We start from the raw sequence: 288,358 nt of genomic DNA on the forward strand, positions 1-288,358 counted from the left end.
TGTTCATTTTGTGTCTTTAAGGTTGTCAGGTTTTCCGCGTTCTGCATCCTTAAGGTTGCCATATTTTCTGCGTTTTGTTTCATTAGCATTTGTAACATGTTGGCAATGTTTACTGTTTGCAAAGTCTCTGCCCCCGCCGCGTCATTAGACGTGACGTCATGTATTAACATGGGCTCTGACTGAGACTTTGAAATTTTTGTGGTGGACGGCCTATTGTCAAAATTTCCGTTAACACTTGCGTCAATATTTGATGAATCGTCACTACCGGTTGCTGCCGTAAAGTCATTTTCTAACATTTGTCTCTCGCCCGAGTCGGATTGCGTCTGAATAGTATGTCTTTGCTGTTCCATCTTTGCGTATTGTTTTCTAGTTATGACCATGCCACACGTATGGTATGCTTCAAGAAAATAAAGTTTGACACTGGTTTTAAAATAAAATGCAGTTGAACATGAATCGCTCGAAGCAACAATGGCTGTTTGTTAATTTAAAAATGTAAACTGAATATCGGATTATTCTTAATGGCTGCTGGCCATGTTACAACGTATCGTACAGAAGTCGGCCATATTGTACACTCGTGTATTGGTATTGTTGCTGAAGTTATTGTTTAAGGAAAAGCAGTAAGAATGAAATTTGTCACTGAAAACTGCTACGCGCGAAAGAAATACTACAGAATCTACTGAAGAGCTAATACACTGAATTATGCGCCTGGTCAAGCCTGCCAATGCAAAGATGCTGCGTCTTACCTTATTTTGCAGGAAGTTTCATTGCGTCTCCCCGCAAAATTTTAGAATTGGAAAATATCTTCAGATTTTTGTTATTTCTCATACATTCACGTCCAGGTCCAGAAAGTTGATTTTTCACATGAAACAAAGAGAACAATGTAACAAATGACAAAATAACAAGTCCGACACGCAGTCGCCAATATAAAATACATAAAATATTTATTTATTGTATATGTATGATAGTGATTGGTTGTAATTAATATTTGCTTATCTGGAACGTGAACGTTTAATTATTTGGTATCAGACGCTTGACAATGGCTTTTTCGTAAATGCAATGTTATTCGTAGTTGAGCGTGAAATGTGATTCAAATAATCGGACTTCGTATTTAATTGGTTTCCAAAGACTGCTGCGGTAGGTGCGGACTCAAAATCTAAATCTCAATATTAGAATAATTTGCCAGCCATGTCAATACTCGTACAGAGGTGACTGTCTACTAAACATAAAAAAGTTTACACAGTTAGTTAAATCAGATATATTCAACGAATAAGCCTACAGTTAAATAATTCTACTTACTTTCATAAATATAAATTCTTTACAGAATCGAGTGCCTAGTAAGATTGCAACTCGCAGTGTTCTTATATAACTTCAAATATGGCGATGTACCAGTGAATAAAATATACGTGCTTCCCGCACCAGTTGTTCTGCAAGATCTCTCCCTTCTTAATCAAACATAAGAGTGTGCTAATTGTATTTTGTTTTATCAGCGACATAGCGCTGCAGTTCTGTGCCATAGGCTTTATTTATTTGTCAGAGATTAATTATTTAATTAAGATTTCGCGTTTCCGAGGAAACTCACGCACGGCATGCAAATGTGCCTTTATAATTTCCATTAACTGATCACTGACTGCACTAAATTTGCTATTGTTATCTATTTTAATTTCTGTTAATTGATCATTAACTGCACTCAATTTTGCCAAAATCAACTGCATAACATCAGTTTTAAATGTTTATTTGCTGACTACACATTCACTTGGTTCAGACATGTCAAGGCTGTGTCCTACAGTTTCCACTTTATGGGAACAGGATCGGTAATCATGATATAGAAAACTTAATTCAAATATATGTCGTAGCTCGTATATATTTACACTTGACACTGCCTCCATACAGATTGAAGTATAACAAAGAACTGACTAAAGTAAAGCTAAGGGGCCAAGATAAGGAGGTTGAAGAAGCTGCCTAACCGCGTCATCATGCAGCATGACGTGGGAGCAGTCAGAGAGTGCGGTGGGATCGTAAGTCTTGGGCAGTGAGTGACTGATGGGCAGGTGCAAACACGTTTGTTGGAAATGCGTGCGCATCCGGCTAATGAAATCTGGTGAGGGGGGAAGATCCTCACTAACCTGGGGAAGAATAAGTTCCCCCAGTAGGACCGGATTCTCAGTGAAAACAAATTCGGATATAGTCCCCTGTAGGTCAGGTTTATAGGTCGAGCGTAGATCAAGTAGCACCCACAGGAGAGCTTCCAACCAGAGACAATCGTGGCATCGAAGGGCCATCTCCACCAACCCATTGCTTAGTGGGTGATAGGCAGTAGTGTGTATTTTTTTAATACCGCAGATATTGCAGAGGATGGTGAAAAGGAGGATTCAAACTGTTGATCCTGATCAGTAGCGATAGTGGTCAGGCACCCAAAACGAGTGCTCCGCAAGCCAATGAAAGCCTTGGCTACCGTCTCGGCAGTAATGTTGGGGAGAGGGACCCAGCGAGACAAACAATCGATAGTTAATAAGATATATCTATGGCCCTCCGAAGGAGGAAGAGGCCCATCAGATCAATATGCTGGTCGAAGAATCACACCACACCTCATCGGAAATGCAAGGAAATTTAGCCTTTATGAAAACAAGTGATGTTTTTGGGTCTCGTAGGAGAGCTTGAGAATCTTCTTCAGAAGATTTGAGGGGGCCAGATCAGAAAGATCAATGATGTGGGAAACAGCACTGATCCATGAGAAGAAATCTGCAGTGACGTTATCTGCACCCTTAATGTAACGGATGTCTGTTGTGAATTGAGAAACTAGGTCAAAGTGGTGATAACGTCGAGGGGGTGGGTCCTCAGGTGGGTTGCAGAACGCGTGTGCCAGTGGTTTGTGTCGGTGAGGACAAAAAACGAATGTTCCTTGACGTCGGGGCGGAAATGTTTGATTGCCTTGTGAACAGCAAGGAGCTCTCTATCGAATGCAGAATATTTTCTCTGAACCGCAGATAGTTTCTTGGAGAAGAAATGAAGGGGAGAAACAATGTCGCTCTTGCGTTGTTGCAACACTGCCCCCACCGTGATGTCACTGGCATCCGTAGTGATGAATAACTCAGCCGAGGAGTCAGGGTGGGCGAGTGTCACAGCGTGGGCTAAAGAAGTCTTCAGAGCCTTGAAGGCCTCTAGCATTGGAGCAGTCCAAGAGATGGGTTTGATACCGGAAGTTTGTTTGCCTGATAGCGCGTCCATCAGGAGTGCCTGAACAGTGACGGCAGATGGCAGATGGTGACGATAGTAACTGATCGTGCCGAGGAAATGGTGTAGCTCTTTGTAAGTAGCTGGGAGCGGCAGAGACGTGATAGACTGCACACGAGATTGGTTAACGTCCTGGCACCAAGTCTTCGGATGAGTAGGGTGTGACGAGGCGTAGCTGTTAGTGTGAGTGGGGTAGGGTAGGACAAAAGTCACATATCTCTTACGGGAGCACTGCATGCACTTGTGTGGAGGGGGTGAGTGCATGCGCAGCGCCGAGTGAAGGGGTACAGGCAGCAACTGTCTGCTGTTAACCTAGCACTGGACAATTGGCACGGGCGAGAGCAGCGCTGACATTGCACGTGGGGCCACAGTGGCCGCTGGGCCATGTGGCCGGTGAGTGAGAGAGGGGTAATGTTTATCAACACATGCAATAGCTGTCTGAGAGGTGGGCGTGGCCGCAATGCGTGTGTGACTGTCATTAGTAGCACTGTTTGAAACACACGGCCCTGAATGAGGCGAGCGCGATGGGGGGGTTGGAACATCACATGCGAGTAAAGTTTGTGGACTCACCTGGTGAGAATTTGAGCTAGGCTCGGCCGAGCAATCTTGTTTAGGTGGCGGCACCATGGGCTGCAGTTGCAGAAGCAAGGTACGAGCCATGACGAACTTGCTGTAAGTGGATGCGATGCATTGCTTCAGCTTTTCATTGTCCTGCCGGAGTTGTGTTGTCGAGTCCTATTCTGACAGCAGATCGGTAACACAGGTCACAATGTTGCTTGTGAGGGTGGAGCACTCACGTATGATATCATATGTTGCGATGGAAACAGAGTGTTGGACATAGGTGCGGGTGCACAGTATGTGAGGCTTTATAGTATGGTGGAGCACTGAATCTGTATGATGTTCGAAGATAGTTCATAATGAGACAAAAAATCCATACTTAGGATTGGTTCATCGATGTTGGCAATGTAGAACGTCCACGGAAAACATAGAGACGGAGATGGGGTCACCATAACCTTTACTGAGCCTGAGGTAGGTAACGTCAATGTGTTGACAGCTCATAGAAGTGACTTTGTCTGTGATGAAGCAGGTGGAGCCATCAAAAGAGGTATGATTGACACGTCAGTACCAGTGTCGACCAGAAAAGCTAGACCTGATGCAATGTCAGTCACACAGAGACGACCACTCGGCCGGCTGGACAAGTGAACGGAGTGTAATCTAAGAGGACACCTGTTAGGTTCCCCACAGCGCTCGGCATACCTTAGTTCCTGCGGTCGGCATTTGGGTGTTGGCATGGCAACCTGCACTTCTTGGCATCGCCAATGAACACTTTGTGGTACCAGCAGAAAGGGTGAGCAGGGTGAGGAGGAGGTGGCAACTGCGACAGCAGGGGTGCCTTATCCTTGTTGGATTTGTTCCAGTAAATAGACTGGTACGTAAGGTGTGTGGCCAATCCTGGAGTGCTCGGACAGCAGAGAGAGTGAGCCGACACTGCCAGGAGAAGTAGACAAGGTGACGGCAGAGCGAGCCCTGCCTCTGCTCACCAAAGGTTGGTATGCGGGGGCAGCTGTGCCAATGAACGGTGTGGAATGAACCGGCTGATGTTGCCACAGCAGCGAATACAACTGGTCAGCGATGCATAGGCAGGAGCCAATGGACTCAAACGAGTGTGGTAACAGATGGATCCATAGATCGGTAGGTAGTTTGGCTGACCACAAAGCCCATAGCATGGCATCAGGCATGGTATGCTCATTCATGAGCCATCAAAGGCAGCGCCAGAGTTGTGAGGGGGTGCGTTCCCCCAGGTGCTCCTTGTAGAGAATCTTGATTATTAACTCTTGTGGCGAACAGGCAAGTCGTTCCATATAGTCTTCTTTGCAAACTCGTATTTTAGTACAGGCAGTGGCGAAAGGAGCAAGTCACAAATCAAATCCAAGTGGTCATGAAGGTGTGTGATGAGGCAGAGAAACTTTGAGTTGTCAAAAATGGTTCAAATGGCTCTGAGCACTATGGGACTTAACATCTGTGGTCATCCGTCCCCTAGAACTTAGAACTACTTAAACCTAACTAACCTAAGGACATCACACACATCCATGCCCGAGGCAGGATTCGAACCTACGACCGTAGCAGTCGAGCGGTTCCGGACTGCGCGCCTAGAACCGCTAGACCACTGCAGCCGGCTTTGAGTTGTCGTCAGACACATGATGTAACTTGAACAGATGCTCAACGAGCACGAACCACAGTGCCAGATTGTCCTCATATAAGGGCAGTAGCTTCGGCAGATGGGCACGAGGGGATGACGATGGCAGCTTTGGTGTCTCCTGGGGTAGCAACTGAACTGAGGTTAAGACAGAGGCCGGCACAGTAGGCCCGTATTTAAACCAAGCAAGTGAATCCGTAGTAGCGGCAACTGGCATAATTGACTGTGTGTCATGAAAACGCTGCGCGGCGGGCACGGACGGTACAGTGGAAACGGGCAGATGGACAGCACACGAGGGGGGCCCGGCAACTAGGCCATGAGTGATGAGTGCTGGATGAAAATGACCCAATCCCAGAACAGGGCGAGAGACCAGTGCAGCAGAAACAGGCGGGGCTGTGGGAGATGCAGGCGGTTGATCTACCGGAAACAGGGACCCCCTCAAGTGAGGGGGAGGGTGGGGGGGGTTTGAGAACTATCCGATGCATAACATGCCTGTAGTGCGTGTGGTGGGCCACTGAGGTGAGGTAAGGGGTCCATGTTACGCGAAACACTGAATGATGCATGTAAATTAGACACAACTGGAACACAACATGCATGGAATGGATCCGGAACAGTTTGTAGTAATGGTGGCATTGCATGCAGCCCAGCAGTAACTGATGTAGCACGCCAGTGGGTGGCTAAACACATGTTGGAATGGAGATCACTTTGTTCGTGAAACACTCGATTTAAAGAGACACAATTCGAAATATTGTTCAGTTCACATTTCACTGTCGAATGGGCATAATCCAGTGACACGAAGCCCGAGTCCATTCTTCGCTCTAATGGCATAGCTGTCGACTGTTGAAAACTAATGAGGTTAGCACACGGTGTTGGTTGAGAACGTGAATCACTGTGCGTAAACGATGAATACACCGTTGGCGAAGAAACAACAAAACTCGGTGAGCGGAGTTGTGCTTCCACATCTTCGAACAAGGCATTGTTTGGCATGGTCACTACATAGTGCATATAACCTGTTGCATAAACACTGGTGCGGAAGATGCGAAACATGAACGAACTGCAGGGTCGCCACTATGAGAAAGGGATCGGTAATCGGGATATAGAAAACTAAATTCCCATATATGTCGTAGCTCATATACATTTACACTTGACACTGTGTCCATACAGAATGAAGTATAACAAAGAACTTAAACCAGTAAAGTTAAGATGGAGGCTCGACAGAGCACTTAGGGTTCACAGATATTAAGTTTCATGCTCGATCCAAACTATTGATGCCACAACTTCATCACTACTACCCTCATCTCTATTCATTCTCCTATCAATCACACGAGTATTTCACAAATAGTTTGTACTTATCTTTTTTCTTATTGATGCCCCTCGTTGTATTTGTAAAATCCTCTTTCAATTCATCCAGTCCATCATTGTTGATATTATCTCATCACTGTTGATCCAACTTTGTTGGGCATCTCTCAGGTCTTCTTTTGTCGAGTGACTGAAGTTTATGTACATAATAACTTTAAATACACAAATAATTGCCCTCTCTTCTTCTGTAACAGACAAAACCTCGTTATCAGTCAACAGATCATGGTTGACGCCCACACTTGTAATCTTACCCTCCCACACATCACTATTAAAATTTTCTGTCTCTGTACAAGTTTTGAAAGCTTTGTGAGGCATAAGGTATACAAAAGAAAAACTTTTTACTAATCTTCATTTTCCCTTGTTGTTGTTGGCTGCAGTTATTGGGTCTAGGGGTACATTCTCATGGCTGAAATTTTGATTTATAACATTGTGTGTTCCTGATGACTAAATAACTGATGAAGATTTGCTCATATTATTCTTGAATTTTATTGTTTGTCACATTTTTCAATATCACACCGTCTTTACAATTTCCACTTTTATCACATCACAAATTACATTATTAGTGACACAATCAAAAACATGTCTGATTCCATCAGAGGCATGCCCACCACTACTTACAATCTGAGATTCTCACACTATTCCAAAGAGTTTACAAAGCAAAAGAGTTTACAAACTTTCTTGAAAAAATAAGAATGATCACCAAGATATAACATTATTTTATAAATGAATCCAAAAATAAGTTTAATAATTAGCGTTAGATTTTGCAATTAATTCTAGGAATTTGAAGTGTGCCAGAAATTTCTTAATTTCAAATATTTCTAAAAGAAGAATAATTTTAACCATACACAGGGAGTGCAACAAATTAATTTCTTTTTATACATTTTAGTCTGAAATTCAATACCTTGTATACAAAATAAAATCAAATGAAGTTCTTTCAATATATATATATATATATATATATATATATATATATATATATATATATATATATATATATATATATATATATATATATATATATATATAATTCTGTACCTACAAGTGATGTAAATAGTTTTAGTCATGGCAGAGTAGCCTCTGTATGGTGAAGTATTGTCCTGCTACATACTACATAGTTCAGTCACATTAATTTGACCACCGCCTATGTTCGATGTCAACCTGCAATAACCACACACAGATGGCATGTGACAGCGCTAGTAGTGGAGGGTATACAAAGTATGTTGGGGACGTGGAAAACAGTGTAGTCATTGTCATAATGTAGAAATGGAGCAATTTATCTGATGTCCATATGGACAAGATCATTGGCTTTTGGGTGAAGGATGGAAGCACTTACGTAACAGTTAAGTTTGTAAACTATTCACATGCCACTGAGCATGGCAAAATGGTCCTATCTGAAACCTGCACTGAGGCAACTGTGGTACACCACAGGCCATAGATGATAGGGGTTAATGATGGCTGTGGACATGTTTCCGGGTGATAGATGTGCAACTGATGAGTAACTGATGACTCAGACGAACCAAGGGCTACTAACAGTGTCTCCTCAATGACCGTTCAGCAAATGTTACTGCATAAGGGCCTCCACAGCAGGTGCCTGGTTTTTGCACCCATACTACCTGATGGAAAATGGCAACAAAGGCTGGAATTTGCACACCAATACCGCAAGTGGATGCCCACTGAGTGGTGACAGATGGTCTTTGCAGATGAATCACATGTTATATGGTCCATTAGGCAGATGCCCTTTGGCATGTATGGCCTTGCAAGAATCGTGGAAGGGTCCAGGCCAGAGGAGAGTGCATTATGGTCTGGGGAACGTTTTCATGGCATCACCTGGATCAACACAAGTATCCATCTATCCTTTGGTACCATGTCCAACCCTACAAGAAGTTTCTTTTTTCCTCAGCATGATGGCATATACCAACAGGACAATGGAACACATCACACAGCTTGTGCATGGTTTTAAGAGCACCAGGATGAGTTTACCATACTCCCCTGGTCACCGAACTCCCCAGATTTAAACCTGATCAGAAATCTGCGGGACCACCTCGATGGGACTGTTCACACCTTGGATCCTCAGCCAAGAAACCTAGTGCAGCTGGCCCTGGTACTAGAGTCAGCATGGCTTTACATCCCTCTCTGTACTCTCTAGAATCTCACTGGCAGTCTTCCTACCTGTCTGTGCTGCAAAAGGTGATTATTCAGGCTGCTGACAGTTGGTCACATTAATGTGACTGGACCCTATGGATGAACAGAAGTAGGTGTCATGGATTTGTGACTGAAAATAATTGATGGCACATATGTCTATTTGGAAGCACCACTGAAGACATGCAGATCAGTGGTACAAATCCATGGAGAGATGTTTTTCTCACAGAAAACCTTGACGTCTGAACACAGAGCCACCAGTGATGCATGTTCTTGAAACACAAAGTCTCTTTCCACATGGCCCAAAACTATTTCTGGAAATTTCATCCATCTCTGGAAACATAACCACCCATTAGCAGCTAACTGTCATCATATCCAAACATTATAGATGTGAGAGTAATTGCCATACATGTTGTTGAATGGAACCTTGGACATGTAAACCTTGCATAAGGCTGAAAAAATTTTATAGCGAGGTCTGTAAAAAATAAATGGATGCTGCTTTTTTGTGGAAAAATCTGACTCAGTGTGTAGAACTACTGCCTTCATGACTTAAATGTGCTCAACATGACAGCATAGGATTATCAGTACATTAAGCATACTAGCTGATTGATGCTACTGTGGATTCTCCTTCTAAGTTTCCAAAGGTAAGTGGTGTAACATGTTTGCACAATTCCTGTAAATTGCAGACATCCAGTAGCATCCCAGACATATTCTGATAAGACAAATTTGGTGGTATTGTCAATGTGGGTCCATTAACAAGACTGCTACAGATTAATACACTCATCAGTGTGAGTTAGCATTTTGTCCCCAATGATTTTGATGTAGATGGTACACTAAACTCAAATTGCCCTTCCTTCGAAGAGAAAAAAATCTAGCATTTAGTCAAAATTTGCAATTGTTAATTACTTTAAGTGATTCTTCACATCACTTGCAATGAAAGGCTAACTGTTTGTATGAGTTGCTTGAAGCATGCCAGATGGGACAGAAAAATGGTGTAGTTCAGTTCTTTGTTTAACAGACTCTGTGTTGAAATTAATGAATTTTGTCACAGTCATTGAATTTAGTGTCAAAATCAGAGAATGAATTTACGGAATTGTGTGTCAAAGTCAATGAATTTTTGTGTCAAATCTGCTCTCCCTATCGTTGAACCCATACATTGACGAACCAAATATAGTTATTCACCTGGTTTTAAACTCCGCAAAAAACATTTACAGCGCATGTACAGACCACTTACATAAAAGGATTCCTGCATCACTCTGTGTTTTGTGTTGTGCCTATGACATCAGACATTTCCACAAGGTTTCTAAATCATTTCTAACAAAAGCAGCTCAGAGTGATAAGGAATAGTTGCATCAGTCTGCTGGAGATGCATCTGTAAGCATGGTATAGACATAGGATGTTTCCACAGTATTTCTAAATCATTTCTGATGAAACCAGCCACAGTTCCTTCAACAAAGGCACTTGTGTGGGAAATCCATGCTGGCCAAGCTTGTGGCAATCTGATGGTGAGTGCAGGGAGATGAGCAGTGAAATGGCTGCACATGTGGTCTTGGAGAAACTCTACAAGTCTGCTAGTTTGTGAGATTTCGAAATATTCCAATTGCAGTTGGACTTTAAATAATTATTTCCAACAAATTAGAGTTATGTGAGATCAGAGGGATTTTTATTTTATGAAGGCTACTCATAAATATTTTGGATGACATTCAGAATTTAAATATTTTATGTGAAGCACGTCATATTACATTTCAAAAGCTTCTGTTCTCTTCTTGTCTGGACTGTTTATTGTCTACATTCCACTTCCTTACAGGGTTGCACTCCAGACAAATATCTTCAGAAAATACTTCCTAATACTTAAGTCTATATTTGATGTTAACAAATTTCTCTTCTTCAGAAAGACTTTTCTTGCCATTGTTTTGCTTTTTTTGATGTTTATCTTTTTTACTCCTTTCAAAACACTGTTTGTTACATCCAGTTGCTCTTCCATGTCCTTTGCTGTCTCTGACAGAACTACAATGTCATCAAAGTTTTTATTTCTTCTCCCTGAACTTAAATTCCTTCGCCAGTTTTTTCTTTGGTTTCCTTTGCTGCTTGCTCAGCATACATCGGCGATAGGCTACAAACCTGTCTCACACCCTTCTCAACCACTGTACCTCTTTAATGCCCCTTTATTTTTATAACTTGTGTGGTTTCTATACAAGTTATATACAGCTTTTCTCCATCTGCTCTCCCAGCCATTGTCAGCTTGCATGACTGGCGCTGCTAGTTCTCAATCAAGTAGCTCCTCAATTGGTCTCAGAGGGCTGAGTGCACCCTCACCAACAATGCTTAGCAGACCAAAACAGTCACCCATCCAAGCATTAGCCAAGCCCAACAGCACTTAACTTCAGTGATATGATGGAAACTGGTTTTATCACTGTGGCAAGGCCATTGGCAGATAACATTTCATGTATTTTGCTCCTGCTACCTTCAGATTTTCAAACAGTGCATTCCAGTCAACATTGTTAAAAGCTTTCTCCAAATCTACAAAATTTGTTAATGGAGACTTGCCTTTCCTTAACCTATTTTCTAAAATAAGTCAAAGGGTCAGTATTGTCTTGTGTGTTTCTACATATCTCTGGGATCCAATCTGATCACTCCTGAGGCCAGCTTCTACCAGGTTTTCCATACTTCTTTAAATAATTCATGTTAGTATTTAGCATCAATGACTCATTAAACTTTAGGGCACGCGGGGTAGCTGCGTGGTCTGAGGCGCCTTGTCACGGTCTGCGTGGCTGCCCCCGTCGGAGGTTCGAGTCCTCCCTCGGGCATGGGTGTGTGTATTGCCCTTAGCATAAGTTAGTTTAAGTTAGATTAAGTAATGTGTAAGCTTAGGGACTGATGACCTCAGCAGTTTGGTCCCGTAAGACCTTACCACAAATTTACAAATTTACTAAACTTTAGTTCAGTAATATTCACACCTGTCAGCACTTGCTTTCTTTGGAATTGGAATTATTACATTCTTCTTCATCTGTCTCATGCATCTTACATACCTGGTGTAATAGTTTAGTTCTGAAGAATGCGGTCTATTCCAGGGGCCTTGATTTGATTTAGGTCTTTCAGTGCCCTCTCAAATTCCTCTCTCAGTTTCATGTCTCCTGTCTCAACTTCATCTATGTCTTCTTCTCTTTCTATAATATTGCCTTCAAGTACATTTCTCTTGTATGTCCCTTCTATATACTCCTTTCACCTTTCAGCTTTCCCTTCTTTTCTTAGTATTGGTTTTCCATATAAACTCTTGATATTCATACAACTGCTTTTCCTTTCTCCAAATGTGTCTTCAGCTTTCCTATAGGTGGTATCTATTTTATGCCTATGTATAGGGGTCATTTGTTTAGTCATTCCTGCTTAGCCATTCTGCATTTCTGTCAATCTCATTTTCTAGATATGTGAGTATTGCTACACCTGCTGGATTATGCTATTTTCTCCTTTCATCAGTCAGATTCAGTATATCCTGTGATATCTAAGGATTTTAACTACGCCTTCTCTTTTTACCTATTTAATACTCTGCTGCATTCACTATTTCATCTCTCAAAGCTATCCATTCATCTTCTACTGTATTCCTTTCCCCTATTTCAGTCATCTGTTGCCTGATGCTCCCTACCTCTCAACAGCCTCTGGTTCTTTCAACATATCCAAATCCCATCTCCTTAATGTCATACCTTTTTGCAATTTCATCAGTTTCAATCTACTGTTCATAATCAATAAATTATGGCTGGAGTCCACATTGGTCTCTGGAAATGTCTTCTGACTTCAAATCTGGTTCCAAAATCTCTGTGTTACCACTACATATTCAATCTGAAACATCCAGTGTCTTCAGGTCTCTTCTGCGTGTACAACTTTCTTTGGTGATTCTTAGGCCAAGTGTTAGCAATGATTTAATTATGGTCTGTGCAAATCCTCTTTCATTCTCATTCCCCAGACCATATTCAGCTTCTATTTTCCCTTCACTTTCTTTTCCTATAATTGAATTCTAGTCATTCATCACAATTAAATTTTCCTGTAACTTAACTAACTGAATAATATCTTTTATCTTTTCACACATTTCTTCAGTCTCTTCATCATCTGTGTAGCCAATTGGCATACAAACTTGTTCAACTATGGTGGGTGTTGGCTTTGTGTCTATATAATCCATTCACTATGCTGTTCGTATTTTGTTATTCATTATTAGATCTAATCGTGCATTACCCCTATTTGATTTTGTATTGATAACCCTGTACTCAACTGACCAGCTGTCCTGTTTGTCCTGCCACCATGCTTCACTTCTCACTTAAAGTCTCTGGTCTACTTTCTGAATAAAGGGAACTAACCTTCCATGCTCCAACCCATAGACTGCCAGTCTTGTTCTTCCTAATGATGATACACTCCTGAGTAGTCCCCACCCAGAGACCCCAGTGGGGGACTGGAATATTTTATCCAACAGGATGCCATCACATTTAACCATACAGTAGAGCTGCAGGCCCTTAGGAAAAATAACAGTTCTAGTTTTCCCTTGCTTCCAGCCATTTGCAGTACCAGCACAGCAAGACCAGTTAGTTGATGTTGCAAGGCCAGATCAGTCAATCATCTGGCCTGCCTGCCCTCCAGCTACTGGTACCCCTCTTCTTAACATTATGCTGCAGATATTTTTCTAATGTCACAAACAAGAACAGAATAATTGTGCATCATGATTTATTGCAATAACTGTTAAGTAAGTAGCTAGAGACATATTCACACAGGGCTGATACAGTCTCATCACTTCCTTCACAGACTCAAGGAACAGATTTGGTTCTTTATCTTTCAGTGTGTCTACTAACATTATGGAGCTTTTAATGAACTATAATATTAGAATTTGAACAAAGCAAATAGGGGACAGACACAGCAAATCTGCTACAAGTATATACTGATGACATTGCATCAAGTCTTAGGAGAGCATGCATTATTCAAGGGAAAACCTCATCAGCTGAATGCAACAAAAAGAGTGGGCAGGAACTCCATAATGCATACAGCAGTGTATGGAGCATTTTGTTATAATTTCACTTTAATATAGGGGCAGTGTGCTACAATTTTGCTTTGACATGGAGAATTTTATTAAAGTTTTTGCTTTAACATGGGGTAATTTGTTACAGTTTCTCTGCAACAGGGGAATTTTATTACAATTTTGCTGTAGCACATTGATGTATGGGCCAAGTGTCATGAAGTTGCCACTGTGTGACTGATTAGGCTGGCACTGTCAGCAGAAGATGACAAACATTTTATACTGAAAAATGAAGTTATTACTCTAGCACAGAAACAGTACAGTGTTTATGTGACTTTGAAAGGTAGTTCAATGTGGGTAGTTGAAGGCATGGCAACACCCTTTTCCTGCATACACAAATAAGTATTACTAGTGTACAGTGTGCTATTACATTGAAGTTTTATGCAGTTTTCATTGCATGACAGCATAAGTCAATCATCAACAAATGCACTTTAACTCAGAAGTTAGGTAAGTAGTAGTGCCATGTGGGGTCTTATAATGCTATACAACAAACAATGGAAAATCCAGGATGGAATACAGCAATATTGTGAAAAGAATAGTTACTCACCATGCAAGGTCTATTCAAAAAATTCTGGAAAGTTCATAATTTCACACCAGTGGTGTGTTAGAGTGAAATGCAGATAGCCTCCCTGCACATACACCTGTGTTTAATGTGTAACTGATGGAAGTTTCATTGTTGTATTTGTGTTAGTTATTGTCCAATGCTGTATTGAGTAGAACACTGTGTTACACAGTTTGCGAATTTTATGATGACAGAGTTAGAGGTGTAACTTTTGCATTAAATTTTGCATGAAACTCAAGAAAACATTTACAGAGACACACGAAATGATGCAGAGAGCCTGTGGTGATGAGTGCTTAAGCCATACTCAGTGTTGTGAATGGTTCACATGGTTTAAAAATGGCTGGGCAGAAGTTTAAGATGGTTGTTCAAAATGCCCATCGATGGCTACCGATGATGCTTGTGTCAGGAATGACAATGAAATTGTGACTGTGTGAGAGATTTCAGTTGGATCAGGTCATGATCTCCTGACACAACATCTTGGAATGCATCGTGTTGCCATCAAGTTCATCTCATGGTTCATGAGTCAAGACCAGAAAGACCTTTGCTTTGCAATCTGTGAAGAGGTTTTGGATCACATGAATGAGAGACCTAGCCCCTGTGTACCTTTCTTTATTTCCAAAGTTGAAAACCCTGTTGAAAGGACAAATATTTGCAATGATAGACAAGCTAAAAGAAAATTTGCAGATGGTGCTTCATGCAATCCAACAAGACTGATTCTGGAAGTGGAAATGGCATAGAGGGTGGTGTACAATTGTTGAGAAGAGTATTTCAAAGGAGACCATGCACAATAAGTAAAAGGTAAGCATAGAAAAATTTTGTGGTCAAAGTTCAGAATTTTTTAAACAGAACTCATATAGCAGAGATGCTGAACCACAGATAGGCACAACAAAAAGACTGTCAGAAAATGCACTTTTGGCCAACATGGCCTTCATTAAAAATAGAAACATACACACACTCATGCAAATGTAACTCACACATACATGACCACAGTATCTGGCTGCTGAGGCCAGACTATGAGCAGCAGCACATGATGGGAGAGGAAACTGGTTGGTGGGGCTAAAGAGGTCACTGGGATGGGGAGGGAGAGGGATGGAAGGGTAGGGGTGGGGGATGTTAAAGTACTGCTTTTGGGAGTGTACAGGAGCGAGGTTGAGAGAAGGTAGGGTAACTAGGTGCAGCCAGGAGGTTAGCGGAGGGCTGGGGAGGGGGAGGGGGGCAGGTAGTGAAAAAGGAGGGTGCATTGGTGAAGTAGAGGGCTGTGTAGTGCTGGAATGGGAATAGGGAAGGTGTCTGATGTGTAAGGACAATGACTAATGAAGGTTGAGGCCAGGAGGATTACAGGAACTTATGAGATATTGCAGTGAGAGTTCCCACCTGCCAATTCAGAAAAGCTGGTGTTGGTGGGAAGGATCCAGATGGCACAAGCTCTAAGGCAGTCATTGAAATGAAGAACATCGTGTTGGGTGGCATGCTCAGCAGCGAGGTGGTCCAGCTGTTTCTTGGCCGCAGTTTGATGGTGGCCATTCATGTGATCAGACAGCTTGTTGGTTCTCATGCCCACATACAATACAGCACAGTGGTTGCAGCCCCTTCCTTGTTTCCATTCCAGCACTACACAGCCCTCTACTCCCCCAATGCACCCACTGTCTTTTTACTTCTCTCCTTTTCCACTACCTCCTACCCCCTCCCACACTTCATCTAACCTCCCACTTGATCCCTGTATGCTCCCACATGCAGTACTTTACCATTCCCCACCACTACCCTGCTACCCCTCCACTTCCCGCCACAGCCTCCTCCTTACTCCCCACCACCTGGCTGCATCTCCCATCATGTGCTGCTGCTGGCAGTCTGGCCCCTGTAGCCAGAGAGTGTGGTCTTGTGTGTATGAGTTACATTTGCATGAGTGTGTGTTTGTGTATGTTGTCTATTTTTGATGAAAGCTCACTTTCTGACAGTCTTTTTGTTGTGCCTTTCTGTGGCTCAGCATCTGTGCTATATGATGAGTAGAAAATATCCTTTTCATAATGTTACACAACTATTTTTTAAGTATTTTGATGAGTAATATATGAAACTGTAACTGTATACATATATGGTCATGAAATAAAAGATATTGGAGATAGATTTTCCAGTATAGATTCTTGCAGTTGTATCCAATAGTTGGCCATTATTGGACATAATGCTATCACATTCATGCGGTGGTGGGACGAGTCTACAACATATCTGGTTGTCAAGAGAATAGGATTCACAGTGAGTTAGTTAGTTTAAATTCTAAGAAAAATAAGCATAGGCTATAGGGAAATATTGGTAATAAACAACATGTAGAAGAAACTGTACAGTGTCATAAGAATGTAAGTTCAAGGGAGATGTGCTCAAACTGTGATATTCCAGGCAGTTGTTTCATCAGAACACTCATTTTATTGGCAGCCAGTTCTGCTTTGCATGGTATGGTCACATCTTAGATGCATCTTTGCTGATTTTACCCAGTATTCCTCTTGGTATAACATTGTCATTCCTGTGTAGTAGAAATAGTATCTCTGCCTTGACACCATCTCTCACAGGCATGAACTTGGAGAATTTACCACATAGATAGCTGTTAAATGCACCTCACATATTTCCTTCTCTAACCTGATGGACCCTTCCCTAATTTTTCATAGCAATTGTAATGGGAGAAACCGGGTATATCAACTGAATATTACAGTTCCACGTATTAGTATACAACCTGATACCAAATGCCTCACATCTCTATATACACTCCTGGAAATGGAAAAAAGAACACATTGACACCGGTGTGTCAGACCCACCATACTTGCTCCGGACACTGCGAGAGGGCTGTACAAGCAATGATCACACGCACGGCACAGCGGACACACCAGGAACCGCGGTGTTGGCCGTCGAATGACGCTAGCTGCGCAGCATTTGTGCACCGCCGCCGTCAGTGTCAGCCAGTTTGCCGTGGCATACGGAGCTCCATCGCAGTCTTTAACACTGGTAGCATGACGCGACAGCGTGGACGTGAACCGTATGTGCAGTTGACGGACTTTGAGCGAGGGCGTATAGTGGGCATGCGGGAGGCCGGGTGGACGTACCGCCGAATTGCTCAACACGTGGGGCGTGAGGTCTCCACAGTACATCGATGTTGTCGCCAGTGGTCGGCGGAAGGTGCACGTGCCCGTCGACCTGGGACCGGACCGCAGCGACGAACGGATGCACGCCAAGACTGTAGGATCCTACGCAGTGCCGTAGGGGACCGCACCGCCACTTCCCAGCAAATTAGGGACACTGTTGCTCCTGGGGTATCGGCGAGGACCATTCGCAACCGTCTCCATGAAGCTGGGCTACGGTCCCGCACACTGTTAGGCCGTCTTCCGCTCACGCCCCAACATCGTGCAGCCCGCCTCCAGTGGTGTCGCGACAGGCGTGAATGGAGGGACGAATGGAGACGTGCAGGTGAGCGCCACAATCAGGACTGCATACGACCGAGGCACACAGGGCCAACACCTGGCATCATGGTGTGGGGAGCGATCTCCTACACTGGCCGTACACCACTGGTGATCGTCGAGGGGACACTGAATAGTGCACGGTACATCCAAACCGTCATCGAACCCATCGTTCTACCATTCCTAGACCGGCAAGGGAACTTGCTGTTCCAACAGGACAATGCACGTCCGCATGTATCCCGTGCCACCCAACGTGCTCTAGAAGGTGTAAGTCAACTACCCTGGCCAGCAAGATCTCCGGATCTGTCCCCCATTGAGCATGTTTGGGACTGGATGAAGCGTCGTCTCACGCGGTCTGCACGTCCAGCACGAACGCTGGTCCAACCGAGGCGCCAGGTGGAAATGGCATGGCAAGCCGTTCCACAGGACTACATCCAGCATCTCTACGATCGTCTCCATGGGAGAATAGCAGCCTGCATTGCTGCGAAAGGTGGATATACACTGTACTAGTGCCGACATTGTGCATGCTCTGTTGCCTGTGTCTATGTGCCTGTGGTTCTGTCAGTGTGATCATGTGATGTATCTGACCCCAGGTATGTGTCAATAAAGTTTCCCCTTCCGGGGACAATGAATTCACGGTGTTCTTATTTCAATTTCCAGGAGTGTATTTTAATACACGTGTTGCCACAAACTATCTACATATACATCAACATCTATACTCTGCAGACCAACGTGAGGTGAATGGCAGAGGGTACACCTCACTGTACCAATTGCTAGGGTTTCTTTCCACTCCACTCATGTATGAAGCACTGAAAGAAAGATTGTTTGAATGCATCTGTGTGTGCAGTAATTATTCTATTCTTATCCTCATGATTCCTATGTAAACAATACATAGAGAAATGTAGCATATTCCTAGAGTTGTCGTTTAAAACTGATTCTTGAAACTTTGTTAATAGACTTTCTTCAGATAGTTTACATCCATCTTCAAGAGTCTTCCAATTCAGTTCCTTCAGTATCTCTGTGACACTCACCTACAGATCAAACAAACCTGTGACCATTCATGCTGCCATTCAATACACCCTATCCCTGTTAGTCCTCTTTGGTGTGGGTCCCATACAATTGAACAATAGACTAGAACTGGTCACACAAGTGATTTGTAAGCAATCTCCTTGAACTTTCCCAGTATTCTACCAATAAGCCAATGTCTGCCACCTGCTTTACCTATGACTGAACCTATATATATGTGATCATTTCATTTCATATCCCTACAAAGTGTTAACCCAGGTATTCGTATGAGTTGGCCAATTCCTACAGTGACTCATTGATGCTATAGTCATAGGATATTGCATTTTTTCATTTTGTGAAGAACACAAGTTTACTTTCTGAACATTTAAAGCAACTGTAGCAGTTTGCCTACTTAGTTTCTTCGTTTGCTGTCCTCAGTGTCAGCGTACTGGCTGAAGAAATAGGGGGTGGACATGCAGTACTGTCTTCTGTAAATGATGTAGCCACCAGATGCACAGTTGTGTTTCACAGTCTTTTTTTACTTTCACTTTTCACAACCCCCCCCCCCCCCCCCCCTTGCCACCACCACCCGCCCGCCCATAATACACAGTTATATATGGGCCAGTGCACTATTGTTACTGTTGAACATCTACGAGAAGTAAAAGCCTAACCACAAAGTTCACAGTTCTTGAAGAATAGAAAAGTACGTTTCGAGCAGACACTGTCACTGTTTTAACACATGGCCTAATTGTTTAACACTTATTACACTGTTAAGTTGTTGCATTGTTGTCATTTTAACCAACACAGGTTCATCATCTGAATCTTGGCCGTGGACTGACTGACTCATAACCAAAAATCAGGCCCTTACATATCTTCACAATAATAGGTGGTGAAACTGCACATTGTTTGAAGTTTAATTTACAGAAATTACAATTAAAACTTAACTAATTAAATTAACTGAATACATTGAAAAATTCCATCTTTTAACAGTTTCTTCTACTACAACATTTAGGCCAAATTAATTGTTTAAATAGTGAAATTAACAAATACAGTTATGCAGACAATACTTTTGACAAAACTGTTAATTACTTTGGAATTAATTAGGAGCTGGCTTCGCAAACATGTTTTCAAATAGAGCCAAACAGATACTTTAAGATTACTAGCATTTTGTCTTCCAGATGTTTACAATTAGTACAGAATTTATATTTGTTTATACGTCAACAACGGTATTTAAGTTACGAAATAGTTACTGATTTTGCTCTATAATAAAAGATACTAACTAAGAATAGTCAAAATAAATTAGAAAATCAATTACATACATAAAACTAAGCACAAAATTAGATCTGGTGTTATATTCTTTAAAACTGAGGGCCAACCTTTCTCTTTTCTGAAAATGCACATTATATTCACGTATGTTAATGGTAATTAGTTAAAAGTGAAAAAATGAATTTTAAGGAGGCACATGGCAAAAAAAGAGGGGAAGTAAAAAATCTCCAAGCTTGTTTTGTCACACAATCTTTGCAGCACTTTGAAATCTTATCAAGATCTGACTGAATATTTATGCAGCTTCTTACAGGCAGTGCTTCATAACAGATAACTGCATCATTTACAAAAAGTTGGAGGTTCCTAATAATATGGTCTGCAAAGTCATTGATATACAACATAAACAGCAAGTGTGTCGAAAGAAAAAGAGCCCACAGTTGCACTAATTACGTTTATTTTAAACCTTGACCATGGTTTCTGCTATAATAATATAGCCTTCTTCAGAAGTCCTAAAAAGTGATCAAAATAATGTCCAGACCAGGAATAAAATCTATACATTAACTTCAAAAATTACATATGTGATAACATATTACTTACATAAGCTTTTAAAAATGAAAAACGTCCTAGCCCAGTGGCTGCGTCAAGACCAGTAAAATAAAATAACTTCAACAGACATAGGCCTGTTTCGATCATAAGTAAAATTACACATGGCGCCATATGTCCTCCGCCACTACATCTGTTATACTAGGCACACAGTCAACAATGTGCTATACCCTGTGTGCCAGAGGTGGCGCTCACCACAGTGAGCTACATTGCACCGTTTATCAGGAAACTAGTTGATATCTATGATAAAATGTTAAAAACAAGCCTACAAGTGAAACTGAAGGACCATATACTTATTAATACGACTGTCCAACAGTTAAAATGCTGTTGCATACAATCATTAAAGTAGTCAGACATTAACAAATTCATATAACAAAGTTTGCATCACTATTTAAAGCATCATTTAGAAACGGAGCTATTATATGCAAATATAACTCCAGCTTACATTATACGCTCTAACAGCTTATAGGGCTAATTGTATCAGCCGTCCTTAGTCATTGTACATAGCCACACTACTAAATGATTGACAATAGTTCTACGAATAGCAGTCTAGTGCATAAGTGCGGTAACATGGGACAAGACAATGAAAGGCACATTAACATAACTGTCTCAACACAAACTACTGTTAACATAATAACAGCTCATGGCTCTTTACGACAATTTCCTACTGGAGTATTGTCCTAAAACAGTAGTTTATCTCAAATAATCATATAATAATATGGTACAATCAAGTCACCACTAGTACCCATCTCCTATACCCAATATGGGCTGAAAACCTTCAAGGAAGCTGGAACTTTTCAAATAACACTAATCATTCAGTAAATTCCTACAGTCACACATTTTGTGCTTATGTATCTGCACCTCCTCAAGTAAATCTAATTTCATACCATTGGCTTCTTTACACAATAGCTCAGTGTCAGTAACAGTTTGGAGCATATGTCCTAACTCAATGATGTGTTTAGCAAACGTTGACCCATTCTTATTCATACCCATCCTCAACAGCATATTTTCTTTATATCTTATGGCTATAGGCCTACCTGTCTGCACTATGTAACAAGCCGGGCAATCATTACATTTCAATTTATAAACTCCTGATTGCAATAGCTTATTATAATTGTTATTGCTAAAACATGCAAAATTCCGTTTTATGCTATTGTTTTTGGAGCACACATTCCATTTTATACAATATATTACCTAGAAATGGAATAGCTATAAATCTCTTATGTTCATGGACTGCGTCAACATGGCAACTATCTTTCTCGTTTTGCGCTCAATTATATCATCAAATATGTTGGGGCTATAACCATTATTACTGGCAATCTATTTTAGGGTACACAATTCTTTTTGAAATTTAGCCTGGGTAAGAGGTAAATTTACTGCCCTGTGTACACTCAAATTGAAAAAAGCCATTTTCTGCGCCCACAGATGTGACGACCCATTGGGAATGACGCAATCTGTAAACGTAGACTTTCAATAAATATTAAACTATATCCCATCATTGACAACCAATAAAGTCAAATCCAAGTAATTAATCTCTCTAGTACCATTGTGAATTTCATTTTTTCATGCATCAAATTGAAATGAGTATGTAACTGCTCCAGCTCCTTATGGGACCCATCTACCACAAACAACAAATCGTGAACATATCGTGCATAGAATCTAACGTTATCTTTAACATCCATAACGCTGTTGAAAAAACTGATTTCTTTTGAATTGATAAAAATGTTGCCCATAAGCCCAGCAAGCAGGCAACCCATGGCCAGGCCATATGGTTGCTCATAAATCTTCCCATTAAATTCAAAATAATTACACTTCAGTGTTATACATAGAAGCATCATCATGTCAGTGGTTTCCTACAGTGTTATTTTTTATGATACTATAGGTTTTGTTCTATGATATTGAGTGTGATGTCAACTGGGACATTGGAATATAAATTAACTATGCTGAATAACACTAAATTAGTCATAGAAGAGCATGAGATAGTTTTAAGCCTCTCTACTAACTCCCAGGAGTTTTTTTATCATGTAAACATGTTTGAATACAAACATTTCCTTTAAATTATTTTGCAGAAAACCAGCTAATTTATGATGAGCAGTATGGGAACTGTCGACAATTGGATGAATCAGATGGCCCTTTTTATGAACCGTAAATTGGCTACATAACTTAGGTGGCTTCAGATTCATGTTGATTAATGTCTTCTTTTTGTATTCACCTATAAGGCATTTTGTGTTACTAAGAGCATCTCTGATGCCTTTTTGCAAACTATTCTTGGGGTCTACCTGGAATTGTACAATATTACTCGCATTGAAAAATTGCATGGTCTTGTCGATATACTCATTAACATGTGCTGCAATAACTGAGTTTCCCTTGTCACCCTTGATGAGAATGGCTTCATGTTGCTTCAACTTCATATTAATGCACCTTATAATCCTATATTCTTCATTATTTTTGCTAACCGTCTTACGTTCTTTTTCTATTAATTTTGAATATTCAAGTGCAATATGCACAGTTCCCATAGTGCTCATCATAAATTAGCTGGTTTCCTGCAAAATAAGTTAAAGGAAGTGTATGTGTTTGAACATGTTTACTCGATAAAATACTCCTTTTAGTTAGTAGAGAACTTAAAACTATCTCATGCTCTTCTATGACTAAGTTAGCGTCATTCAACATAGTTAATTTATATTCCAATGCCCCAGTTGACATCACTCTCAATATCATAGAACAAAATGTATGGTATCATAAAAAAAATAACACTGCAGGAAACCACTGAGATGATGACGCTTCTATGTATAACACTGAAGTACAATTATTTTGAATTTAATGGGAAGATTTATGAGCAACTGTATGGCCTGGCCATGGGCTGCCCGCTTGCTGGGATTATGGCCAACATTTTTATCACTTCAAAAGAAACCAGTTTTTTCAACAGCGTTATGGATGTTAAAGATAACATTAGATTCTACGCACGATATGTTGATGATTTGTTGTTTGTGGTAGATGGGTCCCGTAAGTGGCTGAAGCAGTTACACACTCATTTCAATTTGATGCGTGAAAAAATGAAATTCACAATAGTACTAAAGAGATTAATTACTTGGATTTGACTTTATCGGTTGTCAATGATGGGATGGAGTTTAATATTTATTGAAAGCCTACGTTTACAGATTGCGTCATTGCCGACGGGTCGTCACATCTGTGGGTGCGGAAAATGGCTTTTTTCAATTTGAGTGTACACAGGGCAGTAAATTTACCTCTTACCCAGGCTAACTTTCAAAAAGAATTGTGTACCCTAAAATAGATTGCCAGTAATAATGGTTATAGCCCCAACATATTTGACAACATAATTGAGCACAAAACGAGAAAGACAGTTTCCATGTTGATGCAGTCCGTGAGCAACAGGGATGAACTTAAGAGATTTATAGCTATTCCATTTCTAGGTAACATATTGTATAAAATGCAATGTGTGCTCCAAAAACAACAGCTTAAAACGGAATTTTGATGTTTTACCAATAACAGTTATAATAAGCTATTGCAAACAAGAGTTTATAAATTGAAATGTAATGATTGCCCGGCTTATTACATAGGGCGGACAGGTAGATCTATAGCCATAAAATATAAAGAACATGTGCTGTCAAGGATGGGTAAGAATAAGAATGGGTCAACGTTTGCCGAACACATCACTGAAGAAGGACTCAAGCCCCAACCTGTTAATGTCACCGAGCTCTTGTGTAAAGAAGCCAAGGGTATGACATTAGATTTGCTGGAGGAGGTGCAGATATATAAGCACAAAATGTGTGACTATAGGAATTTACTGAATGATCAGTGTTATTTGAAAAGTTCCAGCTTCCTTTAAGGTTTTCAGCCCGTATTGGGCATAGGAGATGGGCACTAGTGGTGACTTAATTGTACCATATTATTTTATGATTATTTGAGATAAACTACTGTTTTAGGACAATACCCCAGTAGGAAATGGTCATAAAGAGCCATGAGCTGTTATTATGTTAACAGTAGTTTGTGTTGAGACAGTTATGTTAATGTGCCTTTCATTGTCTTGTCCCATGTTACCGCACTTATGCACTAGACTGCTATTCGTAGAACTATTGTCAATCATTTAGTAGTGTGGCTATGTACAATGACTAAGGACGGCTGACATAATTAGCCCTATAAGCTGTTAGAGCGTATAATGTAAGCTGGAGTTATATTTGCATATAATAGCCCCGTTTCTAAATGATGCTTTAAATAGTGATGCAAACTTTGTTATATGAATTTGTTAATGTCTGACCACTTTAATGATTGTATGCAACAGCATTTTAACTGTTGGACAGTCGTATTAATAAGTATATGGTCCTTCAGTTTCACTTGTAGGCTTGTTTTTAACATTTTATCATAGATATCAACTAGTTTCCTGATAAACGGTGCAATGTAGCTCACTGTGGTGAGCGCCACCTGTGGCGCACAGGGTATAGCACATTGTTGACTGTGTGCATAGTATAACAGATGTAGTGGCGGAGGACATATGGCGCCATGTGTAATTTTACTTATGATCGAAACAGGCCTATGTCTGTTGAAGTTATTTTATTTTATTGATTTTGATGCAGCCGCTGGGCTAAGACGTTTTTCATTTTTAAAAGCTTATGTAAGTAATATGTTATCACGTATGTAATTTTTGAAGTTTATGTATAGATTGTATTACTGATCTATATGTTATTTTGATCACTTTTTAGGGCTTCTAAAGAAGGCTATATTATTATAGCAGAAACCATGGTCAAGGTTTAAAATAAATATAATTAGTGCAACTGTGGGCTGTTTTTCATTCGAGACAATTTTGTAATGGTTGCTGGTGTTGCTGCCATGATGAAAATAATAAACAGCAAGGTCCCAGCACACTTTTCTGGGGCACATATGAAGTTACTTCTACATCTGATGATGGCTCTCCATCCAAGGTAAGATGCTGTGTCCCCCCTACCAAAAAGTCCTTAATCCAGTTACAAATTTTACTTCATCCCCCCCATATGATTGTACTTTTGACAGTAAGTGTAGGTGTAGTACTGAGTCAAATGCTTTTCGGAAATCAAGGAATACTGCATATATCTGGTAGCCTCGATCCGAAGCTTTCAGCATGTTATGTGAGAAAAGTGCATGCTGGGTTTCACATGGTCAAAGTTTCCATAATCCATGATGGCTGGCAAACTGAAGAGGTCTTTCTGTTCAAGATATCTTATGTTTGTTTGAGTTCAGAATGTGTTTTAACATTCTATAACATATCAGTGTCAAGGATATTGGATGGTAGTTTTGTGGGTCGCTTCTACTACCCTTCTTGTAGATGGGTGACCTGTGCTTTCTTTAAAGAACTGGGCAAGATTTTTTGTTACAGAGATCTATGAGAGATTATAGTTAGAAGAGGGGCTTATTCAGACACATATTCAGTATATGATCTGATAGGGATTCCATTGGGTCCTGGATCTTTGTTTGGTTTTAATGATTTCAGCTGTTTCTCAACATCACTGACACCAATGCTTGTTTTGCTCATCTTTTTGGTATGAGGATTAAATTGGGGCAATTTTCCTGGATTTTCCTTTGTAAAGGAACATTTGAAAATAGAGTTCAGGATTTAAGCTTTTGCTTTCCTTCCATCAGGTTCAGTTTGTCTCATTCCCTAGGGACTGAACACTAACTTTGGTGCTACTAACAGCTTTTATATATGACCAGAATTTCTTCAGGTTTTGTAAAATATCATTTGACAATAACCTCCTATGGTAGACACTGAAGGCATCAGGCATTGCTCTCTTGACAACCACGCATGTTTCATTCAGCATCTCTTTATCTATAACTCTACACTTTGTTCTACACCTATTATGCAGTAATCTCTGTTTCTTAAGAAATTTCTTTACAGGACTGTATACCTTGGAGGTTCCCTCCCATTATGAATTGTTCTACTGGGTGTATAATTATGCATGCATGGTCAACTATTCTTTTAAGCTTAAGCCGTAGTTCCTTTACATGCTCCTGCCTTGTGTTGAAAATTTAAAGTCCCTCATTGAGATATGATGCTATTGATTTTTTATCTAGTTTACTGAACATATGTATCTTTCTGTTTGTTTTAGTTGTCCTTTGTACTTTGTTAATCATTGTTGCCAAAACTGTGTCATGGTCACTGATACCAGTCTTGATGTGAACATCCTCAAAGTGGTCAAATCTGTTTGTTGCCATTAGATCCAATATTTCCAACATAAGGGGATTCCTGTTGTAGATAGTTTCCAGAGAAAGTGTTTAGTAATGTTTCACAGGGTCTCACCACAAAAAGAACTGTAATTTTCCCAATTAATTGTTGGATGATTAAAGTCTCCACTGATTGTTACAGTATGATTTGGGAACTTGCATACAAGTGAACTGAGGTATTAGTCTGGTGGGTGATAGAAGAATCCAATGGCCACCCCTGATACCGAGTCTTGCCCAAACAATCTCACGTGTAGCTTCAATTTCTATCTCATTGGATCTCAGTTTCTCGTTTGCTGTGACAAATATACCACCTCAATTTCCCACTTCCCATTAGCCTATCCTTTCGATATACTCTTAAATTTTCCCCAAAAATCTCACTGCTATCAATTTCAGGTTTCAGCCAGCTTTCTGTATCTAGTGAGTTTCAGTGCCATGAGTGCTTCAAACTCTGGCACTTTGTTGAGAATGCTTCAGCAATTTACCATTAGGAAATACTCTCACCTGTGGGAGGCATTTCTTTCGATCTTACACTGATCCTTCTAGGTTTCCTACAGCTATTGTTACCTGTATTTGATGAAGAGTAGCCTGATCTAAAAAACCTCTGTGTGCACCCCATACACAGTACAGTCAGCTACCTGAGTAGCAGCCTCTAATGTGTAGTGCACACCCTAAAATTCTCAACCCTATGGCACAAGTCCAGGAAGTCACAGCCTAGCTTGTCACAGAACCCTCGAAGTCTCTGGTTCAGTACTTCCACTTGACTCAGAAACAAACTCAGTTCCGAGGACAGTGCTGCAAATTGTGAGCTTTGATGAAACTCCATGTGTAAAGCCAGTCTTCTCAACTTACTCTGCCATTCACTGGAATGACCCAAATATGACCTCAGAGCCCAGATGACATGTATCACTTGTTCCAAGGTGCACCACAAGCTGCAGTTGGTTCCACTCTGTTCACTCAGTGGCAGCTGGAATAACCTCTTCAGCATGTTGAATGAGACAACCAGGCATACACACTAAGTGGACCTGGTGTCCTTTCCTCTCCCTTGCTGCACCATCATTCACTGTATGTTTGAACTGCCTATAATCAATAAACCACTACCCTTTTGCATTTGCCTCCTCATGATACCAAACAAAACAGCTTTTCCCAAAACAGATGAAGTGTGTCCCACTGGCTCAGTTTCGTTTCAGTGACAGACTGCACCTCAAACAGGTTGGTTAGGAGGATCAGTACAATACCCTGAGTCCTCCTGGGTCCCCATCCACACTGTACAGGATGCCTAGATCTGCCACAACATGCCACTTGCAGTCAAGTGTATGAGTAATGACAGATCCTGTACTTTCTGTAGAAGAGACAGGATCCATAGGAGAGCACAGTAATTGAGGTATCTCTGGTACTGGTATCACAGGTACATGATTATCAGGAGCTTTTTCACACACCAATTTGCAACAGGTGCCAATTGTTTGACAGTAGTCAGGATGAATTCCATCTTCTTACAAACATCAACCAACTCTTCCCATGTTGAAGAACAGCATTCACAGTGGGGCTGCATTTTGGCTGGTGTGCAGTGTATTAAGGGGACATTGTGTGTCCTATGCTGCCAATGTTAAATTATTGACTTTTATGACCCATTATCTTTGAAACTTTTTAAGACATCAACTTACAATTGTCCATATTTATTGAATGCATCTTTATAGGTACACTGAACTGGAATTACTAAAATTGTATTGTGGGACATGTTATCTTTTTTTTCAAATGCTCAATTTTTTTACAGAATTTTGTAAATAAGTGAACATAATAACAAAACAACTCAGGATATTTTAATTATTCTAGTTCCATATGTGTTGAATCTCACACTTGGCATGCCTTGAAAATGTCTCTACCAGGTACTTTTTTTTAGGAAATGGATCATTTATTGCCAAAAATTTAATTCAGAGATATTGAGGTTTAAATTTTTTTTTATTACAAATTCTTATACAAACTTACATTTCTCTGTCTTTTATGCACTAGAATTGCCCTGGCTCATAGTCTATCTCTTCTTCAGTGTCACAACAGCCCAGTGCTTGCCCCCTCCTTTTCTTTCTTACTGCTTTTGTCATTTGCAGAGCAGCTAACTCCGCTTCATGTATACGAAGCTCATTCAGCCCCACAGTCCTTTAGCTTTGTTCTGTCCAAATCTTTCCCCGTAACTTCTCCAGAACCTTAAGTCTTTCATAGTTCTCACCATTAAAAGTTATTACAGCATCAGACACTGCTAACTTTAGACCCATAAGGCCAACAATTACATTTTTAGGCACACGGCACCACACAACATTGTTGAAGGACTCATTCACATTCTGGGTCTTCTCATGTAAACACTTCTTTAGTAGCTCAGGATTTGCCAAATCTCTGTAAATACGTTTGCTTGCCTCCATTACTGCCAAAGGAAGAGAATGTTTAAGTGTAAATTCATGCAGGGTGCCAGAACATTCTGCTTGCCTATATTTACACGAAGTGTTTGGTGGATGTGGACACAAAGCATGACATGGCTTTTCATTGGTTGATATTTGTTGAAAGAAAGTGCTCCACACAGCTCTTTTCATCTTCTCTAAATTGTCACAGTTATCTCTAATGGCCTTCCCATAATATTCTTGTAATTCATCAATTACTTTGTGTGTTAGTCTTCCAGCACATTTTATTGTCTTGCCATCAGACAGACAGTATCAGAAACAAAGGACTGACTTGTTTATTTGTAATGCCAACTTCTGAGACATAGCAGTAGGCACAAAACAAAGCAATTCACAGCCTTCTAGACTGTGTAATTCCCAAGATATGACTGCTCAAGTGTGGCAGTATATGCGTAGCCACGAAATTTGACAGTCACATGTCAACATTCAAAATATTATTTGAAGGTCTCACAGTTGTCTGATTTTAATGTATTATATAACAAAATGTTCATGAAAGTCCAAAGTACATTATGGAGTAGAAAACAGAAATTGACAAATTTCAATGAATTTCACGTACATTGTCCCCTTAAAAGGCAGTGAACAAACAACTATACATTAAGCCCACTGATTATCTTTTAATCTGTTGAGATAAAAAGTTGCTAATCCCCCATAAAAATTGAAGCTAATACACAAATGTGATTTCTAGTAAGGCAACACAGAAACCTGTTGTAAAAATTACTAGTTTCCTAAAACATTTTTAGATTAATTATAATTGTTAGCAAACTCAAAAACAGAACAAGATAAGTGCAGATAATATATAGAGCTGCTCCTCTTTAAAGGAAAACTATATGTAACACGATATGTTAGTTAGAATATCTGCTACAGTAACCAAATCACAAATGTCGATTTACCACAAATTGCTCATTGATTATGCAAAGCACAATGGTAGCCCCCCAAAATCCTCAAAAACGCACATTTATTTGCATTGGTATACAATGAAATTTGGGGGTGTTGTATTCTTTGGTGGAACTGTGAACCACAAACATTGATTTGCTATGAAACAGGTTACGTATCCAAATACTCATACCAATAGCTTAACAAAAATATAGTTTTGTAAGCATCTGAATATTCTTAGAAATAACCATTTTGCACTGCATGGTGGAATGCAATGTTATTAACACCTGTAAAGCCTTGAGTAGCCAATCAAGTAACAGAGAACTATTCCAAAAGTAATTTCTTGAAACAAATTGTAAACAAACAGCATATTACTGTAGTTTGAAAAACCTGTACATTAAAAAAATCTTAAAGATCATACCAAGCAATATATTTGGAACAACATCTGAAATAAGAAGGAAATCATTTTTATACATTTTTTATTATAGGATCTGACTTAAAATACATTTTTGTTTGAAATCCAAGACAATCATTATTATGTGTTAGCTTGGTAATTTACTCCATGTAAAACCACAATAATAGAAACTTTTAATTACAAGCTTACAAAATATATTGTAAATAGATTTCATATTTTACCAAAATCTGTTCACTTCACAAAAAAAAAAAAAAAAACACTGAATGAGGACATCTGGAATTCACGAAACGTTATCCAAAAAAATCAATTTGTAATTAAAAATAAAATTAGTATTTTATATTTTGCATTATTGTATCAGATATAAAAGATTATTTTGCACAGTAAATTACAAAATCCACAATTACAATCACTATGTATCAATTTGGGAATTTATTTAATGTACAACTACTGCTGCAATAACTTTTGTAATTAACTTTTTTAATTGTGAGTCATGTATTAGGCAATTTCAATAATTAATGTTTAGGTTACTTGACTGTTAAGAAGATATATACAGGATGGGGGAAATAAAATTTACCCCTGAGGTAAGCAAACATAAACTGCCTGCACTTACTGCAAGAATGGAATTCCACTCAAAAATTGGAGTATATATTGTCAAAGCATACAAGACGTCTGTAGGTGGAAGGTTACATCCATGAGTGCCACAGAACAAACAGATGGTCTGTAAGGGGGCAGGGGACTGGATTTGTGAAAAACTCTGACATTTTGTACATCAATAGTGGCGAAGACTCCAAAAATGTGGACACTCTTGAAGTTGCAGTTGATAGCTGTCAACAAACACTACATTGCTCCCTTCATTCATGCTACTGACCATACTGTTCAGCTAGAATGGTTCTCAGATGCAACTACAATAATTTTCTGTCATATCAAAGCATGCCTTTGGTGGAAATCGGAGTTAGCTAAAGAACAGTACTGTCATCTATCAACAATGTGTGTGGCCAAAGTAGTCCTCATGCAATAACTGCATAGGAGTTTTATCTCCTTAAAGTTCCCCCCTGTTACAGAATTTGTACTGTTCTCCAAGAAACACACTTCAATGATAATCATTCCCTGACTCTTTGAGGATGTTCTTGCATTTAATTTGTCAGCTAAAGTGCCCACGTGGCACCACAACTTTTCCTTTGAGTACTATAACATTATTAAATGCCTTCATTGAAAAGTACCTATAACAAATAGTTCGAAAGCTCACTCACCGAAATATTAGGTTGGTGCATAAGTTCATAGTGTTTTTGTTTTGCATGTTGGTATTCCGGTTGCTACGGGTTTAGTTATTGGTTTTCATTTTTTTTGTTTGTTTGTAGTTCACTGTTGTTATTTAGGTTTACTAATTGCCATTTTGTGCTGCTGTCGGTGCTAGAAAATTGCGCGACAAGTGGAGAAATTGAAACATTTTTAACACAGTCTTCTGTCTGAGTTCAGCAGAGGCAGCCAGAAACGTTTGTGCCATTTATGGGGATAATGCTGTTAGACAAAGCATAGAAGAAACTGGTTTTCTCACTTTAAGGACTGTTTTGACATAAGTGCCAATGGCCTTGCTCTAGTGGTGACACCGGTTCCTGTCAGATCACTGAAGTTAAGTGCTCTCGGGTTTGGCTAGCACTCGGATGGGAGGTTGTCTGGATCTGTCGAGCACTGTTGGCAAGTGGGGTGCACTCAGCCCTTGTGAGGCCAACAGCTGCTTGATTGTGAAGTAGCAGCTCCACTTATGAAAACTGACAACAGAGTGCTGACCACATACCCCTCCATATCCGCATCCAGTGATGCCTGTCAGCTGAGTATGACATGGTGGTTGGTCGGTACCGATGGTCCATCTGAGACATGTTCAGATGGAGAGTTAAGATTTTGACATTAGTGATTTTCCATGTTCAGGAAGACCTTCATGGTTCGATGAAGATTGTTTGGATGAATTAATCTAGAATTATCCATATCATTGCACTTGAGAACTGGCAAATGTGTTGAACTGTGATAATTCCACCATAATGTGACATTTGCCTGCAATGGGGAAGGTTCAAAAATTGGATGTATGGATACTGCAAGCTCCAAGCCAAAATTATAAAAGTCAGTGGGTGGCCATATGTGCATATCTGCATTCTCGTCATCAATTGGCTCATGAACAACAGTGAGGATTGCTGTCTTGCATCATTACTGGCGATGAGAACTGGTGTTTTTATCCCAACAACTCCCAGTACAAATCCCTGTGCACATTTACAAAAGATAATGTTATGCATGTGGTGGAACAGCAACAGTGTTGTGTACTATGAATTGCTTCTGGGATTTGTAACCATTACTGCTAACATTTATTGTCAACAACTGAGACATCTTGCAGATGTAGTCCAAGAGTAAGGACTAGGAAGCTTGCACTAAGTGTTGCCACTTCTCGATAATGCTTGCCCATGTTCTGCTAGACTGACAAGAAACACTATACAGAAGTTGAGTTGGGAAGTCATTCCTTACCCACCTTATTCACCTCATCTTGTGCCCTCAGATTTTCACATTTTCTGCTCTCTATCAAACAATCTTCAAGAAGCTTCCTTTCCAGATGAAAATGCATTCTGAACATGGCTCAACAAGTTCTTTGGCTCAAAACCACAAATAACCCTCATACATGGGAGTTGTCCTTCATTTACTTAATCCTCCTGGTCTCAGTTTCCACTAGCCCCCTCCTCTAGGACCCCAACCATGTAATCACATCCTCTTTCCTGCAATCTGTCTTTTCTCTCTTGTGCTCCCACCCCACAACCTCCTCCCAATCCACTTCTCCAGACCACTGCACCTCTACAGATGCTGTGTTGCATTCCTATCCTATGCACCTCTTACCTCTCCCTGCTGCTTTCCTATCCCTTGCACCCTCTTGGCCCTCACAGTTCTCGCCATCCTTCCCCAACCCTCCCTCCTGCTCCCACCTCTTTTCTCCCCTTATCCACACCATCTGACATGAACCCTCAACCCAATCAAGCTGCAGAACTGCAGTCCTGGCGGTATATTCAGCTGACACAATGTAGCTATACAGGTGTGTGTTTATGTGCGTATGTGTGTATGAGTACATATATTCTAGCCTGAGAAAGCATTTGTCCAAAAGGTAGCAAGGTTTCCAGTCTTGTTTATGTGCCTGTTGAGAACTCTTCGCCTCTATTGTTTCGTGAGGTGCTACCTTTATTCCTAAATTATTTAGGAAGACACCAATAAATGAAGTACATACAAGAATCACTAAAACAGAACACAGTGTACCATAGACACTGCAGACAGAAACTTTAAACATTGTTAAATTTCTGTAATGTATTATTGTGCTGTGACTCCTCTACGTAAAAAGTATTTGCTTTACATATTCAGAAAATGTTATTATGTGTAACATTCATAAATGTGGATATTGCAAGAGTATATTTCAACAAGTAAATACAGTGTACAAGGTGATCCAAGGTCACAAACATGAGTAATTTTTATTATTTTAATTTTACAAAGAGGCTGCATTTTTCATCCATCATATTTCAAGTGATGTGACAACAATCAAGTGGTTCATGCCATAATAGGCCCAATTATTGTCAGCAAAGGTACTTGCCAATCAAATCACATTTCAGGATCATCTGTCTTGTGGGACAGAAATCACTTGGAGCCACAACTGACAAATGTCTCTCTCCTCTTTTCTGATCTGCCAACTATAGATATGCTGAATGGCTTAGTTCCTTTAATTTATCAACCTTCCCTTCTCCTCCAAGATGAGTTTGAGGCACTGAAGCTATCTTCTGTCATCCTCCTGCCAATCCCCACCAGGTAATCTCCGTGAGCAAATGAACTGATACAGTTTACTTTTCTAAATATGAGTACAATATATTAATTACAAGTCTATATAGCTTTCCAATCCTGATTACATCCTCGAGGGGTTGTAAAAATTGTGTCAGAAATGGAATGCTTAATTTGCCCGATTTTTGGCTTTGAGGTGCCACATACAAATTAATAAGACATGAGCAGATGCTTGAAACCATTGTGCGGAGCTGTCCAGCTCTATGGCTCTATGCTGTGATGTGATGGATGTGTGCATAGTGCAATCAGTCTCAGCTGCCTTCTGCTTTCTACCCAGAGCCACTGCCGCCGCCACCACTGCAGATGTGCGAGTCCATCTGACATCGCCCATTATCTCTGCCACCTTCACACAAGGCCACATCATGGATACGATGACAGAGCACCATCCCTATGCTAGGCACCAGTGCTGTGTCATTGCCTGACTCTGCCATGCCATTTGTCAATCAACACATATAATCTTTGAAAATAATTATCACAGTATAGATTGCAAGGCATATTCATTCAAAGATGATGAGTTTCGATCATCACATGATCATCTTCAGACCTACATCTATTATGATGGACAATGGCTGTGTATGGAGCATGAACTACTGAATGACAATGGTCAACAAGTAAATATGGTGAGCAGTTGACTATCATCATTCAGGAGTTCCTGCTCCATACACAGCCATTGTCTGTCAAAATGGTTGTAGTTCGAAGATGATCATGTGGTGGTTGAAACCGGTCATCTTTGAATAAATTTACCTTGCAATCTAGACTGTTGTAACTATTTTCGGATGATATAATGAGATCACTGATATCTCCAACAATGTTTTCAAAAATAATCAACACATGATGTTGAAGACTTTTTGTTTGTTTTGATGTGTGTGATTTAAAGGGATGCCCACCACCGGGTTACAGGGACTGCTGAAGATGGATCAAGAATGCAAGCAAGGTTAGATCAGATCTGGATGGTGAAGGAAGACCTGAAAAGGCACCTTAATGGGGCACTAACGAATGCAGTGCTGCAAAGCAGCACTGTGCCCACAGTTAGTCTCACTTTCCCATTTTCGAAGTTGCCACAGCTGGTTCCATCCCAGCCTGTAATTGATGTTGCAGTATGTTCACTGGTGACCACCTTCATGGGTAAACCAGGCAAAAATGGCTACACTTTCATGAAAAAGTTAACAGATGCAGGGAAACTGCCCACATGGGGTGATGAAGTGTTGATAGGGAATGCTAATCTGAAGATGCAAGAACAGACTCATTCTTATGTAAATTCTGTGAAAGGGCTGAGAAATACCAAGGCATCTGACAGCCTTGCAAAAGGGCTATTGGACAGATATGGGAATAAGCAAAACATAAGCTTCTATAGGGACAAACTTTGCATGCTACACCAAAATTCTGGATAGGGTTTAGAGCGCTTTGTTGACTTTTAACACTGTTACTGCAAGTTTGCGTCAAATATAACGCTCTATTGCAATCTAGCATTACCCTCTGGAAGGATTTTTTGAAGTTTGACCATGTGTTAACCTAATGGGCAGAGGGTATCGAACAGTATTTTCATTTCTATGGCAAGTTAGAAAGACTAACAGACTAAGTTTTGGAGATAATGAAAGTAATAAAATGCATACAAATGAAATAATCAATGGTAATTAGGCATAACACTTTGAAACATTAAGTTTAAAGAAAAATGAACATGGACTGCTAAAGTGACTTTCGTTAATGCTCCTTTTAAATAGTGCAATGGATACACACAACTAACAACCGAACTAAGTAGTGTTTAGCATAGACAGCTTTTACATAAACCAGAAAACATACCATAAACATAAACCAGAAAACATACCAGAATACTTCACTCACAGCAATAAAAGTTACTATTGCAATCATTAATTGATTCAGTACTAATTCAACATTAAGATTTTACTAAAGATACACTGGACCAAAACTGGGCATGGAAAGAGTTCTGATTTCAGTTAACACATACAAACCACAACTGAAATTAAATAATCCTACACCTATGCTTGTTATGCCTTCATTATTAGCAATGTCACAGATTTCCTTTAATAGCAACAAAAAAACCAATTATCTTTCAATTTGAGAATCTTACCACCTGTGAGGCAGGTAGCTTGGATAACAACGTTCAGATATTTTAGCACTGAACTTTGGCACCTTCAGTGCAACAACAAACCATTATTTTTTCAGAAAGAGGATGCTTGGTTATCTGTACGTTAAGAACAGGACCCTGCTATTGTTTGCAATTAGCCCAAATTTTAAGGTGCAAACACAGTGTTATGTCATTGGCATTATTATTGAAAAAAAAAAACACACACACACACTCACATCAATATACTGGTCCAAACTGTTACACATATCTGAATTCCTGCAGTTGGTGGAGCAGAGACGCAACAGTGGTGGCAAGCATGTGGTCCCATGCTCTTTGAGTTGAATGCTCTTTCTAAATTCTTCTTGACAATGTGTTTCCTTCATTTCAGAGCCATTCCATGATAACAAGAGCACCATATGCCAGTCAAAACCACATCCGAGGCAATTTCAACATAAATTGGCTTCCAAATGCCTCACTTGGTACCCGTGTTGTTAACAGTACAATGTCTAGCCACTGACAGCATAATGTGCTCTCTCTCTTGCTGCCCAGATTGACCTTTTCCCACGCGTCAAGCCCCTTCCGTAGTAGAAGGGGTTCCCTACGTCTTTTAAGTTACATCATACAATTTCCGTAAGTATGAACCAGTATTCAGATTACAAATTTTCTTTTATAAACATGAATAGTTTACAAAATTTCATTAATTTCAAACATCTTTAAAGTTTTTTTATTACCTATGTTACACATATCAAATTTTCTTTCACAACTCAATGAACTTAATCGGTAAAGAACAACTACTTCATACTTACTCACACATAATTACATTGTATAAACTACTTATAATCAATACTGGTATTACAGATTGAATAAGGGCCATGTCATGTCGTACATATGTACTAGGTCAAATTAATGAAAGAAATGAGGTACTACTGAGTGAATCAGAAGCCCATTGTGTAGATGTATTCATTTGTAGGATTGACCCTCAGGTAGGTGCTCTACAGAGCACACTAAGAGGGGTTGTACAACTTGTGTTTCTATGCAAGGAGTCCCAACATTTCATCCACTTTTCCACAAGGGTAAAGTCCACTAAATGCACATTCATTGGGGAAGTTCACTGAACATGTTGCAACCACCCAGGTCACAAGGCAGCTGAGCATTTAGCACCGGCATGTGCGTGTTGCGGAAATAGTGGACACGAGAAAGCAAATGATCAATCTTTACTGAATCAATTGGTTGACCACACAGGTTACAGCCACGATCAAAGGAAATGTGAAAGGGACTGGTTCTGCCACTGCCCCTAGTTCCCCTTCTGCAAAGCAAATCCAGTAAGAGGGGTAGGACCTGCTCAGGTGACAAACGTTACTGTCCAAGATAAAATCAGCAGTAGCCAATTTACCTTTATCAGTGATCAGGTGCACAAATAAGTGTTTTGTTCTTTAAATCTGCTCACTGGCAAGAATTAAAACTACCACTTTGTAGACTCGATGGATTGGGAAAAAGGTAATTTACCTAATAGGTTTTCAAAATGTGGAACTGCAAATAGATGGAAGTAAGAACTAGTTCACAGTTGAAGTGGTACGGAAGCATGACCACAATTCTGATGACATTTTAGCCAACAATTCCATGCTCCATTTCCAAGGCATAATTAACTTCTGAACATAAGAAATCTAAATTGGGGGACATGTCCACCATTTTGACTGTGTTCCCACTACAAAGACCCAAGCAAGTCCAGAATGAATGGTTAAATTCTGACAACCTACTAAACCATGTACCATAATGTTGAAGATAAACAAAACTCAGAAAATGTTTGTTGGTACCTGGAAAATCATTTAGATAGAGATCCATTAAAAGAAATTTTATACAATAAACAGACACATGTGAAGTGCAGTTTATCTTGAATCAGTGTGACAGAAGAGGGTACATTTTTACCACTGACAATAGATAATTTTGGAAGCAGAGATATTAAAATTCCCTGCGGTACAATACTCACCCCAGTGTATGAAGTAAATAGTGATGAGATACCAAGAAAATGAACAGGCTGAAAGACCTGTTTACATACACTCCACCTCATTAATGTCACATATAAAAGTAGAAACTGAAAAGAAACTTGAAGACCTGTGGAAGGTGGATCAGGAAGTACTGTATCCTGTTGTAGCTGAATTTGTGTTTGAAGACAAGAAAAAGCTTCTGGCAACCTCCTTAACCTACCATGAGATCCCTACAGGTGATGCTACACCCATAGCCAAGAAACAATATCACTTACTGTATCACTTGCAGCCTACAGTAGAGACAAATATTTTAGATTTGCTAGGAGCAGGATTACTAAAATTTTTTTTAGTCCCATAGTGATAGTCCCAAAGAAAACCAATAATGGGGAAAATGCTTTCTGCATTTGTGTGGGCATGAGAGCAATCAATGTCATGGAATCAGATACTTATTCCCTACCAAGGACTGATAACACTTTGCATCTCCCTGGCAAATGCAAATTCTTCACAGCCTTAGATACACACTCTGGATACTATCGAAGTCCTATAGCTCTAAAAGATCAGGAAATGCAGCTTTTGTTGTCCACCCCCCCCCCCCCCAAAGACATTATGATTATACAAGCATGCCTTTTTGCCTTTGAAACACCACTGCTACGATTCAACATTTTGATGACGTACTTTTATGAGTTTTAAAGCTGACCATGTGTCTAGTATACCTGGATGACATAACTATATTTTAAATTATGATGAGAGAACGTGCAGAATGACTGAGAAATATGCTAACTTGTTTTAGTGACACTAATCTAAATTTGAAAGTAGAATAGTATAGTTTTGCACAATCACAAGTGCACCATCTAGGCCAGATAATTTCAGCAAATGGTGTAAGACCAGTTACACAGTTAAGATGCAATGAACAATATTCTAGTGCTGAGGAATGTTACGGAATTGCAATAATTTCCCAGATTAACAACTTATTATTGTTGCTTCGGGGCAAACTGTGCAACCACCACAAAACCCTCACAAAATTATTGGAGAAAGGAATTCCTTTTGTCTGGACAGTGGATTGCCAGAATGTTTGTTAAAATAGAAAAAAAAGTCTTACAAGGTCATCTGTCTTGGCTTATCCAGTTTTTGCACTACCTTTCATCTTTTCATGTGATGCTAGCAATGTAGCCATTGGGTGCATTTTTTATCAAACTCTCAAGATGGTGAAAAAATGCCAAATAGTTATGCATAACATCAGCTGAATTAAGCTGAGAAAAGTTATAACACCACAGATAAGGAACTTCTGACACTTGCTTTTGGCACTTATTACTTTCAGTATTACCTATACAGAGGATAGTTCACAAAAATTATGGATCATGCAGCTTTACAATGGCTTTTGGATTTAAAAGGTTCCAGCAGGAGACTTGTTAGATGGGCTTTAAACCACAGTGAATATGACTACATAGTCAGACACAAGCCTGGTAAGCTGAATCAGAATACAGGTATCTTAGGTAGGAAAATTAAGATCCTGTAAGTAGGCAATATGCTTACTGAGGAAAAAAAAAAAGACATAAGAATTCGATGCCTGGGTGTAAGAAATAGGCTATTTCACCAGATTTTATTAAAAGAGACTTATTTATATAAGAAAACACCTCTTGAAAAAATGGACAAAAGTGCACCACTGTCACGATAGCATACAGTGTGTGTCATAATGGGAAAAATGCTGTGCAAGGGCGCATGACAGGCCATTATAGGTGGACGTAACAAAAGAAACATGTAGAAGAATACATTCAAAATTGTCTCATGTGCATTAAGAGAGCACAAGGATGAAGACCAAATACTACTCTACAGACTTTGCCTGGGCAGCAGGACTTTTTGAAATCGTAGCACTTGATATCATCAGATCGTTCCCCATAATGGCCCAAATTAAGCCAAGGTCTTTCATCTATCATTGCCCATTTCTCTCACCATCTTATTATGACACAATTGAAGACATAACCACTGAGACAGTTGTGAAAGCATTCATCACTCATTTTATACTATCATTTGGAAGTCTAGAGGCTATTATAAAAGACCAAGGGACAAACTCTATGTTCAGTCTTATAATACAGGTAGTAAATTGCTTAAAATAATGAAGTAGAGAACTATGCCGTTTCACCCAAGGGTAATGGCAGGGTTGAACACATTCAAAAATAGTTGTTAAAATAATGTCTTACTACTTCCTTTGAAGCTGTTTGTGGCTGCAAAACGCACTCCCCAATCAAGATCAAGAAGTTGCCACCTGCAATAAATTCCAGAAATGTGAAGCACATGGCTAAAAGCACATGGCATAACAATGTAACTGTGACATGGGAGTAACAGATCCACAATCACAAGAATGCTAGGATACTGCTTTATCAACTAGAAGGTTACATGATGTTACAACAAACTGCCATGAAACTGGGCAGAACTAAGAAATTTACTTGCATCTGGGATGGACCATTTCAGATGTTGCATTTCATGTCACCCTTTCAATGCTGAATTACAGTTCCCAGATCGGAAGATTATAGTTCATTTTAATCACGTCACCAAGTATAAAGGTAGCCAGTCGAGTATCCAGCGGAACTTGTGAAAGAACCATTTGCCACAAAAGCCAATGAGCACTAAAACTATTAAACAGCGACCAGCAAGTTCCCATCACTATCTTCATGTTCTGCCTCTCCGTACAATTTAAATCTTACGTGAGAGATGTTAGTCTTTTCTATGTCAAAATATTGTTTAGCCACATTGATGGTTCTGCTGTGTGTTTTCGCCCCATCAGACCCCTGATTAAGTAGAATATTTTGCTTAAGTATTGTGCTTTTGCCATGTTTGTAAAATTGCGTCCGTGCCTTATAGGTTTTCAAGCATGTTAGTTTGATATTGCTGCTGCCTGGGCAGAACTACTTCCACAATGGATTGTTGCTGTGAGCAATAGGCTCCTGTTGTGGACATCTGGCCTCTGCTAAATGATGCCACCCATACAGCTGTTGTCTTTTCTCTGCTGCGCACCATTCTGTGCTGTAATGTGGTTGTTATACGTCAGTTTCACATGACTAGTAGGTGCCTGTCCTACTAATGCATCACTACTTTTGCATTAGTATGTTACACACCCCCGTTATTCCAAAATTAATCAATATGCCCTTTTCAACCTAGTTTTGCTCTTATTTATTCCTATATATTTTATTGTCTGGTCCTAGTATTGAATGGTTTAGTCATATGCTTGCATTATTTTGTTATTTTGAGACACTGTCAGTACAAAGATTTCATCGTTGTCTGGTGTAGCTAAGTTACGTTCAAAGTTTAAGAAATTTGAAAACTTGCATTACGAAAGTGCAGATCACAAGCCATTACTGTGGACAAGGCTGCTGTGTTGTTTTCAAGGAATATGCAGAAGTAAGACCCATTCTCCGCTGAACTGAACCACCTATTGTTCAACTGCCATTGAATAAGTGCCACCCAGGACTGCTCCAATCACTCAGTCTCCATGTAGGCATGGGTGACAATTCAGCATCTTTTGTAGACTCCATTTCTCCTTTGAATATCCGGAAGACAATTTGTCTCGTGTATAACAAATTTGACTGATGCCCAACTGATAGTTGTATTAACGCACCATTCATTCCATCATATAAGAATCAGCTAGTTATACACTACCCTGTACATCATTCTGATTTCACTTTTTGGTTCCAATCAGAATTTCACTCTACACACATACCAAATAATGTTACATAATAGCAGACTACTATTCAAAACATTCCGTTGTGATATCCTGAGACCTCACTTTTGGTTCTCTGCACAATTGAAACAAACTTTGAATGCCACTATCAAATCATTCCTGATATTCATTTTGAAATTTGTGTTCTTTCTCAATACGCATCCTGTCTCAACGTTTCTAGATGATACAGAGAACGCCGATTTGTTCACGTCCTTGTATTAATTGATGGCACACGAGTAGCAACAAGCCACTATATAGAGAACTGCCCCTATTAGGGCATTCAGCCAGTGCGATATTTTACTTAAAGTAACTGTTCCTGCAGTGACTTGAGTCTGCTCACTATTCTGATATGGAGCATGACTATATATTGCTGTTTCATGGGCAAGCTATGTGGTAGAATACATATGGCCACTCCAATGGTGAAGTCTTTTGGCCAAGTTTCAGTGCAAAAGTTGATGACAGTTATTTTTCTACTGTCACAAAATCTAAAACCACCAATTATTGTTTTCTGTAATTAAAACTGCTTACTTCTACGATTGTTTCAAACAACAGTCTTTCATTATTGCACTTATTTGTTCCTTTGATGTTTTATTGTCATGAATTATGTTTACAATATTTCTATTCAATTTAATTGAACCTAATTACCCATGTTTTGAGATCACAAAAATTTGGGTCAAACCATCACCTTTCAGTAAACTATTTATTATTTGTTTATAAGGCACATCAACTTAGTGTGAATTGTCATGTTTTGTAGCTGTTTTGTACTTGTGTTAGGCAAATGTATTTAATTTCATTTGTCATCCTAATTACTTAGAAAGATTTAATCAAGTATATGACTAGGTGCTTGGTGCTTTCCACGCATTAACGTATTTTCCATATAAAACTTTTCTGTGGTCAATTTAATATTTACAACATCACTTAGAGGATGTAATTAGTGGTGCTAGCAAACTTGAAATAAATTTTACTTTCATTGCATCAGTCTTCCCTGATTACAGTTAGATTAACTGCTGCACTTCAAAATTCTTTTCCGTGACTACAATCAGTCTTATTGTCAGGTTGGCAACCAATTGGTACCAGCCTGGTGGTTACCCAGTCACCGTAAGGACAAGGGACACAGTGAACATGTCTTATTAATAAGTAAATAAATAAATAAACAAACTCAGTGTCATGTGGCCCCTATGCTATTATGAATTACACTGCACCCATTACCTCCTCCAATAAGAGAAGTCAATCATTCAGTTCCTTTATTCATCATAGAAATCGACCTGTAAACCTGTATTTATGGTTTTTATGTTATGTTCTAATCCTCATCATATGAGTCATTTTGGTTGTTTGAAGCCCTTAAAGCTTTCTTTGAAACCCACGTCAGTTATCTCGGTAACGGAGCCACCATCACAGTCGTGTTGCCAACTTCAGTCACTGCATGATGATGTACTAACCCTACACACATTTCAAGATCTGAATTGTAAATGAAATTATAATACTGAATTGTTAAATGAAAATCAAATAGTTACCACTAGATTTAAGGCCCTACTGAGATTTCTGAATTCACACATGGTGAATTCTTTCAGGGAGAGGAGAGGTGTACATGGTACCTCCAGGCCCCAAATGTAATTTTTTATTATTTAAATTTTACAAAGAGGCTGACTTTTTCATCTGTTGGTCACATTTCAGCAACAACAATATACCACTTCATGCCAGTATAGGCTGAATCATCATCAGCAAAGTTGGCTTGCCAATCAAATCATGTTGCAGAACCATCTGCTTGGGTAATCAATTGCTTTTGAAGCCGCAACTGAAAAACACACTCTCTCTCTCTCTCTCTCTCTCTCTCTCTCCCTCTCTCTCTCTCCCCCTCCCCTTTTCCTGGGCTGGCACCTTGGGCACACAGTACAAGCTGTAGTTCCTTTACTTTGGCGTTTTCCCTTCTCTTCTGATGTGGGTCTGGGACTACTGAAGTTATCCTCACCATTTAATCCCCATGAGGAAAGAACTGTATGGTTTCTTTTGCAAGCCCACAATGTTTTCCTATCACGACTACAACCCCAAGGAGGTGCACAATGGTGACGGAAAATTCAGGTACCTATACAAGGATAAATTACGATTTGCTGAAGAGGTGAGTACTTGCCAGTTTTTTATTCCTCTTCTTTTCAATAAGTAGTTTTCAAAAGGAAACTGTACACCATCTTCTGCTTCTGCTATATTTCCCACTGCCTTTAGAAACATTGACAACATGATTGTAAAATGATTACCTACATATACAGTTGAAGCAAATATCTGACAGCCAACAAAACTATATTTAAATGTACCCTTGATAAATTATTGTAGTGTAGTGTAAATTCTAGAGCCACTCGGCCTTCCACTGTCTCGAACACACGATATTTTAGATGTGAGCGGGAAAAAGGAGCCCTATCTACTGCGCGTCACCTGTCGGTGTGTGCAGGTTCGAAATTTATCTTGAGAAGACTGTAGACACAGCGGTCAAACGGCACCGACAAGTACTTGTCGGTCGGTCCGTGGAAGTCGTAATGAAAGCACACGGCAGAACCAAGGAACTTCTGTGTTATTCCATGCTATTTTATAACTGTGACTATTATTAGTGATGAAAGAACAGTTGAGTGGAAGAAGATTTTTAGTGACTTTTAACGTGAACTTGCTAGAGGTAAGACAGGTGTATGATTTCTGTATAACAGTCGTGGTTAGCAAGCCAACTCTGTTGTATATGTAACTGTGTTTATAACATTTGGACACAAGAGGAGACTTACTTAACACTATTTATTCATGTGGAGAGTGAGATTTGTAAAAGTTTGTTGTTTAAATATACGTCATTAAGTGAAGCAAAAGAAACTGTGTATGTCTACTTATTTCTATAAGCAGAAAGAGTCTTGAGAAATTCCTGTTCCCAGAATATACTGCAGAGAAGTCGTCCAAAACGTTAGGCCATGGCGACCAGTGAAAAAGGACTAGAAAAACAGGAATTCCAAGACCAAAAATGAGAAAAGTGGATGTTGTATGTTGCCATAGCAACTAAATCAAACATGATAAAGAATTTGCTCTGAGACTTCGGGATATGCCTGAGTATTAAAAAGATAAAACATTTGAATTGAGAAATAGTGAAGAAGATGCCTATGTGTTTCTCTAGGAACAAATACGCCGATACCACTTTGACTAAGAAGATCTGGTGCGGGAAGTGGATAGCTGTCCCGCACATCGAAGGGACGCAGATGTGGAAACCAACATCTGACGTCGTTGGCACCAATTGCTGTTCACTGGTGCTGATTACAGATCCGCACATTGACACAGCCCAAATTCTACGCCAGATGAGTGTAAAACAGAACTTTATTGTTTGAATACAATGTGGTATATACTGATGCATGAACTATATTAGTGTAGTTATTATACTTAATTTTTAAATGCTCACAAGGTCCAAAGCAGGTAAAAATATGAATAACGAACAGCAAGTTGGGGAAACTTCAGAACCAGTCACAACCATGAGAGTTACAAAAGAAGGACCTGACTGGCCTGAGTTAGTAAATCTAATTAAAACTCAATTAAAAGTGACTAAGTGAAGAATTAGGCGTAATGAGTTCTCGATTAGATGATCAAAGTAAAACTTTAAATACTAAGTTAGATGACCTGAGTCAGCAGTCAAATGCTCAGAGTGAAACTCCAGGGAAAGAAATTCTAGTTTAAATGCTCACAGTGAAGTTCTAAATAACCAGAGTGAAACCTTGAATAGTCAAGCAACAAATCTAGGTTTGTTAAAAGCCAAAGTTGACACACAGGGCAAAGAAATTAGTAATCTACGTGAATGCATGGATGTTTTAAAGACTGTATTTGACACCTTAAATAGTAAAGTAGAAAATTTGAAATTAGATTTAAAGAAGGAATTGACTGATTCTTTAAACGTTCATGTAAATCAAATGTTTACCTACTTCACTAAAAAAAAAAAGAAAAAAAAAAAAAAAAGGGAAGGATATTTTTCAGAAGCTGACAAAAGATTAGAATTGAATATTGAGGAGAAATGTAATAGTGTATAATTAGGGATTAATGAAAAGTTAGGATCATTGGAGGATGTAGGTAATGCTAAGTTTAATGCTGTAAAGAAGGGATGGTATCCACTTTGAAAAGAGCGTTGATAAGCATAACGAATTAATGCCTGTGATTCAATAGCAAAGTACAGGTGTAAGTACACGAGTAGACAGTGTAGAAAGAAGCTTCAAAGAGAAGATAGCAAGCTCTGATATTATAAATGTATATAGTTTGGAGGAACCATTTGAACAATTTATATATCGAGAAGTTACCGAGGGAATAACCTCCGGAAACATTTCAACTATTGCTTCTTCCAAAATTAATGATACCAGCAAGGTTATAGATGACTTGGGGGAAGAATTCAAACTTATCCAGGATAGAGTAGGATATAGAATAAATTCACCTAACGTGGTATTGACTAGTGAAGTGGTGATTGTTTTGCAGTGGGGAGACTTTCAAAACAGATTTAAAGAGAATTACTGGTTTGCCATTGCACAGGATCCATGGGACCCAGGCAGCGTCATATATCCCCCAGGGATGTTAACATTCTGAGTTAATGGGCGGAATGATGACCATCTGATCCTGAGTTGTTTTCAGTGTGTCTTCCAAAATAGTTTTTCTGCACCAAACTCCTTGCAAATCAAACTATTCTGTCATCTGTTTTGAAAATCTTAAACTATCATGTAATCTTTACTTGGAAAACTTGATATGACAATAAAACAAATAACGATTTAGACGAAATAAACGGAATAAGAATATTATATTTGCGAAAAATATAATGTGACGAACTGAATGACTATTGTACCAGTATAATTTTCTAATTTGTATCGGATATTTTATACCTTTTATGAGATGTGATGTAAATGAGAGGGTTTGTATCAATTTTGAAAGGGATGGGTATTGTAAAGCATGATTTACACCAACCAATATGTCTTGGCTAACACAAGACACACATCACACCTTTCAGACAACCCTCGCAAACAAGTGCGACTGATTCTTCACCATTTACCATTCCCATAAGGTTGCTAAGATTTCCTTTGGGGACTCTCACTTAAATACCTGCGAGGTAGGGATCATGGGGAACAGGGGTTGGGAAGGGTTTCCTGCCTTTGGGACTATCTTCTTTCTCTTCTTCTATCTTAACAACCATTTCTATTTATTTCCTTTCTTACTTCTCATTAGAGGACCTATCTATTTTTTCCCTCTTTCCATATTCACATACTTCTATTGCAGAAGTCCTTCCTCCTTTCCGTAGTTTCCAATAACCTACATCTTATCTTCCGACAAGACGGCTGAAGAATCACACTACATGAACACACATCTGCATACACACAACATTACATTTATACACAAACATTAAAATTACAGACTAGAAACCTGCGGCGATGTGAGAACTGCCCGATATTGTAGGGGAAAGAATGTGTGTACTTGGGGAAACATACAACTTCTGTCACGATACTCTCCCCTTCTCCTAGGATCAGTATCTATATCTTGCATGTGGGTTGACCTTTGAGAGCACTTCCACTTTCTGTTCTGGTAGGTACACCCCTTCATAAAACATTCCTGTTTTTCAGGCCACAGGTCATCCTATCTCCATGTAGGTACACCTGCCCTATTTACTTAGCAAATGCCGGGTACACCCCCCTTATCCTTTCTGAGTAGGTCTCATGGTTCATGACCCTAGTATACATTTCTATGTATACTGTAATTAATTATTTTCTGGTAAAGCTACGAATCTATTTTACACTTCACATTCACTTTTATAATACATCATTTAATCCCTGGAGTCCTCTACTTCTCAACTCCTGTACCCTTAGTATATGCTAGGTCTACCTATAATTCAAGTCTCACTATCCTCTTGTTCATCAATTTATCAGAGTATTTGCTACATTGACTTTTCTTAAATAAGCATCATGATTAACTCCAATCTTACTTGCATTCTCTTTCATTACTTACACCTCCTTTTTACGAACACTCAATATAGAATCATCATAGTTCTTATATATACCAGAATGGAAAGGAGAAGTGCTCTCCAAGGTCAACCCACATGCAAGGTATAGGTACTGGTCCTGGGAGAAGGGGACAGTATCGTGACAGAAACCACACATTTTATAGGGATTATTCTGATAAGTTTGAATTCCATGCACAACTAGCATTATTACATTTTATGGAAGTTTACAAGTGTCAAAAAAACACTTTCATTTTGCCCAGAGTTCCTCCAAACTACAATAAAATACTACAATTAGTACACACTTAGGAAAAGTAGCACAAACATTACTCATGCGTCAAACAACTGAAATTTACGACTGAAAAGAAATGTACACTGTTGAAATGTGGATTTTTTATTATCTGATATTAATGTACCTAATGATTGTATAAAATATCGCGTGTTCGATCTGGGGGGGGGGAGATATTTTAGATGTGAGTGGGAGAAAGGAACCCTATCTACTGCGCGTCACCTGTGTGTGTGTGTGTGTGTGTGTGTGTGTGTGTGTGTGTGTGTGTGTGTGGGCGCGCGCGCAGGTTTGAAGTTTATCGTGAGAAGACTGTAGCCATGGCGGTCTAACGGCACCATGAAGTACTTGTTGGTCGGTCCATGGAACTTGTAATGAAAGCGCACGGCAGAGCTAGTTAACTTCTGTGTTATTCTGTGCTGTTTTGTAACTGTGACTATTGTTAGTGATGAAAGAACAATTGACTGGAAAAAGATTTTTGGTAACTTTTAACTTTAACTTGCTAGAGGCAAGACAGGTGTATGATTTCTGTATAATAGATTCGTGGTTAGCAAGGCAACTCTGTTTTATATGTAACTGTATTTCTAACGTTTGGACACGCAAGGAGACTTTCATGTGAAGAGTGAGATTTGTAAAAGTATGATCTTTAAATATACGTCATTTTGTGAAGCAAAAGAAACTGCATACATCTACTTATTTCTATAAGTAGAAAGAGTCTTGAGAAATTTCTGTTCCCAGTAATATACTACAGAGAAGAAGAGAAAGGGAGTTTGCAGCAGCAAGCTAACCAGCTAGGAAAGTCGGCCGACCATCTAAAGTAAGTCATATTGTTAAAGAAGTTGAAGTTTGCACACATACTACACCACTTCAAGTCGTCCAAAACGTTAAATTATTACAGAGAAATACATAGCTTTATCCATGCTGGTTCTTGTTTAACTATTTAATTCATAACACAGGTTTAGGGAGTTGCTACACATTTTATGTTCTTTTATTCATTATAGTTGTTTCTTAGATCATTTATATGTAATGGTTAATACATTACTAGTTTCCAGCTCATCCTTTGATTACCTTCTTCCCCTTGGTATATTCTGCACACTATTTGGAACAATGTGTGAGATACCAAAAGTTTCAATTTCATTAATATTTTTTTTTCAACAACATGAAGACATGACCATCATTACGTATCTTATATTGACTTGGATTTTTTCAACTGGTCAAGTTTTAAATGTAGAAATAAATTAACAAAGATTATATTTTGTAAACTGAAATATTTATTATGAAAGAATATAATATGGTACTGACTCTACATGTAAAACAACTTCTAAAATTTTACTGATATGTACAATTGTTTTTGTGTGTTAATTGTTAAGTACAAAATTGCAAACTATGTACCAGTAATCAGTCTGTTACCGTTTCAAAATGCACATTAATTTTGTTTCTGCACCCATCATAATCACAGTTAAAGACTCAATATCCATTCATCATATAGCTTTACTCAATATATGGCACAGTCAAATCATTTATTTTTGCTGAAAATATGATATGTATCATTTAAAAAAAAAAAACACTCTTATTAAAAATTACAAGAATATACCCAAATACGAGCTGTAAACAGAATATGAATGGCATATATTACATTTTAAGTTCTTTGGGATTTCCATAGTTAAATAATGTGTGAATAAAACACAGTTTGAAATTGCCTTTGCCAGTAAAATTATACCAAACATACTTTTCGTTAATATAAATGCAAGAGAAATGATCACACATTTTAACATTTATAAATGCATAATACTTCTAGACAGCAATACAACCAAATGAGATAATGCCACCATATCTGAACTGTAACCCTTTGGCTCAAGACAAAATTAATTGAAATGGAAGACAAAATTTGTAGCAATCAAACAATTGGTTCTGTTTCACGACAAAGCCATTCCCATGCTTCGTGGTGACCCATCTTCTTCAACAGGGGACCAACCTTTTCACGGCACTGCTTATGGTAGTCATTTAGGTACGCCACCTAGGACAAATTTAAAAATAAATATTCCTTATAAAATTAGACATATTCCATATACATTTCCATTGCCTATAGATTCCTGTGTGTTTAAATAATTTTTCACAGGAAGTGTAAACTAATCTTGTAAAAAATTATTTTCTTATGTGGCTACTGCTTAGAAAAACTTCTATTACTTCTCTCCATATTTCATGTAAATTTATTGCCCAATGGCATAACTTAGAAATACAATCTAAGACAAAGAAAATGACACACCATGTAGGAATTATCCTAATGGGGTGGAAATTGTCTGACAACATGTACATGCTCAAAGAAACAAATGATTACAATTTCAGAAAAATTTGATGATTTATTCAAGAGAAAGAGCTACAGAAACTGAGCAAATCAATAACACTTTGGTCCATCTTTGGTCCTTATGCAAGCAGCTATTCAGCTGAGCATTGATTAACACAGTTGTTGGATATACTACTGAGGTATCGTGTCCAATTCTGTCCAAAAGTCTGAGCTGGTTGGATGGCCCTGACCATAAAGCTCCAAACGTTCTCAACTGGGGAGAGATCTAGTGATGTTGCTGGCCAAGATAGTGTTTGTCAAACACGAAAACAAGCAGTAGAAACTCTCACCTTGTGTGGGAGGGCACTATCTTGCTAAAATGTAAGCCCACGATGACTGACAATGAAGGTAAAAAAAACTGGTTGTGAAATATTGTTGACATACCGCTGTGCTGTAAGGGCCCTGTGGATGACAACCAAAGACGACCTGCTATGAAATGAAAAGGCAGCCCAGACCATCACACATGGTTGTCACGCCATATGGCAGACAACAGTCAGGTTGGCATCTCACGACTGTCTGGGACATCTCCAGAAACAACTTTGCTGGTGATCGAGGCTCAATTCGAAGTGGAACTCATCAATTAAGACAATTCTACTCAAGTAAACAAGATTCCAGGCTGAAGATGTATCTGGAGACAACCCAGACAGCAACTTGACTGTCACCTGCCATACAGCTTGACTACTAGGAGTGATGGCCCATGTTGCAGTATCTTTTCATAGTAGGACCCCTTTGGTTGTCATCTGCAGCACCCATACAGCACAGCATTATGTTGACAATATTCTATGCCCTGTTTTGTTGCCCTCCATGGCTAGCTTACATTTCAACAAGATAATGCTCACCCACACATGGCGAGAGTCTCTACTGTTTGTTTTCATGCTTGCCAAACCTTACCTTGGCCGCAAAGGTCACCAGATCTCTCCCCAACAGAGAACATTTGGAGCATTATTGGCACCCCTCACCAACCAGCTTGCAATTTTGATGCACCAATTGGACAGAATTTTGCACTGTATCCATCAGGACAACATTCAACAACTATCAATCAATGCCACGTCAAATAACTGCTTGCATAAGAGCCAGATGTTGACCAATGCATTATAGAGTTGCTCAATTTGTGAAGTTCTGGGTTGAATAAATCATAAAATTTTTCTGAAATTGTAATCCTTTGTTTGTCTGTTCATGTACATCATTTCTACCATTTTCCATCCCATTCAGTTTCCTTTGGGGTGCACCATTGTGTTTTATTGGTCCTAGTGTGTACTGTAGAGAACAGTTCAGGAATGCGAAATTTAATCAATGTGCTGTGACAATTGAAAATTTGTGCCAGACCAAGACTTGAACCCATATTTCATCACAACATATTCATTACATATGTGCTCCCAAAGTTGCTATTAGCATATATCCTGTGGGATGACCACTGGTAGTAGTGTCAGCAAATCATAGGTAGGAACATTAGTGATAATTAAAGTTTAAGGCTAGCCTGGAATCACGCTAATGAAAGTTTGAGGCTAGCCTGGGATCAAACTAATGAAAGTTTGAGGCTAGCCTGGAATCACGCTAATGAAAGTTTGAGGCTAGCCTGGAATCACGCTAATGAAAGTTTGAGGCTAGCCTGGAATCACGCTAATGAAAGTTTGAGGCTAGCCTGGGATCAAACTAATGAAAGTTTGAGGCTAGCCTGGAATCACGCTAATGAAAGTTTGAGGCTAGCCTGGAATCACGCTAACGAAAGTTTGAGGCAAGCCTGGAATCACACTAACGAAAGTTTGAGTCTAGCCTGGAAGATAGCCTAACAGTTAAAGCAACTGCTTGCAGAAATCAGGAAATCTGGTTTCAAGTCCCAAAATGGCATAAATTTTCAATTGTCAAAACATTTTCATACTCTACATTGTCAAAATATGTGGAAGTTTTCTTCAAGCAATTTCAGATGCAGGCACACATAATAAAGAAACTTGTTGAACATAAGAAATGTAAAAATGCTTTAATAAAAAATGCAGAAGCAGAGCATAAATCACTTGCTTCAGCAAAATACCTAAAACTTTTCTCGATTTCAAACTCAATAAGTCATATCTTTATTGTAAGAAGTGTTGGTCTTCTGCAATTTATGCGCAGGTTCTTGCTGGGTATGGATCTCATTTTACATCACCATCCATTCATTCATTCATTCATTCATTCACTGTTTTCTGTAGACTCTATCAAGAAGATTAACCTTCCAGGATGTGGATGGAGTCACAGTACATTAACATTAGGGGTAGACATTGTAGAAACTATAATAAGCTGCTTAATGCTATTCACACTTATCCCACATAAATTTAATTGAGTAAATTAGCAAGAAATCTATTTTGAAAAAAGCTTCTGCTTCCTCAGTTTTACTTTACAGCTTCTGTTTTCCTGCTACTAGTAGCTTAATATTTACTTGATTAAAGTGGTATTCTCCAAAGAAAATATTTTACCTCTATACATACTGACAATTCTACTTATAATATTGCCATGTAGCTAACACAACTTTTCAGTCCGTGATTCTAGATATTGAGAAAATTTGTAGAAAGAGTGGCTAATAAGATTTTTTGTTTTATATTACATGGGAGCTAGTGGAATATCTTAACACAAGAGTATGTAACTCCATTCTGAACTCTGGATAAGAAGGGGAAGTTAACGTGAAAATTTGTCTCTCTTGTAATGTGATTGTGTACATCACAGTACAATTGATATTAATCTTTATTTATTAACAGCAACAAAAATCATTAAGGAGGAAATCCATTAGGAAGTGAGTGTAAGACTCCTGAGATCCTTAAAATGTTTCTACAAGGTTTAAGATTATTTATCTGACAAAATAGTTTTACGGCACACTTCTGCTGAACAGCACTTCAGCTACCTGAAAGGGCGAACAGGCAAGCCGAATAAAATATACTTATTAACATACTAAACCTTTCGTCTTAAAGTTTTAATAATAGTGACCTACCTCTTTATCAGTCAGCATTTCACGTACCAGCATTTTCGTCTGTATTGGGACTAAAGTTACTGTTTCAAATGTGAGGAATTTGTGATCTTTAAATTTATATGGCACATTTGCTGGAACTATTCTGCAAATATTCTCCAAGCGAATTCCAAATTTTCCATCTTCATAGAAACCTGGTTCTAGTGGAAGAAACAATACAAAGAGGTACAATTAACAACCACAAATGTAACACTGAATACAACAGAATATAAACTAACATAGAAATTGAAACGTAGAACTCGATACTTTATTTTCAAGCTACAAGAATCATTTTAACACAGTTATTGTACTGATGCTAACAGCTATTTATTCCAGGCAACAAAGAATTCATGAAACAACTGGACTGTTCTTGGATGACAATCAGTATTATATATTTCAGAAGTAACTTCCCTTCAAACCCGAAACATTTTTTCTGCTAGAATTAATAGGCAACTGTACATCATACAGAAACATAGGTTTTACAGATATAAGAGTAAAAATATGACAGGACAGAATGCACTATGCATTCCTAATGTCCTAAAAGTGAATGCACCCAACAATGGAGAAAGATACCAAATCCAAGTACAGACCAGATAAACTGAAGATCTGATGTGTAAAGCTAAATCAAACAATAGCAAATCCAAGATGGAATAAAGACAGTATTATGGAAAAGAGAGATTGCTAATCACCATGTAGTAGAAATTCCGAGTCTCAGACAGGAACAACAGTCTTTTTGTTGTGCCTGTATTTGACCGGACGTTTCCACTATATGGTGAGTAGCAAATTCTAACATCTAAAGCTAATTTTTTGCTTTCTATTGTATGCCTGTCACTTTTTTACATTTCACATTGCTGATTAAGAAGACTATATGACTAATTCAACTCTGTTTGCTGGCACCATTTGCAGTCAGTTACATCAAAATTATGTTTCAATTACATTCGTGTACCCCTTTGAGACTAAATTGTTACTCTCCACGGCAGTACTTCACAGGGCACTTCGGATTTCAGGCTGTTAAGCATTACACCTGAAACATGTTCATGATGATCTCATGGAATTAATCACAACTCGTAAAAGCCTCTCCTAACACATGTTTTAGCAAAATTGAAATGGAAAGAAAATTGGCAGCATACATCTCATTAAAAAGGGGTAACAATATTAGGAAAGCCTGTCTGCAAACTCTAAGGGACATATCTACTGTAAGTAGAAATCTATCATTTTCCTAATGTTGTTGATATTCCAACTTTGAGTTTACATTGATTCGAAAAGTAGTAAAATTACTTACTTAGAATCTGAGGTTTCATCAAGCAAAGTGAGAGGTAATGTCAGGCAAAAATGAAAATATTTGAGGAGCACACGTACCTATATGACTAAGAATCCTTGCCCAAGGAAGAGACAGCATCACAGACTGGGACTGAAAATCACTTTATAGAAATAAATTCTCCCTACCAGTAAGCATTCTCATCCTGTATGGGTGTATAATATTTTAAGTGACTTTCCTACTTAATCTCCATATAATGTAATGCAGATGCCAGGATTAGATCTTGGAAAAGGAAATGAACAATATCCAACCACATTATCCTCAGTGATACATTAGAGCATTATACCTTATCAGCTTCCCCCTACTAGGAGTGTGGTATTTATGGGAGGTACATGGCACACTTCTAGTACCCGATTCAAGCACGACACCTAGCACGCAACAGAGACAGAAATTCTGACCACACAGTAATTAACTCTTGAATTACAGGTTTTACCAATGGCAGCACTATGTGTGAGGGACAGAATGCCAGTGCCCCTATCAGCCCCCTATCAGCCACAGAGGTTTGTAGCAATGACAGCCATATCCACTTTGTCCTAAGAAGTATACATTGGTACTTCATCTTGTGAGGTACCTTGCTAATGCATCTTCTCACAAGGAAACCTCCCCATCGCACCCACTTCAGATTTAGTTATAAGTTGGCACAGTGGATAGGCCTTGAAAAACGGAACACAGATCAATCAAGAAAACAGGAAGAAGTTGTGTGGAACTAAGAAAAAAATAAGCAAAATATACAAACTGAGTAGTCCATGCGCAAGATAGGAAACATCAAGGATAATTTCAGTTCAGGAGTGCCGTGGTCCCATGGTTAGCGTGAGCAGCTGTGGAAGGAGAGATCCTTGGTTCAAGTCTTCGCTCGAGTGAAAATTTTAATTTTTTATTATCAGACAATTATTATCTGTTCGTCCATTATGTTTTCATCACTTTTTTGGGAGTCATTATCACATCCACAAGAAAACCAAAATCGGGCAAGGTAGAAGAATCTTTTTATCCATTCGCCAAGTGTACAAGTTAGGTGGGTCGACAACATATTCCTGTCATGTGACGCACATGCCGTCACCAGTGTCATATAGAATATATCAGACGTGTTTTCCTGTGGAGGAATCAGTTGACCTATGACCTTGCGATCATATGTTTTCAGTTCCCATTGGAGAGGCACGTCCTTTCGTCTACTAATCGCACGGTTTTGCGGTGCGGTCGCAAAACACAGACACTAAACTTATTATAGTGAACAGAGACGTCAATGAACGAATGGACAGATCACAACTTTGCGAAAATAATGAAAGCAATATTTTCACTCAAGGGAAGACTCGAACCAAGGACCTCTCCTTCCGCAGCTGCTCACGCTAACCGCGAGACCACAGCGCTCCTGAGCTAATACTATCCTTGATGTTGCCTATCTTGCACATGGACTACTCAGTTTGTATATTTAGCTTATTTTTTTCTTAGTTCCACACAACTTCTTCCTGTTTTCTCAATTGATCTGTGTTCAATTTTTCAAGGCCTATCCACTTTGCCAACTTATAACTAAATCTGAGGAGGGTCTGATGGGAAGGTTCCCTTGTCAGTGATTACGTAGTCAGCATAGTAGTCTTCATGAGATCATCATGCCCTAAGTTGTCACTAATGCCGTAAGTTGTCACTATCTACAATACCCTGACAGAGCTTCACTCTATTAGTGGAGCAACCTTTCATGAGCCCTTTCCAATACCATACATCAAACTTTTCTGCAACACACCCCAGAACACGTCCACCCCGTCACCACCATCCCTTCTATCGCCCAAGTGCCAACCAGGAATGTGGTGCCATCTTTCGGAGTAGAACATGCAGACAAGGAATGGATGCAACATTCAGCTGTCATTTTCCCTTGTACAGGGACACAAGCCATATGCACGTGTATATTGTATCTGTGAACCTTAGTTTCTCTCATAGTTAACTATTACAGTCAATATCAGCAAGTCCACTTAGGAGCAGGCTCTTTTTAAGTCATTTCAAAATTTATTTTTGTATAATATTTATTAAACTTTGTTCAACTACAAAGTCTATTAAATTAATGTTGCAAGACATGGCAACTAGTTCACTCATGTGAACTTGTAACCTCAACATTTAGGAATAAAATCTTTTAATGGCCCCCCGTGTTACAGTTGTTAATAGGACATTAGCTATCACCATGGTGCCACAAGGCACTTCACAGAACCAGTGCATTGATGACAAACATATACACCACAATATAGGCAATACAAACTGTGATTTTATCATGTTTCAGGACAACGGTAGATGCAAAATTGTGGAACAGTTATAGACACATTCCATCATCTTGCTGATTCAGCAGACGCTACAGCAGTCTTAACACTTATGGCGAGAGATGGAGAGCTTCAAATAATTGCTGGCCCAGGAGATCACCACGGCTCACTCTCAGCCCAAACTCATTGATTGAATTATTTCCATCAGTTTTTATGGAATTCAAGCAAACATCTTAGTGGGAAACCGCTGAAAAGGTCATTTTTCCCTTCACGATATTACTTCACAGGATTATACTCAAAGGGAAAGCTGCCTCAGTGTTTTGAGCAAAAATGCCATGTAATAGCTGTGTGCTACATTTTTCTGAAAACTAAGAAAGGCAATCAATTCTACATTTAGCTCGTTACTGAGTTCAAGGCCTATAACATTTCAGACTGTGTAATGGATACTTCTATACTAAATCAGATAGTACAACACTGTGTGTCAACTTTTGCACTAGATGTTTGTGTGCTCAAATGTGGCCATGTAAAACCCATACATTAAGTAATAATCAGTGGGCTACTATCTTTGATGCCTTTACAAACTAACTGCAACAATGTTTGTTTGTTTTTATTTTATGGTGCAAAAACAACTGGGGTCATATGCGCCCAAGTCAAAACTAGAGAACACGAAGACAGGGAGGAGTTAAAAATCCCAGTTGACATAAGATAAACACAGGGATGTGGAGAAAGAGCTACAAAAGACACAGTACAGAAACAGAGGTCCAAAACTAATAGTTAAATGGTCTTCACCATATTGCATTGATGGATAAAAAGTAAAATGCGGTCAACAGCCCGTGCATCATTTGCTAAAACGACTGGTAACTCAGACGGCAAGCCCAAGTGCGAATGTAAGCTGTTAAAAAATGGGCATTCCGCCAGGAATGCAGCGGACAGTTAAAACTTGGGTGCAATGTGTACAAAGTGGTGGGGCAGCACCACTAGTCAAATGACGATAGTTAAAAAGGTAGTGCCCAATACGCAACCTAGTTAAAATGATTTCCTCCCGGTGGGAGGGCCGAGAGGAGATCGTCCAAGCTGCTGGGAGAGGTTTAATAATCCGGAGCTTATTCCCATGAAGGGAGGACCAATGGCGATGCCAAAGGGACGCCACCTTCTGACATACGGCAACACAGCAATCACTGGAGGGAATATAGGAACTAGTGGGCTGTGGTACAAGGGCTGCAGTCTTGGCAGCAGCATCAGCAGCCTCATTTCCTGGTAGACCAACATGACCAAGAACCACATAAACATTACAGTTGCTCCACCAAGAGTGAGCAAGTGGCAGTTTTCCTGGACCCGTTACACTAATGGATGGGCGGTGTACAGCGCACATAGACTTTGAAGGGCACCGAGAGAGTCGGGTCAGAGGACACAACTGGAATGTCCGTGTTACCGTATGTGCTCCATGGCCTGATACAGGGTGAATAGCTCAGCTGTAAATACTGAACAGTGTGCTGGAAGCCGAAACTGAAAGACATGGATGCCAATGACAAAGGCATACCCGACACCATGGGTCAGTCCGAGTGCCATCAGTGTACACAAATGTACTACTGCGAAGTTCCACCCGAAGGTTGTGAAACTGAAGGTGATAGAGAGAGGCTGGAGTAGTGTCCTTAGGAATGGAATGAAGACCAAGGTTAACACAGGCCACTTCACGAAGCGAAGGTGGTGAAGGGTTCACACCCACCAGGAATGTTGCAGGTAGTGTGAAGTTAAGCTGCTGGAGCAAGTGATGAAAGTCGACTCCAGGAGGTAATAGAGAAGAGGGATGCGACCCATACTGACAATGAAAGGCATCCTCGAAGGAGGCGGCACAGGATGGGTTGCCACGCTTGGCAGACAAACGGCATACATACCTGCTGAGGAGAAAGCCACAGCGATAGGACAGGGGTAGTTCAGCAGCTTCAGCACACAGACTCTCAACTGGGCTAGTGTAAAAGGCACCAGTGGCCAAACAGATGCCACGATGGTGGGTAGTGTTGAGATGGCATACGAGAGAGGGATGTCCAGACACACAAACAAATCGTCAATAGTCTAGTTTTGAACAGACAAGGGGCCAGTACAGACGGAGGCTTGTGGTTCGATCTGCACCCCAGGAAGTACCATTGAGGACACACAGGACATTGAGGGACCGCATACAACAGGCTGCCAGGTACAACACATGGGATGACCAAGAGATTTTCCTATCTAGCATGAGCTCCAGGAATTTCATAGTTTCAACGGATGGAAGAGCAACAGGCCCATCATGCAAAGACTGTGGGAGAAACCAATTGCGCTGCCACAAATTGATACAGACGGTTTTGTCAGTGGAAAAATGAAAGCCACTGTCGATGCTCCAGGAGTAAAGATAATCAAGACATCACTGAAGATGCTGCTCTGTGAGACAGGTCCATAGAGAACTGCAATAGATGACAAAATTGTCAATGAAAAGGGAGCCAGAGATGCCCGGCGTGAGACAGATCATTATAGGGTTAATGGCGAGAGCGAAGAGGACGACATTCAGGACGGAACTCTGAGGCACAACGGTTTCCTGGATAAAGGTGTCCAAAAAGGCAGAACCCATACATACCTCAAAAACTCAGTCTTTTAAAAATTCCTGAAGGAAACAGGGCAGGTGACTATGAAAGTGCCACGTGTACGGAGGATACCAGTTCTCCAGCAGGTGTTGTAGGCCTTCTCCAAATTGAAAAAAATGGTCACAGTCTGGGATTTCCACAGAAAGCCATTCATGACAAGGGCGGACAAAGTAACGAGATGGTCAGCTGCAGAATGCCACACTCAAAATCCACATTGTGCAGTCGTTAGTAAATTGTGAGACTCTAGCCACCATACCAGCTGAGCATGAATCATATGTCCCATCACCTTGAAAACGCAGCTGGTGAGAGAGACGGGGCAGTAGCTAGAAGAAAGGTTTTTGTCCTTACCAGGCTTAGGTATGGGTATGACAGTGGCTTCATGCCAACATCCGGGAAATGTGTCCTCTGCCCAGATATGGTTGTATGTATTAAGCAGAAAGTTCTTCCTGCAAGAAAAAGGTGTTGCAACATCTGAATGTGGACAGCATCTGGCCCTGGGGTGGAGGATCGGGATGAACTGAGAGCATGATCTAGCTCCCTCATAGTAAAGGCGGCATTGTAGCACTCACAATTCTGAGAAAAGAAAGGTATCACCTGAGCCTCCTCCGTTCATTTCCGATGGAGGGAGGCAGGATGATAGTGGGAAGAGCTCAAAATTTCTGCAAAATGGTGGCCCAATGTGTTGGAGATAGCAATAGGGTCGACGACGACATCGTCTGCTACTGTCAGGCCAGAAATTGGCAAATGGATCTCCGTCCCAGAGAGCCATCGGAGGTTGGCCCACATGACAGAGGATGGGGTGGAACTGTTAAAAGAAGTAGTGAATGAAATCCAGCTAGCTTTTTTGCTATCCCGAAGAACGTGATGACACTTTGCACACATCTGTTTATAATGAATGCATGAATGCAATTTGCCACTGAACGATGACAGTTAAAAACGGGGAGAGCATGTCTCTGCGTGCGAATTGCATCGCAGCATGCCTTAGTCCACCAAGGGACTGGGACACGGCGCGATAAACAGGAAGTGCGAGGAATGGAAAGTTCTGCAGCAGTAAGGACAGCGTTTGTGAGATATTCCACCTGGTAATCACAACTGGGGAATCTTGCTCTTCAAAGGTCACCACGGAGGAGTAAAGCTGCCAGTCAGCCTTAGTAAGCTGCCATTTGGGTGTGCACACAGGTGGGGTAGGGGTCAGCAAATGGATAGCACATGGGAAACATTCACTTGAGTAGGCTTCAGGCTCAAGACGATGCGCACACTGGGCAGTGCAGAAGGATCTGTCCAAATGAGAAAAGGTGTGCAAGGAGTTCGAAAGGAATGTGGGTGCTCCAGTGTTAAGGCAGAAGAGGTTGAGTTGATTAAGAAAATCAGCCAAGAGGGCACCTCACTGACAGGTTCTGGGAGAACCCCAAAGGGAATGGTGCGCATTAAGGTCACTGAGTAGCAGAAATGGAGGAGGTAGCTGCCCAATAAGCTGAAGGAAGTCTGCCTTGGTGACATCGAACGACGGAGGGACATATATGGTACAGTGGGAAAGTCAGGTGAGGAAGGAAAAGGCGAACTGCAACAGCTTGAAGATGGGTAGCTAGGGAGATGGGTTGACTATGAATGTCAGCCTATATGAGCAGCATGATGCTCCCATGAGATGGAATGCCAACCTCAGGAGAAAGGTCACAACGAACTGGGAAGAAATGTGAAAGCTCAAAACTGCCACGAGAACACAATTTTATCTCCTGAAGGCACAGTAAAAGGAGATGCTGCAATTCTAAAAGCAGCCGTAAATCCTCTTTGTGGGACTGAAGGTCATGAACATTCCATTGGAGGAGAGTCATGATGAGGAAGAAATGAAGGGGGGGAGGGGGGGGGGCGCACCTCGGAGGTTACTGAGTAACAGCCTACGAAGACTCGTTGCTACAGGGCACAGAAGCACGAGGATCCTGCTCCACGAGGTCCACAGAAGCATTGGCTTGCTTGTACTACCAGTCTGTGAAGACCAACGCAGAAAAACAGTTGGTGGTGCACACTGGTGACATGGAGGCCGGCTGGAATTAGGTACCACGTGGCAACACTGTCTAAGAGTATCTTCAAGTCAGCGAAGGAGAAGACTGTTTGCCTTTGTTGGACTTCTTCAAGCCTTTCCGGTTAGCAGAGGAATACTCAGGTGTTGGTTGGCTAGAGGGGCGCAGGAAGTCTTCACAGGGGTACTACTACTATCCTTTCCGGCCTACTGGTTGGGTAGCTGGTGGCTTCACCATTTGAGGTGAAAGTTTGATGGCTTTTTGCACAGCTGGATGGGGGAGGTGGCAATGCTACCTTCACACTGGGTGATTTCACAACCTCAGAGCTGAATTTGAGGTCGCATGTCTGCGCGGCCATAGAGCGAGAGGTAACAAGAACAGAACTGTAAGTGCCAGATGGGAGAATGCAGCGATTGAGTGAGGCACTTTTTCATTTATACAGATCTCCTGGACAGCCCACTCATCAAGATACATGGGACAATCTTGAGACAAGGCGGCATGGCCGCCATTGGAGTTGATACAGCAGGGAGAAGGAGGCGGACAATCACCCTCATGCGCATCCCTACCACAGGTTACACATTTGGCTGGGTGTCGACAAGACATTCTAGTGTGGTTGAAACGATGACACTGGTAGCAGTGCATTGGATTTGGAATGTACGGTCAGACTGTGAAAACTTCATAGCATGCTTTGATCTTGGACGGAAGCACCACACTATCAAAGGTGAGAAAAGGAGTGCGGGTGGGCACTAAGGAGGAATCTATCTTTCCCACCGCCCGATGGACGGTAATGACACCCTGATCAGAGAGGTAAGATTGGATTTTGGCCTTGGTCAGACTGTTGAGCAGCCTAGTGTAAATAACACCACAGTAAGAATTCAGAGTTCTATGGGTGGGTGAGGGGGGAGGGGGGGGGGGGGGGGGAAGAAAAAGAAGAAGAACTTTTCTTTTTGGCGCAAAACTGCTATGGTCATAAGCATCCATTCTGTGGCTTAGGGAAGAATGGAAAACCAAATGGGAAATCGGCAGCAATGGGAGCGAAACTCAAAAAGGAGGGAAATTAAAAACAGAAGGAAACCTTAAAAAACTACCACTGAAGGGGGGGGGGGTTGTTTTCCTCAAAAAAGAGCTTCAAATGAGCGATGTCATCTCACTGACACTGATAAGCGCGTGTCATCTGCTAAAAGGGAAGATATATCAGGCGACAGCTGTAAACAGGCGCGTGGCGGATTAAAATAGGAGCACTAAGTAAAAGGTGTCTCACCGTCCATGGTTGAAAGCAGTGGGGACAAAGCGGGGGAGGATCATCACTTAAAAGATGTCAATGGCTAAAAAGACAGTGCCCTATCCCAAGTCTAGTTAAAATTACCTCCTCCCGACGACGAGGTCAGGAGGAAGAGGTCAAAGCACAGGGAAGGGGACTCATGTCTCATAATTGGAAGTATAGACCAACATGCGTGCCATAAAAGAGTAACATGACAACATAAAACACACTGCAGATCGGCTAAGGGAACCATCCAAACAGTGGGCCGAGGAAGAGAGACTGCAGCCTTGGCCGCTATATTGGCTACCTGGTTTCCACAGATACCAACGTGCCTTGGGATCCAGAGGAATGCCACCGCTGGGTGGTGCTGTAGATGAGACATGCCATGACAGAGAAGGAGAGGAACTGTTTCTTAAGAGCCTTCTTGGAAGCAGGATGTTGAGATGAAGGATTCGATGGTTGTGAAGTCAGAATACGTAAAAAATTTTCATGAGTCGGCTCTTTTTTGAAAGTCTGGGCATCCGATTTTGGGGCCATTGATTTAGCAGGAGCCGATAAAGGGTGAGCCTTAGAGTGAGCTGGTGATAGTGGGGAGACTGAACGGGCGATCCGATAAGTGTGGCACTAAAGGTGAGATTGCAAGTATGCATGGCTACCTCCTCAGTAGGCTGAGGAGATACAAAGTCAGTGCTGCTGGAGGCACAGTGGGCTTTCGACTGGCTAATAACTTACAAGCAACAAATGTATACACCTTTTCCTTCACTCTGATTTCCTGAATAATTCGTTCAGCTTTGAAAATAGGGCACTCTCAGGAAGCAGCGTGGTCGCCCATACAGTTGATGCAATGAGGGGATGGAGGTGAACACTCATCCCTGCCACATGTTACGCATTTGGCTGTATTGGAACACGAATGGCTGGTATTATTAAACCGTTGACACTGATAGCAACGCACAGAGTTGGGGATGTAAGGGCAAACTGAAATTATCTCATATTCCACTTTAATGTTTGATTGAAGTTGAACTCTGTCAAACGTCAGGAAGAGAGTATGGGTCGGTACCAAGTCCTTGTCAACCCTTTCCACCACTCTATGTACAGCCTTTATGCCCTGGTCAGACAGGTAGTTTTGAAAGTCCTCGCTGGACAATCCGTCGATTGACCACGTATAAACCACCCCGTGTGATGAATTTAAAGAGCGGTGTGCTTCCACCCGGACAAGGAAGGTGTGTAGCAGCATAGTTTTGCAGCAATTTTTGTGCCTGGAGGGCACTGACTGTTTCTAACAGCAAGGTGCCAATTCATAATCAGGAACAAGACTTTACAGGACCTGCAATTGTGTCAACACCTTTCTGAATAATGAAAGGGTTGACTGTGGAGAAGTTTTGACCTAGGTCAGACCGAGAAACAACTAGGAACCTTGGCACTGAATGAAGAATTGTCCGTGGCCGAGACTCATCTAGCTTTCTCTTGTGGGCAGAAGTTGTAGACGTAGAGGAAACCATTGCGAAAGTATCCCCCATGATTACTGGTGTCTCCGATGACGCGCTCCTCCCTCATGGGGGCCCTCGCTGAGGGCACTCCTGCTTTAGGTGATTGTCCACACCTAAGGTAACACCTCCTGAGAAACGGACGGAGGGACCAATCGGCACGTTTGGAAGATACCAGCTTGGGTAATCACCCCTCCCTGGGAATGGCCTTTACCAGGGGATACATGTGTGTCCTACCTGTCTACCCAGGGCAAGGAATTACGCGTTACCCCATCACCGGCTATAAGTGGGAATGCATGGGTCGGCCTTCAGACACACACAGGGAGGAAAGAAAGAGAAAGGAAGGAACAAAGAAAAGGAAAGAAGAGAGGTCTCAAACGCCGCAGTGGAGAAGAGGGTAAAGAGAAGAAGGAAGGAAAAGAGAAGGACAAAGGGAGGACAGACTTTCTAGCGTAGAGAGCAAAGAAGAGAAGTGTAATGTGCTGCGAATACATAGAAAGATCCTTTATCATTTAGCTACAATTTAGCAGGTCAGCAACTGGAAGCAATTAATTCCACAAATTATCTGGGAGTAGGCATTAGGAGTGATTTAAAATGGAATGACCATATAAAATAAATTGTCTGTAAAGCAGATGCCGGACAGATTCATTGGAAAAATCCTAAGGAAATGCAGTCCGAAAACGAAGGAAGTAGGTTACAGAATACTTGTTCACCCACTGCTTGAATACTGCTCACCAGTGTGGGATCTGTACCAGATAGTGTTGATAGAAGAGATAGAGAAGATCCAATGGACAGCAGTGCGCTTCATTACAGGATCATTCAGTAATCACGAAAGTGTTACAGAGATGACAGATAAATTCCAGTGGAAGACTCTGCAAGAGAGATGCTCAGTAGCTTGGTACGGGCTTTTGTTGAAGTTTCGAGAACATACCTTCACCGAGAAGTCAAGCAGTATATTGCTCCCTCCTACGTATATCGTGCAAAGAGACCATGAAGATAAAATCAGAGAGATTAGAGCCCACACAGAGGCATATCGACAATCTTTCTTTCCACAAACAATACGAGACTGGAATAGAAGGGAGAACCGATAGAGGTACTCAAGGTACCCCCCACCACACACTTTCAGGTGGCTTGTGGAGTATGAATGTAGATGTAGAACTATGTCTTACAGTTACACGTGACCGTCTCCGGATGTAGGCACGAAACATACTTGCAAAGAGAGGGAAAAGAGGAAGGAAAGAGGTGGGGGGGGGGGGGGGAGGAGAGGGGGGAAGGATTGGGGGGGGGGAGGATGAGGAAAAGGAAGGTACGCAGCCTGGAAAGGAAAAAGAGCTGCACTAACTCAGGGTCCCGTGCTCGCCATGCATCCACAGAAGAGTTGTGGACCCCCTGGAGGTGGAACCTCAAATACTGTAGCGGGGGAACGAGAGGAGAAGGGAAACAAAGAAAGGAAAAGGGAAGGAGAAAGAGTGGTGAGACTGTTCTTATGTCTGCGAGAGACAATGTGGAACATTCCCAATAACACCCCAGACATGCTCCCCAAGAGGGGGAAAAAAGAATAGCAAGAGGATAGGCATGCAGCACGGAAGGGAAAAAATGCTGCAAAGGCTGGGGCCCCATGGTAGCCAAGCATGAACCCGCCAAAGAGTGGGAAGTCCCCCGGGGGGAGGGGAGGCAACAATGTTTGTGATATGTAGAGACCTAAAAATAATAGATTGTGGAGCAATTTAACTGTAGATAATACTTCATTTACTTCAACAATGACCACACTTGTGTAAATGCCGAAAAGCCATCTAAACTATTCATTAATATGAACTGATCCATAACCTGATGAAACACTTCGCTTGGAAATTTACATATTTATAAAAGGTCCTTACCTTTTGAAAATTTATAGCTCAGTGTTGGTAGATAAATTTAAAATTCAGGTTTATTATGTAAACTGTAGTGATGTTATGGTGGGCACAATATTATGGCTTACACTGCAGTGTGCTTGAAGTTGATAATTATGGAGCAAGAATCTTAAGTAAATCCAGGGTACTGTTGAAATGGACAGCCAGCTTTTTCATTTATGACACCTGATTCCATTTTCTCCTTAACTGCAAAGCTGAGACTACAGGCCTGCAGAAGATAACTGCACAATATTGACATCTATGAAACCTTCAAGAACAAAGCTAAGTCACAAAATTTCAAGTAAAGACCACAGGCCACAGCAAAAAATGCAAAATTTGTTTGATAAAAACCGGGATGTGTCATATCACGTGAAGACATTATGATTAGACATAGTTTTATGTTGTGTACCTCCAAATAAATAAGTTTGCTGAGAAGTACTAACGCTTCTCAGTCTTCAGCTAAATGACATTCTGGAACAAGTTCACATGCATGAAGTTATTTAAAAAGCATATTGTGAAATGAATAACTCCTGATATGTAGCCCAAATTAAAACTGTGTGCCAACGTAACTGCATGGCAGGTTCTCTTCAAAAGGCTTCCTCAATATCGATGGGACATTAAACCCAATCCTCCTCCTTTCAAAAGGTTTCACATTTCAAATCAAGGGCAGAATTCTGTACACATCACTTGTCACACACAGAATAAGTGAATATTGGACTCATAATGTACGTTGTACGAAGTGTGGCAGGCTGGGCCATCTCACGTAAGTATGTCCTAACAAGAACAGAAAACACGTAAACGAGGCTGTACAAAGTCATCAACATTAGGGAAGACACTGTGACAAGACAAACCATCTGTTTATCACCTTGTGTATTCAAAGCCATTCAATTAAGTTCTTAGTAATTACAAGAGCATCAGTGACTCATCAATTCAGAAAATTACACTTTCTCACAGTGCCACTCCACTGATGGGTTTTGGTGCAGATGACCTTCAGGTTAACAGTTCGTTCAAAACTGAAGCACAATATAAACTGGTCATGTATCCAATCACATTAATAATAGTGGATCAGCAAAGAGCTCTGGTCAGCCTCTTTGAGGCAAACATAGTTGGGGGCTCCAAACTGTCTGCCTCTTTACTGGACCGTACTACCCCACTATCAAATTATAAAACAGCCATAGGGACTACTGATGGCTTTTTTGGTACAATATGGAAGAGGTAAGATGATTGCAACAATTGTCACTTTAATCCCTTCATTTCTGGGACCATGAAAATGGCATCTCTTTTCAGTACAATCCGTTTACAGGTGTGGTTACTGTTACTGCATTCTTAAGTAACTTTACATAATGGTATATGAGTCTACACCTGCAGTTCTTTCTGATTGTAACACAATGAAAAATTTTAATCGTATAGAGATGGGTGTCCATGGGTAATATGTCACTTTTCTTTTGGAAAGAGGTTTTCAAACTTTTTGAGTTAACAGCTCCCTTGACCTAACTATAAACAGCTGTGGCTCCTTTTGCACTTGACAGCATACTCCCAAGTGTGGGGGAAATAAACTTAGGTTAAAAAAGCGAAAAGACTAGTTATTTATTTTTTAACTATTGACATAACACATTTTAATCAACTTTTAATGTTATTACATCTTATTCTTGCTACAAAATCAGTGGTAAGGATGAGCTTGGTTCTTCCCCATCAGTTATTCTAATATCTGAACAAGATTGGAAACTGCAACTCACATCTGTTTCTCCTCATCCACTCATGATCTCTATTTTGTGTTGTTGACTGCCAATGCTGACAAATCTATCTCAAATAACTAGGATGTTACAAACTATCAAGTGGATATTCCTTTTCAAGCTCCAAAACTCTAATAGTGATACAAACTTACTTCAATTTCAATGTGGAGTCTGAAAAAATATTGATAAATTGTTCTTGTCCTTCAGCGGCAAGTCTTGATAAAAGTTTTGTACTGAAAAAATCCTTTGGTATAGTTGTGTTGATCAACTTCTTCTGGAAAGTACTTCGGGAAGGAATCACTGGGTTTACTTAAATGATTCATGAACACAGAGTTAACTTCTTCACTCAACTGAAAGTCAGTGTTTTCTAAAACTGTGTGAAGGGCATGCATGCATGGTAAATGTAATGTGTACCCTTATCATCCAGCTTTTTCTTTCACAATATTAGTTTCTTTCTGAAGGCTGAAATCTTGCCCGACAGTAGCAGACTGTTGGTTTCATTACATTGAATGAATGCATTCAATGAATTAAGTTTTTCAACGATGTCACAAAGGTATGGCATACTCCAAACAATCACTGTCTCTGAACTTCTTAGAACTTTGAATGTTTCTCATTAACAAAGTACCACTAAAGTTCATTTCTGAGTTCATACACTCTTTTCGAGACACTATCATGTGAAAGTCAGTGAGAGTTATTGTCATACATTAAGGAAATATGTTCAACCTGCTTATCAACATCCATTCATTGCAAACATCTCAACTCAAGTGGCAGAATCTTAATGATGTTTACAACTTTGATAACTGGTAGTCTGACATAACAGCCAGCTATACTATGACCCACATGTAAACACAAATTTCCAATTCATGTTCTTCCTTTCATAAAAGAGTGTAGTATTTCAAAGTTTTTGCTTTTGTTCCAAGAGTTATCTTCCTGCAGCAAAGAAGGTCTTCATGAAATCTGTAGTTATGTATGAACAGCATTTAACAAATTAGTTGGGAATCGTTTTAGTTGTCTGCAGTTTCAACCATCTGATCCATTAATGCCATCAGCCATATTGAGTATTTGATGACTAACAGTGTTGTCTGATAAAGGCACATTTGCTAGTAGTTCAGCATTTGACTCAGTTATCTAGTAAATACCATTTCCATAGAAGCTGGTAAAATAAGGTTTTTTGGTATGGTGTGAGGTTTCTGGTGCTTTGTTACATGGTAAACAATTTTATAAGATGAAAACACAGCCTTTGTGGGAATTATAGGTTGTTTACTGAAAGTTGTTTTAAGTTGTGGGAAAAGCAGTCTCACAATCTGTTTGTCAAACTACCATGATATGATTCCAAATGTAGTTTCATGTTATCAGAAAGCAGACTTTGATACAAATGACACACTGCGGTCATTTTGTTGTGGTTGGCAAGAGAGCCAACACCGTGTTACTAGAGGAGGCCGAAATGCACGCGTTTTAGCTCACGCAGGCTGGCTTGAGGTCTGGAACAGGACAAGGAAATTAGAATTTAGAAAAACGGACGTAGCTGGTGGAATACTTAACTTTAATCCATTAATGATGAACGTCGCTCTTGACAGAACATGATTCACAATATCAATAGTAACAGATAATGGCGCCTTGCTAGGTCGTAGCAAATGACGTAGCTGAAGGCTATGCTAAACTATCGTCTCGGCAAATGAGAACGTAAGTAGGCAGTAAACCATCGCTAACAAAATTGGCTGTACAACTGGGGCGAGTGCTAGGAAGTCTCTCTAGACCTGCCACGTGGCGGCGCTCGGTCTGCAATCACTGATAGTGGCGACATGCGGGTCCGACGTATACTAACGGACCGCGGCCGATTTAAAGGTTACCACCTAGCAAGTGTGGTGTCTGGCGGTGACACCACACATTTCTCATTTCAAACAGTAGTACATCTAAAAGCCAAATTCAAGTAGCTGTCATCATACTTCCAGCATTTTTATCTATTCCTGTCTTTAGAACTGCACAATACATTTGAAAAACATATTTTGTACTTAAATTGAAAAACTTGTTCATGCTGACAGAGAAACACAAATCACAGAAGACAAGTGACAATTATTAAAAACTACCTGCATACAATGAAACTAATCTTCAAACTGATTGTTACGCAATAAAAACAAATGGATCATATAGTACAATTGGACTGCCATCCACCACACTATCATAGTAACAACACCTGCTTGTCAGCCAATTAGATATCACTACTGGTGCACATATGGTTCTGAAAGCAAATAAACTAAATTATTATTTTTATGAAACTACTGCAAAGCTGCAACACCCCTGGGAGGTGCGACCAAGTTTGAAATGCCTGGTCTAAGATGTTACTAGCAGCTGAAGTAAAAGGTACTTTTCAATTTCAGTTGTAACCCATTTGTCTGTAATGTTTCAAATGAAACAAGAGGTTTCTGCTTTTAATATAACGTGAAAATTAATTGTCTAGGTAGACTGGAATTTTCCCTGTAATCTGTTTGAGATAATGCTGAAATACTGCCAGAGTGCTAGCTACCCCAAACAGGAACCGGAGCTGTTGACATAAGCCACAGGAGACTAAGTGTTGCTTTAACTATTTGTCAAAATGGCAGCTGCAAATATCCCCCTGACAAGTTTGTCTTCAAATACCTTCAGCCTGCTGATTTTCAAAGGTTCGTTAACTCTACACTACCCTGGTGGACACGAAAAGCCCACAAAGTTAATCCATAATAGATAGTCTTGGATACTGTGACCACCCTTTCAAAATGAGACAAGATTCGGAGCCCCAATACCAATTACCGCTGATTCAGATTCTATACAGAACACTTGTGATATCTAGTAACAAAGATGATGAGCAGTATATCAAGCAACTAAGAGAGATGGAAATTTTTACCAAACAGTAATGGACTCACCAAATTACAGCCCTCACAAACAATAGTACTATGAGTGAGGACTGAGTAACAACATCAGCATCCTCAACAGCCCAACACCACATAACAACTCTGGCCTTGTCCACTTTATGCCAAGAAGTCCTTACAGTTACTTTATCTACAGGCTACTTTGCCAATGCTATTTTCTGACTGATTAAGTGCTGAGTTTGGCAGGCTGTCTGATCCCACTGTGCCCAGAGTCATCACCGAAGATGACATCCAGTTGGACACCCACTCTGCTAGTCATGCAGTTATTGTGAAAATTTTGCTTCAATGAGCCCTCAGCACTACTGGACATTGGACTTCCCCGTATTATATCATCGACGAGGTCTGCAAGTCCCTCTAGTCGTCACTGTCTCTTCTGCCACCCCCTCACCCTTTCTCCCACAAGGGCCAACCAGGAAAGTAACATCTTTTTACAGGGGACCATGCTGACAATGGATATGGCATATGCTGTTGCAATTTTTCCTTTCACAGGAACACCATACCATATACTTGTGTTTACATGGTCTTTGAACTTTTGTTATCCTTATGGATTAAGAAATGCTTTAGTTTGTTGCAGCAGTACTCTTCAACGCCAAAATACTTTTTAGTTCACTTGTAATTTTTATCTGTGATGTGACACAATAAGGCCCTGGAAATTATTGCAACAACATCATTTCATTTCAAACTTTTCCCTCATTACTTAAAACTAATGTAACATGACGTAGCATAGTTTTTTATTGCTGGAGAGGCAGCAAAATATACATCAATACGTAAGAGGCAAGAGGTACCCAAGCTACTTACCATTCGATAGAAACATTCCCTCTTGCAAGCCTGGATCTTCAGGATAAATTCGCCAAGAGATGCCCATAGGTCCCTCATGAACATTGAGAAATGACCCAATACCGTGACCTGTTCCATGTAAATAGTCTAATCCAACATCCCACAGATATTTTCTCGCTAATGTATCCAAGCAGTTTCCCTAAAGAGTGAAATAAATATTGCTATTAGCACAAATCAACTTCATCAGTGTCAAACTGGTTTAGATTCACCAAAAGTTTGCTTATATTGTATGGCCATGTAATGATCTAGTATGAAAAACACAGGTTACAGCTACTTTTGCATGTACTTTCTTGGGTGTGTCTTGTGGTATGCTAACACTTCAACATAATTCTTACAGTTGTCACATTATGAGTGGAAGCATGTAACACAATTACGTGCTTGTGTCATGACTGGACAGGGAGAATGAGGTTCATGTACAAGTTCACATACTTAATCGACATAAATATTTCTTTGACTGTCTCTATTACTGCAATGTAACACTGTCATACCATACTCAAAGTGTTCCCAGAGTTGGTTGGGATCCTTTATCTGGAGCCGAGTGAAGGGCCTCAACCAAAGACACTGTCGACTCTGACAGTCTTGGCTGCAGATTTATGGACCTGCATTATTGGGTGGGGATTTGTTGGACTCCTTAGACAGGTCAGGGATGCGCTAGGCAAATGAAGCAGCTACACAGGGAGTAGACTACTTATGGAGTGCAAATGGGCTGCTTCTTGGTTAGGTGGTAGTTTGAGTTGCTCTAATGAACACTCGCTAGTTAATAAGCAGGTAGCAAAATGAGACCGCACTCAGAGTAAAGAGACTGAATGTCAAAATTTTATCAGTAAATTGCTGAAGTATTTGTAACAAAGTTCCTGAGTTTACTGCACTCCAGGTAAGTTCTCAACCTTACATTACTCTTGGGACCAAGAGCTGGCTGAAACTGAAGTAGAAAAGCTCTGAAATATCTAGGGAGTCATGGAATGTATATATTGGAAAGGCAGATTAGATGCCACAGGAGAGGGAAGTGTTCAATGCAATCGACAAAAATATTGTCACTATTGAGGTCAAATTTGAGTGTGACAGTGATGTTATTGGGTCTTGTATAACACGCCTAGGCGAAACTATGTTGATTGTTGGATGTTTTTACTGGCAACCCAATTCCACTGTGACAGTTACAGTCATTCAATAAAAGTCTACAGTCAGTATTACATAAATACTGAGATCATGCAATACTAGTTGCGGACTACTTTAACCTACCAAATGTAGACTGGGACATCTGTGGATTCATTGGAGGGTGTACACAAAGACAGTCTTGCAAAATACTTCTGAACACTTTTCTGAAAACAGTCTTAAGCAGCTAATTCAGTAGCTCACATACAATGATCTTGTAGCTACAAACAGGCCATACCTTATCGACAGTGTCAGTATACAGGTGGGGATTAGTGATCGTGACATAGTGAATATGGTGGCAAAAGTTAATAAATCAGTCAAGAAGGCTAGGAGGGAGTTTCTGCAAGAAAGAGCAGGTAATCAGTTGCGAGCACTCACTCAGACAATGAACTGACATTACTTAGTTGCAGTAAGATAGGCACAGAGGAATCATGCGAAAAGTCTACACAGACTGTAAATCACAGTCCAAAAGAGAACACACAACTGACTACATGCAAAGTTTAGTGCATTTGTGAAAAGATCTATGCAAGAAGCATAGAATTACTACCACCTCATACCTTAACACGAGATCTAGCTGAGAACCCGAGAAAATTCTGGTCCTATGTAAGATCACTAAGAGAATCTAAGGCTTCCATCCAGTCATTCGTTGACCAGTCTGTTGGGGCAGCTGAAGGTAGAAAAACAAGGACGAAGTTTTAAACTTTGTGTTTAAGAAATCACTCATGCAGGATACCCTCACAAACATACTTGTCATTTGACCATCAAGTAGACTCCCATACACATGACATAATAATAAGCATCCCTGCCATAGTCAAACAACTGAAACACTTGAAAACAAATCGCCAGGTCCAGCTGAAATCCGAATTTGGTTTCACAAAGAGTACTCTACAGTATTGGCCCTTACTTAGCTTGCTTTTATAGTGAATCTCTTGCCCAACATCAAGTCCCAAATGTCTGGAAAAAGACAAGTCATTTAAATTTGTTTGCTGTAGAATTCTTGAACATGTTCAGAGTTCCAATGTAAAACATTTCCTTATGACCGAGAAGCTTGTGACCAAGAATCATCACAGTTTCAGAAAGCATCACTCAAGTGAAACTCAGCTTGCCTTTTTCTTACGATATACAGTGAATTATGGCTGAATAGCAACAAGCAGATTCCATATCCTGTATTTCTGAAAAGCATTTGTCACTGTGCCCCACTGCAGACTTGATGAGGGTACGAGCATATGGAATAGGTTCCCCGATATATGAGTGCCTCAAAGACTTCTTAAGTAATAGAACCCAGTATGTCATGTGCTTTCCTCGGCAGTAATTGTCCATCAGAGACAAGGGTATCATCAGGCACTGCCACAGGGAAATGTGAAAGGACTGCCAGAGAGGGTGATCAGCAATCTGCAATTGTTTGGTTATTTGCTGATAATGCTGCGATGTATGGGAAGGTGTCATCATTATGTGACTGTAAGAGGATAAGAGATGTCTAAGACAAAAGTTCTAGTTTGTCTGGTGAATGGCAGCTAGCTCTAAATGCAGAAAAATATAAGTTAATGTGAATGAGTAGGATACAAACCCTTTGGGCACAGCATTAGTAGTGTCCCGCTTGACACAATCTAATTGTCTAAATATTTGAGCATAACATTGCACAGAGTTATGAAATGTAATTTGTATGTGAGGATTCTGGTAGGGAACATGAATGGCTGACTTCAGTTTATTGGGAGAATTTTGGGAAAGTGTGGTTCATCTGTAAAGGAGACTGCATTACAGGACACTAGTGAGACATATTCTTGAGTACTGCTTGAATGTTTGGGATCTGCACCAGATTAGATTAAAAGAAGACAATGAAGCAATTCAGAGGTGGGCTGCTAGCTCTGTTACCAATAGGTCCAAACATCTTCTGGAGATGCTTCAGGAATTGAAAAGGGATTGCCTGGACAAAAAGGTGATGTTCTTTTCAAGGAACACTAATGAGAAAATTTAGAGAACCAGCATTTGAAGCTGACTGCAGAATGATTCTACCGTTTCCAATATATATTTTGTGTAAGGACCACAAAGATATATGAAATTAGGACTCATACAGAGGCATAATAGGTTCAAACATCTTCTGGAGATGCTTCAGGAATTGAAAAGGGATTGCCTGGACAAAAAGGTGATGTTCTTTTCAAGGAACACTAATGAGAAAATTTAGAGAACCAGCATTTGAAGCTGACTGCAGAATGATTCTACCGTTTCCAATATATATTTCGTGTAAGGACCACAAAGATATATGAAATTAGGACTCATACAGAGGCATAAGGACAGTCATTTTTCCCTTGCACTATGTGTGAGTGGAACAGGAAAGGAAATTGACTAGTAATGGTATGGAGTACCTTCTGTTATGCACTGTATGATGGCTTGTGGAATTCGTATGTACATGAAGAAAATTAAAGTTTTACAAAAATGCAGTTTTAAAAACTCCACTAAAAGTGTTAATGTAAATTTTATCAGGAGACTCACAGAAGTATTATGAGTTTCAACAGTCATCCCAATTATCACACCTCTTCGCAGTAACATATGAAGAGAAGCCATTGCCATGCTTCAACAGAATCCCAACATACAATTTCTGACAAAAATCGAGAAGAATCGTGTGGTTCCTTTGTGCTTACTTAACAGTATAGATCATGAGATGGGACAACTGAGCACACTATGTTAATAAATCTCGCCAGCACAGACAGGTACCTGAATTCCACATTCTACCATTTCCAATCCAGAATATACTGTGTATCAAACATTGACCAGAGTACCCTTTGGATCTGCAAGACAAATGACAGCTGACCTACACAAGCAATATCCCATATCTACTGTTGTGTCCAAAAGAACAGACACCACACGTTAATATAATTGATTCACCTCGATGGGCAATGAATCCACTAGCTTCGGAGCAGATGCACAATTATGTCTACCTCCTGTGCGAATCTCAAATTAATGAGCATGAAGGACATTGATAGGGACTGTGGATAGGTGACGCTAGGTGGAAATGTGGGTCGGATGAGAAATGTGCCAAGACAGTCTGTGCAATTGTGATAAACATTGCATTTAGCTGCATTCATGTGACGCATTGGTTAACACAACTGCCTAGTAGCGGGAGGTCCCTGGCTCGAATCCTGGTCTGGCATTCGTTTTCACTCGTCAATGCTGATTCTGCCTGCATACAGTCTTGATGCAGTTGATATCAACAGCCCTTCCTCCCCTCCCCTCCCCCTTTTCCCTTCCATTCCCTCCTACAATCTACACAACACTGTACTTACTACTCTTCAGCCTCAACAGCTTCTCTCCCTTCCATTTCACTTGGTCATGACCTCCACCTCTCTGATGGCTCCACAATATGCATCAAGCCTAACAACACCAACAATTCCTTCACTCTGACAGTGTCTAAAAAACCCTTCACAGTCACTCTTGTATATTCCACTAACAGTTCTCTGGTGTTGTACACTTCTATGTTGTCAATACCCATGCCACACATGCAAGTCAGATCCATGGGATAAACCCCTCCTCACACACAACCAACCCAGTATAGACCATCTGAACCACACTGTATACTACAGTTTAACTGCTTATACTACGGTTTAACTGCTTATACTATGGTTAAACTGCTTATCATCATTCAGTGAAATAAGGGAATATTCTCTCCAAAATACTGAAATATTCTCATGCAGCCCCTACATCATATCTCTTGTCTCTTGGATCATATACATGTAAAGACAAGTGCAACACCTGTTTTGTTGTCCACTCAGCATGTCCCACTTCAGTAATCACTGATATAAGCCCACCACACAAAATATGAGTCACCCCCTTAAAAGAACACACAAGTCACTTTGGAGTGCTGCACATGGTGTAAAATTGATACCAGGCAGTCATGTCACCCTCCGCTGCTAACTAAATGCATGCGTGTACCAGCCAGCTGTATGGTTAAGGCAGAAAGATGCTTCAACATGGACACATGACAGAATGGCAAAAATAGAGCATTAGTGTTTGAACATGACCATGACCACAACACAAATGAAGTTGTTCAATTTGTTGGCATATTAATGTGGACTGTCCAATGTGCCTACAACAAATGGTTACCACTCACAGTCACACATGGTGTAAGAAAAGTGAGCATAAAAAAACTCTTACAACAGGGACCAGTTTCATGTCTTTTCCATGACAATTGATTTCCAATCTGCCAGGAACTGCTGGCCATCAGTAAATACAGCCACATGTCCACCAGTTTCTGAGTGAACATTTCAAAGGGCACTGCATGCAATGGACATTTGGAGTTAGGTACTTTGCAAAAGGCCATTGCTCACAGTGGCACATAAAGCAAAACATCTTCAATGGGCCAAACAGCACAGGAGAAGGATGTAGCTGACTGGGAGCATGTAGTGTGGTCTGATGAGTTGCAATTTTGTCTTGTTTCAAATGATGCAATGTAATGAATGCACTATTGTATGTTGTGGCACTTGACCTGCACTGTGTGAAGGGTCTAGTTCAGGATGGCAATGGTTCTGTGATTTTTTTTTTAATTATTTTTTTTTCCATACCATGAAATGGATATACTCATTCAGGTTACTGTGCACATGAATCATTATGTTTATTTTGAAATTCTCAGCAATCAAGAGTATACATCTTTACAAAAGTACACTGTGGACTATGCATGGTGGAAAGATCACTGAATTTTCTCCTGACCATTATATTATTTTAACTGATATTTTACTGACATTTTAATTACCTTTATTTTAGTTGGGAACACACTTGTCCCCATGAAAAACTGTCCCTTGAAAACACGAGTAAAACATTCCTTTTCAAACTGAGTAGGGGTTCCAAAATGAATTGTTCTAGTAACATCAGTAGTACCGTCCCTGAAAAAAGAAATGCAAATAAATACATAAAAATGTATCTTCATGTTGCTGACTCTTACTATGTAACCCAAAGTTAGTTTTAGTTAATTGCATTACACCATAACCACCCAAATTGAGTTCTTTGAAAGCAGCAGTTCAACATTTTCTCACAGAGAAGGAATAATCTGTCATATAATCAGAATTTGTGACAATGGTAATCTGGCAACAGCAAAATTTCTGGTCACAAGTTATGGGACTTACTTTATAGACACAGGGCTTAAGGCTATCCATTAAGGGTAGCATCTTTAACAACCAATCCAAAGGTCCTAGGTTCAACCTTAGCCACTGCCTAGATTTTGAATTAAAATTCAAACTGCCTCTAATGGTGGAAGAATGAGCAACAAATTCTGAAGAATTCTACTAGCTCCTCACTTTGATCTCTGGGTGAGGACAGCCTATGAAGTTATCAGGAAGAGATCGCATAAGGTATGAACCAGAGTGTGGAATGTTAGGAGACAATGACGTAAGGGAAACCTAAGAATCTGAAGAGAGAATGAACAGGACAAAGATTCAGAAGGGATAAGTGAAGTGAAATGGGAAGAAGACAGAATTCTGGTCAAATGACTAACATCATGATAACAGCAACATCGGTAAATGGTGTAAAGCTTTGGTTTGATCCCCACAGAAACATTTCCAACAAAGATAGGAGACCATGCTACAACAGCAATTGATAATTTATTTCTAAATCCAACTGTTTTTCATGAAATAGATGTGGGCCTCATATGAATGGTTTATCAGATCATGATGGTCAAATTGCAGCAATAATGCCATCAACCAGATTGAATTAAGAATGGGAAGGTAACATTTTACATAATCGTAAATGGTACACACTACTCAGAGAATTTACAGGATGAAAAATAGAAAGAATATGTTGAAGGGCACACAATAGATGCAACAATTAATTCTTTCCTAAAAATATTCTTACAGCATTATGAATTCTTTACTATGGGACAGGGAAAATTGCAGTAGAAGCCAAGAAAAAGGGGGGTTCAAAGTACCTTTTGTCAAGAAGAGAGAGCTTTATCTAATACCAGTGACTAACTAATCAAGGTTAAAAATGTCCTACAGGCAGTACTGCAAAATTCTTCACTGTGTCATCAAAAAGACAAAATTTCATGAACAAAAACAAGGCCAGCTTGGTATTTTATTAGGAATAAAAAAATAAACCTGGAAAGGCAAACGATATGCAGTTTCCTTAAATCATTGCCCACTACACTCAACGAATTCTTGCTGACAGCAATTCAAAACACAGGGAGACAAAATGAAAGCAAATCCATTTCATTCACTTAGACAAACAATGCATGCTCTACCAGCAACATCAGTTTTCCAATCAACTGTCAAAGAGATCATAAAAATCATTAAGTCAGTAAAATGCCATCTCTCTTCTGGCGATACTATTTCAACCTAAGTATCAGTCTTGTTCTGATTTTATAGTGCCGTCTTTGGATTACCTTCGTAATCTGTCCAGGTGTATATTCTAAAAGATTTATGTATACAATAGTAGGACTCATTTATAAGAATGAAGATGTTCAGTAAGTAATTTCTATTAACATTTCTGCATTCTTTTTTCTTATTTATTTTGTTTCAAGCTAACTTAGGACCACATCAAGATAACTATTTCTTTCTTCCTTCATCCTTCTACAAAACTTTCGTTTTCTCAGAATGAGGTGTTTTCACCTCATCTGACCACTTTGCTCCAGTTTTTTTCTGTTTTTCTGTGTGTCCTGTGCAATCTGCATTTTTTCTAAGTCCTTTTTTGTCTTGCCTTCCGATTCATTCCCTTTGTTTACATCATGTAGATGAACGTGTGGATCTCCTTTGTTAATCTTTCTTCATTCTCTCTATATGTCCATGGAGTGTAGCATGTGTTGCACCAATCTCATATGTTATTTTAGGGAAGAACAAGTGTATTTCCATACTTGGCCTCAAACTGTCATTTTTGTTCTCGACTGGAGTTAATATTTTTTGCAAGGTTCTTCTTTCTTCTCTAACTCTTCGATGCCATTCTGCATCCAGATAAAAGCAACCTCTCTGACTCAGGGGACTTCTAGTTTTACAACTGTATTACGCCTTAATTTAATATCTTCAGGAAGACATTTTTAATATACAGATTTCTCATTTTCATGTACACTCTTTCATTTTCTCAATGCAGATTTTAATTGCTTTTTTCACTTTTTATGCTTATATTTTTACCCAGATATTTAAAGCTGACTTTTGTTTTTGTTGCCATACTTTGTTTTTAAAATTCTTGCTGAATTACTTTCACTGACCACATATTCAGTCTTTTCAAAAGATATTTGCAGACCTGCCTCTTCAGCTGTCTTTTTCTTCTGTAGTTCTAGTACTTGCTTTGCATGCTCTAGGTTCCATCTATTATTACAGATTGTCTGTAAAAGCCAAGCAATTTATTGGATCTTTCAGTCTGCCACACTTTATTTAGTTATTCACATTCTGTTTTTCTTACCCTATTTTCCATTCATTTATAACCTTCCCAGAACACAATTTAATAATAAAGGTGACAAAAAGTCTCCTTGCTTGATTTCCGATGCAATCGGGAATGGACTGGATGTTGTCAAAAGAAATTTAATTTTAAATACTGTGTGTGTAAAATAGTGTTTAGTTATTTCCAGAGTTTTCCCATCTACTGCAAATTCCTTCACAGTTTCGAGGAGAGAGCCTGTCTATTGAATCATATGCCTTTAAAACCAATATTTGATATTTTCATATATCTAATTTTTTGCTAATTGTAAATCATGCTTAATACTTTCCAATTTGTTTATTTAACGAAGGATTTAATTTGTTCAGAGTGGCTTTCAATAAGATTTTGTATTCTAAGGGTGGAAACAAAATTACTCTGCAATTGTTGATAAGCATCTAGTCCCCATTTTTACGAAGTGGGCGAATTAAGGTAATCTTCCAGTTTTCTGGGATTGTTTTAGTGTCCCAGATCTTAAAAAGTTTTCCTCTTCTAATTTTTACATCTACACTTTTAAGTGAGAAAATGATGTTGAATAAAAAGTACATGTTGGTAACACTAAATAAAAAGATTAAGGTAATCAAGCCGAATGAGAACGACAAACTCTCTGAGCGCGAAATAATGGTGCACTTCAAATGCGATGAGGGAAAAAAAAAAAAAAAATTACGATACTTTTGGAAAAAGGATAAGATACAGGATGAATGGATTAAAGAAAACAGGCAAATCAAAATAAAGGTAAAGAAGATAGGAAATTAACAAGATAGTATGGGAATGGTTAGTAAGAGTACAAGTAAAAAACTTAACTTTGTCTGGACGCATATTGCAGTGTGAGGCTCCAAAAGTCGCTAAAGGGCTTGGAACTGTGGAGTTTAAGGCATCCACAGGATAGTGGGACAGTTTAAAAGCTAAGCACCTCCTCATGTGGGATGCAGTGTGTGGGGAAGCTAAGGTTGCTGGTTGGTTTGTTGGTTTAAAAGAGGGGGGGAAGGGATGAAACTACTAGGTCACTGGTACCTTGTTCCTAATAAAACAATGTCACAAGTGTGAGAATAAAACAAGACAAGACATATAACACAAAACAGAAAGAAAGGAAAGACCACAAGAACAAAGGAAAGGCATCTAACACTAAAAGGAACAAAAGGACAAGAAAACAGAGAAATGCAAGAAACAGTTAGAAGAGAGTAAAACAAGGAAGCAGATTACAGTGGCTGGCCGACCACGAAATAAAATAAAAAAGAAAAGCCAGCCAGCCACCCTGCAACACATTAAAACCTCCACCCTAAAAGCAATAGGGTGGAGGACATAGAGGGACAAAGGATGTGCGCTAAAACTCAGATTGAATGAGAAAACCCACCCTCACAGATGAAACGTAAAACTAAATCAGCCATGAAGTGTTGTCTGCTAAAATCAATGATAAAGAGTCTAGCAATCGAAGATGAAGTCACAGGGCAGCCAAAGGAGGACAGAGCAGAAGAATATGGACCACTGTCAACAGGGCACTGCACCGACACTCAGGCAGGTCTTCACAGTGCAGGAGGCAGCTGTGGGTCACCCAGACACAAGCAATGCGGAGCCGGAAGAGAACCACGGAGCCCCTGCAAGAGGCCCTCATTGAGGACTTCCACACATTCAAGGTCCCCTTAATGGCTCACAGTTTGTTGTGTGTACTGAGATTTTGCCATTCCGCCTCCCAGAGTTGAAAAACCTTGCAGCGTAAAAATGAACACAGGTCAGTTGCAGGAATGCCCATCTCCAGAAGTGGTTTCCATGTAGCCTGTTTGGCCAGCCTGTCAGCAAGTTAATTTCCTGGGATTCCGATATGACCAGGGGTCCAGACGAACACCACTTAATGACTGACCGTTCCAGGGTATTGATGGATTCCTGGGTGGACACCACCAAAGGATGACGAGGGTAGCACTGGTCGATAGTTTTCAGGATGCTCAAGGAGTCAGTACATAAAAAGAAAAGACTCCCCAGGGCATGAACAGAGATACTGAAGTGCACCAGAAATGGCCACCAGCTCCGCAGGGAATACACTGCATCCATTGGGTAAGGAATGCTGTTCAATATGGCTGCCGTGAACATAGGCAAAGCCAACGCGACCATCAGCCATCGAGCCATTGGTTTAAATCACTTCAGAGCCTCGGAAAACGTGAAGAATCGAGAGGAAGTGACAGCAGAGAGCCACAGGGTTAACGGAGTCCCTAGGACTGTGTGAAAGGTCCAGACGAAGTTGCGGCTGAGGTGTACATGAATGGACCACAAGTCGAGGTGGTGAAGACAAGGACTCCAGCTTGCACAGAGGGGACTGCACGCGAACCGCAATCATTAGCCCTGACCTGGGTCGCTGATGCGGAAGATGGACAGCTGCGGGCGGGAAAAGGAGACGGTAATTCGGATGCTCAGGAGAACTACGAATGCGTGCTATGTAACTGGTGAGCAGTTGTGTGCATCTGATTTGCAATGGAGGGACCCCAGCCTCCAGCAGTACACTGGTCACCGGACTCATCCTAAAAGCTCCTGTCACTAGTCGAATCCCGCAGTGGTGCACAGGGTACAGTAAATGCAACGCTGAGGGCACTGCCGAACCACAAATCACACTCCCATAGTCAATTTGGGATTGGACAAGGGCTCTGTAGAGCCGCAGCAGCATAGAGCTATCTGCACCCCAATTTGTGTTGCTCAGGCAACAGAGGGCACTGACGTGCTGCCAGCACTTCGGCTTAAGCTGACAAAAATGAGGAAGCCAAGTCAATCAAGTGTCAAAAACCGGTCCTAAGAATCAATATGTCTCCACTACAGTGAGTGGATCATGAAGAAGATAAAGTTCTGGGTCCAGGTGAACGGTATGAGGCTGACAGAAGTGCATGATGCACAACTTTGCGACTGAAAACTGGTAACCGCTATGAAGCCACTGTGTAATGTTTTTATTAACAGTTACTTGGTGGAAACAGAAGCTGTGCGAAAAAGTAAAATGCAAACCATAATTTCTATAGTGAGGCAGACAACAACAACGTACTTGCTAGAGTCAACTTCCACTTCTGATCAAGCTACGGATGTTCCGGAAAGTGTAGCAAGAGGATGGAAGACAATACTGTACAAACCAAATGCGAATTATGACCCAAAAGACGTGTTCAGTGCCAATGAAACAAGACTGTTTTATTGCACACTGCCTTCAAAATCTCTAGCTATTCAAGGTAGAAATTGCACTGGCGGAAGAATGTGCAAGGAAAGACTCACTGTAGTGCCTTGTGGAAACATGTTATGGGAAATGGAGAAGCCACTGGTGATCAGAAAGGCGGCAAAACCATGTTGTTTCAAAAACATGACAGTTAGCTTCTAGTCACATGGTGGAGCAACAAACAGACATGGATGGTGAGTGGTCTTATGGAAGAATGGCTGAGCTCTTTCACTGTCAAAACAAAAATACGAAATTACCAAGTTTTCCTAGACAATGTGACCTACAATCCAAAAGTCAAGTTATCAAACGTGAAACCAACTGGATTCCTGTCCAGTTCAACCAACCTCCCATGGACCAAGGGGTTATTTACATATCCAAGTCACATTAGAAGCACATATTGAAGCAGTCTCTCATTCTCAGTGTTGAAGAAGCTAAAAGTGCACTTGCACAGTCAGTTTCCGTCTTGGATGCAGTAAAGTGGATTGGCTTGTCAGTATGGGAAATAAAGCCCAAAACTGTTTTGTTTCTTATGGCCATCGAAACTCAAGAAAATGCAGCAGCAATTGCTGAATTATTAAAATACAAAACATTTCATATAGTGCAAATGACTATATTCGAAGTGATGACTTTCTTTCAACTCAGTCCACTTTTACTTCAGCTACAGATTTAATCGAAGTCTGCAACGCAGATGATCAGGAAGAAACAAAGGAAGAAAAAGAGGAGCAACATGATGCCCTGAAAAATTAATAGGCCTGAAGGAGCTATGCATAAGCAATGTTATGCAATTTGCAGCACACACAAATTTTCCCAAGTTGTTGGAACTTTCAAAATAGTGTGCAGAAAAAATAATTTTGAACAGGAAATTCAAACAGGTTTCCTTCCTTGACATGTGGCAAAACATGTGAAATTCAAAGCAAACAAATACAGTAATAATATGTATATACGTATGACAAACAAATTTGGAGTAAAAATTCTGTATTATTTATCAGTTAGTGTAATAGTTTAGTGTTCTACTGTACAATGTACAGTAAATGAACATCATCTGTGCAAGAGTGTGAATACGTACAGAATTATAAGTTCATATTTTTTTGCATGATATCTGAAAATTTTATGTAGCCTAGTAAGTCGTATGTAATCCCGAAACCTGTCCAATCTGGAAAATTATTTTAGCCCCATGTGATTCGATTTTGAGCAAGTTTTACTATATTTGATAATTTGTTGTAGGAAAGATCTTATAAAACGTAAATGATTTAGGATTAAAGGAGACCACTCACTGAAAAGTGGAAGCAGTGATTTGTCAATAGGCACATAGATGAGCTCATCAAAGGATAACACTGAAAGTTAGCAAGTTTTCTTTCTTTTATGTGTGGGTGCCTATCGACAACTCAACACTTTCGCTTAATGGTGAGTGGTCCTCTTTAATCTTAAATTGCAACTCAGAAAGCTGTTACAAGCTCAGCATGCCGAACCATTTGCAAGTACCCAAGCAAATGTCAGTTCGTGTGACATTATCAAATCACTGCCTCAGATCGCAGTCACTTGGATGTTTTATGGAGCTTGTACTGCAGAAGAGTTGGCACTGTTTTCTTCATTTAACACTAAGGCCCATCACCTTTTTAATTTCAATATTACTATTTTTTGTTGGAGTTAATTCTGTTCTTTTGAACTTCTATGGCTCCTCTTTGCATCTTAGCATTGTAATGATTGGATCTTGATAAAATGATAGCATCTGAGAAATGAATTTTTGGTGGCTCTCGATCCTATTGCATGATCTGCTACTGCTGATTTGTGTGTGTTGCCTGGATGACAACTGCTCATTTTCCTTAAGGTGGATGTTAATGCTTCTCTTGGTGGTTTTTATGTACACTTGATTGCATGCGATCTTATATACTCCTGCTGTGGCAAGTGGCAGGTATAAGTTCTTTGCAATGTTCAAATATTTGTACACTTTCTTGTTGGTTCAACCACCGTGACAATACCATGTCATCCGAGTGCTCTACTGATGCTATCTATTCTTGAAAGATCAAGTTCATCCCCCAAGGAATGTGGCTCACAGATTCTTTTAAGCCAGTCCATCAATGTTTTGGTCACTTTCCTTTTCTACCTGGGATGGTGATAGGAATTTCTGTGAAAACATCTGTCTCTGTGAGTGGGCTTTCTGTAGACTTCGTGCCCCAAAGTTCCACCGGGTTTTGGAAGCACCTGTACATCCAAAAATGAAATTGGGCCTCCTTTCTCTTATCCATAGCTACTATCTGGCAGCTTTGAAGATAAAATACAATAGTCAATTTACTGAATATCAGAATTCTACATTACTAAGTTTGCCACGAAAATTGTGGTAAGAACAAACTGAGAGGTAGATATGGCATATCTTTACAACACACAGCACCCTGTTAATTGATATGCTCTGGAATTTCAAAGTATGTCCCTGAAGAGGTTTATTTCACTATAGCGAGAAAATTCCATAGCTGGAATCTTGTTCTGCAGAATCTACATCTCTTCAAATTTTCAAACTGTCCTTATATTTTTCCCATATGATTGACTAGTTTAAAAACCTACTTTGATTTCGTTTCAATTATTTCTTTTTTCTGTCAGCAATATATCTCATTTGTATATTAAAAATTCTCTCTCTTTCTTTTCTTACTACTGCCTCATTATTGTGCTTTGTTTGAGACAAACTACAACATTTCAAGCTATCAGTGTTAATTGCTTTCTTATGGAAAACTGTTCATATATCTACGCATGTAACATATTTTCTGTACACAAATATCACCAAAGAAAACACTATTACAGCATCTGCCACTTGTTAAATTACACACATGATAAAGCCAAAATATAGTTTTAACAAATAAAACCACCATTAGTATGGAAAATAAAAATTTAATGATATTTAAGTGACTATACTGTGACTTAATTCTGTAGGAATACTTGAATTTGATCACTCAAAAGAGAAGCAAGAACAGGAGGAGAATGAAAAGAATTTTAAGTATACAGTTTTCAAAGACAGAGTGTCAGCAAACAATTATTTTTGTCACATGATCATTATGAAACTTCGTGGCAAGTAAAACAATTCTATAAAAAGTTGATCTATAATGAAGCTGAAGATTAACCTCACTTGTACTGTCCACCAGAATCACACAGGTACAGTTCATCAACAGTTAAGAGTCTGTCGCTTTCTGGTGAAGGTGTGTAGTGAATAATGGCTCCATTTGGACCAGACGATGAAATTGTTTCAAAACTTGGGCCAACAAAATTCTCTTGTTCCCTGAAAAATAGATTTCTAGTAATTATATCCACATATTATCAAAACAAAACAAAAAAAACTCTTCTGCTAGTGTGACATACCTTCTAAATTCTTCAAGTCTGCTAGCTCCAGACACTTCAGATACTGTGCCTTTCACTACCTCTTTCTCCAGCCATGCAAAATAGCAACAAAGTGCTGCAGCATCTCTTATGTGAGCATTAATCATACCTGCACAAGCAGCATCTCAAAATCAGAATCAAACAGGCTCATCAACCACACAAACTTAAAGCACTATGACAAACAATAGATTTAGCTAACATTATTTTCAATACATTTTTTCAGATGGTGTTTAGACAGTTCTCTCTTCACTAATTGGGCACATTTAACGGAGAATATGGATAATGTTAATTTACAAAGCTTTTTCTCCTCATGGAACATCCAAAGTACCATTCCATCAACATATAACTTCTACAAGAAACCTAACTACCACCTACAGTGCATGTTTGCCACTACCTTTGGTACAATCAATCAATTTCATCCATGGAGCACAGTAACACACAACAGAAAACAGCATTCACACTAGCTTTCTAGCACTACCTCTTTTTCCAGCAATAGTACACGCACATACAACCACCCAAATGCACACTCCCATAGCCACAGCAAGACTAATTGTTAGTTCTGCCTTGGCCACTGGAGTGAGTATCATAAATTCTCAGAAAAGTCTGAGACAGTCTACTTTTCCATAACAAAAATTTCAAAGTTTGGCTCCTCAAATTGATCCCATATGCCTTATTTGTCAAGCAGCCACATTACATTGAAAATATATGTTTCTTGGTCCACATTGGTACGTGGTTTTGTAGTATATGCAATAACTTGTCAGTTTCTTGCTCTGCTTATCTCCAAGGATTCCGTAGCTGCCACTTTCAGATTGACTCATTATGACACTGCCCCTTCTACCACGTCAGCTTGAAACTAATGGTAAATTAATTAATTTAACATTTGTAGTCTTTTACTTTTGTTCTTATGAGAAAAACACAACAGGTGCCATAACCATATTTCCCAGGAACTTTGTTCAGTGTGAAGGGGAGTCGAAATAAGCAAACACATGTTTTGCTCATCTGTAGATACACGATTTCTGAGAAAACGATCATCCAAGTTTTTGACGTAATTTAGAGGTCTTTTAGAGGTCAATAAACTCAGCTCAGCTGGAGATACAGTGGCTAGCATCATGGCCTCTCACTTTTGCACCCCATGTTCGAAACCTGATAAATGCTTATATTTTATTTTTTTCATTTATCTACTCATGTCCGTAGATGATTACTATATGAAAGTTTCTTATCAAGTTAGGGGATACAAGGGTGTTATATTAATTGTAAAATTACAACTGCGCTTCACAATAAGTGTCATACATTTATTATATAATGTGTGTGTGTGTCGTATTTTCATGAGTTACTATCTATTTAAATTCTCAAATCAGTGTATTTCATTCTAATATCAATTGTTAATTCTTATATTGTATTTTCATGTTTATTCCTCAGGAAAATTTTGATATTGATGATTGTCAGGATGGCCAAATATGGGATTTAGAGGGGGGATTGTAAGGTTTTCCTGCTGACAAAACTAGTGACACTTTAGATAAGCTGCATGGCAATAAAGTAATTTTTGTATGTTCTTGGAGATGACACGAATTACATTGGATTGTTCTACTGTTTTGTATTTTGTTAGAATTTGGCTCTATGGTTGTAACAGAGTTTGTGGGAATCAGAACTGTTTTCCCTACATTAATTTGTGGATGGTTTGCAATTTGCTGTTCCTTTTCCACATTAATGGATTTAAAAACTAGGTCCCTCAAGCCACAAAGCAACTTGAATTGGCTTAGTCACTGTTCTTGAGGAGCAGATCGAACATACATAATCCAGTTTTATAAAGCTTTTGTGTGACCCAGGTTAGATGTTGAGTGTACAATGTGAAGTTCTACGAGTCCTATGTATGTGAAGATATTGATCCTACTCACCATTAGAGAATTAAGTTAACCACATGTAACTATAAGACTAGATCCATACCCAGTATCTGAGTTGTGGATTGCCAGCTGCCTCTTTCCATTTACATGGAGCTCCTAATGATGCATTAGTCATACATGTTCTTAGCTGTTCCTGAACCACTCACATTCCAGACCACTGTCCACTCTGCTATAAATGAGTGAGCAGTGAAGCCATTTGTGATATACAAGGAGGGGCCCAAAAGACACCGTATTGTTGTCATAAGAAATTTATTGATGAACCTTTTTACAAAATTACTTCAGTCACCTTCAAAATACTCTCCACTACATGCGATGAACTTGTCAAGTCTCTTTTCCCACTGTTGGAAGCATGTTTGGAACTCTTAAAGTTTGATATTGTCCAGTGTCCTTTGCAAAGCTGTTTTTGCCGCCTCCACATCGTCATAACGCTCCCCTTTTAGCATTTTTTTTCATTCGTGGAAATAGGAAAAAGTCACACGGGGCTAGGTCCAGTGAATACGGAGCATGGGGAACGACAGACCATCTCTGAGATGCCAAATAGTGGCCGTGTGTGCTGGAGCGTTGTCATGATGCAGAAACCAGTCACCTGATCGCCAAAGTTCTGGGCGTTTCCTCCTCATATCCTCTTGCAGACATCTTAAAACATCCAAGTAAAAGTGCTGGTTAACAATCTGGCCAGGGGGTACGAATTCCAAATGCACAATTCCACGAACATCAAAAAAGTCAATGATCATTGTCTTCACATTTGACCTCACTTGCCTTGCCTTTTTTTGGTCTGGGAGAGTTGGGAGTCCTCCACTGGCTTGACGCTTGCTTGGTTTCTGGGTCATACTCGTAACACCAACTCTCATCACCTGTAATGACTTTGTTCAAGAAGTTTGGATCATGTGCAATCTCTGTTTTTCAAGTCCTGACACACATTCATGTGGATGGTTTTTTGCTCCAGTGTGAGAAGGCGTTTCTGGATGTCTGCAGTACTTGTCTTCATACTGTTTTCTTCTTGCAAAACTTTCTTAAGTGCAACAATCATGAAATATTCCTTGTATCCATTCTTTGGAATTTCCATAGCATTGCACAAAATCACACATATTATCACAGCCAGAGCCACAGACTCTTGGTGACATTTGATGTGCGAGACAAACTAAGTGATGTAATGCTCTGTCAATTTAACTGGAAATATTAGTGGACCCAAATTAATTCTTTGCACTACCACAACTTTAAAACTGGTCAATATGAGGGTCACAAACCTTGCTTTGACCTGCGAAACACACTCCAAATTCAGTAATTAAAAGCCCTGTAGCAATTCAACTACTTTCTGAAAGATTCTAACAGCTGATCACTGGACTGGGATATGTACACTACTTCAAGTTCCTGCACTGCCTCCAACTGGCTTCTAACAATTTCTGTGGTGTCACCACCAGACACCACACTTGCTAGGTGGTAGCCTTTAAATCGGCCGCGGTCCGGTAGTATACGTCGGACCCGCGTGTCGCCACTATCAGTGATTGCAGACCGAGCGCCGCCACACGGCAGGTCTAGAGAGACGTCCTAGCACTCGCCCCAGTTGTACAGCCAACTTTGCTAGCGATGGTTCACTGACAAATTACGTTCTCATTTGCCGAGACGATAGTTAGCATAGCCTTCAGCTACGTCATTTGCTACGACCTAGCAAGGCGCCATTATCATTTGCTATTTATCTTGTGATGCATGTACCGTCAGACCGATGTTCACCAATTATGGATTAAAGTTAAGTATTCCAGAAGCTATGTACTTTTTTTACTAGACTCAACTTCTTTAACTGTTCCAGACCTCACGCCAGCCTGCGTGAGCTTAAACGCGTGCCTTTCGGCTACCTCATAATGGCTTGGCTGTCTTGCCAAGTCACAACAATTTCTGCCAATAATCTTCATATCACAACATTGCAAATGTTGCGGATTAGCTAGCATGGACTTGTTCAGCAAAAAGAGCAACCTCAGAGCAGAGCGTGGAGTCGTTAGGTAGCTTTTCTTTCTAAGTACCAAATAACGTCAAACACAACAGTATTTTACTCCTTTGAAAGGGCTCATTTTTTGCTATTAATTTTTTTAAATTTTTTATCAGTTTATGTTCATAAATATGCACAGTGTGGATTTTTCCTTGTAGATGTATTGTGAATCATCACCATCATCACCAATATGGTCATCGCATCTCCCAATTTAAATGTCTGAATCATTCTTACACTCTGAGTGCAGAAGGAAGAAAATTACAAATATTTCAGACATAAAAATAAGCTAAAATAACACATGTTAATCAAAAGGTATCATGATTATAAACTAATGTTAAGTTTATTCTGCATGCACTAGATTAGTATGAGAGTATTCTACAAATAAAAGAACTTTAATTATTGTTCTTCAACCAGTATCAGAGGTGAAATCAAATACTTAATGCCAAGGTTTGTAATAATAAAACCTTTTTCTATTGTGATCAGCCATTACACTTCTCTAGTGAGAACTCTATATCTTCTTAGCAAGTATAATTACTCTGAAACTTCCTGGCAGATTAAAACTGTGTGCCCGACCGAGTTTTAATCTGCCAGGAAGTTTCATAACAGCGCACACTCCGCTGCAGAGTGAAAATCTCATTCTGGGTGTAATTACTCTATCTCACGTTAACCTCTGAACTGTAGATGCTTCACATTATCCACACAGGGTCTATTATGTGTATAGTAATAATAATAACGTAGTTGTGCAACATCACTGAATTGTTTCCTTTATTGTTACCTGAAGTCTAAGAAACCAAACCAGCCTGTTTATAGTTAAATGGCCAAACCGAAACTGCTATGCATACATTATTTTTGGTGTGTAAACAGAGACCAAGTTATGTATACAAATGTTTCCAAATAATACATACAGCTTTGTCAAATGGCATGAATAAATGGTGAAGAGATTCACACCAAGTTATGTGTTGTGATTGGAGGAGTGCATGGCATAGATTTCAGCCATGTCAGATTGGCAGCAGGCTATCTATGAAAGTCATTCTTATTGATGATATATAATTAGTGCAGTTAAGGGCTTCATTCAGTTTCTTGGTTTATGCATAATAAGTGGTGTGTGTGTGTGTGTGTGTGTGTGTGTGTGTGTGTCTCAACTCCAACCACAACTTCAATTGTTCCACAGGACAGGTTTGAAGCAGCTTGCATAAATATTTATCATCTCATTAATTCTATATACTTTCTCTTTGTCCGAGTAGACAACTAGACAATAATTCCTCAAGCTATACTATTTCAAACACAATATTATAAAACTGCAAGCACACAGGTAATGTGCAGACTAAATACAGTACGGAAGTACCTTGGATTTCAACATTATTCTTGATAGCTTTCATGAGTGCAATAGGTGTTGCTTCTGATACACGTTTCTTATCAGGAATAAGAGATGTGAGAGCATAACTTGCACCAGCACTTATCCAGACCTTTCCCTCCTGCTCTGAAATCTGAAAAAGAACCACTTAATGATCACTAAATATTTTAAGAAAAAATCTCATTACTGATAACTGAAGTCATTAATAATTAATATCTTAAACACACTATAAAATTAATTTTAATGAGTACATTTATTTTTATCAACAATTTTTGCTGCCCTCTGCCCCTCCCACCTCTAACCCCCCACAACCACCCACCACGCTTAAATGATTGTATGTCCTCCTTGGATGAACCATACTGCATCATTTATTTCCCAGTTTATCAATCTCATCTTCATCACTGTCACTGTACCACCCATTTGTCATTTACTGTTAAATAAAGGCCTCCATCAGACTCGCTGAATCACTGTATTATGTCATATACATTCACCACATGTTTTCTAATATCAGTCATTTTCCAATATGTTGGCTCCTCTATCATTTCTTATCTCTTGCAATCCTATGGAGTACTTCATTGGCAGATTGTACACCTGCCTGCCTGGCTATACATCCCGTCCACCTCACTTTCATTACATTTTGTTGTTTGTTGTGGTCTTCAGTCCAAAGACTGGTATGATGCAACTCTCCATGCTACTCTATCCTGCGCAAGCCTCTTCATTCTGAGTAAGTACCGCAACCTACATCCTTCTGAAGCTGCTTAGTATATTCATCTCTTGGTCTTTCTCTACGATTTTTACCCTGCATGCTTCCCCCAATATTAAATTGGTGACCCCTTGATGCTTCACAACGTGTCCTACCAACCGATCCCTTCTTCTAGTAATTGTGCCGCAAATTCCTCTTCTCCCCAATTCTATTCAGTACCTCATTAGTTACGTGATCTATCCAACTAATCTTCAGCATTCTTCTGTAGCAACCACATTTCAATTCTCTTCTTGTCTTAATTATTTATCGTCCATGTTTCATTTCCATACATGGCTACACTCCAAACAAGTACTTTCGGGAAAGCCTTCCTGACACTTTCCTTGCCTTCACCAGTCTACATTTTACATCCTCTACTTCAATCATTGTCAGTTATTTTATTGGCCAAATAGCAAAACTCATCTACTACTTTAATTGTCTCATTTCCTAAACTGATTCCCTCAGCATCACCTGATTTAATTCAACTACATCCCATTATCCTCATTTTGCTTTTGTTGCTGTTCATCTTATATCCTCCTTTCAGGACACTGTACATTCTGTTCAACTGCTCATCCAAGTCCTTCACTGTCTGACAGAATTACAATGTCATCAGCAAAACTCAACGTTTTTATTTCTTCTCCCTGGATTTTAATTCCTACTCCAAATTTTTGTTTGTTTGTTTGTTTGTTTGTTTCCTTTACTACTTGCTCAATATACAGATCTAATAACATCAGGGACAGGCTACAACCCTGTCTCACTCTGTTCTCAACCACTGCTTCCCTTCTGTGCCCCTCAACTCTTATAATTGCAATCTGGTTCCTGTACAAATTGTAAATAGTCTTTCACTCCCTATATTTTACCCCTGCCCCTTCAGAAGTTGAAAGAGTATTCCAGCTAACATCGTCAAAAGCTTTCTATAAGTCCATAAAAGCTATAAATGTAGGTTTGCCTTTCCTTAACATCTCTTCTAAGACAAGTTGTAGGGTCAGTATTGCCTCCTGTGTTCCTACTTTTCTACAGAACCCAAACTGATCTTCCCCTGAGGTCAGCTTCTAACAGCTTTTCCATTTGTCTGTATAGAATTCGTGTTCATATTTTGCAACCATGACTTATTAAACTGATAGTTCAGTAATTCACACACCTGTCAGTACATGCTTTCTTTGGTATTTGAATTGTTATATTCTTCTTCAAGTGTAAGGGTATTTCCCCTGTCTCATACATCTTGCACACCAGGTGGAAGAGTTATAGTCACAACAATTGAGTCTTCCATTTCAGCTCATTCTATTATCAATATATTTGGATTCCTGTTCCTCCTCTTAATTCTAAACATCTATCTCTCCATTTCTCACTGAGAGTTTCTCAGTTTTTTGCACTGCAAGACCATGTAACACTGCCATTTGTCCATTTCAGACATAACAAACTTTGTTTTTGAGAACTATTTAGTTTACCACAAACACTCCAAGGCCACATTTACTCTTCTGCTAATTTCTTCTGCTCTATGTCCAGTTATCTTCAAATGTCCTATCAAAAAACCTCATCAAATTGTTTAATGACTTTATCGTTAATTTTTACAGTTCTGTTTTCAACATACATTTTCTTAGCCTTATGAACCTCAATTTTCAAGCCTAATTTCACATCCTTTAAATCACTTTTTAATTTTACGAACAACAAGAGCAAACAGTTCTATGATGTCAGAAAAATGAAGGTGGTTCAGGTATATTCATTTAACATATATTTCTTTTTCACAGTTTAAGGACCAGAAACCATCCTCTATGGCTTCTGAAGAAAGTTTTGGGCACATGGAATCTCCCTGACTGCTTTCATCTGTCAGGTACTCACTACGCTGATGATGTTTAAAGTAGACTGTGTATATTTTTTGGTGAACCAAAACAGGATGAAGCAATGCCTTGTTTCTAAAGAACTCTTTGTATAGATTTTATGAAAACTGAGTCAAAAGTTCTAAAAATCTGTGAATCCCAGAGGATTCCTGTGCTCTGTTATGTAACTATTACAAAATATTCTGACACACAACATATCATACATTTCTTAATGTGTTCTCTGTTGAAATTTCTAAGTATAAGTTTCTAAGTATGGGCCCATCCTCTCAGCTTCAAGCCCCTGTCATTAGTTACTGCATCACTCAAGGGGCACAAGACCTTGTTTTGGTTTTCAGTCTTTAGACTAGTTTGATGCCAGTTCCTATTTCTCCCTACCATAATTACACAAATAACCTACCTAGTATCCAATTAACCATTTGTCAATTTCCTGGATTTTTATAACAAATGTTCAATTAACTTGTTTTGATATGGGCTTCACATAGACCACTTTTTTCCCTACTCTTCCAAATCTCTTCAAGTAGCTCACCTTTTTTTTTTTAACATCTTTCTATAGCACTAAATTTCACACAACTTGATACCCTATTTTGATTTACAATCATCCCTAAAATGGCTTGCTCCAGACATACATTTTTATGGAAGATTCAACTATTTTAAAGCAAGAACAATATACCTGGTGCAAGTAATAGCACAAAATATCATGCCTGTCATCCATAAAATGTTATTATAATCTATTTAATATTGGTAATACTATTCCATCAATTATGAAACTTTAACTGTGGGAATCCATCAACTTTCTTACTTACTGTTGAATATCTTACACACATTTCTGACACAGCACACAATTTCTTTTGTACCTGCTCATGAAACATATGTGGATGAAGTATTTGTACAGCTTTACCTGTCACTGTAAGGAACAATTATGTCATCACTGGCATACACCAATGTGTTACACATGTTACTGTAGTACAAAAACCTATCTTTATAGAAGCATAAACACATGGTGCATACTGAATAAATGAAGGGATGATTTAGGTTGTTGATTTATGTACAGGTTATACACGATTCTATGGGGGAGAACTAATTTTTGATACTCAAGCACAGAGTAACTGGGTATACACACTACTTGACATATGATAAATAATCATGCATAAAACACAAAGCATCCATAACATGCACATAGAATCTATAATCCCTGTGATATAAACACGTTGAGTCTCAGTCAAGTACAACAAAGAGACTGCTAAACACTTGAGCTTTTGGCCAAAAGGATGCCTCCTAGATTGTGTGCGCAAGTGCGTGCGCCCACACACACACACACACACACACACACACACACACACACAGTCTACTGTCTCTTGCCACTGATGGAGTGGTAGGGTTAAGGAGACTTGGGGGGGGGGGGGGGGGGGGGAATGTAGGGGTGGAGAACGGTAAAGTGCTGTTTGTAGGAGCATACAGGGACATGATGGAGGAAAACATAGGACAGCAAGATGCAGTGGAAATGTTGGGGAGGGGGGGGGGGGGGGGGGTTGAAGGAGAGAATTAGAGGAGAGGAAGAAGAAAGAAGACAACCAGCAGGTGCTTTGGTGGAACGGAAAGCTATATAATGGTGAAGTGTGAACAGGGAGGGGTGAAGCACAGGCACTAACAAAGGCTGAGGCCATTGAGGACAGGAAGGTTATGGGAACACAGACTTTACTGCAGGGAAAGTTTCCTCCTGTGCAATTAAAAAAAAAGGTGGTGTTGGTAGGAAGGATCTAGATGGTGCAGGCTGTGAAGAAGTCATTGAACTGAAGAACATTTTGTTGGGCAGTATGCTCAGTAACTGGGTGGTCCAGCTGTCTCTTGACCACAGTTTATTGGTGGTCATTCATGCAATCAGAAATCTAATTGGTTGTCCTGCCCACATAGAATGCAACACAGTGGTTGTAATTTAGCTTGTAGATCACATGACTGCTTCTGATTGGATAGGTGATGCTTGTGACTGGGCTGGGTTAGTTTGTGGTGGGAGGACGTATGGGACAGATCTTGCATCTAGGTCTATAACAGGGATGTGAGGAATGAGACAAGGAGTTGGAAGCAGGTTTGGAAAAGAGCTGGATGAGGATATTGCACTGGCTTAGGGAGTGGCTGGTGAGAGGATAGTTGGTGCGATATTCCTAATTTCAAGGCACGACGAGATGTAGCAAAACCCTAGTGGAGAATGTGATATCAAACGTTCTCGTAACCCCTCTGGCCTCAACCTTCGTTAATACAAGTCCTTCACTTTCCTATCCCCTTCCACTGCTCCCACTCCAGCACTACACAACATTCTATTCCACCATCACATCCACAGAATTTTTTTCCCTCTTCTACTTCTCTCCTTTTTCACCCCCACCCCCACCCCTCGGGCTCCAGCTTTTTAAGCTCCTGCCTGCACCTACTCTGACTCCACCATGTCCCCAACGTGCTACCACAAGCAGCAGTTTACCATCCTCCACTCCTACCCTGCTAACCCTCCCCCTTCCCACCACAGCCTCCTTACCACCACCCCTCACCCCCGATAGCTTCTCCCATCATGTGCAGCTGCTGGCAATGTGGCCTCAAGTGGTCAGAAACAGTGTTCTGTGGTCTGTGTGTGCAAGCTATACTATCATGACTGTGTGTGTTGTCTACTTTAGAAGGAGGCTTTTTGGCCAAAAGCTCACATGTTTAGCAGTCTTTTTGTTGTGTGTGTGGAACTCAACATCTCCTCTATATGGTGAGTAGCAATATTTATTTTTCATAATATTGTACCCAAGTAAAGCTTTACTAGACACATTTTGATTTGAACTGCCCCGTAAAACCCCTAAAATTACAACACATCCTATAAAAATATACCAACAGAAACAATTACTCATATTCCATGAGCTAATATCAGATTTTGATAATTATAATTATCACTGCTAAGGTTTTGTAACTGACTAATTATAGTACTCTACAAAAATATATGGGAAAGGCAGCAACTCAACTACAGCAAATCAATGCATGGAGAACAGAAACACATAACAGAAAACAACATTCTTACTACTCTTTGAACATTAGCTCTTTTTCTAGCAATAGTAGTAGTGCCATTGGTGGAGTGGCTTGCACGCCTTAGCAATACAGATAGCCATACCGTAGGTGCAACCACAACGGAGAGGTATCTGCTGAGAAGCCAGACAAATGTGTGGGTCCTGAGGAGGGGCAGCGGCCTTTTCAGTAGCTGTGGGGCAACTGTCTGGATGATTGACTGATCTGGCCTTGTAACATCACCCAAAAAGACCTTGCTGCGCTGGTACTGTGAACAGCTGAAAGGAACGGGAAACTACAGCCGTATTTTTTTCCAAGGCATGCAGGTCTATTGTATGGTTAAATGATGATGGCATCCTCTTCGGTAAAATATTCAGGAGGCAAAATAGTCTCCCATTTGGATCTTCGAGTGGGGACTACTCAGAAGGATGTAATCATCAGGGGGAAACAAAACTGGCATTCTACAGATTGGAGTGTGGAATTTTAGATTCCTTAATCGGTCAGGTAGGTCAGAAAATTTAAAAACAGTAGTGGAAAGGTTGATGTTGCATGTAGTAGGGATTAGTGAAGTTCAGTGGCAGGAGAACAGAACTTCTGGTCAGGTGAATACAGTGTTATAAATACACACACAGTCAAATAGGGGTACCACAGGACTGGGTTTAGTAATGGATAAAAAAACAGAAATGCGGGTAAGCAACTATGAACAGCATAGTGAATGCTTTATTGTAGTGGCTCTGAGCACTATGGGACTTAACATCTATGGTCATGAGTCCCCTAGAACTTAGAACTACTTAAACCTAACTAACCTAAGGACAGCACACAACACCCAGTCATCACGAGGCAGAGAAAATCCCTAACCCCGCCGGGAATCGAACCCGGGAACCCGGGCGCGGGAAGCGAGACCGCTACTGCACGACCACGAGCTGCGGACTTTTATTGTAGTCAAAACAGACATGAAGCCCATGCCTACCACTGTAGTACAAGTTCATATGCAAACTGGCTCCATTGAAGATAAAGAGACAGAAGAAACGTATGACAAAATAAAAGAAATTATTCAGATAGTTAAAGGAGATGAAAATTTAATTGAGACGGGGGACTGGAATTCATAGTAGGAAAAGGAAAGAAAAGAAAAATAGAAGGTGCATATGGATTCGGGGAGAGGAATGAAAGAGGAAGCCACCTGGTAGAGTTCTGCACAGAACATAACTTAATCATAGCTAACACTTGGTTTAAGAATCATGAAAGAAGGTTGTATACCTGGAAGAGGCCTGGAGACACTGGAAGGTTCCAGATAGATTATATAATGGTAAGACAGATATTTAGGAACCAGGTTTTAAATTGTAAGACATTTCCATGGGCAGTTGTGGACTCTGACCACAATTTATTATTTTTGAACTGCAGATTAAAACTGAATAAATTGCAAAAAGATAGGAAATTAATGAGATAATACCTGGATAAGCTGAAAGAAGTGCAGGTTGCCAAAAGTTTCAAAGTGATCATTAGACAATGATTGACTACTACAGGGGAAAGGAATACAGTAGAAGACAACTGGGTAGTTTTACGAGATGAAATAGTAAAGGCAGCAGAGGATCAAATAGGTAAAAAGACAAGGCCTAGTGGAAATTCTTGGTTAACACAAGAGATATTGAATTTAATTGATGAAAGAAGAAAATATAAAATTACAGCAAATGAAACAAGTGAATACAAATGTTTAAAAAGTGAGATTGACAGCATGAGCAAAACAGTGAAGCAGGAATTGTTACAGGACAAATGTAATGATTTAGAAACATATTTCACTAGGGAAAAAGTAGATACTGCCTACAGGAAAATTAAAGAGGCCTTTGTGAAAAAGAGAAGCAGCTGTATGAACATCGAGAGCTCAGATGGAAAACCAGTCCTAAGCAAAGAAGGGGAAGCTGAACGGTGGAAGGAGTACAGAGGGTCCATACAAGGGAGATAAACTTGAAGACAATATTATATAAAGGTAAGTGGATGTAGATGGAGATGAAATGGAAGATATGATCCTGTGAGAAGAATTTGATGGGGCTCTCTAAGATCTACGTCAAAACAAGGCTCCATTCCATCAGAACTACTGATGCTCTTGGGAGAGCCAGTCATGACAAAACTCTTCCACCTGGTGGGCAAGATGTATGAGACAAGCAAAATACCCTCCAACATCCAGAATAAAGTTATAATTCCAAGTTCAAAAAAAGCAGTTGCTTGAACTATCAGTTTAATAAGTCATGACTGCACGATACTAATACAAATTCTTTACAGATGAATGGAAAATCTGGTAGAATCTGACCTCTGAGAAGAACGGTTTGGATTCCCAGAGAAATTTAGGAACATGCGAGGCAACATCGACCCTACGACGTATCTTAGAAGACAGGTTGACTTACAGAAATCTTTTGAAATTGTTGCCTGGAATACTCACTTTTAAATTATGAAGGTAGCAGGGCTACAATACAGGGAGCGAAAGGTTATTTACAACTTGTACAGAAACAAGATGGGCAGTTATAAGAGTCAAGGGGCAAGAAAGGGATGCAGTGGCTGAGAAGGGAGTGTGAAACAGGGACAGGGTTGTAGCCTATCCCTAATGCTATTCATCCTGTACATTGAACAAACAGTAAAGGAAATCTAAGAAAAATTTGGAGTAAGAATTAAAGTTCAGGGAAAATAAATAAAAACTTTGAGGTTTTCTAATGACGCTGTAATTCTGTCAGACACAGCAAAGAACTTAGGAAGGCAGATGAACGGAATGGACACTATCTTTATCTTTATCTTTATACAAGATGAACATCAACAAAAGCAAAACAAGGCTAATGCAATGCAGTCGAATTAAATCAGGTGACACTAAGGGAATTAGATTAGGAAATGAGACACGTAAAGTAGTATGTGAGCTTTGCTATTTGGGCAGCAACAAAACAACTGATGATGGCTGAAGTAGAGAGGATATAAAATGTAGACTGGCAATGGCAAGAAAAGCCTTTCTGAAGAACAGAAATTTGATAACATCAAATACAGATTTAAGTGTTAGGAAGTCTTTTCTGAAAGTATATGTATGGAGTGTAGCCACATACGGAAGTGAAACATGGATGATAAACAGACAGAAACACAATAGAAGCTTTTGAAATATGGTGCTAGAGAAGAATGTTGAAGATTAGATGGGTAGATCAAGTAACTAATGATGAGGTACTGAACAGAATTGGAACGACAAGAAATTTGTGGCACATCTTGACCAAAAGAAGGGAACGGTTGAATAGGACACGTGCTGAGACATCAAGGAAAGACCTGTTTTGTATTGGAGGCAAGTGAGGGAGGGGTAAAAAAATGTAGAGGGAGATCAAGAGATGAATACAGTAAGCAGATTCAGAAGGATGTAGGTTGCAGTACTTATTTGGAAATGAAGTGGCTTGCACAGGATAGAGCAGCATGGAGAGCTGCATCAAACCAGTCTTTGGACTGAAGACCACAACAACAACAACAACAACAACAGTACACACATTCACACACACAACCACACAGACACCCAAACACATTCTCCTGCGGCCATAGCAAGACTGTTTGGGTGTCTGTGTATGAATGTGTACTACTGCTAGAAAAAGAGCTAGTGCTCGGCATCTAGTGTGAATACTTTTCCGTTGTGTGTTTCTGTGCTTTATGGATCAATCCATTATAGGTGAGAGGCTGCCTTTCCTTATCTTACATATTGCACCATCCAAGAATTTCCTTTACTGTTATATAATATTTTGTAATGACATCTTATGTAAGTAGATGGCAATTTGTGTAGTATGCGAAGCACACACTGTATGTACAGAATCAGGTAGTCTCAAGCATTTCTCCATTGTTATACAAATTGGCAGTTGATAACCACATTGACTGAAATTGGAAACAAAGTGTTAACAATTCAGCAGCTTCTGGTGGTTTATTGTAACATCCACTTGATATTTACAAGTTGTGGCGCACTACCTGTGTCAGCTATTATGAACTTATGGTCTTCATCACTGCAGAAGCCAGATGTGGGTATGGTGCAGTAGCCCTCCCACGTCAATGAAAATCTCTGTACATACTAAAACCACCGACAGTGCCTCACTCACCTTCATATGGGCAAGAACTTGCCGATTTAGGCTCAACAGTTAAAGGCCCTTTCCAAATGGCTAAGAAAAGATGATAGTTAGCTACTTCACAACACAGTGCAAGGCTTAAAGATTACACAGCCTGCACACACTGCAACTCTGCAGCCTATGTGCATTCCGCACAAGTTTCGTGTGACTATGCAAGCTGTGTAGCATGTTTATCATTAGGCCAGATAGAGTCAGTCATCTTCAACTTCCGCCAAGCACTGCCTCAACTGTTTTATACAATTCACAAGTGAACACCAGGCAAATTGGGTACAGGCCTGCAGTCCTCTAGAACACACTACCCTCCCCATCTCTGCCATATGTTCATAATGCAACTCAAGCACCCACTGATCATACCAAAAGAGCACTTGCCACATTCCTCTCAATAAGATCCACAGCTGGAACAACCAAACCACAACCTAAAATTAAAAATATTTTATCCCTGCTTTAGAGGCTTCAGGTGGATAACCTCTACAGTGGCATGATCGAGTTGAGGTGTGGGTTGTTGTCAGGATGATTGGCGGAATCGCTGTCTTGGGAGTGTGCTGATGATGACGGGTGTGGCAGAGCTGATGCAACAGGTGGCCAGTGGCCTGTTTGACACGAACAGCTCGGCAGGACAGCTGATGTGTGGAGTCCGCAGCAGCAAATTTACCATCTGGGAACGGGTCTGCAGCTCAAGCATGGTCCGCCGGAGGTGTGATAACTTGACACGATTCTTGTAATGGAAGACAGTCCTCAGCAGTGATGTCTGCCCTTGCAAGTGGGGCTGTACAGCATCAGTATTCCCACCCAGAGATAGGTGGTTAATCGGCTGCACTGGCTTGGTCTGGAGTGAGCCCGACGGTCGCCTACCAGTTAGAATGTGCCAGGTCCATCGTGGTGGACTTAGAACCAGCAGTTGGAGGAGGCCAGCATAGTTGGAGGAGGCCAAGGCTCATAGTGGCTGCTCACAAAATCGTGTCACCTCATTGCCCATAGAAGACCTCCCCTCACAGATGGTATGGTTGGTTGGTTTGGAGGGATTAAAGGGACCAGACTGCTATGGTCATCGGTCCCTTTTTCCAAAGACAAAGAACACCCACAGAGAACAAAAACAAGGAACAGAAGAGATCACAGACGATACAGAACAAGAGATACTGAGACAAAGACAAGACAAAACAAACTAAAACCACACAGAGTGTGACGGTGGTTGGCCGACTATAGACATAAGAAAGGAAAGGCCAACCACTTAGAAACACATTAAAAAATCAGTGTAAATCCATAGGCCAAAGGCCAGAATCAACACAAAACAATAAAATAAAACAGAAACACTCAGAGTAAATGATAAAATCCGCCTGCCCGAATAAAACGTAAAACTAAGTCAGCCATAGTGGAGTCGTCTGTTAAAAGGGCAGGGAGCGTAGCAGGCAGCGCAAATGTCTGCCGGACCACAGCTAAAAGGGGGCAGGCCAGCAAAATGTGGGCCACTGTCAAAGCTGCCCCACAGCGACATAGAGGAGGGTCCTCCCGGCGCAGTAAATAACTGTGTGTCAGCCGGGAGTGGCCAATGCGGAGCCGGCAAAGAACTACTGAGTCCCTGCGAGTGGCTCGCAGGGATGACCGCCACACAGCCGTCGTCTCCTTGACAGCACGGAGTTTATTGCGCATTGTCAGTTCGCGCCATTCATCGTCCCATAGCGCCAAGATTTTGCGGCGGAAGACTGCCCGCAAATCAGTCTCTGGGAGGCCAACGTCCAGAGATGGCTTACTGGTGGCCTCTTTCGCCAGGCGGTCAACATGTTCGTTACCCGGGATACCGACATGACCGGGGGTCCACACAAAGACCACAGAGCGGCCGCAACAGGCGAGAGTATGCAGAGACTCGTGGATAGCCATCACCAGACGAGAACGAGGGAAACACTGGTCGAGAGCTCGTAAACCGCTCAGGGAATCGCTACAGATAACGAAGGACTCACCTGAGCAGGAGCGGATATACTCTAGGGCACGAAAGATGGCGACCAGTTCAGCAGTGTAAACGCTGCAGCCATCCGGCAAGGAACGTTGCTCGGAAAGGTCCCCTAGAGTGAGCGCATATCCGACACGACCAGCAACCATCGAACCGTCAGTGTAAACAACACCAGAGCCCTGATACGTGGCCAGGATGGAATAAAAGCGGCGGCGGAAGGCCTCTGGAGGGACTGAGTCCTTAGGGCCCTGTGCCAAGTCGAGCCGAAGGCTAGGGCGACGAACACACCATGGGGGTGTATGCAAAGTAGCCCGGAAAGGAGGTGGAACAGTGAAACCCTGGAGCCCAGAGAGAAGCTCTTTGACGCGGACCGCTATTGTACAACCAGACCGGGGCCGACGTTCTGGCATACGGACGACCGACCGCGGGAACAGGAGGCGATAGTTTGGATGCCCAGGCGAGCTTAGAACATGGGCAGCATAAGCGGCCAGCAAACGTTGGCGTCGGAACCGCAGTGGAGGTACACCTGCCTCCACTAGTACGCTGTCCACAGGGCTGGTGCGGAAAGCACCAGTGGCAAGGCGTATCCCGCTGTGGAGAATCGGGTCCAGCACCCGTAACGCAGATGGGGATGCTGAGCCATAAGCCAGGCTCCCATAATCCAGACGGCACTGGATTAACGCCTGGTAGAGCCGCAACAGTGTAGAGCGGTCGGCGTCCCAGTGGGTGTTGCTCAAGCATCTCAGAGCGTTTAGATGCCGCCAACACGTCTGTTTCAGCTGCCGGATATGAGGCAGCCAAGTCAACCGGGCATCGAAAACCACCCCCAAAAACCTGTGGGTCTCCACCACAGCAAGGAGTTCGTCGGCAAGATAAAGCCGCGGCTCAGGATGGACTGTTCGGCGCCGGCAGAAATGCATAAAACAGGTCTTGGCTGCCGAAAACTGAAACCCATGCGCTACAGCCCAAGACTGCGCCTTACGGATAGCGCCCTGTAGCTGACGTTCAACAGCTGCAATGCCAGTAGAGCTGTAATAAAGGCAGAAGTCGTCAGCATAGAGGGAAGCGGAGACAGAATTTCCCACGGCCGCAGCAAGCCCGTTAATGGCTATTAAAAACAGACAGACACTTAAAACAGAGCCCTGTGGCACACCGTTCTCCTGGACGTGGGAGGAACTATACGAGGCCGCGACTTGCACGCGGAAGGTACGACACGAGAGAAAATTGCGGATAAAAATCGGCAGAGGACCCCGAAGACCCCATCCATGAAGCGTAGAAAGAATGTGATGACGCCATGTCGTATCGTACGCCTTCCGCATGTCGAAAAAGACAGCGACCAGGTGCTGACGGCGGGCAAAAGCAGTACGGATGGCCGACTCCAGACTCACCAGATTGTCGGTGGCGGAGCGGCCTTTATGGAACCCACCCTGAGACGGAGCCAGAAGGCCCCGAGACTCCAGTACCCAATGCAAGCGCCGGCTCACCATCCGTTCAAGCAACTTGCAAAGAACGTTGGTGAGGCTAATGGGACGGTAGCTGTCCACCTCCAGAGGGTTCTTTCCAGGTTTCAAAACGGGGATGACAATGCCTTCCCGCCATTGCGACGGAAACTCCCCCTCGACCCAAAGACGGTTGTAAAGATCGAGAAGGCGCCGCTGGCAGTCCACTGAAAGGTGTTTCAGCATCTGACAGTGGATGCCATCTGGCCCAGGAGCGGTATCAGGGCAAGCAGCTAGGGCACTGCGAAATTCCCACTCACTGAATGGAGCATTGTAAGATTCCGGGTGGTTGGTGCGAAACGAAGGGCTCCGGCGTTCCAGCCGCTCTTTAATGGAGCGGAAGGCCTGGGGGTAATTCGCAGAAGCGGAACTCATAGCAAAATGCTCTGCTAAGCGATTTGCAATGACGTCGGAGTCAGTACAAACAGCTCCATTCAGTGAGAGCGCAGGGACGCTGGCAGGGGTCCGATAGCCGTAGACGCGTCGAATCTTGGCCCAGACCTGCGAGGGAGTGACATGGAGGCCAATGGTGGACACATACCGCTCCCAGCACTCCTTCTTGCCTTGGCGGATAAGGAGGCGGGCCCGCGCACGCAGCCGTTTGAAGGCGATAAGGTGGGCTAAGGAGGGATGTCGCTTGTTACGTTGGAGCGCCCGCCGGCGATCTTTAATCGCTTCAGCGATCTCAGGCGACCACCAAGGCACAGCCTTCTGCCGAGGGGACCCAGAAGAACGGGGAATGGCAGATTCGGCGGCAGTAACGATGCCGGTGGTGACCGATTGAACCACCGCATCAATGTCATCAGTAGAGAGAGGCTCAAAAGCGGCAGTGGAGGAGAACAAATCCCAGTCAGCCTTATTCATAGCCCATCGGCTAGGGCGCCCAGAAGAGTGGCGCTGTGGTAGTGACAAAAAGAGCGGAAAGTGGTCACTACCACACAGGTCGTCATGCACACTCCATTGGACAGATGGTAAGAGGCTATGGCTACAGATGGAAAGGTCAATGGCGGAGTAGGTGCCATGCGCCACACTGAAGTGTGTGAAGGCACCATCATTTAACAGCGAGAGATCGAGCTGCGACAATAAATGCTCAACGATGGCGCCTCGACCTGTGGCCACTGACCCACCCCACAGAGGGTTATGGGCGTTGAAATCGCCCAATAGCAAGAAAGGTGGCGGCAATTGGGCGACCAGTGCAGCCAGGACATGCTGCGAGACATCACCATCCGGTGGAATGTAAACACTGCAGACGGTAACAGCCTGTGGCGTCCACACGCGTACAGCGACAGCCTCTGAAGGCGTCTGGAGAGGGACAGACTCGCTGTGCAGAGTGTGAAGGACATATATGCAGACGCCACCAGACACCCTTTCATAAGCTGCTCGGTTCTTATAATAACCCCGATAGCCACGGAGGGCGGGGGTTCGCATCGCTGGAAACCAAGTTTCCTGGAGAGCAATGCAGAAGAAAGGGCGAAGGCTGAGAAGTTGGCGGAGCTCAGCTAAATGGTGGAAAAAAACCGCCGCAGTTCCACTGGAGGATGGTATTGTCCATGGCTGAGAAAGGCGTGAAAGGACTGGGAAGGCAATTTACGCCGCTTGTTCACTCACTGCCACCGATTCAGTACCCGTACGAGAGGCATCCATGGCGTCGGAGGGACCAGCGAGATCAAGGTCCTCAGCGGACGCTAGAATCTCGACTTCATCCTCAGTCGCAGAGCGCGAAAGGTGCGGTGGGGTTGGTGCCACCGCAAGTTCTTTGGCCTTAGAGGTCTTTCTCTTGGACTTCTCTCGCTGAACCTTGGGTTTCACCGGCTGGGAAGGCTTCACCGATTCAGTCTCCGGGACAGAGGAGGATCGTGAAGCCCTACGCCCGGCCGCTGGTGAGGACTTATGCCACTGGTGGCCGTCATCCTTCCCGCTGGTGGAACCCTGGGAAGGGAGGGTCCCAAGGGAACTCTTACGGGCGAGAGTAGCCGAAGAAGTTAGACGTTTCTCCCGCTGAGAAGCGGGGACGGACGTCCCCGACGGGTGGGAGGAGGTTGCTCCTGAGGTAGGTGGTGCAGGAGCAACCGGTTGGGTAGAGCCCCCCACGGGCAAGGGGGCAGGAGGAGTCTTACTGCTTATCGAGCTGGCTGGAAGTCTCGAAACTGATGGAGCTAGCACAGTTGTTGTAGCAGCTGCATAAGAAGATGTCATTCTCACAGGATGGAGTCTGTCATATTTCCGTTTGGCCTCAGTATAGGTCAGCCGGTCCAGGGTCTTATATTCCATGATTTTGCGCTCTTTCTGAAAGACTTTGCAGTCAGGCGAGCAAGGTGAATGGTGCTCCCCGCAGTTGACGCAGATGGGAGGCGGGGCACATGGAGTATCGGGATGAGATGGGCGTCCGCAATCGCGACATGTGAGGCTGGAAGTGCAGCGGGAAGACATATGGCCGAACTTCCAGCACTTGAAGCACCGCATCGGGGGAGGGATATAGGGCTTGACGTCACATCGGTAGACCATCACCTTGACCTTTTCCGGTAACGTATCACCCTCGAAGGCCAAGATGAAGGCACCGGTAGCAACCTGATTGTCCCTCGGACCCCGATGAACGCGCCGGACGAAATGAACACCTCTACGTTCTAAGTTGGCGCGCAGCTCGTCATCAGTCTGCAAAAGGAGATCCCTATGGAAAATAACACCCTGGACCATATTTAAACTCTTATGTGGTGTAATAGAAACGTTAACATCCCCCAACTTGTCACAAGCAAGTAACCTGCGGGACTGGGCGGAGGATGCCGTTTGTATCAGTACTGACCCAGAGCGCATTTTAGACAAGCCCTCCACCTCCCCAAACTTGTCCTCTAAATGCTCGACGAAGAACTGAGGCTTTGTGGAGAGAAAAGACTCCCCATCAGCTCTCGTGCAAACTAAGAATCGGGGCGAATAACTGTTACCTCCATCCTGAGACTTACGCTCTTCCCACGGCGTGGCCAGGGAGGGGAACGTTTTCGGATCATACTTCTGAGCATTAAATTGAGCCCGAGAACGCTTAGAGACTGCTGGCAGCTGGCCGCCAGCGAGAGATGATGTACCACGCTTCATTGCGGGTCATCCGCCCTGATGCCACCTACTCCGACCAAGGGCCCTCCCCACGGGCGCCACCCAGCCACAGCAATAGCCACCTGGCAGGATGGCCATTGCCGGGAGTCCTGATGCCCCAGGGAGATGGGCATCTACTCCTTGGCATACGTGGGGAGTGAACGGCGCAGGCATCAGTAGAGCGATCCCTGTGTTGTCAGGGGGCTACAACCAAGAGGGTACATGGCGGCCCCACCACAACGGACTGGCTACCGTGCTGGATGTTAGGTGACATGTGGTCCATGGGCGTCGTCAGTGCAGAAAATGGCCCTGCACAGTGCTTGGCAGAAAGTGCACGCAGGGGCGCATCAATGCCCAAGCGATGGAGAGCGGGCAAGACTGCAATGCAACGACGAATAAGATGGCGAAAGTTCTCAACACAACACGGACACAATGCACCAAGTAAGGTGCCCTTCCCCAATCGGCTCGCTCTTCGGAAAAATTTTGAGATATGGAGGTCAAACCCGACAGGGGACCATCACATAAGGCCGAAACGTTTGAGACTCCTTTTAGTCGCCTCTTACGACAGGCAGGAATACCACGGGCCTATTCTTACCCCCGAACCCGCAGGGGGGCCTCACAGATGGTATTGCCAGAATGACATCCCTTTGCAGACTGATATCTCTTTGGCTAAAAAAGATGGGTACTCATTTTGCTGAAACACCACTTCTGACCATGTACACCAAAACAAGCCCTTAGCTTGGAGGCGTAGTAACAAGCCTGTTCACACTGTAGTCGCTCTGTCTTTCTGCTGTATTGACATTATCAAGTTGCTGGTCCCTTGCTCAGCCACTACGTGGACATCAACTGGTGGCATTGCTGCATCTGATGTAGTGCTGTTTTGGTTGGCTCTGCAACAGCAGTGGCATTGTCACTATTTTACTCAGTAGAGCCAAAAAATACTGACGGCACAACACTGCAGAGTATCATCCTTATACCACTATTCCTACAAAAACCCATAGCTCCAAGGGTCATACCCCTTTGAAAAACCTGGGTAGAATACCTGTTGCCTGCAGCTGCTTTCTTCTCTTATTACAGAACTATTTCTACAGCATGCTGTGTCCCATCAGAAGCAAAGCTGTTTTTAAAAGAAGCCGTGTGGTTTGTTAATTCTGCTGCATATGCTGGGCAGTTTTCTATGTTGGCACTCTAAGGCACCAACAGCCCACACAAATGAACAGTCACCACAAACTATACACTGACAAGTATGGAGCACGTACCTCAGCACAAAACTGTCAGTAACAACTGTTTCAAAGGCCATTTCACCTTCATTCTTATCACAACAACATTTGTAATTGCATATGTGGGGGCTGTCCCACAAAGACATTATACGCGCATACAATCATCCTAGGCCTCTGTCTCCAATAGTTCCTGTCCTCTACGTATCACTATTCCTTCCCATTCTCCTCAAACTAGCTTTGTTCTATACAATGCATCTTCCTCCTCTCTTTCTAACTTCACATTTCTCACTACTCCATCGCTATCTTTCTTTGATTACATCTCTGTCACTGTTATTACCACTCTTTTTACTCCCCTCATCAGCCCCAGCTGAAGCCATTACTCCCCACTCCCACACCACGACTCCACGCAAATAAATAGATAAATAGATAGATATAGAGAAAGTGTGATATCTGATGTACAATTGTGTATAATTGTTAGTGGCATGTATGTCAGTCACGTTTTCCTCTGTAAAGTAACAGTCTGTTCCCACATCTAACAATTATTCACGACTCCACGCAAATAAATAGATAGATAGATAGATAGATAGATAGATATAGAGAAAGTGTGATATCTGATGTACAATTGTGTATAATTGTTAGTGGCATGTATGTCAGTCACGTTTTCCTCTGTAAAGTAACAGTCTGTTTCCACATCTAACAATTATTCAGTAAAGTAAAGCTACTAATTAACACATCAATAATATTACAAAAAGGATTGACTGCTACTCATTGTAAAGATGACTCGTTGAGTTGCAGACAGGCACAACAAAAAGACTGTTACACAGTATAGCTTTTGGCCAAAGAAATGCACGCGCGCGCACACACGCACGCACACAGATTCACACAAGCAAGCACACCTTGTGCACACATGTCCAGCGCGTGCACACACACACACACACACACACACACACACACACACACACACACACACACACACACACACGCACGCAGTACACCTCGTGCACACATGTCCACTACCACTGGCAGCTCTGATCGCAATGCAACTGCTGTGGGAATAGTTGGGGGGACGGGGGGGGCCGGGGGGGGGGGATATCTGGTGGGGCATGCAGGGCTACATGGCGGCCTGACAAAACTGCTGGGAAGTGGGGTGCAGGAAAAACAGGGAGCAAGAGAGGAGAGGAGAGGAGAGGAGCAATTAAAGGGCTGCTGGCAGTAGCAGTCATGTGCATAAGGTACACTTGTGTGTGTGTTTGTTTGTGTGTGCGTGTGTGTGTGTGTGTGTGTGTGTGTGTGTGTGTGTGTTTTCTTTTCTGAAGAGGGCTTTAGCTGAAAGCTATAATGTGTAATAGTTTTATCATTGTGCCTGTCTGCAACTCAATGGGTCATCTTTCCAGTGATTAACATTCCATCATATTGTTTATAGGTACTAAATAAACCTTTTTCCTAAAAATAATGCAAACAATAATGACAGAACAAATTAACTATATCACAGTTTCAGAATTACTCTTTCAGTTATACAAAAATGTGCTGTAAATACTTTGTTTGTAATTATTCATTTAACAAAGGAGACCATACAAAATTAATGCTAAGACATTCAACAAGGAAATGGGTTACCTGTCCTGCAGGGAAAACAAGTTGTGAATATTCTTTACTTTAAAACTGTTTGCCTGACTAGACATAAATCCCGATATTTGCCTTTCTGAAATATTTGATCCAGTTTCGCTGGAGAATAAATCAAATGCTTTGTATTTATTCAGCTAAAATTACCAATTTACAAGGTTAAGCACGATGGGGAGAGTGAATTAGAATTCCTTTCCTAAGGAAAGATAGGGCATTAACAGTTTCTCTTTTGCCTCTAATACACACCATTCTGAGATAATTGACCAACTATCTTTCACTCCACTGCAATAGTTAAATTTGAATGTTTGTTTTCATAAATGCTTTTATCTGGGCAACAAATATTTGATTGGCTGCACCACAGCTGTCAAAACTACAGTATTTCACTGTCCCTTTACATACAACCAGTTTCAGGCTTTACACTTATTCTCATGTACAATACCAGAACAGGAGATGTGTTCAGTATTTCGCAATTACGCACTTATCAGAACAGCACACAAATATTAAAAATTCATACAGGCGATGGAATGTGGCATTACATATATGACTTGGAAGCCAAGCAAAAGTGAAGTTGTGGAAAAAAGCTTCACCATCATTACAGAGGAAAACAAAACAAGTGAGGATCAACATGAAAATAATGTTGGTTTGTATTTCAACATGAAGGGAATAGTCTAAAAATTACGGCATGCACTGTGATGATCAAAAGCTATGCCAGTCCATCTGGAACTACTTTAGGTCAGGAACTTCACATTTAGGTCACTCACATGATACAGGCCCATATGACCTTCCTCTTCTCTAGAATGAAAAGCAGCATAAAAGGGAATTTCCGGAACACACAACAGGTGAAACATTTTGTTACACAAAAAACACAGTATTTATGAAAGCAAGCACTCCAACTTAACTTATGGTTCCATATAGATGATGGTTGGTCAGTTGATATGAGGCAATGTGTAGGAACGACACTCAGCAAGAGGAGAACCTGTCAGTACCACTCCTCTGCTTACAGGAAAGCAATTATCAATCTGTTGCACTTAATGATACACTCTAGCAAAGCACAATAAATGATAAGTACCTGCTCAGTAAGTACATCTTGTATTTTTTCATATGGGTGGATCGTGATGCACAGATCTTCCTGGTTAAAATGTTGCCGCACAGATGGTGTCAGCTTACATTCATCCATGAAGAGGTGCACACTGTGCATCGTGACAAGAGCATACGAGAAGAACACTGGATTATACGCAATATCTGAGCCACGAAGATTTAACAGCCCTGTCAAAAAGAACAGAAACATGGATGTGAATGTTGATGACTTACTCCATGCTGCAAAATGTTACTAGGCACTAACATTACATAATTATGATGGAAACCTAAAAAAAGTGAAACCTAAAAATGGAAATTAATATTTAGGCACTTATCTTTTCCCAAAAATAATTATTTTTCACAATTTCCTATACTTCCTTTCACTGTAAAGCAAGAACTTAAAAAATTGGAAAAGTGAGAGAACAGTATTTTGAAAGCAATATGTCTGTCAGCCCTTGCACAGTCTGTACCGAAATATAATTTAATCAAACTGAATACTTGGAAAGCTGATGAAAGAAATTGCAAGACTGAAGATTAATTGTGTTATAGTAGGTAACATCTCACATTTGATGAGATGGGAGCATTGTCAAAGCTAAAAAAGACAAATCTGCCACCAAAATGAATACAGAAAAGGGAAATTCCATAGAAGAAAGGAGGGGATGACAGGAAGTAGCAAAGGGAAGATTATGAAGTTGTTTTTGTACCTACTCTCAGTTGACTTCAAGGCTATGAATCTGACAAGACAGACTATTGGGAGATCATGATCTCTTCCTAAGAATATGCTGCTTATATACTTCTTGAGAATGCAGTCTCTCCCTCTCCCTCATTCTCATTCTCCCCGCCCCCCTTTCTCTCTCATTCTTTTTTCAAAAATGCCCTCCTCTGAGGGGCTGTGAGACAGTTAAAAGGTTGCTGGGCTTGACTCCATACAATATGGCATATTGCAAGCATTGTAAGGTCAGATAGCATTTGTTTAAGGGATTGTCAAATAATGTGCATACTGCAATAGAGAACCCCAAAAGCTATGGGAACTAGTACAGAGTGTCATACTAAACTGAGGTAGTGATAAAGACTTCACACTGGCAATGCTTTACAAGAGAGATTGCTTCCCAAAAAACTAAGAGTTAAGAGGACCGAAAGTACTCTAAATTAAAACAGTTATAGAGTGCATTGACAAGAATATTTTGATGTACTGCGTCCTCTCTCACTCCAAGCTAGATTGCTGCACCTTTTAGGAACTGCATTAATGTTTATAACAAAAGCTCCCACATCTTTAGTTACACTATACATAATTCTTCACTTGACCAAGCAGAAACTTTCATCATTCAGGATTTTCGAAGAAGGAATAAAATGAGTGACTTTTGTAGCAAAAAGATGAGGGAAAGCTAAATAAATATGCTAGCAAGTGATGGCAACATTGTGTAATATGCACACAGCTGTGCATGTTATTTAGCATTTGTGCTAAATGATATTACTTAAGATTATGGTTTTGAAGTCCACATACATTATAACAAGAATCAGTAATTATTTCCTCTGAGTGGATGTCACACTACAATCTGAAAGTCCAGGATTTGGTCTTGGTGGTTCTACATATATTTTTCCCTACCTGGCACTTGACTGAATTGAAATCCCACACTGCATTGTGTACATTAAAAATCTACCATTATAAATGCTAGGTGCCTACAAAGCTGGGCAGGTGTGCCACTTTTTGTGTCACGAGCCATGGTGTACAGATACTACCTTTCAGGACAGCTGCACATTTCGGTAGCACAAAAATCATTGGTTGTACATCCGAAGATTTACAACATTAACAAGACACAAGGGGAAGAATAGATAAAAAGAGGTCACCAAGGTCTTTTGTTGTTTATCTTAATATCTATGGTTTGATCTTTATCATTGCTAAGATTTATAATAAACACATGTAAAAGCAATTGGAGTCTAAAGTCATCTGCCAAGATCTTGTAGATAAGAAAGGAAAGAAGCGCACACAATTTCAAGGTACACTTTTGTCCCTTAAGATTGAAAACTCCCTACAGGTGGATACCTGTACAACGATCTATGAGCTAGGCATCAGAAGGTAATGAAATAATTGTATTAAATAGAACACTATGGCATTTAATTTTGTATCCAATGCAAAAATACGTTCACATAAACTATCGCACAATTGAGAATTTTGGATGTGAACTGCTTAAGAATGAGTTTTCAAGAGAACAGTGAATAGAAACTACATTCCACAAAATAAAGTGGAATTTTAAAAGTCTTTACATCCCATAAAAACTGAATACTTTGTTCAATAGTCACAAGAGGAGGAGGAATATTTGGAAAAGGTCAGGAGATACCAGTATGAAAAAATTCCAGTTAGATTACATCATGGCCACAAAGATTTCAAAATCAGAAATAAGAACAGCGAGAAATTTATCAGAATTGGGACTCACAAAGTAGATGAAGCTGAGAAATTCTGTTACGTAGGCAACAAAATTACCCAAGATGAATGAAGCAATGACAAAGCAATCTAGTACTGGCAAAAAGGGCATTCCTGATCAAAAAAGTACTAGCACCAAACATAGGCCTTAATTTGAGGAAGAAATTTCTGAGAATGTATGTTTGGAGCACGGAATTGTGGGGAAACAAACGCAAGAGAATTGAAGCATTGAGATATGGTTCTACAGAGGAATGTTGAAAATAAAGTGGACGGGTAAGGTAAGGAATGAGGAGGTTCTTCGTAGAATTGCTGGGGAAAGGAAAACATGGAAAACACTGACAAGAAGAAGGGACCGGATGATGGGACGTCTGTAAAGACATCAGGAAATAACTTCCAAGGTACCAGCAGGAGCTGCAGAAGGTAAAAAATGTAGGGGAAGACAGATATTGGAAAAAATGTGGAGGAGGATTTTCACAGGCTGAAGTTAAGCTCAGTATATATTAATGAGGTGAAAAGAAAGAAATAACCACTTCTTTTAGGAAATACAATAACTACCACACCAAAATACAAGGTGCCAAGTAAGTAGGTACAGTGGTTATGGGACTTTAATCATTTTTTCGAGGAACAGAATTCAAGTCTCCATCCAGCCTTCCAAACTCAGCCATTTCTGGGATTTCCTAAATATATCAAGGCAAATGCCAGGATGGTTCCACTGAATTTCCTCACCAATCCTTGTCCCACCACACTTGAGCTCTGCCTTTGGTAACCACATGATCGACAGGATGTTCACCTAATCTTCCTTTCCTCATGGCATAGTGTACTAGTTGTTGGCATGGTTTATAAGTAGGAAATTGGTAATACAATGAGCTCCCTTGAGCAACATGCAAAAAATTCTTGATATAAAAAATATAGTGGTGAACACCAATCTACAGATTTCCAACTGACATTGCAAGCTGATTAATTATAGGCTCTACGTGAGGAAATTTAGAAAGCAATAAAATATGAAGATCAGATTTATGAGCCAATGGGGAAACAACAGGAAAAGGAGGGAAATACAGCAATCTTATTGGAGAAAAAGAAAGGATTCTGTCACTTTCCAAGATCTTTCAGCTAGTTATTGCAAACATGCTTAAAAAAAAAAAAAAAAGAGGGGGGGGGGGGGGGGGGGGGGGGGGGAAGATATACCTGAAAAAATCATTGTGCCGACAAAACTTAAGAAACCACACATTGCCAAAGAAAGCATATCAGGAAACAAACTATTTGTGATGAAAATAAATTTTAAAAAGGGAAGAAATAAGAAGCTACAATTTCCCTAGATACTTACAATTAAATTTTGAATTTTTATTATAATTTTGAGATGCTATTCACAATTTTTTTGCATCAGTTGCCAGAAACATTTTTTTCTACTCTGGAGTAAAGGAGATTAGCCATCAAAAAGAAAAAAAACATTGAGTCATTGACAGGCATGCAGAAATAGCCTCCACTGTTCCTACATTGTTTACATTCCAGCAGAACTTCCCTACAAAATTAACTTAAAATAATCATTTCATTGTTTCATAAAAATGCGTTAATATATCTGACCATTATTACTTACATGCTACTTCATCTAGGGCTGTCACAACTAATAACGTAGCACCTTTCTCTGCTAGCATTGTTCGCACTTCTTCCACCTTTGTTTTTGATGTCTTCCCTGAAAAAATTAGAGGCTGGTTTATTAATTATAATGGAAACAAAGGATGGGGCATTAAGAAAATATCACACTCAGTAACATTATTACATTGTTGAGGTGAATGAGAAATCAACTAGTGACATTCAAATATTGCTATCTATAAAAATAATGGCAGGAGTCTGGATAATCCCTCAGTATATACTTGAGGAATTGAGTGGTCAACAGATGAATAAATAAGACTGATAATAATGCTGCAGAAGATCCCACAATTCCAAAACTTAGAGATGGCCACTTCATTTACTTTTATGTGTGTATATCAGCTGTAACTGTGCCTCCTGAAAATAAGAACTGACAAGCCCATCTGCCTTTTAGTGATGTTAATAGATTTCTACATGTAACTGTACTTTTCAAACAGTTCAAAAAGTAAAAATAAGGAAAAATAAGGAAGGGCGACAGTTCACTTATAGTCGATGAATGTGTGATAGATAGACGCATAGCTCACATTCCTAACTAGACTTACAGCTATGGCTCTTTTTTAGTGTAAGTACTCTCCCTCTCCCTCTCCCTCTCCCCCTCTTGCACACAAGCACACACACACACACACACACACACACACACACACACACACACACCGCCCACCCCACACAAACAACACGAGAGCACTCATGAAACTGCACTTGCCTGTAGCTGCAGCAACAATGACTGTTTATGTGTATTTCTTCAGTCTGACAATAGAGGAAGGGAGGGCGGAAGGGAGTTAGGAAGGGTATGCAGAAACTCGACAGCAGTCAGATGTATGGGCTGGGTAGGTAATTGGAGATATGAGAAAGGCGGAGAAAGTGGCTCTGAATGCAAGATGATGCTGTTGTTTATTGTCTAGTAGAGTCATCAAAAGATCAAAACCAATCGCAAAAAAATTAAGACAAGATATCTGTATAGTGTGAAAATTGGTAATTGATCCTAAATAATGAAAGTGAGAGGTCATCCACATGACTGCTAAAAAGAATCTGTTAAACTTCAGTTACATGATACATCAATCAAATTTAAAGGCCATAAATTCAACTAAATACCTAGAAATTACAATTATGAACAACTTAAACTGGAAAGAAACAGAAAATATGAGGAAGGTGAATCAAAGACTGCATTTTTTGGAGGAACTCTTAGAAAACTGAAGAGATCTAAAGAGACTGCATGCACTACACTTGTCTGTCCTCTTTCGCAGTACTGCTGCTTATGTGGATCCTTGCCAGATAGGGGTAACGGAGCCCATCAAGAGAGTTCAAGAAGAGCAGCACGTTTAGTATTATTGAGAAATAGGGGGGAGAGTGTCACGCACACAATACAGTACAGGGTGTTTCAAAATGAATATACGGGTTTTAGGGCTTTGTAGCACATATTACATTCACCTTACAATTATAAATAATACATCAAATGAAAGAGAAACATAAACAGTTTTTCTTACAATTATTCAGTGTGAACACCGATCACACATTGAGTCGATATGAGAGTTGTTCCAAAACCTTGAGCAATGTGTCAGGAGTAGCTCTCGCAATAACACTGTTTCTAAAGTCGGGTAGATCAGCTGGTATCGGAGACACATACATATGATCGCATCAGATCATGTGGGAATGTGGTCATGCATAAAATGCTGTATCAACTGGCCCCTTGCACCCAATCCACCAGTTGGATACAACAACATTTAACCAGTTGCGTATTGAGTTATGCCAGGGAGGAGGCACACCATCTTGCTCCCAAATAAAGATGTGTTGTTCAGCTTCTTCCCATTGAGGTATGGGCCATAGCTGCAGCACATCAAGATAAAAAACATCAGTTACAGTTGATTCACCGAAAAAGAAAGGCCCATTAACTCCCCGCGGGGATATTTCTTGAGGCTAAGTGTGAAAGACTGGCACTTGTTCAACATGTTTTTCAGTCACTCTTTGTCATTTCATACTCTTTCCATTGCACCCAGGTATACAAACAAAATTCTGAGTTACTCTTTCATTTCGTGAATTATTCACGATTGTAAGTTGAACGTAATAAATGCTACAATGCCTTTAAACCTGCATTTGCATTTTGAAACACCCTGTATTTGCAGTAGACATCAATAAAACAACTGAGTTTCTCACTGCGAGGGGGGGGGGGGGGGGGGCTCTTCCCACGAAACTTCAATCACCAACTTTCTCCATGCAAAAGTATTTTGTTGACACTGGCCTACACAGGGAGAAATGATCATCAATAAGTGTTCTTTTCCTCCGTATGCTATTCTAGAGTGAAATAACAGAATGGGGTAAAGGTGGTTCGATGAACCGTCTGCTAGGTCCTTAAGTGTGATTTGCAGAGTAGCCATGTAGTGTTAGATGAAGTAACAAAATGAAGACTGCAAAATTAACATTCACATGAGAGAGAGAGAGGGAGAGAGGGAGAGAGAGAGAGAGAGAGAGAGAGAGAGAGAGAGAGAGAGAGAGAGAGAGAGAGAGAGAGGATTGGGGGGGGGGGGGGTGGAGCGAGGCAGGCAGGGTACAGGAGTGAAGGAGAGGGGACAGGAGGGGGGGGGGGGGGGATTAAAAGCAAGTATATGGTTTCAGCAGAATAGTAAAAAGTATAATAAAACTTATTAATGCTTAGCACTCTAGTCACTCAAAAATTGGCGACTTTTACAGAAACTCAGAAGTTAGTGCCAGCTTCAGTGTGACATGCTTTTAATAGCCTCCACAATGAAACTGTGTATCTAAACTTGGCAGAAAATCTAAAGACATTCTGGTTGTAAGTAAAGTACACCAGTGGTAGGACAATACCTTCACTGTGCAATTGCAATGGTAATGTTCCCGACTACAGTGCCACTGAAGCGGCATTACTAAACACCGTTTTCCGAAATTCCTTCACCAAAGAAGACAAAGTAAATTGTCCAGAATTCAGATCAAGAACAGCTGCCAATATGAACAAGTAGATACCCTCAGTGCAGCAAAGCAACTTATATAATTTAATAAAGGCAAGTCTTCTGGACCAGGCTGTGTACCACTTGGTTCCTTTCAGAATACGCTGATGTAATATCTCCATATTCAGGAACCACACACAACCACTTGCTCAAAGAAAGATCTGTACTTCGGGACTGAAAAGTTCATACAAATACACAACAACAAATGAAATAAAAGTAATCCATTGAATTAAGGATCCATATCACTGACGTCTATTTGCTGACAGATTTTATAACATATATTGTGTTCAAACATTACGAATTCGCTCTAAGAAAATGATATACTGATACACAGTCAGCACAGATTCAGAAAATATTGTTCTAGAATGCTTTTGACACTATTTCTCACAAGTGGCTCCTAATCCTATAACGTGCTTATGGAGTACTGTCACAGTTGTGCAGTTGGATTTGTTATTTTCTGTCACAAAGATCAAAGTTCATACTAACAGAAAGTCACTGAGTGAAAAAGGTGGTGTCTTGAGTATGCTGGGGAAGGGAAGTGTTATAGGCCTCTGCTGTTTAAAATCTACATACGTCAATTTTTCCTTCTCATCCCATCCGATAAGTCTCCCCTGACCCGGTATTCTCTGTGACTTTTCTTAACTATACTCCTTTTCCTCAACCTCTCTATTACTTTTCCTTCATCCCACTACTTTCCCTTCCAACTCTTCTGCCGGACAGAGGAGCCACTAGCTCCGAAAGCTTGTGTGAGTTAAACATTTTTATGTGTCAGTTCTCCTGTCGCCGCTTTGAGAGTAGATTTTATTATCCATCCAATTATATTACATAATCTACATAAATGATTTAGGAGACAATCTGAGCAATTCTCTCATATTGTTTGCCAAATTGCTGTCATTTACTGTCTAGTAAAGTCATCAGATGATAAAAACCAATTGAAGGGCCACACGGGAAGAACAGTTATAGCCTCGCTCACCTTAATTTTCAGGATTAAGTTTTTGAAGCTTAAAGTTGAACAAATAACTTAAAAAGAGAGGTAAAAATAAATTTCTTAAGCTTTGTACATTGTAATACATCATTTATTACATATTCAAAAATAAAAAATAACGTTTAACAGATGAAATGTGAAAAGGTAATTTCAAAACAAAATTACACCAGGACCTTGATCATTTTTGCTACTTGTGGAGTGTAATCAATTGGTGGGTCGTCTACATACTTGGTATCATGATCCTTTCCTTCGTCCACATCAAAGGCAGGGATCACTGAATTGTAGAACACTTGAGAATCAGTACTGGTAATGAACTGTTTTAAATGTAGATCTTTCAATTTTATGGGTTTAAGGGGCAGTTTTCCATTGTAAAGTCCTCTCAGTAGGTTTGGGTCAATTTGTTTGTTAAGACATTCTTGATTTCTTATTTACTGTGCCTCAATTCCCAACAAAAACAGCTTTCAAATAGCTTCCAAAGTAGTTTTCCTTGTGAAGTGCGAATTTTGCCTCCTCTTGGTCAAACTTTAAAATTCTAACTAACCATGCAAGCATAGGGCATTTAACATAAAGCCCAGATAAAAAGTCTGTCCAAGATTCAAATTCGATGTCTGTAGCACAACTGATGACAGTGAGAGGTGGTGGTTTGAGTGTGCTATTTCTGGTGACTTCCCTCTAGGTGTCAGGTGGAAATTAGTACATAATGTAAGAACATTATCCAAAGAATCTGCAGCCGTATCGTTAAAAATTTTCTGTTGTGCACGAATTACAACTTTCATACCAACCTGTGCATATTCAGTTTTCCTTATAGTTTCTGAATGAAGTGGTTTCAGAGTATTTGGGACAGTTATTTTTTTCTTCAGTGAAAGTGTGGTTCAACCTGTCTGGGAATGTGAACTTCAGTAACACAAAACATTGTGCATCAGAAAATAATCATCATTATGCCAAATAACTATAGTATAATGTTAAGATTAGTAGTGTTTGGTGTATTATTTCTGAGTGAGTTTCATTTTAAACACCCTGTGGAAAGTTATTAAAAGAAAGGAAGCAACAAACAATGATAAGGGATGTAATCACCATGCTTAAAAATCAGAGTGATAGAAGTAGTTTACAACCGATAGCCCCCATCACTGCAGAAGTATTATTTATTGTTTAGACTAATACCTTTCTTCAGTCTGAAGCTTTCAGTGATGGAAGTTATACAGAAATTCTGATAAGCACATTTGGCAAGGTAATGTTGTCACTCATGTACAGCAGCCCCACCATGTGACTATTCAGTCAAGAGGTTCATGCCATCTTAGAGGGAAGGAAGGAGAGGGGGGGAGGGAAGGAAGGAGAGGGGGGGAGGGAAGGAAGGAGAGGGGGGAGGGAAGGAAGGAGAGGGGGGGAGGGAAGGAAGGAGAGGGGGGGAGGGAAGGAAGGAGAGGGGGGGGAGGGAAGGAAGGAGAGGGGGGGAGGGAAGGAAGGAGAGGGGGGGAGGGAAGGAAGGAGGGGGGGGAGGGAAGGAAGGAGGGGGGGGAGGGAAGGAAGGAGGGGGGGAGGGAAGGAAGGAGTGGGGGAGGGAAGGAAGGAGGGGGGGAGGGAAGGAAGGAGGGGGGGAGGGAAGGAAGGAGGGGGGGAGGGAAGGAAGGAGGGGGGGAGGGAAGGAAGGAGGGGGGAGGGAAGGAAGGAGGGGGGAGGGAAGGAAGGAGGGGGGGAGGGAAGGAAGGAGGGGGGAGGGAAGGAAGGAGGGGGGAGGGAAGGAGGGAGGGAAGGAGTGAAGGGGACGGAAGGAGGGAGGGGGGAGGGAAGGAGGGAGAGGGAGAGGGAGAGGGAGAGAGAGAGACTTCCTAGAAATTGTCATTGCCATCAGTAATATTTTCAGTTAGGAAATTGTCAGTTTTCTGTAATTAACAACCCAGACTCACCTACATCTACATGATTACTATGCAACCCACACTTAATTGCTTGGCAGAGGGTTTTCCGAACCTCTTCCGGCTATTTCTGTAACGCACCACTCAAATAGCACACTGGAGAAATGAACACTTAACCTTTCCATGCAAGCCCCCGATTTCTCTTATTTTATTATGCTGGTCATTTTTCCCAATGAAGGTGTAAGATTTTGCACTGACAAGATTCACATCCTCGTTTCCCTCCATATGTCTTGTAAAGGGAAAACTACTTTTATAGTTGCAAATCATTTCAGTGAATGAACTGTGTAGTGAAGAAAACACATCACCATGAGATTCCTGTTCTGGCATACATACATACATACATGAGTTGCAGAAAAGAATGATGTTTACTGTTGGGCTGACAATATTCTCAAAGAAGTGTCTAAGCATAGAGCAAATATCATCTGCCCTTTCCGGGTGACACTTTCATCACACTTGTAAAATACTGAGGTTGAGTCTGACAATACGTGTGTTTTAAAAGAAGGTTTTATCAAACAAAAATCTAAAGAAGGTTTTATGTATGCAAGGCTTTTGGAGCTAGTGGCTCATCCTCCTGGCAGGAGGGTTGAAGAGGAAGGAAAAGCGGTGAAGGAAAATGACTGGAGAGGTTTAGGGAAAGGCGTAAAGTTCAGAAAAATCACCCAGAATCCCGGGCCAGGGGAGACTTACCGAATGTGGCGAGAAGGCAAGACTTTCCTTCTCATCCCATCTGGCAACTCTCCCCTGACCCTGGGTTCTAGGTGACTTTTCCTAAACCTTTCCAGTCCTCCTCCTTCACTCTTCTTCCTTCCCCTTAAATCCACGTGCCCGAAGAAGGAGCTTCTGGCTTCAAAAGCTTGCACAAGTAAAACCTGTTTTTAATATGTGTGCTCTCTTGCCACTGCTTGGTGAGTAGATTTTTTATCTAGTCAATTACACTATATAGTCAAAAATTGAATATTTTTGTTGTTAAATATGTGTGTATTGAAAGATATGAAACAGCTGACAACAATACTACAAGTAAAATGTGGTTATGTAATGAGTAGGCAGATTTTTTAAAAATCAATAGTAATTGCCTCAATTTCTTCATGTTTTCAGGATTCTTTATGACCATTTCTTTTGACTGAATAAAACTTCGTACACGTCTTTTAAAGGATATTCAAAAGAAGTAGCTATTTTTCTATGTTACAAGTATGGTTGGGATTGTTGTTAGTCTGACTGATTATAATATTTAAATAGCATTTATGGTCAATATTCTCACAATTTTTTTTTTTTTAATTAAAGCTTTAAAAATCACTAAATATCAAGATCTGGTCACATGATCGAAAACGCTCTGTTATTGGCTGATGCTCTGGTGACGTCACAGAGTAGGAGTTACACGAAGCTGTACTTGCCTTACAGGAACATTAGCCAAAGTTACGAGGTATTTACATGCTTTTAATGCAAACAGCTTAGCTATGTAGTGATGGAAAATGCAATTAAAACTTTTAAGTTAACAACAGAAAGGAATTTTGTGAATGCTGATAGTGGAAGCCCTGCAAAAGTTGATGTGTTTATGCTCCACCAATTTAGAGCAGTGATATGTGCTATGTTGGACATTCTTTTCCCTGCTCCCTGCAACATCATTAAACTCACTTAAAATTAACTAATTTTAAAACTTTTGCAAATGGGTCTGTATTTTATAACTAGATTCTTGACCATCAGTCACGAGCTACAACTCAAAGCACAAAAAAATTAGTCTTGGTAGAACATAGTGCTGATTTTCTGTGCTGTGTAGAAGGCACTCAGCAGTGACGCAGAATATATCAGGCATTCCACACTGCAAAGGACAGTGCATTTGACTGTAGTAAAAGAGGGCATATGTTCAAATCCTGGAAGAGTCAAATATTTTTTAAAGTTCTACATGAAATACGAAAATAGCGTTAGCAAGAACTGATTGTAGCAGTTGTTCCGGTTGCGGGATATATTATATACAGCTTCTCATTAGTTTTAGTCTGAGAAATGGACAACAGAGGATAAATGCATTTACTTTGCGAACATACAAGTCATTTTTGGAAAGCATTACTAGTGGTGAAGATATAACCATATGTCCACAGTACAACAAAACATAGGATGATGAAGTTATACAGAAAGAGATAAAGCGTGTACAAAATGCAGGTGACACAAATGTAACAGCTCTGATGTTTGTGAGCGTAAACTAAAGTTAGCGTCTGAAGCAGACTTACTTCACCTTTATGTCAGATGATGAAACTGCAACAGTTTCGATAAGGATTCTACCTAGACAGCAAGGAAATAAAACAGTTTCTAATAAAGTAAAAAGTGTGTGGTCACATTAACTAGAAAATATCTTTTTGAAGGTGATGTGTAAACAGCAATTGTAAATTTAAGTGCATGTAAACAGCAAGGAAAACACAGTAATATTCTGTTTCTGATCGGTGTGGCGAAGTTTTATAATTGTTATTTGGTTTTCATATGAGAGGACTGTCGAGTTGATCTACAAATAAGTTAAACTGTTCTTTCGGGTTAGATTCGAACCAGTGATCTAGGAACATCATCTTATGAAATTCAACGGTTTACCGCTCTAACAACAGAGCAACCAAATAATTGAGGTGTAGTTATGTTAAACGACAATTATCGCTAGGAGTTTTAATTTTGTTAAATGACACTATCCTTCGTTGTAACAGTGGAAGACCATATCTCGAAGATAAGTTAATGTTAACTTATGTGTTGATCTGGTGGCAATTTGCTGGTACAGTGCAACCACATTTCATGTATCTTCTCATTCTCTGGAACACCCAAAAACAACTTTTTAGGAGTTTTTGTAGATGTATTTTTACAGTGTGGTACTGCACATGATATGCAACCCATTTTCTGGAATGTAAATTCCAAAACAAGACATAACTCTGAATTAGCATTATCACAGACGGTAAATTGAGTTCATGGTTCAGAGTAGTTTCAGGAGTAAGACAAGGCTGCAGCCTGTCTCCACTGTTGTTCATATTATTTATGGATCATATGTTGAAAACAATAGACTGGCTGGGTGAGAGTAAGATATGTGAACACAAAATAAGCAGTCTTGCATATGCGGATGACTTAGTTGTCATGGCAGATTCGATTGAAAGTTTGCAAAGTAATATTTCAGAGCTAGATCAGAAATGTAAGGACTATGGTATGAAGATTAGCATCTCCAAAACGAAAGTAATGTCAGTGGGAAAGAAATATAAACGGATTGAGTGCCAAATAGGAGGAACAAAGTTAGAACAGGTGGACGGTTTCAACAACTTAGGATGCATATTCTCACAGGATGGCAACATAGTGAAAGAATTGGAAGCGAGGTGTAGCAAAGCTAATGCAGTGAGCGCTCAGCTACAATCTACTCTCTTCTGCAAGAAGGAAGTCAGTACCAAGACTAAGTTATCTGTGCACCGTTCAATCTTTCGACCAACTTTGTTGTATGGGAGTGAAAGCTGGGTGGATTCAGGTTACCTTATCAACAAGGTTGAGGTTACGGATATGAAAGTAGCTAGGATGATTGCAGGTACTAGTAGATGGGAACAATGGCAGGAGGGTGTCCACAATGAGGAAATCAAAGAAAAACTGCAAATGTACTCTATAAATGTAGCAGTCAGGGCGAACAGGCTTAGATGGTGGGGTCATGTTACAAGCATGGGAGAAGCAAGGTTACCCAAGAGACTCGTGGGTTCAGCAGTAGAGGGTAGGAGGAGCCGGGGCAGACCAAGGAGAAGGTACCTGGATTCGGTTAAGAATGATTTTGAAGTAATAGGTTTAACATCAGAAGAGGCGTCAATGTTAGCACTGAATAGGGGATCACGGAGGAATTTTATAAGGGGGCTATGCTCCAGACTGAACGCTGAAAGGCATAATCAGTTTTAAATGATGATGATGATGATCTGTACGATGCAAAAAGTAGCAATTGACTCTAAACTGTAAAAAGTGAGAGGTCATCCACATGAGTATTAAAAGGAATCTGGATATGTTCTGTTACAAGGAAAACACAAATTTAAAGGCTGTCATTTCAGCTAAGCAGGTAGGGACAACAATTACTAACAAGTTAAACTGGAACAATCACATGTTGTGGAGAAAGTAAACAAATGATTGCATTTCATTAACGGAACACTTAAGATGTTCAGATCTAATAAAAGGACTACCTACCTTGCACATGTCTGTTGTCTTCTGAAGTTCTGCTGTGCACTATCGGATCCTTACTGTGTAGGAATGATGGACAACATCAAAACAAAATTATGAGAAGGAAAGTTGCCACTCACCACACAGCAAAGATGCTGAGTTGCAGACAGGCTCAACAAAAAGAGACACACTATCATAGCTTTTGGCCATTAAGGCCTTCATCAACAAATGCAAACGCAACTCACACACACGACTGTGTCTCAGTCAACTGAAACCACACTGCCAGTTTGTGTGTGTGTGTGTGTGTGTGTGTGTGTGTGTGTGTGTGTGTGTGTGTGTGTGTGTGTGTGTGGGGGGGGGGGGGGGGGGGCCTTCTCATAATATTGTTATATTCCATCCGCGATTTTCCATTGTTGGAAACATCAGAAAGTTCATAGAACAGCTCGTTTTATTTTATTGGGAAAAAAAGGAAGTGTATAATGAATATGATATGCAGTTGGGGTTGTAATCACTAAAACAAAAACATTTTTTGTTGTAATGAGATCTTTTCATGAAATTTTAATCACCACTTTTCCCTCCAAATGAGAAAATATTTCGTTAACTCCCACCTTCATAGGGAGAAATGACCACCATAATAAACTAAGAGAAATCAGAGCTTGCACGAAAAGATTTAAGTGTGTATTTTTTTGGTGTGGTATCAGAGTGGAGCATTACTGAAAAAGTCTTAAGTGATTTGGAGAACCCTCTGTCAAGTACTGAAGTGTGAGTAACAGAGTGATCATGTAGACATAAACGATAAATGAAACTGGGTTGTTAATTACAAAAAACTGATAATTTTCTAACTGAAAATATTACTGATAGCAACAAAGATTTAGAGTTTAGCCCCCCCCCCCTCCCCCCTCCCGTAAGAGGGTACCAACCTCTTGACTGAACAGTCACATGGTGGGGTTACTGTATATGAGTGACAAATGTGCTTATCAGAATTTCTGTATAACTTTCATCACTGAAAGTGGCAAACTGAAGAAAGGTATTAGTCTAAACAATAAATAACACTTCTGCAGTGACAGGGCTGTCACTTGTAAACTATTTCGATCGCTCCGATTTTTAAGCACAGACGATTACATTCCTTGTCATTGTTTGTTTCTTCTTTTCTTTTAATATCTTCCTACAGAGTGCTTACAATGAAACTGACCCAGAAATAGTACACCAAACACTAAGAATCTTAACATTATATTAAGGTTATTTGACATAATGATTATTTTCTGATGCATAATGATTTGTGTTACCCAAGTTCACACACCCAGATAGATTGAACTACACTTTCACTGAAGAAATAAAAACTGGCTCAAATACTCTGAAATCAATTCTTTCAGAAGCTATCAGCACAACTGAACATGCACATTTTGGTATGAAAGCTGTAATTCATGCACAACTGAGAATTTGTAAGGCTACGGCTGCAGATCCTTTGGATAATGTTGTGATATGATGATCTAATTTCCACTTGCACATCTAAACAGCATTGGGATTTCTGTCAAACATTCACTTGAGCAATGCTATCGGGTATTAGGACTCATTCTGGATAGTTTTTAAGGATCTTTTTCTTGTTAACATTACTTTGTCATTAAATACCAAAAACATTTTTGGGACAGTCGCATTCCAGAAGAAGCACTACTCTACAGCGAAATTTGTCATGCATGTGTAATTACGAGGTTTGTACCAAAAGTAAGGTACCCAATGAGCTACAGCCTCGAGGGAAGGCGCTAGGCTAAATCCGATGACAGTGACGTGCGCAGTGGTTCCACCACTCTCGAGCCCGCCCGTCCACGATTCACTGCGCCTACCGAGTGCGAGGTTTGAGCAGTAATCAGGTTTCTCCACACAGTGAAGTTACCGCTCATAGAGATTCATTGGCAACTGACTAAGGTTTAAGGTGAAGAGTGCATGTCCGCTCAGCACATCCGCAAATGGTGCAGGGCTTTTGCTGAGGATCACATGGAAGTTCACGATGATGAATGGAGTGGAAGACTACGGTTTCGGGTGCGACTGTCCAGAGGATCAACAGTGAGCTGCTCAAAGATCGGAGGGTCACTGTCCGTGAACTTGTTGAACACATTCCTGAAGCTTCCCATGGCACAATTGAAAGAACTTTTTAACAGAAATGTTGGGTTATCGCAAGGTGTTGATTGCTGGGTCCCCCGGATGCTGACTGGCGGACACAAGGAGCAACGTCTTGACTGTGCTTGCAAGTTTCTTCAACAATGTGACGAGGGAAGCAACAAGGAGAAGTTATTGGACTCTACTGTCACGGGAGATGACAAGTGGGCGTTCCATTACACCCCTGACACAAAACAACAATCTCATCAGTGGCGTCACTCCAGTTCACCGCCACCAAAGAAATTCAGACAAATGCAGTCAGCAGGAAAGGTTATAGTGACTGTGTTTTGGGATCGGAAGGGAGTACTCCTTATCGATTTCATGCGACCTGGGATGAATAAACTCAGACAGATATTGCGAAACATTGACAAACTCCGGCAAGCAATCCAGAATCACCAGAGAGGACGACTGACGGGAGGGAGTAGTACTTCTTCGCAACAACGCTCGACCCCACACCGCTCGTCAAACACAGGAGCTTTTGAAGAAATTTGGGTGGACTGTTATGCCCCATCCCCCATACAGCCTAGACTTAGCCCCCAGAGATTATCACCTCTTCCCGAAACTAAAGGCACACTTAGGTGGCAAACGCTTCAAGAGCGACGATGAAGTCCAAGCAGAGGTTACACACTTCCTCAATGGGTTGCTAGGAGACTTCGACTTAGGAATACAAAAGCTGGAGCACCGTCTTCAAAAGTATGTAAAAAAAAAAAAAAAAAATAGAGACTATGTTGAAAAATAGACAAAAGCGTAAGCTTTTCAACAACATATAAATTAATAACAATAAAGAATGTTTCTATTTGTAAAAAATATGGGAAACTTACTTTTGGTACAACCCTCTTATTAAACCTGTACGGAACAACAATTATAATTAATGGTGGCACAAAGGAAGATACACTGAGCTGAAGACAAGTGAAAATAATGTAACTCCTACCTTCGTATTTCACATATTTAATATATCTCTTCTTCCAAATAAATAAACCATTAATTTTAAGATTTTCGTTTCTTAATTAAATCTACAAGTATTTAAAGTTGCAATATTATTGCTCATTATTAAAAAGTAATAAGTATCAGATAAGTTTCACATTCCGTACATGTAAAATTTCATATTGGGAAAATATGACCTGTCTCAGAAACAAGATGGCAGGTCATTTGTAAATGGCAGCATATAAAATAAAAAGAAAATTAAAAAAAAGTTTGAAAATGTTACACCTACATCCGCAAGACACATGACAGTGTGTGGTGGAGGATACCTCTGGTACCACTAACTGATCCCACCTTCCTGTACCACTGGAGAATGATTCATGGGAAGAATGATTGTTGGTAAGCTTCTGTATTAGCTCTAATTTCTCGAATTTTCTCATTATGGTCATTTTGCGAGATACATCTCTGAAAAAGTAATATGTCGTCCGATTCTTCCTGGAAAGTATTATCTTGAATTTTCAATAATAAACCTCTCCTTGATGCACAATGCCTCTCTCGTAGCGCCTGCCTCTGGAGTTTGTTGAGCATCTCAATAATGCTCTCGCGCCCACTAAATGATCCTGTGACAAAAAGTGTCAAGTCTTCATTGGATCTTCTCTCTCTCTTCTATCAGTTCTTCCTGGTGAGAGTCCCAGATTGATGAATAATAATCAAGAACTGACCAAATAAGCACCTTGTAAGCCACTTCTTTAATGGATGAGTTCCATTTCCTTAAGATTCTTCCTCTGAATCTCAGTCTCGAATCTGCATTTCTTAGTATTTGTTTAATGTAGTCATTCCACATAAGGCTGCTCTGGTTAGTTACTCCTAGATATTTTATGGCAGATATTGTTTCCAGCAGTTTGTCATCAAAAGTGTAGTTGTAAGTTGTACAATAGTGGATTTCTTTTCCTATGTAGGCACAATATTTTACATTTATTTAAATTCATGGTCAACTGCCAGAGCCTGCATCATTCATCAATCTTCTGTAGGTTATTCTAAAAATTGATACTGTCTTCTGGCATTGTTACTCTTTTACAGACAACCGTGTCATCTGAACAGTTTTACAGTGCTTCTGATGCTTTCTGTACATTGTAAAAAGTAACAGTCCTATCAAACTTCCTTGGGGTATTGCATTAATTACCTTTACATCTAACAATTTTGCTCACTTAGAGCAATGTGTTTAGTTCTGTCTGCAAGGAAGCCTCTAATCCTGTCACAAATCTGGTCCAATAATTGGCTAGTTTGTATTTTTTTCACTTCACAGTAGGAGAGTGATAGTGTCACAGGCCTTCCTGAAGTCAAGGGATATGGCATCAAAGTGAGTGTCATCATCTACAGAGCAACATATCTCATGGAGGAACAAAGTGAGCTGAATTCTGCAAGATCTCTATTTGCGAAATCCACAATGACTATAAGAGAAGATATGTTATACTGTTCCCTTGTTATTTAGCATTGAAGTTAGCCAATCAATTCATCACATGAGTAAATTTAAGCAGCCTGCCAGGAACACTGTCACCAAATGCGTTCATTATTTGGTTTCCTCAAATCAAACAAACATAGCTTCTGCTCACTTAGCTTAAATTTACCACTTCTGAAAAAGGCACATTTTAACTGGGAATGATCATTTGAACAAGTGCACAAACCTACAGATGTCTGTTCATTACTGCATTTTAGCACAAGCTTGTGCTTCAATTTGCAGACACAATTACCCAATTGGCTAACTTCAATGATAAATAACTTGGAAGCAACATAATTTACCAGATTTTTTCTTAATTATTTCTCAGAACAACCTTACAAGCTTTTCAGGCTCCTTCTGGCCACCCTGCATAAATATACATAAGTAAGACAAGTTCTGCTGGGTTCCACTAGTAAATACATAGTTGATATGGATCTTTAGATGATGATCTCAAACAACCCCTCCCCTTTCCCCTCAAATTTTTCTTCTTTTCTCCGATCCTGGCCACCTCTTCTTCCAACGCTTAAAATAAATAAAAAAAATAAAATAAAAAATAAAAAAATAAAAAATAATCATTCTGTCATTTAGTTATTAATGGTTTTTGCTGTAGGCATTTCCCATAGTGACTTATTTGTCATTTTCAACTGTTGCAAATATCTGAATTCCTACAAACAATAATATCTGTTAATCATTAGAAAACAAATTTGAATCTCACAAGTACTGTTGGTTATTTACTGTGTCTGCAGAGTGCTGTTACCTGTGTACACAAGTGGTAAAGGTTCCACAGTGCCTTTAGGTGGAGCTGGTCGGTCGTCCCAGATGAGATCAATCAAATTGGTGGCAACAGGCACAAGACTGTGACCTGCTGCCTCTAGCTGCGTCTGTAGTGGTTTCCATGCACTGTAGGATATAAGTTTGGGATCAACTCCCACACGAGATCCTGCTGGCAGTGCCTTTGACAGCCATGCCCCTTGTGTTGGTGTTGTTGGTATTCCTAGAACAGATTAACTTAGTTTTCATTTTAATTTGTAAATGCTAATAGAATTAGCTTGATTCAAGCAAAATTACACACACACACTGTATTTAATGCTTGAAGGAAAAGAAAGAAAAAACTGCATAATGTGTGGTATATGCAGTGCTGGGCACCTGCATACTCAACCATGCCTGTTCTGGCATGACACCTGCGACCTGTGGGTTACCGATCCTGGGCCCACAGGTGCTCCTCCTTCATAGAGATTTTATGTGCCTCACTAGTATATCGTACATTTGGAAGTGGTGCTGTCATTGCAAATATTAAGTTTAAAGGCTTAATGCTAGCAGGCGGCACCAGAGACCACCACGATCATTCACACACAGCACACATAGGAACTACAGTGGCACTGCTATCATGGACTAGCTTGCATCTATGGGTCCTTCCGAAGCAGAAGGAAGATTACCATTCCTGGACATCATAGTCAAAAGAAGAGCGGATGGCACCCTGGGCCACAGGGCATACAGGAAGAAAACGCACACCGACCTGTATTTGCAAGCGGATAGCTGCCACCACCCTGCGCAGAGGAATGGGGTGCTAAAAACACTGGTGAACAGGGCGCGCACCACCTCTGACGCAGAGAGTCTGCCCCCAAGAGCTGGAACAACTCAAAACTGTATTCCAGAAAAACGAGTAGGCAGAATGGCAGATCAGATGCTCTCTCCACCCCACCTCTACAGTACAGCATGTGGAGACAGAAGAAGTCACGGAGAAAGAGACAGCCACTGCCTATACACCGTATACTGGTGCACTATCGGGGAAAATAGGACGAATATTGAGGAAACACCGAGTAGGAACTGTCTTTTGCCCACCAAATAAAACAGCGAGCATTATTGGGAAGTGTCAAAGATGATCTCGGTTTGCGGAAGGCCGGCATATACCAGATACAGTGTCAATGTGCGAAGACTTATATTGGACAGACAGTGCGCACCATCAAAGATCGTTGCTGAGAACATCCGAGGCACACTCGACTTGGGTATCCCAACAAGTCGGCGATTGCAGAGCACTGTTTGTCCGAAGATCACGAAATGGACTACCAACATACCAGGGACCTGGCACAGACATCTAAATACTGGGCAGTGTCATTAGAGAGGCTATCGAAATTCGTACCAGGGACGGATTCAACCGAGATTGCGGCTACAACATCAGCAGGGCATGGGAACCTGCATTGAGTCTACTTAAAAAGACGCTCAGCAAAGGAAACGAACAGGCGACTAGGGCAGATGACGCAATTACACCGACGCCACCACAGACACCGATGCCAGCATCTCACCGACCGCTGATGCACGGGTGCGGACTGCGGAGAGAACGCCTCGTGAGGGGAGGGGATTTAAGACGGGTGCCCACCATCAGGAGGTCAGTTCATCAGCGCACCTGATGACGGCAACATGTCTGATCGCCGAAATATTGTGCCGTTGGACACTATGGACTGGCAGTACACCCGTGGACTGTTCGAGCAAGAACATAATTATTGAATTTGTAAACTTCACCACATGCAACATCTGACATGTTAAGACTGATTGCACAATGGAGTATAGGAAGGCAATGCTGGACTGGCATGAAGACTGGACTCAAATTATTTAATAACATCTTCTGGAGTGAGAAGGCCATATTCCATATGGGAGATTTTGGCATTCAACACAACTGCCATCATTGGGCAGAACAGTATTGTGGCAGTACAGTGGAGAAGATGCGGTCTCACCCAAAAGTGACCCATCTGTACATATACTACACTCCTCTCCCTTTAAAAAATTAGGGCCCCACCAGGAATAAGTCTGGCAGCACCAGGGTGGCTGCAGCAGACATGAGATGCAATAGGTCATCATTCATGGAGGACAGTCAGGCCGTCATGGTGGGAGCTTGAAATAAAACTTCCAAAAGAGCTTCTCTTAAAGTACCGAACAAAACAGTTGGTGACCAGCTGGGGGTGGCCAGGGCCAGCAGCTGTCCAGAGCAGTGCAGGGTGAGGACCTTTGGGACACTAGGGAAACAGTGGAATTACTGGTGGTGTGAGCAGGAAGGTATGATTGCAACAAATGTTATTGTGTCATTTATTCCGCTTGATGCAATGAACGCAGAACACTAGCAGCAGATGCTTAAAAATTATGTTTGGCCCTCAGTATCTGTGTGGGATAACAATGAACACATGTTTGTACAAGACAGTGCACCACATCACTTTGCAAATATTGTGTGTGCATTGTTGGATGAAATGTTTCCGGGACATTGCCTGGGAAGCAAGGACCTCATAAGTGGCCTGAAGAAAACTAGAACTGACACCATGCAACTTCTTTTGATGGCTGGGCAAAACGATGTACCGAACGAAACCTCACACACTGGAAGAACTGGAAGCAGTGGATTTGGGACATTAGCCACAATATGCCACGCAAAGGACTGTAGATTCTATACCCAGCTGTTTGAGATGATTGGTTAACATCACACACACCTACATTGAAGTTTAAAGTATGCATCACATTCTTATACAACAATGTATGCATGATATTAATTTCAATAAATCAACATTCTAAATGTAGAATTTATTTGCCTTTTTCAATACCTAGTTACTTTTCAGACATCCAGAATGTGAAGGGTGTGAAGAGTCAAGCACATTTTCTCTATTATTTCAGCAGATATTTGCAATTTTATTTTTACCATTTGTAGATGGTGTCACCCTATACAAATACAGCTCCTCATATGATTTTACTAATACATGCAAGAAAGATAATGTCAATAAAAAATGATAAATGAAATGTGAAATATACATATGACCTGATAAAATCTGCTACACAGTTTGTTAGAGGGCAGACACCATCATCCCAGGTAAACCATTTTTATTCATACATTCTTACTATCAAGGATATTAATTGTGCTTCTCCGTTTTAATAAAAAATACAATGTTTGAGCTTATCAACTCCATTCCCACTTAATGCAAGCATATAATGAATATATCATCTTTCTCACATTCCTAGTTGGACCATTGAGTGTGCCAGCAATTTCTACAAATTATATTTCTTATCCTTCAGAATTTGTGCTATGGATCTCTTGAACCCCAAAAGCAATAATGATACCAATATTCTTTTAACAGCAATATTACATTCTCTTCAGACCACTCCTTCACTCATGTGACCATGTCAACACAAAATTACAGAAGATAGCAAATGAACGCTTTCTGTACGGCTAGTGCCAAGGTGGAGAGGATGCAAACTTCCATCGATAATTCACCATAAGAGCGACAGCCAACTGCTTTATCAAATAAGCATATAAAATTCCAGTTTAGACAAGATTTTGTTTGTAATGAGAAACAAATCAACATTATCAGTTAACAGAGGGTGCTTTGGGAAATATGTGATGGACAGTATTTGTCTGCAGCAACTATATTTACAAATTGCAAAAACAAAATTGTAAATACTCGTCTCACCACCAAAGAAAATGTGGTTGGTGACTTAGAAGACACACCTGCCACTACAATTTGAAAGAAGTAACAAACTGGGAATATGATCACTGCAAGCGTAGTACACGAAGTGGATGTATGGATTGAAACAATGTAGTTTTTTTCTTTTCTCTTTTTTTTTACTTCTGAATTGTCCCACAATTATTTGATCTACTTATACTGCATAGAAAACAGACAAACCCCCAATGCCCACACTGGACTCAGTCAGTGAAGCATCTTGGGATCAGCAAGTGGCCTCTCATTACAGCCAGCAGGAGACATCACCCCGGGCAGAGTGTGGCAGTCATGTGAGGCAACGTCGTCAGCACTTCAGCAATATAAAGCTGACACAGGTCACACTTGAGCAGTATCGTGCTGACTAAAGTCCTGATGCGGGGCAGTATGCAACACCTGGAGTAACCAGCCTTGCCAATTGATACAAATGTGCAGTTCAGTGTGGAGTACATCACAGCAAGAAGAATACAACTGTGGACCACAAGACAGATTGCAGCAGCTCACGGTGGCAAAGTGTGCCTGCAAAGGTGATGAAAGACAGCAACAATTTTCCCACATAGGTATTGATGGCTGGGCGGCTAGCAGGTCCAGGTACAAATTATGGACCCCCAGTACAGGTGGCCAGCAGTGGATGAAAGTAGTCAGAAGGTGGCCCACCAATTGGAAGACACACAGTCAGCAGCATTCAGACTTAGTGCACACAGCAAACCCGCAGCTCAAGCAGACAGTGTCTGGTGGTGACAGCAGCTTGTTGACCCCATTTCTAGTCAGACTGGCACAGACCTTGCTAACCTTCAGTTTGCAGCTAACTCAGCACATATTCAAGTTTTACATGTGCTGAGTGGAAAAATAACCTACACTTCAGCCACCTGTTCATTTTCTCTCTGTCCTATATATCTAATGCGAAACATTGAAAATTTTGTAATAAAAATTAATCACCCAGTTGTTTAGCAACTCAGAAAAATCAATAATGAGTCACAATTATCTGTAAATTACAATATTATTATTATTATTATTTCTTTCCTTTCTCAGACGTTGTCAGGTTAAAAATGGAAAGTGACGCGGAACTTGATCAAGTGTGACTTCCTTTTAACTGTACGGTATATGTTACATTGCATTTAGGAACTTTCAGGTAATGGAACATGTATCAATAATTACAGAGTTCTGTAGTTGTATATATAAGTTTGGATGTAGCTGTATTGCATTGATGTACTGGTGGATATTGTGTGGTATGACTCCTGTAGTTGATAGTATAATTGGTATGATGTCAACTTTATCCTGATGCCACATGTCTTTGACTTCCTCAGCCAGTTGGATGTATTTTTCAATTTTTTCTCCTGTTTTCTTTTGTATATTTGTTGTATTGGGTATGGATATTTTGATTAGTTGTGTTAATTTCTTCTTTTTATTGGTGAGTATGATGTCAGGTTTGTTATGTGGCGTTGTTTTATCTGTTATAATGGTTCTGTTCCAGTATAATTTGTATTCATCATTCTCCAGTACATTTTGTGGTGTATACTTGTATGTAGGAACGTGTTGTTTTAAAAGTTTATGTTGTAAGGCAAGCTGTTGATGTATTATTTTTGCGACATTGTCATGTCTTCTGGGGTATTCTGTATTTGCTAGTATTGTACATCCGCTTGCGATGTGATCTACTGTTTCTATTTCTGGTTTACAAAGTCTGCATTTATCCGTTGTGGTATTGGGATCTTTAATAATATGCTTGCTGTAATATCTGGTGTTTATTGTTTGATCCTGTATTGCAATCATGAATCCTTCTGTCTCACTGTATACATTGCCTTTTCTTAGCCATGTGTTGGATGTGTCTTGATCGATGTGTGGCTGTGTTAGATGATACGGGTGCTTGCCATGAAGTGTTTTCTTTTTCCAATTTACTTTCTTCGTATCTGTTGATGTTATGTGATCTAAAGGGTTGTAGAAGTGGTTATGAAATTGCAGTGGTGTAGCCGATGCATTTATATGAGTGAATGCCTTGTGTATTTTGCTAGTTTCTGCTCGTTCTAGAAAGAATTTTCTTAAATTGTCTACCTGTCCATAATGTAGGTTTTTTATGTCGATAAATCCCCTTCCTCCTTCCTTTCTGCTTAATGTGAATCTTTCTGTTGCTGAATGTATGTGATGTATTCTATATTTGTGGCATTGTGATCGTGTAAGTGTATTGAGTGCTTCTAGGTCTGTGTTACTCCATTTCACTACTCCAAATGAGTAGGTCAATATTGGTATGGCATAAGTATTTATAGCTTTTGTCTTGTTTCTTGCTGTCAATTCTGTTTTCAGTATTTTTGTTAGTCTTTGTCTATATTTTTCTTTTAGTTCTTCTTTAATATTTGTATTATCTATTCCTATTTTTTGTCTGTATCCCAGATATTTATAGGCATCCGTTTTTTCCATCGCTTCTATGCAGTCGCTGTGGTTATCCAATATGTAATCATCTTGTTTAGTGTGTTTTCCCTTGACTATGCTATTTTTCTTACATTTGTCTGTTCCAAAAGCCATACTTATATCATTGCTGAATCCTTCTGTTATCTTTAGTAATTGGTTGAGTTGTTGATTTGTTGCTGCCAGTAGTTTTAGATCATCCATGTATAGCAAATGTGTGATTTTGTGTGGGTATGTTCCAGTAATATTGTATCCATAATTTGTATTATTTAGCATGTTGGATAGTGGGTTCAGAGCAAGGCAGAACCAGAAAGGACTTAATGAGTTTCCTTGGTATATTCCACGCTTAATCTGTATGGGCTGTGATGTGATATTATTTGAATTTGTTTGGATATTAAGTGTGGTTTTCCAATTTTTCATTACTATGTTTAGGAACTGTATCAATTTAGGATCTACTTTGTATATTTCCAATATTTGTAGTAACCATGAGTGGGGTACACTATCAAAAGCTTTTTGGTAATCAATGTATGCGTAGTGTAGCGACCTTTGTTTAGTTTTAGCTTGATATGTCACCTCTGCATCTATTATCAGTTGCTATTATTATTATTATTATTATTATTAACTAATGCAACAATGGAAACTCCAGGTAGGAATATCAACAATGCAGAAAAGATGGATTGCTACTTACTGTAAAGCTGACACATTAAGTTGCAGACAGGCACAATTAAGAAACTTACACTTAAGCTTTCGGCCTCAGTCTGTGTCAGAAAAAGGTGTCTTTTTCTGATGAAGGCTCTGACCAAAATCTTATGTGCAAATGTCTTAATTGTGCCTGTCTACAACTTAACATGTCATCTTTATGGTAAGTAGCAATCTCTCTTTTCCTACATTGTTAATAACTATTGTATTTATATTAAAACCAAATTAAATCAAATGTGCTTTTGTTAACAGGCACCACCCAACACTTTACTGATCTTACAGTGTTTTTCTCTTCCTCATCATCAGCTCTACTGCTACCCTTTCATACCTCATTGTCATTCACATACTCTCCTCTCTCGCCTCCTCTCCTCCATCGATGTTTGTCACACACATATTTAGGATTTTAATAGTTATTCTGAACTTGTTTAGCTCATTCCTAGATCTATTGTTTGTAACTATGTTCAGTAACTGGAATGTGCCAGCATTCCCAATTAGATGCATCATTTCACCTTGAGGGGTTCATGTCTCCTAGCTTCCAATTGGAGTGTGCATGTGAACATCATATGCTCAGCGGTTCGCGAAACACCACAGTCACAAAATGCTGACAGTCCCTTTCCTACTCTAATGTACGTATTGGTGGTGAGGGCTGTGTCCTGTAAAAGTGAACCATACCTCTGTTGGGAACAATATAGTTCATTTGTAGTCCCCCTCTGATGTTTGGAAGGAGACCATACCCGGTGTCCTGTATTTCCACTGTACCAATCCCACTGCAATTCATGAATTTCCAGTTTTGGAGAGCTAACTTGTTAGTTATCCTGGAACCTGTAATTACTCATACTTCATCTACGAGGGTGGTTTGAAAAGTTCTTGGAATGGAATAGAAAAAAGTACTTACATCACTGACACTTCTTTCATTTTTCAATGTAGTCTCCTTGTAGATTAATGCACTTGGCCCAACGATGTTCCAGGGCCTTGATCCAATTTAGAAAAAGAGTTTTCTCCATGCCTGCAAAATAGTTGTCAACTCTGGCTATCAATTCTTCGTTTGAAGTGAATCTTCATCCATCAAGAAAAATTTTCAGTTCTGGGAAGAGGTGGAAGTCTGACAGAGCCATATCAAGTGAATAAGGTCAGTGTGGCAACAATATTCATACCTCAGTTTGTGTAATTTTGCCATGCTGATGGCACATATGTAAGGGTGGGCGTCAAGAGTCGCGGCACCCATCCTGCAGGTAATTTTTTTCATTTCTAATTCTTCAGTTAAAATGTGATATACCCTTTCAGATGACATCTGGCATGCGTCAGCAATTTCACGCACTTTCAATTGGTGATCCTCCATGACCATTCCGTGCACTTCTGCAATGATTTCTGGAGTAGTGACACATCTGGCCGACCATAGCACGGATCATCATATAAGCTCTCCTGACCAAATTTAAATTCATTTGTACACTTGGCAACAGCTGAATATTAAGGAGCAGAGTCCCCCAGTATATTCTGGAAATCGGCATGAATGTCCTTTGCTTTCATACCTTTCTTTATGAAGTACTTAATCACTGCTCAAATATTTATTTTTTTCCCTCTTCGCAAATCACTACGCGGGAACAACAACAGAGCCCCGTCACCGCCACAACTCTCTTCCAAGAGCACTGACGTGGCATGTGTTTAGAGGCAACAGTCCAATGAATATCACGTGAACAACTCGTTGCGCTAGCACTGACCTCTTGTGGTGATTTCGAGAACTTTTAAAACCACCCTCTTAGGTTATCTCACCACAACCAATATGCTGCAGCAAGATATTGTAGTGTGATGTCAGCAGGACATATTCTCAGAATGATGAGAAGAGCCTCTGCCAGTGTAGTACTATGTTCTTCCATCTTCATCAGGACGACCCCTCACTGTGTATGTCTTTGGGTGGCTGTGTCATACAAGGTGGAGCCAGTGAGTACAAGACTAAGTTCACAATGACAATCAGAATTGCACTGTGGTACAATTTTACAGCCTCCAGGGCTTTACTGGCAGTTCCAGCACTGGCAATTCTGTGCACAATTTCAGTAGCCTTTAGGCATATTGTATCTACATGAATGGAGGAATTTCTTCTGCCATCAAGGAAAAGTTCTGAGTATCTGCATGCAGTGCATCTAGTAATTGGCTGTTATTTAACCTAAAGGCTGGATTCCTCTTTAGCAACAATTTGCCCTTAAATAGCATGTGTGTAATTTTATTTGCAGCTATTGTTAATCTGCTGTTCATGCATCTTTCAAATGGTTTGCATTTTCTTTGAGCTTACATCTATATTCTCCAGAGACACCAAGATGTCATCAGCACACATCACAACTCTATTTGTTTCATTAGTCCAATCCAGCAGTTCCAGCAGTGGCTTGATTATTAGGTACCAAACATCTGCCCACATATCAAGCCTTGTGGACAGCCCTTTGCAATCTTTTTTTATTAGCTTCTGCTGCCAAGCAGGTCGTTCAACTGTGCAACCCTTACAGTAGTCCACAATTTTGGGACCTGAAAACTTCTTAGGCAATTTAACATCACAGGCCACCATAAACTGTCGAATGCACCTGCAATGCCAATGAATCAGCATGGTTTTAGAAAGCATCGCTTGTGTGAAACTCAGCTTGCCCTTTTCTCACGATACACTGCAAACTGTGGATGAAGAGGATAGACATATTTCATATTTCTAGATTTTCAGAAAGCATCTGACATGGTGCCCCCATTGCAAGCTGTCAAAGGTATGGCACATGGAATAAGCTCACAGATGTGTGAACAGCTCAAAGACTCCTTAAGTAACAGAACTCAGTATGTTGTCCTTGACGGTGAGATCATCAGAGAGAAGGGTATCATCAGGAGTGCCCCATGACAGTGCGATAGTACGCTGTTGTTCTATACATAAATGATCTGGTGGGCAGGGTGGGCAGCAATCTGCCGTTTGCTGACAATGCCATAATGCGCGGTAAGGTGTTGACATTGAGTGACTGTAGGAAGATACAAGATGACAGACAGAATTTCCAGTTGATGCGATGAATGGCAGCTAGCCCTAAATGTGGAAAAATGTAAGTTAGTGCGTACGAATAGGAAGATAATATCTGTCAGATACAGTATTGCTAGCAAACTGCTTGACACAGTCAAGTAGTTTAAATATCTGGGCGTAACACTGCAAAGCGATATGACATGGAACAAACACGTAAGAACTGTTGGTCGACTGCTTTATTTGGAGAATTTTAGGGAAGAGTAGTTCATCTGTAAAGGAAACCACGTATAGGACACTGGAGCAACCTCTTCCTGAGTACTGCTAGAGTGTTTGGGAATCGTACAGGTCACATCGAAGGAAGACATTGAACCAATTCAGGACGGGCTGATAGATTCATTACTGGTAGGTTCAGAAAACACATAAGTGTTATGAAGATGCCTCCGGGAACTCAACTGGGAATCCCTGGAGGCAATGCAATGTTATTTTTGAGAAAAACAGATGATAAAGTTAAGAGAACCAGCATTTGAAGATTGCCGAACAATTCTACTGCCACCAATATACACTGTGTGTAAGGACCAGAAAGATAAGATACAAGAAATTAGGGCTCATATGGAGGCATATAGACAGTCATTTTTCCCTCGCTCTATTTGTATGTGGAAAAGGAAAGGAAATGACTAGTAGTGGTACAGGGTTCCCTCCGTTACACACCGTATGGTAGCTTGTGGAGTATCTACGTAGATCTAGATAATTGCAGCACAGTATTTATTGTTTGCCTCCTCAGGAGACACCACCTTAACGAAACACTGTCCGTGTGGGCGAGGGGGTTTGTGTGATCCAATGAAGTGGAGGGCTATGCCGGCAGTGGTGTAACTACCAGTAGAACCTCCCAAGCCGGACAGGCCTCTATAGAGGATCCAGACAAAGTGTGTCTCACAACGTCCTGTCTAGTGTCCTGTCCTGTCCTGTCCTGTCCTGTACACTCCCTTCCTTTCCTTTCCTTTTCCTCCTTGTGATTGTGTGGCAGCAGACAGTCCCCTAATGTGGACAGCGGAAGATCCTTGGAAACCAGGACAACGTTGATGCACATAGGCCTTACTGCGAAGGGATGGATAGCGTTCTGTAGTCGTGGTGAAGACAACCTATCTAAGGGGTAAGGCCCTGAAATAAAACCTTGGCAGGTGTCCAGGCCATGAGGTGGCAGCCCCACCAGGACACTCAGGGGCTGTGGGCTGATAACCCGCACCACCAAAAAACACATATCACAGAAACAAAAAGGAGAAGCAGCCGGATGGATCTTAAGGATATGACCTTTGGCCTGAAAAGGAAAACCCATATCGGTTTTTGGAATGTAAGGACGTTGAGAGAGGCAGGGAGACTAAGACAGGTTGAAAAAGAGATGGAGAACTATCGACTAGATATATTGGGACTAAGTGAAGTAAGGTGGCCAGAATCTGGGGAATTCCAAACACAAAATGGTGGAGTGTTGCTGTATGCGTGTCAGACAGGTGAGGACGCAATGCATAGGAATGGTGTAGGGCTCTTACTATCTAAAAGCAGCAAGAAGAGCTTACTGGAGTGGAAACCAGTCTCAGAACAGATAATAACCGCACGCTTTAAAACAAATGTGCAATACGTCACTGTAATTCAATGCTATGCACCTACTGAAATAGCTAAAGGAGAATTAAAACATGCATTTTATACAGAGCTTAACGGAGTCCTTAGACAAACAATTTCTAGGGACATAAAAATTTTAATGGGCGACTTGAACACAAAAGTTGGTTCAGAAAATGAAGGGCTTGAACATATCATGGGCGTGCATGGAATGGGGATCAGGAATGTAAATGGTGAAATGTTGATAGATACATGCACTGAACATGACCTAGTCATTGGAGGCACATTGTTTCCACATCGTAACTGCCATAAGATAACGTGGGTCTCTCCAGACCACGTTACCGAAAATCAAATAGACCACATAGTCATAAGCCACAAGTTCCGACACTCTCTGTTAGATGTCAGAAATAGAACAGGGGCAGACATTGGAAGTGACCACCACCTAGTTTTGGCGGAATTCAGACTGAAGATAGTGGCAAATAGAACCAAGCTCAATCACAGGTGCAAGAAAATAGATGTGGGAAGATTAAAAGACCAACAGATCAAAGAAACTACAAAACAGATTCCAGGTCCTCTCTGAAGAAAATTTTATGGAAGAGGGAATTGAAACATGCTGGCAAAAAATCAAAGACAGTTATTTAGATGTGGGAGAAAAATCTTAGGATTTAAGGCACATCAATGGAAGGAATGGATCTCCGATGCTACGTGGAATGAAATCAGCTACAGGAAAGAACTAAAACTTAAGTTAAATTTTTGTAAGACAAGAGCGCAGAAGAGCGAAGTGCATAAAGAATACATGGAGGCGAACAAAAAAGTGAAAACATTGCTATGTCGAGATAAAAGGAAATGGATAGATGAGCAAGCAAAATTAGCAGAAGAGGCAGCAAGACAAGGAAATATGAAAGAGCTCTACAATATTACCAAACGGTTGTCAATGAAGAACTTCAGACATGAAGGACCAGTTAAGAACAAGGATGGGGTGATGCTTACAACTCAACAGGCATAGCTACAGAGATGGGAGGAGCACTTCAAGGAACTGTTAAATTGTGAAGACAACCAAGAGGAACAAGTAAGAGATGTTCCAGAGGAAGTCGAAGAAGATCAAGATATAAATTTGCAGTGCCCCACAATGGACGAAATTAGGATTGCCTTGAAAACACTAAAAAATACAAAGGCTCCAGGCCTAGACAACATAGCAGCGGAGCTCTTAAAAGCTGATATTGAAAGTACTGTTAAAATGCTCCATCCTTTGCTGAAGCATATTTGGTTTGGAGAGAAAGCTCCAAAGGAGTGGAAAAATGGTTTGGTGGTAAAGCTCCCAAAAAAGGGAAATTTGTCAGACTGTAACAACTGGCGTGGTATTACATTGTTGTCAGTGCCCAGTAAGGTCCTCACCAGAATTATTTTAAACAGAATTAAAGAATCCCTTGAAAAGCAACTGCGTAAAGAACAGGCCGGTTTTAGGGCACAACGGAGTTGTGTTGATCTTATTAACACTCTTAGGATCATTTTAGAGCAAAGCAAAGAATTCCAAGCAACCATGTACCTGGCATTCATTGATTTTCAAAAGGCCTTCGATTCCGTGACACAAAGTGCTCTGGCAGATATTGCGGAAGTATGGCATACCACAGAAGATCTTAAACATCATAAAAGATCTATATGATGGCTACAAATGCTGCGTACTCCACAAGGGAAATATGACAGAGCCCATAAAAGTAACAACTGGAGTCCGTCAGGGTTGCATTTTGTCGCCAACACTTTTTCTACTCGTTCTAGACTCTGTTATGAGAAGAGTCACAGCAGGCAGGAGACGAGGAATCCAGTGGGGGATCCACGAATGTCTGGAGGATTTGGATTTTGCAGACGACATAGTTTTACTAGCTCCAAGGCTGACTGATATGCAAGCTAAATTAAACTTGCTGAAAGAAGAAGCCGAGACTGCTGGCCTCAAGATAAATATAGGTAAAACAAAGGAAATGAGGGTAAATTTCAGGGAACATGGAGGTGCCATAGTTAATAGGTGAGCAGCGGGTGGAGACTGTCAGCTCATTCCTGTATCTGGGTAGTATAGTGGCGGAAGATGGTGGAGCTGGAGATGATGTGAAAAACCGCATTAAAAAGGCAAATGCTGCCTTCATACAATTGTATCCAACATGGAAAAATAGAAATATCACATATAAAACAAAAATCCGTATCTTTAATACAAATGTGAAGTCTGTCCTCCTGTACGCCAGTGAAAGCTGGAAAATAGATAAAAAGATAACATCCCAGTTAAAAAGCTTCATAAATAGATGTCTTCGACGCATCATGAATATCTGGTGGCCAGAAAAAATATGTAATGACGAGCTCTGGCGAATAACAAACCAGATATCTATAGAAGACCAGATACAAGAGAGAAAGTGGGGATGGTTGGGGCACACCTCAAGAAAACCAGATGGAGCCATCGAGAAAAAAGCATTGGAATGGAATCCCCAGGGAACAAGGAAGAGAGGAAGACCAAGGGGCACATGGAAGAGGACAGTGGAAGGGGAAGCAAAAAGAGTTGGCAAGACCTGGGCAGAACTGAGGCAAATGGCCAAAGACAGAGACGGATGCCGAGTTCTCCTGGATGCCCTATGCCCCCATAGGGGCCAAAGGAATTAAGTCACGTCATTTATTGTTTGCCTGCCTATGATATGAAAACATTGGTTAAGGGTGTCATCTGTCAATCTATCTCTATGGAAACCAAACTGAAATGTGCCGAGAACCTGAAGTGCTCTGTGTTCTTGAAGACATTTGCAGAGTAGCTGCTCCTTAACTTTTGCTAATGTATTTACTGGACATATGGATGTACAGCTCTTCGTTTCTGAGGGATCTTTATTGAGGCCTTCTTTACGATAACTACACATGCAGATTTATGTCTTCAGTACCCTACCCTATCTCAATGACTTGTTCAACAGATGTGTTAAGAATGGCACTATGACTTGGGCTACTTTTTGTATCTCTTAACAGATACCACCTCAACCTGGTGCCTTACCACATTTAAGCATGGCTACCACTATTGCTACTTCTTCCTGAGCAAACGGGAAGAGGACATCATTGTTAGTATATTTATAGTTCATCTGGTCATGGTGCATTGATTGATGGGTCTTGTCTGTATTTGGAGTCATCTGAAAAAAGGGCATTCAGTTAATATTTGCCAGAGTTCTTCCAGCCATTTGTCACTGTTCCGTCATTCTTGAGAAGAGAGGACAGAATGGTGGAGGCCTTTAATTTGTCAGTTAGAAGCTTGTTTGGCAGACCCCACAAGTCTTACTACACTTGTTCATTCGGAAACTGCTTCCAGTTCTCCTTCCTAGTGTCTTGAATCTTGTCTCTATATGTTTATTCCAGATGTCTGTATTTATTTAGCCTTCTATCTCTTTCGCCACTCCCTACTGAGTGCTGATAATTCCTCCTTGCATTATGAACTTTTCTGTGGAACTCTGTCAGTTCCCTACTTGTAGGTGTCTTAGGACTAGTTCTATATTGTCATTTGACTGTGCCCATGGCAGGAGCTCAGTAAAAGCACACACATGGAGATCTATGCTTGCAGGTAAATGGTCTAGACTGAAAGAAGCTATTTCAGCAATAAGTGTATTCCAATTGGTACTCTTCAAATCCCAGCCTTCTGGTTCCCTACCGGTTTCATTATTTCTAAAGTTTTCAGTTACTCTTCTGATTTTTAAGGCTACGACAGTACAATGAAAAGGATACACTGCTGCTCGTCATATAGTGAAGATGTTAAGTCACAGACAGGCAGAACAAAAAGACTGCTAAACAAGCAAGCTTTTGGCAAAAAGACATTCAGAACTAGACAACATACAAACACACACACACACACACACACACACACACACACACACACAAAGACAGACAGAGAGAGAGAGAGAGAGAGAGAGAGAGAGAGTCAAGGCCAGACTGTGAGCAACAGCACATCATGAGAGAAGCAATCTGGGTTCTTTGTGGTGTGGGTAAGTAGTAGGCTGGGGTGGGGAGGTATAGTAGGGTGGGGGTGGAGGATGCCAAAGAGCTGCTTGTGGGAGTATACAGGGATGAGAAGGGCAGACAACTCTAGGTACAGTTGGGAGATTAGAAGGATGGTGTTGGTGGTGGTGAAGGAGGGGGTGAGGGGAGCAGGAAAGGAAGGAAGTGAAAAGACTAAGTGCATTGGTGGAACAGAAGGCGGTGTAGTGCTGAAGTGGGAACATGGAAGGGGATAGGTGGGTGAAGGAGAGTGCCTAACAAAGGTTGAGGCCAGGAGGGTTACGGGAATATAGGATATTGCGAGGAGAGTTCCCACGTCTGCAATTCAGAAACGCCGGTGTTGGCAGGAAGGATTCAGATGACACAGGCTGTGAAGCAATCATTGAAATAAAGAAACCACTGCTCAGCAACTGGGTGATCCAGCTGTTTCTTGGTCATTGTTTGTTAGTGACCATTCATGCAGAGAGACAGCTTGTTGGTTGTCGTGCCACACAGAATGCAGCACAGTGGTTGCAGGTTAGCTTGTAAATCACATGACTGCTTTCACAGATAGCGCTCCCTTTGATGGGATAGGTGATGCTTGTGCTCAGACTGGAGTAGATAGTGCTGGAGGATATATGAGACATGGAGTTGGAAGAAGGTGCTGTGTAGAGATGGATGAGGATATTGTATAGATTTGGTGGGTGGTGGTATACAACTGTGGGAGAGGTAGGAAGGATAGGGAGTAGGACATTCCTAATTTCAGGGCACGATGAGAGGTAACCAAAACCCTGACACAGAATGTGATTCAGTTGCTCCACTCCACGGTAATACTGAGTCATGAGGGGCATACCCCACTGTGGCTGGATGGTCGGATTTTAAGGTGTGGTGGGTGAGTAGAGAGCTAAGGCATGGGAGATCAGATGGCCGTGGGTGGCTAGGCTGTATGATGGAGACTTTTTGGTATGGAACGGGTGACCGGAAGGGAGATTGTAGGTCTGGAATCCATTGAGCAATGGCAAAGGTAGTGTTCAACCTCCTTCCTGGTCACCACGACTGACTACATCTTCACCCAAAATTACATCTCCTTTGAAGACATCACCTACAAACAAATCCAGGTGTAGCAATGGGCACCTGCATGGCACCATCCTATGCCAACCTTTTCATGGGTCATCTAGAGGAGTCCTTCCTAGCCACCCAGAATCCCAAACTGCTAAGCTGGTTCAGATTCACTAATATCTTCATGATCTGGACTGAGGGTGAGGACACCCAATCCACATTACTCCAGAACCTCAACACATTCTCCCCCATTCACTTCAGCTGATCCTCCTCAACCCAAAAGGCCACCTTTATTGGTGTTGACCACCTTAATGACAGCTACATCAGTACCTCTGTCCGGATCAAAACTATGAACCACCAGTAGTATTTTTACTTTGACAGCTGCCAACCATTCTGTACCAAGGAGCCCTTCCACAAAGCCTAACCACCCATGGCTATAGCGTATGTAGTGACAAGCAGACCCCCTCTAAAATATACCAATGGAATCAAGAGGCCTTCACAGACTGAAATTATCTTCCTAAATGTCTACAGAAACAGATCTCCTGTGCCTTATCTCTCCACTCGCCAGCCATCTGCCAAAGCCCTACTGCCCCGGCACAGAGGAGCATTCCCTTCATGACTCAACACCAATCAGGACTGGAGCAACTGAATCACATTCTCAGTCAGTGTTTCGACTACCTCTTGTCATCCCCTAAAATGAGGAATTCCCTACTCACAATCCTTCCCTGCCCCCCCTCCGCCAGTGGTATTCTGCCACCAACCAAACCCACACAATACGTACCCTCAGCCATCCCTGCTCAGCCCCTGCTCCCAACCCCTTGCCTCATGGCCCATATCCCTGTAGTAAACCCAGATGCAAGATCTGTCCATGCATCTTCCCATCATCACCACCACCAAGGCCAGTCCAGTCACAAGCATCACCTACCCCGTTAATGGCAGGGATACCTGTGAAAGCAGCCACGTGATCTATCAGGTAAGCTGCAACCAATATGCTATGTTGAATGTGGGCATGACAGTCAACAGGACTTCTGCTCGCAAGTACCCTCACTGACAAGCTACGGCCAAGAAACACCTGGACCGCCTAATTGCTGAACATGCTGCCCAACATGGTATTCACTTCAATGACTGTTTCACAGCCTCTGCCATGTGGATCCTTCCTACCAACACTAGCTTTTCTGAATTGTGCAGCTGGGAACTCTTCCTGCAATAAACCCCACATTTCCATAACCCTCCTTGCCTCAGCCTCCCTTAATCACTGTCCTTCACTCAACTATCTCCTTCCCTGTCCCCACTCCAGCACTACACAGCCAATGCATCCACATATTTTTACATCACCCCTTTTCAGCACCCCCCTCCCCCCCATCCCCACCCCATCTAACCTCCTGATTGCATCTAACTGCCCCAACCTCTCCTCACCTAATCCCTGTTGTTCCCACAAGCAGCACTTTACCATCCCTCATCTGCTATATACCCTCCTCCCCACCCCAGCCTCCTCCCCACCCCCACCACCCAGACTGCTTTTCCCATCCTGCTAAGCTGTTGCTCACAATCTGGCCTTGGCAGTCAGAGACAGTGATTTTTGTGTGTGTGTGTGTGTGTGTGTGTGTGTGTGTGTGTGTGTGTGCGCGCGCGCGCGCGTTAACAGCTCCACTATATAGTGAATAGAAATCTATGATTTCATAATATTATCATTATTCAATCCTGGATTTTCCATGGTTTGATTTTTCTATGACAGTACAGTCACTAGTGGTTATAAGTTGTTTAACCTCCCAAGATAAAATGTTATTAGCCACTGCCCGATTTTGCAGGGCAGTGTATATTGGTCTCTGCACCAGTACTATTTGCAAATTTGCTAGTCTACCCTTCTTTATTGACCACTTCAGGTCTAGGTCTTGGAGCAACTCTTGTAGCATTACTCCCCATTAATTTGTCATTCTCCTAGGCCAAAGAACTGACTGTTTTCGCCCCTATTACGTGATATTCATCAGACTGTACAGTATTGCAACTCTTGATTTGTCAAGTTACGGGTCATTTACGTGGGTATGCTGCAGTTTTAGGCAGGTAATAAACACTTGCATTGAGGAATATACATCTCTACTGTTACAGCACACTCATCACATAACTGTGTGACTTAAAGATGACTGCTGTCTTGGCATTGTGATGCCAAACTGTTGTGGTCGTGAGTGTCAGTAAGTGCAGAAGTTTTGCATTCCTCACATATGGTTCCCGAACTAGCATGACACTGACAACCAATTCCACTAGGATCTTGGTAGATAAGGTTCTAGGCCAGGTGCACTTTCGTTTATTTATCTGACCCATACACCAAATGTTTTGTCACAATCACAATGGTAGTCCCAGTTACAGTAGCCATGAAGTGAAAAGGTGGTCCTTAGATGTCAAAAGTTGTACTTTTCATTATCACACCACTGCCTTGCAGCTACAGTTGTGCCACACTCCTTGGTCAACCTTTCTGGCAACAACTACTTCAGCACAGCACAGCACAGCACAGCACAGCACAGCACAGCACAGGAGCTACTGTTTCGTTGCTGAATTGCCAAAAGTATGCTCATCTGCAATCCCCTGCATTGGCCCCAACCTCCCGTGCATTGCTCACGTAAGATGACTCTTTGTTCCACTTTGGGGTCAATTCAAAATCACAGCTGTCTACAAAAAGGTCACACGGCAACTCTGTTGTCGATAGTTACTCAGTCAACAACATTTTTGGTCTGCCACAGTTCTTTTCCAGGAGCTCAATCTCCTGGCATTTGGACACAGGCCCCATCTCTGCTGGGTAATGCCCAATCCAGTCTCCTTATGAATGACTGTTAAACTGTAACTATTACCTCCATGAAGTTGTGGTGGCTAAACCTGTAAAACAAACACTTTGACCACACCCCTGGTAGTGGCCAAGAAACCCAATGGCTTCTTCCAGCTATTCTGAGACTTGAAATCAACAATCAATGCCCAGGCACATGTGGAACCTTACCCCATATCATGTCCAGAGGACCTCCTTGTCGGAAGTGACTATTTTTCTAAGATAGATCTAGCAGACGCATGTTTGCAGATTCCCCGGAACGTGGGGTTTATTGCAGGAAGAGTTCCGGCTACACAATTCAAAAAAGCTAGTGTTGGTAGGAAGGATCCACATGGCAGAGGCTGTGAAACAGTCATTGAAGTGAATACCATGTTGGGCAGCATGTTCAGCAATTAGGCGGTCCAGGTGTTTCTTGGCTGTAGCTTGTCAGGGAGGGTACTTGCGAGCAGAAGTCCTGTTGACTGTCATGCCCACGTTCAACATAGCACATTGGTTGCAGCTTAGCTGATAGATCACGTGACTGCTTTCACAGGTATCCCTGCCATTAATGGGGTAGGTGATGCTTGTGACTACGCATCATGGTTATTAACACTCTTCGGCTTATACAAGTATAAGCACTTGCCTTTTGGGATCTTGTATGCTCTGGCAGTCTTCCAGAGATACCTGGAACAGCCAATCATTTCTTTACTGCTTTCACAAACAATCTTGATGACTTAACTGTCATTTGAGCTACATGTCAGGACCAGCTGCACAACCTTTGCACCCGCCTTGCTACATTGCATGACACATGGCTGAAGTGCTGGTTACACAAAGGCCAGTCTTTTCAGAACCAAGCTGAGCACCTGGGACACTTGTTCAGCACAGAAGGGGTCCAGACCTCGGACCACAACATTGCAGCTATTGATACTTCTCTGCCTCAAAAACTATGAGCTGCATGCTTTTTTGAGAAGGTGGATTATAATTCTAAGCTCCTCACACAAGTGGCCCATTTTATAATCTGTTTAACCATTTGTGAAAGAACAGTGTTCAGTATAGTTGGGCAGTTGCCTGTGAGCATGCTTTCACACAGCTGAAGCACTTGCACTCATCACCTTGCCTTATACCCTTCTCCCCATCAGACCCTCTGTTTTGGCTGCAGGTGCTTCTCCATGTGGCATTGGTACATTTCTGGTGTGCAGGAACAATGACAGTACTGAGCAACCAATTGCCTAGGTGTTGAAAACGCTGACACTCACTCAAAAGAATTATTCACAGATAGGAAAAGAACTCTTAGTGATTATTTTTGCAATTAAAAAATTCCATATTTACCTATTGGGAACTAAGTTTACACTCATTACAGACTACAAACCACTGGTAGCACTCTTCGGGCCACGTTCCCGCCTTCCACAATGAACAGCACGATGGCTCCATCATTGGGCACTTTCCCCTCAGCTTCTATACTGGTACCATTAAATACAGGCTCACAGCACAACACACAAGTGCTGACACACTCTCACATTCCCAGTATTGTCACATTCTGGCTACACTAGTAAGTATATGAAACCCTTCACAAAAAATGCATTTAATTACTCTCTCCCCTTCCCTCCAACTGCATCATCCACGTCCCACACCCTCAACTACATCCACGTCCCACACCGTCAACTATACTCCTGAATATACACAAGACTCTAGTAACATCATCTGATATCATTTATCATCTTAACAGCACAAATACAGTTAAAAATAGAACATCCTAGTATACTCCCCTATTTCCGTGGCCTTAATGGATATGGATTTTTACTTGAGATTTGCGTGAGTGCTTTTGATTTTCTATTCTTCTTCTTACCCCTCCCTCCTGCTTAGGGAGGCAATGAACTAAATTGATGAAGGCTCCTCCTGGCAGAAACTGATACTGCCTGTCTAAAGTGGGTAGTATTTATATAAACTCAGTCCATCATCGTTTCTGAAACAGTAGCACTTCTCTCCTAAGTCACAACAGAACAGACACAAGGTGTGGCCATTGGACAACCGTGACATCACTGCCCCAGACTTTTCGTTCTGTCAGCAACTTCACAGCCCCGACTGTGCCATGGAGATGTTGCAATTTCACCTTACAGATATGATTTCTGCGATATCAGCATAATCCACTTACAGCAGGGCCGGCCAAACGCTCCACAGTGTGCAGACGTGCGGAAGTGCTGCACATGTGCGCACGTGTGTGATAGCGAGCAATAGCGACATCTGTTATTAGACATGTGTCCTAAATGAATGGCGGCGACTCCACTTCCATTTTTATGTGGTACAAGCAAGAGTGCAACATACCCAGTCTCGTTTACTCTTGGTGACCGTAACCTTAACAGAGGTACTGAGAAATGGCAGGTACTGTAGCAAAGGACAGGAGGTCTATGTCCTCAGTCGTTTAAAAATGACTGGGAACTGCAATTATTTTTTGTAGCCGATGACGAAAACTCAGTGTTTGCTGTGCCGCCGAATAATAGGCAGCCAGTGTAAGTTTTCAATTGAAAGACACTACAATATGTATCACAAAGATGAGTGTAGTGTACTCAACAGAGAAGAATGGCAAGCAAAATTAAATGTCCTTAAGAAAATGGATGACACAGAACTTGATTTTACTGTACGTCAAAGTAACTGATACTTCTTGAACTCTTAGTTTCTTGTGTTACATTTATGTCTATTTTACTGTTTGTTGTACAATGTACTGTTTTCAATTTTCCACAATGACAACCACACTAAATCTTCACTGCGAGCAAGTTTTAAAATCACATTAAGAATTGCACAATCTGGGAAACCCTTTTTCGAAAGGGAGTTTGTGAAAGGGTGTCTGATTGATGCTGCAGAACTTGTGAGTCCCATGAACATTAGCAGGTTTCAAGAAATCAGTCTATCCAAACAAACAGTAACAAGACGTATCAGTGCTATGGCCGGCAATGTGCACAGGCAGCTAATAAATAAGGCTAAAGACTTTGTTGCTTTCTCTGTTGCGCTCGATGAAGCAACAGATCTTACAGATACAGCCCAGGTTGTGATATACATACGAGGTGTCAATAACGCACTTTGTGTAACAGAGGATGTTTTGGACTTAGTACCTTTGAAAGAGACTACTACAGGTGTGGACTTACACCAAGCTGTCGAGCAAGCGATTGATGGTGTTGGTATGGACTGGAATCGGTTAGTCTCAGTGACCACAGATGGAGCACCATCAATGCAAGGCCATCAGAGAGGACTCATAGCATTGATGCGCAAAAAGCTAGGACGCACAGACGAAACGTTGTATGGAATTCACTGCATTCTGCATCAAGAGGCGCTTTGTGCAAAATCAGTAACGTTAGCAAACATCGTGCACATTGTTGTGCGTACTGAAAACTATCTGAAGACACGTGGGCTTATGCATCGCCAGTTTCGGCGGTTCTTGGAGGAATTAGGAACAGAGTACGGCAACATACCTTACTATACCTTACTATACTGAAGTACGCTGGCTCAGTCAAGGTAAAATGCTGAAAATATTTTTTGATTTACGTTTGGTCATAGTAACATTCTTACATGAGAAGGGAAAAAGTGAACTTATGTTGGAAGACACTTGTTGGATATCAGACCTTGCATTTCTCGTGGAAAATTACGTCTCACATGAACAGCCTGAACGTCAGTTTGCAAGGTGAAAATAATTTAATTTCTGACATGTTGGAAAAAGTAAATGCCTTTGAAATGAAGCTTGCACTTTAGGAGTGCCAGCTATTGACACAAAACACTGCACAATTCCCGATTCTTGGACTGGTCCATCAAAGTGCTAGATTTCAAGAATACATGTCAATAATTGTAAAAATTAAGGAACAATTTCGAGCACGATTTGCAGATGTTACAAGTTTGTCTCCTGTCATTCGCCTCTTTGCTCGATCGTTCTTGTCGTCAGTTGAAGATGCTCCGAATGATCTACAGATGGAACTGATCTACAGTGCAATACAAGACTGAAGGACAAGTTCTTTGCAGTGCAAAGTACAAAAGAATTATACAAAAATTATTCACAACAAGAATTTCCACGCCTGCACCGAGATGCCGCGAGAGTTATGTCCATGTTCGGGACGACATATGTTTGAGAGAGACTTTTCTCGGGCATGCAAATGAATAAATCAAGGTTTAGATCAAGGATAAGTGATGAAAATCTTCGAAACTGCTTACGTTTGTCAATGAGCCGTGCTTTTGTGCCCGATATTAACTATATCATTTCTCATGACCAGTGATAAACGTGTTTGGATTTATTTCTTTCATAATTAAAAATTATTGTTTACTAACTGTGCATTATTGCCTCATCCTGCTCCATGTTACATTATTATCACGAAAATTGGTCATTAAACCAATTGTTCCATTGTACGCTTACATTTAGGATTTTTTTTTTTTTTTTTTTTTAAATGTGTGATGGGCTACGCTCAGCTGAAGTCGATGAAACACAACATTCATCTAATTGTCGGTTATTATGCAGATTTCAGATGGAACTGATGAAAGATATAGCAATAATGGTATTGAAATAACAGGTGATCATTGAGAGGTCTGTGGTTATCATTCTGTTCAGAGGTCAGTGTGGGTGTGGATGGGTGTAACTGAGGGCACCCGAGGATTAGTTATAGGAAACCTCGCATTAGTTTAATGTTATTTGAAATCATGAATAAGGTTAATTGGAAGTCGCTAAGTGCTCTCTTTCTTAAATACTAGATCAAAAACATTATGCGTATTTTCGTGCCGTCAGTCAAGCTGCCTTAATAAAAACCCACAGTTGTTAACTGTGTTACTTGTCTTACTGGGTTAAACTGCTAACACAATAGTAAATGGCTCAGTGAGTAGACTGTGACAGTATTTTAAATGTTTAATATGCGAAATACCTTCCCATGGTTAGCCTGCAAGCTGTGGAAAGAGAACTAGAATGCGCCTGTACAGAGTATCCCAGCAAGTGGATAAAGCGACATCTGTGCGTAGAAACATGCACTACATGAACGCTGACGGCTGCGGCGTGCATGCTGTGACCCGGAAGTTGCACATGTGCAGGAGCACCGCACGTGTGCAGAATTTCTGGCTAGCCCTGGCTTACAGTGTCTTACGCAAAAACACCTAACTGGCCTCTGAACTGCAGTTTCTTGTATCATTCTGCTGTAACGTTTTCCACTAAGTCAATCAAGGCATTGTTCTGCTGGGACAGGTAAAGCTTTCTAATTACTGCCAATTATTAATAATCCCATCACAATGTGTATCCCTTACACTAAACTTCTTATCTGAACAATGAATATTTGAATGATTCTGAATAAAATGCCAGCACCAGTTGCAATTTTTGTTTTAAAAACCATGACTAGTTTCAGCCCCCCCCCCCCCCCAAAGGACAATTTCACATCCTGGCACATACCACTGGATAATGGTCTTTGAGAGCGAAACTGGTTGTGGTCTCTAAGTCAAACAGAAAAGTGCTTGCATTTTATTCAAAATCAATACAACAGTTGAGGAATCTTCTTCAACGTGCTCCATATGCCAAACAAGCAATTTTTTAATGTGTTCATATCGTCCAGTTATCCAGTAAACATTGAATATAAACAAATTACTCTCAGGATATCTTGGCTAATTCAATAATCTTAACATCCCACCTACACCTCAAGTAAAGCGTAGTAGTTCACCTGTAATCTACCACCTAACTGTGTACATGATGGTTGTGATTATTGAATGTTATATCCTCAAATGGCAGTCACCACTCAAATTGTTAGCATCATGTTTATGCTATTTTCAGCAATGTGACATGTCACTGTAGCATACCTTCCTTCATAAGTGTCCAGTTATCATCCATTTGCTTTGTTGCTTGGAGAAAATAACGTCCATCTGTCCACAAACAAGCCTGTGTTTCTATAATAACAGCAGTCCCAGCAGATCCAGTAAACCCGGATATAAATGCTCTTCTTTTATCACATTCTGCAAGGTATTCGCTCTGTAATAAAGAGTTAAACCATGTATCAGCCTTAAAATCAAGGACAAAAAAATTCATTGTATATACTACACTAATTGCTTATATGAATCAAAGCTAAGATCAACACCACACTTTCAGGACAATTCATTCATTTCTGGAAGTTGGGTTAAGAAGGTGGAAGGGTACCACATGCTCCTGGATGACAAATGACAAGCTATTCAGAATCAAAAGCTCAAAGAATGCAAATACACATTGCAGAAGTGTGAATTGTGCACTACAGAACAAAGGTACTTATCCACAATCGTCATTTACCAACGAAAAAACACAAAACTGAAAAATGTCATTTTAACAGTAGCGCATGTGCCATACTTTCTCATTTGTATGTAAAAAGTTTTTAAATAAAAAAACCTTATACAGATTAGAATCTCGCAAGAAGGAAAAATCTTTGTTTTATATTTACAAGAAACTTTGTTAAAAGTCAGGCATTTTACATCAGCTACACAATCGAAACCTTAAGATGCACTCTTAATTTAATGCTTTCAGAGCTGTAGTCAATTTCCAATTTGTAAAGAACAATAAAGGCCATTACGTCAAGAAGAGGCTTAATTATGAGTTACCATGAAAGTGGGAGAGCTGAAGAATGGTATAAATGTGGCTGTCATCTCTAACTCAGCGATCACTCTTTTGTTAAATCATCTAACACACTGTTTTCCCACTCTTCCTACAGTTCCTTTATGCCTGTGAGTATCAAGCCTCTGTATGAGAAATAACATTGCTACAACTGAGAACATTCTGGAATTCCACCTCTACTATGTAGCTGGAATGCACGTCCAGTTTTTGAATGTATCAAGCTTGATGTCATGTACCTACCTCCACCAAATGTGTGCAATTTCTGAAGAAATTAATAAACTTCAGCATATCTACCATTAATAGCATTCCTGTAAATACATAACACTACAATCATCCATTTTCATAAGCAACTATGGAAATGAAAGTTTATTCTAGAAAAGTGATGTAGCACAACTCTGACATGGCAAGTGGCACAGAGAATATAACTTAACAACTGATTAGCATCACATCATAAATCCCACCAATATTTTGTGTATGCTGCAGTTGCAGATTTTTGTACAGGCTTCCCCTATCCTTGCTATATGGTATATAAAACTAAAATCCTGGATTCCTAAGACACACATCACTCCACTGCTACACAGAAGATTGGTTGTTGATGCACACTCAGAATTTGCAGGAACACAGGACTGGCAATGCTGGTCATCACCCAGCTCATTTACTGAAGTGCTCACAATTTGCACCACCAGGACGTGCATGTATCTTACGGTAAGAGAACTACAGATGTACTGACCCTTTCCTTTGCTATGGCACAAAATAATGAACTTGGAATAACCGCATAAAAATTATGACACCTTCCCTTCTAATGCAAGATGCCACAAAATGGAGGACAGTTACGCAATGCCGTAGTTTGGGGCACTGAACCATCTGGCATCAATGCACCAAAACAACACCCTAAGCAGCGAGGTTCTGTCACTGTGGTGACCACACACTAAGAAGTAAAAAGACTTATTAAGAAGGCAACACTGCTTATTCAGGAACCTGATGGAGCAGGAGCAACTAGCCACTGAAGAGTGAAGTTGTGTAATATTACACCTCTGCCTAGGTGCCTTCAGACACTGACTGAACACGACTAGCAGAGCAAATGAAGTCAACAGACAATGGCGACTGCTGGCAACAATGACCTGCTGCCCACCTGTGTGGAACTGCTGCTGTGAGAGGGGTACTGACCAGCAGACTCATTAACATCCCCCAAATCAGACACTCATTCTCAGTTTTGCTCAGATTTTCTCAGATGGTCTCCAAGTGGGCACATCATGCTGAGGTAGGCTATCAGTGCCAGACTAACTCTGCTTTGAACAACATTTACGTTTGCAGTACATGATGACGCAGCCAGTCACCTACTCCACACTTAGACTCCAGAAGCTGCAGGCATCCACTTGAACAGAGGATTTCACGCAGACGATCGGGTATCTTCACACTGCCAAATCACCTACTGGGTGATTTCCTCCTGAGGACATCCACCTCCCTGGTGGGGTGTGTGTTTAGATCTGGACTGGTAGTAGTTGTCTTCCAGTCCTCATCTACCACCTTGTTGCTGACCAACACCCAGAGTGGCACATGCCTTCGACTTCTAGCATGATGTGGGCAAACATCTGAGTACTGTCCTCTCCTGCACAAGGCAGGTCTGCAGCCTGGTCGGGACTATCAAGCATTGGTGTACAGTCTTTGACAGCATCACCAGTTCTTCCAGCTACAGCAAATGATGCAGCTTGTGCACTGCTGCCCAGACATACTTTATGACCATGGCTCGCTGGACTCTGCAGTTCACTAAGTCATCCTTGGGTTGCTGCCCTATCCTCCAGCAGCGACCACGCCACTGTATCTAACATGAATAAAAGTCTGATTCAACCAGGGATGTTTTACCACAGTTCACTGCTCAATTCTAGTCACCACAGCCCACGAGTCATGTCCTGGCAAAGGAGATGATATTACTTCCTGACCTTTGCACAACTGTTTCCTCCATCCCAGTAGAGGTCACATTCGTGATGTCTACCCTATGATTCCAGAGATGCTCACTGTCTGAATGACAATCAAGTTGTAAGACAACTCAGTAGGTATATTAAATTCCCATAGATGACATGTCACAAGGCTAGTTGATAGCCTTCCAAACTGAATATGAAGCACTCATAATTCATCCGGGTAGAGATACAAAATATTAATTCTGGTGTATCATGAACAATATTTTATTTACAGTAAACCAGATCACCATTGCACTTGCAGAACAATCCAAACATACAATGAAATAAGATAAGTAGAATTGTTACAGAGGCGGGTATATCACCAAAGATTGATTGGTAAATAAGTGAAAATTTTGTTGGAACAAAACAGTCAGAGCATTGCACTGCAGCAAAGACAAATTCAGTCATAACACTGCTGGCAGCCAGTGCAAGAACTCTTGACAGCTCCAGTGACCAAATCAGCTGAGGATGTGTGTTGATGTCTGCCACTACAAAAGCCCCCCACTAAGAAGTGACACACCGCAAAAAGAACATTGGGTACAACCTTTCTGCCATACATCCCCTGGGTGATGGAAAGAATTAGTCATATACTGTACAAACATGGCATAAAGATTATTTAGAAAACCAACCAAGAAGTTCAAAGAGTGTCTCAGATCGGCACAGGACAAAATGGACCCACTCGAAACATCAGAAATATACTGCACATCCTGTACATCTGGAAAAGTATACTTGGGAAGGATTGAATGATCCATTAACACCAGGATCACCAAACATAATGACATTGCAAGTCGGGACAGGTGAAAACATCAACTGTGGCAGAGCACACACTGTGTGGTACCGACCAAATATAAAAATTTGTCAACGTGGAAGTACCTGCTGTGAAGAAGAGCTACAATACGTGCTTGTTCAGATAAGCCACAGAAAACCATAAAAATGACAACTGCTTCAAAAAATAAAGAGGAATGTCTCAAACTAAATGGATCCTGCAGCGAACGAACATTGCAGGCAACAAAGGGAGAACCACAGCAGTAATGACCAAGGAAGAGCTCTCAGACGTTGGTGTGACAGCTACAGAACTCTACTCCAGTCCACCACTAGCAATGGCGAAACATCAGAAAAACTGTCAAACAAATGTCAGCCAAAGAACCTGAGACAGAAGCCAACAGGCAATCTGATTAGTCTGATCATGTTATCTCATGTTTTCAAATGTACCACATGATGATGAGTATTTCTTCATGTCCATCTAAGATATGCTATCTATATAAATTGCTTTGTCTTATTGTATTTATGTTCTTGTCTTTGAATTTAGCTGTACATTAGCACTTTCTTCCACTGACCCCATCAATGACATCTGGCAGTGTTGAGCTGCAACTGGGTGGGGGGATGGGAGGGGGGGGGAGAAAAAAAGAACAGTGCAGCTCACAAAAGAAAATAAATTATCATAGAAAAACACACCTGCCCTCAAAAGTATTTGAATAAAGTGAAGACTAATGGATCTGAAACATTTTTTGAACATCCAAACAAATCACTATATCTGACACGCTTATTTCAACTTTTAGAAACATATGTGGCTAGATTCAAATTCAGAGTCCCATGAAGAGGCAACAGCAACTTAGGTAGGTATTTTGCAGACCTTACAGAATCTTATTTCAGGAGTGTATTCTATTTACCAGAAAAAGTGCTTAACCTTAAAAATGCTCTAAACATGATTGTATTTAGACTTTAAAAAAAATGACCTTTCACTTACAAATGGACAAATTTTCTTCTCGTCCTTGTAGCGATGGTATGTGTTGAACACTGGTTTTGTGAGGACTACATCTTCTGTAACTTAGCAAACAACACTCTTTTCATTTTACTCACTGATTCAATACTGATGAGGTGCTATATCGTTATATGAGTCTACCAGTTCATCCCTAGGATGCATCAGTATAAGGTGTCATGCCACACAATGAATACTACCACACACAGCACACAACATAACACTGAATACCAACATGCAAGACCTCACTTGGTATGCACCTTGTAGATGTGACTAAACACAGAGCTGCTTACCTGTCTGCTCCTGCAATGCCTATTTTACTGTAGCTGTCACCCCAGCCAACTGGTTTAACACTTACCACAAACACATACAGGAAGAAAAGTGAGACAAGCGTATCACAAAGCTGGAACAACATAACCATACCATACCTTTAACAAGATGATTTCTGGTGGTCATTTCTTACATCTTTAGATTCTTCACCTACATAAAGCAATACCCGATACCAAGCCTACCGCGTTCTCTTATTTTGATATGAAACTTCCTGGCAGATCAAAACTGTTTGCCGGACTGAGACATGAACTCGAGAACTTTGCCTTTTGTGGGCAAGCGCTCTACCAACTGCCCTCCCCAAACATATGACATGTCCTTACAGTTTTACTTCCATCGTAACAAGTCCTACCTTCCAAACTTCCCAGACACCCTCCTGCAAAACTTGTGGATCTTGCACTTCCAGAAGAAAAGATATTGCAGAGACATGGCTTAGCCACAGCCTCAGCAATGTTTCCAGAATGAAATTTTCATTCTGCAGCAGACTGACAAGTTCATTTCAGTCAAGAATTTGGACATGTTGAAGTTAAGCATAGTCTTAGATTTCTTAAATAAAGTTCCTTTATCTTTGGATTCAGTTACTTTTTACCCTAGTGCTGAAGAGGCTAAAAAATGTTAAGGTAAAATATTATGTTATCCTTTCTTCTAGGAGTTTAGTCTCACAAGTTTTGCAGGAGATGGTGTATTGATAGAAATATAGCTTTGAGGATAGGTCATGACTCATGCTTGGGTAGCTCAGTCAGTAGAACACTTGCCTGCAGAAGGCAAAGGTCCTAAGGTCCTGAGTTTGCCTCTCTGTCCGGCACACAATTTTAATCTGCTAGGAAGTTTCATATCAATGCACACTCTGCTGCAGAGTGAAAGTTTCATGCTGGAGTATGATAGCAGCCAAGCACATGTATACACAGTAATAAAAAAAACGACATGACAACTTCTCTGCCACTATGGCATGGGTCCATCTTCAGTTTCAATGAAATAGGTTTTAAAACTCTTCTTGAAACAAACGAAGACTAGGGGGCATGCATAAAGAAAAACAAAATTAAAAAGCTAATGACCACCCTATTATACACACTAGGTACCACATAGTGTCCCATTAGATACATAATGGCAGCTCTGCCATGGCACCTCTACCAACCACCCATCCCCCCCCCCCTTTTTCAAGAAATGGTTACTGCTGTATGAGGAACATTTCACAACTTATCAAAAATACCATCAGTCATACAATTCTCAATGTGAGTATTGATACAGATGCAATCATTTGGAAATAGGTGTCTTCTCAGGAAACTTGGTCAAAATTTGCACATTCTCTCTCCTTTCAGAAGCTCTGTATAGTACTGTGAGAACAAAATCTGTATGACTTACAGTTTGCAGAACATGTTTGTGCCATGGGTATTGGGTTCATTTTAGACTATCATACTTCTAGTCTGCCTGTGAGCTTGGCAACATACATCATCTTACACTGTAACACCAGAACTTGAATGATGATGTAGAATGTGGCACATATTTTTGAAGCTCAAGCTGCTAAACATCATGACCATGTAGAACACAGACAGCATTAATATTTTTTCTTAGTACACACAGGACAACCCCTCTAAATGAGAAATGCCCACTGACAATGTCCACACACACGGCTTTATCTGCTGCAACCATCCTCTGCACTTTGACGAGAGGGAACATTTTAACTTTGCAGATCCAGACACCAATAGCCCAGGCACAGTCTTAATAACCATCATATGGTCCTTGCTAAGACAGTAATATCTTCCTTGCATCACATGTAGCTGCCTACATAGTGCCCTAGCGCACTCAATGCTGCTAAGCAGTAGCCAATTCAGTCCTTTGCTTCAAAATAGTAATTCAAACATCCATACCAAGATATTAAAGATTTTCCAATGGAAGAGTGGAGATGCGTTATAAGTACCTGATCCACTATGGTATAAATGGAACAGCCACCCAAGTGAAACAGTACATATGCTCAAGGACAACAGTGATAAAATTCAGAGAGATTAGAGTACATTTAGAAGTAAGAGAATTTCCTATCCCAGAAGCAAATTTAGCCAGGATAGCTGAAGCAATGAAGCTATCAGAAATACACTCCTGGAAATGGAAAAAAGAACACATTGACACCGGTGTGTCAGACCCACCATACTTGCTCCGGACACTGCGAGAGGGCTGTACAAGCAATGATCACACGCACGGCACAGCGGACACACCAGGAACCGCGGTGTTGGCCGTCAAATGGCGCTAGCTGCGCAGCATTTGTGCACCGCCGCCGTCAGTGTCAGCCAGTGTGCCGTGGCATACGGAGCTCCATCGCAGTCTTTAACACTGGTAGCATGCCGCGACAGCGTGGACGTGAACCGTATGTGCAGTTGACGGACTTTGAGCGAGGGCGTATAGTGGGCATGCGGGAGGCCGGGTGGACGTACCGCCGAATTGCTCAACACGTGGGGCGTGAGGTCTCCACAGTACATCGATGTTGTCGCCAGTGGTCGGCGGAAGGTGCACGTGCCCGTCGACCCGGGACCGGACCGCAGCGACGCACGGATGCACGCCAAGACCGTAGGATCCTACGCAGTGCCGTAGGGGACCGCACCGCCACTTCCCAGCAAATTAGGGACACTGTTGCTCCTGGGGTATCGGCGAGGACCATTCGCAACCGTCTCCATGAAGCTGGGCTACGGTCCCGCACACCGTTAGGCCGTCTTCCGCTCACGCCCCAACACCCAACATCGTGCACCCCGCCTCCAGTGGTGTCGCGACAGGCGTGAATGGAGGGACGAATGGAGACGTGTCGTCTTCAGCGATGAGAGTCGCTTCTGCCTTGGTGCCAATGATGGTCGTATGCGTGTTTGGCGCCGTGCAGGTGAGCGCCACAATCAGGACTGCATACGACCGAGGCACACAGGGCCAACACCCGGCATCATGGTGTGGGGAGCGATCTCCTACACTGGCCGTACACCACTGGTGATCGTCGAGTGGACACTGAATAGTGCACGGTACATCCAAACCGTCATCGAACCCATCGTTCTACCATTCCTAGACCGGCAAGGGAACTTGCTGTTCCAACAGGACAATGCACGTCCGCATGTATCCCGTGCCGCCCAACGTGCTCTAGAAGGTGTAAGTCAACTACCCTGGCCAGCAAGATCTCCGGATCTGTCCCCCATTGAGCATGTTTGGGACTGGATGAAGCGTCATCTCACGCGGTCTGCACGTCCAGCACGAACGCTGGTCCAACTGAGGCGCCAGGTGGAAATGGCATGGCAAGCCGTTCCACAGGACTACATCCAGCATCTCTACGATCGTCTCCATGGGAGAATAGCAGCCTGCATTGCTGCGAAAGGTGGATATACACTGTACTAGTGCCGACATTGTGCATGCTCTGTTGCCTGTGTCTATGTGCCTGTGGTTCTGTCAGTGTGATCATGTGATGTATCTGACCCCAGGAATGTGTCAAAGTTTCCCCTTCCTGGGACAATGAATTCACGGTGTTCTTATTTCAATTTCCAGGAGTGTAGATATAGATGGAGAATGCTTTCCTCAGCAAAAGAGCCCTATCTGTATCAGATAATGATAAGAAAATAAAGAAGGAATTCTTGAAAGTGTGTGTCTGGAGCATAGCAGTATATGGAAGTGAAACATGAACCATCATAACAGAGAAGAAACTAGAATAATGAAATGTGGCATTACCGGAGAATAGTAAAAATTAAGTGGCAGGTAGACCAATGGCCTTGCCACAGTGATAACACCAGTTCCCATCAGATCACTGAAGCTGAGTGCTGTCAGGCTGGTCTAGCACTTGGATATGTGACCATCTGGTCTGCAGAGTGCTGTTGGCAAGCAGGGTGCATTCAGCCCTAGTGAGGCCACTTGCGGAGCTACTTAACTGGGAAGTTGCAGCTCCAGTCACGAAAACTGACAATGACCAGAAGACCAGTGTGATGCCCACATGCCTCTCAAAATCCACATCCAGTGACGCCTGTGGGCTGAGGATGACACAGCAGTCGGTTGGTAACATTGGCCTTCATAGCCTGTTCGAATGGAGTTTAGTTAAAGTGGCCTGATTGGCTATGAAATGAAGAGGTGAGAGAACGGCCAAAGTAATATATCTGATCATGTGATTGGATTTATTTTGTGTGTGCAAATAAAGTCATTTTAATTAGTAATAAGTGTAATATTTAAGGAGATTTTTGGTCTTTATATATGCATTACCATTCTACACACCTGGAAATGGAAAAAAGAACACATTGACACCGGTGTGTCACACCCACCATACTTGCTCCGGACACTGCGAGAGGGCTGTACAAGCAATGATCACACGCACGGCACAGCAGACACACCAGGAACCGCGGTGTTGGCCGTCGAATGGCGCTAGCTGCGCAGCATTTGTGCACCGCCGCCGTCAGTGTCAGCCAGTGTGCCGTGGCATACGGAGCTCCATCGCAGTCTTTAACACTGGTAGCATGCCGCGACAGCGTGGACGTGAACCGTATGTGCAGTTGACGGACTTTGAGCGAGGGCGTATAGTGGGCATGCGGGAGGCCGGGTGGACGTACCGCCGAATTGCTCAACACGTGGGGCGTGAGGTCTCCACAGTACATCGATGTTGTCGCCAGTGGTCGGCGGAAGGTGCACGTGCCCGTCGACCCGGGACCGGACCGCAGCGACGCACGGATGCACGCCAAGACCGTAGGATCCTACGCAGTGCCGTAGGGGACCGCACCGCCACTTCCCAGCAAATTAGGGACACTGTTGCTCCTGGGGTATCGGCGAGGACCATTCGCAACCGTCTCCATGAAGCTGGGCTACGGTCCCGCACACCGTTAGGCCGTCTTCCGCTCACGCCCCAACACCCAACATCGTGCAGCCCGCCTCCAGTGGTGTCGCGACAGGCGTGAATGGAGGGACGAATGGAGACGTGTCGTCTTCAGCGATGAGAGTCGCTTCTGCCTTGGTGCCAATGATGGTCGTATGCGTGTTTGGCGCCGTGCAGGTGAGCGCCACAATCAGGACTGCATACGACCGAGGCACACAGGGCCAACACCCGGCATCATGGTGTGGGGAGCGATCTCCTACACTGGCCGTACACCACTGGTGATCGTCGAGGGGACACTGAATAGTGCACGGTACATCCAAACCGTCATCGAACCCATCGTTCTACCATTCCTAGACCGGCAAGGGAACTTGCTGTTCCAACAGGACAATGCACGTCCGCATGTATCCCGTGCCACCCAACGTGCTCTAGAAGGTGTAAGTCAACTACCCTGGCCAGCAAGATCTCCGGATCTGTCCCCCATTGAGCATGTTTGGGACTGGATGAAGCGTCGTCTCACGCGGTCTGCACGTCCAGCACGAACGCTGGTCCAACTGAGGCGCCAGGTGGAAATGGCATGGCAAGCCGTTCCACAGGACTACATCCAGCATCTCTACGATCGTCTCCATGGGAGAATAGCAGCCTGCATTGCTGCGAAAGGTGGATATACACTGTACTAGTGCCGACATTGTGCATGCTCTGTTTCCTGTGTCTATGTGCCTGTGGTTCTGTCAGTGTGATCATGTGATGTATCTGACCCCAGGAATGTGTCAATAAAGTTTCCCCTTCCTGGGACAATGGATTCACGGTGTTCTTATTTCAATTTCCAGGAGTGTATTTAGCTGATTAACTAAAGACTTCATTTTTAGATTTATAAATCTGAAAATGAAGTCTTTAGTTAATCAGCTAAATAGAATATATATATAGAGAGGGAAACATTCCACACGGGAAAAATATATTTAAAAACAAAGATGATGTGACTTACCATACGAAAGCGCTGGCAGGTCGATAGAAACACAAACAAACACATACATACACACAAAATTCTAGCTTTCGCAACCAATGGTTGCTTTGTCAGGAAAGAGGGAAGGAGAGGGAAAGACGAAAGGATGTGGGTTTTAAGGGAGAGGGTAAGGAGTCATACCAATCCCGGGAGCGTAAAGACTTACCTTAGGGGGAAAAAAGGACAGGTACGCGCGCACGCACACACACACACACACACACACACACACACACACACACACACACATATTCATCCGCACATACACAGACACAAGCAGACATGTTTTGCCAGATAAATACGCCATCACTGGAATTATATACAGGTCGGAGGGGGGTGGGGGGGGGGGGGAGGAGGGGGTGGGGGGGGGGGAATGTAAATGATAAATTTGAATTTCAAAATGCTAAGTTTTCAAAGTTTATTTGCTAATTTCACTTAATTCTAGTAGTAGTTAAAGACAAAAAGATTAGCATGTAATTAGAAAACATGGAAGCCAGCCTCAACCCAGTCAAAAAACTGATGACATTAAAAAAGTGGCTCTTAATTTCTCTTCTGAACATAAAGAATAGGAATGGCAAATAATACTGTCAGTGGTTAACTTTTACAATATGCCACATAGTGGCTTGTGCCATACAAATCTAGCTGCCCACAGCTTCTCAAGAAATAGTCATCACTTGCTTTCTTTCTTGTTCGAAGGATTATATGCAATTCTATATAAATAACCCCAAAACTTCTTCCTTGAAGCCCACAAATTGTACAAAACATTAACATCGATGGAAACATTTAAATTGAAGAAATAAATTCAGTAACATAGTTAAAGACTCTCCTTACCTTTTATATAAAACATGAACTATTTAAATTATGAAAGAAGAAAAGGTAACAAATTATAAATCTGAGGCTTTGCCTTAGTGTTGGGCACATAAAGAAGACCAAGAATCTTACCAGCTTATGAACAGAACTAATAGAAACACACACACACACACACACACACACACACACACACACACACACACACAGCTGCATCGCCTCAGTTGACTGCAAAGTGCTGGGAGATTGAGTCAGGTGGAGCAGGATTTGAGAAAGGAGGTGAGTAGTGGGGAGGGGAGAATTGAGGAAGGGTGGCTAGTGCCCAGGAGGGAGAGACAGCAATTGCAAAGTATAGGAATGTGGCACTGGTGAACTAGTTCTGGTGCAAAGACAAGGGGGTTATGCACAACACACAGTAATGAAGAGGATGGTTTGGAAGGGGAAGACAGAATACAGGAAGAGGGAGACAGTATAGGAGGTGTGAATGCAAGATGAGAGAGGTTAAAGTCACGGGATGAGGGCAGAGGTGGGTGCGAGGCAGGGGCTAGCAGTAGTCTTCTGAAGAAGGATTTGTCTAAAAGCTAGTAACATTCTGCTTTATTTATGAGCTTATCAGTGACTCCATATCTCAACTTTATGACGAATTGTTACCTTTACTTCTTCCACTATTACTACATATCATTATCACATGAGTTATTAAAGTTATATATGAAAAATAATCTCTCTCCAGCAGTTAAGCTTCTTCAATTTACAGTCTCCTCTTTCTCCCTATTTCTTTCTGCTCCACATTTTGCTTTATAGGATGTATTTATCAATCCTTTTACTCACCAAACTGTTGTTTACACTGTCAATATTCCTTCAAGACATTCCTAAAAAACTGTTAACTTTTGTATGTTTTTGTATTTTCATTTTACTTTTCAACAATAACAGCATTTCCCCTATCATCTTTAGATACTCTGTTAAACCATTCACCATTCCATACATTACCATGAAGTAAACTCAATGGGGTTAGTTATCACAAAAATGAAATTTCTATTTGTTCATCATTAAAGAGCCTTTAGAAGGGTTGTCGTGGCTGCATTTCATTCATAAATGGAAATGTTGCTCAGTTAAGATTTTAATGTTCCCTTTTTGCATTCCCTGGCTTGCTAAGTAACCATTTCTTTTTTATCAGTAAGTTCCAATCAACAAACTGTACTCTTAGTACCCAACTTTCAGTTTCATTACTTATCAGCATTAACACTACAGCTTCCTTGCAGCCACTGAATCTCTCTAGCTTTGCCCCTATGTCTATTTTTCACAGATGTATCTAATAGTACAATGTCACTAGTAAGCTCTTACAAGATACACACCTGATGGGCATCATCAGATGGGACGACATATCCCTGAATAGGCTCAGGAACATATTTCAGATTTTTAAAGAGACTCCTTAACTTCACTAGGTTGTTCACATGTTTCATATGAGCCATGTTCTGATCCCCACTGTAAATGGACAAAAAAAAATATTAATGTTTGGAAACAAGGAATTAAAAAAACATTATTCAATTATGTGAATCTTCATTTTAAAACATGTCACTCTTAGTACAGGTACTGTTTCATCATTAAAGTAGCGACATCAACATATTAATTTTCCTATAAACAACAGTTATTCTCAAAGAATGAAATTAAAAAAGAAATGAGATTTAATGTTTACTGCCTCATTGAAGTCAAGGCCATTACAGATAGTATGGGTGTGGAGTTGAGAAGGGAAGCGATAGATGCAGCTTTTTTTAAGCAACCATTCTATATTAGATGTGGAATGATTTATGGAAACCATGAAAAATTTGAAGCAGAACAGCTATATGGAGATTAGAAATCCACTACTCCAGAATATGAATTCACTATGCAATGCTACTTTTGATGAGCCCCACACATTTTTGGGTATTATAACACACACCTATCATAGAAAAAGCACACATATCATATTTGTAAGACAGACATTATAAAAGTTTATTTACTGAAACTGGTGTCAGCATGCATGGACTGTGATACCCTACGGCAAATATATTCCGGTCTGATTCATCTGCATCTTCAGCATGGTACTGATACAGTTGGGCCACCAGCAGTCTATATAGCTTTGACAGGCTTTTTAGACTAAAAAAAGGGGCGAGGGGGGCAGCAGCAATAAGTGTGGTACCTTAGGCAAACAAGAGAGAGCCTTGTAGAGAAATTTTCAGAAAATTTAAAATACTTATACCACCTATTCTGTGTACATCCTACAGGCACTCATGTTAGTGAATCCAGAACATAACCTGATGAACAGTAATGTTCATAACTGCAACAGACAGGCAACTGCAAACTTTCACAGAATTAAAAGTAATAAAAAGACTGCAGACTGTAGACCACACGCAATAGCAACAATTTTTTTACATGAGACTACCACCTGATCTCAAGGTACCTAATTAAAGACCTTACAGAATGCACTGGAGCATTTACTAATAGATAAATGCTATTATTCAATAGAAAATTTCAAATGTAAAGCCTCCTGGTAAAACTGTTAATGTATACAGCCATAAGTTTGTTTTTGTAACAAAAAACTGATAATTTTGGATCGCCACTTTTTATGTCAATGTATGCATTTATATTTCAGTGGTAAGAGAATTACAGTTAGTGCAATCTTGTCTCTCAGTGTATATGTGAACTACATCCATGACAATGTCTGAAAACTGATTTTTATATGGACAGCAATTCAATAAATACCAGTAAATAAGTTCAATATGCAAGGATCAGTCAAATGAAAATGAGATGTGGAAAAAGTAGGTAAACTTTTTATTATTTCAAAAATAATCGCTATAACTGGTAATATACACTGAAGAGCAAAACAAACTAGTACACATGCCTAATACCGTGTAGGGGCCCTGCGAGCATGCAGAAGTGCCGCAACATAATGTGGCATGGACTCTACTAATGTCTGAAGTAGTGCTGGAGGGAACTGACACCATGAATCCTGCAGGTTTGTCCATAAATCCATAAGAATAGAAGGGGAACAAGATTACATTCGAGTTCATAGACATATCATGGCACTGCACTGAACAGATATTTGAATGTTGTGCAGGGGCAGTTGAATTTAGTGAAACTAAACTTCTAATTGTTGTTGTTTATAGGTCCCCTAACTCTGGCTTCAGAGCATTTCTGTTCACGCTAGAGATGGTTCTTGATTCACTTTGTAGGAAGTACCAGAAATTAGTTATATGTGGTGACTTCAATATAAATTTTGTATATGATGGTGCAAGAAAAAGGATGTTGGTAGATCTCACAAATTCATATGATCTGATGCAGGCGGTGTTTTTTTTCCCCAACTAGGGTACAGAGGAACAGTAGCACAGCCATAGGCAATATTTTTATTCACTCTTCATTAATAGATGGGCATTCTGTTAGTAAAAGGTTGAATGGCCTTTCAGACCATGATGCACATGTTTTAACACTAAAAGGCTTTAGTACTCAAACAAATGTCACATTTGATTACAAACTATGTAGGAAAGTTAATCAACAGCAATAGAGTTTTTTAAACCTTGTCAAGGAACAAGAGTGGCAGGATGTTTATATTGCCAATAACATAGATGATAAATATAAGGCTTTCCTTAACACATTTCTCATGCTCTTTGAGAGTTTCTTTCCATTAGAATGTTCTAAGCATGGTACTAGCAGTAATAGGCAGCCCGGGTGGCTGACTAGTGGGATAAGGATATCGTGTAGAACAAAGTGGGAATTATATCAAAATGTTACAAATAGTCACAAACATGCTACAGTTGCCCATTAGAAACAGTATTGTAAGGTGCTTAAAAAATGTTATCAGAAAGGCAAAGAGTATGTGGTATGCAAATAGAATAGCTAATTCACAGGATAAAATTAAAACCATATGGTCAGTTGTGAAGGAACTGTATGGTCAGCAGCACAAGGTCGACAATATGTCAGTTTGTAGCAAAAATATTTCTGTTACTGATAAATCAGCTATATGTATAATATTTAACAATCATTTTCTGAGCATTGCTGGTGAATTAAATAAAAATTTAGTTCCTATAGGGGATTATAACTCTCTTGACAAATGCTTTTCCAAGATGATGTCTGAAACACTCTTCTGATGCCGACAAGAGGGAGACTGAGTCAATAATTACATCACTGAAGACTATGGACACTCATGGTTATGATGGAGTGCCTAGCAGAATATTAAAGTACTGTGCTGCAGATGTTAGCACTGTATTTAGCCATATTTGTAATTTTTTCGTTTAGGAATGGTCAGTTTCCTGCACGATTAAAGTACTCAGTAGTAAAGACGCTTTATAAAAATGGAGAAAGGGATAACGTAGATAATTTTAGACATATTTCTAGGTCATCAGTGTTTACTAGAGTTAATGAAAAGGCTCAGTATGTAAGGATACTTGATCATTTTGTATCACATGATTTACCATCAAATGTACAGTTCGGCTTTAGAAGTCATTTAACAACTGAAAATGCTATATTCTCTTTTCTCTATGAGGTACTGGATGGGTTAAACAAAAGGTTTTGAATGCAAGGCATATTTTTTGATTTAACTAAGGCACTTGATTGTGTTGATCACGAAGTAATGCTCCAGAAGTTGGACCATTAGGGAATACAGGGAGTAGCTCACAATTGGTTCACCTCTTACTTTAGTAACAGACAGCAAAAGGTCGTTATTCATGATGTTGAGAATGGCTATGATGTGGGATCTGAGTGGGGTACGTCAAGTGGGGGGTGCCCCAAGGATCAGTGTTGGGGTCACTCCTGTTCCTTATTTATATAAATGATATGCCCTCTAGTATTACGGGTAATGCTAAAATATTTCTGCTTGCTGATGACACTAGCTTGGTAGTAAAGGATGTTGTGTGCAACATTAGCTCGGTTTCAAATAGTGCAAAACATGACAAGTTCACGGCTTGTAGAAAATAAACTAACACTAAATCACAGTAAGACTCAGTTTTTACAGTTTCTAACACACAATTCAACAAATCCTGACATTTTAATTTCACAGAATAGGCATATGATAAGTGAAAAAAAAAAAAAAGGTTCAAATGGCTGAGCACTATGGGACTTAACTTCTGAGGTCATCAGTCCCCTAGAACTACTTAAACCTAACTAACCTAAGGACATCACACACATCCATGCCCGAGGCAGGATTTGAACCTGCGACCATAGCGGTCACGCGGTTCCAGACTGTAGCGCCTGGAACTGCTCGGCCACCCCGATTAGTGAAACTGAACAGTTCAAATTTCTGTGTGTTCAGATAGATAGTAAGCTGCTGTGGAAAGCCCACATTCAGAATCTTAATGCTGCCATTTTTACTATTCGAACAGTATCTGAAGTGAGTGATCGTTCGACACGAAAATTAGTTTACTTTGCTTATTTTCATTCGCTTATGTCATATGGTATTACATTTTGGGGTAACTCTTCCCATTCTAAAAGGATATTTTTGGCTCAGAAATGGGTGGTTCAGGCAATAAAGTGGTGTAAGTTCACAAACTTCCTGTCAGCCCTTGTTCATGAGTCTGGGTATTTTGACACTGGCCTCTCAATATATATATTCCCTACTGTAAATTCTTGTTAACAATACTAGCTTATTACCAAGAATAAGCAGCTTTCACTCAGTTAACACTTGGCAGAAATCAAACATGCATTGTGCAGAAAGATGTGCACTATATTTCTGCATCCATTTTCAATAAGCTACCACTCTAACTCAAAAATCTTAGCAGTAATCCATACGCTTTCAAATCGAAACTGAAGAGTTTCCTCATGGGTCACTCCTTCTATTCTGTCAAGGAGTTCCCTGAAAAATTAAGGTGATTCTTGTTGTATAGTTGATTGTGTTTACTTAAACTCATGGACCGACTTTACTTTTGGGTTCATAAACATTTATTTTTATCTGTTATTACTTTTATATTGTAATTTCATGTACTGTTAAGTTCCATGACCTTGGAGATTTGCTCCTCAATTTGGTCCTATGGAACTTGACGTGTAAATAAAATAAAATAAAATAAAATCTCTTCTGAACAGCACGTTGCAAGGCATCCCAGAGACACTCAATGTTTACGTCTGGGGAGTTTGTTGGCCAGCAGAAGTGTTTAAACTCAGAAGAGTGTTCCTGGAGCCACTCTGCAGCAATTCTGGATGTGTGGGGTATCATACTGCTCTGTTGGAATTGCCCGTCGGAAGGCACAATGGACATGAATCGAGGCAGGTGAACAGACAGGATGTTTACATAATGTGTCACCTGTCAGAGTCGTATCTAGACATATCAGTGGTCCCATATCACTCCAACTGCACATGTCCCACACTGTTACAAAGCCTCTATGTTGATGATTAGATGTTTTACGAGATTCCTGATATTCACAGTACACTTGCCAAGTGGCCGTATGGGAAAATCCCCACTTCATCACTATCTTGGAAATGTTGAGCCCCATCACTCACGTGCCAACTATAACATGTTGAAACTCACTTAAATCTTGATAACCTGCCATTGTAGCAGCAGTAACCAATCTAACAACTGTGCCACACACATGTTGTCTTATATAAGCATTGCCAACTGCAGCACCGTATTCTGCCTGTTTACATATCTCCGTATTTGAATATGCATGACTATATCAGTTTGTTTGGCGCTTCAGTGTACTCATCCCACTGGGGGACAAGACAGTCAATGCCTTCATGGTAAAACGTTTGTCATTGCCAATGGGACCACGACTCTACCCAAGCAAGCATTTCTTTGTCTGAAGCATATCACTGGCCCCGAATGTCTTTCTTCAGAGCTAAAAAAATTACGGACATTACATGGGGAGAGGTCACCGCAGGCTAACACCACATATTATTCTTACTGCTCACTTTTATGCAATCAATATTTTTGTTCTAAGTGTTGAGTTGCCCCAGAAAATTATTCCTTGAGATACTATTGAGTGACAATATGCAAAATATGTCAGGTGGTTGATTCGCTTGTTTTCAAATTAGCACTTACAGGAAGAGTAAAAGTGGGTGAACCAAGCATATATTTTCATGTTGAAATTCGTTGGCTTCACCATTGCAGAAGCAAATTATCACATTCCAACATAACACAGGCCTCATGCTTCGCTACAAGTCAATCTTTCAGCACTTCTAGTTCTTTCCGTTCACCAAAGAAATACAAAAATCAGTAAACAACATTAAAATTCATAACAACCAAATCAGTAAATGTTATTCCACTACATTCCATGTGAAAACAAATCCTCCTAGTTGTGCAGTTGTTATGACCATCTGATTTACCATTAAATGGTATTTCAAACACTCCTTGAGAAGTTGAATAGTTAAACAAAATCTCTGTTGTGGGTAGACCAATGAGGCTGGATGCATAAGAAATGTTCTGTATGAAGTGTGTCTCACTATCTGTGAAGTCAAACAGGCATGAATCCAGTTACATAAAAGGCCAACAAGTAGCCACGTTTTCAGCGAGAAAAAGTACCTTATTTGTGAACGCACTGAAACATTTTACATCCATGTAACAGGTGAAAATCTAAACTAAATTAAACTTAACCTTTGGACACGCAACTAAGTCAAATGTCTACCATGAACACCTTCATCTGGGTAAAACCACTGCCGCCAAAGTCAAGCAAAACTGCCAAAAACATATGGTGAGGAATTACTATCAGATAATGCAGATTATAGAAATAAACAGGCATGCCACAGTGCTATACACAATAATTCTGTGATTCAATGCTGGGCAGCAACGTGCCTTGCTAATTTTGGTATGAAAGCATCAGAAAATAAGCTTACTTTGCAGACTTCCATTCACATATGGCTTAATTTTCTGGGGACAATTATTTACACAGAAACATTTTATTTATAACACAGAAGTGTGCTGCAAGGATACACTTCATGTAGGGAGCTGCGTAAACAATTAAGCTTACTACCAATAGCTCCAATTACATTTATGAGGCATGTTCAAAAAATTTTGGAACATTCCTAATTTCACACCAATGGTGTATTGAAGCAAAAAGCAGTTGGCATCCACGCACATGCCTGTGTTTAATGTGTAACTGCTGGAAGTTTCATTGTTGTGTGTGCTGTACTGAGCAGAACTCTGTGACGCACAGTTACCATATTTCAAGATGGCAGAGTTAGAAGAGCAACGCGTCCCATTAAATTTTGCATGAAACTCAAGAAAACCTTTCCAGAGACACACCAAATGATGCATGAAGCCTATGGTGATGACTGCTTAAGCCATACTCAGTGTTACAAATGGTTCACACGGTTTAAAAAGGCCACACAGAAGTTAAAAATGACCCTTGTTCAGGACACGATTTGATGGCTACCGACAACGCTCATGTCAGGAATATCAACAAAATTATGTGTGCCAATCAAAGATTGACTGTCCAAGAGATTGCAGAGGAATGTATCACTTCAACTGGATCATGTCATGAAATCCTGACAGAGCCTCTTGGAATCCATTGTGTTCCACCAAGTTAGTCCCATGGTGCATTAGTCGAGACCAAAAAGATCTTTGCCACACAATCTGTTAAGCTTCTGAATCGCGCAAATGAGAACGAGATGTTCCTTAAGAGAATCTTAACTCGTGATGAGATGTAGGTCTATGGATATAGTGTTGAGACCAAGGTTTAACCTTACAATGGACCAGAAAAGGTTTTCCAAGGCCAAAAAAAGCCTGTCAGGTCAGGTCAAATGTCAAAGCCATGCTGATAGTTTTCTTTGACTCTTTGACTTTGAAGGATTAGTTCATCATGAATTCATGGCACAGGAAAAAACTGCTAATCGATGGTGCTAGCAGGACGTGTTGCAACACCTGTGAGAAAATATGAGAAGGAAATGGCCTGAAAGGGGAAGGGAGATTTCATAGCTGTATCATCACGATAACACACCTGCACATCCATCCCTGTTGGTGCGTGACTATTGCATAAAAAATTAAATCACTGTGCTCTCTCATCCTCCAGACCTCGCCGTGGACGTGTACATGAATGGACCTTGAGTATACGATGGTAAAGGCAAGGACTCCACTTCAGACAGATGAGATCAGACACTAACCACAATCTTAAGCCCTGGACTTGGTCTCTGATATGGGAGATGAACCGCCGTGGGTGCAAAAAGGAGACAGTAATTCAGATTCTCAGGAGAACTACAAACATGTGCTTTCCTTGAGCAGTGTCCTGGTGGAGGCCGTAATCCCTCCATTGGCGGTTGAGCGTGCACAACTGCTCACCATTTACGTTGCCTCCAAGCTACTGAACAGTGCCATTCTTTGGCAGTGACCATCCAGGAGTCCATCTATGCCCAGGAACAGTCCAGTCGTTCTGTGGTGTTAGTGTGGACTCCAGACCACATTGGAATCTAAGGAAAAGGAACTTGCCGACAGGCTGGCCAAACAGGCTACACGGAAACTGCTCACTGTAGTGGAGACATATTGATTCTTAGGACTGGTTTTCAACACCCTGATTGATGTGGTTTCCTCATCTTCGTCAGCTGAGGTGGAAGTGCTGGCAGCACCTCAATGCCCTCCGCTGCCTGAGCAACACCATCTGGGGTGCAGATTACTCTATGCTGCTGCAGCTCTACAGAGCCCTTGTTCAAACCCACCTTGACTATAGGAGTCTGGTTTATGGTTTGGCGGCCCCCTCAGCATTGTGTTTACTCGACCCAGTGCACCACTATGGCATTTGACTGGCAACGGGAGCTTTTAGGACGAGTCCGCTGTACACCTAGGCAAAAGCTTCACCGGGACCTTTCACATGATCCTAAGGACTCAGTTAACCCAACGGCTCTCCGCTGTCACTTCCTCTCGATTCTTGACATGTAGCGGGACCATGAAGTGGTTTACTCCGACGGCTCGATGGCTGATGGTGACGTTGGCTTTGTCACTACCACACAAGTCATTGTAGGCTCTCCAGTGGACAGATGGGAGAAGTCCTGGGCTGCAGAGGGATAGATCAATGGCTGAGTAAATGCCATAAGCCTCACTGAAATGTGTGAGGGCCCCAGTATTTAAGAGGCAGAGGTCGAGGTCGAGTTGTGACAGGAAAGTTTCAACATCTCTACCTCGGCCCTTAAGAATGGTGCCACCCCACAACTCTCCCAAAAGCAGGAAAGGTTTAGGGTTGTGAATCAGTGCAGCCAATGCGTTCAGGGTACTGCACCATCTGGAGGAAGATGTGTGTTGCAGACAGTTATTTCCCACATCATCCTCATCCTGACAGCCACAGCTTAAGAGGGGTTAGAAGGGGCCCAGGTTCACTGCATACTGAGTTCAGGACATAGACACAAACTCCACCTGACACTTTATTATAGTCGCTACGGTTCTTGTAATATCCCCTACAGGAGTGGAGGGCAAGGGCCCGCATTGCCGGGAACCAGGTTTGCTGGAGGGCAATGCAGAAAGTTGGATGGTTGGTTGAGGTTTAAGGGACCAAACAGCAAGGTCATCAGTCCTTTGTTTCAAATATAGTCCATTCCGCTAATGGGACATCTCAGGAAAGTCAGAACAATAAAAGGGAAAAAGGTAAAAACGTATAAGGGCAGTCATGTTGCCAATGGTAAAAAATAAAATGAGGGAAGTCGGCAAGAGAACGAACCCAACGCTATGCTGAAGCAGCATAAGCAAGACCACCTGTGACTTAAAACGTGCAACCGCTAGAATGTAGAAATACGTATGAGAAAAGGAGACTAACCAATCCTTAAAAAAAAAACAGAGTAAAAGGGGAAGAAAAGAGGATCTCGGTCAGGGAGGTGAATCGGGAATCTCCAAACACGGCTTACAGTGGGAGACACCCAAACACTCACCGTCCTGCCCCAACACCAGAAAGAGATTTAAAAACCTTAAAACTGAGAATAAAAACCACTTTCCCGGAGGAAACCGAGAACCAGAGAGACCATCCAGAAATCGTCAGCCAACATCAAAGGTAAAGTGTGGGGGAGTCTGTACTTAGCACGCAGAGCCAAAAGAGGGGGGCATTCAACCAAAATGTGGGCTACTGACTGGAAGGCTCCACAACCACAAAGTGGGGGTGGCTCATCACGCAAAAGAAAACCATGGGTCAGCCTGGTATGGCCAATGCGGAGACGACACAGTGTGGTTGAGTCCTTTCGGGAGAGGCGAAAGGAAGAACGCCACGGGCCTGGTGTCACCTTAATCGCACGAAGTTTATTAGACAGGGGAGTAGCCTCCCAAGAATTGGCCCATGACTGTGCGAAGTGGGATTTGATGTGAAGCCGTAAATCCGCTGCAGGAGGGCTTACAGAAAACGAGGGGTAAGTGACTGCTCCCCCAGCCAAACGATCAGCAAGCTATTTACCCGGGATACCCACATGGCCAGGGACCCAAAGGAAGTCAATGTAACAAGCAGCACGGTGAATATCAGCGAGATGGTCATGGATGGCAGAGACCAAGGGATGGCGCGAAAAACACCGGTCAATAGCAAGAAGGCCACTCATCGAGTCCGTACATAACAAAACGCGGTTGTGTTGGGACTGTTTAATAAAGGTAAGGGCCTGGGAAATTGCCATCAATTCCGCAGTAAACACCCCACATGTAGGTGGCAGCAGATGATTTTCCGTTCCAACAGAGGACGTGAAGGCATACCCAACATGATCAGCAGATTTAGAGCCATCAGTGTAAAAAACAACAGCATCCCGGAACTCCCATAAAATTTGCCGGAAAAAGGAACGGAACACCACCGGGGGGGTGGGGGATGGAATCTTTCAGACCTCGGCGAAGATCCATCCGAATTCGAGGCCGAGGAACTAACCAAGGGGGAGGGAGGGAGCGAGGAAGACAGGACAAAGAAGGAAGCTGAAAATCACAGCAAAGAGACGCAAGGCGGAGCCCAACCGGTAAACCCGCCCGTGGGCGGGAGTCGGGTGGGCGACGTCCATGGTCTGGGAACAGGATAGACTAGGAAGGATGAGTAGGAGAGGAATGGATAGCGAGTGCATAAGACACCAGAAGCTGGGACCGCCGAACAGAAAGGGGGGGGGGGGGGATCCCAGCTTCAACCAGGAGACTATCAACAGGGCTAGTAGGGAAGGCACCGGTGGCCAAACGGATACCACGATGGTGGACTGGATCCAGCACATGCAGTGTGGAAGGAGCAGCTGAACCATAAACTTGACAACCATAGTCCAAGCGAGACAGAACTAGAGCACGATAAAGATGGAGAAGGAGGGAACGGTCCGCACCCCAAACGAGTGGGCAAGGAAGCGAAGGACATTGAGTTTACAGAAACATCCTACCTTCAGGAGTCTGATATGGGGCAGCCAAGTGAGCTTGTTGTCGAAAAGAAAACCCACAAAACGAAACTGTGGGACCACAGGCAATCGTTGTGCAGCAAGATAGAGTTCTGGATCAGGGTGGATCGTAGTATGGCGACAGAAGTGGACCACCCGCGATTTTAAAGGGCAGAATTGAAACCCGTGTGAGAGGGTCCATGCAGAGGCACGCCGTATAGCTACCTGGAGCTGCCGTTCTGCAGATGCCATCGAGGAGGAACTAACCCAAATGCAGAAATCATCCACATACAGGGCAGGGGCGACCAAGGGACCGATAGAGGCCACAAGTCCATCGATAGCAATGAGGAAAAGAAGGACACTCAAGACAGAACCCTGCGGGATGCCCGTCTCCTGGGTCCGTGGAGAACTAAAAATAGTACCAACTCGAACTCTGAATGACAGATGGAACAGGAACTGGCGGATAAAAATCGGGAGTGGGCCCCGAAGACCCCACTGATGAAGGGTAAGATGTGATGGCTCCAGGCCGTGTCATAGGCCTTGCGAAGGTCAAAAAACACTGCAACCAAAAGGCGGCGCTGGGAAAAAGCCTGCCGAACTGCGGATTCCAAGCGAAGTAAATGATCGATTGAAGACCGTCCCTCTCGAAAGCCACACTGGTAAGGGGACAATAGATCCCGAGATTCGAGGACCCAATTGAGCCGACGGGCTACCATCCGTTCAAGTAACTTACAAACAACATTGGTCAAACTAATTGGCCGATAGCTGTCAACAGATAGGGGGTTCTTACCAGGCTTAAGGACAGGAACTACGATGCTATCCCGCCACTGAGAAGGGAAGTCACCCTGGAGCCAGATACGGTTAAACACCCGAAGATGATGTTGCCATTGTGGAGCACTGAGATGTTGAAGCAGTTGGTTATGAATGGAATCTGGGCCAGGGGCCGTATCATGAGAAGAAGATAGAGCAGAAAGAAATTCCCATTCAGTAAAAGGTTCGTTGTAAGATTCTGACTCACAAGGGGTGAAACATAAGGTGGAAGCTTCAGCCCGCTGTTTTTGGTGAAGGAAAGCAGCTGGATAGGAGGCTGACGCTGATGCCACTGCAAAATGGGTCGCAAGATGTTCTGCAAGAACTAATGGGTCCGTACAAATACCATCTGGGAAGTGGAGGCCTGGGAGGGTGGACTGCCGATGGCAACCTTGGAGAGAGCGAAGTGTAGCCCATACCCATGACAGGGGGACAGTAGAACCAAGGGAAGAAACGAATCGTTCCCAACATATCCGCTTGCTCTGTTTGATTAAATAACGGGCTTTAGCGGGAAGTGTTTAAAGGTAGTAAGGCTGGCTACAGATGGGTGCCTCTTAAAGTGTTGCAAAGCTCGACGGCGATCACGGATGGGAATGGCAATGGCCATATTCCACCATGGGACTTGCCGGCGACGAAATGGTCCAGATGAGCGCGGGACAGCAAGGCTAGCAGTGCGAACAATCGCGTCAAACACGTCACGTAGGACGTCATCAATACAACCCGACAAAGAGGGAGAAAACACGACCTGTGCAGTGTATAGAGGCCAATCGGCGCATTGGAAAGACCAACGAGGTAACCTGTCCATCGGGGAGCGGGAAGGGAGCGTGATAATCAACGGGAAATGGTCACTATCACAAAGGTCGTCGTGTGGCGACCAGTGTAATGAAGGGAGGAGAGAGGGAGAAGAAAGAGAAAGATCAATGGCAGAAAAGGTACCATGACCGGCACTGAAATGAGTAGGGGAGCCATCATTAAGAAGGCACAGGTCGTGGTCTGCAATAAATTGGTCTATAAGAAGACCTCGTCTAGATGGAAAGGCACTGCCCCACAAGGGATGATGAGCATTAAAATCCCCAAGGAGGAGGAAGGGAGGAGGAAGTTGCTGAAGAAGGGCAGTTAAGGTAGCAGGTGTAAGAGTCCTGTCAGGAGGAAGATAAAGATTGCAAATTGTGACCGCAGAGTCTAAGTGGACCCTAACAGCAACCACTTCCAATGTAGTGTGAAGAGGAATCCACGTGCTAGCAATGTCTGTACGGACCAACGTACAAACGCCACCAGAAGCCTGCAGGGGTCCGACCCGATTTCGACAGAAAACACGGAACCCACAGAGGGTCGGTGAGTGAGCATCAGTAAAATGAGATTCCTGGAGAACCATACAAGCTGCAGAGTAGGACGAAAGAAGGGATTTCAATTCCGGAAGGTGACGATAGTATCCATTACAATTCCATTGGAGAACCACAGAACGATGGTTTAAATGGGGGCTGAACACGCTAAATCCAGTCATACCGCCGGGTCCCCACCTGTCACCGACAAGGAGTGGGCGACATCCATGAACGACAGGTCAGAATCCGGTTGTGAAGTCGGGGAAGGGACCTCCGGTGACACCAGAGGCTCTTTGTCCCGGGACTTACGTTTCTTCTTCTTTTCAGGCTGAGATCGAGGAGGGCTGTGTGGCATAAAGGAGCCAGCTGCAGCAAGATCAGGAACAGAAAGAGACCGGGCGACCTGGGGGCCGACAGACTGCAGCTCTCGCGGTCGTCACACGGCAGCAGACCTTTGGCCTGGAAGGGTGCCGGGAAGGGGCACCCCGGGAGAGGCGCCCTCGACCGGCAGATGCCGAAGGAGTGGGAGGGGGAGCAGCGCTCAGAAGTAAAGGTGAGGGAGCCGCAGGGGAGGGGGGGAGGAGAGGGGTCCGGGATGGGGGTCAGGAAGGGGGAGGAAGGGGTGTAGATGTAACGAAGGCGTCACTAGATGTCATGGACACAGGGTGAAGTCGCGTACATTTCTTACGGGCCTCTGTGTAGGTTAAACGATCAAGGGACTTATACTCTTGTATCTTTTTTTTCCATCTTATATACTGGGCAATCTGGTGAATGTGGAGAATGACTACCATGACAATTTACACACACAGGAGGGGGAACACAGGGACTCCCCTCATGGAGTGGACATCCACAGACACCACAGAGAGGGGCCTGTGAACAGCGGGAAGACGTGTCCAAAACGCAAGCACTTAAAACACCTCATAGGAGGTTGGATGTATGGCTTCATATCACACCGATAGACCATAATCTTAACTTTCTCAGGGAGGGTATCCCCTTCAAAGGCCAGGATAAAGGCACCAGTATCAATATGATTGTCTTTAGGACCCTTCTCAACATGTCGAACAAAGTGAACACCCCGCCGTCCGAGATTGTCCCGAAGTTCCTCATCAGTTTGAAGGATGAGGTCCCTGTGAAAAATCACACCTTGTACCATATTTAGAGACTGGTGCGGGGTAATGGACACAGGAATTGTGCCAAGATGGGTACAGGCACGAAGGGCCGCAGATTGGGCAGCTGAAGCAGTTTTTATCAGCAACGAACCCGATCGCATCTTGCTCAGGGAGTCCACTTCGCCAAACTTGTCTTCAATGTGTTCCACAAAGAATAAAGGTTTAGTATTGGTGAAAGTATCTCCATCAGTCCTGGTGCAAACTAGATAACGGGGGAAAGGTTTCGCCCCTAGCTGACGGGCCTGACCCTCTTCCCAGGGGGTAGCCATGGAAGGGAAGGCCGAAGAGGCAAGAGAAGCAGCACTTGAGGAATCAGTTCCACGAAGAGAGACGGCCGCAGAAGAACGGCCAGAGTTCTGGACCCGTATGCGTTTCATTTGCATAGCGTCCGCCCTGATACCACCCACTCCGATCAGGGGCTCTCCTTACGGGCGCCACCCAGCCACAGCAAGGGCCCTCTGGCACGGCGGCCTTTGTCGGGAGTTCCGACGCTCCAGGATGACGAGCAACCACTCCAAGGCATGCATGAGGAAGTCACAGCTCAGGTATCAGAAGTGTGATCCCTGTGTGTTCAGGGGGCTCAACCAAAAGGGTACATAGCGACCTCACCACACGGGCCGGCTACCGTGCTGTCTATGCACCCTAGAATCAGACGACGACGTGAAAGAAAAGGTGGAATGTACTAGGAGGGCGCACGTCGGAGACACTAGGTAAGGTGCTCTTCCCCAAATGGCTCATACTACGGAGGAGAAATTTTGTAATGGAGGTCAAACCCCAGAGGGGGACCAAGGAATGCCAAAAGGAGGAGATGATTATGCAACAAAGCCGAATTGTAAAACCAACAGAACCAGGAGGATAGTGGGGGCCAACATAAGCAAGGGCACCAAGAGAGGGAGAGGAGAGGGCGAGGGGAAACGAGCAAGGAGGGGAAAGGAGGGGAAGGGAAAGGAAATGCAGCCCTGGAGAGAAAGAAGGCTGCAATGGCTAGGGGCCCCGTGCTCGCCACGCACGTATCCACAAAAGAGTTGTGGACCCCCTGGGGGGCAATGCAGAAAGCAGTTGCCTTAGCTCAGCCAGGTGGTGGAAAAAATAGCAGCAATTCCGCTGGAGGATGATGTTATCGTGAGGCTGGGAAGGCATGAAGCACCCAAGGAGGCAGGTTACGCCTCAGCGTCACCTGCTGCCACTGATGGAGTATTTGTACCCATTCCTATTGTGGATGAGACATCTATGAATCCAGGTGCTCAGGAGATGCTAAGATCTCCACCTCATCCTCAGGTGCAGAATTGGTAGGGAGTGGTGTTGTTGGGGCCACTGGAGGGTCCTTTTTCTCAACAGATGTCTTTGTTTGCTTGCCCTCTTGCTTCTCTTTAGGGTCTTGCTGGAAGGACATCTCCGAAGTAGCTTCAGGCATGGAGGAAGACCATGAAGCTCATCGTCCACCAGCTTTTGACTCCTTTAGCCACTGGCAAGCATCCACTGTGGCATTAGTGGAGACCTTGGGAGAGAAGGTCCCAAGGGACCGTTTCTGCACGATAGGAGCCGGAGAAGGCTGTTGCTTCTCGGGCTTGGGGGGGGGGGGGGGGGGGGGTGACCAATGTCCCCTGGGTTAGTAGGTACTTTGGGAGCAACGGAAGGAGATTTTCCCCCTACCATCAAGGGGACGGATGTATTCTGGAGGCCCAGAGGGTCCACTGTTCGTGGTACAGAGTAGGGTACAACTGGTACTTGTGACGGTGATGGTAATGTAGCTGCTGCATATGTGGACATTGACCGAACAGAATGTAATTGTTCAAATTTGTTTAGCTTCTTGGTAAGTTAACCGGTCCATCGTCATTCTTCCGGCGGACAAGGGTTCCACGACCGTGCTACTTGATCGTCAGGAGTATGTGGCTGAGGGACTGCGTCAGCCTTCAGACGACACTACGTACAAAGTTGGCCAAGGTAATCCCATTCCTGATGTCCAGCCGGAGCTTCAAGGAATCCCCAGAACCTTAGGCCCCCTACAAAACCTTTCATCTGACTCCATCAACCTCCTGACCCCACCAACACCCCGCACCCCTACCTTCTTCCTAAAATTCACAAACCCAATCATCCCGGCCGCCCCATTGTAGCTGGTTACCAAGCCCCTACAGAACGTATCTCTGCCTACGTAGATCTACACCTTCAACCCATTACATGCAGTCTCCCATCCTTCATCAAAGACACCAACCACTTTCTCGAACGCCTAGAATCCTTACCCAATCTGTTACCCCCGGAAACCATCCTTGAAACCATTGATGCCACTTTCTTATACACAAATATTCCGCACGTCCAGGGCCTCGTTGCGATGGAGCACTTCCTTTCACGCCAATCACCTGCCGCCCTACCTAAAACCTCTTTCCTCATTACCTTAGCCAGCTTCATCCTGACCCACAACTTCTTTACTTTTGAAGGCCAGACATACCAACAATTAAAGGGAACAGCCATGGGTACCAGGATGGCCCCCTCGTACGCCAACCTATTCATGGGTCACTTAGAGGAAGCCTTCTTGGTTACCCAGGTCTGCCAACCCAAAGTTTGGTACAGATTTATTGATGACATCTTCATGATCTGGACTTACTGTGAAGAACTACTCCAGAATTTCCTCTTCAACCTCAACTCCTTTGGTTCCATAAGATTCATCTGGTCCGACTCCAAATTCCATGCCACTTTCCTTGATGTTGACCTCCATCTGTCCAATGGCCAGCTTCACACGTCCGTCCACATCAAACCCACCAACAAGCAACAGTACCTCCATTATGACAGCTGCCACCCATTCCACATCAAACAGTCCCTTCCCTACAGCCTAGGTCTTCGTGGCAAACGAATCTGCTCCAGTCTGGAATCCCTGAACCATTACACCAACAACCTGAAAACAGCTTTCGCATACCCCAACTACCCTCCAGACCTGATACAGAAGCAAATAACCAGAGCCACTTCCTCATCCGCTCAAACCCAGAACCTCCCACAGAAGAACCACAAAAGTGCCCCACTTGTGACAGGATACTTTCCGGGACTGGATCAGACTCTGAATGTGGCTCTCCAGCAGGGATACGACTTCCTCAAATCCTGCCCTGAAATGAGATCCATCTTCATGAAATCCTCCCCACTCCACCAAGAGTGTCTTTCCGCCGTCCACCTAACCTTCGTAACCTCTTAGTTCATCCCTACAAAATCCCCAAACCACCTTCCCTACCCTCTGGCTCCTACCCTGGTGTAAAACCTGTCCCATGCACCCTCCCACCACCATCTACTCCAGTCCTATAACCCGGAAGGTGTACACGATCAAAGGCAAGCCACGTGTGAAAGCACCCACGTGATTTACCAACTGACCTGCCTACACTGTGAAGCTTTCTATGTGGGAATGACCAGCAACAAACTGCCCATTCACATGAATGGACACAGGCAGACAGTGTTTGTTGGTAATGAGGATCACCCTGTGGCTAAACATGCCTTGGTGCACAGCCAGCACATCTTGGCACAGTGTTACACCGTCTAGGTTATCTGGATACTTCCCACTAACACCAACCTGTCAGATCTCCGGAGATGGGAACTTGCCCTTCAGTATATCCTCTCTCTCGTTAGCCACCAGGCCTCAATCTCCGTTCATTTCAATTTGCCACCGCTCATACCTCACCTGCCTTTCAACAACATCTTTGCCTCTGTACTTCCGCCTCGACTGACATCCCTGCCCAAACTCTTTGCCTTTACAAATGTCTGTGTGTGTGTGTGTGTGTGTGTGTGTGTGTGTGTGTGTGTGTGTGTGTGTGTGTGTGTGTGTGTGTGTGTGCGCGCGAGTGTATACCTGTCCTTTTTCCCCCCTAAGGTAAGTCTTTCCGCTCCCAGGATTGGAATGACTCCTTACCCTCTCCCTTAAAACCCACATCCTTTCATCTTTCCCTCTCCTTCCCTCTTTCCTGATGAAGCAACCGTTAGTTGCGAAAGCTTGAATTTTGTGTGTATGTTTGTGTGTCTATCGGCCTGCCAGCGCTTTTATTTGGTAAGTCACATCAGCTTTGTTTTTAGATATATTTTTCCCATGTGGAATGTTTCCCTCTCTCTCTCTCTTATTTTTATATATATATATATATATATATATATATATATATATATATATATATATATATATATAATGGAAGGAAACATTCCACGTGGGAAAAATTATATATAAAAAACAAAGATGAGGTGACTTACCGAACAAAAGCGCTGGCAGGTCGATAGACACACAAACAAACACAAACACACACACAAAATTCAAGCTTTCGCAACAAACTGTTGCCTCATCAGGAAAGAGGGAAGGAGAGGGGAAGACGAAAGGAAGTGGGTTTTAAGGGAGAGGGTAAGGAGTCATTCCAATCCCGGGAGCGGAAAGACTTACCTTAGGGGGAAAAAAGGACAGGTATACACTCGCACACACGCACATATCCATCCACACATACAGACACAAGCAGACATATTTAAAATATGTCTGCTTGTGTCTGTATGTGTGGATGGATATGTGCGTGTGTGCGAGTGTATACCTGTCCTTTTTTCCCCCTAAGGTAAGTCTTTCCGCTCCCGGGATTGGAATGACTCCTTACCCTCTCCCTTAAAACCCACTTCCTTTCGTCTTCCCCTCTCCTTCCCTCTTTCCTGATGAGGCAACAGTTTGTTGCGAAAGCTTGAATTTTGTGTGTGTGTTTGTGTGTCTATCGACCTGCCAGCGCTTTTGTTCGGTAAGTCACCTCATCTTTGTTTTTTTTATATATATATATATATATATATATATATATATATATATATATATATATATATATATATATATATATATATACACCTTACTGTCATTTCTTGTTAATAATATTAGCTTATTCGCAATAATAAGCAGCTTTCACTCAGTTAATACTAGGCAGAAATCAAAAATAGTTCACTTTTAATTGTAACTGTATATAGATATCCACTGGGAAATTTTTAAGTGTTTATGAGAAATCTGGATTCCTTACTGTGCTGTCTGTCAGACAGCATCAAGCAGTTAATAGTCTTTGATGACTTAAATTTTCTAAATGATTTTGATAGGAAAAATAATCTGGAACCTTATTTGGAGCCTGCAATTTGCTCTCGGTAATTAATAACCATTTACCCAGTAACAAATGCTCTCTCTCATCATGGTGCACAGTTAGGATAACTAACATAGTGCCTTATAGTATGGATACACCTCAGTGGAAGTCAGAATAATTAATGACTCCAGAACATATGTTTTTAAGAATAGTTTACAGAGATGATTTGGTATGAAATTTATAATTAACCAAATGGTAACAAAATTTAATATATTCCATGATAAATTTATATCATTATCTGAAAACAGCAATCCGCATAAGGTAATAAAGGACACTTACCAGCCTTGTATGAAACCATGGATCACTAGAAGGATTGAAGTATTTTGTGAAAGGAAAGGGAAGTTTATCTTTTGGCAAGAACAAGTAGGGATCCTGCAGAAGCTGCACAGTATAAAATTACTCAAAGTTACTAAGAAAGAGTATAAAAAAAGGAATATACACCTAATATCAGGAACCAGTAATTTCAGTGACAGACTTAAGGCTATATGGAATGTAGCAAAATGACAGACATGACAACCAGCCACAGAACAGGATAACGCTGCTATTGAACTGAAGGGCTACTAATGAGGAGTCGCAGGTAGCAAATGTACTTTATAATCATTTCTTAAATACAGCAGAAAGCATAGAGACAAAGAGTCGAAGAGAAAAATCACAGCTGTATACTGAAAAAGTAACTCTAGTAAAATTCAATCATATATCTATATCAGCAACTTCTTTACAAATTAAGAAAATTATACACACACTCAAAAATAAAAGCTCATCTTGTTTCGATGGTTTTTACAATGGAGTACTAAATGTCTGTTCCCACATAAGCAGCCCAGTCTTATCTGAAATGTGTTTTACATCACTTTAATCAAGGCATTTTTCCAGAGACAAATGTAATGTTGTTAAACCACTCTTTGAGAAAGATAAAAGATGTCAATATCTACTGACCTTTTCCACTGCTGTCATTTTCCAAAATTTTTGAGAATAGTATATCATGTTGGCAACAATAACATCCTCAGCAAATCACAGTTTGGGTTCCAGAAGCATTGCTAAACTGACATCATTTAACTGTTCACTTAGCAGATTTTACAAGCATTAAATACTAACACAGCACCAGTCTATTTTCTGCGACCTGCTTAAGGCATTTGACTGTGTGAACAACAGTATTCTCCTAAATAAATTGAAGTTTTATGGGACAGATGGAATAGTCAACAAATGGATAATGTCATATCTAACCAGAATAATGGAGAAAGTTGTACATAGTAATTCAACCAATACTGTCTGGGGACATAATTTTGACTGGGGAAAAAATCACGTGGAGTTCTCAAAGACTCATTCTTAGGTCTATTATTATTCCTTATATATGTACATGATCTTCCATCTAATATACAACAAGCAGAATTAGTTCTTTTTGAAGATGACACCAGTATAGTAATCAGGACAATCATACATACCAAAACAGAAGAATGGCAAACAAAGTTCTTAAATGTAGCATTGACTGGTTTTCTGTGTATGGTCTCACCCTCAATTTTGAAAAGAGACATCGTATTCAGTTTGCACATCTAGGGGTACAACACCAGTAATAAGTGTAGCACATGGGAAGGCAATAATAAACAGGGAGGAAACTTCAAAACTCTTGATCAGAATATAAACTGGAAAATAGCACATTCTGGAACTTCTAACACAATGTAGCTCAGCCATATTTACACTTAGAAGCATTGCAAATCTTGGGGGGAGACAAATCAGTGAGCTGACGTATGCATTTTACATATTTTCATTCAATAATGTCATATGGAATAACGTTATGGGGTAACTCATCTTTAAGAAAGAAAGCCTTCAGTGCACAAAAACATGCTCACCCATGATCATCTTGCAGACATCTGTTTAAGGAATTGGGCATTCTGACTACTGCTTCACAGTATATTTAGTCCCTCATGAAGATGGTTGTAAATTACCCACTACAGTTCAAAAGGAACAATAACGTACGTAATTACAATATCTGAAGGGAAAATGACATTCAATACTCTACATTAAGGTTGTCTTTAGCACAAAAGGGGTGAACATTGCTGCAACAAAAATTTTTGATCACTTCACCAGTTACAGTATATGAAATGTCTGACATACAACAAAGTAAAATTTGAAAACAAACTGAGAAATTTCTCCTTGAGAACTATCTCGCAGAATAATTTCTACTACTGTAATTTGTAAAAGGTACTGTGCAGGACTTACTAACTCATAGCATCTGTCTACCATTCTGGTAAAAAGAAATGAGGAAAAAACTTGGCTATCTTCAGAATTTAACCGCATGTACCGATTAGTTTGTGAAGTGAATGTAAATCGACTTGTTCCACATCATTACAACCTATCGTGGTAAACGAGCTAAGTAACATGAAACTGGCTAGCCTAACTAATCTACAACAGTGAGACACACACTGCTCTAGAGTTATCAGTCTAGCAGTCAATGGAATCTAAGATGTCAAAACGTCGCAGTACCTGAGTGTGCCGTTATTTTTTATCTGGAAAAATAAAGGGTACCCTTTTCCCGAATTTGATTCTATATGCCACTGACAAATCACTGCTTTTGAAATTCATGTTCCAAAAATTTTCTTAAACTACACGAGGAAGTTTTATGTTAGTACTGATCGAATTTGACATTTCAGGCCTGTCAGCGGTAAGTCTGTTTTTACCTTCCCATTTTTCTTGAGCTGATTTCAGTTGGGAGAAACAGTATAAATAATAAACCTTCTGCTACGCATGCACATGCACTGTACTTTGTAATCAGGTGACGATAACTCCAAGATCAAAGACCATATTACATGGTAGTGTTCTTATCGGCCTCGTTTGTTATCCTAAGCTGTTCCAGATTACCCTTCAGTCGTATACCTTACCATACACACGGCAAATTACCGGCAGCACTTCACGTGTTTCAACAATTCCAATCGATTACTATTAGGTATCGAATTTTACCTGCAGCTATCGATAGATGTATATCGCAAAGTTAACGTCGTTATCGGAATGCAAAGCAACACGGTGTTGGAATGCCGTAAATATCTGTGAGTGAAAGTGCTAACCTGGAATGTGTTTGTAGCTGTGCTCCGTGCGTCAGACATCTAAATATCCAACAGAAATGATTGTATTTCGACACATAACTTCACTGGCGCGCAAAGCAAATGAACCTAACCACACATCCCGTTAACGTAGTGCACATGTAACTGGTGGCGCCTGATGATCGCAGTTATACTAATTTATATATGAGTAAAAATTGACTGAAGCAGTAGAAATTATTTCATAAAAATAACGCTGTAAGATGTTAATTGCAGGGCTGGTGTAACAAACTTGCCTCAAAGAAATTCCAGTCGAAGCACCAAGAGAGCAATTACTTTACGCTACCGACACCAAGGTGATAGAGTAATTATACGAAAATCCTCATTCCACTAGTTGTCCTTAGATAGTGTTGCTGTTGTGGTCTTCAGTACGAAGCAGCGCGCCATGCTAATCTAATCCGTGCAAACTTATTCATCTCCAAATAACTTGCAACCTTCATCCATCTGTACATGCTTCTGTATTCATCTCTTGCCCCCCCCCCCCCCCCCCCGTCCTTCTCCTCCTCCTCCTCCTCTACAATTGTTAGCCCCCACAGCTCCTTCCAATACCAAACTGATAATTCTTCGATGCCTTAAAAAGTGCCCTGTCAATTGATCCCGTCCTTTGATCAAGTTTATTTTTGCCACAATTTGGTTCTGAACAACCAATTAGGTAAGCAGTCTTCCAATCCAATCTTCAGCATGCTTCTGTAACACCACATTTCAAAAGTTTCTATTAACTTGTCTGAACTACTTACCATCTACACATCATTTCTGTACAAGGCTACACGCCAGAAAAATATTTTCATAAAAGTCTTCCTAACACTTAAATTTATATTTGATGTTATATTCTCTCTAATTCAGCCATCACGAGTTATTTTGCAGTCTAATAAACAGCAAAACTCATCAACTACTTTTATTTTCTCTCTTCCCAATAAAATTCCCTCAGCACAGCCTGATGATGCTTGTCCTATAACCTCTTCACAGGATACTAGCCATTCCATCCCTTGCTATCTCTGAAAGAATTGTGATATCATCAGCAAACCTCAAAGTTTTTATTTCTTCTCCCTGAACTTTTAACTCCTCCTCCAAATTTTTGTTTAGTTTCCTTTATTGCTCAGTAAATGTGCATATTAAATAACATGGGGGACACACTACCACCGTGTCTCATTCCCTTCTTAACTATTGCTTCCCTTTCATGTGCTTCAACTCTATAACAGCAGTCTGGTTTTTATATAAACTGTACATACCTTCTGCACCCTGAATTTTATCCCTGCTGCCTTTAGAATTTCAAAGAGTGTATTCCAGTCAAAATTGCCAAAGTCTTTCTCTAAGTCTACAGATGCTGTAAATGTAGATATGCCTTTCTGTAACCTATCTGTAAGATAAACTGTTGGATCAGTATTGATTTGTGTGTTCCTACATTTCTGCAGAACATAAACAGGTCTTTGCCAAGGTCATCTTCCCTACCAGTTTTTCCATTCTTCTATAAATAATTCATGTCAGTATTTTGCAACCACAACTTATTAAATTGATAGTTCCATAATATTCACACCTGTTAGCACCAGCTTTCTTTGGAAGTGGGGTTAGTACATTCTTCTTGAAGTCTGAGAGTATTTCACATCTCATACATCTTGGCCTCCAGGTGGAATAGTTACACCGGATCTTGGGCTATTAGCAAGACAGCCTCCACCATCCGGTGCCGACCTCCAATGATCTAATGATATCCTCCTTTTGGCTGACACTGACTTGCAAATCTAGGCCTCAGACTAAGCATCACTATTAGGGCTCCATTGCACACCTTCAGCTGAGTTACGAGCCTGGTGATATCTCCTCTTGTAATTCCTTAGATGGTTACTTACTAAGTGCTATGTTTTCCTGTAACCTACCTAGCCCGTACAGTTGCTTGACAGTTTTATTTCTTCCTCTAACTGTATCCAGAATAAGGGTGTTACTACTTCAAGTCTAATTGATTGCTATTTTATTTGTATGTACCAAATCTTGGCACATAACTAGTTTTGTCATTACTGGCTCTCCAAAGGGTATCAACAATTCTCAGGGAATATAGTCTAATGCAGTGGCCTTGTTTCGACTTAGGTCTTTCAGTGCTCTGTCAAACTCTTCTCATGGTGTCATGTCTCCATCTCATCTTTATCTACTTCCTTTTCCATTCCTGCAACATTGCATTCAAGTTCGTTTCCCATGTAGAGCCCCTCTATATATTCCTTCTACTTTTCACCTTACCCTTCTCTGCTTAGTATCAGCTTGCTATCTGAGATCTTGATATTCACACAGTTGCTTCTCTTTCATCCAAAGGTCTCTTTAATCTTCCTGTAGGTGCAGTCTAGCTTTCCCCTAGTTCACATACTTCTATAGCTTTCATTTGTCCTGTAGCCATTTCTGCTTAGTCATTTTGCAGCTTGTGCCTATCTCATTTTTTAGACAATATTGTGAAAAGGGAAGTTGCTACTCACCATATAGCGGAGATGCCGAGTCACATATAGACACAACAAAAAAGACTGTCACAAATATAGCTTTCGGCCAGTAAGGCTTTCATCAAAATTAGATGACAAACACACACTTACACAAATGCAACTCATACACACGCAACTGCAGTCTCAGGCAACTGAGACCACGCTATGAGCAGCAGCACCAGAGCATGATGGGAGTGGCGACTGGGTGGGGGTATGGAAGAGGCTGGGGCGAGGAGGGGGAGGGATAGTAGGGTAGGGGTGGCAGACAGTGACATGCTGTTGGGGAGTGTGCAGGGACGAGGTGGAAAGAGGGTATGGCAGCTATGTGCAGCCGGGCGGTTAGATGGTTGGGCAGTGGAGAGGTGGGGAGGGGAGGGGGGATAGCGGAAAAGGAGAGAAGTAAAAAGAGTGGGTGCGATGGAGGAATGAGGCCTGTGTAGTACTGGAATGGGAACAGAAAGGCTGGATGGGTGAGGACAATGACTAAAAAAAGTTGAGCCAGGAGGGTTACAGGAGTGTAGGATATATTGCAGGGAGAGTTCCCACCTGCACAATTCAGGAAAGCCGGTGTTGGTGAGAAGGATCCATATGGCACAGGCTATGAAGCAATCATTGAAATGATGGATGTCATGTCTGGCAGTAGGCTCAGTAACAGGGTGGTCCACTTGCTTCTTTGTCACAGTTTGTCCGTGGCCATTCATGGGGACAGACAGCTTGTTGGTTGTCATGCCCACATAGAATGCAGCACAGTGGTTGCAGTTTAGCTTGTAGATCACATGACTTGTTTCACAGGTAGTCCTGCTTTTGATGGGATAGGTGATGTTTGTGACCGGACTGGAGTAGGTGGTAGTGGGAGGATGTATAGGACAGGTCTTGCATCTAGGTCTGTTACAGGGGTATGAGCCATGAGGTAAGGGTTTGGGAGCAGGGGTTGTGGAGAGATGGATGAGTATATTGTGTGGGTTATGTGGACAGTGGAATACCACTGTGGGAGGGGTGGGAAGGATAGTGGACAGGACATTTCGGAGTTAATAAAATGTCTTCAACTTTCGCACAGGACAAAACTTCATGTGTGCTGGTGATTATGAGCATTATGAAACTCGTATTAATGACCTGAACCATATGGAGCCTCCCACAGTGCCTTTACGGTTGAACAACAATGGCCCATGCCATACCACTCCGTCATTCTGTTTCATCATTCATCTGCCAACGGACAATGAGATCAAGGCTTACATCACCTTTCAGTACCTTTGCATTCCAATTTTCCAAATCTGGTTCTGTGCGTTGTAACTAAACATGTGATCTGCGAGACAGACTATGATGTCAAGGTCCGCGAGACAGACTGTGACGCATTCATATCCCAGCCACACTACACATCACAACTTATTTGCATTTGCATCACCTGTGCCCAGCACCAAAACCAACTATGGACTCCATGGTTTTTTTTTAAATCGCCTTGGCAAGTTCAGATACAGCTGCCTCCCAGTTCGAATGACGTCACACTTGTGTCAGCCGTGTCGTGAACAACTGCAAGTCCGCATGAACTCCAAGAGATGTGGACCACACTGTTGGATAATAAATGGACCGTGCCTTCCTCCTTTATGGTGCCAGGACCTCACGTGCACTCTTACGTACATTTTTCACTGTTGTAGACATCTGACATTGGGAAAGTCGTACCTACTGTGTTGGCTCTGAAACTTCAGTCACATGCACGAAAATTATTCAAACACCTACCCAAGTTCTTTGCACATCACCACGTAGTGCCATCATCATCTGCACTGTGATGTGACTCACCTCAAGACCATATGTTGGGCTGCATTTCCTGTCCATTTCGCACATTGAAGCATCCGTGCCTCCCGCATGTGTCACACTGTGCCATGCCCATCTCGCAATGGTGCCTTACAATCAAACTACTGACAGCCAACATACCACACACCACTGTCTGGTGCCATGTTTTGTGCAGATTCTCCCATGACGTGGTTTGCCTTCAGTGACTATTTGATGTCAGCCAGTGGCAATACTGGGCACAATGAGAAGTTCGCCACTCTCCTTAACCAACTCAGAGACACTGCAGATGTTATTAGTGACTTGCTTTTGGACATTCCAGCTTCTCACAAATACGAAACTGCCAACATAATTCTATTATAATGACTAATACACACACCCGAGCAGCAGCTACATCTCGTGTCATCAACTACTATGGGCAACAGCATGCCGTCTTCTTCACTCTGGCACTCTATGCCGCCCCCCCCCCCCCCCCCCCCATATAAACAAAAGCCATGCCGACCAAGTGCATTGCCTGCTTCCATGCCAAGCACACAGCAACGTACCACACTAGATTTGGGCAGGAGGCACTATGCTGCAGACAACCCTGCACCTACCCAAACTAGAACAGTGACCTGACATAGCACAACAGGTCACTCATCATTAAAAAGACACGTCTGCACACCACCGCAAAACAGCACAAATGCAGCATATCAATGGGCAGATGGTTTCCACTATTCGTCCATGACAGGCACCAGCATCCGTATTTCCTCATTGATACCAGGGCTGATGTGAGCACTTTACCATCTGCTCTCATGCCTACTACACAATTGCCATTGCCGCTTCAATTGCATGTGGCCAATGACACTGTACTCACAGTTGCTGAAACTACACACATCACGCTTGACCTCGGCACAGGTATACAAATAACTTGCCTTGGACACTCGTAGTGTCAGAGACAACTGTACCAGTCCTGCGAGGTGATTTCCTTCAGCACTACCAGCTATTGTTGGATTTAAATCTTGCCCTCCTATTACGAAGGGATGGTCAGCAGCTGATTTGTGTTGGGGTCAGTGATACATTACCTGCTGGCACTGTAACCCCATCAGTCATGCTGCTGCCGCTCGACACACCACTCGACCTGAAGCTACAAAGTGAAATACTTTACAGATGGTTACACTTAAAGGCAAGTGAGTACTCGTCATTACATCATATCAATGGGGTCACAATCTTCACCAACGATCAGCTATGGAGACGAATCGAGGACACCATGTCATCACTACATGCTGATTAACAGCATCTCGATGACCTCTCTCGTCTCAGCACCAATGACTGCTGTGGCACTGCTACTACAGACATTTCTCATGTTAGTGAAGGATCACAACCCCCACTTGAGTGCGCTCCTGAGACAATGCTGTGTGATGTTAACATAAATGGTCAATTGTGTCATGCCTCTCCTCCTGGATCCGCTCCATGCTCCCCCATTAGACTAAATACAATATGTGCCATGTGGGATGGTACCACATTACAACCCCACCAGGTCCCCTTGTCCATCACTGTCTCTGTTGTCTAGCTCCCTGCAAACTTAAAGCAGCTAAGGCTGTGGTGGACGAACTTTTGTAAGCTGGCACTGACAGGCCATCGGATGGTCTTGGGCTTCCTCTATTGAACTAGTTCCTTAGAAGAATGGTACTTGGCATTTAGTTGGTGACTACTGCTTCCTCAATGCCCATACAATCATCGGCAGCTACCCTGTTCTGAACTTGCACGATTTTTCCCATGTCTTGGCCAGAGCAAAAATTTTCAGAGTCAGCTGCAAAACAGTATACCTGCAAATTCTTATGGCAAATGAAGACATGCCAAAAACGTGATAATCATGCCATTCAGTATCTCTGCGTTTCTCTACATGCTGTATGAACTAAATAATGCAGCACAGACATGGCAAAGACTTACTGATAGTGCACTGTTCAATTTGCCTTTTGTTATGCCTATCTAGATGATGTCATAATCTTCTTGCAAATTGAACCAGACCAGGACGATAATCTGTGTATTGTCCTCGACAAGCTGGCCTTGCGTGGGGTCATGATAAACAATGACAAGTGCCAACTTCGGTAACCCTATGTGACCTTTGTGGGACAATATCTTAATTGTTTGTCACATCGTTGGGCCAACCTTGCGTCACTGCCAATGCCAACCAATGTCTGGGGTGCTTCCTACTCCTGTGAAAAGCTGCATAGGCTTTGGGGGTCATAAATTTCTACAGGAACTAATGGTCACATGCCACTGAGGCTTTGCTACCATTCACCCAGGCACTGCACAGCAAGAATACATCTAGTAAACAATGTCTCAACTGGACACCACAAATACAGGCGGTCCTTGACAAAATAAAAGATCATCTGTTACATTGTATGACTTTCACCCACCCATTGCCCAATGTCAGCCCCAGATCTATGATATTTCTGAACTGAGGCAAAAACTTCTGTTGTTTAATATAGGACATCAAAAATTTAAAAAAAATAGATTTTTCAAAATATGTTCATTTTGTAGGGCGCATCTTTCTAAATAGTTCGATATATATCAAACATACATGTTCTAGAAAATGTAAGACATGTTATTTGGTCTTAAGTGTGCCAAAGTGCAGTGTCTCTTCATGCAATGTTCTATTCCACATCACTGTATTTTGCTCTGGGGAATTCAAACACATATGCTTTGTAATAGAAGCCATCAAACCTGTATTCAGGACAGTGGAAATTAAAATGTTCTGTGCTGCCTCTCCTGCTCTCAGTTGGCTGGTTTGACATCCTAGCCCCCATAAAAAAAACTTACAAATAATATTTGGTGAGACTGTTTGTAAGCAGGAGAATAAGAACTTTTCAGAAAATTTCCACTCTTTGTTTCTTATTAGTTAGTAACTTTCTCTTTTGTGTGATATAAAATTAAATATAGAAAATATAAAACCATTAAAGACAAGAGACAAGCAAGACAGTACACATTTCTTCAGTCCTTAGGTTCCAACATTTGTTCTTTCTAATCTTGTTACAATTTTATATGAGGTGCTTTCTTTTCTGTGAAGGAATCTATTACCTCATCACACTTCGTCAAACATTTGCTACATGAAAAATCAAGATGTCATTGTGTAATACTGAAAAAGCTATTAATACAAATAGTACCCAAGACTGGTGTGGTTTCTTAGTTTGGTTTCATTTATTTTGTCACTGTCTGTTAGATAAAACAAAATAGGCTTTTCTAAAATTGCAGTAGTTGTAACACACACCAAATAAGCAAGAGTGTTTAAGCACTAATGGTCATTTTTATCTGTCTCATTTAGATAAATAACACAACAGAACATAATTAATGAGCACCACTGCCAAATGCTATTAGGCCTACTACAAGAAAAAATTTTCATGTTAGGAAATAGTTTCACATTTCATCCATATGCTCCAGTTTCTCAAAATGAGATAGAAAAGTAGTAGTAAGAAATTTTTATATAAATTTGGAATCGTCATATTCTTCCATATAAATGGGTGATGCCCCTGTTTCATCTACATCTACATGGATACTCTTCAAATCGCATTTAAGTGCCAGGCAGAGGGTTCATCGAACCACCTTCACAATTCTCTATTATTCCAATCTCGTATAGCGCGCGGAAAGGAACACCTATATCTTTCCGTACGAGCTCTGATTTCCCTTATTTTATCTTTGTGATTGTTCCTTCTGATGTAAGTCAGTGTCAACAAAATATTTTCGCATTCAGAGGAGAAAGTTGGTGATTGGAATTTTGTGAGATGTGATTGGTATTCCCTCTTCTCCTTCCTCATTCTAATGAAGAATCTTGTCATCACTAATTCTGCAACTATTCCTGCCAATGTCAAAACTTATTCTCTGGTTAAGTTCACAAACCCTGCAAGAATCACCGGTTTAGTTATCCTGCATTTATTCCCCAGTTAGGCATTATTATGTGTTTGTACAATGCATTTTCCGTGCTGTTTGGAGAACTGAACTTGAGTGGCTGCTAACCAAGAATTGTACAACTTGTCCTTTGTAGTGTAGCAGTCTGGCAAAAATTTTCTGTCAAAATTTCGTTTTGCTGGATACACTGAGAAGATAATATGTAATCTTTCTTACCTGTTATTCCTGTTCACCACTTATTTCCACTCTGGTAGTTTGACTCTATGGATTTTGCTAATAATTATAACACTGATCATTTGCTCACCCAGTCAACCACATAAATAAACAGCAACTGGCATTCACCCGTTTGGGTTCATTCAGCTCAGGTTGTATAGCCCAATCCCCTTTTGTCTGCAGGAAGAAGATTTTTATTTCAAGATGTGATTGGGATTCCCCTGGCAGAGACATCACATACATTATGCGTGTATTCAAAAACCAACCTATCATTTATTAAGAAATCAACTTAGAATGTGTTCAAAAATGTTCAAAAACCAACAGGGATATGTTTCAAAATCATATGAATAATTGATAGACCAACACGTCCTGGATGCCAGGCACTTTGTAAAACAAGGTTGATTTCTTCAAAAATATGAACTTAGTGTCCCCTGAAATTTCTGATGCTAGCAATCACGCAATCAGGGCTACTTTACAGCAAGAGATCGGTGGAATCACCGAGTCGCTCATTTTTTCTCATGCTAATGTACCAACTCCCAGAAAAAATCATCTACATTTGACCATGAACTACTAGCCATAAATAAAGCAGCTCGTCATTTTCAAGAAACAGTTGAGGGGAGACCCCTTACCATATATACAGACCATTGCCCATTGGCAGATACATTCTGCAACCTGTCACCAGTTGCTGCACCCAGGAGATTTCGTACCACAGATCACTATTGATGTGCAGTACCGGTACATTAGAGATGCTGATAATATTGTGGTGGACTATCTTTCCCATATTGCAGCTACCTCCTCCCAGCTGGACTATAATAGAATTGCAGATGCATGAGTGACAGCTTTCCACAATTTGTTTAACAAATCAGACACTGGATTCCAGTTGCAACAATGCATGCTACCTGTTGCAACCAAACAAGTTTGGTGTGACATTTCAAATGGACAGGTCCAACCAGTTGTCCCAGAGCCGTATTTCTGGACAATTTTTGACCTTCTCCACAACCTTGCACATCCAGGTGTGTGCCCTACTGTATGTCTCATCCTGTAATGGTATGTCTGGCCTAACATTAAAAAGGATTGTGCCATGTGGGACAGGACTTGCATTCCATGCCAGCAGGCAAAAACTGGCTCCCTCGAATAGCCCCCTTTCATAAATTTCTGATCCAAAGGGGTGGTTCCAGCACGTCCACATTGACATTGTAGGACCACTTCCAGAATCATATGGTTACCATTACATTCTGTCAATGTTAGATCGCGTGATATGATGGGTGGAGGCCACACCCATTTCTGAAATATCAGCATAGACAGTAGCAAAAACTTTCATCAACAGTTGGATTGCCAGATTTGGCTGCCCAGCCTCCTCAACATCAGACCGGGGTTGGCAGTTTGAATTGTAACTATTCAATGACTTATGCCTGCTTGTGGATGCCACCAGTTCTACACAACAGCCCATCAGCCCCAATCCAATGGCCTTATGGAACAGTGGCATTGATGGTGGAACTATGAAAGCTGCTCTGATGTGTCACTCAGAATTGTGGGTGAAGGTCCTTCCATGGGCTCTGCTGGGCATTTACACTGCACATAAAGATGACCTCACTCTAGCCGCTGAATTCGTAGCAAATGAAACAGTCCCTACAGACCAGAACTTATCCCCTTCCCATCACATGACACAAAGAATTTTTTTTTTCATAAAGATCAGGCTACATATTCTCATGTTGTGTTACATACAGATGCAGTGAAACATACTCTACAACTGCCATTTACAGGACCACACCAAGTGTTGAAACACTATACAGACACTTTTGTTATCAAAATTGCTGGAAAACAAACAACAGTGTCGGTGAAGTGACTTAAACTGCCGTGGGCTTCAGTAGACCTGTCACAACAGACACTCCCCATCCCACTGCCTCCTACGCCACCTTTAGTTAATTTCCAAGTGCATGTGTGTCTCCTAGATTTTCTGTCTGATGACATATCCATCACATTGGGCAATACTGTCCTCATGATTACTGCTACCTACATAGACAAGCAGTCAGGTGCAAACACTGTCACACACAGTTTTGTGAACACCACTCATGTCCCACCAGAAGTTGATATGGCAGCACTCACAACCCATTATCCCGTTTTTCAGCAGAAGGGACACTCACTGTCCCCGCCCCGGCTTACACTGCCACAGGCTCTGCAATGCCTCCTGCGGATGCAACAGTGCAAGGTAACACTGCCAACATGCCTCCCTCTTCACATACCGCCACTGAGCCAGCAACAATTAAAGATGTCACTGAGACTACAGCGTTATCTGCTAATAATGCCGGCACTGCCGATTTTGCACTCTTTGGATGTGCCCTGCACCCCCCCCCCCCCCCCCCCACACACACACACCTTGCTGACTACAATGTGTATTCCACTGCATCCGCCATCACACAGCCACGTACATCACTTCTGACAGACGATGCCCCACTGCAACCTCTCCTCATGTGCTCAGCACTACGGAGGGGATCGGGGGGCAGGGTGGGGGAGATGTGGGGTGGTGGGTTTCTGTGGTGGTGCGACATCACTGATTCAGTAAAAGAAGTATTGTGCCCCATGAGGCAGTGAAGAGATAGTATGCCCTGTATGCTCAATAAACAGTATGGAAATCATATCTCTATGCTGTGCCACTAGCTATTTTATTCAAGATTCATTCAACATCAACAATTCAACAAGTTTGTTGTTACCAGTCACTGTAATCAGTAACAGTGGCTGGTAACAGTGAACTTGTCATTTCACCCGATATGAATAACAGTCACAGCAAAGTCTAACCTAAAATGTGCACCTTTAAAGAAAATCAACAATTCAATTTTTAATTATCCTATTAATAACAGAATGTACTGATTAACAGCCTTAGCCTGTGCCTGTATGGTAAAATACATTTCCTGGCTCTAGCTTAAAGTGATTCTCTTTCTTTCTTCACAGCTCTGATAACCTGCTGAAATCCCATTTGCTATGAGTCAGCTTACTTTCACATTCCAGTAGACTAGCTTCAGTCCTAAGTATCCTGCAATTTATAGTTCCTATATGGAGTGTGATAGAAGTTGTCAAGTATTAGTGAATTATGATATTTTGTTTCATCCACATTTCGTGTAGCGATGTCTAGATATAGAATTACCCGAGTGTGCCAAGTGTTATGAATACACTGCCTGAGTCTGCTCGATCCACTTCTTTCAATATGCTTTAACCCTAACTGAGATACCTACATCCCAGGAACTTTTAAATAGCAGTTGGCCTCCAACAGTTCTGTCAACTGTCCATTAGGCTGCCAGGTCTGAAAAATTTGGTGTGACGCGTGTCCAGTGACAAATCTCAGAAGAACAGCTCACAGGTGTTTCTGTTGAGGATGGACATCTATGTGACCGTTCATATACTGAACATGTGGCAATGAAGGGCTACCCATTAATAGTTAGTATCAGTCAGTTAGTTGGTTTTAAACTGCATAAAGTAATGCAATCTCTGTGGAAGATTGCAGGTTGCAGGCATCTGTTCTCCACAATGTCTGCAGTGAGAGTCAGATATGTTTTTGTGTCTGCTTGGGTTGCTGTCATACAGGGCTATGGTGTGAATGGTTAAGAGAGCCCAGAGGAGGAGACATTGTGAGTCATGCTTTGTCTGTTACATCTACTGGGACCTGTCTAGCTTGGCAAGTCCAACCAGTGACTATCAGACACTAATGTAGTTCTCAGGTTGAAATTTCTTTTTATTTTTTTATGTCATAAAACATGTGCCACTATCCTGTTCCCTTCTTCTGTCAGTATTTATTATATGTTCTTTTCTTTGCCAGCTCTATGGTGAACTTCCTCATTCCTTACCTTACCAGTCCTCTTAATTTTCAACATCTCAGATCCTTCAGTTCTCTTCTTTTCTGCTTTTCCTGCAGTTCATGATTCACTACGATACAATGCCAAGCTCCAAACATACATCATTAGAAATTTCTTCCACAAATTGAGACTTGTGTTAGATACCAGCAGACTTCTTTTGGCAGAATGCCCTCTTTGCTTGTACTGATCTGGTTTTTATATCCTCCTTGCTTCATCTGTCATATGTTGTTATGCTTCCTAGGTAGCAGAATTCCTTAACTTCATCTGCTTCATGGTCACCAATTTTGATCGTAGGTACAAGGCAGGTAAATGCGAAGAAACTTTGGGTAACAGTAGAAGTCTTCAAATGTTCAATGGAAGAAGGAAGTACAAAAAAATTCAGGGAAATTCAGGAATACAATACTTAGGATTGAAATAAATGGGAAACGCAAAGAAGACAACCAAAAAGGCAATAGGAAAAAGGTGAGAAAATAAAAAAAGAACTGGTCATCAGAAGGATTGATTCAGCAAGTAGAAAAGTCAAAGTAGTCTGAAATTAAAAGCAAAGGCATCAACATGAAGAGTGCAATCAGAATTCTACTGTTAAGAGTGGAAGAGACATTGGATAGCTGAAAAGAGTACAATGAAGACCTCCATGAGGGGGAAGGCATGATTGAGGAAGAACCAGGAGTTGATATAGAAGACATTGGGAATCCAGTGTTAATAGAGCTTTGGAAGACTAGTGTTCAAATGAGGTACAAGGGATAGATAACATTCCTTTGAAATTTCTGAAATTATTGGGGGTAGTGCCTATTTAGGTTGATGGCAGAATCAATCAGTCAGGAGACATACTGTCAGATTTTCAAAAAAATATCATCCACAAAATCCCACAGATACCAAGGGTATACAAATGTGAGAAGGATCGTGCACTCAGTGTAACAGCTCATGCAGCCTAGTTGCTGACAAGGATGATTTACAGAAGAAAGGAAAAGAAAATTGAGGATCTGTTACGTGATGATCAGGTTGGCTTTTGGAAATATAAGAGAACCAGAGAGAAGGTTCCGATGTTGTGTGTTAATGGAAGCAAGACTAATGAAAAATCAAGACAGTTTCATAGGATTTGTCAATCCGTAAAAAGCATTTGACAATTTAAAATAGTGGAAGATGTTCAAAATTCTGAGAAAATTAGGAGTAAGATGGACGATATACAATATGTAGAAGAACCAAGAGGGAACAGTAAGAGTACAAGGTCAAGAATGAAGTGCTTGGATTAAAAAGGGTATAAGGAGGTATATAATCTTTTCTCCCATACTGTTCAATACATACACTGTAGAAGCAATGATGGAAATAAAAGAAAGGTTCACGAGTGGGTTAAAATTCAAGCTGAAAAGATATCAATGATGAGATCTGAGATTTGCTGATGACATTTCTATCCTCACTGAATGTGGAAAAAAATTACAGGACGTGTTGAGTGGAATTAATAAAATTCAGAATATGGATTGAGAGTAAACTACAGAAAGACAAAAGTAATGAAGAGTAGCGGAAATGAGACTAGTGATAAAATTAACATCAGAATTCGGGACAACAAATTAGGCAAAGTTAAGGATTCTGCTAGCTTGAAAGCAAAATAAGACATGATGGAAAAAACAGAGAGGCATAAGAAGCAGATTAGTGCATGCAAAGAGGGCATTCCTGGCCAACAGAACTCCATTTGTATCAAATATTGGCCTCAACCTGAGGAAGAGATTTCTGAGAATGTACATTTGGAGAACAGCTTTTTTGAAGAAGTGAATCACTGACTGTGGGAAAACCAGTTGTTTTGACTTTTCCATATGGTGCATCAGTCCTTCCAAGGACCATTTCTTTCCAAATTTGTTCACATTTTTCCTGTGGCCATTTTACCTTGCCTAACCTGCACTTCCTATTTATTTCATTCCTAGCTGACTTACATTGTTGTATTCCTGTCATTACTTGAACGTTTTTGTGCTTCCTTCTTCCATTGACCAATTGATATATTTTTTATGTTACCCAAGGTTTCTTCACAGTTACCTTCCTTGTACCTAAATTTATCTGTCAAACTTATGTGACTGTGCTGTTTAGAGATCTCTAGTCCTCCTCAACTTAAATGCAAATTTTGGTTATTGGGTATCATTGAACCATCAGCCTTAGATAACTTCAAACATATTTTATTTCTTCTTGGTACTTCAGTATCTCATTTCCTTACACCTAGATTCTTCGAGATGATTCTCCTCAGTATCCAACTTTTTTTCATGTTGATATTCCAGATGATACTCTTAAACTTCACGCTACTCTTCGTCATTACAAAATTGTGATCTGAGTCTGTCTGTCTCTGGGTGTGTCTAACAGTCCAATATCTGATTTTGGGATCTCTGTCTGACCATAATGTAATCAATGTCCCATGTCTACAGGCCTGTTCCAAGTATACCTTCTCCTCTCATGGTTTTTGAATAGTGCATTAACTGTCAACTGATGTAATTTATTGCAGAACTCAATTAGTCTTTCTCCTCTTTCATTTCTACCATGAGCATATATTCTCTTATAACTGTGTCTTTTATTCCTTTACTACTACAGTGTTCAGTTACCCATAGTTATTAGATTTTCATATCCCTTTACATACTGAATAGATACAATACCCTCACATACTTTCTCTACCTCTTCATCTCCTGCTTGTGATGATGGCATCTCTGAACTATTGTTTTTGGTTCCAGAATGAGAATTTTCACTCTGCAGCGGAGTGTGCGCTGATATGAAACTTCCTGGCAGATTAAAACTGTGCGCCTGACCGAGACTCGAACTCGGGACCTTTGCCTTTCGCGAGCAAGGTCCCGTGTTCGAGTCTCGGTCGGGCGCACAGTTTTAATCTGCCAGGAAGTTTCATATTGTTTTTGGTGTTGGTTTGCTGTTAATTCTGACGAGAATAATCCCATCACAATAATTCACTTCCTGCTCTACCTTCCTGCCCCTGTTACACCATTCTCTGCTGCTGCTGATGTTATCCTTTATTCATCTGACCACCAGAAAGCTTTATTTTCATTCCATTTCGCTATATCTAGACTGAGATTTTGCCTTTCCCTTTTCTGATTTTCTAACTTTCCTACCATATCCAGACTTCTGAAATTCCATGTTCTCACTTGCAGAATGTTAATCTTTTGTTGTAATTTTTTTTTTTTATCAGTCTCCTGACTGGTTTCATGCAGGCCACCACAAATTCCTCCCCTGTGCCAACCTCTTCATCTCGGAGTAGCACTTGCAACCTACGTCCTCAATTGTTTGCTGGATGTATTCCCGGCTTTGTCTTCCTCTACAACTTTTACCCTCTACAGCTCCCTCTAGTATCACGGAAGTTATTCCATGATGTCTTAATAGATGTCCTACCAATCTTGTACCTCCTCCTTGTCAGTGTTTCTGATATTTACCTTTCCTTGCCGATTCTCTAGAGAACCTTATCATGCCATCTTAATTTTCAACACACTACTGTAACATGATATTTCAAATGCTTGTATTCTCTTCTGTTCCAGTCCATGTTTCACTACCATATATCGCTATGCTTGAAACATACATTCTCAGAATTGTCTTCCGTAAATTAAGACCTTTGCTTGATACTAGTATACTTCTCTTGACCAGGAGTGCACTTTTTTCCAGTGCTAGTCTGCTTTTGATGTTCTCCTTGCTCTGTCCGTCACTGGTTGTTTTGCTGCCTTGGTAGCAGAATTCCTTAACTCCATCTACTTCGTGACCATCAATCCTGATGTTATGTTTCTCCCTGTTCTCATTTCTGCTACTTCTCATTACATTCGTCTTTCTTCAGATTTACTCTCAATCCATATTCTGTACTCACTAGACTGTTCATTCAGTTCAGCACATTCTTTAATTATACCTCACTTTCTCTGAGGAGAGCAGCGTCATCATCGAATCTTATCATTGATATCCTTTCATTTCGAATTTTAATTCCAGTCTTGAACCTTTCTTTTATTTCCGTCATTGCTTCTTTGATGTATAGATTGAATAGTAGGGATAAAAGACCACATCCCTGCCTTACATCCTTTTTAATCTGAGCACTTTGTTTTTGGTCTTCCAGTCTTATTATTCCTTCTTGGTTCTTGCACATATTGTGTATTACCTGTCTTTCCCTATATCTTACCCGTATTTTTCTCAGAATTTCAAACATCTGAATGGGTCTTAGTTTTTCTTTAGTCTTGCTTCAGTTATCAACTACAACATCAGGATTGCCTCTCTGGTGCCTTTACCTTTCCTAAAGCCAAACTGACCATAATCTAACACCACCTCAATTTTCTTCTCATGGTTACGTACCTCCTAAGCTGCGTGCTCCTGAAGATTCGAATGGTGGACTAACCTGCAATATTTTGCCAATGGAGTCATCATTATACCACTTTTTTCATTGCAGGTCACATGTCCTATCGATACACATTATACATTTCTAATGCAGTGGTTTCCATTGCCTTCTGCATCCTCAAGCCACTGATCATTGCTGATTCTTCTGCCTTTTGCACACAGTTTCCTACTGTAAGAGCTACAGGTTGCTCTTAAGGGGATACGGAATCACGTATCCCCGCAATGTTAATATATGCCTACTATAGGGAACATTTTCTCACAAACTACTGGAGACAGAGAGGTAAAAATTTTACTGTATGTGCATTCATATGTTACAACAATACTGAAACAACAGTTTATTGTCAAAGTATTTTCTTACAGAGATATTGTACATTTATTTTTAAGTAAATTTTTTCCATCGCTTTTTACTAGACTATCACCCCTAAGTCTTTTGTAAATCAAGTAATTAAAAAATCGTTGTTTCAGTATGTAATAGGGACCTATGTCACTACGTCATAAAAATTTCAGACTTCTAGGTTGACCAGTACCTGAGATAATGTTCCTAGATGAAGTAAAAAGTAAACTTACGGGAAACGGAGAAAGAAGATTAAAACATTCCTGATCCGTAGCTAATACCCCCTTCACAGTCTTCATAATCATCTTCAAGTCTTCTTTTGGCACCCCTCTGCACCTGTCTTGCTTTTTTCACTAATGTCTTGATTATATTATCAGCATGCCTTAGTCTGTGCTGATCTAAAAAGAACATAGCACGTACCGTACGGGAACCAACACACATACCCAACTTTTGAAGGACCTGGCATTTAGTTATATTTCCAAGATTGAAGGTTGCCACAGCATCATACACACCAAAATGTAGTGTATTAATTCCGACAAACACTGTTTTTGGGAGACGATGCCATATCACACTATTCAAGCACTCGTTGGGGTTCTGCGTTTTTCCGTGAAGACATTTCATCAGAAGACTTCTGTCAGCCAGATCTCTGAAAATGGGCTTTATTTCTGCCATGATGGCTGATGGTAGACTGTGGTGGTGAATGTATTTCTCTCCTGTTGTTAGTCCCCTATTGTATTTACACCAGCTGTTTTCACCTTTGGGGCACAAACCATGTTGTGGATGCTCATCCGTGGATGCGGTGTGGAAATATAAAGCCCATATAGCTCTCCTCATTTCTTCAAGATTGCCTGTATTTTGCCTGATTGCAAGGCCATAGCAGTTCTGAATGTGGTCTATTATGGAATCAGTCAATCTTCCTCTGCCATCCAAGGTTTTCCCATCATCTAGTTTTTTCCCTTTCATAACTGATTTTAACCTTCTCAGCCTGGCACCCATTCTCTTCTGCACATGTCCTATACATTCAAGTTTGCTTATATTTACACTGTTCCCATATGGTTTGCTTTCCAAAACTTCTTTGAATGCTTTAGAGTCACCATCTCCCAGATATTTGACATAGCGAACATTATACCACTGTGAAGAGCGATGAAAAATTTTCTTCACCCCAGCAACCTCCATGCCACCACTACTACCATAATAATTAGCAATACAGTCATCACTGTGTTCATTTTTCAGCCTGCCTGTGCACCTACAGTATTTAGACATTATTGCAACATCAATAACCTTGCCAGTATCAACACTAGTTGCTGTTACAACACCATTGTTGGAGGTGTGGCCCCTTTTCTGCCACGTGCCATCAAACGCCACTGTGAGGTCACGACTGCCGTCATTTTCTTCCACTGCTTCTTCCACAGCAACCTGCATTGACTTCTGTGCTACATCTTCAACTGCAGATCCTAGTACATAATTGTAAGCTTCAAACTTTGAAGGTGCACTTGGAAGATTTATAACACCACATAGCATATCACCAGCTGCTTTGCCCTTACCAATTGCTCGCAATCCATAAACTAACCTAATATTTACACTATAAAGTTCAGTTTTCTTGTATCCATTATTTACAGTTACTGAAACCGAACTTGGAAACTTACAGCTGTATTTACAAACACTGCATATTAAATTAAACTGGGCAGCCAGGCCAACATGGGATTCTACTTTCAGAGAAACGTTTCCATGACATTTTTTGCAGCACAAACTGTTTTCAAGAGCTTCACACAATATATTCGTATCAATGAGTTCAAAAACTTCATTCCCTCTATCAAGTAAATTATATTTCTCTTCCAAATCTCTTAGTTTTTTATGAGAAGCACTGTTTTCATTTGGTGTAAGTTCGTTCGGCAAATCAGTAATAAGTGGATTCACATTTTCCAACAGTGATGATGATGAACTGCTTTGCTTTGCTAATGAGTCATTATTTCTTTTCTTTTGCCAGTTCACACGCTTTTTAAATACTTTTGCTTTAGCTCTAGGCATTTTCACTGCGAAAAATGAAGCACTAAATACGAAATAACTCAACAACAACTACTTTCTTATATCACACTGTTTACAAAACAGTCCCGCCACAAAGTCAAAGAGTAACTTGAGGAAACCAGAGAGAAACATTTTCGGGCAACTAGTGTATAAATAGTCGCTGGAAACTGGGATATTTGAATTCATGTCACTTTAAAGGTACTGCCAAAAAGTTCATGGTCAGCCACGAGAGACGTGTATAACTAAAGCGCAATACCCGATCTCACAAATATATAAAAATAAAATAGTTATAATTGTAATAGAGCTATGTATGATACGTCATTTTAAAGAGGAAACATGGCAGAATATAATACGCCAATAAAAAAAAATTCGATTTTTTAATCCAAAATCCGATTCCGTATCCCCTTAAGCTCTCTTGACTCCTCCACTCACTTTCACAATGCCAATTGCATAATGAGGGTGACTCCATATACCAGAAGTCTTTGGCAGCACCGAGCGAGGTGGCACAGTGGTTCGGGACTGGACCTGCATTCGGGAGGACGACGGTTCAATCCCGCGTCCGGCCATCCTGATTTAGGTTTTCCGTGATTTCCCTAAATCACTTCAGGCAAATGCCGGGATGGTTCCTTTCAAAGGGCACGGCCGACTTCCTTCCCCATCCTTCCCTAATCCGATGAGACCGATGACCTCGATGTCTGGTCTCCTTCCCCAAAACAACCATCTTCTTCTTTGGCAGCATACTCATGAGTTTTATTCATAATTTAACCAGTGGTTGGGATTGAACCTGGAAACCAGGATTTCTTTACCTGGAAATCATTCGATAGTGCCACCTGGTAGTGTAAGCATCTTACAAAAAGTTATTTTGTCATATGAAATTCTTTGTACTTGCAAATCCAGTATAGCTTTTTTTGGTGTCCTGTAAGTGTCACCTAAAAATGTTGTGCACTTTTATGTAAAGTAGTGTAAAGTGTACTTGTGTTGGATGGGAGACAATTTTTAGTGTTGTTTATATGTCACAAAGTATAAAAATGTGTCAAAGTGTATAAATAAAGTGTCAAAATTTTATTGATCTACAGAATTGACTTTATATAAGCAGCACACCCTACTGTAACAAGCAAAAGAAGGGAACCAACTGAAAAATGCTTCTGTCAGAGCACAAAAACGTAAGACTCTGACAGGAAAGTGGGCAACCAGTTGCCTCAATCCTCATTACACCTTCTTCACCAAAAATTTTGGCATGTGAACGTATTCGTGAGTGAGAGAAAGGTATGAAGACAGGGACTGTGGGGGAGAGAGAGAGAGAGAGAGAGAGAGAGAGAGAGAGAGAGAGAGAGAGGAGGAGGAGGAGGAGGAGGAGGAGGAAATCCCAGTGGGAGAAAGACATCTGTAGACTGTGACAGTGAGCCACAGGACAGTGCTCTATGAAAAGGATCCGCATTATACAGGTTTAAAATTAGCCAATGCACTGCCCATGACAGTTATGACCCTTACCGAAATGAAGTTTAAATTTCAGCTAAAGAAATTCCTGTTACAAAATTCCTTTTATACAGTATCATATTTACACGCAGAATAAGAATTACTTTGAAAAAGTATATAAATAATGTTAAGCGAACCATTTTACTTGTAATCTCATCATTTTGTTAACCACTGATGTATTCAGAAGAATGTATTTTGTGTTACGTATCAAGGACTGTAACCTGTTTTTGTACATTTGCAATGAATCATTTAATGTCGAATAAAGTATTATTATTATTATTGTTCTTTCTTTTCTCAGACGTTATGTCTGGTCAAAAATGGAAAGGGACGCGGACCTTGATCAAGCGTGACTTCCTTTTAACTGTACGGTATATGTTACATTGCATTTAGGAACTTTCGGGTAATTGAACATGTATCAATAATTACAGATTTCTGTAGTTGTATATATAAGTTTGGATGTAGCTGTATTGCGTTGATGTACTGGTGGATATTGTGTGGTATGACTTCTGTAGTTGATAGTATAATTGGTATAATGTCAACTTTGTCCTGATGCCACATGTCCTTGACTTCCTCAGCCAGTTGGATGTATTTTTCAATTTTTTCTCCTGTTCTGTATATTTGTTGTATTGGGTATGGATATTTCGATTAGTTGTGTTAATTTCTTGCCGGCCGAAGTGGCCGTGCGGTTAAAGGCGCTGCAGTCTGGAACCGCAAGACCGCTACGGTCGCAGGTTCGAATCCTGCCTCGGGCATGGATGTTTGTGATGTCCTTAGGTTAGTTAGGTTTAACTAGTTCTAAGTTCTAGGGGACTAATGACCTCAGCAGTTGAGTCCCATAGTGCTCAGAGCCATTTGTTAATTTCTTCTTTTTATTGGTGGGTATGATGTCAGGTTTGTTATGTGGTGTTGTTTTATCTGTTATAATGGTTCTGTTCCAGTATAATTTGTATTCCTCATTCTCCAGTACATTTTGTGGTGCATACTTGTATGTGGGAACATCTTGTTTTATAAGTTTATGTTGTAAGGCAAGCTGTTGATGTATTATTTTTGCTACATTGTCATGTCTTCTGGGGTATTCTGTATTTGCTAGTATTGTACATCCACTTGTGATGTGATCTATTGCTTCTATTTGTTGTTTGCAAAGTCTGCATTTATCTGTTGTGGTATTGGGATCTTTAATAATATGCTTGCTGTAATATCTGGTGTTTATTGTTTGATCCTGTATTGCAATCATGAATCCTTCCATCTCACTGTATATATTGCCTTTTCTTAGCCATGTGTTGGATGCGTCTTGATCAAAGTGTGGCTGTGTTAGATGATACGGGTGCTTGCCATGTAGTGTTTTCTTTTTCCAATTTACTTTCTTCGTATCTGTTGATGTTATGTGATATAAAGGATTGTAGAAGTGGTTATGAAATTGCAGTGGTGTAGCCGATGTATTTATATGAGTGATTGCTCTGTGTATTTTGCTAGTTTCTGCTCGTCTAGAAAGAATTTTCTTAAATTGTCTACCTCTCCATAATGTAGGTTTTTTATGTCGATAAATCCCCTTCCTCCTTCCTTTCTGCTTAATGTGAATCTTTCTGTTGCTGAATGTATGTGATGTATTCTATATTTGTGGCATTGTGATCGTATTATTATTATTTCCTTCACTTTCTCAGACGTTAAGTCCGGTTAAAAATGGAGTGACGCGGACCCTGATCAATTGTCACTTCCTTTTAACTGTACGGTATGTGTTATATTGCATTTAGGAACTTTCGGGTAATTGAACATGTATCAATAATTACAGATTTCAATATAATGGAAGGAAACATTCCACGTGGGAAAAATTATATATAAAAACAAAGATGAGGTGACTTACCGAACAAAAGCGCTGGCAGGTCGATAGACACACAAACAAACACAAACATACACACAAAATTCAAGCTTTCGCAACAAACTGTTGCCTCATCAGGAAAGAGGGAAGGAGAGGGGAAGACGAAAGGAAGTGGGTTTTAAGGGAGAGGGTAAGGAGTCATTCCAATCCCGGGAGCAGAAAGACTTACCTTAGGGGGAAAAAAGGACAGGTATACACTCGCACACACGCACATATCCCATGTGCGTGTGTGCGAGTGTATACCTGTCCTTTTTTCCCCCTAAGGTAAGTCTTTCCGCTCCCGGGATTGGAATGACTCCTTACCCTCTCCCTTAAAACCCACTTCCTTTCGTCTTCCCCTCTCCTTCCCTCTTTCCTGATGAGGCAACAGTTTGTTGCGAAAGCTTGAATTTTGTGTGTATGTTTGTGTTTGTTTGTGTGTCTATCGACCTGCCAGCGCTTTTGTTCGGTAAGTCACCTCATCTTTGTTTTTATATATAATTACAGATTTCTGTAGTTGTATATATATGTTTGGATGTAGCTGTATTGCATTGATGTACTGGTGGATATTGTGTGGTATGACTCCTGTAGTTGATAGTATAATTGGTATGATGTCAACTTTATCCTGATGCCACATGTCTTTGACTTCCTCAGCCAGTTGGATGTATTTTTCAATTTTTTCTCCTGTTTTCTTTTGTATATTTGTTGTATTGGGTATGGATATTTCAATTAGTTGTGTTAATTTCTTCTTTTTATTGGTGAGTATGATGTCAGGTTTGTTATGTGGCGTTGTTTTCTCCTGTTTTCTTTTGTATATTTGTTGTATTGGGTATGGATATTTCAATTAGCTGTGTTAATTTCTTCTTTTTATTGGTGAGTATGATGTCAGGTTTGTTATGTGGCGTTGTTTTATCTGTTATAATGGTTCTGTTCCAGTATAATTTGTATTCATCATTCTCCAGTACATTTTGTGGTGTATACTTGTATGTAGGAACGTGTTGTTTTAAAAGTTTATGTTGTAAGGCAAGCTGTTGATGTATTATTTTTGCGACATTGTCATGTCTTCTGGGGTATTCTGTATTTGCTAGTATTGTACATCCGCTTGTGATGTGATCTACTGTTTCTATTTGTTGTTTACAAAGTCTGCATTTATCCGTTGTGGTATTGGGATCTTTAATAATATGCTTGCTGTAATATCTGGTGTTTATTGTTTGATCCTGTATTGCAATCATGAATCCTTCTGTCTCACTGTATACATTGCCTTTTCTTAGCCATGTGTTGGATGTGTCTTGATCGATGTGTGGCTGTGTTAGATGATACGGGTGCTTGCCATGAAGTGTTTTCTTTTTCCAAATTACTTTCTTCGTATCTGTTGATGTTATGTGATCTAAAGGGTTGTAGAAGTGGTTATGAAATTGCAGTGGTGTAGCCGATGTATTTATATGAGTGATTGCCTTATGTATTTTGCTAGTTTCTGCTCGTTCTAGAAAGAATTTTCTTAAATTGTCTACCTGTCCATAATGTAGGTTTTTTATGACGATAAATCCCCTTCCTCCTTCCTTTCTGCTTAATGTGAATCTTTCTGTTGCTGAATGTATGTGATGTATTCTATATTTGTGGCATTGTGATCGTGTAAGTGTATTGAGTGCTTCTAGGTCTGTGTTACTCCATTTCACTACTCCAAATGAGTAGGTCAATATTGGTATGGCATAAGTATTTATAGCTTTTGTCTTGTTTCTTGCTGTCGATTCTGTTTTCAGTATTTTTGTTAGTCTTTGTCTATATTTTTCTTTTAGTTCTTCTTTAATATTTGTATTATCTATTCCTATTTTTTGTCTGTATCCTAGATATTTATAGGCATCCGTTTTTTCCATCGCTTCTATGCAGTCGCTGCGGTTATCCAATATGTAATCTTCTTGTTTAGTGTGTTTTCCCTTGACTATGCTACTTTTCTTACATTTGTCTGTTCCAAAAGCCATACTTATATCATTGCTGAATCCTTCTGTTATCTTTAGTAATTGGTTGAGTTGTTGATTTGTTGCTGCCAGTAGTTTTAGATCATCCATGTATAACAAATGTGTGATTTTGTGTGGGTATGTTCCAGTAATATTGTATCCATAATTTGTATTATTTAGCATGTTGGATAGTGGGTTCAGAGCAAGGCAGAACCAGAAAGGACTTAATGAGTCTCCTTGGTATATTCCACGCTTAATCTGTATTGGCTGTGATGTGATATTATTTGAATTTGTTTGGATATTAAGTGTGGTTTTCCAATTTTTCATTACTATGTTTAGGAACTGTATCAATTTAGGATCTACTTTGTATATTTCCAATATTTGTAGTAACCATGAGTGGGGTACACTATCAAAAGCTTTTTGGTAATCAATGTATGCATAGTGTAGCGACCTTTGTTTAGTTTTAGCTTGATATGTCACCTCTGCATCTATTATCAGTTGCTCTTTGCATCCTCGTGCTCCTTTGCAACAGCCTTTTTGTTCTTCATTTATAATTTTGTTCTGTGTTGTATGTGTCATTAATTTCTGTTTAATGACTGAAGTTAATATTTTGTATATTGTTGGTAGGCATGTTATGGGGCGATATTTAGCTGGGTTCGCTGTGTGTGCTTGATCTTTAGGTTTCAGATATGTTATTCCGTGTGTAAGTGTATCAGGGAATGTGTATGGGTCCGCAATGTAACTGTTAAATAATTTAGTTAGACATGAATGTGTTGAGGTGAACTTCTTTAACCAGAAATTTGCTATTTTATCATTTCCAGGGGCTTTCCAATTGTGAGTAGAATTAATTGCTTGGGTGACTTCATGTTGCAAAATTATCACTTCAGGCATTTGTGGTATCATCTTGTATGTGTCTGTTTCTGCTTGTATCCACCGTGCATGCCTGTTATGTTGTACCGGTTTTGACCATATGTTGCTCCAGAAGTGTTCCATGTCTGTTATGTTTGGTGGATTGTTTATTTTAATGTGTGTGTTATCTATTGTCTGGTAAAATTTCTTTTGGTTTGTGTTGAATGTTTGGTTTTGTTTCCTTCTATTTTCACTTTTTTTGTATCTTCTGAGTCGTTTGGCTAATGCTTGTAATTTCTGCTTCTTTTCGTCTAATTGCTCTGTCGCTTCTTGTTGTGAGATTTTACCTAACCTTTTTCGTTTTTTTTCTGAGATTTCATTTCTTATAAATTGTGGTAGCTGTCCGATGTCTTTTCTCAGTTTTTCTATTTTGATCTGTAGCCTGTGTTGCCATGCTGGTTTTGTGGGTTTCTTCTGTGTGTTGGTTGGTTCTGATCTCTGCCTAGTGTGTATATTTAGTGTAGTGAGTGCTCCTATATAAACCAGTAGTTGTAACTCTTCCATAGTTGTGTTTTCATTTATTTTGTTGTGTATGATTGTGTTGATAGTTTTTATTGTTGTTTCGACTTGTGGGTTATTTGGTGGTCTATGCAAGAATGGTCTAATGTCTGTATTTGTGTCTTTGTATTCTATATATGTTAGCTGAAATTTTTCTTCTATATCTAACATCTGTGTCACTTCGTGTTCTATTTGTGCTTGTTCTGGTGGCTGTCTTACGATTTCGTTTTCCTCTGATTGTTTAATTGGTGCGTGTTGTTCTTTGTTTGTTTGCTCTGGGATGTTTGAGTCCATTACTGTATTTTCTTCTTCTTCTGATTGCACATTATTTTGTTCCAGTATTTGTTGTACTTGTTGTTTGATGTTTTCTAATTCTGACTGGGGTATCCTGTTATTTTTTATTATTACACGGATCTGATCAGCTAGTCGTTGTTCTGTTAAAAATTTTAATTCTGGGTATCTGGTAATAAATGTTGTGTATACTTGTGATCTGTATCCAGTTGTGTTGGTTCCTAGGTTTGTTGCTTGGTAATAACAGAACATGAGGTGTCGATTAACTTCATCTGACCATCTCATCCTCTGTCTTTGTTTTCCTTCTAGGGTGGTTGCAGGAAGCATATCCTGCAAAACACCTCTATTTGGATTTAAATCATTTTCCAGTTGGCTAGCAGTGTCATTACCATTGTGGGCGGGCATAGGGTTCAAGCGTCGTCCCCGACCTTGATGGCGCTTGTCCGAGGCTTCTTTAGTTCTGTCCTGAACCAACTAATCACACTAAAAGGGGGGGTTAGCCCTATTAGTGGTTTGTTCTTTTCGTCGCGTTTTACGACTGGCAGAACATACCGGAGGCCTATTCTTTTCCGGGGCCTCCACGGGTATTATTATTATTATTATTATTATCTTTCCTTTCTCAGACCTTAGGTCTGGTTCGGAATGAAAGTGACGCGGACCTTGATCAAGCGTCACTTCCTTTTAACTGTACGGTATATGTTACATTGCGTTTAGGAACTTTCGGGTAATTGAACATGTATCAATAATTACGGATTTCTGAAGTTGTGTATATAAGTTTGGATGTAGCTGTATTGCATTGATGTACTGGTGGATATTGCGTGGTATGACTCCTGTAGTTGAAAGTATAATTGGTATAATGTCAACTTTATCCTGATGCCACATGTCCTTGACTTCCTCAGCCAGTTGGATGTATTTTTCAATTTTTTCTCCTGTTTTCTTCTGTATATTTGCTGTATTGGGTATGGATATTTCAATTAGTTGTGTTAATTTCTTCTTTTTATTGGTGAGTATGATGTCAGGTTTGTTATGTGGCGTTGTTTTATCTGTTATAATGGTTCTGTTCCAGTATAATTTGTATTCATCATTCTCCAGTACATTTTGTGGTGTATACTTGTATGTAGGAACGTGTTGTTTTGAAAGTTTATGTTGTAAGGCAAGCTGTTGATGTATTATTTTTGTGACGTTGTCATGTCTTCTGGGGTATTCTGTATTTGCTAGTACTGTACATCCGCTTGTGATGTGATCTACTGTTTCTATTTGTTGTTTGCAAATTCTGCATTTATCTGTTGTGGTATTGGGATCTTTAATAATATGCTTGCTGTAATATCTGGTGTTTATTGTTTGATCCTGTATTGCAATCATGAATCCTTCTGTCTCACTGTATATATTGCCTCTTCTTAGCCATGTGTTGGATGCGTCTTGATCGATGTGTGGCTGTGTTAGATGATACGGGTGCTTGCCATGTAGTGTTATTATTATTATTATTATTATTATTATTACTATTATTATTATTATAAGCAGTCTACTACTGTGAATAATTGGCAATTGTTTTTAAACATTTTTTTCTACACCTGGATTACAATCATACCATGGATTTAGAGTAAGTATAACAATTAAAACATTTTAATGATATCAATATAATAGAAGGAAACACTCCACGTGGGAAAAATTATATATAAAAACAAAGATGAGGTGACTTACCGAATGAAAGCGCTGGCAGGTCGATAGACACACAAACAAACACAAACATACACACAAAATTCAAGCTTTCGCAACAAACTGTTGCCTCATCAGGAAAGAGGGAAGGAGAGGGGAAGACGAAAGGAAGTGGGTTTTAAGGGAGAGGGTAAGGAGTCATTCCAATCCCGGGAGCGGAAAGACTTACCTTAGGGGGAAAAAAGGACAGGTATACATTCGCACACACGCACATATCCATCCACACATGCAGACACAAGCAGACATATTTAAAGACCAAATATGTCTGCTTGTGTCTGTATGTGTGGATGGATATGTGCGTGTGTGCGAATGTATACCTGTCCTTTTTTCCCCCTAAGGTAAGTCTTTTCGCTCCCGGGATTGGAATGACTCCTTACCCTCTCCCTTAAAACCCACTTCCTTTCGTCTTACCCTCTCCTTCCCTCTTTCCTGATGAGGCAACAGTTTGTTGCGAAAGCTTGAATTTTGCGTGTATGTTTGTGTTTGTTTGTGTGTCTATCGACCTGCCAGCACTTTCGTTCGGTAAGTCACCTCATCTTTGTTTTTATATATAATTAAAACATTTTGCCATTCAAGTGCAAAAACTGTAAGTAGCTCCTTAATACACTGTGGGAAGAGGGGTATTGGCAGTGTGGCAGCAGAATAGAGATACAGCATAGAGAGAAATTTTCCACGCTATTTATGAGGAAGCACATATACATAAAAAATGTAGGTTTTGCGAGTGCATAGTATACTAATTCCCATTGCCTTGCTGGGCACAGATCCTCATTTGCAGAGGCCCTCCCCTCTAGTGCGGAGCAAGTGAGGAGAGGCTGCAGCAGGGCATCGTCTGTCTGAAGTGATGTAGGCACCTGTGTGATGGTGGATGGAATGGAAGACACGTCATAGTGAGCGAGGTGTGCCTGGGGCACAGGACATGCCCAAAGTGGCTGCATTAGCAGATACAGAAGTAGTCTTGATGGTGTCTTTAATTGTTGCTGGCTTGGGAGTGCCGTTTTAAGAGGGAGACATGTTGGCGGAATTTCCTTGCATTGTTGCATCCACAGGAGGTGCTGTGGGGCCAGCAGCCATGTAAATCAGGGTGGTGAGTGTATCGTCTGCCGATAAACGGGAGGTGAGTCCTGCCATGTCAAGCTGTGGTGGGACTGGAGTGGTGTGCACAAAAGCTGTGTGTGACAGTTCTTGCACCTGACCACCTGTCCATGTAAGTTGTAATAATGAGGTCAGTATCACATAACATGAGGATGTCATCATCTAGAAAATCATGGAGATTCACAAGCACTTGGAAATTGACTAACAAACTGTTTTTTAGCAGTTTTGATATCAAAAGTGTTTTTTCACATTTCACCACCCGGTATGAACTTGTAAATGGTGGCTGTAGGGTGGCTTTCACTTCGTCTGTAGGTAGCATCAAATGAGAACACATGGCCATATCTTTATGAATAAAAATTCGATGTGTCATGTGATGGGAGGTGTTGGCACACAGAAGTTTTGTATATATGTTTGTGCACATGCACAACTAAGTCTGGTGAGTCCTGGTCTGTGAGGACTGTTTCGTGTGCTATGAATTCAGTGGATAGAGTGAGAGGCTCATTGAATAGTACTCTGGTGAGCAGTGCATCCAGGTCAGCTTTATGTACAGTGCGAATACCTGGGGGAAACCTGTGGAAGGGCCTTCACCCAATATTCCAAGTGGCACATGAGAGCAGCTTTCATCGTCCGATGCCACCATTACATGAGGTCATTGGGCTGGGTGTGGTAGGCGGTTGTGTGGAACCAGTTTCATCCACATATATGGTATAAGTCATTGAACAGTTTGGATTCGAGGCCGGGCAGCCAAATCTGGTAATCCAGATGTTGATGAAAGTTTTTCAAAAATGGTTCAAATGGCTCTAAGCACTATGGAACTTAACATCTGAGTTCATCAGTCCCCTAGACCTAGAACTACTTAAACCTAACTAACCTAAGGACATCACACACATCCATGCTCAAGGCAGGCCGCGTGTGGTTCCAGACTGAGGTGCCTAGAACCGCTCGACCACAGCAGCCGGCTGAAAGTTTTTGCAACTGCTCTGCTGATACATCAAAAATGGGTGTGGTCTCCACCCATTGTGTCACGCGACCTTTTCTTGACAGAATGTAACAGTAACCATGCGATTCAGGGAGTGATCCTACGATGTCAGTGTGGACATGTTGGGCATGGATTGCAAGTCCTGGTCTACATGACACAGTCCTTTTTATTGTTAGGCCAGACAAACTGTTCCATGATGAGGTGTACAGTAGGGTGCATGCCCAAATGTGCCAGTTTACAGAGAAGGTAAAAAATTGTCATGCAATACAGCTCTGGCACTATTGGCCAGACACGTCCATTTGCAACAAGACATCAAACTTGTTTGGTCATGTTGGTTAGTGGGTATTTTTAGGAACTAATTTAATTCGGGAGGCCCAAACACTGTCTGATGGCTTGATTATCCCAGCTCACAAAAGTTCGTCCATCGCACCTTTAGCCACTTTAAGTTTTTGGGGAGCTAGACGACAGGGATGGTTATGGACAGGGGGACTTTGTGCAATTGTAATGTGGTGGAGCGTACCACCCCGCATAGCACAGATTGTATGTGGTCTAATGGGGGAGCATGGAGTGAGTCCACGAAGTAGGGTGTGATGTGATTAACTGTCACTGTTAATGTCATATGACATTGTCTCAGGAGTGCTCTCAAGTGGGGCTTGTGATGCTTCACTAAACTGAGAAGTGTCCATTGTAGTGGCACCATGGTAGTGATGTGTTGAGATGAGGAGGGTTATCAAGATGCAGTTGAGCTGCATGTAGTGATGTGTGTGCATCCATGATCTGTCTCCATAGTTGTCCATTGGTGAGGCATGTGACCTCATTGTCATGATGCATTGATGAGTACTTAGCTGCCTTTAAGTGTAGCTGGTTGGAAAGTGCTTCACTTTGTAGCTTCTGGTTGAGTGGTATATGGAGCAGTGGCATGTGACTGAAGGCATGGTAGCACTGGCAGGTAGTGTATTGCTGAACACACCATGGATTGACTGATGGTCATTCCATCATAATAGGAAGGCATGATTTAAATCCAACAGTAGTTAGTGCCAGAAGAAGTTGGCTCCAAGGACTGGTTCAACTGTCTCTGCATCTAGGAATTTCCAAGGTACTTGCGTATCTGTGCCAAGGTTGAGTGTGATGAGTACAGTTCCGTCAACTGTGATTATAGTGTAATTGGCCACGCACACTTCGAGCAGTGATGGCAACAGTTTAGTAGGCATGAGAGCAGATGGTAGAATGATCACATTGGTCCCAATATCAACAAGGAAATATGTGTGCAGACACCTGTAATGGACTCTTACTCGGGGACCATCTGTCCATTGAAATGCTGCATTGGTGCTGTTTTGCTACAGTGTCTTGTTAATGAAGAACGGCCTGGTGCGCCTACATCAGGTCACCATACTAGTTTGGTAGGTGCAGGGTTGTCTGCAGCACTGTGCATCCTGCCCAAATCTGGTGTGAAACGAGCAATAATGTTGGGTGTTGGGCACGGTAGCAGGTGATGTTCTTGGTGGGCATGGCTTTTATTTATACACAGAGTTGGGATGGTGGCCAGCTGGAAGGGTGACAGTCTTGGCTGTTGCGGTAGGCATCTGTAATCTGACAGAGTCATGAAAGGCACTTGCTGTGGTAGAGGCAGTGGGCACAGCCCAGTCTGGATTGGTGCAGCCATCATCAGGTGGTCTGGAGCTGAATGGAATGTCAGGGCAGCTCAGCCAGTATCATGCAAAATTGATTTCAGTGCATCCTACCAGGCATTGACTGCAGTGTAGTGTTGTTGGTTGTTGATTAGAATGTGGTGTTAAGGCCTACATTCTGTCAGCAAGTCGATGTTTAAACTCCAGCGGTGTCTCCTAAAGTGTTTAGATATTCTCTGGCAGTTTTAGGTGCCAAAGTGTCCATAGCACGGGGTCATGCAGGAGTGTTGGGTCAATTAGAGCTTGCAGATGGTGCCAGAGTGAAGACGGCATGCTATTTCTCAAAGTAGTCTCATTGATGATGAGATGTAGCTGCTGCTCAAGCATGCATGTTAGTCACTGTAGCAGTAGTGTCTTGGCAGTTTCGTATTTTTGAGAAGCCAGACCAGACAAAAGCTAGTCACTAAGAAGGTCTGCACTGTCTCTGAGGTGGTTAAGAAGAGTGACAAAATTCTTGTCATCCCCAATGATGCCACTGGCTGACACCAAACACTCACTGAGGGCAAACCACAGTCCAGGAGAATCTGTGTGGAACAGCAATATTTTGGACAGTGGTGAAGGGTATGATGGTCATCAGTGGTCTGATTGTAAGGCTCTAACATGAGAAGGGCATGGCACAGCATGGGAGACACAGGGCCAGCCAGGGTGGCCGAGCGGTTCTAGGCGCTACATTCTGGAACCGCGCGACTTCTACGGTCGCAGGTTCAAATCCTGCCTTGGACATGGATGTGTGTGATGTCCTTAGGTTAGTTAGGTTTAAGTAGTTCTAAGCTCTAGGGTACTGATGACCTCAGAAGTTAAGTCCCATAGTGCTCAGAGCCATTTGTACCATTTATTTGGAGAGACAGGAGCATCAATGTGTGAGGATGTGTAGGAAATGCGGCTCGATATAGGGTGGCATGTGATGAGGCGGGCCATGTCGTGGTGCAGGTGGCATTGGTGTCGTACAGTAATGTGTGTAGAACACAGGTGGCTGTTCAAAGAATGGCCACACATGTGAGTAAAGTTTTAGGGCATATGCGGTAGGTACAACTTCCCAATGTCAGATGTCTGAGATGGCAGAAAATGCATATGAGGTCCTGCCATCATAAAGAAAGAAGGAATAGTCCATTTATTATCCAAAGGCAGTGTCAGTGTCTCATAGAGTTCGTGTGGATGTGCAATCATTCACAGTGCAGCTGATGCAGGAGTGATGTCACTCAAAGTGGGAGATAGCAATTGCTGACATTGCCAAGGTGAGGTCATGAAAAACACATTCTCAGAGTCCATTTTGACGCTGGGAGCAGGTGATGCAAATGTGAAGCACATTGCTGGAGCAGAAGTGAGTTGGCTGTGGTGCCCAATGTGGATGTGAGTGACATCATAATCTGTCTCATGGAATTTGTATTTAATTGCAATGGTCAGAACAGGATTTGGAAAATTGGAATGCACAGGTACTGAAATGTGATCCAAACCTTGTCCCGTGGTCCATTGGCAGATTGATGACAAAACAGAACGATGGAGTGGTATGACAGGGGCCACTGTTATTCAACCATAACGGCACTGTGGGAGGCATCCATGTTGTTCACATTGCTAATGCATGTGTCATTACACTGATAATCATTAGCATTGGAATCTGTGATGTTTTGTCCAGTGCAAAAGTCAAAGGCGCTGATATTAATATTTGTTATGGAGGTGACAGCCATTGTTTATTGTGACGCTCTGCTGCACTTTTGTCTGGAATGCCAGGAATAGACTCAGTGTCAAATCTGGAATGTTTATCATGAAGTCACTTGGTGAATTGGACACTCGTCATGGTGCAGTTCACTGCTTGGCTTTGGCAGCAAAGCGATGTTGGTCTGAAGACGTGACGAAAAGGAAGGCATTGTCACTATGACATTTGGCACTCTAGTATCATTAAAGCCTTGGCGGATATTTAGCAATTTTGCACGTGGGACATTCGTGGAATTCATGAGCACTTGTTGAGCAATGTTGTCGACATTGTTGAAGAAATGGTGAGGTTACACCATTTGTAACAGCAGCATCCTCGATGGTGTAACCAGCATGGTAGACTTTCTACTTAACAGCAAAATCACAGTGTGACACAGAAATTCTGGGTCACCGCTGTAGGAAGTGAGGTACTAACAGTGTGATGGCAGAATAGTGGCACACCACTGAGGTACAATTTCTACACTGTTTATTAGTAACCACACATACATAACATGTGTAAGCATTACAAGCATACAGAGCATACTAACTCCTACTGCCTCACAAAGCAGCGGTCCTCATTTACAATGTCAGAGATGTTACACTGCCTCAACACCAATAATCACATCATTTATTCAGATTCATGTAATGTTATTTGTATCACATGCTATGATTTCAGTGTCAGGTAAGAGTAATGCTGAGGACTAATGAGAGCACTTCAATAATTTTTACTTCTATTTTGACCACTTGTTTACAAGCTTCAATTTCTTAATTTTTCTCAGAGAACAAGGTTTTGTGGGCACTGAGACTGCAACATAAAATTGTATCCCCCAAATTTGTCATAAAAAAGAAAAATGCTCTGTTTCTGTGTAAATGGCATGACAACTTGTTGTTTCTGCAGTTCCAGATAAAACTGGTGTGAACTTAGTACCAAATGTTAAAAGATGTTCTCAGTAGTAAGGAAACATGCTGAAGTTCCTCGACTATCCATTATGACGCGCGCTTTACACTTGATGTAAGTGGGTATCCCACAAATTATGTCTCTCACTTGCTTGTGTAAAATATGTCGCTTACCGCCATGACAACTCGCAACAAACTGAATAAAAATCCACTAAATCACTCACTGTGATCACATTAAATGGTCGCACTGCATACAACATTCACAGCACAGCACTCAGAACTCTGCTGTATGCTCATTGGCTGTCATAGAATGCATGACGTGGGTTTGCAGACTGACCCGAAACTCGACCACCATCCTTCGTTTTTGTTTTGAATGACCTTTCTTGTCATATGCATGAATACTGACCATTCTTCTTGGGACACCCTGTATGTGGTATGGTGTATTATATTACAATCATAAATATACAATATGCTTTTTCACTTAAGATAGCAATAGCTTTTTCCCCATAGTTTATGTTTCATAATGATATTAGATGTGTCATTTTACTAGTTTTATACAGAATAAACAAATTTCTTAGAAATTTGACATTGATACATAACAATTTTTTATATAATAATAACAGATAGTCAATAGTAATACACACTGATGGGATATGCTAATAGCCCGCATTAATGTATGCAACAGTTTTGAATACATAAGAAAAGTCTATAAAGTTACAAGTTTTTTCCATATTACTGAACATACTAAAGTACATTAATACAAACTGTAAACTAGTTAGATCATATATATTTAGCTACATTGCAGAAAATATTTAAACATTTGCACACAATGAAAACTCATTTAAACTATATTTGCCCCAAAATACTTAGTCTAGATGTTCTTTTCTGTATTTGCAGCTGTACTCTTTGTTTTCTTTTTCCTTCCTTCCTTCCTTCCATAAATGAAAAAGGAAGTGTTTTACTCCGTTTCCAACTTCATATTTACATGTGTCTTACTGATTCAGTTTTCTTTTGAAGGTGCTCAGTTCCTTTATGCTCTTTATGCTAAGAGGAAGTTAGCTATAAAATAAGCCTCCTGCATTTGTAGGGACCCTATCTGTAATTCAGTCATTTGCTTCAGATATAATAATTTTATCTAGTTCTTGTGTTGTGGTCATGAAAATCTTTGTTTACCATTAAAAGAAGTATTGACACATGTATGTACAAACTTTGTGCAGTTAATATTTTAAATTGATGATATCAATATAATGGAAGGAAACATTCCACGTGGGAAAAATTATATATAAAAACAAAGATGAGGTGACTTACCGAACAAAAGCGCTGGCAGGTCGATAGACACACAAACAAACACAAACACACACACAAAATTCAAGCTTTCGCAACAAACGGTTGCCTCATCAGGAAAGAGGGACGGAGAGGGGAAGACGAAAGGAAGTGGGTTTTAAGGGAGAGGGTAAGGAGTCATTCCAATCCCGGGAGCGGAAAGACTTACCTATTAGGCAACCGTTTGTTGCGAAAGCTTGAATTTTGTGTGTGTGTTTGTGTTTGTTTGTGTGTCTATCGACCTGCCAGCGCTTTTGTTCGGTAAGTCACCTCATCTTTGTTTTTATATATAATATTTTAAATTCTTTGAATTTGTTTTTTGCAGGATTGCCATTGCATTAATGTTTCTTTCTCAGTGTAATGAAGAAGGTAATAGCAATAAATAAAAAAAAATTCAACAAAAAAATAATTCAGGCACTAATGATAGAGGGAAACATTCCACGCGGGAAAAATATATTTAAAAACAAAGATGATGTGACTTACCATACGAAAGCGCTGGCAGGTCGATAGAAACACAAACAGACACATACATACACACAAAATTCAAGCTTTCGCAACAAACTGTTGCCTCATCAGGAAAGAGGGAAGGAGAGGGAAAGACGAAAGGAAGTGGGTTTTAAGGGAGAGGGTAAGGAGTCATTCCAATCCCGGGAGCGGAAAGACTTACCTTAGGGGGAAAAAAAGGATGGGTATACACTCGCACACACACACATATCCATCCACACATATACAGACACAAGCAGATATATTTAAAGACAAAGTGTGGATGGATATGTGTGTGTGTGCGCGAGTGTATACCCGTCCTTTTTTTCCCCCTAAGGTAAGTCTTTCTGCTCCCGGGATTGGAATGACTCCTTACCCTCTCCCTTAAAAACCACTTCCTTTCGTCTTTCCCTCTCCTTCCCTCTTTCCTGATGAGGCAACAGTTTGTTGCGAAAGCTTGAATTTTGTGTGTATGTTTATGTGTCTATCGACGTGCCAGCACTTTCGTTTGGTAAGTCACATCATCTTTATATACAGGGTTATTACGAATGATTGAAGCAATTTCATAAATTCACTGTAGCAGCATTCATTGACATATGGTCACGACACACTACAGATACGTAGAAAAACTCATAAAGTTTTGTTCGGCTGAAGCCGCACTTCAGGTTTCTGCCACCAGAGCGCTCGAGAGCACAGTGAGACAAAATGGCGACAGGAGCCGAGAAAGCGTATGTCGTGCTTGAAATGCACTCACATCAATCAGTCATAACAGTGCAACGACAAATGCACTCACATCAGTCAGTCATAACAGTGCAACGACACTTCAGGACGAAGTTCAACAAAGATCCACCAACTGCTAACTCCATTTGGCGATTGTATGTGCAGTTTAAAGCTTCTGGATGCCTCTGTAAGGGGAAATCAACGGGTCGGCCTGCAGTGAGCAAAGAAACGGTTGAACGTGTGCGGGCAAGTTTCACGCGTAGCCCGCAGAAGTCGACGAATAAAGCAAGCAGGGAGCTAAACGTACTACAGGATGGTGCTCCACAACACTTCCATCATGATGTTCGGCATTTCTTAAACAGGAGATTGGAAAACCGATGGATTGGTCGTGGTGGAGATCATGATCAGCAATTCATGTCATGGCCTCCACGCTCTCCCGACTTAACCCCATGCAATTTCTTTCTGTGGGGTTATGTGAAAGATTCAGTGTTTAAACCTCCTCTACCAAGAAACGTGCTAGAACTGCGAGCTCGCATCAACAATGCTTTCGAACTCATTGATGGGGACATGCTGCGCCGAGTGTGGGAGGAACTTGATTATCGGAAAGACTTACCTTAGAGGGAAAAAAGGGGTATACACTCGCACACACACACATATCCATCCGCATGTACACAGACACAAGCAGACATTTGTAAAGGCAAAGAGTTTGGGCAGAGATGTCAGTGGAGGCGGAAGTACAGAGGCAAAGATGTTGTTGAAAGACAGGTGAGGTATGAGCGGCGGCAAATTGAAATTAGCGGAGATTGAGGCCTGGTGGCTAACGAGAAGAGAGGATATACTGAAGGGCAAGTTCCCATCTCCGGAGTTCTGACAGGTTGGTGTTAGTGGGAAGTATCCAGATAACCCAGACGGTGTAACACTGTGCCAAGATGTGCTGGCCGTGCACCAAGGCATGTTTAGCCACAGGGTGATCCTCATTACCAACAAACACTGTCTGCCTGTGTCCATTCATGTGAATGGGCAGTTTGTTGCTGGTCATTCCCACATAGAAAGCTTCACAGTGTAGGCAGGTCAGTTGGTAAATCACGTGGGTGCTTTCACACGTGGCTTTGCCTTTGATCGTGTACACCTTCCGGCTTATAGGACTGGAGTAGATGGTGGTGGGAGGGTGCATGGGACAGGTTCTACACCGGGGGCGGTTACAAGGGTAGGAGCCAGAGGGTAGGGAAGGTGGTTTGGGGATTTCATAGGGATGAGCTAAGAGGTTACGAAGGTTAGGTGGACGGCAGAAAGACACTCTTGGTGGAGTGGGGACGATTTCATGAAGGATGGATCTCATTTCAGGGCAGGATTTGAGGAAGTCGTATCCCTGCTCAAGAGCCACATTCAGAATCTGATCTAGTCCCGGAAAGTATCCTGTCACAAGTGGGGCACTTTTGGGGTTCTTCTGTGGGAGGTTCTGGGTTTGAGGAGATGAGGAAGTGGCTCTGGTTATTTGCTTCTGTACCAGGTCGGGAGGGTAGTTGCGGGATGCGAAAGCTGTTTTCAGGTTGTTGGTGTAATGGTTCAGGGATTCCGGACTGGAGCAGATTCGTTTGCCACGAAGACCTAGGCTGTAGGGAAGGGACTGTTTGATGTGGAATGGGTGGCAGCTGTCATAATGGAGGTACTGTTGCTTGTTGGTGGGTTTGATGTGGACGGACGTGTGAAGCTGGCCATTGGACAGGTGGAGGTCAATGTCAAGGAAAGTGGCATGGGATTTGGAGTAGGACCAGATGAATCTGATGGAACCAAAGGAGTTGAGGTTGAAGAGGAAATTCTGGAGTAGTTCTTCACTGTAAGTCCAGATCATGAAGATGTCATCAATAAATCTGTACCAAACTTTGGGTTGACAGGCCTGGGTAACCAAGAAGGCTTCCTCTAAGCGACCCATGAATAGGTTGGCGTATGAGGGGGCCATCCTGGTGCGTTCCCTTTAATTGTTGGTATGTCTGGCCTTCAAAAGTGAAGAAGTTGTGGGTCAGGATGAAGTTGGCTAAGGTAATGAGGAAAGAGGTTTTTGGTAGGGTGGCAGGTGATCGGCACGAATGGAAGTGCTCCATCGCAGCGAGGCGCTGGACGTGCGGAATATTTGTGTATAAGGAAGTGGCATCAATGGTTACAAGGATGGTTTCCGGGGGTAACAGACTGGGTAGGGATTCCAGGCGTTCGAGAAAGTGGTTGGTGTCTTTGATGAAGGATGGGAGACTGCATGTAATGGGTTGAAGGTGTTGATCTACGTAGGCAGAGATACGTTCTGTGGGGGCTTGGTAGCCAGCTACAATGGGACGGCCGGGATGTTTGGGTTTGTGAATTTTAGGAAGAAGGTAGGGGTGCGGGGTGTTGGTGGGGTCAGGAGGTTGATGGAGTCAGGTGAAAGGTTTTGTAGGGGGCCTAAGGTTCTGAGGATTCCTTGAAGCTCCGCCTGGACATCAGGAATGGGATTACCCTGGCCAACTTTGTATGTAGTGTCGTCTGAAAGTTGACGCAGTCCCTCAGCCACATACTCCCAACGATCAAGTACCACAGTTGTGGAACCCTTGTCCGCCGGAAGAATGACGATGGATCGGTCAGCCTTCAGATCACGGATAGCCTGGGCTTCAGCAGTGGTGATGTTGGGAGTAGGATTAAGGTTTTTCAAGAAGGATTGAGAGGCAAGGCTGGAAGTCAGAAATTCCTGGAAAGTTTGGAGAGGGTGATTTTGAGGAAGAGGAGGTGGGTCCCGCTGTGACGGAGGACGGAACTGTTCCAGGCAGGGTTCAATTTGGATAGTGTCTTGGGGAGTTGGACCATTAGGAGTAGGATTAGGATCATTTTTCTTCATGGCAAAGTGATATTTCCAGCAGAGAGTACGGGTGTAGGACAGTAAATCTTTGACAAGGGCTGTTTGGTTGAATCTGGGAGTAGGGCTGAAGGTGAGGCCTTTGGATAGGACAGAGGTTTTGGATTGGGAGAGAGGTTTGGAGGAAAGGTTAACTACTGAATTAGGGTGTTGTGGTTCCAGATTGTGTTGATTGGAATTTTGAGGTTTTAGGGGGAGTGGAGCTGGAAGTGGGAGATTGAGTAGATGAGAGAGACTGGGTCTGTGTGCAATGAGAGGAGGTTGAGGTTTGCTGGAACGGTTGTGAAGGGTGAGTGAGTTGCCTTTCCGGAGGTGGAAAACCAGGAGATTGGATAGTTTTTTGAGGCGGAGGGTGGCATGCTGTTCTAATTTGCGATTGGCCTGTAGGAGGATGCTCTGAACAGCCGGTGTGGATGTGGGAGAGGAAAGATTGAGGACTTTTAATAAGGATAGGAGTTGACGGGAGTGTTCATTGGCTGAGTTTATGTGTAGGTGAAGGATTAGGCGGGTGAGGGCAATGGATTGTTCAGTTTGGAACTGGTATAGGTACTGATGGAAAGAAGGATTACAGCCAGAGATGGGAACTTTAAGTGTGAGGCCTTTGGGGGTAATGCCAAATGTCAGACAAGCCTGAGAAAATAAAATATGGGAGTGTAATCTGGCTAGGGCGAAGGCATGTTTGCGGAGGGAATGTAAATAAAACTTAATGGGGTGGTCGTGGGGATGTTGTGAGGGTGACATGGTATTAGGAGGTGGAAAGTGTAACATGAGGTTGAAATGAAAATGAAAATAAAAATATATGGCGAGAGATAAGGTGAACTAGAAAGCAACTGGAGATCTGGTGTGAAAAAAGGTGAAAAGGTGTTGGTTATAGCTGGGCTATGTTGATCCCGTGGTGAACTTGGGTTGGTAGACAACGATGTGCACAAAGTGTTTTTGGTAATGAGGATCACCCTGTGGCTAAACATGCCTTGGAGCACGGCCAGCACATCTTGGCACAGTGTTACACCGTCCGGGTTATCTGGATACTTCCCACTAACAACAACCTGTCAGAACTCCGGAGATGGGAACTTGCCCTTCAGTATATCCTCTCTTCTCGTTACCCGCCAGGCCTCAATCTCCGCTAATTTCAATTTGCCGCCGCTCATACCTCACCTGTCTTTCAACAACATCTTTGCCTCTGTACTTCTGCCTCAATTGACATCTCTGCCCAAACTCTTTGCCTTTACAAATGTCTGCTTGTGTCTGTGTACGTGCGGATGGATATGTGTGTGTGTGCGAGTGTATACCCCTTTTTTCCCCCTAAGGTAAGTCTTTCCGCTCCCGGGATTGGAATGACTCCTTACCCTCTCCCTTAGAACCCACATCCTTTCGTCTTTCCCTCTCCTTCCCTCTTTCCTGACGAAGCAACCGTTGGTTGCGAAAGCTTGAAATTCTGTGTGTGTGTTTGTGTGTTTTTTATTGTGTGTATCTACCAGCGCTTTCCCATTTGGTAAGTCATGGAATCTTTGTTTTTAATATATTTTTCCCATGTGGAATGTTTCTTTCTATTTTATTTATATCATTAATTTGAACCCAACAATTACGTTTGTTATTGTCACTGTTGCATTTCGAAATCTTTTCTGTCATCTTACTTTCTCTTTTTGTTGGTATATGTGTGTGTGTGCGCGAGTGTATACCTGTCCTTTTTCCCCCTAAGGTAAGTCTTCCCACTCCCAGGATCGGAATGACTCCTTATCCTCTCCCTTAAAACCCACATCCTTTCGTCTTTCCCTCTCCTTCCCTCTTTCCTGACGAAGCAACCATTGGTTGCGAAAGCTTGAAATTCTGTGTGTGTGTTTGTGTATTTTTTATTGTGTGTATCTACCAGCGCTTTCCCATTTGGTAAGTCATGGAGTTTTTGTTTTTAATATATTTTTCCCATATATTATATATATGTACTCTATTTTTTTTAAATATCCGAGGGCTTCCAAGTTCCTATCTGGTGTCTCTGGGTAACTCATAATAGAGCCTTGCATCAGAATATAAAACTTCTTTCCGGAACCTAAACAAGGATCCATATGCTATTTGGAAATTACTTTTACTTCTAATATTATGATTGTGAAATTCACAGTTCATTCCTTTTATTAACAAACATTATGATTACAGAATAAATGTATTGGCACATAACTGTAGAATCCCCAGGTACCTGAAGAAGCCCCTGTAACATGTTTGGTTAGTAATTTAACATAAGAATCTCTTTTGTTTACTTCTGTAGAATACACTTTTTTTTTACCTTAGCTGCATTGCCTCAGAAGATTATAGCATAGTACAATAATGAGTGACAGTATGCTAGCAACCATGTCTGCAGGTCACAGTGAGAAAGATTCCAAAGCGCAAGGGAGGCAGAAATGAGTTTTATGGAATAACTTATCAACATGCTGATACCGCCTCTATTCATCATCCACACAGATGCTTAGGAACGTCGCATGTAGCCTAATGCAGTGTTTGTCCGTTGATCTTTATTCCTAGCACATTTAAATAATATTTATTTGTTTGGAATCAAATACTATTGAGTCTTTGTAAGATTGAGGGTATGTTGTTTGCTGTGAACCAGTTGAAAGCCTTCACCAGTTTTGCTTTAATAGTATTCTAAAAAGCCTCCAACATGCCAAGTAAATCATTTATCTAGCTCAAGAACAGGGGATTGCCAAACACCAAATCTTAAAAAGAAACTATAATTAAGGTTTTCGCAATCCAAAATTAGTTTCATTTAAATGTGATATCATTTGTTAGTATGACCCTTTGTTTAGTTACACCAGGATGGATTTTGTGGCTTCGTATATTTTCTCTATAGAGAAGCCATGGTAGATGCCAGATTGGGCGGTTGCTAAAATATTATTGTCAGAACAGTAGTTCAATATATGAGGTGTGTGAGAGAAATAATGAGACCAATTTTTTATTCACCAAAGTTTTTATTTTTTTAAAAAACAACAATATTGTCCCTTTCACAGTAGTTCTGTTTGACAGCTATACACCGGTGGAGTCATTGTTCCCAGTCTTGGTAGCAACACTGAAAGTTTTCAACTTGTAGGGCCTTTAACATGCCAGTCACATTCTTTTGAATGTTCTCCAGAGTCACAAAATGATTTCCTTTTAAGACATTTTTTCAACTTCAGGAAAAGAAAAATATCACCAGGACTCAGATCAGGTAAACGGGAGGGGGGTAGGCTATGAAACAACAGAACTGCCTTTTGAGGTCATAAATTCTGTGATGGAAGAGGCTGTGTGACATGCAGCATTGCCATGATGCAGCATCCAGTCATCTGTAATGTTCAGTCTCACTCAATTCACCCTTTTTGTTAGCCTTCGAAGGACATCTTTACAAATCAGTTGGGTGACAGTTTGTCCTGGAGGAACAGATTCTTTATGCACAATACCCATACTGTCAAAAAAGCAAATCAGCATTGTTTTGACCTTTGATTTGCTCATTCAAGCTTTTTTCGGTTGAAGAGATATCTCACTGTGCCACACCTCACTTTGCTGCTTTGTCTCAGGATCATACTGAAAACTCCAGGATTCATCACCTATGAGTGAACCATTTGTGATCATTGGCAATCCTCTCAAAAAGATCAACACACACATTTCTTCAACTGTCCTGCTCAGTAGTGAGATTTTTTGGCACTATTTTGGCAAAAAAATCTTTCACATGTGCAAAATTTTGGTCGAAATTTGATGTATGGTGAAAGAGTATAAGTTTAACAGGTTGCTAAATGTTGGTCTGATCTCACAAGAGCACACACACATTCAACATTTTCATCAATTTTTCAAGTTGGAGGTCTCCCTGGGTGAGGTTCATCTTCAACGTGTTCTCGGCCTTCCAAAAATGATTTGTGCCAGCAAAAAATCTGTGCTCTTGATGAGGAACATTCCCCATAGGCCTGTTGCAACTTTTCAAAGGCCACACTCATGGAGTCCCCAAGTTTAACACAAAACTTAGTGTCGTAACCTTGCTGTAAATTTTACTGTTCCATTTTTGTAACACATAACAAAACACAGCTTCACTGACGGCACTCTCAAAAATCATGTGACAGCTGTACAGAGCTAAAACTCTAACTGAGCATTTGGAAGGGATGAACACATCAGTCTAAGTGAGTAGAACAACACAACATTGCCAAATCGCTCTCAGTATTGTCAGTTTCATTACTTTTCTCACGCCCCTCATTCACATGGTCCAACTTGACACTCTGCACAGAGGTGGAGGGACAGTGGAATAGGCAGAATTCCTTGTGGTCATTACCAGTGTTCCCTAGATCATGTGTGAAGTTACAACATGTATGTACTGTTCTGTCCTGAACTACACAGAATGGAGAGAGCTGCATCTGTAATTAGAAATTACTTGCTAATCTCCATTTTTCATAAATGAGTGTTAGCTAACTGCCATATACTTTAATCTTTGAGGAAATACACTTTGACACATCTGTTGGTTACAAAAGCCACTCAGGAGGGACACTATCCAAGCAACACAGGATTTTAATACATTGAAGAATATATCTGACATTGTCAAAACAGGAGAAAGTGACCATAAGCAGATAGTCAATCGTAAAATTATAAAAATTTTAAAAGCTTTTTAAAACAATCAGAATTTTGCTATATATTGTCTCAATTGCATTTAACATTAATAAATTGTTTACAAAGTGATGGATGACCAATTTTGGTGGTTTCACTAACATCTTCATATCACATGTAATATTATAAATGCCCTCACAGAGTACAAAACCATTGCACCATACATAACATTCTTATTTTAAATCTCCAAGTAAAATGTGCTATGTACAGCCATGTTATCTATGACAGTAACTGAAACACAAAGCCTGTACAGCACCATGTTTTTTTTTCTTTTTTATACATTGAAGCGTCCATGTCATTATTTCTGCTACAGCCAGTAACTGTAAGCAGAGATTTGCCATGTAAGCTGTACTTGAGGTCAATGGTAATACATAAAATATAAATTACTGTTGACTTAAACTACAACTTACATGGCATATCTCTGCTTGCAGCTACTGACTGGCACTACAAAGAATAAAAAAATTTCGACGATGCTGTACAGGCTTTGTGTTTCAGTTGATGTCGTTGATAATGTGGCTGTACATATCTTGCTTTTTCCCCACATTTTCAGGTACTGTTAGGAAGAGTTCATTTACATCAGTGAGCAATGATTTGAATTTGAGATTATCAGTGGGGGTTGTTTGAATTTAATTTGACTTACCTAGTTTGTGTGTCTTTACTTTGATCTTGAGTTTTTTTGTGTCACTTGATGATTTTTATCTTTTGGGATCATGTAGTAAAGAGTTTTTCAGGGATGCCCCAAAACTCTGCACATGTGCACAGCTCTCGCAGGTTTGTGGGTCTCTTGTAGCTGACTGAACACTTCCTCCACTACCATTCCAAACTGCCTGTGAGGGAAGCTGGCCTAAACTACGAACTCATTGCATTGGATTGCTATGCAGTCACCAAGAAACAATGAATGGCTTGTTGCAACTTTGTTTTATATTATGCTGGGGGCGGGGGGGGGGGGGGGGGGGGAAGATTGAGAGAGAGAGAGAGAGAGAGAGAGAGAGCTGGTTTACTTCTTTCACATGTAGGTAGAATCAAATTTTATCGTCTAGAATTACTTTGCCAACATTCCAATGGCTACATTTCTCAACAACATTTGCACAAATAAGAACAATTTTCAGTATTATTTCTGGTTCGCTGAATACATAATGAAATTTATTTCTGGCCCAAACTGTAATCACACAGACAGATATAAACAGTTTCTCTGTTTTTCATGTCACTCAGGTTGCAACATAAATGTGACTTATTTAGGTTCATAATGTGGGGGGAAACCACTTTGATACATACAGTGATCAAAACATTGTTATCGTTTTTGAAGTCCCATTATGGAGATTTGGAACTCGTCCAGAGGAAAATTTCCTACAACTTCTGGGAAGTTTTGACATAAAATAACTTGTCTTTTAAATGAGACGCATAAATTGCAGATCATTCAGCTCCATCTGCAAATGCACGGGGGTGCCTTCAAATGAGATGGCAAAGGGTAAAATACAAATGTGAGACTGGTGTATCATGAAAATGTTTAGGGAACTGTCATTCTAATTCTTTCAACATTGCAATGAACTAGTCAAAATTCACATTTTCCTTATCACCAGGGAGACTAGAGAAACGGCCATTGTTCTTTGTCAGAAGGTGTCCCTACCACAATGCAATTTTCTTATAAAGTGCTTACACTTTCCCCATCAAATAATAAGTAAGTTGATTTTCATGTTTCAATGGGCTTTCAAGTGTGCAATTTAAGTCCACTAAAGATGTGAGGTCTTGGACCTTCGGATTATGGTTGCTGCTTTCCTTTGTCCATCAGAATTCAACAATATTAGTCTTAAATCCAAAAAGTCATTTTAGGCCTGCCCCTTGACTTCACCAATGTACTTTGCAGTAATATAGAACATCTGATGAGTCTCCTACACATAAAATCAATGATTTAACGTGTACGTTATGAGACAATAAAATTACTGATTCTGATTCCCCAGACTCTTAGTTCAGTTCCATGAAAAACGGTGGTGCAGTAATGCATGTGAATTCAGAAAATTTACTATTCTTATCATGTGCTCCATGTTTGCAAATTCAGCATGAAGTGCTTCGTGTTGTACAAATGAATGAAACTCGTACAAATTATCTATTGACCATTGTAATTTTTTGCTCATTCGGCACTTTAAATTCATTATACATGGTGTAAAGCCATCTATAGCGAATTTGGACTGCCTGGTGGTTATACAACTGCATAATAGACGTTGAGAATTCTCAACTTTCTCTTTGAAAAAGAACTGATTCTTGTTCATTTTTATAGGTTGCTAGACTGCCTCTTTTTGAGTGTATGTCCCATTGCAACAGCCACTGGACCTTTGAGCTTCCTTTATATCATGAGCAGAATGCCTGGGATAAACAGCACTGTCACCATGAACAGAAGAAAGTAATGCTGACTGAAAAATGTTGCACCAGATGCCTGAAGAAAGAGTAACATATTGCACTGTTAAATGAAACATCACACCATATCGAGTAGTTTTGACAGGGATTGAGCATAACTCAAAAGGACCTAACAAAGCCAATACATATGGAGTAATGCCAAGACAGGGGGAGACCTGGACTGTACACATGCAGTACATTGTACACAAGTGCATGTTTGGGCACTGTGGTCGTCCCATTTGTAAGCCATCATTTGAGCTAGTCCTGTGTGTTAAATAAACCTCTTTCTTTGTAACGTATTTCCTTACCCAAGATGTTAGGAACCATTTCTCTCAGCTTTCACTGTAACTGTCCATGACATGCTGCAAAGGAAAACTGGATTCATAGTGTTGCAAGAATATTTTTAGGAAAGAATTAAATTTTTCAACTTCTATGTGCCTTTCGTGAACTACTTCCCATTCTCCACCATTAATTTCCGTCCGGATATCACCACTAAGTCAGGTTTTAGACTTCTGTAAAACTGCACTTTTCCCTTCTTAGCTAAACCTGGCTGATGCTTCACATATGGCATAGACTGAAGCTCTCAACAAACATGGATGTCCTTCCCAAGTTTTATAGGTACGCATATATAACATACAGGCTTTTGCTGAAGGGTTAAAGGGGAATGAAGAGGGGTGAAGAAAAGGGACTTGAGACATCTAGGAAAAGGGATAGATTTCGGAAAAGTCACCCAGAACCGCAGGTCAGGGGAGACTTAGTGGACGGGTTGAGAAGTATCCCCTGACCCGTCCCGTGACCCCTGTTTCTGGGTGACTACCGAAATCTACCCCTTTTCCTAGACCTCTCCAGTCCTTTTCCTTCACTCCTCTTCCTTCCCCTTCATCCCTTCCGCCTGAAGAAGGAGCCTCTGGCTCCGAAAGCTTGCCTGATTATAACCTTCTTTTATGTGTGTTCTGCCACTGCTTGGTGAGAAGATTTGTTACCTATCCAGTTACATTATATTGTCAAAAATTGATTGTTCTCATTGTTATATTAGGCTTTTGCTGTAGTATGTCTGCAGTGGGATTTGAAACACAAAATACATCCCAGGTCACTTGAAGTATTTGAATATTGGAGACAATTTGCAATTTTTCACCCCAATTTTGGCAGAGCTAAAGAGAACAGGAGATATCAGGAAAGAAATGAGTGAACAATAACATAAATAAAACTCACCATTTTTATTTAAATGAATCACTAATTTTCAGTTATTAACACCATCATATATTTTTCTGGCAAGATATCAATTTTAAGGTCCTTGAAACCAGACCAACTTTGTAACTACATACAATTTAAAAATAATTCATTACATATTACAGAAGAAATATATTAGAAATGTAGGAATCAGCATTTGTTACATTTTAGTATAAAAGTACAGCTACACCGGCAGAAACAACTGATAACCTCTTACCAGACTTTTTACAATGAAATTACAAAGAATGTATACAATTGCATTGTCAGAGTCATAAAATAGATACAGTTTATGATACTGTGGCAGAACAGCATATGATTTAACTGCCAGCTCAGTCTTAACATCTCGAGATACTCGATCATCATGCAGCACAATTGTGCAGTATATATCCACCAAGCTCCCTGCTTGATGAGGTGCAACTGGGTGCCATAAAGAGAGAAAATTACACTCTCACTTAAACTCTTGTCTCTGGTTCATGAAGAGTATCAACAGATGTTGCAGTTCCTAATGTCAAGGAAGACAAGGGAGCTCCAGGGCATGCCCCAGTTGCTGCCATCTCTGTACGCAATTCCTCTCGTACTTTGCAAAGGATACGTCGAACATCACGATTCTGAGCTGGTGCCACACGTAGAGCATCCTGTACATCCTCTAATGCCTCATCAAGAAGCCTGAAACATAAATCCAAATTACTGTAGCAGCATGCACATTCCTTGAATCAGCTACAATACATATCATGAATTATTTATAAAATGGGAACTCGGGACACCATAACAATAATTGCAGGGCAATGTTCAGATAAGATACATGAAAAAAAGAGGTTACCATTACTAGAGATAGAAATTTAGCTTTTGGTGATAATTAGCAATGTGCTGCTATAGTCTCTACCCCATGTTCTGATCAATAAGGCTGATTTGAAAGCTAAGTGCCACAGATCTTCCATTGCAATACAGTCATAATTCACTACTTTTTGTGTAAGAAAAGTAATAGCATGTCTTACCACATACAGTGCAATAATTAAGTGAACTGGAAGAACTGAATTCGATCTAGAACATGGCTGTTAGCAGTAGCTCTGAGTAAGTTTCCAATAACAAAATTGTATAGCCAGTCAGTTACCAATTTTTATTCACTTTTTGACATGACCCAGGTTTTGGTGCCACTAAGGGAATTTTCTTCATTTTGTAAAACATTCTGTAAAAGATGTTACTTCCATCAGAAGCTGAGGTACTCAAATCTGTATGTGACTTGTCTGCATCAGCTCATGATGGATGTAACATGTTTTGTGTAATATAATCCAAGTAACTTTTTGTTCTTTTGAAGAAGAAACCTTTCATGGCATTAAAACCTGGGCCAAGTCTAAAAATAAATTAAAAAATTGGCAACTGTTGGCTACATACTTTATTAATTGAAAAATTCATAGTATGGTCAAAAAAGATTCTTTGAAATTCAAAAGGCATTCTGCAGTGAAAATGAGAGAAGGCAAAAACAGAAGATTGACAATGTTGAAATGGGGGGAATGAGTCTCCAAGGAGCTCATTTCAAGGAACACACGCCCTCCGTCAGACATAAGCAAATGAGCTTAAGTGAATCCTCAATTTAGAAATGTTGTCCATGAATGTGTTTGTTTGCCACAGCTGAACTGCGCTCTGCTATCAGACAATGGCTTCATATTTATTGTTAATATTACAGTAAAACTTGCTCAAGACAGAATCGAATGGGACTAAAATAATTTTCCAAATTGAACAAGTTTGCAGATTACACAAAATTCACTAGGCTACATAAAATTTGTCAAGTATCATGCATGAAATTATAAATTTGTAATTATGCAGGTATTTATGTGCTTTCACTCCTGCACAGTAGATGTTCATTAACTGTATATTGTACAACACAACACCAGACTACTACACTAACTGATAAATCATATGGCATGTCTATTTTTTTACACTAACTTTAAAATTTTTAATGGTTATATGTACACAAATTTTATTCCTGTGTTTATTTGCTTTACTTTTCACTTTTTTCTCCACATGTCATGGAAGAAAACCTGTTTGAATTTCCTGCTCAAAATTGTTTTTCTACGCAGTTTTTTGCACTATACAATTGTTCCAACAGCTTGGGAGACTTTTGGTGTGCTGCAAATTGCAACATTGTTTATGCATGCAATAGCGTCTTCAGGCATATTAATTTTCCTAGGGACATTATTTTGCTCCTCTTCCCCTTCCTTTGTTTCTTCCTGTTCATCTTCTGTGTTGCAGATTTCTATTAAATCTGTTTCTGAAGTAAAATTGGGGTGAGCTGACAGAAAGTACCACTTTGAAAGTAGTCATCTGTACTATATGAAATGTTTCACATTTTAATTAATGCAGCAACTGCTATTGCATTTTCTTGAACTTCAAGGGGCACACAACAAGTTTTTGACCTCCAAACCCCACTTTTCTAAAGTGCTTGGTAACTGTTTTGGGCTTTATTTCTCTTACTGCAAAGCCAATTCAGTACAGAAACAAATGCTCTTTCAGCTTCTTCAACACTAAGAATAACAGACTGCATCAGTAATTGCCTATAAGGGGATTTCATGTTTGTTCACATGATTTTCAGGAGACAGGTTGCATTGTCTAGAAAAATGAGAGCTTGGCAATTTCATTTTTTTCCTTTTGGCTCTGAAAGGGCCCAGCCGTTCTTCTGTTAGATTGCCACGCGGAATTAGCCGAGCGGTCTAAGGCGCTGCAGTCATGGACTGTGTGGCTGGTCCCAGCAGAGGTTCGAGTCTCCCTCGGGCATGGGTGTATGTGTTTGTCCTTAGGATAATTTAGGTTAAGGAGTATGTAAGCTTAGGGACTGATGACCATAGCAGTTAAGTCCCATAAGATTTCACACACATTTGAACATTTTCTTCTGTTAGACTACTCAACATCCACACCTTTTTATTGCTTTGCCATGCGACTTGAAGCTTACTGACATCTATGTTTAAGAAACAATGCAGTTTTCCCACCTTACCAATCACCAGTGGCTTCCCTGTTTCACTTAACATGATTCCACACAGAGTACAGTCTTTCCTTACACATTTTTCTGCCAGTGCACTTTTCACTTCGAATTCCTAGATTTTGAAGGCACCAGGCAATAAAACAGTCCTGCTTCATTGACACTGAACACACATTTCAGGTCATCATTCACAATCAGGTTGTACAATGTCTTCCATTCTGTTGCTACACTTTCCTGCACACCCTTAGCTTCCCCACACATTTCATTCTGCATGATGTTGCAGCCAGCTTTGAAAATATCTGGAGTGGCTGAGCGGTTCTAGGTGCTACAGTCTGGAAACGCGCGACCGCTATGGTCGCAGGTTCGAATCCTGCCTCGGGCATGGATGTGTGTGTTGTCCTTAGGTTAGTTAGGTTTAAGTAGTTCTAAGTTCTATGGGATTGAAGACCTCAGCAGTTAAGTCCCATAGTGCTCAGAGCCATTTGAACCATTTGAAAATATCCAGCCATCATGTGGATGCCTCTCAAACTCCATATTTCCAAGCTCTTCAGTGACTTTCAGAGCATCACTCTGTAACATGGATCCAGACAAAAGTAAGTTTTTTGCCCACACACTTACGAACCATTCCCACACTATCTCATTAATTTCTTTATTTCCCATCTTCTTTGATTTCCTTTTATTTTCTCTTTCCCTTTCATCCATTCATCTTGTATCTTATAGTTGCTTATTAAAGTATTGTAAATTTGCGTTTTAATGTATTTGAAACAAAACATTATTTCACACAGAGAGTTTGTTTTTCTCGCTCACCTTAATTACCTTAATCTTTTCATTTAGTGTTAGTGACCCGTACTTTTTATTTGGCATCATTTTCTCACTTAATGTTCTACTAGTCAACTGAAACTGGCAGAAAATAATGCAGGTAGTGCATTTCTTTGGAATTCTTGACCTTGCTGTGTAAACCACTGCTTAACGGAACAACATCCACATCTTTCACTGAGTGCAGCAGTGTGTTCATAGGTGCACAAGAATGTTTCAGGACAAACCTGCTCACATCAATAATAATGGAAAATGAGAAATGCTGACTAACAGAGTGCCCACGAATGAACTATTTCCTTTGAAGTACTGACACTGAGCATAATTGTTCAATGTTGCACAGAGCAACATGGTTTGACGTCCAGTCCTGCATCACTGTGTTGCGCCAAACCTCTTTTCTTGGTTTTGTGCTGCTTAATAGCATTGTCATAGCTGTACAATCTTCGTGTTAAAAGTAGTATCATCATAGGGTCATGAATAACTAATGTATACTGTAGTACTGTATAAGCTCTATTCTGCATTATACAATGAATTATTAATCTGCATTCTGTTTCTGCATTAGGCACGTTCCACTTTACACAAAAAATAGCAGATAAAAGTGTATTGAATGCTTTAGCATTGAAATACTTCTGTGGTTTGGATAGTTCTATGAATTATACATGGTCTGCTTTGATCAAGTTGTGCCCCACTAAATTATTTTTCATTACAGTATTTTCACTGGACATTGCAACTAAAGCTGACACAAAAAAGCAAATGCTTCAATTTGCAGAACTGACCATAGAGTGTACTGCTATTTAATCATAACTTTTACAAGGTGTACAACTTTGCTTCCGCCGTTTGCCGATAGGTGGTGACAACAGTAAGTAGCGGTCGAAAGAAACAGATCACAGACGTCAGGCAGTTAGCTTGGACCTCGGTCAGCACAACCTCATTCAAACATTAGTCGATTTGTGTCTGCATCATAAAGTTGTTCTTGCTTGAAAATGTCAGTTTACAAGCCAAATCCTCATCATTTGCAGGAGGTGTTACTGTTTGGTTTCAATATGAAGAAAACAGCGGCCGAGTCTCATCGAATGCTCTCAAGTATGTATGGTAAGGATGCTGTTAGTGAAAGAACATGTAATGAGTGGTTTCAATGCTTCAAGAATAGTGATTTTAACATTGTAGACAGGCATAGTGGTGGAAGAGAGAATGTTTTCGAAGATGCAGAATTGGAGACATTGCTGAGTGGAGCCTTGCGTCAAACTCAGGAAGAATTGGCACAATTAGCGGGAGTGACACAGCAAGCCATTTCAAAACATGTCAAGGCTATGGGCATGATTCAGAAAGAAGTAACTTGGGGTCCTGTGTGAGCTGAAACCAAGAGACATTGAATGGCGTTTGTGTGTTTGTGAACAGTTACTTCAGAGGCAAAAACGGAAGGGATTTCTGCAATGCATTGTGACTGGGGACAAAAAATGGGTTCATTACGATAACCCTAAATGCAAAAAATCTTGGGGATATCCCTGTCACATGTACGTTAAAACCAACTGAAACAATCACAGGTGTTCATTATCGAATGTAATTAATGTGTTTGAGCAGAGCATTAAAAGACAAACAGCCGTAGTACAGCAAGAGGCATGATAAAGTGATTTTGCAGCATGACAATGCTCGACCCCACGTTGCAAAAGAGGTCAAAATGTACTTGGAAATGTTAAAATGGGAAGTCCTATTCTACATTCCGTATTCTCCAGACATTGCTCCTTCTGACTATCACCTGCTTGGATCAATGGCGCATGGCCTGGCTGACCAACACTTCTGATCTCATGAAGAAGTCACAAATTGGATCGATTCATTCATTCATGGATTGCTTCAAAAGATGAACAATTTTTTAAATGCAGGATTCATACACTACCCGAAATATGGGAGAAAGTAGTGGCCAGCGACGGAAAATACTTTGAATGATACATGTGCAACCAATTTGTTTCATTAAAGCCTCAAATGTTGGGGAAAAAACGATGGAAGCTAAGTTGTACACCTTGTATATTCATTTACATATTTACAAAATGTAGTTTCCTGTTTACCTCAGTTCTATTCTGGCTTTGGCTCTGGCATAAAATGCTTCAAAAGAGTCAGGTTTCATCTTCAAAACTTGGTTGGCTAGTTCTACTGCTTCAGTATTTTCCTAAAAATAAAATAAAAGTGACATTACATTACAAAAACAAATGCTTAAAGCAGAAATGAAAATAGTTTGTATTCACAAGTTACAGTAAAATGTTTAGGGACAGAGAAAGGTACAAATTTTTTATTGATTGCAGTACACAAACTATGAAAAAAATGTTTATGCTATAAAGTGTTTAACTTACATTCATTTTTCTTTTGCATCGCGATAGGTTGAGTAGAAAGTTTATCCGTAACTGTTCAAATGTGGCCATATGTTCTCCTAAATCCTCTGTGGGGAATTTCTTCAGTGCGTAATGATACCTATGAGCAGCTTCTTTCAGACGGTTCTTTCTATAAAGAACATTGCCATCTTCCAGCAATTTGTTCAACAAGATCAGCCTGAAAAAGAATAAGAATTATTGTGGAACAGAAGAAATCTATACAAGTTTTATATCCATTTCATTTACCAGATACATTACTTATTTGTTGTTGTTGTTGTGGTCTTCAGTCCTGAGACTGGTTTGATGCAGCTCTCCATGCTACTCTATGCTGTGCAAGCTTCTTCATCTCCCAGTACCTACTGCAACCTACATCCTTCTGAATCTGCTTAGTGTATTCATCTCTTGGTCTCCCCCTATGATTTTTACCCTCCACGCTGCCCTCCAATACTAAATTGGTGATCCCTTGATGCCTCAGAACATGTCCTACCAACCGATCCTTTCTTCTGGTCAAGTTGTGCCACAAACTTCTCTTCTCCCCAATCCTATTCAATACTTCATCATTAGTTATGTGATCTACCCATCTAATCTTCAGCATTCTTCTGTAGCACCACATTTCAAAAGCTTCTATTCTCTTCTTGTCCAAACTTATTTAAAAACACACAAAGAAGTGCATATGCTAAACACCATACATTAAACTTTTGTAAATTGTGCTTTTAATGCTACATTAATAAAATTTTCATGTGACTATCAGATTCTTCAAAAGTCATCCTGTTTAATGCAATGTTCAACTTACAGGAGATGCAAGATAGATACAAAGCTAACAAACATATTTTGTTTTGCCTTATCCAGAAGAGACAACTTATGGTTAATAACTTCATCAGTGTGTGCCCGTTACTGTGAGTTCACATGTGGTTCACAATTCAGAATAACTTGTATTGCACAGCAATAAAACTATTAATTCAGCAGGTAATGAACATTTCAAATGGATGATTGATAAGGAGAAGGATAAATAAAAAGCAGGAGGTACAAGTGTTGGTGGCAAGTAACATTTGTTCCAAACCAGGGATCACAAGTGACACAAAGTATAGTAAAAGAAATGAAATAACAATAGGCTAAAGGTCAAGATTAAAATTTCATTGCCTTTTCTGAAAGACTTTTCTTCCAACACATACATTTTACCAGTTATTTTTTCTAACCCTTCATTGTGAAAGAGGTATTGATTAAAAGTTTTGAAAGCTAAAAATTCTCATATTTGTATCAATATATTTTGTATGCTTGTGCCACTCTAGGTAAGTCTGTTAACTGTTGGTAAGCAGGCACTTCTCTTGTCTATCTACATCCATACCCTACAACCACTTTAAAGAACATGGCAGAGGGTAATAACCATTGTACCACAGATTAGGTTTCTTCCTGTATTACTTGCACGTAAAGCATGGGAAGAATGTCTGTTTAAATTTCTCTGTGTCTGTCTTATTAGTCTAATTTTGTCTTTGGTATACTACAGAAGTTACAGGGCCACAGAATTTTCCCAGATTCTTCACCTAATATTGATTCTTGAAATTTGATAAGTAGGCTATCACTGGGTAGCTGACATCTATTTTCAAGTCTATGCTACATCAGTTTACTTCTAAATTTGCTGATGGCTCTCCATCCAAGAGAAAATGTTGCGTCTTCCCTATAAAGAAATCCTGAATGCGGTCACTAACTTCATTTGGTGCCTAATATGAACATAGTTTTATTAATAACCACTGTTGTGCTACTGAGTCAAATGCTTTTCAGAAGTCAAAAAATGCTGAATCCATCTGATAGTCTTGATCCATGACTTCCAAGATGTCATGCAAGAAAAGCTTGAGTTGGGTTTCACATGACTTATGTTTCTAGAATCCATGCTAGTGGGCATGGAGGAGGATATTATGTTGAAAACATCTCATTACATTTGCTCATAATACATTTTAAGATTTTGCACCAGATAGATGTCAATGACACTGCACAGTAGTTTTATGGATCTTTTTTTTTGCTACAACTCTTGCAGACAGGTGTAATCTGCATTTTCTTTCAACTTTTGGGTATAGTTATTTTGTTTGAGGATGATGGAGGGCTAACTCATCCCCTTTTTAAGGGGGGAAGGACTAAATCCTCTCAAAATTATATACAGAAAGTGAAGAGGTTCCATCAGCCTCTGCAGCTTTGTTCAGTTATTTACAATTCAAGCACTTTCTCAATGTCACTAGTTCTAATATCTACACTGGAGTGCCGAAGAAACTGGTATAGGCATGCGTGTTCAAATACAGGGATATGTAAACAGGCAGAATACGGCAATTTGGTTGGAAATGCTTGTATAAGACAAGTGTCTGATGCAGTTGTTAGATCGGTTACTGCTGCTAAATGGCAGGTTATCAAGATTTAAGTGAGTTTTAACATGGTGTTATAGTCGGCGCATGAGCGATGGGACACAGCATCTCTGAGGTAGCAATGAAGTGGGGATTTTCCTGTACGACCATTTCATGAGTGTACCATGAATATCAGGAATACCGGCAAAACATCAAATCTCCGACATCACATTGGCCAGAAAAAGATCCTGCAAGAATGGGACCAACGATGACTGAAGAGAATCATTCAATGGGACAGAAGTGCAACCCTTCGGCAAACTGCTGCAGATTTCAATGCTGGGCCATAAACAAGCATCGGTGCGTGAACAATTCAATGAAACATCATCAATATAGGCTTTTGGAGCCAAATGCACACTTGTGTACCCTCGATGGCTGCAGGGCACAAAGCTTTACGCCTTGCCTGGGCCCATCAACACCGACTTTAGACTGTTGATGACTGGAAATATGTTGCCTGGTCAGACGAATCTCTTTTCAAATTGTATGGAGTGGATGGACGTGTACAGGTATGAAGACAACCTCATGAATCCTTGGACCCTGTACATCAGCAGGCAACTGTTCAAGCTGGTGGAGGCTCTGTAATGGTGTGGGGCGTGTGCAGTTGGAGTGATATGGGACCACTGATACATCTAGATACGACTCTGACTGGTGACAAGTACATAAGCATCGTGTCTGATCACTTGTATCCATTCATGTCCATGATGACAGACTTTGGAAATTCCAGCAGGACAATGCAACACTCCACACATCCAGAATTTCTATGGACTGGCTGCAGGAACAGTCTTCTGAGATTAAACACTTCCACTGGCCACCAAACTCCCCAGACATGAACATTATTGAGCATATCTGGGATTGCCTAGCAACGTGCTGTTCTGAAGAGATCTCGACCCCCACATACTCTTACGGATTTATGGACAGTCCTGCAGGATTCATGGTGTCAGTTCCCTCTAGTACTACTTCAGACATTAGTCGAGTCCATGCCATGTCGTGTTGCGGCACTTCTCTGTGCTTGTGGGGGCCCTACACATGATGTTAGGCAGCTGTACCAGTTTCCTGGGCTCTTCAATGTGTATCACTCATCCTTGCAGTACTCCAGGAATTAACTAGAGCATTATTCCTTTATCTTACTTTGTAAAGGAAATTTTTTAAAATGAAATTAAACATTTCCGGTTTTGCTCTGATACCTTCAATTTTGTTTCTTTGTCATTCATGAGTGTCTGGACACTGTCCTATCCCCTGTTTTACTTATATATTGGAGCGCACTCTGTTTCTTTAGCAGTTTTTTTATAGAGACTGTTCACCATGGAGAGTCATCATGAAATGTTCTACTACATACATATGGTTCCTTGCTGTGATATCTGTAACCCAAGAGGGACTTTGTAGTATCACACTTTTTATCATGTAGCACAAATGTTTATGCATAACCAAGCAAGTGATTTATATGGCCCAAAGATTCATTATGACTGCAAGAGACAGATTATCTCTGACTTGCAATATAAAGACTCTGTGGATATAGTGTGGAACATTAAACATACAATGGAACTGTAATTAGCAGCATTGTTGTAAGCTGCCATCTTGAATATGGAATGAAAATTGATTAATTGTGGTAACATTTCACCTCATACAGGAGGATGATGTATACTGGAATATAGCTAGGAAAATCATTTATGTAAAATTAGAATTTCATGTACATTCAGTTCTTTGGTGATTTTAACTTCTGCCTTAGCTGTGGCTCGGAACAATATTTGGCATTTCATAACTCGCAGGGAGCTTTGTATCCTGGGAAATCATTAGAGCCTGCATCACTGTTGTTTATGCTCTATTTTCAAACATTAAATTCTGGACTTTATCGAAACTGATACACAACTTGGACACTGATTCCCATGCTGCAGAGTGAGTACATCATAGCACCTAAGATGGCTTCCCCAGGGTGTACAATTGTGCCTCTGGTTAGTTTAAGAATTTTCAGAGTCAATGATTGCCAGAATTCTTCAAAGTGACAGATTTTATTCCAGGTTCTAACTTTGATGACAAGAGTCAGAGAGAGCATGATTATTAACTGTACCTTCTAATCATTTTGTTTTATAGACTTAAGGTTTCAAAATAATAACAAAATTTCTATCTGGAAGAGTGGGAGATAGTTGTGTAAAAATATTGGGGGAAGCAACTTCTCTCGCCCAAAAGTTTCCATTCGAGTAACGACATATTATTCTGTCATAATAATTTAATTTCATTTTCAGAGGGGGGAGGGAAGTTGAAACTTCTGATTTCCATCTTCTCAAGATGTCAATGTATACATTAAACAAGAAGTTGTTACTCATGTCTATGTTCACATATCGTTAATTTTGTTACGATGAGTGATGGTAGTAAGCTAATGTACATGCAGTAACATCAGCTGCTCTCACATGACTGCCTGTTCAGGTAAGCATAGCACGATGCATAAGATGCATCCTCCTACCCCTCCAACTATCCCAACACACAACGACATGGCACACATACTGCTGAGCGGTGCATGCAGACAGGCATGGACAGCTGCATGGATCTATGCATTGTGCTGTGTAAGTAGCTGTACATTATAGTTTGTATGTTATGCAACAAATGTAATACAACCTCTGAAATAAAGTTTGGTGAATAGTCCTGTAACATTAACATAGATGAACTATGATCTACAGTTACCTTACTGTCCTTCGAAATAGTCACCTCCCATAACTATGCACCACTGAGCTCTGTGATACATGTCCCTGGAAACTTTGCACAAAGTCTTCCTTTGGGATGATGTTCAAAAGCCATGTCACATTTTGTTGGATGTCAGGAATATTGTCAAATCTCTTTCCTTTCAAAGCGAGTTTGAGTCAAGGGAATACGAAGAAGTCTGGAGGATTGAGATCTGGCGAGTATGTTGGATGTTCAAGTTGCACCATCTCCTTTTTTGCCAGGAACTGTTTGACGATATTGGTTGTGCGTAGGCAAGTGTTGTCATGCACTAAAAACCAGGAACCTTGTTGTATGTATTGGGGTCGTATCCTATATCGACATTGCATGAAACAGGTCAAAATTTCAATGTACTGTGCAGCGTTCAACATCGTTCCCTCAGGTAGAAATATCTTGTGGATAATGCCTTGACTATCAAAAAAGGCAATGAGCATTGTTTTGATGTGTGATTTTTCAGCTCTGACCTTTTTCCGATGACATGATATTGGAGAACGCCATTCCACGCTTTGCTGTTCCATTTCAGGGTCGTACCAGAGAAACCGGGTTTCATCCTCAATGGCAATACAGTTCAGGAAATTGTGTGCTGCATCCACTATTTTGACAAAATCCTGTGAAGCCTCTAAACATGCCTGCTTCTGATCGTCAGTCAAGTGATGTGGCACAAGACAACAACACATTTTCCTCTTCCCTAACTCCTGGGTAAGGATTTGTCGCACGGCTTCACTGTTCATCTGCAGTTCATCCGCTATCATGCATACAGTTAATCAACGATCGTTCGTGATTAATGTCCTCACTTTCTCAATGTTTTTGTCACTGACGGCGGTCGTCGGTCATCTGCTACGGGAATTGTCAGAAACACTTTCCTGTCCTTGAAAATGGGTGAACCACTCATACACACATTTCATGGACAGTGCTTGATCCTCATAAACACATACCAGCACTTTGTGCATTTCTTTTGGTGTCTTGTCAAGCTTGAAACAAAACATTAAATTGATCCTTTGCTCATTCATTGTCCTGTTCTCAGTTCACAATCAACACATAAACAAGCACTTCATCCAACAAGTCTAACACGGAACACACTTGATGCTCAACTGAACTACAGTGAGGGCAGGATGTCAGCACTAGCTGTTATGCAGATGCACCGTTGTGAGTCGCCAGAGTTGCCCGATCGACCATTCCGACTTCATTCACCGAACTTTATTGTCAGAGGTTGTAATTTCAAACAATGGAAACTACTGGTAGGAATGTCAACAATGTATGAAACGACAGATTGCTGCATGGTGCTACAAAGTCTTTGGTGCATTCCTGCCCTAGATGCTGGAGTTGGCCGGTGATGCATGCATTGTTGTGTGTGTGTGTGTGTGTGTGTTTTTTTTTTTTTTTTGTGATGAAGGCTGTGGCCGAAAGCTACAAGTGAGTGGCTTTTAATAGTGCCTGTCTGCTACTTGACGTATCTTCTTCACGGCAAATTTAATAATTTTTTAAACATGGCTTTGTTCATTGATGTAAAAAAAAATGTGTTCAGTCCCTTACTTCAAACTTTTAACTGTCTTTTATTATCCACATAAAAAGTAGCCTGTGTTCCTTCTCAGGGGTCAAGCTATCTCCGTACCAAATTTCATCGAAATTAGTTCAGCAGTAGTCGTGAAAATGTAACAGAGATACTTCCACATGTATTGTATTACAGAATTAGCTGTTACCCACTGATTCACTTGCATATCAGTCGTTTTTTTATAATGAATGATGAAGTGTAAGCAAGCTTGTAATTTAACGATACGTCTGCGTGTATAGTGGTGCAGACATGTATGTGTAACAAATGTATGCAGTGCTGGTATGTAGGTGCATAATGAATGTATTTCTATTATTTTGTTGTTTGGCAAACCTGAAAGCCTGCATTATATTTTCTAATTACATTTACATAATCCCTTGATTCATTACATTCATGCAGAAGTAGAGTTTTTAAGAGTTTCTCTGGCTCATATGGTAAGGGATGTGAGATTTTGCCACCTGAGCAACACATACCAACCATCATTTCTCCCTTCCGTTTTAATGCATTATGGTGCCTACATCTTTTATCCACCCCCTATCATGACTAATTCATGGTAAACATAGTCAGTTAATAGATCATAATCAAATGCAGCCTCACCAATAGCCTCCAAGTTCCACATGCAAAGGTACGATTCTCTGTTTTTCATACAGTCTTTATTTAAATAACACTGCAATTGTGAGTCTTCAAGTGTCTTGGAAGCTGTAAGAGACATGTGACACTCAGCATCTAAAATGACGGGCTTGTGACTGTTCGAATGTCTCTATAGCTGTTAAAGCCACCTGATATTCTGTACCCAAGTTCCAGCAGACATGAGATTGTGCTGAGGTCTGTTGGATTCAAGTAACATTCACAACTTGAGCTCTCTTAGAACTATGCACTAAATCGGACTTTATGTTTGCATGGCTTGTAGTAACAGTTTTAAATGTGGTTCTCAAGCTTACTGTCCAGTTTTAATGTTGTATCTCCACCAGAACTCTCCATCTATGCTAGGTGGTGTAGGAACTCAATACCATAAATCACATGCACAGTCATGGAATAATCTATATACACTAAGAGTCACCATTCATTGTCCCAGTGTTGTCTGCATACCACCCATGTATACCATATTTACAGATGTAAATAATACTCAGAAAGACACAATTTTCTAAAGTAGATATGACATGTACGTAAGCATCCTGTCTGACTTCCTGCATCCATTCATGTCCATTGTGCATTCTGACAGACTTAGGCAATTCCAGCAGGGCAATGCGACACCACAAACGTCCAGAATTGCTAGAGAGTGGCTCCAGGAATACTCTTCTAAGTTTGAACACTTCCGCTGACTACCAAACTCCCCAGACACTAACATTATTGAGCATATCTGGGATGCCTTGCAGCGTGCTGTTCACAGGAGACCTCCACCCCCTCGTACTCTTACAGTTTTATGGACAGCCCAGCAGGATTCATGGTGTCAAGTTTCTCTAGTACTACTTCAGACATTAGTCAACTTGTGGGTGCTCGCTGGGGCCCTATACGATATTAGGCAGGGTTCAAGCTAACTACATACCAAATACCATCGGAATTGGTTCAGTGATAGAAAAATAAAAATGTAACAGAATGGGTTACTTTCACAATTAATAATACTGGTATTAGAATGGAAGTATGGATTAAACACATTGAAGATTGAATAAGCAGTGTGCTGATTACACTAAATCATATTACATAGAACATATATTTTAACAAATATGATTAAGTGCAAAAGTGAAAGAGTAAATAGCTTTTTCAAATAATAAACATTTTTCCTTAATTTGCATAATGTTCTTCAAATCAATTAAAATCCTGTATACACACTCTGTAAAGTAGCCTGTCTTCTTCATCAGGGTTCAAGCTATCTCATGCCAAATTTAATGGATGTCAGTTTAGTGAAAGCATAACAGGCTATTAGCACAAATGAATGTGCTGCAAAGAAATTATAAGTGACACCTGACACTCAGTGGCTTAAACTGATGGGTTTGTGACTGACATTAGTACGGAAGTATTGAATGAACATGAAGAGGATTATATAAGCATCATATTCATTGTGTTGAATCGTATTGTGTACAATAAACCAAATAATAAAATCATTTTCACAGATGTGATAAAGTGCAGAAGTCAAAGAGTAAATAGCTTTTTCAAAGAGTAATTATTGTTCCATATTTGGTGTTATATTCTTAAAATCAGTACATATGTTGTACTACATACTTTCTAAGGTAGTCTAGACAAAATGGTTTTACAGTTTCATCATTACTAGAGACCACTTTCTCAAAGTGGGGTCCACGGACCACTGGGGGTTCATGGTAACTAGCCAGGGGGTCTGCGATGCCTAAAACTTGAAATGTGCGGTGAGAAAATGTAATTCACAGCTGTTATGCAAGAAGTATTTTTTCAGCTACTAAAAAGAAAGCAATTAGAAACTACACCTAAGTTTGTAAATTTAAATGTTTCCCTACTTTACTAAATTTCTGCCCCGAAGCTGGTCAACCGTTATATAGGACTACTTCAAGCAAGAGAAATTCTTTCTTTGTTGGGGCATTTTTTACAGACAGGCCTAAAGGCTCAAGTGAAACCTTTAGTATCAGGAATAGTGTACTCATTGCTTCATATATAGAGAAGCTTTAGCAGTGAGAAAAATGCCTTTGGATCTGAAATGTGTTCTGGATGGAGTTACAAAACTTGTTAATTTCCTCACATCATGGTCTCTAAATGCCTGTCTTTTCACAGTTTTATGTGAAGAAATTGGCAGTGAACACACTCAACTTTCTTACATACTGAACTGCACTGTTTGTCAGAAGGGAAAGTTCTCTGTCACTTCCTTGAGCAGCATAATGAAGTGTGCTTGTTTCTTTTAGACAAGCAACATTGTTTTTCAAGCAAGAAATTGTTTGACTTTGACTGATAGTGTAAAGCGGCCTGTCGGGGGTGGATATTTTCTTCTTTCTCAACAAATTTAACTTAGGCCTGCAAGGAAGAAATGTTAATACTGTGCAACAATTAACAAACTGCAACTGTGGGCAGTACAAGTACACAATAATAATGATTCATCATTTCTGGTGCTCAGGGACTTCACTGATACTCCAGGTGAGAAATTTTCAGCTGAAGTGCAGAGCACTTGTAAGAGACTTGATATAATTAGCTGTAAGTTTTTGAGAATATGTTCCTAGCCCACAACCTGGTAATTGTTAGATTGAAGACCCTTTCACTAATGGTGAAATCTCTCTGAAACAGGACAAGAACAGCTATTTGAACTATCCTGCAATACTTCATGGAAAAATGTTTTCAAGGAAAATGAACTTTGTAGCTTTTGGTTGCATGTGCATTGTGAGTATTAAGATTTGTGTAAAGAGGCATTGCAACATTTGATGCCTTCCTCTACCACTTAGTTACTTGACCAGTCCTTTCCCACTCTTTGCAGTATTAAAACCTTAAAGCAAAATTGTATTAATGTGGAATCAGACCTAATGTTGACGGTGACAAAACTTATTCCAGATTTTACTGGAATTGTGGAAAAACACAAAGAATTTCATTCTTCACATTAGTGACTCCCACATTGTACAGCATTGTTTATCAAGTGGATTTCTTAAAAAAAGTTAGATACTGATTTCCAGTTACTGTAATTATTGTATGGTATTACTGTATTTTCTGTACTACTATATTGTCACCATATTAACTTACTGTATTTTCTATTGAAATTTTGTTCACTTGACAACAATCACATATCTTTACAATAAATTACTTATCACATTATTTTTCTTTATATATTTATCAGTAGCAATTCTAATTAACATTTTTTTTAATACCATGTGAACTTTCAGACTGCATTGCAAGGGGGTCCACAGATCACTTTCCGAATAAGCAGGGGGTCAGTGTTATTGGAAAGTATGAGAACCACTGTTACAGATGTCAGTGATAAACTGCCCTCTTGTCTGACTGCCTGATTCGCAGCTATCATATCTGAAATTCTTGCATCTGTTCCAATCGTCATTTTAGTGTCTGTGTACACATCTTTCAGGATGTTTATGATGTGTTTAAGATAACCTAGTTTCTCTAGTATGCTCCACTGTATTTGTGTATTTACACAACTGAGGCATTTACAAAATCTATAAAGGCTTTATGCATTTTTATATTAAATTCATACCTTTTTCTCTGAATTGTTTTATAATGAGTACACGAATTGTGCATTATCTTCCCTTCCTCAAACCATTCTGTTCTTCTAAAAGGAGTGTTTCACCTATAGCCTTTAGTCTCTTGCCAATTATTCTAGCATATATCTTACATGCTGTCTCCATCAAATTTATCCCTCTCTATTTATAACAGTTATTCAGTTTTCATTTTAAAAAAAATTAAATAAATAAATAAAAAATGGAGGGATGACTGTACTTCACAATGTGCTTGGTATATGCTCATTCTTCCAGCACACATTAAACAGACAAAGCATTTTTAGTTTTAGTGACGTACCACCATGTTTTATGAGCTCAGCATTTAGCCCATTCTTCCTGGTCACCTTCGTATTCTTCATTCTTGCCACAACTTCATCAACTTCTTTATATGTCAAAAGATCACATTCACATTTGTGACATTCTCTACTGATGCTCCTGTTTTTCAAGGTACCATAATCTCTTATAATATCTTTCCCTATATTTTTCTGTTATTGACTTTGTATTGGCTGTATCCTTGTCTGTCTTATTAAGACATTTCATTATTTTATATGCTAGTGTTTGCCTGCTGTGTATCCATCCTCAACATTACTAACAAACCTAGTGCTTAATCTTTAGCTTAACTTACAACTCTTTTTGCTATGTTTCACTTTGTATTACATTTATCTTCATTGCTATCCACTTTTGTTTGTAAATATAATACACATCATGAGCTTTCTTTTTCTTCTCTGGCTATTTCGTTATTCAATATTCTCAGACCTCTCTTCTTCCTCAGCTTACACTTTTTACCAAGTGCTTCAAGTGCAGTAATATGAATGAAACAGCTAATCCTTGCTCATGCTTTTTCAATATTTTCATTGGTTATTTGACTTTGGAAATAAGTGCTTAGCCTAATGCAATAAATACCCTAATTTCTTGATCTTCTAGTGAGTATGCAACAAATACCCTAATTTCTTGATCTTGTAGTGAGTATATTTTATACAGTTCTTCATTTTCTCTCTCAATATTATGAAACAGCCTTCCCTTCTCCATATAGTTAGTAAAGGAATTTCTGACACCAGCAGGAAATGATTGGGATTTATGTAGCTGCCATGAAAAACCAACATCCTGTATCAGTTTACTGAGTCTGCTATTGGTAATGCCATAATATTTTACTGACCTCCACCACAAGCACTCCAAGTGAACTTACAAATCTCTTTCTGTTTCAAAAGTATGTTAGCAACTGTTAGATTGCTGCTGGTTGCAAAATGTATTAGATTTTCTTCATTGTTGTTGATAAGCCGTTCTCCTTTATGACCCATAACATTCAGTGCTGGGTTATTTCCTATTCTTGTATTAAGGTCTCCCATTATGGTAATATGATATGTTTTGTTAAACTTGTGCAGCTCTCTCTGAAAGATTTCATAAAGCCCTTCTGTTTCATCATCTTTCCCTTCCTGAGGCCATATACTCTTATAATTGTTATATGACTTCTGTCTCCAGTAAATCTGTCTATAATCATTTTTTGACTTACATAAATATAACTTTATATTATTGAGCTTTATTTTCTATCTGCCACCACTGCCACTCCTTCACCAGCTTGTTTATTTGCTTCAACACTGCTACATATCACTGTGCATCCTTCAAATTTTCTTGTGCCCTTTAGGTTCTTCTTGGCTTGTTAGTGTGCACTTTCCTATCCTTAAACATCTTAAACAGTTCTGTTTCCTTCATACCCAGACCTGTTACATCCCAAACTGCTAGCTTAAGACATCCCTTTATTCAAAAACCCTCGCCCTTGTTATAGTTTGGTGGTTTCTGTCGAGATCCAACAGGGATTGTAGTCCTTTCTAGATTGCCAGTGATTTAGTGTCCCCTGGCCATGTTACGTACATACTCTTCTTTCTGTTATTTCATTATCTCATCCCCTTTCTTTTCATTTGTTTTCTCTCTCTTTTTTACCTTTTCACTTCATTTCAACTCCCATGCTCACAACAGGCCCACTTGTTTGTTAATACTGTTACTTCCCTTCTTTGCCTTTCAAGACTATCATCTATATAGTTTGTCTTCATGTCCTTGGGCATACATGCCAGGTATATTTGCACCTTTCTTGAATCCAATTGCAGTGTCTCAGTTTGAAATAATATTTTTCTAATTTGTAGTACCTCATCTTCTACCCCATATTCTGCTCACCATTTAAATTGCTTATCTCTACACAACATTATGAGAATAACATCAATAGCTCATCAATTTAATAGATCTAGAAAGGGACACCGTCTAGTTAGTGAGTTCCAATGAAGCCATGCCCCTCTACCTTCAACTAAAATGTAAATGGTTAACATCTCATCTTACAGTTACCATAACATTATTCTTAACTATTTGAATAACTTATGAATCATATCTATTTTATTTACTCTGTTTTTAACACACTTTGACATTTATTTGTAGGATTTCTTAAAGCCTTATCAAGTATTAAATTATCATCAATACTTTTAGTTTGTGTGTGTGTGTGTGTGTGTGTGTGTGTGTGTGTGTGTGAACAAAATAAGCACAAAGTTACTTACAATATCTCTGGCTTGCCAGCTGCCATTGCCCATGTTGCTGGTCCCAGTTTTGCCCCCTTCCTCAGAAAACAGTGAACCACTTGTGTATTTCGACATCCAACTGCTCTATCCAATGGGCGCATTCCGTTGATGTCAACATGTTCTATTATTGCCCCTTTTTCCATCAACAGCTGCAACAGAGAATAGTTTATAATATAAGAAAATTTATTAAGTACAAAAGATAGAATTCTCATAAATAGCATGGAGAGGGGCCAGCCAAAAAACAGGATTCAGTAACAACTGTAGAAGGCTGCCAGACTTTGTGATTTACAGTTCACTAAACATTCCTTGCAAATGATATTTACTCTCTGTCTTTCCACTCATTTCCAATGAATGATTTTTATTATTTATAAAAACTGATTCCTTCTTTCTAGTACTGCTTCTGGTAGAAAGATAGAAAATTAGCTTATAGAAGCTGAAAATTTGACAATCATTTTCTTATCATCAGAATCATTTATATGACTACCTACCTGTTTCAAATAATGACAATAATTTTTAATAAAAAAATTCAATAGACAGTGAGTGAGGAAGTAAGTGACACTGGTTAAGACCAAAAGTGATAAAGGAAGTCACACAGACAGAAAAGAAAAAGACATGATTAAGGTTGCTAAGGGAATAGAGAAATGTGAAAAATGGAGTACACAGACAAGGTATAAGTTTTTACGGTGAGAGAGTAAATTGTAAACCGTCTTTTATAAACCAGGACTCTTCTTGCATATTTCTTCATTCAGTTGGTTCAGATCTGCATAGTATTCCTCAGTTATAGTTCTACCCTTTGCAAAAAGAATCCCTTTCGCATGCCAAAAGAACACCAACCATGACTTTTATGTTACATGAAATCAAGTCGCCTTTTCTTGATGCATAGCTGTAGCTCCCACTCATTGCTCGATTGCTGTTTTTATTTCTTGTGTGATATGAAAGACCCACATTACAGAACACTAAATCAGTTGGTTTCTTTTTTTAAACGGTCAAGAAAACAACGAAGAATCTCTTTTTCACATAAAACATTCAGCAAATGTAGCTCCCATCTTGTACAAATCTGTCACATAGCTCATCAGAAATGGAAAGTTTCTTGTCATACGCCTATGGCATTATGTGTTTCATCCACCTTCAATTGTTAATTCTTGCAATAACACATTTAGTACTTTTTAACTGTAGTTTCATGAAGTGCTACATTTCAATCACCTTTAAGAGCACAAATTATTTTAGCCATCCGTTTCTCAATTTTGAGCATTGTTGCACAACATATGTCTTTGATTTCAATGCAACGTCTGTACCAGGAAGAGAAATTTTCATCTTTTCCTCATAAATGTACCCATAGCATACTGTGTAAATTATTTCATGGTGGATTTTATGTAGCACACATCATCCGATGCAAGGATATCAAGCAGATGTCTCACAGTAAATATCTGGTATGACAAGAGCAGTTTTAGAGCCTGATAGATATTTGCAAAGGTTTTAAGATCTTGATGGGTTCTGGGGAATATGGAGGAAAACAAAGTATCTGGAGTAAAAGAAAGATGTTTACTTAGCAACCTTCCTTTCATGTTATAGTCTGCTAATGACTTATTAAATTATAAATCTAGCTATTGACCAAACCCTTCTTCAATTCTTCATAAGATACTTTCACTTGGGTTCACTTTCAAAATCAAGAACCTAAACTGTTAACATTAAATGGACTTTGAGTCAAATACAATATGATGTATTAGTGGTAATAAAGAGAGAGATACCAGAAATAATAATACATATTAACATACCTGAACAAGACCTGCACTTCCCTGGAAGGCAGCAAGATCAAGTGGTGTGCGTCCTGTCTTATCAGCATGGTTGACAGCAGCTCCTCGGTCTAGTAAGCATTGTGCTGCCTGTATTCTACCACGTAAGCATGCCCAACTTAGTGCAGTTAGGCCCTCACGGTCCTGCTTCAGGAGACAGGCACCTAGAAGACCAACATAAACAAAACACTGAATGCTATACTACTTACATACTGATTTGTTTATTAATTATGTTCTGTATATTCTATCATGAAGGAGTATCTTCAGGGATGTGGAACTATTAAAATATAGACTGAAAAGGAAATGAGATATCAGAAACTGATTATTCAATGAACTGTGGATGAAGCTCGACCAACAGGCATTACATGCATTGATCAAAAGTGATAGTGCATTGAGAATGGATAGTTTCTAGCTGAAATCTAGATCTGCCAATAAAAACTTAAAAAGGATGACTGATAGCTCAAATCTATTATTTGCAAGTCAATGTAACAGTCGCTGAGTGCAACAGCCCTCTGAATGGAAGGCAACCTGATGAGAAACTGAATATGTACACTGTATTAATAATTGGTAACTGTTAAACTGCTGTAGTACCCTGACATTAGAACAGACATTAATTCTGTTTGTTTCTTTTTTTGTCCTGTTTTGCATTCCATATATGAAAATATAAATTAAGGAACTATGTTACCAAACTCAAAACCCAATCATCATATTCATCTATTATTAGCCATATCACATATTCCCAAAACATAAAGGTTGACAAAAACCTACCTTCGGATGAAAAAATTCCACGTACTGTTCACAGACAAACATAAACACTATCATGTCTTTTGGTATTGATGAGATTGATGAAATGTATGATGAAATAAAAGAAATTATTCAGATAGTGAAGGGAGACGAAAATTTAACAGTCATGGGTGACAGGAATTCGACAGCAGGAAAAGGAAGAGAAGGAAACGTAGTAGCTCAATATGGATTGGGAGTAAGAAATGAAAGAGGAAGAATTTTGCACAGAGCATAACTTAATCATAGCTAACACTTGGTTCAAGAATCATAAAAGAAGGTTGTATACATGGAAGAAACCTAGAGATACTGGAAGGTGTCAGATAGATTATATAAGACAGAGATTTAGGAACCAGGTTTTAAATTGTAAGACGTTTCCGGGGGCAGATGTGGACTTGGAACACAATCTATTGGTTATGAACTGTAGATTAAAACTGAAGAAACTGCAAAAAGGTGGGAATTTAGGGAGATGGGACCTGCATAAACTGACTAAACCAGAGGTTGTACAGTGTTTCATGGAGAACATAAGGGAACGATTGACAGGAATGGGGGAAAGAAATAAAGCAGAAGAAGAATGGGTAGCTTTGAGGGATGAAGTAGCAAAGGCAGCAGAGGATCAAGTAGGTAAAAGGATGAGGGCTAATAGAAATCCTTGGGTAACAGTAGAAATATTGAATTTAACTGATGAAAGGAGAAAATACAAAAATGCAGTAAATGAAGCAGGCAAAAAGGAATACAAATGTCTCAAAAATGAGATCGACAGGAAGTGAAAATTGGCTAAGCAGGGATGGCTAGAGGACAAATATTATGGAAATGGAAGAGGCTGTAGATGAAGATGAAATGGGAGATATCATACTGTGTGAAGAGTTTGACAGAGCACTGAAAGACCTAAGTCGAAACAAGGCCCTGGGAGTAGACAACATTCCATTAGAACTACTGACAGCCTTGGGAAAACCAGGCCTAACAAAACTTTACCATCTAGTGAGCAAGATGTATGAGACAGGCGAAATACCCTCATATGTCAAGAAGAATATAATAATTCCAATCCCAAAGAAAGCAGGTGTTGACAGATGTGAAAATTACCAAACTATCAGTTTAATAAGTTACAGCTGCAAAATACTAACAAGAATTCTTTACAGACAAATGGAAAAACTGGTAGAAGCCGACCTCAGGGAAGATCAGTTTGGATTCCATAAAAATTTTGGAACATGTGAGGCAATACTGACCCTACGACTTATCTTAGAAGAAAGATTAAGGAAAGGCAAACCTACATTTCTAGCATTTGTAGACTTAGAGAAAGCTTTTGACAACATTGACTCTTTCAAATTCTGAAGGTGGAAGGGGGAAAATACAGGGAGCGAATAGCTATTTACAATTTGTACAGCAACCAGAAGGCAGTTATAAGAGTCAAGGGACGTGAAAGGGAAGCAGTGGTTGGGAAGGGAGTGAGACAGGGTTGTAGCCTATCCCCGATGTTATTCAATCTGTATATTGAGCAAGCAGTAAAGGAAACAAAAGAAAAATTCAGAGTAAGTATTAAAATTCATGGAGAAGAAATAAAAACTTTGAGGTTTGCCAATGACATTGTAATTCTGTCAGAGACTGGAAGAGCAGTTGAACGGAATGGACAGCGTCTTGAAAGGAGGGTATAAGATGAACATCAACAAAAGCAAAACGAGGATAATGGACTGTAGTCGAATTAAGTCGGGCGATGCTGAGGGAATTAGATTAGGAAATGAGACACTTAAAGTAGTAAAGGAGTTTGGGGAGCAAAATAACTGATGATGGTCAAAGTAGAGAGGATATAAAATGTAGATTGGCAATGGCAAGGAAAGCGTTTCTGAAGAAGAGAAATTTGTTAACATCAAGTACAGATTTAAGTGTTAGGAAGTCGTTTCTGAAAGTATTTGTACGGAGTGTAGCCGTGTATGGAAGTGAAACATGGACAATAAATAGTTTGGGGAAGAAGAGAATAGAAGCTTTAGAAATGTGGTGCTACAGAAGAATGCTGAAGATTAGATGGGTAGATTACATAACTAATAAGGAGGTATTGACTAGAATTGGGGAGAAGAGAAATTTGTGGCACAACTTACCTAGAAGAAGGGATCGGTTGGTAGGACATATTTTGAGGCCTCAAGGGATCACCAATTTAGTACTGGAGGGCAGCGTGGAGGGTAAAAATCATAGAGGGAGACCAAGAGATGAATACACTAAGCAGATTCAGAAGGACGTAGGTTGCAGTAGGAACTGGGAGATGAAGAAGCTTGCACAGGATAGAGTAGCATGGAGCAACAACAACAACAACATCTTTTGGTACTGTTTATGTCCTTTGTCAGGGAGGAAAGAGTGATAAGCTGGGGGAAGACTGCAGGGGAAGGGCAGATTACTCAGAGTACCAAGTTAAGATGGCCTGATCTTTTGTTAAGAGATGAAAGGGATGGGGGCAGAGGGCGGAGGGGGGGGGGGGGGGGAGCATCAGAGTAGGAGATCAAGGATAGTACATTGATAGTAGGGATGGTACAATTCTTACTAACTAATTAATCCAAAATTGAGGATTTTTTCCCATTTTTATGTATGTCTATCATAAGTACTTCGAATCTTACCACCTTCTGAAGATATCTAATGGCACGCCATTATGTTTCCTTGTAATTTTACAATTCTCTCAAATGAGCTTTCTGTTTAGCACAATTTTCAGAATGTATTACTATCGAGACTTCAGATTAAATTGTTCCCGCAACACAGGGTTATTTTTTGATGACTTGTGGGAAAAACCATTGTTCCTAATCAGAGAAGTAAAGTTTAGTAACTTTTGGATTCATACCTCTGTCAAGAAGCAGTTCAATCAGACAAACATGTCCCTCAGCAGCAGCAACCAGTAATGGTGTCCGGCCAGCAGGATCACACTGCTCCAGTGGTGCATGGTGCTGCAGCAAACGCTCAGCAACTGCCCAATGGCCCTCCTTCACTGCCACCAACAGTGGGCTAAGCTCCTGTTGAAAGCATCGAGTCAGAAAATGTCGACAAATGTTTTGTATGCAGTTCTCCTAAATGAAATGTAGAGGTGATAAAGAATCACATAAAATAATAAAAACACACAGAATATGTATGAACGAAAAGAGGTAAAACTTGTATTGGTAATTTTCATGTCTGGTCTATCTTTGCACAACAGCTAGATACAGAAGAATTTGTTCAGAAATTTTAATAAAAGATGAATGATGAAAACTATATAGTGAAATGGGAAGATGTCAGATTTTTATTGAGCTCTCCTATTCTTGAAATTGTATTCTTTACTTTAGCTTCCATAGAAGATAATCTACATCTACATCTACATGATTACTCTGCAATTCACATTTAAGTGCTTGGCAGAGGGTTCATCGAACCATAATCATACTATCTCTCTACCATTCAACTCCCGAACAGCACGCGGGAGACCGAGCAAGGTGGCGCAGTGGTAGCACACTGGACTCGCATTCGGGAGGACGACGGTTCAATCCCGTCTCCGGCCATCCTGATTTAGGTTTTCCGTGATTTCCCTAAATCGTTTCAGGCAAATGCCGGGATGGTTCCTTTGAAAGGGCACGGCCGACTTCCTTCCCAATCCTTCCCTAACCCGAGCTTGCGCTCCGTCTCTAATGACCTCGTTGTCGACGGGACGTTAAAACACTAACCACCACCACCAGCACGCGGGAAAAACGAACACTTAAACCTTTCTGTTCGAGCTCTGATTTCTCTTATTTTATTTTGATGATCATTCCTACCTATGTAGGTTGGGCTCAACAAAATATTTTCACATTCGGAAGAGAAAGTTGGTGACTGAAATTTCGTAAATAGATCTCGCCGCGACGAAAAACGTCTTTGCTTTAATGACTTCCATCCCAACTCGCATATCATATCTGCCACACTCTCTCCCCTATTACGTGATAATACAAAACGACCTGCCCTTTTTTGCACCCTTTCGATGTCCTCCGTCAATCCCACCTGGTAAGGATCCCACACCGTGCAGCAATATTCTAACAGAGGACGAACGAGTGTAGTGTAAGCTGTCTCTTTAGTGGACTTGTTGCATCTTCTAAGTGTCCTGCCAATGAAACGCAACCTTTGGCTCACCTTCCCCACAATATTTTCTATGTGGTCTTTCCAACTGAAGTTGTTCGTAATTTTAACACCCACGTACTTAGTTGAATTGACAGCCTTGAGAATTGTACTATTTATTGAGTAATCGAATTCCAACGGATTTCTTTTGGAACTCATGTGGATCACCTCACACTTTTCATTATTTAGTGTCAACTGCCACCTGCCACACCATACAGCAATCTTTTCTAAATCGTTTTGCAACTTATACTGGTCTTCGGATTACCTTACTAGACGGTAAATTACAGCATCATCTGCGAACAACCTAAGAGAACTGCTCAGATTGTCACCTAGGTCATTTATGTAGATCAGGAACAGCAGAGGTCCCAGGACGCTTCCCTGGAGAACACCTGATATCACTTCAGTTTTACTCTATGATTTGCAGTCTATTACTACAAACTGTGACCTTCCTGACAGGAAATCATGAACCCAGTCGCACAAGTGAGACGATACCGCATAGGCCCGCAGCTTGATTAGGAGTCGCTTGTGAGGAACGGTGTCAAAAGCTTTCCGGAAATCTAGAAATATGGAATCAACTCGAGATCACCTGTCGATAGCGGCCATTACTTCGTGCGAATAACGAGCTAGCTGCGTGCACAAGAACGATGTTTTCTGAAACCATGCTGATTACGTATCAATAGATCGTTCCCTTAGAGGTGATTCATAATGTTTGAATACAGTATATGCTCCAAAACCCTACTGCAAACCGACATCAATGATATAGGTCTGTAGTTCGATGGATTACTCCTACTACCCTTCTTAAACACTGGTGCGACCTGCACAATTTTCCAATCTGTAGGTACAGATCTATCGGTGGGTTCGTGGACTAACTGCTCGAAATAATTTTCGGAGAAAGCATTTAGGACAATCTCGGAAGACGTTTTCTGCCTACCACCGGTTTTGAACAAGTATTTTTGCCAACATATCGAGGGAAGGTTGAAGTCCCCACCAACTATAATCGTATGAGTGGGGTATTTATTTGTTACGAGACTCAAATTTTCTCTGAACTGTTCAGCAACTATATCATCGGAGTCTGGGGGTCGGTAGAAGGAGCCAATTATTAACTTAGTTCGGCTGTTAAGTATAACCTCCACCAATAGCAATTTGCACGTAGTATCTACTTCGACTTCACTACAAGATAAGCCACTACTGACAGACACAAACACTCCAACACCAATTCTGCCTAATCTATCTTTCCTAAACACCATCTGAGACTTCATAAAAATTTCTGCAGAACTTATTTCAGGCTTTAGCCAGCTTTCTGTACCTATAACGATTTTGAAAATATTAAATTAGATCAGTAATCATGCACCGTTACTTTTCTTACATGTCATACGATGCATTTCAGCTGCAAGATAAGCACCAAACATTCACCAAGGAGTAACAGTAATTTATGTTTTAACTTGGTCGTGTTAGTTAACACCTTGATGCTTAAGGGCCAAGTTTGTTCAGTAGCCTGACTGCCACAGTGCATTGCAAATTGAGAGCTTGCAGTCATGAATTACTTAGTGTGTCACTGGCACTTGGCTCCAGGTGATGAAACTACAAGTACATTAACATACCTACCTTCTTAAATGAATCTTCATTGGTTTATATTATTTTATGGTAATGGAAAGTTCTAGCAGAATGTAAATAATTTAACAGCAAAAGTATCAATTCACTGAATAAGAGAGGCATTTGTATTATTATATCGTTTTTATCAAAAGAAAAACATGTTCCCCGCAATTTCCTTTTCTTTATCAATCTCATTAATCATCAATAAGTCTTTTTTAACTAGTAATCACTCTGCAGCTTTATTCCCCTTGCTGCACATTTTCATAAACTGATCTCAATGCAATTACAGTCATTAATGTCTGCTCGAATGCTGAAGATTGGATGGGTAGCCATAGATTTAGGGAGAAGAGAAATTTGTGGCACAGCTTGACTAGAAGAAGGGATCGGTTGGTAGGACATGTTCTGAGGCATCAAGGGATCACCAATTTAGTATTTGAGGGCAGCATGGAGGGTAAAAGTCGTAGAGGGAGACCAAGAGATGAATACACTAAGCAGATTCAGAAGCATGTAGGTTGCAGTAAGTACTGGGAGATGAAGAAGCTTGCACAGGATAGAGTAGCATGGAGAGCTGCATCAAACCGGTCTGTGGCCTGAAGACCACAACAACAACAACAACAACAACAAATGTCTATTCTGCTCTGACAATCCCAGGCAATCTCAGAAAAGGATCAGTGATTTCTCTTTTCAGTTGAATGAGCTGCCCAATCCAGTTATTAACCTCAATTGTTTACAATATCAACTTAATAAACATAATATACTACAGTTATACATTGCCACAGGGGCCACTGACTCATAGCCTCAATGAACTGAATACTCCTTGTTCACCTCACTGTCACTACCTACAACTACTGGGTAAAATTTAAAACAGCAAGAAAAGAGCACTCCTGAAAGCATCTACAATTTACTAATTTGTGCAAAAACATTGTTTAGTTGAGTCCTTCTCATTCTAGGGTCTGAGGCCAGCCTGTCCCACCATGTTTTGCAAACCTACCCTTCTTTTCTCCACAAGAAAGGAACTAATAGTTCTGTAAACTAGAAACACTCTTTTCATTTTTAAATGTGTTCAATCAGCAGTACTAGAATTTTGTCTCTTGGCCAGTGTATCTTATAGTTTTCCGAAATAAATATTCCTTTTGATATAATTTATTAATATTAGGCTTATAAAGTTAGAGGAAGAATTGTGATAAAGGTATGATCACCACAAAACTAACCAAAAAACAAAAGCACAAGGTGAGTGTCTATCTAAAACACTTGCAGAATGTACCCTACTGTATGAAATACTTTACTCTTCAGCACTCTGATATTTTTCTACGCAGTTTCTTTTACACACAACTGTTAGTTGTGAAATCTCACTTTTGAGGCCTAATATTTAATGTTTTGTATCAAAAAGAAAATTAACTTGAGAAAGGTATAAAACTGAAAATAAACTTTCCTTCAGGAGGCAAAACTCCACCCTGTCTAATCTCCCCCATCCTATCCCCCTTTTTCCTTGAAGCATGAACTAATAGTTCTCCAACCTAAGATTCGATGTATATTTTTAAGTGACACATTGTCATTATTGCTCTTCCTTTAAGTAGCACTTTGTTACAAGATTTGAACTGTTATTGAAGAAGATGATGTGGAAATGAACTTAACAAAAAGTGAGGTAATGAAAATCAGTAGGGAAAACTAAAAAAAAATGTAAGTTGTAATGGAAAAGTTATTAAAGAAGTAGTTGCATTCAAATATCTAGAAAGTAAGCGAACCAAGGAAGGAAACATCGAGGAAGAAATTTCGGAGAGGATACAAAATTGCCCAAGATTTTATTATTGTATATCAGATGTGATTAGGAGTTGTAAAATACCCGCCAAAGCAAAGATCATGATATACACATCATGTTATCTACCAGTTTTGACCTATGGATCAGAATGTTCTACCCGGACAAAGGCAAATCTGAGAAGAATACAAGCAACAGAGATTCGCTTTTTATGAGGGATCCTGGGTAAGAGGAGAAAGGCCAGGACAAGATAAATCCCCTAAAAGAACTATGGAGAGAAATAGGCTGAAATAGTTTGGCCATGTTAAAATAATGGGAAAAGAAAGACTAGCAAGAAGCACTTTGGAACTGCCAGAATCTAGAAGAAAACCAATAGGAAGACTAGGAACAAGATGGAGAAACTCGTTGAAGGGTGATGTGAATTGAAGAGGATTGTAGTGGTAGGAAATGCTGAATGATGGATGGGGAGAAAAGAGGTGACTGAAAGATGCTCTGTGAATGACCTGCATCAGGAGAAATGTTTCAGGAAAAGGAAGAAGATCCCAATGTCCAATCCAGATCTTGAAGCCATGACATAATGCATGTAAACAAAGTTTTCAGTTTTTTATTTTGACAACACAGTAAAGCACATATATTGTCTCAAATGACTCCCATTATTGATGATCTTAAAAAGTTATGTATATGTAGTTAACTTTGCTACAGTCAAGGGAGATAAAAATTTACATAAAAAATCAACTTTTTTTACCTTATTGTTAACTGCAGATATACTGGCACCTCTTGCTATAAGGACAGTGCACACAGAATGGCAGCCATTAGCTGCTGCTACTGTGAGAGCTGTCTCCCCAGTCAGTGAATCTGGAGTATCTGCATTTACTTCTGGCATGTCCAACAGGTTCTCTACAATCTGATAAAATACATAATGTTACATGACAAGAAACAAAATTAACCATGCACAGTAACTGATATCTTAATGTTTAGATGGCAGTATATTAAAAGTGAGATAAAAATATGCAAATTATGCAGTCATTCTTCGTATAATTTCCAATTTATTAAAATAGTTACAAGAAATACTTGAGTGGAATCTACAGCAGAGAATAGTATTGCACAAAACTGACATCTCTGACTATCATTGCTTAATCCTTAACGCGAAAACATCGGTCTCTCAGCTCCATTATTCATTTTAAACATTGAGTGTGGTAGCACTGCAAACTACTGTGGTCTTTCTTTTTCAGTATCTTTTACTGAAACATGCTGCACATAAAGCAACATTCAACGATCAGCATGACTTTGTCAATCTAATAATAAAGTATATTATTAGAAGTGAGCACGAAACTGGGTGCCTCCTGTCTGATCACATGTTTTGCATTACATGTCATAATTGGCAAAGTCCAATACATCACATGTTTCTAATTACTACATATTTGCTTTCAATTGCTGTTTCAGATTTCCTTATTTTATATCACTTTATTACATGTATGAATTTATGTTACTTTTTAGCTACAGCATGCAGTGACTTTGTAAGAGGAGTGAGATGTCTGCAGTTGAACCAAATTTTGAAGCTTGGATGCAACAGCAGTTATATGATATAGGTGAAGGGGAAAGTGGGAATGATGACAACATTTTTTATGATTCTGATGCTGATTCTGTAGTAGCTGACGGTCACCAGGAAGCATAGGGTGCTACTTTTGAAGAAAATGCTTTTTTGGAAGGAGAGCCTGTTGAGACCAGTACCAAAGGTAATTACTCACAGCAAACACAGTACTTTTGTGGCAAGGATAATTTCAAGTAGGAACATTCAGAGTCTGTTAGATCAAGAACTATGTCTCTGCATGACATTTTGAAAGGAGGAATACTTGGATTCAGTGCAATTGGATTTTGGCAGAAATGCTTACTAAATCTCAAATATTGGTGAATTTAATGTATGACATGTTAGAGGCATACCAACAGACAGGATGGAAAAGAGGAAAACATGTATGAAGTATTCCGTTAAAAAAAAGAAAATTGCGCATCAGTTTCAATTCATTTTCTACACCCTTTCATTTATACTTATGAATATTGTGACTGGTGTAACAATATTAAAAGTCATGACTCATCGTAAACGACTGCACATATGCATGTGGCGTTGACCACTACAAACTACATATCTCCGCCATTGCAAGTTCTTTGACTACGTATCCTAATGGCCCATGCCATCTTGCTTGGTCAGCTGGCTGTACGATTTGTTGTAATGTGGAGATCTGTATGAAATATACCAGTTCTTACAGAAATGAATGTGTTTCTTTGGGCTACAACCCAACAGAAATCCCACAGTGATAACCCTGATGTTCCTCGAGTTCTCGCCCTCTCTATCGCCTTCCCCCTACCCCTTCCAGTGGTTCTGCAAACTGATGTCCCACCCAAATTTGTGAAGGATGTCACCATCCTCATCGATGACAACCACATCTCATCCTGCTGAAAAACAACTCGCCCCAACCAACCGGGGACCTGGGTCATCAGCTGATCACCACCTCCTGCCATTTCCCACACGGGGTAAACCACACGCTCCTCCGAGCTATGGTAACCCGCATAGGAAGGGTTACAGTTCGAATGCTGCCAGCCGATCACGCGGGAGACACACTCCCTCCCCACACTGCTCCATCCTCATGCGCAGGCCGACACCTCCTCTGCCCACACCACCTACAGGAGTTCCATGTAAACCTCCAAGTGTGGTCCCTGTCGCAACATCTTCCAGAGGTGGACATTCCCATCACATTACTGCCATCTCCTTCACCGCCAGACACGTCCCCCTTCCACTGCACTCAAACCATGCTCCATACTGCAGAGCAACACTTACTAAATTTGTAAGTATAATTAATAATTAGTATAATTAATTTTATTTTGAATAATATCATTGGCATATCAATATTATTTATTGGCACTCCTGTATTTCCTTTGGAATAGTTAGTTTATCTTGAGTCCTGTACATATTTCACATTCTTAATATGTGAAACAAAAATGTTCTGTTAACTGAATGTGCTGTTGTTTAGCTGATGTCTTATTTATATTGTATCTTTTATTTATGAAAGATATTTTTCAACTGTGTACAATCTGACACATTCCATATCATAAGTATATTACTTATCCTTAACATGTGAAACACAATTTTCTGTTAATTGATTGTGCTGTTGGTTAGTTGTTTTTTATTTACTTTGTATCTTTTTATTGTATCTATACAAGTTATATTTAAACTATGTAGAATTTGACATGTTCCATATCCTTGCGACTCACTTGCTACCAGGATCTATGGAATATAAAATGAAATAAAAATAAATAAATAAATAAATAAATAAATCTGCTTGGGAGGTCCAATTAGCTCTTGTAATTTCAATCTAAATTCAAAAGATTGTCTGACCACACTGGACCATGGTTTTCCTTGCTACTGTCTACCAATGCCCCTTGAAATATTTCAGTATGTGTCCCTACATAGTCACCATTTCTAATTTCCATGTGGAGGGTTAATCTGTATTTCAGTATGTGGCCCTACATAGTCATCATTTCTAATTTCCATGAGGAGGGTTAATCTGATTTGGTAAAACATGCCAGAACTGAATAATCATGCCATCTCGGGTGGACAAAATGATATTACTCTTATAGTAAGAGTACTCACCTCAACATGCCCCTGAGCAGCAGCAGCTACAAGGGCTTGCTGTGCTGCTTCCCCTAGCGGGACTTCATCCCCACGACTGTGTAGAACCCAGTCACAAGACAGAAGATGTGAAACAATATCATGACAACCATGACGTGCAGCATGCACCAGAGGGCATCGTCCTGCAGTGTCAGCACGCCCTGGTCCTGCTCCTGCCGCAGTTAACAGCTGTACAACCTCCAGATGACCCCTTGTAGAAGCCAGAGAGAGTGCTGTTCTTCCCTAAGAGATAACAGGTTCTGTGTAAGTTCACAACAACTGCATGGTAATACAAACTAGCACAACATATCAGTAATTAAAACTTCCGGGCTAAGAGGCCGTGGTCCAATAGTAGAAATACTTCTCCCTGACGTTTCGTTGCCAGCTGCGGGCAACATCATCTGAGGTGAGTCTACGAGCCCAGAAGTTTTAATTACTGAAGACGCCGGCCGTGAAAGCCTACACGCTATGATTAGCACAACATATGTTACAGTCTTCTGACCAAAATGCCCTGTGGTATGTTTCAGAGTTCTTTGGAGAAAAGCTCTGCTGCTTTAAACCTGTTTTTCCCCCAAATGCAAATAATATGAAGTCTTGTATTCCCTAATGAGCTTCACATATAAATATTAATTTGTCTCTATAGTATGTTAAGTCCCATAGGGTGTTTGGAGTTCCTTTTTGACTACCAGAAACCAACAATATGTAACACTATACATTAAAACACGTACTCTTTCTCTTTGGTGGTGACTGGAAGAGTGGAGTAAGGCATAGGTAGAGAATGACAAGTGATGGAAGTGAAATGAAACACAGATAGTGAGACAGTAATCTGCAGGTGGATGGTGAAGGAGACTGGGGGGGGGGGGGGGGTCGAGGCTACAAAAATGCTGCATTATTATATCAAAATTGTATGCCATTTCCCATTGAAATATTACCTGACTGTTTGTGAGATCAGGATCTGCACCAAATTCAAGAAGAAGACTGACCATTGAGATTGCACCCTCATGAGCATATAGACACAGAGCTGGTGCATTACCAAGGAATTCTGTCACATAGTTAGGGTCTGCACCCGCAAGAAGCAGCAGTCGTGATACCTGAAATGAACACAGTAAAATATTTCATTTAGATTACACAACCTCTGTTTAGTTGAAAATTTCATTAGTATGCTGTTCCTTAATACTTTTTTTCTGAATAAAACTATAATTCTATACATCTGTGTGAGTAACCTATAATGATGCCACAGGAAGGCATAAGATGTTCTTGCCATCACAAAATAATTTGGATTTTCAGTTCTTACCTTTACATTTGGACTGTAGATATTGCGCATACAGCACAGAGCAGCTGATACATCAGACGAGCTTACAGCCACCCAGTGTGCCTGGAGATCTCTTGATGAATAACGGTGCAATGTCATATTTTTATACAGGTGTGCCTTCAGCACATGATGGCCCAGTTCGAGTGTTTTTTCTGGATCTAATGGTGCCTGAACTCGTGACAGACGGAATGCAATTCCCGCATGCCCCATTCTAAGGTCAACCACAAACTTGGAGCTCTCACACTCATCACGGCGAACCAACCATTCCCGGAAAGAAGGATGGAAAAACATGTACGTGTTGTCCAGACGTTTCACCAGGAATCCTGATAACAACTGTGGAAATAATAAATAAGCATTATGCACTGTGATTGAATGTTTTGACTACTTATCAGGTTTTCACAAATCATTTAAGAAACATAACTAATTCTATTTAATTGGAATGGAAATATGTAATTAAAATAGATCAGACAAACAAAGTGGGAAAGAAAACATTAAGGTTTCCAGAATAGCCCAAAAGTCCAAAAAAGGACAATTTTCATAGCTGTGATTCTTATTTTAGGTGGCGACAACTTAATTGGAATTTAAATGTATAAAGGCTTTCAATAATTTCACATTATAAGAGTTTTATAGATGGACAGCCATACATGAGTTATCACATCCACAAACCTAAATCTTACACACAATTTATGTTCCAAAAAGTTCATATCCAATGTTAATTACGTACATGAATCACGTCACCTCTACAGCATTATTTCGACAATGAAAATGACACTATTGTAAAGAACTTAAACTAACAGCTATATAACAGAATATGATGTAAATATGGTACATGACATTTTTGACTAATTTATTGTAAACTGAATTACCTTGAACCTCTGGTGGAACTCATCCCATGGCAGGAACTCTTCAGTGTAAAGTGCGTTAACAGAATAGTAAATCTCTAAAAGTGTCAGAGGATAAAGGGCAGCGAGGCATACACTAAGTATTGGAGCAACTTTCTCAAAAGACCGAAGCGTTGGGAAACGAAGATTAAAATGCAACAAAAATATTTGTGCCAGGGATACCGGCAGCACCTGTAACAATAATAATGACATTTCATAAAATTAGCATGCAGATTTTTATTTTCAAAATCAACTCAAGTTAGTTAAATAACACAATAGAAGGATAAAGTTAAAGTTCAAGTGACTAATAAGATTTTCAACAAGTAAACATCATTCAGTGTAGAGATAGCCCTAACCTCAAATTTTATAGTTTGCAAATTTTCTATTATTTTCCATTATCATATTATACGCAAGTATACAAAAACTACCTAGTACTAGAGATGTCAAAAACATATAGCAGTGTTTATTTTTCTTGCTTTCTCTCCCCACTCCTTAAATTTATAAATTTACACCTAGCATCCTTCAGGATTCAAGATGAAACATGTTTTTGCTTCCCTCCAGTGGCTGTATCCATATTTTCATTTTCTTCCTCCTATTTTCAACTTTCTCCTAACAAAGCAGAAGTAAGGGGCTGAAAGCTAAACAAGGAATCAAAATTCCATTTTTTCTAATACACATAACAGTGCTCATTTTAACAACTGTGAATAACAATAATATAATACAGTAACTTAATGTTTAAACATATGGGATTTCCTCAAAGGACTAATTTCAACCAAAACATGATATGATGCTGCTGGCAACTTTCACAGTTAACTCACTCTGAAACAACTGACCAAGACACCATAATGTAATAATAAAAATAAATCCATTAAGCAAGTATCTGGAGCTACGTTTTGTTTTTATATTCAATTGTGATTTTACATTCACATTAAAGAACTGTATATTGACACTATAGAAAGACTATAGTCAAGACCGGACATTACCTTATAGCCTGATGACTTCACAACCAAGTGGCCCCTCTCAAGCAGATCAAGTGTAAGTTTAGCAAAAAGAAAGGAACCACGACTCAAAGAGAGGAGGTGCTGAGCAAATCGGAACTGAGAGCCTCCTACACTACCACCATCAAGCTTTCCAGAAGTTGAAGCTACATTGCTCTGGATACTTGGACTGTTACTAAGTCGAAAGTTTATGTAATCCAGGAGATCTTTCTGCAAATTCTCATTCCTGTCAACTTTATCCAGGCTGAAATACAGAATAGTGATATAATTTTTTAAACAAAGTTCGCAAAATCACACCTTAACCAATATCATTTCAAAATTTACTTTACATACGAAAGAAGTTAAGCATTTCCTTTTATTAAAATTTGTTTAATCACAGTAAGTTTCATGGATCATAGTACAATAGAGATACAACAAACTACTTAACATGTAACACAACAATATTGACATAATAATGATACATACCTAATAACACGAAATGGCAGTTGTGCTACAGCTTCTTGAAGCTGAGTGCGAACAGTCACAACCAGCTTCAGCCACGGTGGGAAGTCAGCGCAACGACGTGCAAGAAAAGAAGCTAGAGTGTCACCATGGTCTGGCCTGTGGTACTCAGCCTCACACAGTGCATCAACTAATACTAGGCAGCTCTCACCAGTGAGCTTTCCTGCACGACGTAAGCACCCAAGTGGTTCAAGTACACCACGGCACAGGGCCACGTCTGGGTTTGCTATACATTCTTTCAGCGAAACTGCACCCTGTTTCACAAAAGAAAAGCTTTTACATACTTGTGCAATGTGTCTAGTTTTCTCAGAAGTTCAGTTAAACAGGAAAAAAAACTTTAATGTTAGAATTGAAAAAGTACATCCTATGTTACTTGGCAAGAATAATCTTATATATGAACAATTAATAATTTTTATTTGTGTATTGACTCTTCATCTAGTCTGACACTACAGTTATTCTTGTAACATCCTCCTAAATGCCGCAGTTTGTTCACAACAAAACAACAGTAATAACATTAAGTCATAAAGTCACTTTGTAGGCTATTTAAGATAGTTCATATTAAAAATTTCTGCATGCTAATCATATACAGATGAGCAGATCACAATAATAAGACATCTAGTTTAATAACCATAATGCATATATAATCCTTTTACACCACATGAACTGCCATTATCAATATAAAACATTTTCTTAGAACAGGAAGAGTTACCCAGAATAAACATTTTTATCAATTTTTCAAATTTATTCTTGCTATCTGTTAGGAATTTTATATCAGTAGGTCAGGGACAAAATATTTCAATACGTGTTATTCACCTCTTTTTGACCTACATCTACATCTACATTTAAGCTCTGCAAACCACCATGAGCTGCATGGCAGATGGTACGTCTCATTGTATCAGTTATCAGGTTTTCTTCATGTTCGATTTACATATGGAGTGTGGGAAGAATGATTGCTTGAAGGATTCTATGTGTGTAGTAATTACCCTAATCTTATTCCCATGATCCCTATGTGAGCAATACATAGGGGGATGTAATATATTTCTAGAAGCATCATTTAAAGGCAATTCTTAAAACTTCATTAATAGGCTTTCTCAGGATAATTTACGTCTAGCTTCAAGAGTCTCAGTTCAGTTCCTTCAGTGTCTCTGTGATGCTCTGCCATGGATCAAACAAACATGTGACGATTCGTGCTGCCCTTCTCTATACACATTCGACACCACCGGTTAGTCCTATTTGGTACACTAGAGCAATATTCTAGAACCGGTTGCACAAGTAATTTGTAAGCAATCTTCTTTGCAGACCAATTGCACTTCCCAAGTATTCTACTAATAAACCAAAGTCTGCCATGTGCTTTACCCACAACTGAGCCTATATGATCATTTCATTTCATATCCCTACAAAATGTTGCACCCAGTTATTTGTACGAGTTGGCTGATTCCAATGGTGACTCATTGATATTATAGTCATAGGATGCTACATTTTTTCATTTTGTAAAGTGCACAATTTTATATTTCCAAACATTTAAGGTAAGTTGTCAATCTTTGCACCACTTTGAAATCTTATCAAGATTTGACTGAATATTTATGCAGCTTCTTTCAGACAGTACTTCATCATAGATAATTGCTTCACCTGCAAAAAGATGGAGGTCACTACTAATATTGTGCATCTTCATATTTTTGTGGTGCAAAGACTGATCCATAACACTTCAGGTGTGCAGCAGCCACATAAATTCGACATCTTTTTTTAATATTTCAGCTGAATACCATCCAGCCATCTTCTGAAGTCGAATTTATGTGTCTGCATCCCTGAAATGTTATGGAGCACTATTAATATTATCTGCAAAGTCATTGATATATGGCGTGAATAGCAAGGGTCCCAACACACTTCCCTGGGGCAAGCCTGAAGTTACTTCTACACCTGAAGATGACTGTCCATCCAAGACAATATGCTGCATCCTCCCTACCTAAAAGTGCTCAGTCCAGTCATGAATTTTTCTTGATACCCCATATGATCGTACTTTTGACAATAAGCGTACATTTGCTACTGGGTCAAATGCATTTCGGAACTCAAGAAATACTCCATCTACCTGACTGCCTTGATCCAAAGCTTTCAGTATGTCATGTGAGAAAAGCGCGAGTTGGGTTTCACATGATCGATGTTTTCAGAATCCATAATGATTAGCATTGGGGAGGATGTTCTAAGTTTCTGCAACAAATTGCTGTCAAGGATACTGGACAGTAGTTTTGTGGATCACCTCTATTACACTTCTTGTAGATGGGTGTGACTTGTGCTTTGTTCCGAAGAACTAGACACAGTTTTTTGTTTGAAGGATCTATGATAGATTATAGTTAGAAGAGGGGCTAACTCAGCTACCAATTCAGTATATGATCTGATAGGGTTTCCATCACGCCTTGGAGCATTGTTCAATTTTAATGATTTCAGCTGTTTCTCAACACCACTTAAACTAACACGTATTTCATTCTTCTTTTCAGTGGTATGAGGATAAAATTGGGGCCATTCTCCTGGATTTTCCTCTCTAAGGGAATATTTGAAAATGGAGTTTGTTTCAGTGCGGTTCCTTTCGTCCTTTACCTGCACCTACCTGTGAACTTATTGCTGCATATCGCCGGTAGGAAAGCCGAGCAGAAACCCACCATACTGCAACTCGCACCAGAGTGCATACAATGTAACTGTTCTAAGAATCATGATAAAGGTCTTAATTTTGAATCAAAGGTGGACATACTGGCAAAACTTCAGTATATTCTGAACATTGATAATGTACACATTCAATGCCAAGCCCGTGCTAATCTTAACACAGTAATGTATATACCCTTTTGTTCATGTTACCAAGTTAATGCTAACATATTTCCCCAAATCTGAACAGCTACTAAGCACAGATTGTTCTTAAATGAAAGTGTTCGCCATACTATTAAGTTTATCGGTGTCTAAAGCACTCAAGCTTTTAGTCATCGATCTGCTCAGTATGCGATGCAGAATTACTGCCTTTTTTTCATACACAAAATTACTTAAAAAATCCATACTTTCTAAAAAAAAACACACTGGAATAAATATGCCTTCAAATTAAAACACTATTGAAGCATGTAGCACAACTAAAACTGACAAATTATAACTTCCTTCGAAGCTCATACTACACACGACCGTACCATTGAAAGGCTGGACTCCAACTACTTAGACTGCTGTAAGCATTCTCTGTCTCCAAGGGAAAAGATGCGTGAAGAGTACTCCATTCTGATTGGTCAGTTTTCTTTAAGGCCAACAGAAAAACATTATTCTCCCGCATTAGTCCGCTCTTTTCATATCTAACCGGTCAACAAATAACACACTTTCGAACTGTACTTTTTCCCAAGATAAATATTTAACATTCTGATATTTTGTTTATACTTTATGTTATCAACTATTTTCATTTGCTCTCAAATTAGCTTTTCTTTTACCATAAACTTATTTATCATATCATGATACAAAATTTCCTGCCATACAATGTTCATCAGTAGAACAATGATCTACGTATCTACTTTAGACCACATTCAAGCATCATTCAAACTACTAAAAGCATATACAAAAATTACACAAACATAAATAAACAGAACAATTCACAAACACATTCTCTTGACCTGTTTCTTGAATGTCTCTGTGCACTATCCTCTAGCAGATGAAAATTAGAACTACATACTCGACTGAACCCGCTTCAGATCATCTGTCACTGTGCATGCATGAGTCATTCTCCTGATACACAGGCTCTAAACAGGAGCTATATAAGGTGCCATGCCTCAGAGTTAAGCATTTCAGCTTTTGCTTTCGTACCCTCAGTTTCATTTCCTGTCTTATTTGCTAGGGATTGGACACTATTTCTGGTGCCACTAAAAGGCTTCACATATAACCAGAATTTCTTTGAGTTTTGTGAAATGTTATTTGACGATATTCTGCTAGTTAGTCACTACAGGCCTCCTGTGTTGCTCTCTTGACAGCCAAATGCATCTCATTCAGCATCTCTTTATCTATAGTCCTACCCTTTGTTTTACACCTATTATGCAGTTATCTCTATATTTTTAGAAGTTTCTTTACAGTGACTGTATACCATGAAGGTACCTCCCTTTATGAAATGTTATAATGGGTACATATCTATCAATTATTCTTTTAAACTTGAGCCATAGATCCACTACATGCTCCTGTCTTGTGCTCAAAGTTTCAAGTTCGTCACTGAGGTGTAACACAACTTTTTTTTTTTTTTTTTTTAAATCTAGTTTACTGAACAGATACATCTTTATGCTTGTTTTAGTTGTCCTCTGTACTTTGGTTATCATTGTTGTCACAACACCATCATGGTCACTGACACCAGTTTCAATGTGCATATTCTCAAAGAGGTCAAGTCTGTTTGTAGCCATTAGATCAAATATATTTTCATCATGAGTGCAATTCTTAACTATCTGTTCCTAGGCAGTTTTCAGAGAAGGCATTCAGTAATGTTTCACAGGATGTCTTATCATGCCCACCATTAACAAAACTATAATTTTTCCAATTAATTGTCAGATGATTAAAGTCTCCACCAATGATTACAGTATTGTTGGGGAACTTACATACAAGTGAACTGAGGTGTACTCTAAATTTTTTGGTTACATTATGAGATAAGAATGGATGATGACAGAAGGATCCAGTTATGCCCACCCCTGATACTGAGTCTTGCTCAAACAATCTCACATGCAGCTTCAATTTCTATCTCGATGGATTTGAGTTTCATATCCACTGTGACAAATACACCACCTCCATTTCCCACTTGCCTATCCTTTCAATGCACAATCAAATTTACCCCAAAAATCTCACTGCCAGCAATTTCAGGTTTCAACCATCTTTCTGTACCTAGTTTTACATGAGCTTCACTGCTTTTCACAAGCACTTCAAACTCTGACACTTTGTTGTGTATGCTTTGGCAGTTACCTATTAGGATTTCAATATTCTCAACTGTGAGAGGAATTTCTTTCGTTCTTAGACTGATACTTCTGGGTTTCCTACAGCTAGCATTATCTGGATTGGATTGAGAGTTGTCTAATCTAAAAATGCCTTGTGTGCGCCCCACACGCAGTCGGCTACCTGAGTAGCAGCCTCTGAGTAGTAGCACACAATTTACTCATTTGGGGGTACCCTACAGTTCTCAACCCTGTGGCACAAGTCCAGTAAGTTGCAGCACAGCTTGTTAGAGAATCTTCAAAGTCTCTGGTTCAGTCCTTCCACTCTACACAGAACCAAAGGGCCACGATCAGTTCTGGGAACAACATTGCAAATTGTGAGCTTTGTTGAAACCCCATGTACAAGGCTGATCTTCTCAACCTTCTCTGCTAGTCACTAGAATGACCCCAAGTATGATCTTGGAGCCCAGCCAACAGCCATCATTTCCTCCAATGTGTACCACAATCTGCAGTTGGTTGCACCTTGTTCTCTCAATGGCTGCTGGAATAGTCTCTTTGACACACTGAATGAGGCTCCCAGGCACATACACTGAGTGCATCTGGTATCCTTTCCTATCCCATGCTGCCTATTTTTATTTACATGTATACTGCATGTAGACATCATGTAATGACTTGCAAACATCATATTATGTACAAGGTTAATACATACCATATTTGTGTACAAAGGTTTTGTACATCTCATATTTATCTATGTAGGTCAGTTCATATCATAAGTTAAATAAAAATAAGTTTTTGACAAGGTATGGACTGTACATTTCTTCTGTGCTTATTTGCAAATTTTATACCTGCTTATAACTTACAATTTCTACTGTCAACCAGGGGTTAATTCAAATCTGACAGCTAATTTTAGTGTTTTTTTTCACTGTTTGTAAAAAAAAAAAAAAAAAAAAAAAAAAATATGTATGTTCTATAATAGCTTGTAGATTTTGCTATCATGTATAATTTGGTTTCATAGTCTGGTGCAGATAATTCAAAAGATTAGAATTCTTTCGGTGAATACAGACATTTAGTTACAAGAAAAGATACCAATTTTGTTTTAAATGCATCCCCAGTATGTTCACTTGTGGACTCTGGCAATTTGGTGGATCACCTTCCTAACCTAATTAATTAAGAGTGATAAATGTTCATTTTTCTCTTCTAATATTGCAGTTATGGACACATTAATACTTTAAAAGTTTGATGGATTATTTATGACAGATTTTGTGGGAGAATGTACATATTGTGAATGTGTTGGTAAATAGCGTAACTGATTTCATAGATATCAACAGGATTTTGTGGATAAGCATGCTTCACTGTACTGAAAACTTTATTTCTTAAATATGAGTTACTTCAGGCCATGATTCCCTAGCACAGGACTGAAAGAAAATACACAAAATATATTAGTTCATTCTTTTGTTTCTCTTGGAGATTATGAAGTGTATGAAGTATAACTGCAGCTGAAGTGAGTTGTTTAAAATACTCTAGAATGTGTCTTTTTCAATTTAAATTTTTGTCTTTGGAAATTCTGTCTCAGTTATTACATCTTGACACATACTAAGTGTATCATTGGTATTGTATCCTTTGCTATATGGAACTGAAAATGCTGCCAGTGGAGCATTCACAAATTTCTTTGAAAATATTACTTCCAAGTTGTTCTGCTGCTGTACTGGGATTGATTAAAGTCATCCACAAAAAGAACTAATCCTGTTTGGTTTATATTAAATCACATATCATTTAAATGAATGAGAAACACAAGTGACCTAACACTACATTTGTGCATATCCATTAATGGTGGCTGATACTTGTCAAACAACATGGAACTAATAGATGCAGTGGCTTTTGTAATTTGGGGTTCATTCGTCTCAGAAAGTAAAGAGGAAAGAGTTGCGGGAAGGCGACTATAAAATTCCTGTACCTCTCAACAATATTCTCTCTATTTAGTGAGTCAAAGTAGATGCAGTTCTGAAAGTTAAGAGTCTCTTAGGCTTCATATGTGTGTGTCAGTTTGCTGTTGCCTGCCACATAGACCCTATATCTGTGTTTATAACGGTGTTTTATCATCTAGATGGATATTTAATCTATAAAAAGTGAATTAAAAGTCATTGATACTCTGCAGAAGTAACAATGTAATTTGTAAGACAAGACACTAACAAAACCCTGACTTGTGTTATAAGTCATTGATAACTGCAAGAAGAGATAAAAAAATAAAATTCACCTGTAGATGTGGTTCACTGAGAAGGTACTCTCTGTAAGCAGACAGTTGTGGGGCCTGACACAGCTGTGCAGCAAGAGAGTGGATAAAGTCTGGCACAAGGCAGGTGTTGTTATTATCCGCCTTAAAGAGAGAGGCATTCAAAAATTAGTTGATCCATTAATGTTTACAAATTTGCTAAGACTAGCAGATAAATTACATACAAATCACCAAAACTTACTATTGATCTATAGTAGATGAAGCTGTATATAATATCTAACCTTAGAGGAAACACAAGTGTCAATAGCTCCTCTTATGGACAACAGATCAGAGTTTTCAGATGAAAATGTATATAAAGTGAATTTTGGATTTATTTGAACTTCACATTAATTATACTGAAGCAAATGATACAGTTGTGGCATAAAATAATGAATATAAATAAATAATACGTTAATAAATACTGTATAAATAAACAAGACATATATGAGAACATACATAAATATTTATTATACCTGGCAAAAGTGATATGCAACAACATGGGATGCCAAGTGGCTAATCCTCTCTGAGACTAGATTTATTTGACAGTAAATGCTCTGAGAGCCCTGTGGCCTGTCTTTTCCATTGCAGACATACGGATCTGAAAACAAAGGAGGTTAATTATATTATACAGATTATAACATACAAATACTACCCAACTGCAAGTTCTCTCTCTCTCTCTCTCTCTCTCTCTCTCTCTCTCTCTCTCTCTCTCTCTCTCACTCTCTCACACACACACAGGGAGACAGAGCCACTATCATATTTAGCAATAATTTCATCGTTTTTGCTCCATATTGAGTTTCTCTGTGTCAAGAGTGACATAAAGAATGGTTCACACTTTTTTGCCTCTTTGCCAGAATTATCTATACACTCCTTCTTTTCACAGGTGCCAATCAATTTTTATCTTCTCTCTTCCTTCTTGTTCCACATTAGTCTCATCATAATCATTGATTTTCCTCATGTTTACTCTATACAGCATTCCCTCCATTCAGAACAGTGAAAACAGACTGGCAGTAATGTCAAATGAATGTGCTCAGTTTTCTTTGTTTACTACACATTATCTCACTTACAAGGGCAAAAAAGCATCACCAATACAATGATGTTATATGAGTTATGTACCAGATATTTAATTCTGAATATAACAACAGAAATGTATGAAGAAACTGAGAATATCATAGATACAATGATAAAGTGGAAGATTACATTTTATAAGCACTTGAAAAGAATGGATAACAAAAACCTGACAAACAAAATAAATTTCTTTGGCAAAAACCCAAATTTCATGGTTTACATAAATTTAAAAAAATCTACATAGAAAACAGACTTCAGAGAAAAGGTAGAAAATGTCATGGGTTTCCAGAAAAAGATGCACAGGAAGAGAGAAGAGACTTGTACAGAAAAAAGAAGAGAACAGCAATGGCAAGAGTGAAGAAGTACTGGGGAAAAAAAGGAAAAGATTATGTCGTCATAAGCCAGTTGTTCTACATCCTGGAGGATCTATTGGAATGAAAAGTATATCTTGTTTAATCTAATATTGTTTCACTTGGTCCTGAGCTGGCCTAATTTGAAGATAATAATGATGATGACAATAATAATAATAATAATAATAATAATAATAATGACAACAATGATAACAATAATAAGGAAGGAAGGCGGGAAGAAAGATTAGCGTCTCACATTCTATGACAATGAGGTCATTAGAGACACATAAGAAAATAGAAACTAGTAAACACTAAACAATAAATCACAAGAATTCTACATTGCATACTTATTTTACATATGGATTAAATTCTTAGAAAAATCAAGAAGATTTTATTATTTATTAATGCAAATAAATAAGTTTTCTCCATTTTGCAGACAAATACAAAACACAATAACTACTTCAGTAAGGCATTAAGTTAGACAACACATGAATCAAGAACCATCATTTTATAAGAGAACACAGAAAATTAATATATTACCTTGTTGGTAAGCTGGATCCCTTCGACGGCCAAAGCAGCTGTACTCTACAAGCTGCAAAATTAATGCTGTTTTGCCAGTACCTGGATTACCAGAAACTATGACACCAGGACTGCTAGAAGCCAAAGCATCTTCCATCTCACGAATCAACCAATGGCGACCAAGGAACAAGGGATCAGGTTCTTGTAATGGAACTTCGAAGAACAAAGGTTTCAGAGTTAACTGTGGTGTGCGATACTGTGCAAACCGAACTGAAATAAGAGAATAAGGTTCTTATGACACAAAATTGAAAATAACACTGCCATTATTATTAGTTGTATTTATCTTTGTAGCAAGACAAATTTGAGTTTGCCATTTTTCCATACTAGTCTCCCCATTTCCAAAGTTATTACGATTGAAAAATGCTTCCCACATTGCGAGCTAATCCACTACAGTCTGGAAGCTCCTTCTTGTATTACAAATATGTTATAGTAACAATAAGAGCAAAAACTTAATTTTAAACCTTGCTTACCTTTAGGATCTATTGGACCTTTGACAGATCCTGTTCTGGCTGACCTACGTATGGAAGCTCGCCTGTTTTTGAACACATTCAGTTCTTCAACCTGGCCTGGCTGAGAGGCTGTAACAGATCAGTGTTGTACATAACCAACAATATTCAATATTAAAATATTTAGATCAATAGACTAAAACTTGGATCTCTGTTTCAACATACTCGTCACAGAATGCCTCCTACTGACAGGACTTGAGGAACAATTGCTCTGGCCAGAGACAGACATAAGTGAAGTAATACTGTCTGATGATGGGTCCTTCAGTGTCCTCGAATGGCTGTGGACATCTGCTTCTGAAGAACCTGAAATTATTTATGTTGTTTATAAGTAGTTGCTTGCTTTGATACACACAATAATACTTGCTGAATCAGATGATGCATAAGGATGTCTGAAATTATGCCGTGTGTGTGTGTGTGTGTGTGTGTGTGTGTGTGTGTGTGTGTGTGTGTAAAGTCATTATGTCATGTGACTGTGATGGCCTCAGTGCTTGAAGTAACTGTGTGCATGATTGGTAACACATGCAATATTGTTGCATTTTATCACAGACAGCTTGTGGCTACCCAATGCAGGTGAGTCATTCATAAGTAAAATGAAACAATGCTATATCAACAGATACATGATGCATGGAATGGGATGAAACCCTAATAACTGGTGCAATAGTATGTACCCTCTGCCATGCACCTCAGGTGGTTTGCAGAGTATAGATGTAGATGTAGACATAACTTCACTTCCACTTATCAGCTAATTTTATACATCTAACAATGCTTCACTTGCGGTGAGGTAGCAGAAAGTTATTGTTGTACTTACTGTAATTGGTTACATGAACTAACTAACTTTATATTGCAGTCTGTTTAACTTTTAATCTATGTGAGTTAATGGAAAGGGTATTCATGTCTGTTATGTAAGTCCACTCAAGTTTTTGTATGTGGTCCTTAATGGTATTACGATTGGCCTTTTATTTTAATAAACAACAACAAATACACCAGTGAAAATGATTTTTATGTTCTGATTTAACAAACAAATGGTATAAAATTAGCTTATTAACTTTAAGAAGTTGCAATGACTAGGACAGACTATACAACTCAGGAACATTTATCACAATTCATCCAAGGGTCATCCAATGGCTAGACAGGTGAGAGAAAAAAGAACTAGTATGTGTTTACTTCAAAGAATATCCATTCTCATACTGGATCAGGAAACACTAAAAGAGACTATTAAAAAAATCAGTTACAGTGTGTGACAAATTCTACAACAACCTGTAGGTTATTTGTGCACCTAGCAAATTATTATTAAAAGAATTTCATTGATATTTTCTGTCACATGTCCATGCAACACGAGAGGAAGATAGCTTACCTAGCAAGGCTACAAGTTTTACTCGAAATATTCACCCACTGCTCACAACTCTGGCTTTAATATTCATTATGGGAAAAAATTCCTACAGTTGTGTAGTTTGTACTTTGACTTTGTACTGCCATTTCAAAATGATTCCTTCATTTCAAATATTATTTTAAAGTTTTCAGATCAATATCAGTGCAATGACACAAAGCAAACCATTATTTCATATGACTAAGTAACAAATAACTGAGGCAGAATCCAACTTAAGAAATGATAAAATGCAGTTCTCTTGTAACACAGTAAAAGGCTCATTGCAAAGTTCTCATAGCCACAAAATAAATAATTTTATTTTCTTGACCTACCTGTCAGAGTTGACACT

General features: G+C 40.6%; 2 protein-coding genes across 10 annotated transcripts in view; both read right to left on the bottom strand.

Annotated features, from left to right (window-relative positions):
• Positions 1-49,949: 49,949 nt before the first annotated feature.
• On the bottom strand, positions 49,950-192,323 carry LOC126480877 (xaa-Pro aminopeptidase 1). 6 transcript variants are annotated; one of them, XM_050104263.1, is made up of 14 exons: positions 190,310-190,441; positions 190,118-190,203; positions 170,062-170,191; positions 157,268-157,436; positions 132,218-132,454; positions 116,837-116,932; positions 112,813-113,009; positions 92,636-92,777; positions 87,388-87,514; positions 87,158-87,307; positions 78,217-78,346; positions 72,282-72,459; positions 54,005-54,180; positions 49,950-50,718 (listed from the first exon to the last, which is right to left on the bottom strand). In XM_050104263.1, the coding sequence occupies exons 3-14, from the start codon at positions 170,176-170,178 to the stop codon at positions 50,599-50,601; spliced, it is 1,839 nt and encodes a 612-aa protein (XP_049960220.1). In that variant the 5' UTR covers positions 170,179-170,191; positions 190,118-190,203; positions 190,310-190,441; the 3' UTR covers positions 49,950-50,598. The 6 variants fall into 6 exon arrangements, with proteins under 6 accessions (XP_049960220.1, XP_049960219.1, XP_049960221.1 ...); XM_050104262.1 differs by lacking the exons at positions 190,118-190,203; positions 190,310-190,441 and adding an exon at positions 192,250-192,323; XM_050104264.1 differs by lacking the exons at positions 190,118-190,203; positions 190,310-190,441 and adding an exon at positions 192,133-192,245.
• A 47,690-nt stretch (positions 192,324-240,013) lies between these two features.
• The window catches only part of LOC126480876 (protein TANC2), a 655,944-nt gene continuing 607,599 nt past the window's right edge, over positions 240,014-288,358 (bottom strand). For all 4 annotated transcript variants that reach the window (XM_050104258.1, XM_050104255.1, XM_050104256.1 and 1 more), the window contains 19 exons: positions 288,342-288,358; positions 286,809-286,946; positions 286,608-286,715; positions 286,099-286,347; positions 284,614-284,738; positions 284,126-284,245; positions 276,914-277,203; positions 276,434-276,692; positions 275,436-275,642; positions 274,552-274,902; positions 274,190-274,348; positions 273,240-273,500; positions 270,339-270,497; positions 264,974-265,142; positions 261,355-261,536; positions 259,559-259,728; positions 246,178-246,373; positions 245,896-245,996; positions 240,014-240,711 (listed from right to left, as the gene is read on the bottom strand). The exon at positions 288,342-288,358 is cut by the window's right edge and continues 247 nt beyond it. In XM_050104258.1, coding sequence (XP_049960215.1) covers positions 240,498-240,711; positions 245,896-245,996; positions 246,178-246,373; positions 259,559-259,728; positions 261,355-261,536; positions 264,974-265,142; positions 270,339-270,497; positions 273,240-273,500; positions 274,190-274,348; positions 274,552-274,902; positions 275,436-275,642; positions 276,434-276,692; positions 276,914-277,203; positions 284,126-284,245; positions 284,614-284,738; positions 286,099-286,347; positions 286,608-286,715; positions 286,809-286,946; positions 288,342-288,358 — 3,475 coding nt within the window. In that variant the 3' untranslated portion in view covers positions 240,014-240,497. The remainder of the gene's footprint in view (positions 240,712-245,895; positions 245,997-246,177; positions 246,374-259,558; positions 259,729-261,354; positions 261,537-264,973; positions 265,143-270,338; positions 270,498-273,239; positions 273,501-274,189; positions 274,349-274,551; positions 274,903-275,435; positions 275,643-276,433; positions 276,693-276,913; positions 277,204-284,125; positions 284,246-284,613; positions 284,739-286,098; positions 286,348-286,607; positions 286,716-286,808; positions 286,947-288,341) is intronic.

Source organism: Schistocerca serialis, chromosome 5 (genome assembly GCF_023864345.2).
Source record: "Schistocerca serialis cubense isolate TAMUIC-IGC-003099 chromosome 5, iqSchSeri2.2, whole genome shotgun sequence".
NCBI lineage: Eukaryota > Metazoa > Arthropoda > Insecta > Orthoptera > Acrididae > Schistocerca > Schistocerca serialis.

Bases quoted from the DNA above. Each gene is read 5' to 3' on its own strand.
- LOC126480877 (XM_050104259.1), bottom strand. From the start codon at position 191,261: ATGCCCAATTCCTTAAACAGATGTCTGCAAGATGATCATGG. The intron at 157,437-170,061 runs GTGTGTATCTTG...TCTTTATTACAG, and splicing joins CATCTGATGATGCCCATCAG to AGCGAATACCTTGCAGAATG. The intron at 87,515-92,635 runs GTACTTCCGTAC...CTGCTTGTGCAG, and splicing joins GAATAATGTTGAAATCCAAG to GTATGATTAATGCTCACATA.